Genomic DNA, 211,134 nt, shown 5'->3' with positions numbered 1-211,134 from the left:
AGACTGTCACTGGTTCTGTACTCATCCTGAGGATAAACAGAGTAGTTCACTCTACCAGAGGCTTCACCAGCACAAGATTCATTGGAGAAATAGAGAAAGGTGTCAAATTGCTGCTTGGAGCAGCTAATTCACCTTTTGTTCGTGAAGAGAAATAAACCACGGATAGGGGAAAGCTCAGGGCACTTTGTCTCCATTACAGAGGTTCCAAATCACTAGGTTTCAGTGGTGTTTGGAACAAATAGATTTTCACTGGAAATTAAATGATGCGACTTCAGCAGCCAGAGGTAGGTGAGGTAACAAGGGATGGATCCATCTCATCTCACCAGCCCAGCACTTCTTGCTCTTGAAAACAAATTGTGGATGAATCAAAAATCATGAATGCCTGTCAGGGTTCAAGGCCTCGGGAGTGAAACATGGAAGGGAAGAAGATGAGTTTTCTGGCTCGGCCCTGACTTTCCGTTGTCAGTTTGCTCTCAGTTACAATTCTCTTTGGAGCAGAAGGCAGACTCCAAGAGGAGACCAGATAGTTTTGCCTTTCCGCAAAATGTGGCAGGGGGAATTTCCTATGTTTTCCCAGAATTATGAACAGGCTTCTATGGTAATTATGTCTCCATTTTTGAGGCGTTTGGCGTAATTATGTCCCAATGTTAAAAGCTTCCAAATTAATATGAGTATATATGAAAAATAATAAAATCTTGCTGTATTATATAGCACTTTTCATCTGCAGATCACTGAGCACCTTTTTACAGCTGGGGAAACTGAGGCACAGAAACTTGTTTAAGGTCACTCAGTAGGGGTGGAGCAGAGCTGGAATAAAACCCAGGCCCCGAGTCCAAGCCCAGTGGACCAAACTGCCTCTCCTGTCAAATGGATGTGACCTCTGCTTCAGGTTTACATCCAGCTTCTGCTTTGTTTTCCTTTGAAACACAAAATAGCAAACAGGGATATTAGTCTCCAGTCACTAAGTCATGTGGTATGAATCCTTCTTTTTAAGACCCAAAATACCCAAAAAGCTCCTGTATACTCTCTGGCACAATAGAACAAAATCTTGCAATTTAATAACATACACAATACAATTGTCTAGGAAAGCAGGACACGGAAAAATATCCCCCAGCTGCACACTTGTGAAGTGTTGTGAGCACCTTGTATTTGTATCAGAGGGGTAGCCGTGTTAGTCTGGTTCTGTAGAAGCAGCAAAGAATCCTGTGGCACCTTATAGACTAACAGATGGACGAAAGCTCATGCTGCAAAACATCTGTTAGTCTATAAGGTGCCACAGGATTCTTTGCACCTTGTATTTGGAAAGGCTGCCCGGTGGCTATATCAGTCTAAACGTTAGCTCTCCTTTGCCAGCAGTTGCTAGTATCACATGATTTAGTACCATTCAACCTCCCTTACCATGCTTTGTCTTGGGACTTTCGACCCAGTGTCTGAGATCAGTTCCAATGACTGACAGTCTCTCTCCCTCCTGCATTTTCAGTCGGCTGTTTCCCATCTGTGCTTCTTGTTCTAAACTGTTCTGCAGCATTGCTTTAAGCCAGGGGTCGGCAACCTTTCAGAAGTGATGTGCCGAGTCTTCATTTATTCACTCTAATTTAAGGTTTTGCGTGCCAGCAATCCATTTTAATGTTTTTAGAAGGTCTCTTTCTAGAAGTCCATCATATATATCTAAACTATTGTTGTATGTAAAGTAAATAAGGTTTTTAAAATGTTTAAGAAGCTTCATTTAAAATTAAATTAAAGTGCAGAGCCCCCTGGACCGGTGGCCAGGACCCAGGCCGTGTGAGTGCCACTGAAAATCAGCTTGCGTGCTGCCTTCGGCCTGCGTGCCATAGGTTGCCTACCCCTGGTCTAAGCTTTTAAACTGCTGCCACCTTCTGCCTCTGAGGTAACTGGGTTTCAGTGGTGGGTGTAGGAACACAAAAGTTAAAGATGGAAAGGTCGTCTTGTTCATGCACTCTAAGGCCAATACAGATTGGTTCCTTACAATTTATTTGCCAATGAATTGGCCAGTCTAGTCTTTAGTAACAGGGCTTTTTTCTTAAACTGTTCCATAGTCTCATGGATTCGTAGTGACAAAGTGACCCCTAAATATATGGGGCCAGGTCTCCAGTTGATGTGTATCAGTGTTTATCAGCTCTATTGACATCAATGGAGTTACACCAGTTTTCACCAGTCAGAGATCTGGCCCAACAGCTGTAGAGCATTTTGGGCAGCTTACGGGTTTTAAAGGTGCTCTGGAAATATAAGACATTGTCTCCAGCTGGAAGCCTGAAGTGAACATATAAAAATAATGTGGCTGAAATGGCACCTACATAGCAGGGTAGCTGGTACCTTATAATACCTTGCTGGACTAGAATGAGACACAGGAACTGCCATGCTGAACCATGGTGCATCTAGTCCAAGAATGGCCAGTACTAGACTTTGGGGGTAACACCACGACTTGTGCACAGCAAAATACTATGGGTCCTGCTTTCATTCATTGCCATTAGGAGAAGGCATGGCAGTTGGAAGTAGCATTTCATGCGATGGCCAGGGGAGCGGGGCAAAGAGCAAGGGAGAGCAGAAGACCCTGATGGGAGGAGGGAACAGATAGGCGACACGAGGGGAAAGAAATTAAATTAAAGAGGGAAGTAATTGAGCAAAGATAGATAGCTATGCCCAAGCACCAAAGCAAGTGAGGTAGGGATGGTCAGAAACTGCACTGCATCACCAAAGGAGTGCAGACTCCAGAAGGAACAGACAGGAGCCCTTATCTTGATCGGTAGTTGGGTGAGATGATAGCTGTCTGGAAGAATGCAGCTTTCTTTCCCTTGAAAGTATTTAATATCCCTGCCAGAACAAAGGGGGGGATTGTTGCCATTGTTAAGTCACATGATAGCATCATTGTTACAGGACGGGTTTTTTTCACATCTGTGTGTCACTTACAGAGAAATATTTTCTTCAAGAGCTGCAGCTAAGATTTAAGATATATTGTTCCCCTTCTGATCCTTATCTGACCAGGATATAGGAGGACCGCTCACCCCCCTTCCCCATTCATCAGCCTGCAAATTGGAGAGGGGGCAGTTGGAGCCTGTTGTTGGATCCATACAAATGCCTAGCAAACAGATTGGAGCTTTAAAATGAGTATTCCAGCAAGGCCAACCATAGACCCCTTGGAATAGGAATTAAAGGTGTGCCAAGATCACAGCTGCTCTCTAGCACCGTCTAACTAACACATTCTAAACAGCAGTTAAGACAAGGCAGGTTGTGCTCCAGCTAGCTCTAAAGGACAAGTTAAAGCCCTAAGCTGTCCTCTGTGCTTTAACTCAACCAGGCTGGTACATTATACAGTACAACTTGCCTTGTCTACACTGGAGTTTTAGAAGGTGCGAGTTAGATTCAGCTAGCTAATGTGAGCTAAAAATGCCTCTTAAAATCCTAAGCAAGACAAGACCTTTGTGGCAGGGTTAAAAACAGCAGTGTAGACGTACAAGCGCACGCTGGGCCCCGGACTCTGAAACCTGACTGGGGGGACAGCCGCGCCGCCTGGGCTCCAGGGGTGCTGCAACAGTTTTTATAGTGGGGGAGCTGAGAGCCACTGAACCAAACTGCAAACCCTGTGTATGATGCAAACCACTTCAAGCCACAGGGTCCTGCCACATCCCCAGCACCCGTAGTTCCAGCACCTATACTGGGCTCCAGCCTGAGCCTGAACGTCTACACTGCCGCACCGTAGCAGAAACCCCACAAGCCCAAATCAGTTGAGTTGGGCTCCGAGACTCATTGCCATGGGTTTTTTTGCTGTATAGACATACCGTTAGACTGCAGAAATGAGCCCTTCTTGAGAGCTGCAGTGCTGTAGGGCCTTGGAGAGTGAAGGGTGATGGGGAAACAAAAGGGATTATTAGATTCTCACCCCCAAACCTGCTGTGCTAAGACAAAAGTGTGTTGTGTCAGCCTGGCTGAAAGCGCTAGCTCCGGCCCATGACCCCCAGAGGTGATGAGAGCTCTCCACTCGCACTGAAGTCAATGGGGACTGATCGTGTCAAGCACTCTGTGTACCAGGGAGCACTAAGGAGGTCAATTGGTCTTAAACAAGATCTCCTTGTGCATGCTCTTCACTGCAGATACTGTGGGTGCCAACAGCAGCTGAAGCTTGCAGGGTTAAGGTGGGGCTGCGGCTGTCAGGGAGGTTTCTCCGCGTTAGCTTGTGTTTTGTATTTAGTGAGCGATTGCATAAGAGGAAGGAAGGAAACAAGCGCTCAGTTCAATTCCCTATTGATAACAATGCACAGCGCCGTTAGCAGCTTGCTGTGTGAGCCGTGAGCAGAGCCGCTTTCAGGAGCATGGGGCAGTCAGTGTTCCTGTCCCATGTGCCAGCTGCACAAAGCTGCTGAGAGAGTCAAGGGAAGTGGTGCATTCTTGCCCAGGGTGGGGCGAGAGCCACAGTGAGGGCTGAGGTCAGAGCTCTGTGCATTCTGTGAAATCTTGGGGAGGCAAATTATCAGCAATGGGAGGGAAGCTGGGAGCTGACATACAGCAGAGCAGACTATCTAGCTTGACATGCCAGAGCAGATTGCCAATATTTCCAGTCTATTGCAGCAATGATGTATAGTCTATTATATGGCCTTGTCCAGTGGCAAACACCTGCCTGATGCTACCGGGGAATGAGAATAATAAATACTAGACATAACCTCTGCCAAATTCTGCTCTCTGTTAGAGCTGGCGAGCTTTGCTATTTTTGGACCTGCTAGGAGAGGGCCTCACATTTTTCAAAAAATTTAAGCTTTGATGAAAAAATCTTCCCCTTGAATTTTTGTTTTCATTTTTTGACACGTTCTAGAGTCAATAATTCAAGCCAAAAATTCCCAAGTAAAAAGCTTTGGCAGCATCGGTGCCAAACACTCTAACCTACACTATTGTAACTAACTGCAGTTTCAGATTATTACTATGGGTTTGTTTTTCTTTTTTTAGAACATAAGAATGGCCCTACTGGGTCAGACCAAAGGTCCATGTAACCCAATATCCTGTTTTCCAACAGTGGCCAATGCCAGGTGCCCCAGAGGGATTGAACAGAACAGGTAATCATCAAGTGATCTATCCCCTGTTGCCCATCCCCAGCTTCTGGCAAACAGAGTCTAGGGACACCATCCCTGCCCATCCTGACTAATAGCCATTGAGGGACCTGTCCTCCATGAACTTATCTAGTTCTTTTTTGAACCCTGTTATAGGCTTGGCCTTCACAACATCCTCTGGCAAGGAGCTCCACAGGTTGACTATGTGATGTGTGAAGAAATACTTGCTTGTGTTTGTTTTATAAGGGATTACTCAAGAAGGGATCATTACCAAGGTCTAACTCAGGACCAATGTTCAAATCTCTATTGATTGAGCTAAAAGACTAACTCCATTAGCTAGCAGCAGTACCAGGCTATTATCCTATATGTGATCCAGCTTCCAGAAGGGGACATGACACAAATTTAAGGTTCCAAGATTGAGTTTAATTTTATTGAGAGCTAAGAAACGAGGGGGCCCTTCCTCAGATGTTTGACTACTTAAATGCATCCCTTCTATTAACAGTGAGAAGGAAAAATAAATATAGAGTACCTGAATGTCACAAGGAACCAGATTATAAACCTCAGCCTCCTGCTTTCCTGCACAGAGCTGGGGAATTTTAATCATTTCACAAGTTGTAAAATCCCAAGCTCGCTGTTTCCAGTTTTGAAGAAGCAGGGTGGGAAGGGGAGGCGGGTGCCCAGTAAAACAGGAAGCCCGGCCTGGGAGAGGAGAAATGTGACATCTGCTTGCAGCGGTTTCACACTGGTGCATGAAGCTGACATGCTGAGGACATGTGTGTGTGTGGTGGGTAGGGAACTCTGGAGAAAGGAGAGGGGTGTAAAAGGGTCTCGTTTGCTCTGTGGCAAAAGAGTCACAAAAGTCCAGTAATCTGATTGTTTAAATTTAGGGCAGGAAACAGATGCTGCCTGACTGAGGAAGCAGCTGAAGAAAATATTCGTATTTTGCAGCATCCATGCCAGGGATGATGTGGGACGAGTGGGCGTATTACACTGACAGTCACTTGGGAAGGTGCAGCTCAGAGAGCTTCAATGGAGTTGCACCCGCGTGTACCAGTGGTGAGGTTGGCTCAAAGAGATTGCTTGATTTTATTTCTTCTTTGAATTGCAGGGCAGCTAACGAGTAATAACTGGAACCTGCTTCTTTTCTATCCCCACGTGCGCGACTGATGTGTGGGTTTTAAATCCTCATCCGCACTGCCCTTTTTACAACTTGTATTCTGGGAGCAGACAACAATAGGGAGGCACTGTTTGCACACACCAGAAGAGAAAGCCCTGGTCCTCAAGGACTTTCACTCCAAGAAAACCTATAGATCTATTAAATTTTATAGACTGGTTCAAATAAAATCCTACAGAAAGAGTATCAGTCTCTGTTACATACTGTGGGACTTTTCCATAAGGGTAGGCGCTGCTGCCATGAGAAACATGCAGTGAGAATCCATCCGCAAGGCATTCTTGTGCAACTCAGAGCGGCTAAGCCTCGTCCCAGTGCATCCCCACCTTTCCAGCTCAGGTGTTGGACTCCACTCAGTTCTGTTTCACTCACCAGACACCTTATTGCTTTTTAACTCTGAAAGGAGAAATCCAACAGGGCCAGGGTTGGGCTTTTGTAACGTTCGCTAATAGCTTCACATGCAGAATGACACTCGCTCTTTGGCAAAATACCAGGACAATTCTTCGTAGCTTCACTGCCTTAAGGAGCAGTTGCCTTAAATAGAATTGAGAAGACAAAAGGGAGCACTCTTAAAGGAAGGACCTGTACGGAGGGGAAAATAACATCCAGGGCCAAAGTCAGCCCTTGTGACAACCTGCTGGAGTCAACAGGCAACACCCTGGAGGAATTTTGGCCCATGATCGAGGTGGAAAGGGTGGATTTTATTATTTTCCATCACATGCCTCAGAATCGCTAATTCTTCTTGTTTATTTGTATAACCATAATGCCCCAGAGCCCCAGGCACAGAGCAGGACCTCATTGTGTTAGGTGCTGTGCAAGCACAGAACAAAACCACAGCCCCTTCCCCAAAGCGCTGCTGATCTAAGTGCAAGAGGAGAGGACAGAGGGAGTTCAACAGACAGGCGGGGGCAGCACGAAGAGACAGAACTGGCTAGCGTGATAAGCAGCAGTCCCAGCCCTCCATCCATCTAACCATTGCCCAGTTTTTTATAGACATCCCAGCAAAGGGAACCTTTGAAGATTTAATTGCCACTTTAGATACTGAACACCCACAGAAGGGGAAGACAAACTGAACAGGTCTGACTCTTTATACCATAATTCCCTCTGCTGGCACTGGTGTTAATCAACTCATGACACTCATAGGAGACATTGTCTCTCCTGTATCAGAGGGGTCGCCATGTTAGTCTGGATCTGTAAAAAGTGACAAAGATTCCTTATACCTTACACCTTATAGACTAACAGACGTATTGGAGCATGAGCTTTTGTGGGTGAATACTCACTCCGTCAGATGCATGTGGTGGAAATTTCCAGAGGCAGGTATAAATATGCAGGCAAGAATCCGTCTAGAGATAACGAGGTTAGTTCAATAAGGGAGGATGAGGCCCTCTTCTAGCAGTTGAGGTGTGAACACCAAGGGAGGAGAAACTGCTTTTGTAGTTGCCTAGCCACTCACAGTCTTTGTTTAATCCTGAACAGATGGTGTCAAATTTGCAAATGAACTAAAGTTCAGCAGTTTTTCTTCAGGTTGGTTTGATTCAGGAAAGTGCTGCCATCTTATGGCTGTTTTTCAGAAAGATTCCCCATAATGTTTTTTTTTTTTTAATCAGTTTAACGAGTTCTTTTTCCATCCCTTGATCAGCAGTGAGATTAACAGCTGCTTTGGATGGACTGGTGGAAAATAGCCTCACGCTGTGTAGTTCATGGCTGAGATTCTTCAAAACTACCTAAGGGATCTGGATACCCAATTCTCATTAAGTGTCCAAATCCCCTAGAAAGCTTTGAAAATCTCAGCCCATATTGCTAGCTGTGTGGAGTCATTCTGTGCTGGCCACTGATTAGCAAGTCTAAGCAATATGCAAGGTCTGGGATTTGGGGCCAAATTTTCAAAAGTGCTGTCTAAATTTTGAAGTATCAGAGGGGTAGCCGTGTTAGTCTGGTTCTGTAGAAGCAGCAAAGAATCCTGTGGCACCTTATAGACTAACAGAGGTTTTGCAGCATGAACTTTCGTGGGTGAATACCCACTTCTTCGGATGCAAGTAGTGGAAATTTCCAGGGACAGGTATATATAAGCAAGCAAGAAGCAAGCTAGAGATAACGAGGTTAGATCAATCAGGGAGGATGAGGCCCTGTTCCAGCAGTTGAGGTGTGAAAACCAAGGGAGGAGAAACTGGTTCTGTAGTTGGCAAGCCATTCACAGTCTTTATTTAATCCTGAGCTGATGGTGTCAAATTTGCAGATGAACTGGAGCTCAGCAGTTTCTCTTTGAAGTCTGGTCCTAAAGTTTTTTTGCTGCAGGATGGCCACCTTAAGATCTGCTATTGTGTGGCCAGGGAGGTTCACCTGGCCACACAATAGCAGATCTTAAGGTGGCCATCCTGCAGCAAAAAAACTTTAGGACCAGACTTCAAAGAGAAACTGCTGATCTCCAGTTCATCTGCAAATTTGACACCATCAGCTCAGGATTAAACAAAGACTGTGAATGGCTTGCCAACTACAGAACCAGTTTCTCCTCCCTTGGTTTTCACACCTCAACTGCTGGAACAGGGCCTCATCCTCCCTGATTGATCTAACCTCGTTATCTCTAGCTTGCTTCTTGCTTGCTTATATATACCTGTCCCTGGAAATTTCCACTACACGCATCCGAAGAAGTGGGTATTCACCCACGAAAGCTCATGCTGCAAAACCTCTGTTAGTCTATAAGGTGCCACAGGATTCTTTGCTGCTTCTAAATTTTGAAGGACCAACTTCTGATACCTAGGCCCATGACAATGAAGTGCTCCGAACCTGCATCTCCTATTGACAGTAACTGGATTTTTGGGTGCTCGGCAGCTTTCAAAATCCAGCCTAAATTGGTGCTTTGGTGTCAAGTCTCAAGCTGGGCACCGAAAAACACCAAATCAGTGACTACTTGTGAAAATGTAAATCCTAATGTAGTGGGCATCATCCTTTAGAGATCAAAGATTCCCCTACAGCCAGGGCTCAGCAACCAGTGAGACGAGGTAAACCAGGGCTCCAGCGACCTCTGCATCCAGGACAATTGGAGCAGATGCTTTGTAGGAGCTGGGCCTGAGCATTCCAGACTGCATGTTTCAGACTACATCCCATCTCAGACCTTGTTCTTTCCGACACATCTGCCTGTCTGTGCTATTTGTGGAGCACACTGCGCTTTGGTAGATGGGCACTGAACTGGGTACAGGGTTTATTAACATGTTGATTAAAAAAAAATTAGAAACAAATAATCTTTACTATCTTTCAATAATTTTACATCAACGCCACTGCCCATTACAATGAAACTAGAGATGGATCTGGCTCCAGGCCAGAACACAGAGCAGCTTCCTTCTCCTCTTCTCTCCTTTCATGGATATGCTGATGTGTGAACGAGTGGTAAAGCTTGAGTTGCTCGAGTGTGTGGGTGTGTTTGTGGGGAGGGGGGGAAGAGGGGAGGGAATGCAAAGGGACATAAGGGTATTAAGTTTCCTAAAGCAATAGATGTCATATATTTTGACTTTAGTAAGGCTTTTGATACCGTCTGACACGACCTCCTCATAAACAAACTAGAGAAATATAGTCTAGATGAACCTAGTGTAAAGTGGATACACAACTGGCTGGAAAACCGCACTTTGAGAGTAGTTTTCAACGGCTCCTCACCCACCTTGTTTCTCTAATATCCTGGGGCCGACATACAACAACACTGTATACCGGAAAACTATTTGTGTGAGACTTGATTAAACAAGACCACCCAGGGGTCAGTCGGAGACATTCGTAGTTCTGCTGTTATTGAACCTTCTTCAGATGCAAGTCATCAGATGCTGAAGAAGTGGGTATTCACCCAAAAAAGCTCATGCAAAAAAAACTCTTGTTTAGTCTATAAGGTGCCACAGGATTCTTTGCTGCTTTTACAGATCCAGACTAACACGGCTATCCCTCTGATACTTGATTAAACAAGACCACCCAGGGGTCAGTCGGAGACATTCGTAGTTCTGCTGTTATTGAACCTGTCCCCAGAGGGGGCTGAGAGTTGGCTGGGGTGGGATGGGGGGGCAGTAGCACCTGCTTAAACATGAGTTCTGGATCCTAGTGTCTTCAAAATACAAAAATGCATGAGCTTCAGGAAGCTGGGACACTGCAGAAGGAAAAAGCTACAAAGAGTCCTGTGGCACCTTCTAGACTAACAGACGAATTGGAGCATGAGCTTTCGTGGGTGAATACCCATGCGTCTGACGAAGTGGGTATTCACCCACGAACGCTCATGCTCTAATACGTCTGTTAGTCTAGAAGGTGCCACAGGACTCTTTGCTGCTTTTTACAGATCCAGACTAACACGGCGACCCCGCTGAAACTTGCAGAAGGAAAGTGAGTGGGATTTATTCTTGTAGCTCATAAATCAACAAACCTTTAACTCAGGTTTGGCTAAGTAATAACTCCTCCACTCAAAGACTGATCTGACTCCAGCCCACCAACCTTCCTTATTTATTGGCTTCTAAAATGCTTCTCTCTGCATTGCAGCTCCATGCGTGTGAAGGGGGCTTCCTACCAGATATCTGCTAGATTTGGAAGCAGTTACAGACAATCTGATAACGTTCTCTCTTAACCCTATCTTGCTGCAGAATAGCTCGGTAAAGGCTTGCACGATGTCATGGCCTCCTGCTGATTGAACAAAACGCCATGCTCCCCCACTATCCTAGAATGCCATCCGGGTTGGGCTGAGCTTGCTGGAAACACAGGAATCGGCTGACTGTATCTATATGTTGTGCGCATAACCTCCCAGATACTCGCCAGCAAGCTGGATCTCAACTCTGTGGCAAGAGTCCGCAGCATTCTGGGGTAGCAGGTGGGAAGTGAATGAGGTAATTGTTACGCCACGCACCTGGGTGGGTCAGCAACAGCCAGGAACAAATTTGGGATGGCTACATCCAAATACATAAGCCTCTATTGCCCACGCTAAAAGACCTGACTCTGTTAGCTAGAGCTGCAGCAGGCTCATAAATCATAGGTGGAGCATGAATTGCTGGCTTGAGAAGGCTAGTCCCCAACCCCACTCCTTCTGCACCATCCCACCGCTGCTGGAGGTCAGACCCCCCATCGCAGCTGCTGGCCCCTGCCCCAGGCTAATGCCCCCAGCCCTGGAGCGCTGGGTAAGCCAGCAGCGTGGCCCCAGCCCTGAAGCGCCGGGAGAGCAGTCAGCAGAGCCCCAGGCCCCCCAGCCGCCAAGCCCCAGTCAGCACGGCCCTAGCCCCAGAGCGCCGGGAGGGCGGGCAGTGCAGCCCCAGCCCCGAGGGCCACCCAGAGGATTCAGGGGTCCTGGGGCAAAGCAATTTCAGGGGCCCCTTCCATAAAAAAATTTGCAATACTAGAGAATACTATATTCTCATGGGGGCCCCTGTGGGGCCCGGGGCCCGGGGCAAATTGCCCCACTTGCCCCCCCCTCTGGGTGGCCCTGCCAGCCCCCTCCTCCCACATCCCCAGAGTGCTGGGAGGATGGAGGGACTCCAGCACCAACCCCAGCCTGAGCCAGGGCCCCGGCACAGGGGAAGAGCCACCCGCAGAACAGGAAGCAGGAGGGGGCTGGGGGCGGAGCATGGGCGGGGCCATGCCTGGCTGTTTGGTGAGGCTCAGCCTCCCCCAGCCTATGATACCCACCACCCTCGTGCCTCAACCTCAGCTGAGCCACCAGTGGAGGAAGACAGAGCACGACACTGCGTGGGAGTGGGTTCTAATGTTACTTATGTGAACATGCATGTCAGTGTACTGAACAGTGTCCCCACATTTTCAGTGTTCAGCTTGGCAAGGCTTTTGGAGTTAACAATGCTGACCTCCCGTGAGGCAGTTGCTGTGGAGGTCTGGGAAGCTGGAGAGGAACCAGTTGTGGTTTATATTGACCAGGGAGCTGGTTTTGATTGTGATTAAAGCACGTTAGCTGGCTCTCTGGTGGAACACTGCACATTGCTGACAAAACGTTACTCTGAAACTGAAGGATACCCCCACAGAAATTAATAGGATGAGTCACCCCTCGCAGAGCAATCGTTTCAAGCTGGCTGCAGACTCAGGAAGATGTTTGGTTCATATTTTCAAGGGTTTCTTCTCTGCTGTAAGCACCATTTTTTCAATGGAAACTGAGACTTTGTAACACTATTCTGTGGAAGATGATGGATTCCATGTCATAGTTGTCTGCCATGGAATACACAGGGCCCAGGTTACACAGAAAACATTGTTAAACTAAGATGGCCTGAACCAAAACCAAGTCAAAATACACCTGAATTGGTTTGGGGTGGAGGGAAGAGTGTGTGTTAAGAATCCAAGTGTTGCAGAAGGGCCCTATTTTAATAGAGGGCTGAACTGAACAAATTCTGTGAGTAAAGTAACCACTGGGAAAGTAAAATGTTTCTTTCCAGGAGACGTTTTTCTCTCTCTTCTGCCTTGTGGTTGCACCTATGATAAGTTGGTAAAAACTTGCACTCGTTACTGGACACAATACTCCAGTTGAAGCCTACTCCATGCTGATTAGGCCTCAACTGGAGTATTGTTACCAGTTCTGGGCACCACATTTTAGGAAAGATGTGGACAAATTGGAGAAAGTCCAGAGAAGAGCAACAAAAATGATTAAAGGTCTAGAAAACATGACCTATGAGGGAAGATTGAAAAAAATGGGGTTTGCTTCATCTGGAGAAGAGAAGACCAAGAGGGGACATGATAACAGTTTTTAAATACATAAAAGGTTGTTACAAGGAGGAGGGACAAAAATTGTTCTCCTTAACCTCTGAGCTTAAGCAATGCGCTTAAATTGCAGCAAGGGCGGTTTAGGTTGGACATTAGGAAAAACTTCCTAACTGTCAGAGTGGTTAAGCACTAGAATAAATTGTCCAAGGAGGTTGTGGAATCTCCATCATTGGGGATTTTTAAGAGCAGGTTGGACAAACACCTTTCGGGGATGGTTTAGATAATACTCAGTCCTGCCTTGAGTGCAGGGTATTGGACTAGATGACCTCTCAAGGTCCCTTCCTGTCCTATGATTCTAACTTGGCACAGATCTGAGCTGATGGCCTACAGATGAAAGGTTCCATATCTAATTATCGGTACCTAAACCTATTACCCTACTACCTCAGCCACAGTATCCAAGAATGTACAAATAACTGCTAGTCCAGACAGTGGGATTTAGAAAAGCATGGCTTAGTCTGAGCTATTTCCTACTACTCCAGCTACTCCCATATCATTAGGCCTGGGGTACATTACAAAGTTATGTCGACATAAGTGTCAGGGTTCCCCCAAGACCTCTTTCACTCGGTTCCCCAAGGTCTTAGTTAAACTCCAGTCTTCTCACTCAGATTTCCCTATCTGGCATACAGCAAAGCTACGCTGAGTTGATTGGACTTATACCTGTCCCCCTACGCTTCAGTCTAATCAACTCAGTGTAGCTTTGCTGCATGCCAGATAGAGAAGCCAGTAAGTTGCCTTGCATCGACCTATTTGTGCATATGTCGACATTCAAATTTGTCTCCGACTGATGTGAGAGACACAGTAACACCACCTCCCCGAATGGCACTGAGCCAGGGTTGACCTAATGAGGTCAATTTAGTGAGAGTGTAGGCACTGCATGACCTATATTGCCCCTAACAATCCGCCGGCAATTGTCCCATAATGCCTAGCAGTGACTGCTCTGGTCAGAAAGGTGAACTCCACGGCCCAGGGGTCATGGGGCCCAGAAGCCATTCCCTCCCGCACTCTAATGCCCCTGTGGATTTTTGAAATGCCTTTTCCTGATTGCCCACCTTGGTGAGCCTGCCCAGCAGTTCCTTGGTTGCGTGCCGGCTCCATGCTCCAGACGCACTCCTGTCAGGATCTCCTGGGCCTACGGGGAGATGGCAGAGCTACGGACCAGCTGCAGAAACGTGGACATTTACAAAAAGATTGCACCGGGGAGGCCGGCAAAGGGGTACGACAGGGACCAGCAGCAGTGCCACTTGACAGTGAAGGAAGTGTGGCAACATATCATTAGAACAGGGAAGCCAACTGTCTATCTGGTGCTAAGCTGAAGACCTGTTGCTTTTACAACAAGCTGCATGCCACACTTGGCAGTGACGTCACAAGCACCATGCAGACCGCCGTGGATACCTCTGCGGGGCCTGAGACAGACACCCCTGCCATTAACAGCAAGGAGGAGGAGGAGGAAGGGGAGGGGGATATCCCTGTGTGATTCACTGCTGTCCCGTCATGCATTGCCAGCGTTTCCCAAAAGACAGGGCTCTGGATGGTGGTGAGTCGCAGACTGGGATACCGCCTACCTCAGCTGCACTGCTCTGTGCACTGACACAAGTGCTCCTGCTGAGTACACACTGTGCCAGTGCAAGGAGCCAAGTGTGCACACGCACAAGCGACACACTAGCTGCAGCAGCTTTATCAGCTCTCAAAAGATGCATCAACCAAAGTGTGTGGTGTAGATATAGCTTAGTGAGGCTGTTCTTGTTATTAATCGTGTTTATCACAGGCGTGCCTAAGGACCAGCCAAGAATGGGGCCCCTGGTGTCAGGTGCTGTACAGACAGAATTACACAGTAGTAGCTGGTCTCTTCCCCGAAGCGCTTACAATCTAAATAGACCAACAAGCCAGGGGGTGGGGGAAGGTGCAGAACGCACCAGCAGAGTGAACAATGTGATGGCAGCAAACAGCATATCAGTTCCACAAGATTTTATTTTTGGGGGTGAGTTTACCAAGGAGGGAAACTGCTAAATGGAAAGAAAAGGGAAGGAACAGGAAGGAGACAGGACAGGTGAGAAGAAGGTCAGAGGGGTAGTTAGGTGTGGGGTGAAGAGACTGGGAGGCCTGGAGCAAACAGCTATTCAGCAGAGGGCAGAAAAAACACAATCAGAACTGTAGAAAGTTCTCAGAACCTGCTTGGCTGGTTCTGCTCCCACCCGCTGGGCTCCGGCTGGCTTCTTTCTGCAGTTTTGCCCTCAGGCCACATGGCAGAGGTTAGGGGGGACACCTCCTAGTGGCCCCAGATTGAGGGGGTCTCCTCTGTACAGTTCTGGATCTAGGAGAGTGTCCAGAGGATGGGGTGTTCTTAGCTGGGCCCCATTTTATCCTCTCCCCGCTAGTGCACCAGTCCTTGTGGTTCTATTCAGTGTGGGAGGTGGGGGACTTCAATCTGAGTGACACATTCTGGAAGTCTCATGCTGCCAGTACTAAAACGGCCTCACAATTTCTAAACATTATCCATGAAAATTTCCTAACTGAGAAAAGTGTTGCCTCCAACATGGAGGAATTCTATACTAGACCTCGTCTTGACAGATCATGAGGAATTGCTCACAGACCTAAAAATGCCCAGGGGTTACTTGATCACATTTGTTGTGTGCAAACAGAAATAAAGTCCATACCAGTAATATATCTACTTGGTGCTTTAAAAGAGCCAATTTCACAAAGCTGAAAACAATTATGAAGCAAATCAAGTGGTAAAGGATTTGAACAGAAAAATGTGACTGATCATTGGGAAGTATTTAAGAATATTTCACTAGATACCCCAAAGTACACCATCCCACAGCCGAGAGAGGTAACTACGATATTAAAAAAAATCAACCAACTCCCCCAAAATAATATATAACACCCAGGAAAAAGGAGAAGTTGATGGCAATGAATATAAAGCAATGAATATATATTAGAAGTTTGGAATGATAGAAAATTGACAAGGGAAACAGAAGGTCACAGGGAGAAATCTAGGGCGTGAAGAGTAAGGGAAAATGAGGAGTCTTTTAAGTATATTAGGACAAAAAAAATCCTAACAGTGGCATTGATCTGTTATTAGATGGCACTGGTAGACCTGTCAGTAATAATGCAGAAAAAGCAGAAGTGTTCAATACATTTTCTGTTCTGTATTTAGGAAAAGCCTGATGATTGTATTCATATCGGATGACAGAGATGATATACTTTCCATTCCAACAGTAACGCAGGAGGACGTTACGCAGCAGCTATTATAAGTTTAGACAGTTAGACATTTTAAAAAATCAGCAGGTCTGGCTAACTTGTATCTGAGAGTTTTAAAAGAGAGAGCCGAGGAAGGCACTGGATCATTAATGCTGATTTTCAATAAATCTTGAAACACTGGGGAAGCTCCAGGGGACTAGAAGAAAGCTAATGTTGTGCAAATATTTAAAAATATTTAAACAGGAAGACCCAGGAAATTATAAGCCTATCAGCTTGATTTCAATCCTGGGCAAATTAATGGAACAGCTGCTATGATATCTGATTAATAAAAATTAAAGGAGGGTAATATAATTAATGCCAATCAACATGGGTTTATGGAAAATGCATCCTGTCAAACTAACTTGATATATTTTTGATGAGATTACAAGTTTGGTTGATAAAGGTAATGGTGGAGATGTAATATGTTTATAAGGCATTTTACTTAGTATTGGATGATATTTTGATTAGAAAACTAGAAAGATATAAAATTAGTATGGCACACATTAAATGGATTAGTACCTGGCTAACTGATAGGTCTCAAAATGTAAACGGAAAGTCATCATCGAATGGGTGTGTTTCTAGTGGGGTCCTGCAGAGATCAGTTCCTGACCTTACGATATTTTAACATTTTTATCAGTGACCTGGAAGAAAATATGAAATCATCACTGATAAAGCTTGCAGATGACTCAAAGATTGGGGGAGTGGTAAATAATGAAGAGGACAGGTCACCGATACAGAACAGTCTGGATCGCTTGATAAACTGGCTGCATGCAAACAATATGTGTTTCAATTTGGCCAAATGTAAAGTAATACAGTAGGGAACAAAGTATCTCAGTCTTACTTATAGGGTAGGAGACTCCATTCTGGGAAGCAGTGGCTCTGAAAAAGACTTAGGGGTCATAGTGGATAATCAGCTGAACATGAGATCCCAGTGCATTTGCTGTGGCCAAAAGGGTTGGAGGGAGTGCTAGTGGCTCTGCTGAATACAGGATGTGGTAAATACTCTTATCTGGTCACAGGTAGTGGGAGAAGAAGAAGATGTAGATGTGTCAAGTATATCTGAATAGGAGGGTTTCCTCTTCCGGCTGTGTTTTCAAATAATCTTCTCAAATTAGTAGCACTAGCCCCTGCTCTGTAACATACTTCTCTGGACCATGCATAACTTTAGTGTTACCAGGAAACAAATGTAACAAATAACCCATATGTGTGAGTTTTACAGGCTCCTTTATGTACCCAACATGTGTTCACACATCATGCATTCATGCACACCCTTCCTTCAGCACCCTGGTTGTTTCACAGTCTATCCTACATGTGCGTGCGCGCGCGCACACACACACACACACACACACACACACACACACACACACACATCTATCCATATCAAGCTGCTGAATGCAGCAAACTGCAGCATAAAATAACATGAGACGAGGTCATTCTCAGCAGGCAAGGAGGAGTGTGGGTTTGTCCGTACTCACTTTTACTTATAGCTGGGCAGGTAAGCGAAACATATATCTATGCTGCCCTCCTGGGCTGGAGAAAACTGTTCTAGTTGAAATTGCTGCTTGTTCTGCAGACGGCTGGACATGGGAATGTCTGCAGATTTGGATGCTTGCTATGTTTATTTATAAGCTAATTCCTCCTTGCCCTCAGCTTTCTCATTGCCAGAGTAGAGTCCATGCTCTAGGAGCACACGGATAGTATGGCTAGATGGCGTGTGCCTTGACTTCTTGTAAGTGTTCATTGCAAGCCAGAACATTATTCTCAGCATAAGTAGCCTCATTCAAAGTTTTGGTTCCCCACTCTACAAGAGCCTGATCCTAAATCTATTGATGTCAATGGACTGGATATGCCTGAGGTTCACTAGGGACCTGCTCCATTGGCTTTGGTAGGCTTTGGCCCAGACCCCTAGCGAACCTCAGTCACATCCCAATGCAGCAGATAGCCAGATTAATGATCATCACGTCTACTGTAATTTCACTAAACAGAGTTCTCCTCTGAATTACACCTGGGTCAATGAGGAGTGATGCCACTGATTTCAGTGAGGTTATACCCAGGATAAATTTGGCCCAGTGTCTGTTTTTATTGCGCACACTGTGCAGAAGTATCTTTGCTTTTTCATTTTATTTCCCCCTGAGTTGTCATACCACTTAAGATCCTGGGTTGATTTCACTTCCACATCATGGGTTCTGGTGCCAAGCTATGTCAGCTTCGAGACAGACATTTAAGGAAGTGAACACTGTACACGTTGCCTTCCAAAGATTGTTTCATTCCATTCTTTTTATTATAGTATCGTTTATTATTTACGTTAGGAGGACAAAGTTATTCCCCTGATGAATGAGCAATATAATATAGACCATTACAACACAAGCAGTTAAAGGTCAGGCATGGTAGTGGGATCAGAGGGCATTGGAAAGGAGCTCAAGGGTGGACCCTGAAATAGCAGTATCACTTGGGCTGCATTTCTGTTTTTTACAGGGCACTTTTGGAACCTGGAAAAAAGTTTAGAATTTATCATTGTTTTCATCTTGTCATTCTGCCTTTCTTCTGTGGTTTCTATTTGCCTATTGTGGGGTAGCACGTGTCTATCTGTATTTCTGAGAACTGAGTTACCATCAAATACAAATTTAAGGGTCACACAGATGCTTTCCCATAACAAACTCAGATACTTTCAGCTTAGTGTAGTTATTCTCTCTTTCTCTTTCCTAATTCCATGCTGCCTTTTTCCATCACTTCTTTCCTCTATCCATGAACAGCGCTGGCTCATTCTTCAGCAGTTTTGTGGTGTGGAGACCTTTCTGCACCTACATACCATGGTGATTGGTGCAGACTAAGAATCTGAAGAACTGAAAGAACAGTGTATTGTTCTCTGAATATGATGAGGCTTGAACTCATTCTGATATCTAGCGCTAATGAATTCCACAGCCCAGGGCCTTCCATTGAAAAGGCTTTGCCTCTGAATTATGACAGGACCATCCTAGTCACAGCAGTGTCCCAAGGTGCACAGCTGTTTCAGAAGGTCAGCAGTGCAAGTCGGGAGATCTCCAAGATATGGCCCCCCGCCCATTCAGAGGTTTAGTTGAAGATTAACACATAAGGAGCTGAAAGTCAAATGGGGAGCTGAAAGTCAAATGGGGAGCTGAAATCAAAAGAACATCCTGGTGACTTCCTCTTCACTGCTTCACTTCCTAAGAAGAGTAGAATTTGCTTATCTAGAGTCACATGTGGTTGACTGACATGGGTAATTCTAAAAAAAAAAAAAAAAAAAAAAAAAAAAAAGTGTTCACAGCTTTAAAATAGAGTCATTGGTAAGTGACAACAGCTAGAGCAAGTGAAGGCAGGTAGGTTTTTGGCTGGGTTGCTACAAGATTTCTGAACACTTCAAAAGAAATATCCGGAGAGCTCAAAGGAGATTGAAGGAGCCACAGAGATGTTCTGGCATTAACAAGGAGAAATCACAAGGGAGGATCACATGGCATGGATATCCAGGTGCCATTTACTCTTGTGCGATGCTATGGAGGGGTAACAGCCAGTTAACTGCATGATTCCATGGGAACATAAAGTTCTGCACAATTCTGTAGCTATTGTGAGGAAAGTCACTGGGAGAGCTGAGTTCTGCTGCCATTGTGGAAGAAAAATCCCATTCAAGCTTGTTCCTGTTGGCATCTTCCGCCTTCCCTCCTGCCCTTGAGCCTGCAGAGGAGGCACCCTGCTATTCGCCATGACAAACAGCAGCTTGACTCTAAGCAGCCTGGATGCCGTTTACATCACCATCGAGTCCATTATTGGGATATCTGCGACCCTGGGCAACATCCTGGTCATCTGGGTGGTGAAGCTGAACCCAGCTTTTCAGACAAACACCTTCTACTTCATTGTCTCCCTGGCGCTGGCCGATATAGCCGTGGGCATCCTCGTCATGCCGCTGGCCATCGTGGTGAGCCTGGGAGTCGTCATCCACTTCTACTCCTGCCTCTTCATGTGCTGCCTGTTGGTGGTTTTCACTAATGCCTCCATCCTGTCTCTCCTGGCTATAGCGATCGACAGATACCTGAGAGTGAAGCTGCCCACCAGGTAAGTCAGTCTGTTTAGCTGTTGCATTTTCAAGTGATTGTTCATATTACATGGAAGTTCAATTAATGCTCTAACGTTCCTCCGGGTCTCCACACCCCAGCTCAGACCTGGGTGCACGCTCCTCCCTCTCCCCCAGTGCTCATACTCCGTATCTCACACCTGCTCTTCAACACGGAGGTTTTACCCTACCCTGCCTCAGGACTGGGGGATAGACTAAATGACCTTTTGAGATCACTTCCAGCCCTACATTTCTATGGTTCTGTGTTGACAGATGCTCCCTGCTCCCCCATCTTTTGAAGTGGCTTCTAATCAGGCAACTTTCTGAAGCAGTAAACTCACTTTAAATGTACGTTTGAAAAAGAGAAAGATTCTCTCTTTGTAAAATCAATTTAAGAGCTGTTCTTTGGGGGCAGGGACGATCTCGTAGCTCTGGGTTTGTACTGCAGCTAGCACAGGACCCGTGTCTGGGGCCCCTAAGTGCTACCACAATATAAAAAATAAGTAGTAATGACTGAATTGCCCATAGGGATCAGAGAGCTGCTGGGCTCATGGTGAACCATGATTTCATTTTTCAGTCAATTTGTTGGGTGCGTGACCTGATTTTTATATTATTTCTGTGTTTGTTTACTTTGGGGCTAGTCACTTCAAATACTCCCGTCAACTTCAGCACTGGGTCAAAATGAGAAAGGGGCACAGAGTGAACAGCAAGTTCTAATAAGAGGATTTTATAAAAACACACCTTTTTTCTATAACTTGAGTGGCCAAGTGCATGCACAAAACACCCCCCTTCCCTCGAAAACAACAACAACACGGCACAGGGTCAGACAGTACATGGTCCTGGTGTCATAATTGGGTCTACAATTACCTTAATTGTGAGGTCAACTGTAAGAAGCGAGTGAAAGTTCATAAAATATCACCAGGACCTGTAACAACATATGTGGATGGGGAGACAGAAAAACTGCATAAGTCTAAACTAAAAAACCTACAGATATAATTAAGGACCTTGTTAAGATTATGCCTGGTAAACAAGAGAAGTGTGGGACCAGTAACCAATGAATCAATTGGTGGGTCAGAAATTATGTCTAGGACATTGTGGGGGTGGGGAAAGCTGGCTACTGTGGTGCTGTCAGGGCCGGCTCCAGACCCCAGCGTGCCAAGCGCGTGCTTGGGGCGGCATGCCGCGGGGAGTGCTCTGCCTGTCACCGGGAGGGCGGCAGGCGGCTCCGGTGGACCTCCCGCAGGTGTGCCTGCGGAGGGTCCGCTGGTCCTGCGGCTCCGGTGGACCGCCCGCAGCCGGGCCAGCGGAAGCACCACCGGAGCCGCGGGACCAGCAGACCCTCTGCAGGCACGTCTGCAGGAGGTCCACCGGAGCCGCGGGACCGGCGATCACCAGAGCGCCCCCCGCAGCGTGCCGCCGTGCTTGGGGCGGTGAAATTCCTAGAGCCGCCCCTGGGTGCTGTCTGACTAAAAGATGAAAGAAGGGTTAGGAGTGAGCTTCACCATGACAGCTGCCTGCCCTGATGTCTCCTGGGTCCCCAGACTTCCTTCATCCTAATCCTGACAGATGTCGTGACCAGATCGGGCCATGAGAGAGGGACCCAGATAACATCACACCACCTCCATCAGCTCTGACTAAATCCTGAACACCATCTAGGATATAAGACTTTGACACACCTCACCACTCCCCAAGATGTTCTATTCCTTCCACACCCTGATTTCTTCTCTTTCCCATGTTTCTTCTTTTGTCTTCTGTTTAAGAGTCTGGCTCAACCAGCCAAGACTGTCTATTTTACAACACTGGTGTAAGCCTGTGACCAGAAAAAGGCAGCTAAAAGCAATGCCCTCAAAGGACCAACACTGGTACAAGTTTGCCAGGTCTCGAAGTGGCTGATCAGACTGTGTGCTGGGCCTGTGTTTTTCCAGCAGTGAGAGTCAACACCAGAGACAGAAGTTGCATTTTCTATCTTTGCCGTTCTTTTCTTTCCCCCTTTGTGCATGTTTGTTTTGTCCTCTGGGAAGTGAGACTGAAGTTTAACAACAGCATCTATGACAGCTCCAGCCCATCATAACTAACATCTCCTCTTAGCCCAAAAGGACAGTTATTACCACCTAAGATACTGTCAAATGGGACGGGGGAAAGGGGTTCTTTCTCAAAACTCTCTCCAGCGAAAGGGAAAGGGTCGGGATATTGGTAAAATGAAAGCCTGACTTAATGCTTTACATTTCAAAGGCTTTCACTGTTTTTGAGTTCTTTTCTGAATCTTTAATAAAAAGGTTTAAAAGACTTTCAATAGTGTCTTTGCCGTGATGCTAAGCAAGCTGAGGTCTCTGTTTACCAACCCCTGAACCTTGTTTAATATTGGGCAGGGACTGGGTCAGTTTAATACCTTTCACTCTTGGGTTTCTTTTTTTCCCCATCTAAATTAATACATCAGGCCATATTTCTTTGAGCGAAGGTTCTACATCAGAAGGTACCAAGAGTAGAGGAATAGTGTAGTCTGGGGGAATAGTGTAAATTACAATATAAATGGAGAGGTCCTTAAAGGAAAGCTAGAAAGTAGCCAGCAGAATCAGCTGCTGGCAATGCCAATCATATCCCTGCCTCAGACACGCTGAGATCAGCAGCAGACCAGAAATGCGGCCATCCAAAGCAGGCCAAATGGTAAAAGACAGACTTGGTTAAAACTAGTTAATCATTCCACATATAGTACAAAGTACTGGCAATAAGACACCTTGCCCAAAAGACAGCTGAGCACTCAAATCAGCCACAAATGAACCTACAGCCCTTGAAGGCATGAGTGTTTGGATGCTGCTTCTCTGTCACTAAAGAATCGCATCTAACAGGGTTGGTGTTTTTCAGGTACAGAATAATCACCACAAAGAGAAGAATTTGGATGGCCCTTGGAATTTGCTGGCTGTTGTCCTTGCTGACAGGATTTGTCCCCATGTTCGGATGGAATCAAAGGATTGACCCAAAAAAGCCCAGTGAACTCAAGTGTCAATTCGTCTCTGTGATGAGAATGGACTACATGGTGTATTTCAGCTTCTTTGCCTGGATCCTCATCCCTCTGATCCTCATGTGTGCTCTGTACATCGAGATCTTCTACATTATCCTGACAAAGCTAAGTCAAAGTGCAACGAACACAAATGCAGGAGTGTTTTATGGGAAGGAGTTCAAGGTGGCCAAATCTTTGGCCTTCGTCCTCTTCTTGTTTGCAATTTGTTGGCTGCCTTTGTCCATTCTAAACTGTATCAAATATTTCTGTCCCAACTGTCTCATCCCGCGGCATCTGTGGTACGTGAGCATTCTGCTGTCTCACTCCAATTCAGTCATGAATCCCATTGTCTATGCTTGCAAGATAAAGAAGTTCAAAGACACTTATACTCTTATTTTAAGAACCTATGTCCTGTGCATGAGTCCAAAGCCAGTCAGTCCTAGCATAGAGCAAACATCAGAGTGCGACCCAGTGACCCCTTGATGCAAACTGGCAGAGGGTCCAGGGGGCACGCATAGGATTTTACAGGGATTCCCTGAGACACATATATGTATAATAATTCACCAAAGGATGGCAGATGAGGTCTCTACCGAGAGCCAGTAGTCCACTGGTCATCATAACTATTGCAATATATATGGATGGATAATATTTAAGGAGTTATGTATCTATATTGAAAATAATGTTCTTAAGGTCTTCGAGTCAAAGCAGGTCACATACCTCAGTAATGTTCTTTTCAGACAAGTGGTAATATCTCAGTCTGGTCATTTGTGTAATGCGTATCTCATGAAGTATGCCTATTTGCATATTGAGCCAGGTGCTAATTAAGAGACTGGGAAATCTGTTTTTTCTTCCTGTAGATTTCCTCTCTTGTAGAAGGAGAGTTTCCTGCTTATGAATAGACAAAGGATTGTTTTGGGTATATCTTGGTGTGCAAAGGGACACACTGAAACCTTCACCTTGGAGGCAAACTGACAGCATGCATATCTCGTGCAAGGAAGGGGTCACAGCCAGCCTGGCTGCAAAGTGCTGCAAGGATTTTTAGATGAGCAATACTCTACTAGCCAGGACAGTATCTTGTTAATTAAGTCTAGGCTCTAGAATGCATGCTATGATTTTATTCTTTATGGAACCATTTGTTTCCAATATTTCTACTTGCTTCTACTCAAATTGTTATGCTTTGTTAAATAAACTTGTATTTGATTTAACTATAAACAAATCTCAGTGCTGTGTGTTCAGCGGAGTGGTGCTCTGAAGTGGGACTGGTAAACTGGCTTGTACCATTTCTTTGGAAGCAGCAAATCTGTGAATACTGTGAGTGTCCAGTGGCTAGTCACTCCAGGGAGATGCTCAGAGGTTGGAGCGCGCCTGTTGCTAACCTGCAGAATGATAGCAGGGCCTGCAAGGCCTAAAGGGGAGCGATTATGTTGCCCATGGCCAGTGGAGTTGGGGAGCTGACCCCCAGCAGGCACAGAGAAGGCTTCCTCACGCTAAGGGCAGATGATTGCAAGGTGCCTCACAGTCCTGGGTACCCCCAGGAAGAATCACACAAAGCAGTGGTTATAAATCAAGGATGGCTATTGAATTATCTGGGTAAATTATACCCACATAACCTAAACAGACCGATAGCCCTGCTGCATTAATAGGCTCTGGGAGAAATATAGGCTCTGAATATTCTGCTCACTCATTCTACACGTGCTGGAGAGAAAGGCTTCACCAGAAATACAAAGGTAGCGGGATTAGTAGAATCTAATCCAAACTCAGCCATGTTTTTCTAAAGCACATTGTCTGCACCAGCGATTAGCTTATGGGTTTTAAGGCCAAAAGGAATCATTGTGAGTATCTAGTCTGGCCTCCTGCAAAACACAGGCCATAGAACCTCACCCAGTGATTCCTGTAATTAGCCTATAGCTTGTGGTTGAGCTAGATTGTTGCCTTGTTTTGGTCTTTTTAGAAAGATCTCCAGTCTTGATTCAAAGACATGAACATTTTGTGGTGGGGTAATGGCTTTGACTACTGATAAATGAGATATAGATCCTTTCGCCTCTAGTTCATCAGCTCAGACCTGTCCCGGGATATCAATGAAAAGCAATTATATTATTAACTGTTGTTTACAGCTATCCTGGGACAAGATTTGAGCTGGTCAACTAGATTTATTATCTTCTGATCATAAGTCCAACCATTGTGGGGTTGACAGTGGAATGTCCTCCCCACTCAGCTTTCTGCTATACTCTTGGTTTCCCTTTCAATGCAGCTGCAGATCTAGTGCTTTTATCCAGACACTCCTTCTCACTTTTTGCTGCAGTTACACCCATGCATCTGATGCCTTTTCGGTACCTTGTGAGAACTGGATTTCAGCACATTCACTGGAAGACAGGTGTCTGCAGCACCAAACCTCACTCTCCCTTGGTGGCAGTCTCCGCAGAAAGGCCAAAGGCTGAATGGGCCTTGGAGGCTAAACTCTCCTCTTAGCCCTACAAGGAATTCCTGTCAATGGGGAGCCGTTCATCAACATGGAATTCACTTAACCCTCCCCCACCCTGCCTCCAAAATAAATAACTCCCGGAACCACACAACAGTGGACATGTCCTGCTGAGACATATCACACCAGACAATAACAGGCTACTTTGGGGGAGGGAGGGATAACAAAATATGCCACAGGGGCACAATATACCAGTTATTTCATGGGAATACCAGTGAGTTGGCATAGCTGGAGGTACAGCTTTTATTATTTCAAAAGTTAGTAAAGAGATTCCAGGTGCATGTTTTGTCTTTTACATTTTCTCATCAGGGTTGTTGACCAGGGTCAGTTGGAAAAGATGTTAGGTGTGTATTCCTGTTTTCCAGAATACAGTACTTAGCAGCATGGGCATATCCTGACTGAATAATATTTGAAGAGATGTGCCTTGTGTTGTCTGAGCCAGGAACTCCTCAGTTTTAATCACAGCTTTGGCAGTGACTTCTCTTTCAACCAGCCACTAAACAACTCTCACAATGGAGAAAATAATTACATCACAGGGTGTCGTGCCTATTACTTAATGTTTGTAAAGTGTCTTGAAGACAGAGAGCTGCTCAGCATTATTCATAGCAATATATCTCAAGCCTGCTGTTGTATTTTGGTTCATCTTCATATTTTAGCTACCGATGTGTTTGGCGGTCCAGCAAAAAAAGTAAGTTGAGTAAAAGGAAAACTTATGGGAATCTGAGTGAAGGCCACATCTCTCTTTGAATGCATCTCCAACTGATTGCTGAATAGTTTTCAGTAGTTGCATTTTTCCTAATTGCCCTGCCTGCTCCTGAGAACTTTCATTCACACCTGGCTCTCTCTCAACATCAGATTCAGTGTTACCTCATGTGGTCTGACCTTCTGTTTCTCCATTTTTGAAACATCACTGTGAAGCATCATGAGTGTCTGTGGAAAGTGAGATGAACTAGAGCCAGGGTAATCAATTATTTTTTTGTCAAGGTCCAAATTTCTCGGTTAAGGTCAAGGTCCAGACGCCAGAGAAGAAAAAAAACAATAATGATGATATTAATAAGTAAATAAAAAGATTTTAGGGTCCTTTCAAAAGCATCTGGCAGTCTGGGTCTGGCCCACAATCTGCCTACTCCTGAACTAGTGTGATTGTGGCAGAGAAACCAGAGGAATAGAGAACTGCAAACCACACACAGAAGCCAAAGCTCCGTGGACTAATACCTGCAAAAGAGGAAGCCAAGCCAGTGATGAAAGAATAAGACCCAAACTTCCACTTATCAGAGCAACTGATGGAAAAGAAACGTTGCTTTAAGTATTAAGTGAAATACACTGTTGCAAACTAAAGAGACTTTGGAAAAAAACAGGGAAAGTTAATTTTGCTGTAAGGTTGACTACCGTATAGCCACATTGAACAAGCTTGTGGTTAAGACACTAGACTAGGATCTGGAAGATCTACATTCAATTCCCCCATCTGCCTCAGGTCATGTTTTGAAAAATGGAAATTTCTCCCTCTTTTTAGTGGTCTTGTCTTTTTGGACTGCAAACTCTTTAATGCCAAGCACAGCAGAGCCCTGATCTCAGCTGGTGCCTCTAGGGCACTACTGTAATACATATAAGAGCAGTTCTTCTACACTGATCACTGGAGCAGGGCAGGGCACGGGGACAGTAGAATGATTAGCCAGCCATGCTCAGGTTTTTCTAATATCATTTAAAAAAAATCAAATACATAGAGAGGAAATAGTGGGTTACATGCTGAGCTGTGTGGGTGCAAGATGGTGTGAACTCGCACACTCTGAATGTCTCAAGGGCGTATGAAGGGGGACCCCTCCTACCTGCAATTGCCTTGGAGGATTCTAGGCTATAGCTTCTGCCATTTTACAAACAAGAAGTTGTGAGAAGTCACAGCAGGTTGAATTTGGTTAATATTGTTAAAACAGGATGTAGCTCTGGTGGATAAAGTATCACAGCTAATCAAATTGAAACACTGACTTCTAATCCGAGAGGCATCTGCCTCATGTGATCCAAATCCACATGCAGCATCCTCCCTAGATCATACTAACTGTTTCTAGATGTCTGACATTTAAGTTAGCATAAACTACACCCACTGCTCTCCCCGAGGTGATCAGAGAAAGCAGCCTGAGTAGATGGTCAGCTCTTTGGGCAAAGGGCTCTTTGTCCTGTGTTTGGGTAGCACCTAGCACCACAGCTTCCTGCTACAAGAATACAAATAATCACCACAGTCTCAAGACCCTTTCAAACCACATCTTGATTAGAACAAGTTCCAGCCAATAAGCTACATTAAATAGCAGTAGTTGTTTGGTAGCATCTGTTGTTTCTAATAAGCAGAGCAGAGGGTGGAAATAGGATGTAGGAGCCAGGCTTTTTTTCCTGATAAAGGCTGTTATAGGAAAGTTGAAAGGGAGCAATTCTGTTCCACTCATCCAAGGAAGTTACTGATAAAACTGCTCTAGTTCTTGGCCTTTTGACTAAGATGAAACATAGAACCAGTTTAATACTTGTCACAGCCTGTGACAGGGGATTATGTTTGCCCTGATGTGCAGGTGGACTCAGGTAATGAACAGGTCAGTGAGGGAGCTCAGCACACATGGATTTCACTGCAAAACCCCCTGTTCATCAGTAACAGAGCAGACCAGCTGGCTGCTGTGGGTTGTCAGAGGCTTGGACAAAGGCCCCATTTAGTTAGTTGTGGGCCTCACAGAAGGTTTATTCCCAGGGTCTGTGCAGTGACACCCTTTGTGAGAGACCAGGTGAGCACAAGAAGGCACAGGACCAACACCTCCATAGGACTAATAGGCAAACTGAGCATTTCTGAGACCAGACATAACAAACAAGTAGGAAAAAATGCTTGGCCCAGCCAGATCTTCAAATCAAACTCCACAGCACTAAGCTTGGAGAGAACCATTCTGCCCTGCCTTTCTAAACAGAACCCCAACAGACAGCATTGGAGACCCCATAGCGCCCAGAGATGAAGTGAAGCCATTCTATTCTTCCCAGCCCTATCAAGCTGCCATTTCCCCCTACCCTCAACACACATCTCTTATAGGGGAATTTAGTAACTCACCCCAGCTGAGCCCACTCCCACTGCCCTCTTAGTCAGGGTCACTACAATTAGGATAGGCACCTGTGTGGTTTACAGGGCTCAGGGAGAGTCTCTATTAACCTTCTGCCTGCCAAGGGAGTCCATTGCCCGCATCACACCATTAAAAAGGCCTGTCTGTTCCCAGCTAGGGGCATTGTCTGAAGCACTCTCCCGCACGAGACATAACACAGCATTCTCTCTGACCTGTGCTAGATGCCCTTGGAAGTACCTCAGATTTTTACTCCTGTGCCGAGATCCAGTGTGTGGCCGGTGTGCTAATTAAGTCCACGTAAGCTGTACTTTAGGTAGGGTGCCACCGCTAATGTACAAAAAACAGGAGCTCAGGGAGGATCCTGGACAGCTGGCAGTATGCTCTGAGCACCTGAACAGATTTCCCTAGACAGCTCTGATCCTGGGAAACCCTGGCTAGATGGCAGCCCTAACTTTACATGGTCCCTAGGCCTCGTGCTGGCTTCTGCCCAGGGGAGAATTGTACCTGGCAGGAGCAAATGAGACAGCATGTTGCAGTGACATCTCAGTGATGAAGACTCATGATTGGCTGAGCAAAGCCAGGTCCTGCACTCAACTTGATGGCATTTCTGTCTGTCTGTAACATGGTAACTTTTGAACCCTGCATCCAATCAGTTCCAAAATGATGTAGGAACAATGGGTAGAACCCTATGGATTTGGGTGAAAATAGGAAAATGGTGCACACACAAAGCCCTTGGCATCTAGTTAACAGACCCAGCAGCTGCAACCACCACCCCTTTGATTGCCTATAATCAAAGAACAAGTTGATGGAAGCCATTAACAACTGGTTAACACAGAGCCCCTGCATGAGAGAGGTTAAGGGTGGTGGTGGTGGTGCAGTGAAATAGAGGTACAAGGGAGGGAAGCATATAGAGAACATAAGGATAGGAGGAGATTGGATGAGTGCAAGGAGCTCTTGGGCGTGCAATGTACTCAGCCTGTAGAAACTGTCCCTGCCAGCAGGTAGGGGATCTTGGGGGACAATTACCACATGGGTGGGGTGCAAAATAAACTTTATTAAGAAAATGTAAAAACAGGGAAAATTCAATAGTGAGGGGTGTGGGGTTTGTTAAGGTAGACAATTGGGGAGGGGTTTCTTTTGGTGAACAGTATAGGGGGTTTTAATAGTGGGGTACAATACAGTTGATAAACAATTAACACCGAAGTATAAAAGCAACAGGTAGCTAACAATTTCTATGTAGAAAGGTGTGTCACAGCAGCATATAACCAACTAACAGTTATGGAAAAATGTTAAATAAACAATTTTAGGTAAAAGTGTGTCACAGTGGTGTAAATATAGAATGTGAGGTGCATCAGAGAGGAAAAAGTAACCAATGGGGTTTTATGCTAGATTGGGATGGGGGAAGAGGAGCACGTGGTGGAGCAGAGGGAGATTTAAACTTAGGGCTTGTCTACACTACAGGACTATTTCGAATCTACTTAAGTCGAATTTGTGGATTCAATTTGTGTATCCATACTAAATACACAAATAGTCCACATTCACAGGGCCAGCAACCTATCCCACAGTTCGCTGCCCATTTGAATTAGGGATTTCAATGCATGCTGGGGAAAATGTGTCGCCATTGAACCGTCAATCCCGCCTCCCTGTCTTCCTTGAAAGCGCCGGGAAATCTGTTCGCGCCCTTCTCTGCTCGGTTACAGCGTGGGCGCCACAGCACTGCGAGCATGGAGCCATCATCGCTGCACTTATGGCCATTGTCAACTCCTCGCACATTATCGCCCACCTCTTCCACAGTCAGATGCTGAGAAAAGACCTCTCACAAAGCAGGCCCGCCGGGCAGTGGAGATCATGGTGGCAATGGGTCAAGTTCATGGTGCGATTCTGGGCCCGGGAAACAAGCACAGACTGGTGGGACCGCATAGTGCTGCAGGTCTGGGATGACACAGAGTGGCTGCGAAACTTCAGGATGAACTGTGTGACTTGCTGTCCCCTGCCCTGAAGCGCCAGGACACAAGGATGCGAGCAGCCCTGACTGTGCAGAAGCGAGTGGCCATAGCCCTCTGGAAACTTGCCACGCCAGACAGCTACCGGTCAGTAGCGAACCACTTTGGCGTGGGCAAATCTACGTGGGGATTGCTGTCATTGCCACGCAATCGTTGAGCAACTGCTCTCAAAGGTAGTGACTGTCGGAAATGTCCAGGCCATCATAGATGGCATTCCCAAACTGCGGTGGGGCTATAGATGGGACTCACATCCCTATCCTGGCACCAGCCCACCAGGCCAGCGAGTACATTAACCGAAAGGGCTACTTTTCAATGGTGCTGCAAGCTGTGGTGGACCATAGGGACGTTTACCAACATCAACGTCGGGTGGGCGGGCAAGGTTCATGTGTTCAGGAACTCTGGTCTGTTTAGACGCCTCCAGGCAGGCACTTTCTTCCCGGACCACAAAATAACGGTTGGGGATGTGCAGATGCCTACAGTGATCCTCGGGACCCGGCCTACCCGCTAATGCCCTGGCTCATGAAGCCCTATACAGGCGCCTTGGACACTGAAAAGGAACTCTTCAACTACCGGCTGAGCAAGTGCAGAATGGTGGTGGAGTGTGCTAGATGGCGGACCTTACTGACTCGCTCGGACATCAGCGAAAGAATATCCCGTAGTTATTGCTGCTTGCTGTGTGCTCCACAATCTCTGTGAGAGCAAGGGCGAGACCTTTTGGCCGCTTGGGAGGTTGAGGCAAATCGCCTGGCTGCTGTTTACGATCAGCCAGACACCCGTGCTGAGAGAATATCCCAGCGGGAAGCGATATGCATCAGGAGGCTTTGAAAGCGTTTCCTCGCAGAGCAGGGTAACCTGTGACTGTCCACTTGATTTTAAGAGAGCCTGATCATAAACCAAGTTTTCCCCACTTCCCAAGGACGTTTTAAAACTAAGGACATGTTTTAGTAATTAATAATAAATCTTTCGTTGACTTTGCATTTCTGTTTATTCGTTGAAACATGGAAGCATTCTGTGCTGGTGCAGGTGTGCACTGATGGGTGGGTTTGCAGGAAGCCTTGGATAGGGGTTACCATGACGGCTGTGGGTTTGGGCGTTGGAAGGGTGAGGGTGTGGGGAAGGGTGAGTATCTGCCCCTGGATGAGGTCTATTTTTGGGGCTCGGGGCACCGGGGAGGATCGTGACTACGGTCCAAATGCATGTGAAGGGAAGCCTGCCTTTACATTCGGGATGTCAGGCACCAGGACCCTGCACAAGCATACACCTCAAGGAAAGACCGGGGCAGCATACACCACACAGACTGTCCCTGGTGCCTAGTGACTGCAGTCTGTGTGTGCCCTGCAGTTGACCCTGCAGCCAAGTCTGTAGCATGGCACTGTGGGCTATGCAGTGACATTACACTTCCCCACAGAACAACAGAAAGTCTTCTGACACCAGAAACGTGACGGAAACAGTCAGTAACACCAAACCGCTTTTAATAATGTAATACACAGTGGGGGGTTTGAACTTGGAGTTGGGACTGGTTGATGCTGTAAAGAAAGAGCTTGTACAAATTTACAGCGCGACAGTTGTCTCTAACATTATCGGTGTGCTGCGGTGCAGGGACAGTTCTCACGGCCCCTACCGCCTCCGTCTTGTCACTTTGGGTGAGGGGACAGGACTTCTTGGCGTTGGAGGGCGGTTGCAGATGCACTGCAGGGGGCTCTCCTCCTGACTGCGGTCTTGAAGAACATCTACTCATTAGACCAAGCAGCGTTTGAGTCGCCTGCTGGTCTTCCTGCCGCCACCTATCCTCCCGTTCCAGGTGTGAGCGATGCTGCTGACACAGGCTCTCCTCGACTGTCTCTGCTCTGCCGCCTCCGCTCTGGAGCTGGCCATCAGTTCCTGGAACATGTCGTCCCTTGTCTTTTCTGCCAGCCTCTGCGGGGGGATGGCGGGCAGTCCGGGAAGGAGCCAAGCTGTGTGACGTGAAAAAGTAGGTGATTTCCTTGAACACATACATGTTTGCCAACAGTAAACACAGTCTAGTCAGTTTCAGTGAACAAGACCAAAGAGGGAACTAAGTCTCAGGAGATCTCAGAACTAGTCCGAGATTTGAATACGCCTCATTGGCGGCGCCATTGCACTGGAGAGCAGGAAAGATAGCTGCATCCTCTTGCACAAAGTCCTGGTAAGCCTTACAGTACAGAGTGCTTATCAGTTAGTGCTTAGCTGTGCTCTCCTGCTGGAGGCAATGTGCAAAGCAGAAAAGATGAGCGTTATGGCATCTCCCGCCAGTGAACGGAAAGACCCTGTATGCTTTTCCTCTGAGGCCTGCCACAAGTGGCTGTTAAGCGAGGGTCATTCTTATGCAAAGTAAAACTCTGTTAAGCGAGGGTCATTCTTATGCAAAGTAAAACTCTGTTAAGCGAGGGTCATTCTTATGCAAAGTAAAACTCTGTTAAGCGAGGGTCATTCTTATGCAAAGTAAAAGTCTACCATGCACAATAGTAACAGTACACTAATTCCACTAATTAGATGCAGCACTTCCACAACGACATCACCCTGAGGCGTGTCAGGCGCACACAGAGAGAGCGGATGTTAATAGAAGCCCTGCACAGACCAGGACCCTACGCTGCCATGCTCAGAGGCGATGGTCCCCTGTACCTGAGGATGGCATGGCGCGGAAGAGTGTGCTCAACGGAGCACCCAATAAAGCACCTCTCCCAAGAAACCTCTTGCTGAGGCTTTTCCAGCTGCTCTCTGAGAGCTTTTGAACTATCCCCAGAGGACTATTGCTCCATTCCTATATGTGTAGACCTGCTGTTTGTATAGTTTCATATTTAAAAATTTTTATATAGTATTTCCATTTTTATATATATCCCTGTTTCTTAAAAAATAAATGTTTCCCTGTTTGTAGCACTTTGATCCTTCCCTGATTCCGAGTCCGATCTCTGTGAGGGTGATGAAGAGATCCTGGCTGTCAGGGAAAGCGGGAGTGGGTTCGATGTCGCCTGCGCCGTCCTCAAAAGACCCTTCCTCATCTTCCCATCTCGGCGAACAGGGAGGAGGAACTGTCACACTATTCCGTCGGAGTCCACCGTCACTGGTGGGGCACTGGTGGCAAACCCACCTAGAATGGCATGCAGTGCCTCGTAGAAGCGGCATGTCTGGCTGACTTTTGATACCCTTGTCTTAGGTCCTTCACTTTCACGCGGCACTGCATCGCATCCCGGCTGTATCCTTTCTCTTTCATGGCTTTAGAGACCTTCCGAAGGTCTCGCTTGTTGGAGCGCAGCTCAAAGCACAGACTCCTCGCCCCACACAGCGATCAGATCCTGGACTTCCCGGTCACTCCATGCTGGGGACCTCTTTCTATTCTGGGATTGCCCGGACTCCTCTGCTGGAGAGCTCTGCATCGTTGCAGGTGCTGGAGCTTCGCCCGATGTGCAACCAGAACGTCAGATTCAAACCGCCCAGACAGGAAAATGAATTCAAATTGGTCATTTCCTGTGTGGCTGGCCAGAGAATCCAAGCTTGGACTGCTGTCCAGAGCGTCAACAGAGTGGTGCACTGTGGGAGCTGCTAAGTTCGATTAGCATCCACACCAAGCTACTCCACCTGCCGGGTGGAGAAAGAGCCCTCTAGTTCGAATTAAATGGCTTCCTGGTGTGGACGGTTGCGCTGATAAGAATTAAAGTCCTAGTGTAGACCAGGCCTTAGAGAGACACAGAGAACAGACAGACTGTAAGGAGTCAGAGAGACACAAAGAAGCTGGGGGCGGGGGTGTTGCAGTGGAAAGACAGACTTAACCACAATTCTGCAAAACACAGCAAAATCTTATCTATGATCTAACTTAACCAAGACTACACAAATTAGCAAGTAACAAAACACAATGCAACAATTCTCTAAGCCTAACTTACAGAGTATAAAGCTAAACCTAACCTAACCTAATGAGTGCACCTTATACTAGGGGTGGTTCTCCAAGGGTGTGGCTGCAGCAGTGGAGCAACTGCAAGTGAGCTGCCCAGGATAGAATCCAGGGAGGCACAGGTTTATTTCTAGCAGCAAAGGAGCTGCAGAACCAGAAACAGATTACAGATGCAGACCAAGGAGTTAACTTGGGTCTGTCTGTTGGGGAAAGAAAAGCCAGCAGCTAGAACAGGGAGGGTCTGCAAGAGAGAGTTCTTACCAATCCCCAGGACAACAGCAGAGGCAGGCACAGCAGTTTCAGCATCAGAGGATGCAGAGAGGACTCAATTCGTTCACAATAAACAGGAGATCTCCAGGCAAAATTCGTTGTTCGTGGGAGGGGAGTTTAAAAACAGGGGTATGCTCAAAAACAAACGAGAGCGGGGAGAGGGCCTCCCAAAGACCCCTAGCTGATCAGACCAGGTGGCAAAGCAAGGACCTTCTCCGAGGTCTGCTTAGAAAATGTCTGGTTATATAGGCAGACTTAGGCAGTTTCCCGCCAGTAACTTTGATTGGTTCAGGAGAGAAAGCAGGGAAAAGTCTTCAGGTGTGCACAGACATGTCCGGGCTAGTCCTAAGTCACAGGCATGACTTACAAGCTCAGCTATGTGGCCATATAAGGTCTTGCATTCTTGGGCAGCGCCCCCTACACCGAGCCCAAGTCTGAACAAAGGAGGCAGGGGCCCACCCCCACCTGAGCAGAGCAATGGCTCCGGTTAGTCTGCAAAGGCCATTCCACTGAGCAGGGCCAGGCTATGACTTTTGATAGCCCCATGGCCGGGAGGGGCGGCCACACAGAGAGGAAAACAAAAAAGGAATGCAGCAGGGAGGCAGCTGTAACAGACAGACACAACCCTCTGAGCAGTCTAGCAGTGACCAAAGTACCCACAAACTCAGGCACACAGAACAGATGTGCACTTCTACAAATACTGGACTTAACCGCCCTCTGCCTCAGTTTTCCTCTCTGTAAAATGGTGATAATGACTATTATTATTTAATGCTATGATGATACCCCAATGGCAGATTTGTGATAACAAGTGAGCATTAAGGACCTCACTGAAAGCAGTCCCAGAGCAAGCTAAAGTATTTCAATCCTTTCCAGGGCCCCAAACTCTAATCATAGGGCCCCGTTTTTGAATTGGAAAATGCATATAATGACCACACAAAGACACTGAAAGGCTTGTTTTTGTATCCTCCTTTATTAATGATTCATTACTGATCAATTAAAGGAGAAGAAAAAGAGCACTAAAACCAGGCCTCCAAAATGTACATGGCATTTTTCATGCAAACATAGTGTAAACGTAAAAGTGTGCACATTTGTAGTATGTTCCTTTGCCATAGTGAATATTTTTATGCCTGCTCTATTTTCTAGTACGAGTCAAATTCACCTTTTCCCACTTCCTAGCAGCACAAACTGGAGAGATGGGCACAAACTAAGGCCCTGATTCTGTAATTGGATTTGTGTAGGAATTAAGATCTGCCCCTGGAGATTCAATTGCTGTATTGGGGTCTTATAGCATTGCTATAGCTAGGGTTGCAAATGTGTATGCAGTGAGGGACAAGAGGAAAGTTGTGTCTAATCCTTTATTGAATTAATTCAAGTATTGTATGTTTACAGAAGCATTTATCCTGTGCTCTAGGTTGCTTTAACAAATTAAAAACATTATGCAACTCTTTTAAAAATATTTCAAATAAAAAGACCGAGCCTGGAATGACCCGAGCCACACTAAAAACATAAAAAACCATTCAAAGTCAAATAATTCATTGCTCTCCCTAAATGTCCCAAAGCTTTCAATATAATAATGGTTCCCACAAGGCTGCGTCTCTTTGTCATTGAAGTGCTTAAAGAAACGGTGGTTTTAAACGTGAGTGGAGAAGAACAGATCTCCGTGTCAGTCATTATAAAGCAGTTGCTCACCCCTTATCTTTTACAGTCATTATGTGGTCACTTAATCTCACTTCTTTAAACGCAGAGCAATGTGTTTGTGTTTCTAGACATTTCCTCCTCTTTTCTATTTACGAAACTCAGCTTCTCTTTGTCAGATATTGTAAATACTGACTTCTGCTGAGGTGTGCAGCAAGTTCATCGACCCAAGAGAAATAGGATCAGATTTACACAGATATTTATGTGCTAAAGATGCAGATAGACACCCAGTGGGATTTTTAAAAGGCACTGCTCAACTCTCACTAGAGTTAAAAATCTGGCCCAAGGCATTTGAAATCCAAGTAAGTGCTCATCTGCATCTTTAGGCTCCTAAATACCTTTGGAAATCTGGTCTTATGTACTGACCAAAGTGAAGAAGGGTTCAGTATTCAAGTAACAGGGCATGAGAATGTTGGAGATATAGATTCCATTCCCAGCTCTACTGCTGACGTGTCGTGTGACCTTTGGCAAGTCATTTCAGCCCAGATCCACAACAATTTGTAAGTGCCTGACTCCCACTGATTGGGGAGCCTAAATACCTTTCAGGAACTGGACATTCATCTCTCTGTGCGTCAATTCCCTACGCATGAGTGTGTGTGGGTGGTGGGGGAATGGAACACAGCCCCCTTTGCTCAGCTAAAACAGAGGCGAGCCCCCATCCCTCCTCTGCCTGGTACAGCTCCCCTCCTCCTTGAAGGATCTGGTGGTGGGCAGGGTGCTTCATTGTAACTTTGCTGCAGTTGCCACAGCTGTAAAGCGGGGGTAACGCTTCTTACCCGCCTTTGTAAAATGCTTGTAAAGCTATGGATGAAAGTGCCATTATAACCTTTGATGTTCCCCCAGCGTGTGATGGGTCCTCACTATTTATTTATTGTTACGTGTTTTTTTAAACATCTCCATGGTGGCATGGATTTCATAAGCGTCACAGCATTTCTTGGAATCTAAAATTCTGCAGAGGACATGATGTCCAGAAAAACCACCTCAAGTACTCCAATCAGGAAGCAGAGTTTTGCCTATGCCATCTACTATGGAGAATTATTTTTACGTGATTAACAAACACAGTTAACCAAAGCAAATGACAATTTAAAAAGGAGGTGCAATCAAATGGTCTATTTGAGTAAATACTAATTTAAGAAGGGGGTGTACAAGCAAGTCAGAGAGGGATGAGACTATCTAACAGGACAGATCTGCACAGATGATGAGAGAAGTATTTCCTGCCCTTATCTTGTCACTTATTAACACACGCAAAGAAGTTTCAGAAGCTGTTTGAAGGATCACAAAAATATAGCAGGAGGAATGAAAAGAGCCAAAGGCATCACAAGCGGGGTTATCCATGTTTTATAAATAAGGAAACTGAGGCCCAAAAGACAAGTGATTTCTTCAAGCTCACACCAGGAGTCAGGGAGAGAACAATGGAATCTGAACTCCTGGTGCCCTGCTCTGACCACTCACCAACACTTCCTTGTGGGACAGACCTCCATGCAGCTTAAATAAATCTGCTGCTGTTATACATGCAATATTTGGCAACATGATTCCAAGCAGAACTGAGGGCTTGCAACAGAACTTCCATCTGCATTTGAACTGCAGGCAGCAAAGATGTCTTCATTTCACTGTGATTAGCACAAACTACAGAGCAGTCTTTGATGGAGGCTTCTGTTTGAAAGTCAAACTGGCGTAGGTGATCTCATCAGTAGGACACGTAGGAACCTGCAAACGTTATTTGGAAGTGAGGAGCTGCTGGAATTCTGACTGGATTTCCTACCCTTCATTTTGCTTTCTAGGATGCTCTCAAATGTAATCTAGTGTGAGCAGTCTGCTCCTGTGAATGGGGAACACAGAACTTGCCAGACTGATGGTTCACTAGTCTAGTACCCTGTGACCATGGTCGATATTAGAGACTTCAGAGGAATCAATACCATAACGGACAATTATGGAATAACTTGCCCATAAGGAAAAGCTTCTTCCTAATCATCTCAATTAGTGATTGGTTTATGCCCTGAAGCATGAGGGCTTATATATGTTTATCCTGTTTAACATAGCTGGGGAGTCACATAATGTCAGAGGTGATATCCCATCTCTACGGAACTGCAGAGGGGACAGATTGAGTCCCTGAGGTATTTGGGGAATGTAGCATTTGAATCAGGGCAGGAAATATCTAGCATCCCTCTACAAACACCTCTTCTAGTCTCTGGCACCACACACGCTGATGGGGATGAGGAGGCTGCAGACATGAGAAACTGAGCACTTGGGTGGCATAGGTAGGAGTGCTTATTGCTTTCCAAGGGAAAGCACTAGCTATAAGTTAAGGTAAAAGGAACCTCTAATAACTGTTACATTTATATGAACAAACTTCCTTTTTCCAGTCCCAAATTCACATTTCTAATAATGTAGCATTTTCTACAGAGAATCTGAAGACGCGTCATGAGACCCACCAAGGAAACAGTTCCGCCCTTTACCTGGGAGTTTTCAGCAGGTGCCTGATGCACAGTATCTGCAGGATCCTGCTCTTGAGAAGTCTTTCGGGGTGTATTGTGAACTGTAATGGAGACAGAGGGATAGGTACCAGTGACAGCCAGGCCCCAGAAGAAATCCCCGCCCTTCGGGTATGCGTTCAGAGTCATTCTAAGGCCTGGATGAATTGATCCAGTTCAGGAGGTGAGGGGAAGGGCAGAGGGCACAGGAAAAATTGGGTGGAAAACTGCCCTGCAAATGGAAATAAACTTTTAATCGGGCAGGTTGGAGAAGGAAGGGCATAACCCCAACGTGTGCCCCCCGGGGCAGCGTGGGGAGAAGGTGTACAGTACGTTCTGACCTGCATCCCCTGGATTGTTTTACTAGATTGTCTGTATTGTGATGGTGCCTCGCAGCACCAGTCATTGACCAGGACTTCATTGCTCTGGGTGCTGCAGAAACACACAACAAACAGAGGGTGCGTGCCCCCAAAGAACTTACAATCGAAGGGTCTCTTTTCATTGCAGAGTTAGCCCATGGAATCAGCCCACTGCTTAGCCTAGCCTGGGTGTTAGCTGCCACACTGCAAAGCCAAACTCAAGGCGCTGTACCCTCACTGGGCCAGGACTCTTGGGTTCTCGGTGTTTACTGTAAACTGAGTCCTCCAGGGCTGCCCAGAGGATTCAGGGGGCCTGGGGCAAAGCAATTCTGGGGGCGCCTTCCATTAAAAAAAGATGCAATACTATAGAATACTATATTCTTGTGGGGGTCCCTGTGGGGCCCGGGTCAAATTGCCCCACTTGCCCCCCTTCCCCCCCCCGCCCCGGGGCAGCCCTGAGCTCCTCTATGATACTTTCCCAGGGAACTGTGGGAGAATTTGTCCACCCTTCTGATCACACAGTAGGAACTGCTGGAAGGCACTGAAAGACTATCAGCACTTCACTTGAGTGGCTTAGCCTGCAACCTCATTGCAAAGTATGTGGGTTACCAGCCTGAATGAAAAGAGAAATGCCTGGCTCGAAACCACATCCCCGGAAAGGGCCAGTTAGCTTGGGTTTAAAGCATCACTAAATATGGGTGATGAGGTTTGTGTGGGGACAGGAGAAGGTTGGAGCAGAAGCAACACCTGAATAAAAGGCCGAACTAACTTTGCAGCGAAGACAGACCCAAAGTAATCTAGTAACTTGGATCATATCTGTGTGGATTCCCACAGGAAGACTTTTGAAAGGTGTGGCTGCTGGGTGCTTTGAAAAATTTGGCTCAGGGTTTTTAATAGTCACTATTCTTGGTTACAGTAGGCTTTATGCTTCATTGCATGATGGCAAAATTATCACCATTATAGCTGAAGTGGTGCCCAGAGTCAGGAAGTGGATGAAAAGTCATTGCTACAAACATACTTTTGGCTATCATTTATTCAATACTCAAAGTACATTCACATGCAAAAAAACCCAGCGCACCTGTCTGGGTTTTTTTTTTTTTTTTTTTGAGTATTAACATTAAATAGACGTGTGGATGGTTAAATATGTGTAATCCGAGTTTTCACTCAATTTAATCAAATCACTAGAAATGACAGGTCATTGTAATGATGCTCACTGTAATATAACAACACCCTGTTAGAGAGATATGATTATTATATTCCTGCCTAATGTTTCTTTAAAGAAACGTTCAATGATGTTCAATGTTTCACATGGCAAGCATTTGTAAACCTATTAATACTTCCTAAATACAAAAATAGTAAAAAAGAAAAGTCATTGCTGTTAACACTGCATTCAAGCAGATATCATTTAAGCATATTTCTGAACAAGGTGGCATTTTCACATTCCCAAAGTTATGCTTAAAAAGATCAGGGGCGGCTCTAGACATTTCGCCGCCCCAAGCAGGGCGGCATGCCACGGGAGGCACTCTGCCGGTCGCCGGTCCCGCGGCTCCGGTGGACCTCCCGCAGGCGTGCCTGCGGAGGGTCCGCTGGTCCCCCGCGGCTCTACCGAAGCCGTGCGGGACCAGCTGACCCTCCGCAGGCACGTCTGCGGGAGGTCCACCGGAGCCGCGGGACCAGCAAACCCTCCGCAGGCATGCTTGTGGGAGGTCCACCGGAGCCGCCTGCTGCCCTCCTGGCGACCGGCAGAGCGCCCCCCGCGGCATGCCGCCCCAAGCACACGCTTGGCGTGCTGGGGTCTGGAGCCGCCCCTGAAAAAGATAAAGGGCCTACCCTGAACAGACATGACAAGGAGATTCTAAGTGAACACTGTCACTTCCTCAATGAAAAACCTGCACCCTCACCAACAGCATTTGAATGTGGAGCACCTGAGATACTCGGTCCTAGATCCTAAAAGGCATTTAGGGATCTAAATCCAGTTAATCTCAATGTGAGTTAGGTGCCTAAATACCTTCGAGGACCTGGCCCTTGGAAACCAGCTGTCCTCTGCCACAAGCTACGGCAGTTCAATATCCTGCAAGCAGTATTCCTCATTGCACATCCCTTACCTTTCCTTTTCCTGATAAAGTAGACAGTTGTCAATACCACCATGGTCAACAGGACGGCAGAGATACAGGCCACCAATATGTAGAGGAACTCACGGCTGTTAGTGCACAGAAAACAGTGGGTCAGAAACAAACAGCTCCCTACTTTTCCAACTCTCTGTTCTGGCTACCACACTGGCCAATACTATCTCAGCACCTCAGGGCCTTATGCTGAGTTCAAACACTAATGTTACCAAAACCTCCGGAACCACGCCCGGTGCACTGAATTCAAATCAAGAGAGATAGATGTTATTGAATAACAAAATCACATGTCTACAGAGAGCTGCTATTTAGCAGGCCAAAATTCCAAATGAGAGGGAAGAAGAAAGAACCCAAGAAAAACCTGTGTGATAATATGAGATGTTTGCAACTAATAAGTGTGTCATTCAGATATTGTTATTGGCATTAAAAGCATTACCACAGGTTATGCAAGTTGCAGTATGGACCCTCACATTCAGAGGAATAAATATGGGTAACAAGATCAGCAACTTATTTAATTCTATGTAACAGGAAGAGACTTGATCTAAACAGACCAGATTCAGCCCTGATGTAACTTCACTGATCTCAATGGAATTGCACCTACTTACACCAGGACTGAGCCTGGCCTGGTTGGAAAGTACTGTACTGGAGACCATAAAACCTATCTCCCACTGAAGTTGATGTCTTGAAGTGGAGCAGGATGAGGACCTCAGTGTATGTTTTAAAATGTTTTGGCTTTTCACACCCATGACGGAGCCTGAGTTTCAAAGACATAAAAATGCTGCATTCAGAAAATGAACATAAATCTGATGAAAAAGGTAAGTCTGTGAGGCAAACACACACAAAAGAAAGAAATATATCCTCTCACTTCAGATTTAAACTCAAATATATACAACCACCTGACCACAGGGATATTCACTGAAGGCATTAATCTGCTGGAGGCAGATTATCCAATTCACACATTGTAAGGAATATACAGTATCGCAGTTTGTAACCTGCATCTCTTGTGGCTGGAGAAAATCTCGGGGGGAGGGGGAGAGACAGTAATGGGTGTTTTTATTAACAGTTTATATCTTTGAAGGAGTCATGAGGTATAGTTCTGCTCATTGTACATTTATGGATGACAAGATTCCACTCTCATATGCTCCAGTGTAAATCAGGAGTTACTCTGCTATAGTCAATGGAATCACTCCTGATTTACAACAGTGTAAATGGGAGTAGAATTTGGCCTGACATTTTCATTTCCATGAAATTTTGAAGAGCTAAACAGTTTATCACAGCATCACCACATATCACATCAGTCTGTCAACTTACATTGTTCTTCTATTATCTCATTTAAATCAAAATGTGGTGGTGAATGTACCAGAGAGTTATCATTTCATTTAAGAACATCTCTCTTGGAATCTGATGCAGCATTTACTTCCAAGCGCTTTATGACTTACTGGTTATGTGGTTTCCATTAGAATTGCATTAAGGGCTGATGAAGAATACATATTGTTTGAGTATCAGCAATATAAATATATAGATTCTGAGCAATCTTTTACAATCAGAAACATTCAAGTCACTGCCCATAACAACTCTTCTTGGAGTCTGTGAATGATCTCATGCCACCATGACAATTAACCCACAAAAATAGTTCTTGTTTACTTATCAAATATGCTCTTGTCTCTTGTAATCGTGACTACAGTAGTTGTGCTGGAACTGGTGCTGGCAGTGGTGGTGATGGCTGCAGTTGATGATGGTGCTAGAAATTAATACAAAGAGCATTAAAACATGTTATCTGTTTCTTAAAATAAGTTTCTTTCTGCAGCAGTGTTTCCAGTATTGGATCTGTTCTGCCCAGAGGCCCATGACCCACAAGGGAGCTATTAATGTACATTAGTGTGAGAACGTTCTTTACAATTGTGAAAGTAGAATGAATTATATTGTAAAAATAAGAATGGATTAAAGAAATGCTGTATGTACCTTTAAGCAGAAATAAGAAATGTTGAAATACAGGTGCCAGGAAAAGAAACATTAGGCATAAACAATGGTGCTAATGGCGAAACATTAATAGAAGATATCTGATTCTGCTTCCTTTGTTATCTTGTTAAGTTCTCACCCTTTTATCTGTATAAATAAGATAGTTTGTGTCTTGCATGGGGCTCACATTATCTGGGTGTTATTAGCAGAGCGCTGTGCTAATAAAACAGAGTGGTCTGACAAACTGTGAGTCCTGAGTCTACCACAGTGAAGTCTACACCATTGAACCTGTTGGTTCCCACTCTGTTCTGGTAGGGATCCCGGGATCTGACATCAGGAATCTGGTCAGGTAATTATTTCTGTGTTTTGTCTGGACTGAGGACTGTCCTGTCTCTGTGTCTATCCGTCTTCCTGTGGAGTGTTTGAGTCTGTGTGAAGTCCTCCTGTATCCTGTATCCACCAGCCTGGATTCCCTCTCCCTGTGTTGCTGAATTAGGCTCTCCGGTCTCCTGCAGCACACACACACAGGCAGGGCCACAACCAGCTGCAGACACAGACTGAAATCAGCGCTGTGTGAGAAAGCTCCCCCAGCACTCACGTGCACACCCCTTTTGGGAGATAAACCCCCAACTATATTGTTTTGCACTATGTAGAAAAATCTGCACAGTGCAAACTCATATAAGCCAGGGCGAGCTCCAGGGTTTTTGCCGCCCCAAGCAGCGGAAAAAAAAGCAAAAAAAAAAAAAAGCTGATTGTGATCGGCGGCAGCTCCACTTTCTTCTTCGGCAGCAGGTCCTTCCCTCTGAGAGGGACCGAGGGACCCACCGCCGAATTCCCGCTGAAGAGCCCGACAGGCCGCCCCTTCCCCTTGGCCGCCCAAGCACCTTGTTGGGCTGGTGCCTGGAGCCAGCCCTGTCATAAGCATATTTTCATAAAGAATATGGAGTGTAACGTCACACCCCCATGCAAGATGTAGTTACCTGGATGTGATGTGGGATTGTTTTTCGAGCTCCCACTTCCCATTCTCTCTTCTCTTTGTAACTAAGGATAAAAAGTATGTATATACTGTTTAGAAAACTCCATAGATTCTGGGGCAAGTCTCTGATTTCTAAGATCATTAGATTGTGTCTCAATGTGTTCCGAAGTCCTGGTCTGATTCATGGAGGCCAGGTGTCTCCAGGTCATTATTAATTACTAGTCTTAATCATAGTTTGTACTTGAAACCAAAACTCTGCGTCTAAACAGCCCCAAACTCTGGTTCCACTCTAATTTGTACTTCTCTGGAGGCTTTCATCCAAGGAGCTCAAAATGCCTAAACTGCTATGGATTAAGCTTCATGACATACCTGTGAGCTAAGAAAGTATTATCCACATTTTAGAGTGTGAGAGAGGTGTAGCAAACATGGAAAGGATAAATAATCTGCCCAAACAAAATGGACAGCAAGACAGTGGCAGAATCAGGAACAGAACCTAGGAGTCATGGCAACCAGTATCCAACTCCATCACTAAGTGTGACCGAAAGCACCCTGCAGACTGTTGTAATTGTCTTTGTACAGAATACACCTTGTGAGGTATCATTTGAAAGCTAATAACTCACTGATGAATAATACCATGGTGAAATGGATGTAGCAACATTGTATGTAAAGTTATGAAAAACCCACATATGATGTTAAAGACATGTTCAAACTCACATAGCTCCCTCAGGTAGAACTGGTCAAGCAGTCCTGGCTTAACCAACGGGACGTCTGTTTACGTCCGTCTGCATATACACTGTAAACAGAGTCCTCAGACAGCAAGAGGGGGAAGAAAGAAAATCTGAATTTCAGCATACACAGGTGAAAAGAAACAGCATGAAGCTTCCTTCCTCCAGCAAAATCCATGTTTCCTTGATCTCACCTGGAAAGAACTTGAACTAGGGGTCACACTCAGGAAAACGCTTTTCAAAGGGTGACTGAACTATGAAAACGAGGGGCAAAAACACCCCGCCGTTCTCTCTCCCTGCCCATCTCTCTCTTCACCCAAGATGAAAGAAACAGCCACTGCACTTTGGGAGCAGGCCCTGGCTTAAGAGTTTGATCAGCAATCTTGGGAACCTGGAGTAATGGACTTCCCTTTAGTTTGTTTAGTCTCGTTTGTTTAGGTTAGAAAGCATTTTATCTTTATTTTTCTTATACCCATTTCCGACTTTAATACCTCATTATCTGTAACTCAGACTAGTTTTGTTCTTTAATCAAAATACTCCAGTGTTGTGAATTGTTTGGGTAACTCCATTTAAGGTAGCAAGCTGTTGTGTATTGATCCCATTAGAGAGGCAACAGATCTAGTGTGTCTGGACTGAATAGTGCAGAACACACATTGTGAGGGAAAATTCAAGACTGGGTGTCACTCTGCAAATAGTAACCAAGGCTGCTGGAAGCCCTAGTGTGGGCTGGTGTGTTGTGTCGTGTCAGGCTGCTGGGGTCAGAACTGCTGGACGCGCACGGTGACTTTACAGACACTCAGGGAGTGACCTGCATGTTGACAGGCTGCTTCTGAGGAACCTAAGTTGGAAGCTACAACAGCAAAGCATTGTGAGGCACCCAAGGTTGCAGGGAAGGGGTGACACAGCCCCCTCACTGGTCAGCATTGCACCCTGAAATGTTCTACTAAGCCATATTCAGCATATTTTTCCATGCTTAGAAACACAAGGGCTATCTACTATTCAAGACACTGACTAAAGTAAATCCTATTTCAGTATCAGAGGGAAATAGCCAACTTAAAAACCACATTTCTGCATTAAAATTATTATCTATCTGCTTTTGTTGCAGCAGCTATGAATATAAATGAAAGAGGTCAGGAAAAAATATTTTCTCTTTGCAGTTTATGTTGTGCATTTGACAGCACTTGATGTTCCCCTGTATAATTAGTCAGTCCTCTATTGTTTGTATGGGTCTTTCACACATCATCAAGAGGAAAAAGTATTATTTTTAAGTCTCAGGACACGATCTGAAAACACTTAAAAATCTGAAAATACTGATTTATTGAAAGGCACAGGCCCTAAAGAAAAATTCATTGACCAGATTTCTGATGATAAATATGACTGATTTATTCTTTACCAGTAAAAATGTGTTTTAATTAAGCTAAATGAAATAACTACATCTTACCTCCTTCCTTGAACACCGAGAAAATGTTCCAAAGCCTTCGCAGCTGCAAAAACGACTTGATTTTTCCTACCTTTTTCAAAGTAGATCAGTAACAGCTATCAGAAGTAATTCAACATATCTACATCCGTTCAGATGTTGAAACATCTGTTGTCTTGGGTAAGGTAGGATCTTCTGTTGCACGCATGAGGATGTTTAGTAATGTCAGATTTTGTAACACAAGAAACCACCCATTTTCTTTCATGTAAACAAGACTAATTTTTTGGCAAACAAATGTTTGAAATCAGGTGTCAAAATTCTGATTTACTTTTTATTAAGGGAGAGTGAACACAAGAGAATGTTTTTGTTTTGCAAATCTCTTGAATATTTTTTTCTCCTCTGAATTTAAAACTTTGTTTTTAACAAAGCCAGTCAAAATTTTGGTTCACATTTTGAATTTTTGAAACCTTTTCATTCTATTTTTTTTTAAATTGACTTCATATTTAAAAAACTAAAGTTTTTTTCCCCCGTGTTAAATTATCTCATCCCTCTTCAGCACAGCATTTAAACACAATAGTCTTATTATTTCAATGGGAAGGAACTTCTGAATAAATAACTTACCAAAGTAATGTGCATTGCTGAATAAGGATGAGATTAATTACGTTTAAGTGTTTTGCTCAGTTTGGGCTTGTATTAGGGATAGACCTCCACCCCAAAAAGATCAGCAGAAGGCCCAATCGATGCAGTATATGGATTGATTTTTGTTTAAAATTCTCCCTCTCCTTACTCCTTTTTCAAATCTCCAGTAAGTGGAACACACACTCAATAATATTTGAGTCAAGACGACTGAGTGGGTTCAAATGTAAGCCAAGTGATTTACCTGTCCTTACTCAACATTTAGACTGGTGGTTTGCTTTCCACTTGGCACGTTACTGTTGTGCCTGGATTCTCACTCTGCTCAGGAACTGTTTATATCCCAATAAAACTATTTTCAAATTGATTTTTTGGAATGGGTAGGGTTAGTAAAAATGTTTGTTAACCAAAGCCTAAATTTTGGGCTTATGCCACCCTTGTTCAGTTATGAATTCTGTGCCCGCTTTTCTAGTACAATTGGTGCAATGGATAGACAGTAGGATGGAAAATGGGAGGAGGGTAGTGGTCTCCATTTGTTTGGAAATATAAGCTATTTAACTCCTGTTTGCAAAGTGACTTTTACCTTAAACAACTCTACATTCAGCAACTATAGTCAGTTCTGCAGTGAAAGCAGGTATATGGTAACAATACAATGAAGTTGAGGACACGGAGTAACAAATATCAGCTCCATAACAGAACATATGCAGGAAAAAAAAAAAATGAACCTCCCTGTCCACCCCCCGTCCGCCCCCAAAACACTAATTCAGCCTAAAACCACAGATAAAAGGAAATTGCACTTCCTTGAGTTTTAAGTAACTGGTTAGCAGATTAGCAACCATTTTCTTCTCTGCTTTATTTCTTTGCAATAATCTGTCCCCAAACACATATGTAACAAGTCAGGTTCTTATCTGCCTTCAGTGCTACTTTCTGCACACAACTTCCTCCCCTGTGGATTAGTACCTGGCCCCAGCTTAGCTCACTTTTCATTCTTGAGATAACTACTATTCCACTTTGCAGTGTTAGTGTTGGCATATAGAATCCACGGAGAGATTTATATGGCACCAGTACAGAGGAAAGTAACACTGACAATTCTAATTTTTCAGTTTGCTAACAGAAAGTCAAAGGGGTATGTGCTTTGGAGGAGACAAGTGGCAGACAGCATGCAGAGTTGGAAGATGGATTTAGCCTTCTCAGAACCACTAGTAATTTCTAAAGGCAACTGTATCACACCATAGGGAGCATGATCACATCCCTGCTTGTGGGATAGATTGTGGGAGGGAGCCATCTATTCATCCAGAAACAAGGGTACCATGCTAGAAATGCACAATTGAGAACATTAGTCTTTAACAAGATCCACCAGAAAGATAGACAGAGGTTGAGTCTTGGTGTTTGTTTTTTTAAAACACACACTAAGCATTCGTTTCATTCATAGATGAGAGAGACCTTTTCCCCTAAATAAAATAATAATAATAAAAAAGCAGCCCCTCTTTGATTAAGATGCTTCATAACAAAATTTCAATTTAGCATTATGAACTATGAGGGAGAGGGATAACTCAGTGGTTTGAGCACTGGCCTGCTAAACCCAGGGTTGAGAGTTCAATCCTTGAGGGGGCCACTTATGGATCTGGGGCAAAAACAGTACTTGGGCCTGCTAGTGAAGGCAGGGGGCTGGACTCGATGTCTCTTCCAGGTCTAGGAGATAAATAAAAATAATGGAGATATGCCTATTTATTATTTTATCTATGGTCCACCAGCAGGGCTTTATCATGGGAACTTCTGCTTGCAAGGTGAGCCATGTGACAGACTTGTATACTGAAACTGAGCTCTGCCTTGCAACCATGAGCACTGAGAACCTAAGGTGTTTTACAGAAAGTAAACACATACAGTGAGAAATATAGAACAGTAGGGGGAGGGAAAGAGGGAGGCGGGAACTACCCTCCTATGCTCACCCTGCACTCCAGAGCAAGAGGAGTATAACATACGCTGCATAGTGCCTCTCTCCTTCCCCCTCCCCACCCGGGAACAAATAAGCCATTGCTGTCTGTGTAATGGTTAAGCCATAACCCAAATGTATATCTAGTGTAAACACTGTTTGTTTATATTACTCAAGGATATCAAAGTGCTTTACAAGTATGAATCATACTTCACTTTCCCCCTGTTCCCCATATACTTATTTTACAGAGGAGGAAACTGAGGCACAGGCAAAAGTAGTCACTGGCCTAGACATACAGTGAGTCAGTGGCAAAGCCAATCAGAAAGAAACATGAACTGTTTGGCTTTAACAAAGGAAGAGTTATGTTTTTATTCATCTGCAGAACCCTAATTTCTGCATAAAAACAAACAAACAAGCACATAGGTCCCTGTTCACATGTCAGAATTAACTGCCATAACTATGCCCTGGGACTGCTGCTAGTTCAGTGCTACTAATCAGACAGGGAGAATACAGAACATATTTTAATTTAGAGTTACAGTTGTACAGTTTCCAACAGCAGATCATAGAAGCAATGCAGAGCTGACTGGAATTCAACGGTGTGCAATTATACTGCCACCTGTGTGCTCTTCGATAACATCTTCAAATCTGAGATGCACTTGGCAATACTCTCCTTCTCCTGCAAAAGGAAATGAATAGACTTTCACAGGCCTTGAAACAATTCAGGGAAGAGAATCATTTGCATGAACAATGTGTGCACACCAGCCATGTTCAGATTTAGCTGGGTAAAAATTGAAGCCAGGTACAGAAAGGATCTAGTTCCAACTCACGTTGGATTAATAATTTGCACAACCATCTAAGAAACTCATGGAGATGGAAATCCAAATATTGGCCTATGTTCAAGCATTAGCAAATGATGATCAATCTAGATGATTAAAATCTGATCCTACAAAAAAACCAGTCAGTCTGCACAATTCACAGGAGACTGCAGGATGTTGGCAAGTGTCAGGCCAACCTATCTAGAGGAACAATAAGCTTTAGGAAGAGTGAGTGGATCCTCCAAAGTGCTGGCAGAACTGACCGAGGAAAGACGACAGCATTACGTAAATAAACTCCCCATCTAGTGCACTTCAACTCCATATCTAGGTCTACCCATTTTCTTCACCTCCCAGTGTGGAGACTGAAGCGACTTTAGCCCTGTGAGGCACCAAGGAAGGGAAATGTGCAGGTGCGCTAGTCACATCAGTCATCTTAAAATTCCACATTTAAACATCCCTGCTTTACATCAAGGGATGCTGCAAGAAGTACCCTAGCCTCCTGGGCACACCTCCCACCCACAAGACTACCGTTGCGCAGGAAGGTAATCTCTCAATTGGAGTTACTGGGCCTGATTTTCAGAAGCAATCAGCAACCACAACCCAAATGAAATCAGGAAATGCTGCAAGTGCTCAGTATTTCGGGGGGGGGGGGAGGGGGGGGGATCAGATCCCATTGGTTTTGCTCAAAGAAGTAGGAATGTGCCTTGGGTGCTCTGGAAGCCAGCCAGAGAAGAGTCAGCCAAAGACATACTAGTCATGTTTGACCAAAGATGTCAGGCAGTTGAGGAAAACAGTATTCTGTATTAGGACACGGGAGGCACAGTGAACTGCTAGAAGCTCAGAAGCTAAAAGTACCTGTTGAGCAGTGATGCTCCGGATGACATTTTTCTCTATCCAGTTGATCATGTGATCTTGTTCCTTACGACGTGTCAGTTGCTGTACAGCGATCTGATAGTCTAGCCGCTTCTTCACTTCATTGTATACAGTGAGCAGCCTTTCTCGGTAGTTAGTCTCTAGCAGCATAGCAATGTTATTCTAGTTAGAGAAAAGATGCACTTCAGTTTTCCATTACGACTTTTCTGACCATCTTGTATTTCAGATTTAAATTTTTTATTAAAGCTAACGTTAAAAAATTATAATACACACAGGTTAAGTGTGTCTGTACATCTGGGTATAGTGATTAGATTATCCACAGATCTAAAGTTTGTTTTAAAAGTCATAAGATACATCAAAAATAATCCAAATTTAGATCAATACATTTAATAATTCAGTTTAGATATTAGTATCCTAATAGTCAGGTACATCAATCCTGAAAAGTTATACAGAGTTGGTTGTGGAAAGCAAATATATCAATGAGTGAAAATTATCCCTCAATAGTTGAGAATTTAGGGTAGGTTGTCCATTAGAAAATACAATCCATCCGGAAAGTATTTAAGTTACTTTCCTGACCACACTTCTTATTGGCACTCCAGCTTATCCCTCCCTGGTATTGCCAATGTCCAGTGATGTGTTCTAGGTAGATGTCCCTTGACCACTACACTCACATGTTGCTTTTCAAAGGAACCTAGAGTATTTTACAAAAATTGACTGTGTTCATTCACAGATGGAGGCACAAAGAAGTTAAATGACTTCCCAAGGTCTCAGAGACAGGAACTGAACCCTAGAATCCCAATTCTATATTATATGCCAAGACTATACAACCTGTCAAAAAGCAAGAGTCCCACTATTTAAATATCAGTAGTATTAGTTAAGTGGATATGGTATTTTTTAAAAATGGGCTGCATTTTGGGCTTTTCAACTGAGAATGTCTTTATACTCAAAATAAATAAATGGCAAAAATCTAGCATAATCCAGCTCTACACAGGAGCTCTCACCATAATGTTCTTTTAAAATAGACTACGTGTAATTTTCTAGATTTAAAAAACTGGAAAAAAAAAAGTCACATTGACACCCACACGGGTTATCAGCAGGGTTGGAACCTTTAGATCCACAATGCAGACCTCTGCCACTGTAGCTTCGGGAGTGGCAGCTACAGCAGTAGGTGGCACTCTTTAGATGGAACAGCACTAGAGGAGGATGAAACACTTTGCCAGTGGGTTTCACAAATAAACCTCTACCTCGATATAACGCTGTCCTCGGGAGCCAAAATATCTTACCGTGCTATAGGTGAAACCGCGTTATATCGAACTTGCTTTGATCTACCAGAGTGTGAGCCCCCCCCCCCCCCATCGGAACGCTGCTTTCCTGCGTTATATCTGAATTTGTGTTATATCGGGTCACATAGGTAGAGGTGTATTTGGAAAGGAGACGACAGACCGTTCCCTGCCCCTCCGCGACACCTCCTAACCCATTCTCTTTAGCCCATACCTGTCACCCCCCAGAATCTTCATCCCATTCCCCACTCCTCAGGCTTCTTAGCCCAGTCTCCTTGTCCAGACACTTCCAGTTCATTCCCTGGCCCTCAGCCCTCTCTCCTTCCCAATGTTCCTCATCCCATTTCCCCCCCTCCCCCCGCTTCTAATCCTGGTTGTCCCCCTGTGCTCAAGCACCTCACCTGATCTGCCACCACTCCCCCTCTTACCCAACCAACACTCCATCCTGTGGAAGCAGAATTTAAAGCAGGGTAAATGTTTTAGTCAATTTAAGGATGAAGTGAAAGGTAGCCCTAACCCTAACAACGTGAGAGTTGTAAGAAATGCTGTTTCTCGCCTCGCTTTTAGTTAATAAGGATGGAATGCTGATTTAAGCAGAAACGTTAAGATAAGGTAAAGTCTGGAGGGAGTGTGTATAAACAAAGTATAACAATTAGCCGTTGATGTATGTAACAGGAAGGTTTGAATCCTTGTCTTATATTGCTTGTGGAGGAAGATGTGCCTAAGGTCAGGGAGGCCCCGTCTGACTGAAGTCTTCCCTTGCAATTGCTCGTAATAAACGGTCTCTGACTTGTTGCGCTCTCACACACACACACACAGTGAGGACTTGTTTTCTTCCACAATCCCAATCTACACCCCTGCAAGTCTGGCTCTGGTCCCTTCTTCATTCAAATTAGGCAGCTTCCTCCTCCATGCTCCCTGGTCCCAGGACAGCACAAGATAGTCTCCCTGCTCTCAGTTCAGGTGTTCAGACCCAACACTTCCACAGCAGCCCAAAGCTGCAATTGCCAGGAAAGTCCTGCTTAGCTTGGATCAAGTCTTTGAGAAATTTAGCTGCTGAACTCTAAGGAATCTCCATTGATCAAGCGTGAACTGTGATCTTCCAAAGGATTACAATTTGGCCAAATTTGGGAAGGCTCACATGGACTGCAAAAGGAACATCCTCAACACAGAGGCCTCCTCTACTGCCAAATTTCAAGTCTGTGATCCATAACTTGCAGGTTCTAGAACTTCTCAAATGAAAGGTCGCCAGAATGTTTTAACAATGTATTTTTTTCCTAGCTTCATTTTCAGAAACGAACCATTTTCAAGGAAGATTAAAAAAAAAAGCCTGGGGCAGACACCCAAGATGGAAAAATTAAAGCCTGAATAATTCTGGTAAAGTTACATGCAACTGAAATAGGGTCTTATAATGGGAAATGTCATACTACTTAATTGTCTATGTGACCAGCCACACCTAATGTACAGATAGTCAACATTTGCTGCTTGTTAAGTACATAGACACACTCAGGGTCTGTGGTAATGAGGGCCACGTAACTATGTAAAAAGATATTTGTGAAGTTATATTTGTAATAACGTACCCGCTTGGCATCAAAGAGATAATTGCGGCCTTCAACCCTCCATTGCTCCTTCTTTTCCTGTTCAATTATTGACTCCAGGTGGTTGACTGAATCATTTTTCACAGCTAAAACTTTGGCAACTTTCTCCTGAAATAAGAAGAAACTTTAAAATCCAGACTAAAACATAAGGAAGGGAAAGATCAACTACTGATCTGATTGCTCAAAACCGCATCATCTCCTTAAACTGTAACTTATCAGGTCTGAAGGTGAAGAGGGGCACCCAAGAACAGTAATTACCATTGAAGTTGCCATGTTTGAAGCTTAAGATGGGTCTACACTTAAACATCCATAAATGTAGTTTTACCAGCACAGACGAGTTTCTGTCAGTATAGCTTATTTCACTCAGAGACCCAGTATAAGCTACAAGGCAAGCACTTTTCTGATAAGGCCTCGCTTACACTGGAAAAGGTTTACCGGTACAGCTATACCTGCAAACAATCCTAAGGTAGATGCAGCTTATTCTGGCAAAGACGTTTTTACTAGTAGAGCTCATACCAGGTTACCCAACTGAAATAAGCCATCTCAACAAAAGCATTCCTATGCCAGTATAACTCAGGTCTACAGTACGAGTTTACTTAGGCCAAGACTAGAAAGAAGCTATAGTTATACCAGCAAACCTTTTCTAGCATAGAGAAGGCCTTTGCAGAAAAGAACCAAGGAACACATGTAAGAGTACAGAAATAAAATGGCATGCCCCCAAAATATGAAGAATGAGTTAACGAGGTGTCTAACTTCCAGACTAAACTCCTCCATTTCATTCTGACGTAGAGACTGCAATGCACCGGCTTCCCAATGCACCTACATGGTATAGTTATTTCTAAAAAAAACCACACCAACTAAAAAGCAGGTAAGTCTGAAAGTCAGAGGCTTATGCTCCCCAAGCATCCAAGTCACTGCTGAAAATGGGACTTAAGACGCTTTTGAAAAATTTTACATATATGGATATTGATTCATGACACCAACTATAAATGCATACTTTGCCCTCAGCCCTTTAATTTTAGATTGTGACACCCATGGCAAAATACCATAAGCATTTTGCAAACAGGTGGCTTCTTAATATGCATGGACATAGTCAAGTTCTGGCTCCCTTGGCCAATAGGGTCTGGAAGTATCGTTCTGATGAGTTTCATCCATTTCTTCAGGATTAGTAGGCTACCAGTCAAAATGCAAGAACCCTCAGTTGCAAGACAGTCACTACCGTACACAATTCTACATCTAAATTCATGGACAGGTTCGATTAAGTTGCCTGCCCTGTAAGATTTATTTGGCAGAGATCACCTATTGTAAAGTGCCATGTAGGCTTTCAGCACTGTACAAAGAGAACCATAATTTAAAAAAGCCATTACTTTTCTTCAATATTAGAAGAACTGGTGAAAACTTTTTTTTAAAGCAACTGAACACCTGGAATTGTTGCACTGAGAGTCAGTGTCAAGTTAGATTATGTTCTCTTTTTTTCTTACCTCATTGAGCTTATCAGCAAAAGCTGCTACATCACCCCCATATTTTTTAACTATATAAATGAGGACTCCCACCATGCAGGCACCTGCAATTGTTTCATGGTTGACTATATAGATTTCCTTGGAGAGAAGGTAGAACAGTAGCCCAGTCCCCAGCACATAGGGCCCTAAAATAGATAAAAGGATAATGTTTTAAATACATCACTTGGAAACAGCCCCATTCCAAGTTCAACTGACTGAAAGCAGAGCTAGGCATTTTAATTTTTAAAGTTACATTTAAAGTCCTATGTAACATTTTAAGTTACATAGGAATATTGAGGGACTTGTCACACCTCTCCAAAAAAAAGAATGACTCAGTAGAAGAATCACCATTCCCAGAGATATACTGCTATATGAAGACTTTCATCACCAGAAAGTAACCATGGAACGCCTAATATGTTATCCCTAGCCTCTGCTGCCCTCTCAGCATAGGGCATTAACCTCCATGTTTAGACATTACTGGGAGCTGCAAACACTTTTCTGCTAATAAGGTCCATAACACACACTTAAGACTTATCCTTTACTGAAAGCTAAAGTCTGTAAGGTGCCTTCTGATCAACTCCCCCATTTGCTTCCCAGACTTCAAAAGAGTTGAAAGTTCTCAGTATCTCAGAAGGAAACTTATCTCCATACAGGATCAAGCCCATAATTAATACAATATCCTAAACAGAGTGTGAGCTTTCCCACCACAAAAGCAAATTCATCATCCACATCAATGTCAAATTACTCACACCAGTAAAACCTAAACTTTTCAGACACTTTGCCATACTTGATGGCCATAGCAGGTGTGCAGCACCAATAATCAAAATCAAACTCACAAGGGTACAACATACTAACCTGTGACTCCTGTTTTAGGATACAGGAATTGGAAAAATTCTTCTGGGATCAACCCATGACGAACTTGCCCTCCTTTCTCAGGGAGAGGTGGTAAAGGAGCCAAGCAGTGCTGACCTGTGTGGAACGATCTAGATGCATGCAATACACTATGAGTAAAAAGAGATTTGCTGTGAAGTGTATTCCTTTGCCCCCCCCCACCCCACAAAGTCTCAAATGAAGTTAGGACACTTGTTCTTATATGAGGGCCCCAAAAATCTTTTCAGTTATATAGAAAAGTCAAAACTGTATACCAAACACTCAAAACGGACTTTGGTTAATGCACATACAAACTTACCCTTGGTAAATGCATCTATTTATTTGCATAGATTGGGTAGATTTTACTGTTTCACATGAGCAAATGGGCACACATGGAGGTTACAGGTATATGGAGAAAAAAAAAGGAGGCCTTCACTATCTTGTCTGAAGATTCACAGCAGAGGCTTCTTAAATGAGAAATTGTAGCAAATCTATACTTCTACAAGAACACTTTTCATTCCATTAATTTTCTACTGAAGGATTTCAAGCTGCTTTACAAAAAAATATTCTTATACATGCATAAAAGAAGCAAATTCTATTACCACGATTTAACAGATAGATAGACTGAAAAATTAGGTGACTTGCTCACAGTCCAACAAACTCAAGCATCCCAACCTCCAGAATCCTGATCATATTAAAAAGTTTGATTAGAAGCTACTTGAAGTGTTGCCAAAGCGGGGCGGATAATAGCACTCAAATAGCCGCCAGAAGGTAGTTCAAAATATTAAGGCCTGATTAACACACAAAGTTGCACCATTCAAGCTGTGTGTGTTATTTTATACCAATTTAAACTGGTCTAACTTTGTTGATAGGTTTGAGCTGAAATAAGACTTTTGATATTGTATTTGTTGGAACCTGTAATAGGCAGAAGATAACTAAACCAACAGTTTGGAAATTACCTCCTCTATAAAATGCCTGGAGGTCTACTCACAAAAAGTGCCATATAAAAACGAGACATTATCATCACTCCAGTAAACAGATGTAATAGTGTATACACTCAGTGGCTGAGCAATGAGTTAAGCTGGCATAGGAGTTAAACCAGCACAACCTCAATACTTAAGCAAATGCTTCATCTAACCTAAAGAGGGATTCACAGAAGCAACTTTAACTGCATGCCGAGGAAGGTCATTTCTAGCACGGCCAGAAACTCTAACCCCAGCCCCAGGAACGGGCCCCGAGAGTCTTAATTCCTAGCCCCCCCTCTCCCCACTAGAAAGAGAACCCAGGAGTACTGACCCTTCTCCCCAACCCGACCCCCCCCCCAGAGAAAGAGAACCCAGGAGTCCTGCTCCCCCAGCCCCCCACCCAGAGGAGAAAAAGAACCCAAGAACCCTGACCCCCCCAGAGAAGAGAACCCAGGAGTCCTGACCCCCCTCCCCCGGCCGCACTTACCCCACGGAGAGGGAGGGAGCCAGGCTCTTCAGCGCCGCCGGAGCTGGGGAGGACACGGAGCGATCAGTGCAGGGCCCGAGCCCGCCCCCGCTGCCCCCCCAGGACTCCCCCTCCCCCAGGGCTGCCCCGCGGGCGGGCCCCACTCACCGGCGCGCAGGCCCAGGCGGGACAGCATTATCGGCAGAGCTGCGGCGCTGTCCCCTCTGTCCCGGTGACCCCGGCGGCGGCAGCAAGATGGCCGCGAAGAAAGAAGCCTCGCGAGAGGAGCTTAGGAACGTCCAACGTCTCGCGAGCTGTGGGGGGCAGGAGCGGTAAAAGTGTCGCGAGAAGAATCGTAATCTCCTATAACGCCCCGGAGGGCGGGGGGTTCTGGGAAATCTCGCGAGAGGAGCGGCGGGGTGCCGGCAGGGGGCGTGGCCCGGTCGGAGTGTCCCGGGAGCAGCACGTGGAAGGGGCCGGTGTCCGTCTGCTCGTGCCGGCGGGGGGGAGTCGAGCGCCGCCATGCAAGAGCCGGAGCAGCCCGACGGGGGGTCCTCGGGCGGCCCCGAGTGGAACATCCCGCCCAACGCGCCCGCCTGCATGGAGCGCCACCTGGACGGGGCCCACTACCGCCCAGGTACCCCCGCCCCGCGGTGTGACCCCCTGCGCCCCCCGGACATGTCCTTCCCGTGCACCCCGCCCTGCGCCCCCGGAGCATTGTCCTGCGCCGGGCCCCCAGCCCCCGGGGCGCCCTGCAGCCATGCCACCAGGGAGTACCCCCCCACAGCGACCCCTGGCCCCTCGGCATGTCCTTCCCGTGCACCCTGCCCTGCGCCGGGCCCCCAGCCCTCAGGGTGTGCCCTCCCCCAGGCCATGTTCTTCCCATGCATTCCCGCCCTGCGCCCCTGGAGTATTGTCCCGCGCTGTGCCCCTAGCCCCGGGGCGCCCTGCAGCCATGCCCCCGGGGTGTGCCCCCCCAGCAACCTCTGCCCCCCAAGGGCATGTCCTTCCCATGAACACCCTGCGCCCCTTGAGCATTGCCCCATGCTGTGCCCCCAGGGCACCTCTTCTGTCCTGACCCTGAACACCACTCTGGTCCCCAGCCCCGACCACCCTGTGGCCTGCACCCCAAGATGGGTAACCGTATCCTTACCCTAACGCGTCCCGTTCTGTACCCCCTGCATCTCCATGCACATCCTCTCCCAGGCATATGTGAGCCCCAGAACTTCCCTGGGTGATCGCAAGCACTGCGTTCTGGGGGATCCCGAACATCATCCGTCCCTGGTGGGACATGGTGCATCACAGCTACTGCCCAGTGATACCCACCATCCAACCCCTGCAGCCAAGTGTTACCCTCCTGAGAGCGGGCTTCTGAACAGTCTCACACCCAGAGAGAAAGCCCCTGGGTTGTCTATCCCTATGCCTCTCTTGGGACCTTGCGGGGCTCTACAGTTTTCTCATACCTGCCTACAGTGCAGCCACTGGGCATTGCTCCTCCCATCCCCCCAACATCTGTTTATTCAGTTCAGGTCTCAAGGACACCATTCAGACCACCATAGAATTTAGAAATAGAATAGAAAAATCTACACTCCTGAGCGACACGGTTAAAGTGACCTACCCCCTAGTGTAGACAGTACTAGTTCAATGGGAGACTTCTCCCATCAACCTAGCTACCCCTCTCTGGAAGGTGGAGTACCTACGCTAATGGGAGAAGCTCTCCTGTCGGTATAGGTAGTGACTTCGGTGACACGGTGCACCTGCACCACTGTAGCATGTTAAGTTTAGATAAGCCCTTAGTTAGCATGTGTTAGCTAAGTCAAACCAACACTTTTATCGGTCAAGACGATGCTTTAGTTATGTTAACCTAGATAACCTGAGTTCTGTATTGTGCTTTACTTATAGGCTTAGTATATCAGGAATTGTGGGATTTAACTCTCTCTCTTCTTTTTATCTCTTTTCCAGATGGAGCTCTTCTCCTGGGTGCTTCTAGCTTGAGTGGACGTTGCTGGGTGGGTTCCATTTGGGTGTTTAAAGATCCAGAACGGGCTCCTAATGAAGGCTTTTGCTCTGCTGGGGTTCAGACGGAAGCAGGCGTAGCGGATCTGAAATGGGTAGCGGATAAAGGAATACTAGTGGCCTCAGATTCTGGTAAATTAAAACAGGTTGAATTTTTATAGCTCTGTAGTTTGTCTGTAATGTGTGGGCATGATCATTAGTTAGCCTGGTGCAGATCAAGGGAGTTGTCCACTTCCTTCCATATGGAATCCTAGACAACATGAAGGGGACCAGCTCAGTGGTCCGTATTGACCAGAAGTGGGAGTGTCTGTGGGATTAAAAACTGTTTGTTTGTTTTTTAAAGCAAACATTGTGGGCATGCAGATTGGTCAACAGCAATTTGCTCTTTTTTGAAATGGCAGGGGAACATGTACAAAACAGACGTATGTGTACAGACCTACAGTGCAAAATCAGTTGTACTGCTGGATTCCAGCCCCTCGCCCTGGGCTCTCAACTGAGACTGCGACAATTCTGAACCTTTGTAAACAATGCCTGAGCACAGATTTGGAATTGAGACACCTGAATCATGTTCCTGGCCCAAATGTAAATCCATGGGCAAGCAATGTCACCGCTCTGTGCCAGTATTCCCATCTGTAAAATAAGAATAACAGGGACTGCCTTTTTTTGTTCTGTTTGTACAGCACCTAGCACTATGGGGTCCTGGGCCATGCTTGGGGCTCCTAAGGGCCATGAGTAGTAGTAGTAGCTTATCTCAGAGGGATGTTTCAGATTTCGTAGTTTAGGGTTTTCTGTGACACTCATCACTATAATACTGAAGCATTGTTAAGGTTTTTGATTGCATGTTTTGTAACGTGCTTTGAAAATAAAGACCACCGTGTAAGTGCTACCTCATATTCTTAATACGATCATGGTGGCATTTTTGAAAACTTTCTTGCACTTTGTTAATTGATTTGTCTATGGGGGAATTTCCATTTAGATCCCATCTAGTTTGCCGCAGGGCCCTTCTGGGTAATGAGTGCTCTTGGGAATAGAGCATCTTCTCCCCCAGGCTTTTGTATTGTTTCTTGGTTGAACCCTCTTGGTAAAATGGTTGGATTTCCCCGTTCTCCTTTAGGTGCTGTGGAGCTCTGGGAGTTGGATGAGAACGAAACTCTAATAGTGAACAAGTTTTGTAAATATGAGCATGACGACATTGTGACAACAGTGAGCGTTTTCACTAACGCCACTCAGGCGGTTAGTGGCAGCAAAGATTTCTGGTTAGTTTCCTTTGCATTCCTGCTTCTCTCTTGTTTTGAGTGAATCATCCCTCACTCTTCCTAACTGGTTGTGTTCTTACTTGTAGCGTGAAGGTTTGGGACATCCCACAGCAAACAGTGCTGCACTCTTACAGAGGTGAGTGCCGAATTGACTTATGGATTTTGCTTCTCCTATTCACTTCTAGGAGCTTCTTTGGGAGTCAGGACTTCAAATCCAGCTGTTCCCAATCTAATAAAACGTACACTGCTCTGCAGAGCTGATATATGCAGCATCCTGGCTGGTGACCACACCGTAATCTTTGACCCAAGATTATTTACTTTCGATTTCTTGCCACTAACCCCAATTGTATTTATCCTGATTATAATGCATGATGCTCAGCTTTCAAGGAAAAATGACGGTACAATATATTTCAAGTGGACAGTGTTTATGATTTAACACAATTTACAAAGTTGTCTGTTTTGTGGGATTATCCATATGAGGTTTGTAGGCTTCCTAGAATTTTTCTAGCCCACGTCTTTCCAGGGATGTGAGTCATTTCCCTCGCTCTCATTTCTTCCTCCAAACGTCATACTGACAAGTGACAGTTCTCCTCTCCCCTCTCTGTGGATCCATTGTATGGTAATTGTGCTGGGCTGAATTTCTCCCCTAGAATTTTATATTTATTACTTTCTAATGCAAGTTTTTGTGAATTTAGAGCTGATGGAAGGTAGCCCAGGTAGAGGCAGTGCATGTGAGCCACCGAGTGCCCCTCTGGCTAGGTGTCGCATCCAGCCTTGATCCACGTTCCCAACCTTTCAGTAGCTTGATCCTTTTTTTCTTTTGATAGCTCATTCCAGCCCAGTGACATGTGTGGCCTCTTGTCCCGGTAAGGATACCGTGTTCCTGTCCTGTGCTGAGGTAAAACTAACTCTGTCTCCAAATCTCTATGGTATAAATCTGATTTGGCCTGTGAACTCTGCAGTTAAAACACATACACCGCTACCTCGATATAATGCCACCCAGTATAACACGAATTTGGATATAGCGCGGTAAAGCAGCGCTCCGGGGGGTGGGGCTGCGCACTCTGGCAGATCAGAGCAAGTTCAACATAACACGGTTTCACCTATAACGTGGTAAGATTTTTTTGGCTCCCAAAGACAGCGTTATATCGGGGTAGAGGTGTATTTATGTTTTCAATAAGTAGCACATTATGTTTTTTTGTCATCTTGAAGCATTCCAGTTTGGCACATTCATTGGTCCATTACTTATAATGATAATTTGTATTGACTACATTGAAATATGCTGTTGGCTAGCTCTGTAGTTGTTAAGGCTTAGTCTGTACTGAGGGCATTTCTATCCCAGTTTAAACTCTTATTGCAGATCACAGCACCAGAGTAATGCAGAGGTTGCACTGGTCTGAAATGAGGGTAGGCTGCATTGGTGCACTGCATCTATACTGGGAGTGTACACTCGTGAAGCTACCATGATACAATTAATCTCAATTTAGAGATACCGTAAACCTGGGGTGTGGGAGGGAAAAGACGGACTTACAATTAAAGGATGGGAAGTCACTATACAATTGCAAAATATTATGAAAATATCCGTAATAAACTCTGCTTTTAGCAGTTGTCACAATTTGAAAGAAAACCCTCTTGTATGAAATCATCTGAATGTAAATATTTATGTGTTATCAGAGTATTCTGATTCAAATACACAATATTGCCTCTAACTGATAATACTTAGCAGTTACACAGCAGTACTTACACTTTGAAATGCTATACAAACACTGATGCCCACTCTGGCGTGGTAGGTGAGTGTGACTGTCCCCATTGTAGAGAATGGGAACTAAAAGCACAGAGTGATTTATCCAAGCCCATGGAGAGAGTGAGTGGGAGAACAGAGATTACTATGCCTGATTCCCAGTCTAAAGCTTAATTCATTGATATGATATGTGGAGGCACAGAGTTCATGAAACTTTTTTTTTTTTCTTCTCTCCATTAACTTTGAATTTATAGGATGACAGAATTTTACTGTGGGATACTAGATGCCCCAAACCAGCTACTCGAATTGGTAAGTCTGTGGATATACAATACATGGAATTTTCTGGGGGAGAAGGGGAGGAGATAATTTTGCAATGTTTCATTCATTAAGTTTGTATTGTTCTGCTACCACATAGAATTTATCTCAGCCAATGATAGTGCTAGGATGAAAGCACAAAGAAACCAGTCATAAAATAGCATCACATTTTTACAACTTGTTGTTGTACTTAAAACTTAGCCAATCAGCAACTGAGGGTGCTAAAATAATGTGGGAATATCTGAGCTCACAGTTCTCATCGCACTCACCATAGTTTCTTTCCTGACAGTTTGCAGTGCCTCTGCTTACCTCCCTACCTCAGTTATGTGGCATCCACAGCAAAGTGACACATTTGTTTTGGGTAAGGAGCTCTTACTATTAACTGAATGCTCTTTGTTCTCTGTTTGATTTTTTCCTAATAATCCTGTTCTCCTGTGTTCTTTTAAAGGTGATGAAAATGGGACAGTTGCTCTTGTAGACACGAAGAACCCAGACTCCGCTTTAAGTTCACCTGTGCACTCCCAAACCATCACTGGGTTTGCATTTTCTACACACAGGTACTGATGTTTTGGTGGAATGAGGCAGTTTAGATGCTGATAGATAGACCTTGTTGGCTCTCAGAACTAAAGGAATTGGAAGTACTCTTGGCCACAGCCTTTTGTAATAGGCAATGTGTAAAGTTGATTTGAAGTGCACAGGAATTGGTGTCTTATATTGGTTCCCATGTATGTGTAAAATCCATTCACCTTGCAGCTCTATTGTTTTTCCAATGCTGTGTATACATATTGCACCCTAACAATTCTGTCCTGTTCTTTAAAAAAATAAATAACCTCTGAACCAAGAACCATGTGGGGAAAGATGTTCATACTGCTCTGCACTAAGGATAGAGCTAGCAGTGTATATTTGACACTTAGGCCACTTTGAATAATCTTGTACCTTCCTTTCCTTTATGCATTAACAGAATGTTGCCTGTTAATACTGATTGACATCTATTAGATATTCATAGAATATTAAAATATTGGTAAAAGAAACTTGCGCAGATATGGGTTATAATATTCCTTGGTAGTCTTTGTTCACTCCGTTAAGAAGCATATGTTTCATATGTTGTTTACTTTTGAACTTTCAGGTATATATGGTAGTTTTAACATCAGTCTTTCTTTTACCCTCCAGTTCGCCCCTTCTGGCTTCAATTAGTGAAGACTGCTCGGTAGCTGTTCTTGACTCCAGCCTTTCAGAGGTGTAAGTACTAAATGGAATTAATACTTGGTGCATTTTGAAATTTTAGTCAATAAATGATCGTTAAGTGTGTTTTATATGTAAAAGAGGTCAGGTTTTTGGTTTTGTGGTACTGCAGAAATGGATCAATTGGACTCTCACATTTATAGGAATGGACTTGGCCAGGTGGAATAACAAAGCAAAGCTAGAGCCTTTTTTTTAACTGAACACCTGTTTGGGGATCAAGAAGGGGGTAGATGATAAAGAAGCTTATAGCACATAAATCAGCAGGATTTAGTTACTGAACACTGCCTGGCTATGTGAGTGTTGGGATTTTCCAGGAATGACAATGCAGCTAAGTAGTAGTTCAGAATGTAAAGTAAGGCGGTGGGGCCGTTAAAATATTTTATCTGTCTAATCTTGTTTTATGTCTTCTGCTTTTCCCAGTTTCAGAAGTCGCTCTCATCGAGACTTTGTGAGAGGCCTATCGTGGTCTCCCTTGAACAAGGCCTTGCTCTCTACAGTTGGATGGGACCATCAAGTTTTACACCACACAGTTCCAACACAGACTACTGAAGCTGCTGAGAGCAACAGTGTACATGACTAGTTTTATAAACTCACTGGTCCAGATTTATCCCTGGTATAACTGCAGATGTTATGCCCCAGGGATGTATATGGCCCATTGCCTGTCTCAGAGCTTATGGCTTGCAACCAAGAAGACAGGCCCGGTAGCAACTTTGCATTAGGCACGAGCTAATTACAAAAACAGCCCCTTGATGTAGAGTCCAGATTCACCTGTGATAAAGCTTTAACATGTTGCACCAGAGAATTCTGATTTCAGGCACAAGGAATTGCAGGGAAGTGGGCAATTAGGTAAAAATAAATAAATAAAACCATAAAGGATTTGGCTTTCATTCTTCTTGGCATATCAAACCACTTATAGAAGTAGCAGAATAGAATTCTCCTTCCGGTTAAAAATCTTTGGCAATTTGGCAATCTTGTGGGGGCCTTGTCTGAGTTGGGATTATGGAACAATGAGATTAAGAGCAATGTAAATTAATCCTGACAGATGAACAGGAAACCTTGGTTCAATATTTATAGCACAGAAAGGCTCCACCATTACTGTCATTCATGCAACCTTTGGCGCAGTTAGGGATGCTCCATCTTCCTCTGAGTGTGTGAATCCCATACGCAGGCACGGAATCTGCTAGTCTATACTTCTGTCCTGTGAATGGACATCTGAATGTTCAGATAGTCAATAGAGAAGATGGAGATCTGTGCTGTTCATCAGGAATGCCAAGTGCAGCTCCCACAGTTGTCCAGTGCAGCCATTGAGTGGCTTCGTGGTGAAGTATTACCTGGGGAGAACTATGAACTGGGCTCTCCAGGATGTGTGTCTCTATCAAAGATGTTTGTAGTTTAGTTGGCTGCATTCTATTTGACACTAAGGGCATGTCTACACGTACCTCCGAAGTGATCGATCCAGCAGGGGTTGATTTATCGCATCTAGTGAAGACACGATAAATCGACCGTGCACTCTCCCGTTCACTCCGGTACTCCACCAGGGCGAGAAGCGTAGGCAGAGTCGACGGGAGCATCAGCCATTGACTTAGCGCAGTGAAGACACTGTGGTAAGTAGATCTAAATACATCGACTTGAGCTACGTTATTCGCATAGCTGAAGTTGTGTAACTTAGGTCGATTTCCTCCCCCCCAGTGTAGGCCAGGCCTCAGTGGAGCCCTAAAGCTACAGCAAGTTACCACTGTGGCTTTCCCAGGGTCAAAACTTCAGTTTCCTTGCTTTGCAGATACTTCACTTCAAGTATCAGAGAGGTAGCCGTGTTAGTCTGGTTCTGTAAAAGCAGCAAAGAATCCTGTGGCACCTTATAGACTAACAGACGTTTTGCAGCATGAGCTTTCGTGGGTGAATGCCCACTTCGTCGTTGCATCTGACGAAGTGGGCATTCACCCACGGAAGCTCATGCTGCAAAACGTCTGTTAGTCTATAAGGTGCCACAGGATTCTTTGCTGCTTTCACTTCAAGGGTTGAAGAGATGAAGAAAGCTGAGGGGATGAGCTCCCTTGTTACAGCTTGGAGTCAGAGTGAAGATTCTGAAAGCTCAAATTGTTTCTCTTCTGAAAGTCACTGTGACCAGCTGCTGCTGGTAGCTTTTCATAAAAGGGTGACTTCTGTTGTACTACTTACATTAAGTGGCTTTTTGTGCTGGGGAGCGGGGCATACGCCCCAAATTTGCTTTGCTTGTCCTTTAGTATTTTTGTAACTTATTGCATAATGTTTTAAAAACTTGGCTCTTTCCCTCAAACTACAGCATGGTTTTGAAAAACTGCACTGCTGCGTGTGTTGCCAACTGCTGTTGGGATATTTTGTTCATAGTATGGTTCCTGCCCCCACCTATCCCTCTCCCAAATTTAAGCAGGCCATATACTATGAGGCAAATAGACAGAAAGTACCTGATTGGAAGCCACTTCCCTTCTTCTTGGTCTGTAACATGCTGTTCTGTATGAGCCAAGAAATCAAAATGAAGGATAATGTTAACATCATCTGATCTCCTGTACAGATTATATCATAGCAGACCCAAATTGTGCAGTGCCCATAATTAATTTGCAGGCAGGTAGATAAGTTTCCTTGTGTATTTTTTTTTTCATTTATTCATTTAAAACTAACTTGGCTCTCTCGTGAATTCCGACATAGTGAAATGTTTCACCGAGAGCACATGCTGATCCATTCAGTGCAGTGTATTCAAAAGTGCAAGTTATAAAAGCGGACACCTTTCTTACGAGCTATTTTAAAATAAAGGAAGAGGAAAAACCTTGTACTTATTATCATGGACCTCTGTGATACTGTAGTGAGAATGGAAACAAGTCTTGTGCTGTTTACATGTGAAATGGGTGGATGTCTTTGAAAAATGGAAGGCAGTTTTTAATAAATCATAGTTTTAATTTCTAAATGGGTATAGATTCACTGGGACACGTTCTTCAAAGACTTGCATTATTTATCTTGCATTTGCTCCAAAGAGTAAACCTGGACCCTATGACTTGCATAGAGGGACATGCAATATATTTGTCTTTTGGTCCTGGATGTGAATTGCAGAACCTTTTTTCTTGTCAGAAGCCTGATCCAGCAAAGTACTCCTACTCAGGAAAGCATGTAAAAACATGGAAGCTACTACTGAGGTCAGTTCTCCTCAGGAAGGATAAAATTCATCGCTGTGCAAACTGGCCAACATATGACTTTATGCATTACTGGCCCCCTGAATGGGAGTGAATTTAATCTTAAGTGAGACAGACTCTCTTTACTGCAAAGATATATTTGTTGTCTCCAGTTTCCCTCAGCCCAGAATCCATGACAAGCTGCTATAATCCTATGGTATTTTTTAATGAGCTCCCTCAATTTTAATGAACTCTCTCAAATTTTGCAGTGGGATTGGCACAGCTGTTCACTATCACATTTCTCTGCCCATGAGCACTAATCTCCAAAATGTCAAAACCCATGGATATTTTAAAACCAAATGCTGAAACTAATGGAGTCTGTAACTCCCATGGCATAAGTGAAACTACTTGCAATGAAAAGGTGGGTGATGCTGAGCTCAGGCTCAGTAGGGCTGGGTGTGTGTCTGAAGACCCCTAAGACTGTCCTGGTATTAGAAAATTGTATGTTGTCAGATCAGTATTCAGTGCTTCTGTTAATGTGCCAGTAGCGCACAAATGCTTTGCTCTTCCCCTTCAGACATTTTAAGTGCTTATTCTGAATGCTAAGCTTCCCTGCGTCCCACCACATGGGGGCAGCAGCTGTCTATTTCTGATTGGATTACCTAGTGAGCTTTTGATTTCATAGTTGAGAGCAGCATGAAAAAATCTGTTTTCTTTGAAAGTTGAACTGTTTCTTTTAAGTAAATGAGTATCTGCCAGGATCATTATGCATTAAACTGGTAGGGTCTTCTCCATCAGGATATTTTAGCGTAATGGGAAATGAGACATTGCAGTTGGAAAAAGCCATTAGCTAGCTAGTTTTAAAAAAAAATCTAAAAGTTGTACATAGTCTTTTATACCCTGTATTGCTCTGCTTTCATATGATGATTTCTGACAGTTGAATATAAACCTTCACTTTCTTTGAGGAGAGAAATATCTCATCTTTCAGCCCCATCCTTATTTTTTTTTATTTATACTGTGTAAGTATCTAAATGGCTCAATTAAGATCTAAGCCTCATTGTGCTGGTGGAGGAATACATACTTTCCACCCTAAGGAGATTACACGCTATGTTAGCCTTAAGGATGCACGTGTTGCATGCAATAGTGTCTGCTCATTGATAACTGAACTGGTAACTTAATTGGTTAACAGAAACCTTAGTGCTATAGAATATGAAACAATATGTTATGTTGATAACTCAGTTGCATAGTGTTAAAATGCACAGAGGTATGTTTCATTCAAAGTATGTTTATACAGTGCTTTGGGTAATGCAAAGTGCTATATAGGTGCTTAACTAATTTATTTAGGAACAGATGGAACATACAATGGTGTTTTTGTCATCTCTAAAATGGCTTTTTATCTAACTTGCTCAGTGTGCCCCTGTAATTTAGGGGACTGGCAGGGTGTGTGTGAGAGAGAGGGGCAATTCACTTGTATATCCCTTGATGCTAACAAACATATTTTGCAAGTATTGCCAAAGCACAGCTATCAGATCTGGATATAGGTCAAGACAGGGGCTGTGCAAGGTAATTTAAAGCTCACCTTTATACTCCTTTGATCTTGCTTTTTGTAGTTACAGCTACTTGAATTTACGTCAGCTGCAGAGGACCCATGTTTACATTTTAGTTCATAAACTAATTAATGGATTTACATGCAAGTGCTCAGAACATTCATTCGTCCGTAATGCGTAAATGTATCATTCTAGAAAGGATAAAGAGGTTGAATCCCTGTTTTAAGTGCAAAATTCTACTCTGCCTTATCTGGAGTTTTGACTAATGCCTCCCTAATAACTGTTGAAGACTATGGGAGTTCAGCATGCATAGCAGCTGCAGAATCTGGCCCCAGCTATCTTAAATAAAGTGTGTAAGCCCTGTTTCAGTTGTTATAAACCACTATTGCCTTTAGAGAACCAGTGGATCCTGCAGGAAAAAATGAAAGGATGAATAATTTAATTATCCATTTACATCTGTTTGTTTTCTAGAGGGCCAGTTTTTTATGGCGCATTCGGCTCCCATTTAGGCACCTAGAAAGAATGGTGTTGGCAGCGTTCTGGAGTCAGCATGCTGAGCTCTGGGAAGATCCAGTCACTTATTTTGGTGCCCTAATAGCAGATGAGCTCTCTTGAAAAAGCTGACCTGAAATGTCAGGCTAGTGTAAGAACTAACTTACATGCAGTGGCTGTATAGATTGTGTAAAGAAAAAGCTTAGTGTGTCAGAGGAGACTTGTGTTAAGCAATTTCACCCACCCTCTACCTACAGTTGTCTCGGTCAGAGAGCTTCCACTGTGTTTTGTTTTTAACTGATACAGCTGTTAACTTTAATAATTTAAACTGGAATCTTTATCTCCAGAGATGCTGGTATTTTTGCCCCTGGAGTGAAATCTGGCATGTAGGTCCATTCTGGATAGCTTTGGAGACAAGCATACCTGGTTCAGTTATGGATGAGCCATTTTGCTTGGATGGTGGTGGTTTGACTTTTGCTTTCTGCGCTGACTCAGGTGTCCTCCTGCCTCTGCAGTTGGTTCTCTGCCAAATGTTGAATGAGGTTTTTTTTCAGTAAATATCTTTCTAAATGAAGGGAGCAGCAAACAAGTTCTTCCCTGCTCACATTCCATTAACCCATTTTGCACAAAGGTGTCACTGGCTATTAGTATCCATCTTTCAACCCAGTTTTACAAAGCTTGTGCCTCTGAGCTTCTAAAACAGACATTATTTCTTATAGTAATACAATCTAGGAGCCCTACGCATGGACCAGAACCCTATGGTGCTAGATTCTGTACAAATACAGAACAAAGAAAGAGCCCCAAAGAGCTAAGTAATAACAGCCTAAGGTAGCTATATGCTATCTGCACTGTACTTAAGGGAACAAGCTTAAAACTATTATTTTTCTGCACAGCAAGGGACTTCTCAATAGTCTGAAGTAAGTCTGCTGAAGGGATCTAAGGAAATTCACACAGATGTAACTGACTGATGTAAACTGCAACCATGTAAACTCCCTTTTCCATCAGTGTACAGGATCTGCTTTAGGGATTTGCACCAGTGTGATTATAGCTACAGTCATACGTGCACGAGAGCTTCCTTAACATAGGCAGGGCCTTTAGAAGCACTTTAAAAAGGGGAGGCATGCACCCTAAACCCCAGTTTATGTAGAAGCCATTTGTAAAAAGGGCTGTGAAAAGTTAAATTCATTAGTCTCCACTATTAGACTCATTTGCACACTGGTCTTGTTTTTGGTGTGCCTCTGAAGTTGAGTATTCCTTTAGGATTTTTTTTTTATATATATATTCTGAACTTCCCCAGTAACGAGTCCAGGTCTGTAACCAGAGCTGAATGAAAGAAATGTAAATGTGTATTTAGTGTGGAGAGAGGAGCCAATGTTTAACACAAGCCTCAGTCTTTTCTCTTCTCGCAGTGTGAGTAATGCAAGCATTTTCCATTTTAAAAGACTCATGTTAGGACTTGCAAATGCATATGTGAGTTTCAGTGCTAGTGAAAGAAGCTGGACTGACAGCTCTAAAGACTAGAGTCCTGTGATTCTATAGAACAAGGGTGGTATAGAGTATAAATAAGCTTCCCTGCCCAGATGTCCTAGCCAGAACTAGAGAGAGGGCCTATAGAAGGGCAAAGGCAGTTCACTGTTTATACCCATTCGGTCCTTGGAGACTCTAGTGCCCCTACTATAGAGGGCAGTACCAACTGCAGTGGTGTTTTGTTATAGACAGTCAGCTGGATTAATCCACAGACAGATGGTGGTAATTATACAGAGATGCTGAATTTCAGTTACCTAGAAATGAAAAGCTCTTTTGTCCTTTACCACAGGCAATCCCTACCACCATCCTTTTTTCTCCTTAAGTCAAAGTTGAAGGAGATTATGCTTTTGCACCAGATGTATCAGGAGCAGATTTTGTTTCTAAAACATTTGGATAACTGAGTAAGCCAAACAAGTTTTTATTTAATTAGACAACCGAACATAACCTAACCCTTTCAAGCAAAAACAAAAGTGAAACATTTAATGAAAGATTGCACAGTGTGTGACATTTTAATACAGTTTATAAATAAAAGCTTGTTATACATCTTACAAGCAAAAATATCAGTTATACTACCGCCAGTGTAGCTTAAGTGTAGAATACTCATTTGCTTGAAATAACTACAGTTCTGATTAATGAAAACTTTGGTCACTCATTTAAGTTAAAGCACATCGTTTAAAAATACTAGAAGGTTTTAAACATCAGGTTAATATGGACTAAACCACTTATTCATTTTGGAAGCGACCTATATGCAGTGATCTATATAGCGTGACCAAGTAGAACATATATAACCATTAATTCATCTGGGTGATTTTATATGAGAAAAGCAAAAAGACTGAACACTATTATTGAATGTAGAAAGCTGGTGAAAGTTGCCAAATTAAGAGCCGTGGAATTAAAATAAAATCCTGTGTTGATCTACAGCACAGTGCGGACTACATGTGCTGTCCTGTTAAAGTGCTTCCAGCCTGACCTGGAGGCACCCCCGTCCTTCCCTACAAGTTTCTCTTCATTGCCCGTCTGGGTTTTGCCCCTCTGCTTATTCTGCCAATAACGCTGATTGCAAAAAAAATCACTATGTGGCAGCTCTCCACTGGGAACCAGTCAGAGCACCAGCCTGAAGCTCTCCTTGTAGTCTACAGAGTTTTGCCATTGAGTTCAGAGGGAGCAGGTATTCAGGAAGTAGAATATAATTCACATTACCCGCGTTTATAATAGTGAACACAAAATCCCACTTGAATGAACACCGGCTTGAATTAACCACCACGGACACCATCTTATTGTTCTCCAAGTAACTGTTTCATCTACTTATAAGCGTAGCTGCCCATATTTAAATTAAAATGGAAGTTTTTCTAGTTCACAAAATAAACTAATCTGTTTTATCAATATGAACAATGTAACTATTTAATTTATCATAACAAATTTTTGATGGAAGTAAAACCTCCCCAGACTACATAAAATAGCAATACAATTTGGTGTATCCAGTGGGACTGCGTGAAATACATGCAACAACATTCAAATGTGTCAAAAAACCAATCTTTCAAATTTTGTTTTCATAATAGCAGGCTAATTTTACAGGGTTTTGCTTGGAAAACCCAAAACAACCTAGGACCATTCCTTAGTGAAAATGGATCATTTATGAGCAAAGCTTCAATTTCCCAAACTTGTTTTTGAACAGTTTTGATGGGAAAGTTGGCATTTGCAATTTCAGGTTATTAGAGGTCAATGACATAATCTTAGTGTGCAAAAAGTTACATTAAGAAGCAAAATCATGCCTGTGTGAAACTGAAATGGTGAAAAGTAGTTTAAAAAAAAAGGCACTGGAAAATCATAAATATATTTTCCTTGTAAATATTCAGAATAGTCCAAATTCAGGCCCTGGTCCTGCAAACAGTGAAAAAGGTGCATTGTTTTACTCACACATGTAATCCCATAAACTTCGACAAGAACTGGGTACAATATAAATGTTGCATGTGTTCTTAAGTATTTGCAGGATTGGGGCGCTAGTACTTTTGGCAACAACTTACAATATAGAGAAAATTATTACTTCCAGCAGTACCCATTCATTTTATTTTTCAAACACCACGCTGGCATTTCATGTGTTAGTTAAGCTTACTCCAGGGGGTATGCAATATTTGGAATTGTGCATCATATGTGTATTGGGGGAATTGAATTTCAGCCATTACACTCATATTTGCATTCTCATTGTATTTGTGGCAAAGTAGAAGTCCAGAATACTTAAATTTATATCCAATATATGGGACAACTGTGGAATAAGGCCAGAAGTTGAGTCATTAGCATAATGAATTACAAATAATGGTACACTTACTATCAATTTGCAACATGACATTCATACCAAAAAAGCTTGTTTTAAAAAATTGCATAGTGTAAGCCAAAAAGTTTTTTACTTAATGTTAAGAGTCCAACAGCAAAAATAAAAACCTTTTACATATACACACACACACTACATGGGAAAAGCTTCAGTGAACTAAAAAGGTATTGCATATTAGTGAAAATAAAAAGTGCTTTAAGTAAAAAATGACTAGTGTCTCAAAGTGCTTGTTGTTTGATGTCCATAACTAGAAAACATGTTCTACATGTTTTTACATTTATTTTACAGTAATTTTAATTGAGTTTATTTTGATGCATAGTAGAGTTTTGTTTTGTTTATGTATCTTTTACCAACTGAATTAGCTAACCAAACTTTGGTTATGTAAAATGAGAGATCCCCCTCTGTGTGTGTGTTTTATATATATAGGGAGAGAGAGACTCAAGTCTCCTGTTTACCTACAGTTACTTTCATGGCTCCCATCTCATTTGGATAACCTTTGATTGTAATTCAGACAGATATTTGAACTGGAAGAAAGCAGACACAGTGCAGCATGCTTGCCTGATGAGATGGTAAGAGTGCATCCATAATACATTTACAGAAATAGATAAAAACAGACAATGCTATAAACCACTAATATTTTACTAATGGCACACTACAAAAGACAGTGTGTCAGCTACTTAAGGACTATATTAAAAATTAGCTGACCCCAAAGTAGGCTATAACTAAAACCACATCCTTTATGAGACATGAATTTATAGGAAACAAGTTGCTTAACTGTTTGGAATAGGGCATTTAAAGAGGCATTCTTCTGAAGGACAAGAGAACTGTAAAACTCTACACAGTTTGTAAATCACAGTGATGTCCATTAGTATGGACAGAATTTAAGGACAATAATCACTTAATGTCTTCCATCTCCAAAGCACTTTACAAACCTGAACCAGTTAATCTCAGCACTCCTCTGAGGCAGGTGGTCATTAGCATTAGCACCATTTACAAATGAGCTAAATGAAGACAAGACATTGAGGCCCAAATTTTCAGAAGTGGCTTTTAAATGTGCACACCTCCATTTCTGGCTGCTCAGTGAGAGAGCACAAAGGTGATTTTTTCCAAAGATGCTGAAGCACCTACAACTCCTATGGACCTCAGGGCTCAAGACAGGCCCTCAAAATCAAAAGCCACTTTTGAAAACATGCAGCTAATTGGCTTGCCCAAGGCTAGTGACGGAGTCTGTGGCAGGGCTAGGATTAGATTCTAGGAGTTCCAGATCCTCCATCCTCCGCTCTGATCACGTCTCTCACTGTTCTGTTAAAGCTCCCTATTTCTACAACCCGTTTTTAGCATATTTGGATTCAGACACTTTCCCCTTGTCATGCAGGTTCCCAGTGGAGTTTTCCCCCCCCTTCCAAATAAATTGTATTTAAAGTAGGTTTAAAACTGAATTTAACAAAAGAAAATCACTAACGAGTAATTTTGTATCACGTGCTCTTAAACAGCATGCAGGGCATGTTCTTTCTTTTACATTTTAAAAGCCCTAATAGGCTAGAGCATTTACCTAATGGTCCTGTGGGGGAGAGAGAAGGCATTCCTTCAAGACAACAGTGCAGCGACTGGGCTTCTCCAGTAACGACTCTCCATATCTGTTTTTTGAGAAGGGTTTTAGTCTCACCCTCGCCCCCAATAATTTGCAAGCAGTGCATTTACAGAATACTCGGAGCTATGGCAGACCTTTATGCTCCTACAGAACCACTCCTGGGTAGACTTCATCATTAATGACACGTCAAGGTCCATCCTGCGTCACACCAAGTTGGAACAGGCTTGTGGGGTTTATGTAACTGAAGGAAGCAAAGCAGCCTCCTGAACCAACTTATCGATGGCTACCTTGGTACGTGTAGGAAATTGGCTGCCGTGTCCCAGGCCTGACAGTGAAGGTGTTCACAGGAGAACTGTACTGTGGGTTGTCCTGGATAGGCCTGAGGGAGGAAACAAAGGAGGAAGTCATCAAAAGCCATGGAAGCCATTTATAAAACAAAGCAGCAAGGTATTCAAGAGTGGTAGGGGCAAGAGTAACTGTGTTCCTGTAGTTATATTTTATTCTGCACCCAGGGAGAGCAAGCTGTAGTTCTCTCCAGTGCCTGATGCTATAGTATCCGACAGCCCAACTCTGAAGACACGCATGCAGGGACAGATTGGCTAGGGCAGTTCCAGCCATAACCACTCCTCCATCTGCACAGCCTGTACTAGTGGGCACACTGTGCCTTTAAACATGCACCATTCCTTTGTCTGACGGTGCAACAAGACGTACATACAGCGCTCCAGGCAAAGGAATCCCTCTGCTCGTATTTTAAATCTGCTTCAAAACACGCTCTAATTAAACCCAATTCAGGAGCATGCGCCTTGGGAAGAATACGTCACATGGAGGGGACACACCTCTCCCTGCTTTGCCAGCAGAAGGGCCTCAGGATTCCGGGAAGAAGCTGGAGTAAGGCTTGTTCATAGTGCTCTTTCTGGCTTGTATCTGTATTGCGGCACCGCCCAGATGTCCCAAATCAGGATTGAGACCCTGTTACTAATAGGTATAGTGCAAACGTGGAGCAAGACCCGGTTCTGTTCCCTGCCCTGCCTGTCCTGCTCTTCAAACAGACTGCTTCAATTTGGGGATATTTTCCCCATAAGCAAACCCTCCGCACCCTCCAGAACAAGTTATAATTTGAGATGGGCTGAGGGGGCTGCGCGTGGAGCCAGCCAGTGCCTGGGTCAGAGGGAAAACCAACTGAAAGTCAGGCCTAGGACTGAGGTGGAAGGAAGAATCAGGTCTTGGGTTTGAGTTAGAGAGAGCACCAAAGAGGTTCTCAAAAAAAAGACACCAGTTGCTCCTGAGCCAGTACTGGGGGAGAAGCCTCCTCCTCTCTTGGGTGTGACCCAGAATGAGAACCACAAATATGGGCTCAGACCTGGGGATTCAAATCAGACACTCCTCCAGCCCCCCATTCCAAGGAGTTCCAGCATCAGCTCACCTGTCCTCGCAATAAGTGGAACGTACCTGCTGGTTGCTGCTGCACTGGCGGCAGAGTACTCCCCATTCTGCCCTTTATACTTGGCGTTGTTCATGGTGTTGCTATAAGACATGCTTTTCCCAGGGGGCTCCAGTGACATGCGCCTGCCCTGCGTGCTGCTGGGGGAACTCCTGTGGGTGGAGCTGACCCGGCGCATCCCCTCTGCAGCCTGGGAGCCATACCCCACCATGTTGTGGCCATAGGTCACGGGTGTGCTAACGTTCCTGGAGGACGTGGAGGTTCTCGTGTAGGACCTATCGGGTTCAGACACGTACAGACGCTTCTTGATCAGCGGGCGGCTGTCTGGGCTGCAGACAGGAGGGCCAGTGGAGTAACTGCCACCTGGGTGATGTTGACTGAAGCCGCTATTCCTCGTACTGCTGTCTGGGGCCATTTTGGAGGGCAGGGCGTAACTGTTGCCATAGCCGTAGCTTGGGCGTCGGATATTCCGCTGCCTTTCCCAGGGTTGGCTGTAATCTGGGAAACTGTGGTCTCTGCAGCTCTCTCCCATGTTTGAAGAAGCTTTCTCGACCCTGCTGGTGTCATTGCTGAACTCTGGTGGTGGTGGGATGATCTCATAGTCAAGCTTCCCTCCATTTTCTTCCTCCTCCTTGGACAAGGAATTAGGAGGTGAAGAGATGGCGTACAGGGGAAGGTCAGGTTTGGGGGGCAGGTCTTGTGGTCTCAAGCGTCTGGAGTCTAAGAGGCCTTGAACTAAACTGGAGGCACCAAACCTCTCTGGCTTGGAAAGGCTCTGGGACTCCCCACCGCTAGTTTTCTGCATGCTCTGGCTTTGCTCAGAAGTGCTGGAGAATGACAGCGGTTTGTAGGCTCTCTGTCCTGGTTCTGAGAAGCCCAGTGCCTTCCCTTCAGGTGTGACCATCCTGTCATGCTGCTTTCCCTCCAACAGGGCAGGTGACTCCTTCGGCGGGGACTTTGGTACCACCACAAAGGAGTAGGGCTTGGACTCACTGTAGTAGAAGTTGGTTGAGCCAGTTTCTGACTGGCTGCTGCTGCCACTGCTGAGTTTCTCAGATAGCTTAATGGGGGGCTTTTTGGACAAATAACTGTTCTGGCGGGAGGCAGATTGCCTACCTCTTTGGGCCCGCTGTTTTGCAGCCAGGAGGAGAGCCATTGGAGAGCCTTTCTCCACCTTTTCTCCTGTGACGGGGTGGATCAGGACATCCTCCTCCTCCTGGTCTGCATTCATGGAGGAAGAGGATGGCTGTGAAGGCATCCGTGACTTCTCAGCAGAGCACAGGATTGTGCCTCTGTCTGCACCACGTTTGTTTGAACTGACTGGCCCCCCCTCCACGGTTTGGGAGGGGGTCAGAGAGGACAGACTGTCTGTGGAGCTGGTCTTGGCCCGATGGGTCTTGTATTGGACGAGAGAAAAGTCTGTGTGTGACCCAGCGGTTTGTGTGGGAGAGATAGCTTCTATAGAGGAGGGTGAAGAGGAGGCTAGAACGAAGAGTTGGTCCTTTGGTTTCTGAGGTGGGTCTGGAGACTTCCGAACATTGTCAGATGGCAGGTATCCTGGAACAGGGTTTAAGTTCTCCAAAGTCTTATTACTGGTGAGGGCACTGGGAGTTTTACGATCCTCCTGTGTCTTCTCAACTTCCACTGAAGCTGCTGTGGGTGGGAGCTGATTGGCAACAGGTTTTGGCAGCCTGGAGTCACCAGAATTTGTCTGGCTGCTACCAGAATTCAGGGTAACTCTGTTTGTGCCTGGACTGTGTCTGTGATTTGTAAGTCCTATTGGTGGCTTACCTTCCTTTGTTGGGGAGAGTAGTGCTTCCAGCTCGTTCCTGAATTTCATAACACTGTTTGCTTCTGTGCTGGTGGGTTTATTGCCTGGAGCAGAGAAAACCGAGGAGGAGTTCTCTTTTGCAGTGAGTGAATTAGTAGGTAACTTCTCTTTCCTCTCACTTTCCCCCCCTGCAGGTAACTGCAGATCTTTCAAAGTAGGTGTAGCTGGTTTTGACCCAACAGAGCTAAACCTATCATTGCTAGCGTGGTCAGTAATACTGTTGGTAGGTCTGGCACTTATGGGTTTATCCAGCTGTCTCTCCTCCCTTTTCGAAGAAGAGGACAGCAAAACTGACAGTTCTTGCTTCAGCCTATTTAGATTACTGGGTTCTTTCCAGTCATCATCAGATGATGTGTAGTCTGGGGAGGGCACGTCTGGTTCCTCCTCTGCAGCAGGAAACTCAGGTTTTGGGCCTAAGTCTTTTTCAGCTTTCTCCAGCGGGACCTTTGCCGCCTCTGACAATGAGGACCGATAGCTATTAAAATTAGTCCCTTTGCCAGAGTCTGACCCTGGTCTTGGGCTCGCGGGTTCTGTGATTTGTCTGATGGGCTTTGTTACTATCTGCCTATCCAAGGTAGATTTCTGCTCAGCTTCTCCAGCTAAGTGCACCTTTGCTGCAGGTCTTATGGTAAAGCTCGGTGGAAGGGGAGGGCGGGTGCGAGGCTGTCTGGAAATAGGCCCATCTTCCTCACCAGAATCTTTTTCTTCCATGGAAATGGATGAACTTCTCACCGGGGCAGCGGGAGGTACTTTTAATGATCTGGGGAAAGTTAGGTGAGGTTCTGGGGTGGACTTGGTTGGCGACTCTTCCTTCAGGTGAGAGGCCAGTGGAGTGGTGACAGTGAGAGAGGAGGTGCTAGTATTTTCCCTGGCATCTGCCTGTCTCACATTCAGAACCGTTTCTGATTTCCACTTGGAGACGCTGTTCGAGATGGGCGTATGAAGCGTGGGAGGCGCTGGAGGTGGCAGAGGCGGTGCTGGGGGCACCACAAAAGCAAGTGGAGGTGCTGGAGGAATGAAATCCGGAGGGGACAGTGGGCCTGGAGAAGATACAGTTGAAGACGAAAGCAGATGCGGAGCTACGGATTGTGGAGATGCTGCTGTTGGAGGTAGTGGTGGCGGCAGCGGCGGTGGCGGTGGAGGTGCTGTGCATGGTGGAGGCAGTGGTATTTCCATCGGTGGGGGTGGGGGTGCCATGGAGGGTGGAGGCGGGGGTGGAGCCATTGGAGGGGGTGGAGGAATATCGTTGTCCAGATAGTCTCTCTCGAAAGCCTTTGGCCGCAGGTCTCCAACTGAATTGTACAGTCTGTAGTTTCCATTGATTTGGGGCCTAAGGCCTATGGGAAAGAACACTGGTATTAAACACATTGCACATTGGCAAGGTCCATACAGAGAACATCTCCAGCAAAAAAAACAAACAAACCAAAACTGTCCTTTTAAGAAGAGCCAAGTGTCACACAACCCGCTAGAAGCATTTCATTTAAAACAACCTGATTAAAAATGATTTTAGCAGCAAGACAGCCATTGGAACTCACTCCTTAATAGCGCGCTTGTGTTCAATACATCTTTAGGCTCAGCATAAGGGCCTGATTTTGCAACTAAAATCCCAGGGGCAGACCCTAATGAAGCAGGAATAACTTGTACCAGACTCTCTATGGAGTAGATGAAATATACTAATCTCTAGGTCTTTAATCTTGAGGGTGCTGCCCACCCTTAACTCCTGTTGACTTCACTGGCAGTTGAAGGAACCTAGCACCTCCTTAGGTGGCCTGGATAATACCTGTAAACCTTTCAGCCCAGATGGACTGAATCATCTGAATAGCCTCGTTCATAATTATTTTAACATAAGAGTTGTATCTCACCACTAAGAAAAAAAATGGATTGAGCCTTGTCTATTAACCTCAACTTGTTTTTTAAGAAAAGAGAAGGTCTCTTGGCTTCTTTCTGCACTGGGAGATCCTGCAATGTATTTTGTGCTCATTTGGTTATGAAAATTAGGGAGGAATTAATAAATAAATAATAATACTAATAATAAAAAAACCAACATCATTGTAGACTTCTATCAGATGCTTCCATTATGGAATTTTGATTGGGGTTCACGAGTTTTAAGTTAGCCATTGCTACTGACTTATTTTGTATTATACTCCCCCTCGGTGTGTGTCTGTCTTTTCTGATAAAATATATCAAACCAGATAAACTGGGTCCACAAAGGAAACAACTAGAATTAGATTGTTTCAGGACTCCCAAGATATTATGTAATACTTGGCAGAAAAGCATATTCAGTCTCCTGACTTATTATCACAGTCACTATCTAGAGTCAAGATAAAATTTAGTTACCTCCTATGCTTCCTACTGAATAAGGGAATAAATTAAGCAACCAAATTTCCATGTCAACAATGGAATAACTTTATATATTTTTTAAAAACTCTTGATCATTGCCATGGTTGCCATCACAGAAAAAACTAACCCAACATGCTTTGCAGGTGTTGGCTTCATCTGATGAGATCATCTCGTAACTGTGTTTCAGTCCTTTTCCCTAAGGACACTTGGAATCCTCCTCAAGTCAGCCAGCAACTGAAAGCTTGCTCAGTTTGTGTGGGAACACAGGAGGCCAGATCCTGACGCCTCGGTATAGTGTCTTCAGCCAAACTAGTTGCATGATTAAGGAATGGTGATGGCAACATAAGCAGATCTGTGCATTAAAGCCATTTTAAGGGCTTTCAATACCTCAGCAGAGAGGACACCTTACCTAGAGATGCTTTTTCTTCAAAACCCTCCGGCACAGAAGGGGTTGGCACAGCCACTCCATGTGTCTCCTGGGTGTTCTGAAAGGGTTTAATAAGTGGATGGTAAGGAAACTCACAACTGTGTATACACAACACCTAGAACAAAGGTTCAAGACTGGGGTGCCAAGGTGCCACAACAATACAAATTAATAATAACACCTCAAATACAATGTGTATAAAGTGCTGGGCATGAGTTTTACCCATGTTAGATCATCTGAATCTCAGCTTTCATTTATATATGTTCCTAGGCCTCCTGGTTGTGAAGAAAAGCTTGAAAACATGACTTGACTGTAACCAGTGCAGACATGGCTGCCTGCACATGCAGACAACCTCCCACCAGGGAAGGACAACCAGCTATTGCCAGAGAGCTACCGCCATTGGTGCACCCGCTGCTGGCATGGTGGCCTTGGGAAGCACACCTGTTGGGAGTGGACTTGGCACTCCAGATTGCCTTATTCCATCTGTACTGGACAGGACAGGGCAGGGGTGAAGATCAACTGCCAATGCTTGGTGGAGACTCTCACCAAAGTTCACGCACAGAGGACACTAACTCACTGAAGAAATGGCATGAATTCTGTGGAGGGGCTGTGGCATTCAGCACAGCCTAACAAGTTAAGTGCCACTGACACTGCCCTCCACCCGCCAACCCTCATGGGTTTGCATTCTTCTCCCTAGTTGGCACTGAGGACTCACCATGAAACCCAGCTGAAATTGCTGAGTCAACCATTTTTGCATCTGCACTGCAAATTCCGACGTATTTTGATGCACAAGCAAAACAGGAGCTTGCCCATGTGCCCAAATCTTAGTGACCCTGCTGAGCTTCAGGCTTGTGAAGCTATCTGAAGCCAGGGACATTTCAGGTCATTTGGGGTGCAAAAATTTTGTTCAGCTCCAGTTCATGCCGTTTTTCCAAGAAGCGGCCTCATTTGTGGCACTTTCAACTAGGCTGAAACGCTGAACAAGGGCCTCCTACGCCTCCCAAACACAAACAGCCCAACCTGCACCTCCAGTGACTCACTGTGACGATCATTCAGCAAAAGCGTTTAAAGTTTTTTTTGCTTGCTAAACACACTAATGCATGAAAATTACAGACCAAGCCCTGTCAGGACTGGAACTCTGTAATTCCTGGACCAACGCTTTACTCAGCAGTTTTGAGCCTCGGATGTACCTTCTCGAGACTTCATTATAGACATTTCAGGCTCAATTCCTCCTCACCAGGCACTGTGTGCAGTCACCTACACCTTGTGCAAAGTGCTATCAAATCAGAACAGTGGTGTTAGAAACCCACTTTGCTGTGACTGCACAAAGGGCTGGACAAGGCTGAATCGGGCCATTCTGTACAGAGAAATTTATACCAGTCAGATGGTTCCTGTAACAGGAGTGATCTTTAATCGATAGAAAACATACATTGTTAACAGATAAAAGGGCCAGCAGCTAGAGCTCAATAACAGATAGCACAGTTCCTGGGTTTTGTAGGACCCATAAAATGTGGTGGTGTGCACTGCCAACAGCTTCTTCTAGGCAGCTCTTTAGTCCTTTGTGCAAAGAGAATTTTGCCCTACAAGCAGTTTCCACCATTGCACAGCGTGGCTGCGTTTCTTATACAACACCCTGGATAATGCAGTAGCCAGTGCCCTTTGCCTTTCATTCGGCAGTATTGTTACTTTGACAAGAGATTGCAGTAGGGTTCCAAGGTCCCACTGGGCAAAGTTTCAGTTTAACACATAATCTACTCCACCATCATAAACACGTTGAGAGTCTAGATTAACTCGCTGTAAAGGCACTGGATGTGAAAAGAAAGCAGTGTGGGGTAATTTAGGAACACGGAAATTTCCAGAGCAGTGGCACATCTAGCTCAGTCTCCTGTCTCTGACAGGGGCCAGCACCAGCTGCTTCAGAGGAAGGGGCAAGAACCCCATGGTAGGCAGCTATGGAATAACCTGCCCATAAGGAAAGCTTCCTTCTCACCCCCAATGGTTAGAGGTTGGCTTGTGCCCTGCAGCATGAGGGTTTGTGTTTCTCATTGCAGCCATCAGGGGATTTTTCTACAACCACAACAGCCTCTTGGGCTGAGATGGGGATGGGGCACAGTGGCAAAGCAGCGACCCCTCCCAGTAGCGTCCAGCTGTTGCTCTTGGCTGCCATGCTGGCTGCCATGCTGGCACCACCAATTGGAGGTGGGGGGGGGCGGGATCAGCGCCTTGCACCACACAGCCTCCTGGGGGCTCCGGGCAGCGCCTCTGCAGACACATCGGGCCCAGTATGTGTGCTCAGCAGGCTTCAGGTTTCAGCCCCTGGGCTTTGGCTCTAGGCTTCAGCCCAGTGCGACGGGGCTTGGGCTTGGAAAAATTGTCAGAGGGCCACCAGCAAGGGTTAGTGGCCACACCCTGAGCCACCAAAAAAATTGTTCTAAGAACCACATACCCTATTAGGGTCAAAAAGAAACATTGCAATTGTTTGGGTTGTGTTTTCCGCACCACCTGATAATTATATAGCGAATACATGTTACTAAAAATATCTTCCTTCCTGGATTGTACACAGATCCAGAACATTGCTGGCTGTAGGTTGAAACGTGACCATTGTCCTGCAATTTCACACACACACCTTCAGACCTTTGAATGCTTAGGATTCTCAACCCCACCCACCTTGAGTGTTGCTAATATGTATCAAGGATGGGTTTCTTGGCCTGGATTCATGAATGCTAACTGGCTGCTATTTACATTAATGCTGCCAGGAAAGGGGGTCCACGGAGGACTAGAATATTGCCCAACTCACCAGAGTGCTATTAAACTGACTCACTCAGGGGTTGAATTTTATGTCCCAGAGAGATCACACTCAGCAGCAGCAGGTAGGATGGGAAGGAACGGCTGACTTGTTAAAGCACTCCCTTTTAGTCTGTGTTGGGAGCAGCATGGCTGGGCTCCAGAAGAAGCAGTGATCAGAAGTGGCAGAGAAACCCGAGAGGACCTCCCAGAGAGAAAAGAATATAAATGAACATGGCAAATAGCTTCCCCACCCTCACCCAGAGTTTCCTGCCAATTCTTGACAAAATGCAGATGTTCCCTTACTGTGTGCTTTACGGAGTCCCTGTCACAGCCTGCAGTGCCTGCCCTAAACTGATTATGACACAGTCAGGAGACCATCCTCCTCGGCCCCAAAACGTATGTCAATTGACCAAGCACATTAACAGTGGTGAACAGGTTGGCTACTTTTAAGGCATCAGCTATCAACCTCTGTCAGAGGCCAACTGCTAGGCTAGATGGACTTCTGGCTGTTCCCAGGCAGGACATTCTGTGGTTCCTGGAGATACACAAGATAATGGGAGGGAACATTTTGGGCAAGAACCTTAGCTTTTGTTGAAGGGCTAAGGAGAACAGAGAGCACAAGGAAGCATTTCAGGATTTCTCCCCCTTTGCCCTTGCCCAGCGACACCTCTCCAGCTGAAGATGTCAGGCCATGACTTCAGTAGGATTTCCTTGAGGTCTGAAACTTTGCCAGCAAAAGCCAAACAAAGAGGCGTCTAAAGGCATTTCATACAAGCTAGCGTGGCCTTCTCTGGTACAGCAATGAAAAGCATAAGGGAGGCGACAAATAGAAAACCAGCAATTCTTAGCTATTCCACATTGCTTTGAATCTCAGGAGCGCAATATACATAGTAGCTTGTTAACAAGGAAATAGAGTGATTTATAAGCATTCATTTGCCCCTGCATTCTGAGAAGTGCATGTGTCACACACTAGATTACAGGGACACACCCCTACGGAAATGAACAAGAGGAAGGCCTATATTTTCAAGTGTCCAATCAAGGCTGGCTTTACGCCGATTCACCCAATTCCTCGGAATCAGACCCCATGCTGAAGAGGGCCCCGCGCCCAAGGGGGCCCCACTCCAGGGGTCTTCGGTGGCATTTTGGGGGCAGGAGGGGTCCTTCGGTGTTGTGGAAAACCCGGAGCAGAACCCCCACCACCGAGTATTCCAATCGGGCCTTGCAGGTCATAAAGCCGACCCTGTGTCCAATAACTGTGAGTGTCCAATTTTTTGAGATGTCAAAATGAGATGTTTAAGGGTCCTGTCTCAGCACCTGCTGCTCCCAGAGAATTCTTTTGGAATTGTGGGTGCTCCGCACCTCTCAAAATTAGCCCCCAACAATGTCACGTTTGTCTTCCAAAAATGGAGGAAGCTCAAGTCAGTGGCCTCTCTTGGCAATGCTGGCCATAGCAACTGCATGTATTTGCTAGGCATGTGACTAGCTTTACTCAGCCTCCCTCTGACTCATGGTGAGGTGCTTCTACTCTCTTGAGTGGTTCGCTTAGAACCAGCATTTCAGGTTTGAGGAGGTTTTCTGTGCGCTGAGCGTCCTGCTTGGGATGAGCATTCATTGGCACGTGAAGGCGCTCCTTCATGACTGTGGTACAGAATTAGGTCGTCCCTCTCCAAGGAAGCTTCTCTCACCCTTCAAATGCTGATGAGAGAGCCCCGCCTGACTATACTTTGCCCAGTTCCACGATCTCCTATCACGAGGACTTAAAGTCATTCCAAATGAAGGACGTGCGTTGCATCTCATTGTGGTTCCCAGAGGTAAGAGTCTGTAGCAAAAGATGACCCAACAATTAGCCCCCCGTTCGCAGCAATCTCAGAGAGGCTGAGGGCTGACTGAGCTCCTTCCTAATCCCTCTTGGTGGCTCCTCCAAGTCAGGTGTGAGGCCCAATCAGGAAAGCTTGCCCTTCCCCTTCTGCTGCTGCCCCTGCTTAGTGGTTAGCTAGTGTGCTTTGATCTCCAGGGCTGCCAAGGCCGCACCTTGCACTGGCAATGAGAATGGAGGAAGTCGTGTGAGGTGTTGATCGCTGAAGAAAGTGCCACTGCTCCCAAGAGTACATGAGTTGCAAGTACCCTTTCATTAAAGTGCCCACTGGAAAACATTGCCCCTGGTAGCAAGGCCACTGCTAAATGCTATAAGGGTTCATATGGGAAGGAAGTTAGTCTTGCAAGGGGAAAAAATGTCATATAGAGAGGAATGTTGAAGAGGTCTGGGCACAATTCCAGGGCAGGGTGTACACAAACCCTAAGCCACTTTCAATATTGACTCACGATCGCATCTACGTCAGCCTAGCAAAGCCCTGGCAATGCAGAATGTCAGTTGCTGTGTGAAAAGAAGGGGCTGTAGATTAGTAAATTGCTTATGTGATGTGTGTTACAGCAAGGCCTCAGGAGCAGGAGAGTGGGTCTCCGCTCCATTCATTGCGCATCACATCTAGAGCTGGGTGAAAAAAGGCAAGGTTATTATGCAAAGAAAAAAAACCGTTTACATTACATTTTTCATTTAATTCAAATTTTTAAAATTAAAAATTTCAGAACAATTTATTTCTACCTTAGTGGGAAAACCCCCTACTCTCTCCCCGGCGCCCCAATTGGAAAAAAAATTGAAGAGTGGGAGACATTTTCCCCTGCAATTAAAAAAAAATGAAGACAATAATGAAGTTGTTCTGCAAAAATTTCAGTCACTAACCCCCCCCCCCTTTTTTGGGAGGAGAACTTCATTTGCCAGTGTTAAGAATCCCCATTCCCCACCCCACCCCCGGCAGGGCTCATGTCACACAGTGTAAGCATATGTTCCACCAGGCCTCCCTGCTATAGAAACACTTGGGCCAGAAGTACCTCTACACTGTTCTGCTGCGTATGTGGGATGCAGGGAAGTGCAGCCGACATTCAATAGGCAGGAAAGCTCTCATTTCTCTCTGATGCCAGACAGACCGAGTGACAGGGCATCAAAGCAGGGAGGGAGAGACGCTCCTTGAGGAGCTTACAGGGCAGGTTCTCACTGCCTGCAAAGGCACAGCTGAGCTGCCTTTTTTTTTTTTTAAGCCTTCTCAGTGACTCATCCGTCTGGTTTCTCCATTTGTAGTTAGAATTCCCTTTTCAAAAATAAAAGGCTGAGAGTGCAGAGAAGCTAGGAAGCATTGGGAGGAGGGCAGCAACACCATGACACTTGCATCCGAAGAAGTGGGTATTCACCCACGAAAGCTCATGCTGCAGAACGTCTGTTAGTCTATAAGGTGCCACAGGATTCTTTGTTGCTTTTACCATGACACTTGTTGGAGGATGAGGGACTATGTAAGCTTGGAATCTGACAGCTCCCACCCTGTAGCCAAATAGCACACCAGAGAGGTCAGCACAGGGGCAGGTGAGAAAGTTGCATTGCTGGGGCTGAGTAAGGGGGTGGCTCTGTATGTTTATTCCAAAGAACATTTGTGTTGCAGAGACCTATTCATTCCCCCGCCCTGCTTCTTCCCCGAGTAGCCCATTTCAAGCAGAGGCAGATGGCCGGCTGTACCACAAGCATGGATTTCCCCTGGAAAATTGACCGCATGGGATTCCCATGCTTGTTCCTTCTCTTTGATTCCATACAAGATACAATTTTTAAAAAGTTTTTCAACTAATAGCCAGCCCTGAAAACTCAGTCTGAGCTCTCCCAATCAAGCAGGGTTCTCTCTCTCTGGTGCAATCAGCTTTAAGAAACATTCTGCAGGTAAGTCATGCCCTCAGTGACACCTGTGCAGCTCCACTGCTTCCTTATTATTCCTTCAGCAATACCTGTGTAATCCCACAGCCTCCTAATTGTTCCTTTAATGACACCTCTGCAACTCCATTGTCTCCTAATACCCATAACACCACCTGTAAAACTCTATTAATATTTATGCATCCCAGTCGCTGTCAGTGCACAGGTGTAATAATGGACTGTAATGTTGTAAATGTAGCTATGCTGATGATGCACAAGAAGCAACAGAATCTGGCTCATTCTCTCTTAGCTAGGTCAGCTCTTCGGGGCTAAGAATGCAGGAGTCGCATGATCAGACCAGTATCTGGTAAGGACAGTATCCTACCTCTAGCAGTGTCCCATGTCTGGTATATTACGTGCAGTTCAGCTACCCTGTCTCCATAATATACCTAGGCAGTTGTGCCCTATTCCAAACTCCTTATGGGACTGGACCCTTGGGAAGGATCATCATGTGGGGAAAAATATACTCAATACTCCTAGCAAATGGGGAGGTTTTACTGAATTTGCAAGGAGTACTCTCTCCTGATTCCAGAGGTAGAGAGACTCTTCTGGAGATTTTTAGGGGATCCCCAGATCTAGCCCTGCTAACTGTACCTCCTAGTTTCAATGTTAGCATCCAGTTGCTATTTAAGTGCTGATAATCCTGTCTGAGCGAGTCCCTGTCCCAAGGAGTTTCTATAGAAGGACCCGTCTAGAGGTTACGTAAAGGTACGGGAGAACTGTCTGACAGTGCAAACAAGCGAAACTGATGCACTGAGAGCAAATAGCCCAAGAGATCCCAGGGGAAAGCTCTCAGCCTCACCCATCATGGAAGAGCTCCAAGTCACGGGCATAGAGCAGCAGCTTTGTTTTTGGTGCACTCCCTGACTTTGATGTTAAGCAGCTGTGGCAGAGCTGAGCATGTATGCGGCTTGGTACACAGGGAATGAAACAAATAAAGAAGCTATTTCCATGGGGTTAATTCAACCTGACGTAGACATACCAGTCTTTCCTCCCTCTCAGCTCTGTTAGTTACATGCTCACCTTAAGAGCGAGGCTGGCCAAAATCAGGGGTGGCTCTAGACATTTCGCCGCCCCAAGCACGGCGGCATGCTGCGGGGGGCGCTCTGCCGGTCCCGTGGCTCTGGTGGACCTCCCGCAGGCGTGCCTGCGGAGGGTCGGCTGGTCCCGCGGCTCCACCGAAGCGACAGAGCGTTCCCCGCGGCATGCCGCGCCAAGCATGCGCTTGGCGTGCTGGGGCCTGGAGCCGCCCCTGGCCAAAATCATGACGACCATCTTAATGGAACCTGCGTTATACAGGGGAGGAGGGAAGGCGCTGATGAAGAACCCCCAAGTGGCATTTGCTGAATTTGGGCTGATTTAAATACATGACTCAAATTTTTAATCAGGACAGGAGTTTTGTGTGCATCCTGTCCTGGGCATGGTCTGAGGCTCTGGAACGAACTCAGGACTATCACAAACCTTCTCCAAGTGCCACATGTATTTCTTTGACCTGCCTTCTTTAATATAAACACATAACAATGGGTATATTTATTTAACAACAACAACAAAATTCACCACACGTCTACCAAAACATGACACTCCACTGCACACACTCCTCCTCCTGGAGAAAGGATGAGAGAAACAACAACATGTGACAGATGTGTAGTCACGTTGCTTAATGCACTACTGGAAGGCACTCGGATAAAAACCTATCTAGAATAGAACAGAACAGTGATAATTCTTTATTCAAGGGTTATGTCCCCATCACAACAGCCTAGAGGATCGTTCAAAATAACCTGCAAAAAGGGTCTGATTCTCTAGGTTTTTAAAGTAATTTCTACAATAGTTAAATCCCTCTTTATTGTATAGGGTTCTCCTATCACACACTGGGAGCAGGATTTGCTTTTGGAGCTGGCAGGCACTGATCCACACACTGACCCATAAATATCATTTGGTGTAAAGTCCTGCTATACCACATCAGGACACTGACTGCTCCATTGTTCCATTCAGTTCAAGGGGGTTTTGCTCATTTATAGCATACCTGCTTAGAGCTTTGCCAATATCCCTTTCCCCACTTCTGCTTCATGACCTCACTTTACTAATGAGTATCTCATAACTGAGCTAACGAGAGGGTGAGATGCAACAGGGAGTGGGGCGGATTGACCTGGGAATGTTGCAGAGGAGTTACACTAGGGATGGGGGACTTCCCTGGAAGGAAGATCCCTGAGCTGTAACCTGAGCCAGGAGGGCGGTTGGGAGAAGTGACACCTTCTGGCCCAGAGACTGGACAAAGGAGGAGGAGGAGCTGGGAGAGAGCTGCTGGAGGACTTTTTGGTTTCAGTTTTGTGCTAGGTGGAGTGGTCGAATGCAGGGAATCCCAGGCTGGGGTCTAAGCTCCCTGCCCCCCAAAAGGACATGACTGAGGTGTACTGGTTGTACCCTGCATTCCTACTGTCCAATAAACCTTCTGTTTTACTGGCTGGCTGAGAGTCACAGTGAATCCCAGGAAGAGAGGCCCTGACTCCCCCACACTCTGTGACAGAGGGCATTTCCAGTAGCAGTGAAATCAGAATACTGTACGCACAACGACAAAGAGTCCTGGGGCACCTTATTGACTAACAGACATATTGGAGCATAAGCTTTTGTGGGTGAATACCCACTTTGTCGGATGCATGCACGAAGTGGGTATTCACCCACGAAAGCTCATGCTCCAATACGTCTGTTAATCAATAAGGTGCCACAGGACTCTTTTTTGCTTTTTACAGATCCAGACTAACATGGCGACCCCTCTGATACTTGTACTCACAACCTGATTCTGATTTGCTACCAACACATTCAGCCTTGTATTTGCATCAGAAATGCTAACACAGTTTACCAAGTTCATGACCATTGTAACTTACCTCACCTCACAGCTTCTTGCCTGGCTATTTTGCCTATGTCCATCATAAACTATGGGCTCAGATCAGATTTCAGTCCCTGCCTGTAACCATCATCATTAAAAAGTGGTTTTGCTTCCGACCCGATTTTCTTTCTGCATATAGACGATAAGAGATATACCGGGCACCATGCCAATCTAGCTGGTTCTAAACACCATTTGCTAGAGTGGCAGAGCAAGCTCCTTTGACCTCCTACCACCGGTGCAGTTAGACCCCTGCATTCAGGAACGTAATGGGGGGAAGTGGAAAATACTCACGAGGGGCATGAAGGTCAGTAATGGTCGAACTCTTGGCCGAGGCTTAAGTGTTGCTGTTCCAGAATCAGTCACTGTAGTAACGCGATTATCCTCATAATACAGTTCAACAACATCACCTAAAAATAAGGAGAATAGAACCTGTGAGACAGGAATACAGCTAACTGCTGTTAAAACCAAAAACCTATAAGAAGGTCTGGTCTACACTATGAGGTTAGGTCAAATTTAGCCGTGTTAGGTCGATTTTATAAAGAATGTGTCTATACAACCAACCCTGTTCCGCCGACCTAAAGAGCTCTTAAAATCAACTGCTGTACTCCTCCCCCGATGAGGGGAGTAGAGCTAAAAATTGACCTTCCTGGGTCGAATTTGGGGTACTGTAGATGCAGCGCTGTGCAATTAGATGGTATTGACCTCCGGGAGCTATCCCAGAGTGCTCCAATGTGACCGCTCTGGACAGCACTTTCAACTCCAATGCACTAACCAGGTACATAGGAAAAGCACCAGGAACTTTTGAATTTCATTTCCTGTTTGGTCAGCATGGCGAGCTCAGCAGAACAGGGGACCCAGAATTGCAAACGAGCTCCAGCATGGAGTGAATGGGAGACACTGGATCTGATTTCCGTATGGGAAGAAGAATCTGTGCAGGCAGAACTCCAATCCAGCAGAAGAAATGCTGATATATGCCAAAAAATCACACAGGGCATGATGGACAGAGACTATACCAGGGACACACAACAGTGCCGCATGAAAATAGGAGCTCAGGCAAGCCTACCAAAAGACAAAGGAGGCAAACAGTGGCTCTGGGTCAGAGCCCCAGACATGCCGCCTCTATGATTAGCTGCATGCCATTCTAGGAGGGGGGGACCCAACACTCTCTTTGGACACCTGGAAGTTGGCAGCCTCACGCAACATGGATGAGGATTTTGTTGATGAGGAGGAGAATATGCAGCAGGCAAGTGGAGAATCTGTTCTCCTGGGCAGCCAGGACCTTTTCCTCACCCTGGACCCAATACCCTCCCAGGGCGTATTGTTCTCAGCCCTGAAGGTGGAGAAGGCACCTCTGGTGAGTGCACATTTGTAATGACACTACAAGGGTTAAAAGCAATTGTGTTTAGTGTTTGATTTGCCCTGAACAATTGGGATGCATTCGCAGCCAGTACAGCTCCTGGAAAAGTCTGTTAACGTGTCTGGGGCTGGAGCGGGAATCCTCCAGGGACATCTCCGTGAAGCTCTCCTGGAGGTACTCTGAAAGCCTTTGCAGAAGGTTTCTGGGGAGGGCTGCCTTATTTCATCCTCCAGAGTAGGACACTTTACCACACCAAGCCAGTAGCAAGTGGTCTGGAATCATTGCAGCACAAAGCATGGCAGCGAATGGTCCTGGGTTTTGGTCGCATTCATGCAACATTCGGTATTTATCTTTCTGTGTTAGCTTCAGGAAAGTGATATCGCTCATGGTCACCTGCTTGAAATAGGGGAAGTTTTGTAAGGCAACAGTAGTCCCCTCTGTTTGGTGATCCCCGACACATTAGACCTGGGCATGCTGGGCTGTTTGCGCTTGGCTAAAAGGGATCATCCTGGAGAATAGCCACACAGGCAGGGGGAGGAGGGGGGAAAAGGGGTGTGCCCCAAAACCACAGCCCCTCCTTTTAAATGGCAAACCCAACCGGCATTGGTTGCTATGGGAAAGGAGGGCACTGCAGTTTGAAACTATTCCCACATACTATGAACGCAGAAGAAGCCAACCCCATGTACCCTTTGGCTTACCATGGCTGCCTGGAAACTGAATTCTGTTGCCCAGCCGTGTGTGATGTGTCACCATACTGGCAGACGCTCAATATAAAAGGCAAAATGCGACCTTGTACCTAAAACACATGTGCCGTCTGCTGTGAATTTCTAGATTCATTGTGAAAGCGTCTCCCTTTTATTATCAGAAATGTATCTATGCTATGGCATCTGCATGGATAACCCTGGAAAAAAGGCGCAAAATGATTGTTTGCCATTGCTTTCAAGGAGGGAGGGAGGTGAGACTGACAGCATGTACCCAAAACCACCAGTGACAATGTTTTTGTCCCATCAGGCATTGGGAGCTTAACCCAGAATTCCAATGGGTAGCGGGGACTGTGGGATAGCTACCCACAGTGCACCACTCCGTGAGTCGATGCTAGCCATGGTATTGAGGACGCACTCCGCTGACCTAATGCGCTTAGTGGAGACATGCGTGATCGACTTCTATAAAATCAACCTAATTTCATAGTGTAGACATGCCCAAAGTGGTGTGGTGAATCCTAGGTCATCTCCCGCCCATTACTAGGAGAACTCCATCTGTTTGGATAAGAAACTCAAAGTCCGATGCTTAGCTGGATCTCTTGGGTTGAAGATGCCATGAGAACAGGCTTATATACGCTTTCAGGTGTTTGGGGAATCCTCCAGAGAAGGAGGGTCCTTGGTTCTGATACTTACTCACTCTGGTTCATCATCAGAACCTCTCTATAGGTACTTTAGGACATGATGCAAGTCAGTTTCTGTCTGACTTTTCCTTAATAGCAGGGGTTTCAGTCTGTTGGTCAGCCGGTGAATGTAGAACTAGTTTCCCACTTGCTTAGAGGCTATGTTTACTGTGTGGATCAGCTTTCTGGTACCATGGGGAAAGGTGCCTAAAGAATCACCATAATTGGAGCTAAATGGAAAATGTCAACAAATTAAATGTGATGGAAGAGCCAGAACGAAATTGTTTGCAAAACTTGGTTTGTGCTTTTCTAACCAGCTCCAGTTGCAGTTAATATACAGTGACCAGGGCCTTGATCCTGCAAACACATGAGTAGCTGTTTGTATGGAGTAGGCCCATTGAACTCAGTGGAGCTTCCCATGTGTTCAGTAGTAAGACACCGTATCCAGCGTCCAGTATGTGCTCAGTGCTCTATGTCACAGGGTGTTATATCTGCAGATTAAATGAGTTCTTGTTATAGGAAGTAAAAGAAAAAAAGTCTTAATAAAAACAAGTGAGAAGAGAGCATCTGAGCCTCAAGAACACACATTTATTAGAGCATGTGGGCCTGTTTTATTGGGTTATTTTTACTACTGTTCAGTATTAATAAAGGTCTGTCTCAGGTGGACCAGACTTATAAAGCTGGCATCTGATTCACCCTTTGGGATGGAGGGAGAAGATTCAGAAGCAACTGAAAGAAAACAGATGATTGTGCAGTGAGTCTCTGAGAGTCCCTCCAGCTCCCTCCTTATGTAAAGTAGCTTGGCTGGTTCCACAGCTAGATCAGTGGCTGGCAGTAGCACACAGACTGCAGGGCTTGGCTGATAGACAGTGTCTGTCTTCTCTTGCCGGTTAGCAACCAGATGGATTTGGTGGTGACCAAGATCAATTGATGGCCTCTCTCTCTCTACCTCTGCCACAAAATCCCTGCTGAATCCTGACCTATTACCCTTGGCGCGTGTCCCCATGCGGACAGTTGCATATCCCTACAGGTAGGGTAGGGAGGTGGCCTCCAACACGTGGGCTTTGCTGCTGGTATTATAGGCTGCGGTAGCTCTACAACAGATCCCCATCGTTTCGTTGTGCAGCAGAGAGGGACAATGGGCCCTTGTTGCTCACTAGTAGTATCCCAGCTCCCTGGGCTTGGCAGCCTGCACCAGCAGCTCCTCTTCTCAAGCTGCTTACAGTGAACGCCGAACAAAGCAGCAAAGGACAAGCAATCTGCAGCGTCTCTCTCCCACTGAGCTTTAGTAGAAGAGCCTGCAGAAGGAAGGGGCACAGGCAGTGGCTTTGCGAGCAGCCATGAAGCTTTCCTTCCTGCACTTTCCTTTACTGCCCAGGCCGGGAGGGGGCTTTGGAAATGTTCAGAGGTAAGAGTGCCCTTGGTTGGATCAACAGTGGGGATTGAACCTGGACTGTCGAAACTGGCTGAACCATAAGGTTGGTGTCAGCAATAGCTGATTCAAACTCTTTACATGGTCCACCCACAAAAGGGTGATGCTAAGGGTATGTCCAGGGGCTGCTCCAGGCCCCAGCATGCCAAGTGCGTGCTTGGGGCGGTAAGCCGCGGGGGGCGCTCTGCTGGTCGCCGCAAGGGCGGCAGGCAGGCTGTCTTCGCCGGCATGCCTGCAGAGGGTCTGCTGGTCCCACGGCTTCGGCGGACCGAATCTGTGGGACCAGCGGACCCTCCGCAGGCAAGCCACTGAAGGCAGCCTGCCTGCCGTGCTTGGGGCAGCAAAATCCCTAGAGCTGCCCCTGGGTATGTCTACACAGAAAAAAACCAAAAACCACCCACTAATCCTATGGAAATGAGTCTCAGAGCCTGCGCCCGCAGACTAAGGCTCACACGGATCATGCTACCCTGTTAAAAATTGCAGTGTAGATGTTCACACTCCAGCTGGAGGTTAGGCTCCAACACCCATCTCCTCTCACCGGGCTTCACAGCCCAAGCTGGAACGTTGACACTCAAGTGTTTAGTGCTATAGCATGAGCTCCATGAGCCCGAGTCAGCTGAGACAGATTCAGAGACTTGCTGCTACCGCAGGGTTTTTTTTGAAGTCTAGACGTACCTGAAGACACGAGTCCACCATGTGTTATACAGACACAAACGTCATTGACTAGGTAGGGTGAGGAGTGAACTTAAGCCTCCGCCCAAAAGTGTCTAATCCATGCAAGTAGCACTAGATTGAACTTACTGAGACTCTTGGGCATTTGGCAACGTGGAGCCAAATTCTGCTTCCACTTACTCCCAGTTTACACCAGGGCTGTCTCCAGGGGATTTATGGCTGTAGCAAAGCAGTACTTGGCAGTCAAACTATCAATCCACCTCCATGCATCTCTCTTCTTCTAAATGAATCACTTTGCACTAGGTGGGTAGAGTGGGAACATGCCCAAGCCATATTTCGGTTGTTTACTGTAGGAGGCTTAGTCAAATAATGAAAACACAAGTAGAACACACCCCCAGACATAGATATTCAACAAAATGCTTCTTTAGTCCCTGCAAAATCCTTGTTCTTCTTGTCATCAAATTCAGAACTCAGCTGTTCCAATGCTTCCTTCCACTACATATTATAGCAACACAAAGGGGGAATCAATAACACTAACAAAAGACACTTTGAGTCTTCAAAGTACCTTACAAATAATGAAGCCTAAAGACACCCTCTGAATTAAATATCATTATCCCCAATTTTCAGATGTGCATGGCAGATAGTTGATATGACTTGGCCATGACCTCTGAAGGTGTTGGTATAGAACTGATGAATTCCCAGTCCTCTGCTTTTACCATTGGACTACACCTCTCATCCGATTGTTCTTTCTGACAGTAAATAGAGCCCATAATTTACTTTAATGATGTTCTCTGTGGCTGATTAATAGCATGAATTAACAGGCAGAGGCACCAAAGGGTGTAAACCCCACCTTTGCCAGAAGGATAGCTACTGAATAATTTGCTACCAAAAGAATTAAAGCAAAGCAGGAGAGTTTCAAAAAAAAAAAAAAAAGGGGGGGGGGGGAGGGGAAGGCATGTAAAATAGATACACTCAGAGATAAAAATGGAATAAATTCCCACATGAAAGAGTCCACAACTATTGAAATCAATGGGATTTTGTTACTGGTTTCCATGGGAGTTCATTAAAATATTATGTAAATAGCGTTTTTAATTTGGGAGCATGATGCTCACACCTCAGTGCAGAGGAATCCAAGGTTCAAATCTGAGGCATGGGAGGACCATCTGATGGTCACCTTTCATTTCTGTGGATTATATGGCTAGAAAACTAGGATTGTGTAATCCATGCAAACAAGTGAAAGGGCTAGGTTGCATTTTTTTTGCTTGAAAACTTCATTATGGTTTTCATTCAAGCAAGAATCTCTTTTTATAAAGGAGACGCCTATTTATTTATCTTGCCAACCAGCTTGTGTCTGAGATTGTTCAGATTGTTGGTTGCCATTGTAGCCCTGCCAACAGGTGGGAATGACACCCATTCTCTGCATCTTTGTCATGTCTTCCCAGCCTAGTTTTCCTCCTGAATGTCCAAATCAATCGACATGAAGCAACAGATAATCTCATGCTGAAAGGTCCCTGATGCTAACAGTCGGAGACATGCCCCAGATGGTTAGCTGGAGGAAATGTGATCGAGCAAAACAGATTGTTTGTGTTCTCAGGTCTCTGTTGTGGAGTGTGATTTGCATGCAATTGGGATCATTAATGCAATCCTCAGAAGTATATATAAGCAGAAGGGAGAAAGCAAAACATACCTATCTTTCAAGAGGAACAGAAGCAAGGAGGTTCTTGCAAAACTGATATTCTATCTACTAGTTCTGGGTTTACACACTAGAAACACATAAAAAAATGTTAATTTTCATCAAAAATTTAGATGACATTTGTCAATTGTATTTATTTATTTATTTAGTAAAGGGCGGTGGGGGGGAGGGGAAATCATTTCCTGACCAGCCCTGTTATTAATGCATCTCTGCTGAGCTTGGATTTTGGATCCATACACATACACTTCCCCTCTTTTACTGAGAATGTCTCATGGCAACCAGGAGGCCAAGGACGAAAAGCAGATTGAACACCTGGGGGCCTCCACAGACAGCTAGCAAGAACACCACATCAGTCTTCGTTTCAACACCTGCATGGGCGAGCCTGAGTGCAGTGAGTCAGCCACAAACGCCATCCCGATTAATAAGACAAAACTCAGTCAGCTTGGCCGATCGCATTTCCCTAACCACATCCATCACAGGCACAAGGTTAGCAGGGATGGCTTGAGAGCAGTCTGATGGACTCCAGCAGCATGCGCTTTTCAGGCTGATGCTCAGAGTTGGATGCAGTCCTCCTGGGTTGAGGAAAAAGTTGTTCCCAGAGAACAGCCTTCAAGAGTGGCAGTGTCACCACCCACCACACCGTATCACCCAGTGACAGTACACAGGCTAGAGCGCACTGTACTAAATGGCTATTTCCAGTGTTATTCCAGACAGGGCCACCCAGAGGAGGGGGACTAGTGAGGCAATTTGCCCCAGGCCCCTGGCCCCATAGGAGCCCCGTGAGCCGCTCGGGGTTTTCGGCAGCACTTCGACAGCAGGCCCATCACTTGCTCCAGGTCTTCGATGGTGGGTCCTTCAGTGCAGCGCAAGACTTGGAGCGAGTGAAGGACCCGCCGCTGAGGTGCTGCCGAAGCCTTGGAGCACCGCCTAGTGAGTACAAGTGCCGCCGCAAGCAGCGGGGAAAAAAAAAAGCCGCGATCGGCAGCACTTAAGCTGCTCCACTGCCGCTGCTTCATTCGGTGGCGGGTCCTTCCCTCCAAGAGGGACCCGCCGCTGAATTGCCGCCGAAGACCCGGCTCTGCCCCAGGCCCCCTGAATCCTCTGGGGCACCCTGATTCCAGGTGTTATTTCCAGCTGCAACAAGGACCATTGGAGGGAACCCACGCACATTTGAGGTCCTTAAAAAAGCAGAACTTCCCATATAGGCCAGTGTTCAGGCCCAAGAGCGTGACATTGGAGCCTTTTCCTGAGTTTTATAAAAGGTTCTAGTTGTGACTCTCACTCAAATCTAATGCAGCTTCACAGAGCTTTTGATTCAAACAGTTCAGTTACTGTATATACTCATTCATTATCCTGTTCGTTTATAAGCCGACCCCCCAAATCAGATAGGTAAAAATAGCAAAAACAGTATGACCCTTTCATAAGCCGACCCTATATTTCAGGGGTTGGAAAACTTTGGCTCCCAGCTACTCAGGATAAGCCACTGGCGGGTCGGGATGTTTTGTTTACTTGGAGCGTCTGCAGGCATGGAGCCCCTCAGCTCCCTGTGGCCGTGGTTTACCATTCTCAGCCAATGGGAACTGCAGGAAGTGGCGTGCCTTACCCTGGCGGCAGTGTTGAGCTGGAGCCGGTTGCCTCAGGTTCCCAAGAACCGGTTGCTAAAATTAGACCTCCATGGAGAACCGGTTGTTAAAGGGCCAGGAGGTGGGCAAAGAACTCCGGTCCGTGGGCCGGACCATCCTGTAGCTCCCAGGATTCCCAGCTGGGGAGGCCGAGGCTTCCCCGGCCCTTCCCCTGCTTCCCCACAGCTGCAGCGTGGCCAGCCGCCGGCACCAGCTGGGCAGCTCAGCTGAGCTCCGGAGTCATCCTGCTGCTTTGAGCTGCGGGCAAGGTAAGAGGGGAGGGGGCTGCAAGCTCTAGGGCTGCCGGGGGGGCAAGTAGGACAATTTGCCCCAGGCCCTGCAGGGGCCCCCGGCCCCACGAGTATGTCTCCCCCTCTCCCCCCCCGCTTAAATCAGAACTTTTTATAGGGAACCGGTTGTTAAGATTTTGGCAGCTTATCACTGCCTGGCGGGCTGAGTGCCAAAGGCTGCCAATCCCTGTATTAGATATTCAATGCTTCCATAGAGTTTAAAATCATCAAATTTTGGTGTAGACCTGTTTATAAGCCGACCCCCGTTCTTTGATGCATAATTTTTTTTACCAAAAATATTCGGCTTATGAACAAGTATATACGGTAATTTAGTAGAGAGACTGACTGGTCATGGGGCTCCAAAATCATGTGATCTTTAAATTGAGCAAGACGCCAACTGCAGCCAATAAGAGGCTGGGTTACAGACCACAAAACTTTGCCCCAAGGTTATTAGGAATTTGCAGACTTTGAAGCATCTTTAAGAAAGGAGCCTGAATACTTTTGATGAAAAAGGAAGGGAGGGGAAATGCTTGTACTTGTATTTTCCTTGACAGATAAACAGGATTTGCCTGTTAAAAGACCACCAGCAATAAAAGTTGTAGTTGATCAGCATTTTCCCTTAACCTTCCTCTCCAAGTAAATGCATGAGCTATATATTTTAAGGCAACGGTTAACCCTTGGATTGTACTTTGGGCACCTTTGGCTGTATAGTGTTTTCTGGAGACATTTGCAAATATGACACTGCCTTTTTTTAAGAGTATCCTGCGTTTGAACTAAAGCTCTCCTAAAAAGACTGTACTGTACCAGAGAATCAGTTATGTGACTTGACAGAGGCTACTCACAATTTATAACGTACTGTAATTTCAGTGGTTGCATCACGTATGGTAGCTGTGGCTGTAAAGCTAGTGTAGCCCAATCTGAGGGAGGGGATGGCAGTAGGCACTAAATTCAGGAATCTCTGAGTCAGTCACATGCAAAACCTACTCCCTTTTCTTGTTGCTTAACCTGTGTTTACTTTGCAATATATCTGATGCAAAACTAGGGTGGGGATTAGCTTAAGCAGTGAAGCACCTGGTAGCATATGAAACTATGCAGTAAACGTTCAAAGAAAGAGGCAAGATACAGGGCAGAGCTTTGATCAGGCAGAACATACCGTTGTCAGAAATCAAAATTCAACTAAATCTGCACCTAGACTGCTTAGCAGTAAGGCAATAGCAGGCCTGGGATAAATACACCGATAAGTCTTACCATGCTGGCTTGAAAAACTCTATTTAATATCTAAACATCCTCGGTAAAGTATTACAATGCAAGAGCTACTAAAGGCGTGATTCTGCAACCCTTCTTTGTTTGACTAGGCTTCCAGAACGCCTGGCCTCTGCGCCAATGTCCCTTGTGCCTCCAAGGAACCCCATTGATTTGGAAGGAGACAGTCGCAGGGCTGAGGCCTGATTTTGTAATTAACCAAATGCACTGCCACTTTAAAACAAAAACCCACCACAGGAAAAATACTCGAGTCCCTCTTTGGATTTATAGCAATGATTAGAAGGGAACCATTTCTGAATAAAGTCTCATGACACCTTTAATCATGCCTATTGTCCTCATCTGAATTTCCCCAGCCTAAGGTCTGGATGTAATCCCTTTGTATATCTTTAGCTTTTATCAGTGTAACAGCTACACAACTAAACAAACAATACTTCCACCCCTGAATTTACAAAGTTTATTGGAATCTAAAAAGCCAATCCACATTCTGTTATCTGTAATTTGGTTCTGCTCTAATAATATGTATCTGGCACTATCCCACCTAAGCCTCCAGGGTGTTAAATCTACAATGAGATACAAATAAAATCCACAGAATGAACAGACCTGACACCCCACAGTTCCTCAAAAACAAATGACCTACAGAACACATATCCAAAAGCTCCTTTAAAACCCAGAAAAGAAATGCAAGTCAAATGTGTGAGCAAAGACTAGAACAAAGCAAGTCACAGACCACATTCTTCAGAGATCTGAGAATCCCTTATCAACTCACATATTAAGCCAAATTTCCCAGCTTTTGTTAGCTATTCAACTTGTTTAGAAGCCTTTTTATTTTCCTTGACTTTACAGAGTTTATCACTTGCTGTTCATTCAGAGTATCACAGGTTCAAACATGTTTCCTTTTAATCTGCTCAGTACTAACAAATACCTCCCATAGCTTCCCAAACTGCATGAATGATTAATGGGGCTCTGTTTAGCAGAATTCATACTGTCCACACCGGAGCTCCCCAACAAGGCTATTGCTGCTCCCTCCATATCTAAACTAACCAGTCACTGCTTGGATTCAAAGTAGGAGGCTAATCAGGCCAGGTAGCACTTTGAGAGGGTGATTTGACTTCTTTACTGCCTTTCTCTTGAAAACCCAAATAAAGAAAGATACTAACCAGGACCACCTCTGCCCTCAGAAGTGACCTCTTGCGTGAAGATCCAGGGTGGATTTGTGGCATAGAGGGAAGTGTTGTTGGTGTTGTTGGCATGTTTCTTCCCAAAGAGTTTGCTGAACGTCCCCTGCACAGACTGATTCTTCTTCATCTTTGCTCAGATCCCCTGCCGTGCTCTGCTCAGGTCTCCAATGTTTCCTCTAGCAAGACATATTTCCAGTGTGCCCTGTCACCACCCAGCTGAAGCTAAAACAGGTGTTGGTCTGCAGAGCTACCTTTTCGGCTGCTTTAAGGGTAAACACCTGAGCAGGTAGAAGGCTGGCTGCTCTTACCTGGCCACACCCAACAGCAGCTCCAGGCTTGGTCACATTCCTTCCTTCCTGCTACAATGAGCCATTGTTAAACTCTGCCAATCTCTAGTCCCTGCTGCTCAGGGATGTTTCGTGGATCTCTCCAAAACACTGTGATACCCACAAGAGGATCCATAAAGCTGTTCGTCTGCTCTTCTCTGGTCATGATAAAAACATGTACACTTTTCATTAGCCCTCCTGTTTTTCAGAGACAAACTAACAGCAAAAAGTGTTAGTCAACTAGTGAATTTATTTCACAGCTCACCACATCTTTTATTTGTCTCTTCTAATAAGGAGACACAAGGCTGGGGCACTGAAAAATAAATACTAATGCACAGCCAGTCATTTCGATGTGGTGCTACCTGTTGATTAAATATCTTGGCCATCAGTAAACGTACTTCTAACTAGTATATGCATTGAGTCAGGGTAGCAGAAGCACGTACTTAGAGTCTGGTTTTTCTCTATTGTTACTTCCTTCTCCTTGGCCCTCCTTTGCTCCCCACTTATCTGATTATTCATCTGTTACATATAGTCTAAAAATCCTGGATGGTGGGCTCTTCCAGTCCAAGACTGTATTTGCTCCCTTGTTTGTAGAGTGCCTCTTGTAATGGGACCTTAATCCTGGTTGAGGTCCTTAGATGCTACTGCAATAGAAATAAATAACAATTGTCTTAGGACAACTAATAAGTTTAATCATTTTATTTCATCATATATTTTCCAGAATGCAAATGGGCAGCTAGATTTTAGATGGTGTGCTAATAGCTAAGAGCCTGATCCTGCAAGCTGATCCATACTGGTGGGCAGGGCCCCTGTGCCTGTGTAAAGTCCTGATGCCTTCCTTCAGCGGGACTGTGTCTAGGCAGAAGAGCCTGTCTGTGCAGATTAGTTCATAGGACTGGGGACTAAATCACAGTCTAAGAGCTAAAGTTTATGGAATTTAACCTCGACTATAAGAACATAAGAACAGCCATACTGGGTCAGAGCAATGGTCCATTTAGCTCAGTACTCTGTGTCTGACAGTGGCCAGTACCAGAGCTTCACTGTACAGGAGTGTACAGAACAGGGCAATTGGACTGATCAACCCTTGTCTTCCCCTCCCAGTTCCTGGCAGTCAGAGGTTTAGGGTCACCCCAAGCACGGGGTCGCATCCCTGACCATCTTGGCTAATAGCTATTGATGGACCTATCCTCTATGAACTTATCTAGTGCTTTCTTTGACCCAGTTATACTTTTGGCCGCCACAATATCCCATGGCAATGAGTTCCACAGGTTAATTGTGCAGTGTTTGAAAAGTACTTCCTCTTGTTTATATTAAACCTGCTGCCTATTGATTTCCTCATGTGACCCCATTCTTTTTGTTTTCTGGGAAAGGGTAAATAACGCTATATAATTGATTTTTCTCTTAAGTACAAAAGTAGGTATCATTCCTTGAATTAATCTCTAACATTGCAAGGTATTTTATATATGGTGCAAAACAATATTGCAAGTTAATGAATAATAACTTCAGTTAATTATAAATCTTGGTAATTCCATAGCATTTTATGCCTTCAAAAACTCATTCAAACATTAACTAACTCTGAAAACAACGCTGTGAGGTGATGAATGAAAGTATTATCTTCAGCTGTACTTCCAAGTCAGCTACTAGGGTCAAAATGTATGTAGATTTCATTACTATAGTAAATTCTGGCGATGTTGCCACCTGTCAGCTCACCTGTCCCACATTTTGACCTTGCCATAAATTACAAAAATATTAGAGCAATAGATGCAAAAGCCTTTCCAGAGTTTTGAATTTAATCTCCCAATGAACGAGTACCAATGTAATACTCTGAAAATGGAAATCCAACCCAACGACAGTGTATTCAGAACTGCCAAACACCACTGAAACAGAGGAAAAACGAATCTTACATCCATGGCAAAATGGGGGTAATATTAATTGGTGTATTAATGTAAATGTCTTTCTCATCATAGACCTTTGTTTTTGTACTTTTCTGGAAAAACTGATTACCGGGAAAGAAAAATAGAAATCTTTGGCAGTGGGACCTCAGCCCCTCACTGCAGACCTTTGATTCAGGAAATAAAACCTAACCTCGTATAGTTACCACTCCTGCATTATGGGTTATAGTTGTGCTCAGTGTCGGGCATGAAAGAACCAAAGGAAGGGACTCATAGTAGCTATAAATTAGAGCTCAGATTCTGTTGCTTCTCTTACTCATATTGAGTAATCCCTTCCTCCAAGATGAATCCTCCTGAAGTCCAATGGGTCTCCTCTCAGAGTAAGCTACTAACCAGGGTGAGCAAGGGTGGTAGACTCTGGCGCACAGTCTTTTTAACAGCTCTTTTCAGAGATGTTTAATTTGTGACAAACCAAGGAACTGATCTGGCCAACCCTGACATCTATAATTAACTTTATCCACGACTTGAATTCTCCGGGATCACTTGTACACAAAGTTATTCTGATGTTCCATCTGGGCCTAAGTCAAGGTCAAAATAAGGGAACAGTATTGCCTGCAGATACGATAGGTAATAAGATAGAAGCTGTAAAGAGGCATTTTTCATAAGGGAGGGTTTGTGGAGAAAACAATGTCGGCTCTTTGCCAGGGCCCTCCCTTCCTGCACCCCAGATGCTTAAAGAAAATCCCCAGGTACCTCCCATGACTGGAGGTCAAACCAAATGACCACCCCACTACCTAGTAATGTCAACTTAATTTCCATCAGGTGTAGGGTAAATGCAAAGATATGTACATTATAAGCCAACAGAACACTGTATCTTTGTGAAATATGCAAGACATTTGGCAAGTGCCACCTGGTATTTGCAATGTTTGATCAAACCAGTTTAACCGGATATACGTATATAGACAAATTAACTCAAGGAACACGGGGGGGGGGGGGGGGGAGAGGAGCTAATCAACAGAGAAGCCAAGAGAATCATATAGAGTGAGAAAAATCCACAAAGCTTTTGAGAAGAGCTGTTCCGTGAAAGCGCTATGGCCACAGTCAACATAACTGCCCAGTGTTATTGGTTAGTATTAAAGTAAGATTCAACTCACTGGCACCCCTGTTCAGAAAAGGCCCCAGTGACGAGGACCACGTAGGAACCTGGATAGAGAGAGGAAATCAAGGGCAAAATTCCAATGGGCTTCAATGGTTCCATGTTTTCACCAGTTGCAGGTAGAAGGCCTACCCAAGCCAACTCATACATCCCTGCAGGAGGTGGGGCCAAGGGGGATAGCGCTGGGTGCTTGAACAGACTGCATCAGTTTCAAAGACCCTGGGAGATCAGGAGGGGAAAGGTGGCACAGCAGCACCTACATTTCCCACTGCCCCACCCCACTAACAGCCAGTAACAGTCAGGGAAGCAGGGCTGCCCAGAGGGGGGGCAAGTAGGGCAATTTTCCCCAGGGCCCCACGAGCCCTGGCCCAGCGGCAATCCAGGTCTTCGGTGGCATTTCGGCGGTAGGGGCTGCCGAAGACATGGAACAATTGAAGGGCCCCCCGCCGCCGAAATGCTCCATGAGCCCTGGCCCAGAGGTGTTCTGGGTCTTTGGCGGCATTTTGGCGGTCGGGGCCCTTCAGTCACTCCAGGTCTTTGGTGGCGGGGGGGGCCCTTCAGTGCTGCCGAAGACGCAGAGCGACTGAAGGGTCCCCCGCTGCCGAAATGCCGCCAAAGACCCGGACCGCCGTCGGGTGAGTACAAGCGCCGCAGCTCCCCCGCTTTGCCCCAGGCCCCCTGAATCCTTTGGGCGGCCCTGTGGGGAAGAAGGCGATAAAGAAAGACAAATTCCTCTCAGCATAAGGGTATGTCTTCACCGGTCTTTTTTACTTCCCCTGAACTTATTGCTAACTAAGGAGAGATACTTAAGCCTCTTATAAAGACTGTTGTGCACATACACCCGCAATGTTTACTCCAGACTACAAATATTTGTTCTTTACCCCAGCCTCATCCCTAGGCTAGACTGGGCGAGGTCTGGGGAACATTTGCACTGTGCTTGAAGGCCTCTGATAGGAGGCGATAGAGAGTTGGGATTTATAGGATGAGATTTCCTAAAGCGCTCAACTTTTGTCCTAACTCCAGAGGTTTTTCAATGGGAGCAGGTAGGCGAACAGTGTGGCCTCGTGGAAATCCCACCCACATACTGTGCTGGTGGGTGCTTTGTGCCATAGACAGTGAGCAATGCAAAATATTGGGATTGTACCTAGCTGGGCATGTCACTTTAAGTATTCTGCACTTCTCCAAAAACAAAGGGCCAGGTACAAGCAAGATATTATTGCTACTTTGGAAACCATTGTAATTTCTTCCTGCCAAGTCATTTTCCGCACAACAAAATCCTGCCTTGCTGTCCACGTCTGTTGAAAATGCACACATTACTGTTTCTAAAAACAGAAGTGGAAATAGTTGACCAAACACAGTACTTGTGTGTGTGTTCCCCCTCTTTCCTTCTCTGTTTTTATTGCATAAAAGTAAACACATGTGACCTATGAACTAAGTAAATACTAAGCCAAGAGTAGCAGAGAGAGTTAGACACTGATAATGAAGAAAAGCACAAGGCTGAGGAATGAAAACTCTGGCTCTCTGGAAACCCCTTTCAGTTTAGAACCTGTCCATCAAGTTTTCTCTGAGCTTCACAGGGGCTTGGGAGGGGTATCACTGCTGACTGACAACTGCATTCTGCGCTGTCAAGCTGTCGACTTTCTGCTAATAATTTTCTTTGTCCAGCAGTTAAAAGTTGTTCACTGTCTCCAGGAGCACAGCTGATGCCTGTTATGTGCCTAACAATGTCCATTTCTTGCTGTAGGAATAGCTTCTTTTGTGCTTTAAAAAAAAATCAGCAGCAGAAATGCGGGTTGTGATGCCAGCCTTGTAATTTGAAGGAACAGTTCCACTAACTCAGGCAGTAAGGGGCCAGCAGACAATGGCCTGGCACATTTCTTCCAGTGGAGGGCAGTGCTTTACACAAACACATTCAAATGTTCAAAATTAGGCACCTACATACAAACATCAGAGGGGTAGCCGTGTTAGTCTGGATCTGTAAAAAGCAACAGAGAGTCCTGTGGTACCTTTAAGACTAACAGATGTATTGGAGCATAAGCTTTCGTGAGTCTGACGAAGTGGGTATTCACCCACGAAAGCTTATGCTCCAATACATCTGTTAGTCTTAAAGGTGCCACAGGACTCTCTGTTGCTACATACAAACAGTCTGATTTTAACATGGGAGCTACAGATGCTTAGCACTTCCTTCGGAGTGGATGGCCATTTGCATTTAGGATGGAACCCCTGTATGGCCTCCACTTATCCATCCTATCGTATATTACGAACTGCATCTATCCTTACATAATGACATTATCTTTTTAAAGCAGGTCTATTTGTGAGCACCACAGCTGTCAAATGAGATATTTAGAATTCCAATATAAACAGCACACACATTCCACACACGCAGCATGCCACCAAGTTCCTGATTGTCAGTCAGAAACCAATGCTACTAGGAAACAAATGACTTAGGCTGCCAAAGACAACACAGTAGACAGATGAGTTTTCATCTGGCATTCTAGTAGCCAGTGATGTCACTAGCACTCCCAATTTTCCAAACACATCTGCCATGACAGGGACAATGCCAGATTCCTTACAAAAGTTTGGTCTATTTCCTCAATGAGTTATTGTAGAAAAGACAGGTGTATGTTTGTGTTATATCTTAAAGCACAATACCTGTGACAAGTTCCGTAACTCGGGAACACAAGACTTCTATGAAATACCTCTTATTGCATGAAGCGAGTTATTCATGCAATGAAGTGACAAGAAACTTTGCTACCTGATGAGGCGCTTGTGTAAATAAAATACGTAATCCACCCCTGCAGAGGTGTAGTCCCTCTCTTCTCAGATTTAGCTATAAGAGGTTGAGGCTGAAGCTCATAGACAGCCAAAGAACAAAATGATTGTTGTGGCTGTGGCAGCATTATCAATTACATATTTCATAGGTGTGACATCAAATCTATAAATATGAGTAACAAGCAAAACAAAGACATTTGAAATTTACAAGGGACTATAAACTAACAAATCCTTGGAACATTGGCTTAAGTGACTTTTTTAAAATTCAAGTGAACAGTATAAGTTACTAGACATGAATGTATAGATTACTTTATACATACAATTATATAGACTTGTTAATGGAGATAGATAATATAGTGCTTTGATGATGTAAAGACATCAGAATGGAATGCTAAGTATTCATATCTGTATTAACAATTTCTTAATGTGCCTGAATTTTGAATAATGAATGAGAACTTCCATGAAAACACTGGAAATTAATATAGTCTGGCACAGGCCAAAAGTATATCAAAATTTGGAAAAATGCCCCATTTTTACAGCAAATTTTTTACACAAAGATTTTCATTTTCATGTAGTGTTCATGATTATTAACAAGTCAGGCATAAAATAGCATCTGTTATAATTTTTGCAAAGTATTATTTTTTATCACAAGATGAATTAGTCATTTAATAATAATGTTTCTGATATATATATTCTTGAGTGATTTTGTTGAATTCTCTATTCTTATGAAAGTAAATAGCTGGTGCGGGGCTGAGACTAGTAAATTTGTTTCACTTGTCACCTAAGCCAACTTTGAATTTGCAACTCTTGAAATGGAGAACTATTACTTTAATGCAAATCTGGTTCATCACAGATAACATCTGAAAGACCCCTTTCCTCAGCTCAGGGATGCTTCAAGAAAAGATCGATATGAGGTTGGGGGGCAGGAATCATTCACCCAGAACTATTCACTCAGTAAAAATGCATTTTCCTTTAAAAAAAAAAAAGTCTGTAATCAGCATGGCAGCTCCACACAGATACACAAGTAAAGAGTTTTGTGCTGAGCAGTGCAGTGATACTACTGCCAATGGTTCTCTACTCTTACAAACAATCCTGACAGGATTGTAAAGCATTGCAATGCTGTGCTGTTCCTGCCTGGTCATTGTGCATTGGAAGAAAGTGAACTCTTCTAGCACTATAGTTTGGAAGGGGAGCCAGGTTCTTTCATTAGGTGTTTGGTTCTCTTGTTTTCTCCTAAATAATACTTGGAATGTAGACAGGGTCTCTTCCTTCAAGCTGGTCCAAACAGGCAGACCCCTACATCCACCAAGGAAAGTCAGCCCCTCGCCAATAATTAGGTTGGCTTAAAATCCACAATATTAAAAACAAACAAAAAATCTGGGTACTTTTTATTTGCCTTCCACTTTCTGGGCCATTAAGGTGCACTCTGGTCAGTTTTTCAGGCTTTTTCTCTGCAACTGTGTGAGGGCAAAAAGCAGGTTACTTTGAGAAATGAAAGCAGAGATTCAGGGCTTTAGGAAAAACTTGAAATATCAATAACTGTCACTACATTGGCAAGAGCTGGGAGGCTGGAGCCTGGCTGGAGTCCCGGGGACCCTGCACAGACAGGGCCGGCTTTAGGAAGTGCGGGGCCCAATTCGAACAGTTTCGACGGGGCCCCGGCAGGGATGACTATTATATATATATATATGTAAAAAAACACATGGGGCTTGTACTCACCAGGCTCTCAGTCTTCGGCGGCACGTCCTTCACTCACTCCAGGTCTTTGGTGGCACTGAAGGACCCGCCGCCAAAGTGCCGCCGAAGACCCAGAGCAAGCGAAGGACCCACCGCTGAAGTGCCGGAGCACCGCCAGATGAGTAAAAATTAAAAAGGCGCCTCTAGCCAGGGAAGAGATTCTCACTGGGCGCGGGGCCCAATTCGGGGGAATTGGTGGAATTCGCCTAAAGCCGGCCCTGAATGCCAGGCTCTGCCCAAAGTAGCTCAGGGGAGCTGGACCTTCACATTTACAACAGCCCCTGCTAATGGCCCCTGTCCCCACCAAAGGCAGGGGCGGCTCTAGCGATTTCGACGCCCCAAGCACGGCGACACGCTGCGGGGGGTGCTCTGCCGGTCGCCGGTCCCGCGGCTCCAGTGGACCTCCGCCAGAGCCGCCTGCCGCCCTCCCGGCGACCGGCAGAGCGCCCCCCGCAGCATGCCGCCCCAAGCGCGCGCTTGGTGTGCTGGGGTCTGGAGCTGGCCCCGACCAAAGGCCATTCCCTCTGGAGCCCGGGGGGAAGCGAGCCGGCTCGGGGAGGGGGAGAGAGGGCTCCCCCTCCTCGGCCGGGCTCTGTCCCTGGGAAGCAGCGTGCCCTGACTCCCCGGCCCTGCTCTCCCCCTTGGGCGCAGCGAGGCCAGGAGCCCGTGGGCAGAGCTGACGCCTCGGCCGAGTCACAATGGCCCGGCCCGGCCCCGCAGCGCAGCGGGCTCCCGAGCAGAGGGCAGCGGCCGCCATGCTCCCAGCGGCCGCGGCAGCACCAGGCTCCGCCGGCCGCTCCCCGGCGGCTTAGAGCGGCGGCAGCCCACGTGCGGAGCGGCCTGGCGGCGGGATGACGCAGCCGGGGATCCCCGCAGGGGGGATTCCCTCGCAGGTAGGAGCCCGCCGGGCTAAGGGGCTTAGCAGCGGGCAAGGGAGGGGCGGCTGCTGCAGAGCAGCGGCGGGGCCAGCGGGGGTCTCCGGACCCTGCCCCCAGCCAGATTCCCCACCCGCCGGGCACAGAGCGCCTGGCCCCGGTGCATAAAGAAACAGCAGCGCCCAGCGTGGGGGGCAGGGCAGGGAGGGATTCCCCCAGCTGTTCACTTTCCTGGGGAGAACAGAGCATTCAACGACATCACTCCAGAAAGTATCTGGGGGAAACTTCAACCATCCTGGGAGAGGTGCCACAGTCCTGTCAAAGCGGAGACTTCCCCATGGCGATCCCCAGCAGCAGGGCACAAGGCGCTAGCAGCCTGGAAATGGATTTCCAGCCCCCTCACTCCTCCTTATCCATCTAGCACGTCGCACCTATAGCGGGGAGTCAACGTTTCAAAAGCATCTCAGTGACTTAGGAGCCTGAGTTCCATTTGCAAAAGTGACTCTGGCCTTGTCTACACACTGAAGTTGCCCTGTCTTAGCTATACGGGTAGCGTGTAGCGTGGATGCAGTTATAGATATAAATGTTTCCATTGGTATAAAAAAAACAAGGAGTCCTTGTGGCACCTTAGAGACTGACAAATTTATTTGGGCATAAGCTTTCGTGGGCTAGAACCCACTTCATCAGATGTATAGTTTATCCTTGTATGGGATGGGGCGTATATGATACTAGTATAATCACCTTTGTACTGGTCTAACCGAGCCTGCACCAGGGGTTGGACTGGGATAAAATGCCCACTCCTACCTGAAATGGCTGCTCTGGCACAAAATCTATGTTTAGATTGGGCCTTGGGTACTCAGGCCTAGACTTTTAAAGGTATTTGGGCATTGCTGCACTCAGCGTTGCAAAGCCAAACTGATTTAGGAACCTAAATTGCATTTCCAAAAGGTATTTAGTCAGTTGTTGTGACTGAGGCTCCTAAGTGTCTAAATCCCTTTGGAAAACAGGACCCAGGTGCCTAAGTCACTTTGGTGATTTTGAAAATTTTATCCTAGGTGCTTTACCGATGAATTTGAGGAAAGGTCCCGGCCTTGAAGAGCTTGTCATCTAAACAGACTCACATAATGAAATGTCAACATATACATACACTACATGGATCTAAATCCTCCATCCACACCCTGCGTTTGGTCCCTGCACACCCATCTCTACTCCTTCTCCCCTTCCTCAGCCCTAACTCCAAATATTCAACCTGGTGCAGCGCCCCCTACCATGCTGGCAGCAGTGACTGGGTGATGCTGGTACTCTGTGGGGGTGTTATCTTTCCCTATGAATTGTGAGAGGAGCCTTTTTTTTACACGGATTACAGCAAACCATGACACATCAGGGCTGGCATAGACACAGCTGACACAGTTAATGTAAGGCGGCTCTGGTCCCTTCAAGGCCATCTCATGTCATAACGATATTTATTGATTTATGACCTTCCCCTGAACCACCTGGTGCTAGCCACTGTTGGAGGCAGACGTACTGGACTAGATGGACCAGGGTAATGCAATTCCTGTCATCCCTTAACCTCATCTCAAAAGTCCACATGCATGGGCGGTAGTATTGTGCATGGTTACTGATGTGTATTATGTCACCTGCTGTGACCAGCTATAGAAAGGGTCACTGGAAACCAGCTGGATAACATAAAAATACATAGAGTTTGGGAACACTCACTGTTTTGCTGCTCTGTTAAAAGCTGTAATGTGTGTGGGACTCACAATTTTATCTCCAATCTCATAATATGTTTTTCTTGAAATCCCAGCTTGTTGAGTCATGTAATGTCATGAGAATCTCAGCTTTCATTTAAAAAAACAAAAAGTTTCTAGCTTTCAGGGTTACAGAGAGAAGCTTGAAAATATGATCCAGCTGCATCTTAAAGGTTCAGAAACCAGAAAGCACATAAAAAGTACCCAAACTTCATTTTAAAAAATGCATGATTTTTAAATCACTCTCATAATTTTTAAGTATCAGAGGGGTAGCCGTGTTAGTCTGGAGCTGTAAAAAGCAACAAAGAGTCCTGTGGCACCTTAAAGACTAACAGATGTATTGGAGCATAAGCTTTCGTGGGTGAATACCCACTTAATCAGACGCATCTGTGGACATTCACCCACAAAAGCTCCAATACGTCTCTTAGTCTTTAAGGTGCCACAGGATTCTTTGTTGCTTCTCATAATTTTTGGAGCCTAACACATGATTTTTGAATACATTGGGTGAACAGTATTGGGAAGCAAAAAGTCTCCTTTATAGTCACCACTAACTGCTCCAATTTCCCTTGCATTTCATTTTCTCCACAATCATACCTTTTAGATAAGGACTATAATAGATGCTGAAGTACTTATTATCTGATTCTGTTTGTTTAAAGGGTGTGGTAATTGCCTGCAACCTCTTTGGTGTTTACTAATCTCAGGCCTCCCTCTTGATACACTTAATGTACTTTAGCAAGAGGTGAAAACTATGGTGGAGATGAGCAAGAAAATAAGGTCCCAATTCTCCAACTGGGGCCAAATTTTCAGAAGAGCTCAGTACCCAACATGTACCCAAAGTGTTGGTACCCAAGGTGCAAATTTTTAATAGTGATGGTAATTAAGTACTAGAACAATTCCCTAAAGTTGTGGTGGATTCGCCATCATCTAGAGTCCTTAAATCAGGTTTGGATTTCTTTTCAAAAGATACACTCTAGCTCAACCAGAAGTTATGGGCTTGATGCAGGAAGCACAGAAGGTCAGACTAGATGCGGATTGTGGTCCCTTTTGGCTGTAAGAACTATCCATCTACAAAAGGGCTGAGATGACTTCCCTGGATTTGCACTTCCAGAAAGTTTAGAGTATATCTATACTGCAGCTGGGAGGGAGCCTGCCAGCCCACTTAGGCAGACTTGAACTAGTTTAGCTCGAGCTAGCATGTTAAAAATAGCAGTGTGGATGCTGTGACTCTGGTGGTGAGTCAAGCTAGACAATTGACGGGGGCGGATGGGTGTAAGAGCCCAAGTTATCCCAAGCTGTAACATCAATGCTGCTATTTTTAGTCCTCTAGTTTGAGTCCCGCTAGCGTCAGTCTGTCTACCGGCGTTGGGAGGCTCAGTTCCAGATGAAGTATAGACGTACCATTAGTGACTTCAGACTCAGGGCTTAGACATGCAAGCCATCCTCTCTAGCTGGTCTATAGGAAGCAATTCTGCACATTCCAACAGAGGTCTGCTATCATCTCTAACTCCTATCACACACTTGGCACCAGGGACACTGCCCGCATGGAGACTGTCATTCCCAGAAGTAAATGCCGTCCTCCCAAAGTCAAGACAGTTCAGAGTGGGGAAGAGGTGCCAGTAAATCATGTATAAAGCCTGTTGTTCCATAAGGCTGGAACGTGCTGACCTCTCGCTTGCAAGCTGCAGCTAGGTCTGATCCAAAGCCCAGTGGTGCCAATAGGATTCTTAACCTTGACTTCAATGAGTTCGGGATTAGGGTCTTTGAAAGCAGATTAACTTCTGAATGTTAGTGGCATCCTGAGAATATCTTAGATGGGAAGATTTTCTCTCTTCCCCCCACAGCCACCACCAAGTGGAATCCTGCTGCCACAATGCAGATGGAAGCACTAGCCGTTGGGGAGGATCAAGGAGGCACTGAGCTAAATCTGAGCATCTCTCAGAGGCAGATGGAGGATCCCTGAAGAAAAGGGTCCTGCAGTGAGAGCATTAAGGCCTCTGGCAGCTGGCTGTCTGGGGAGTGGGTGACAGCCAGCTGCCAGAGGCCTCAAAAGACAGTAGGCAATGTAATTTACATAATCATTTTACTGATCTTCCTGTTACGTGATTAATAGGTTTATGACCCAGTGGTCAGAGCCAGATATACAGGCCGAAAATAGATCAGCTGAATAAGCTAGGGCGTCATGGAAACCTCTTTACATGGTTAAAAATAAAGCTAGGCACCAAAGATTTTGTTTAGGATGCACAACTAATAATTGAACAGGGACAACTTGATTCCCATTTGACCTTTCCAAGGATCACGGGCATCCTCTGTGAAAAGCAGCATATCCCGAGCATCTCTAAGTGCTGGTTAAGTAACGAAGGTAAAAACATAATGTCCCTGCCAAGAAAGCCTTCAAATTTTACTTCTGAGAGATGTTTGCACCTTCCTCAAGTGACCTGTGTTTTTCAGCCCTACGTGCATTTAAATCCTATTTCTGTTTTCATTCTTTCAGAGAATTTAACACTAGCACAAGGTGCTTGCACTGACAGCACTGCAGCGCTCTGTTGACCCACGGAACAGATACCGCATGGGCAAGCTTTCCCTGTGTCACCACGTTGGTATTTATCAGCGTAGAGCAGGGGTAGGCAACCTATGGGATAGGTGCTGAAGGCGGCACGCGAGCTGATTTTCAGTGGCACTCATACTGCCCAGGTCCTGGCCAATGGTCCGGGGGGCTCTGCATTTTAATTTAATTTTAAATGAAGCTTCTTAAACATTTTGAAACCTTATTAACTTTACATACAACAATAGTTTAGTTATATATTATAGACTTCTAGAAAGAGACCTTCTAAAAACATTAAAATGTATTACTGGCACGCGAAACCTTAAATTAGAATGAATAAATGAAGACTTGGCACAGCACTTCTGAAAGGTTGCTGACCCCTGGCATAGAGGGATCACCTTTAGGGTTGAGAGAGGCATTTATGGCTTGTGTGGTCCCTGAATACTAGCAGGGCTTCTAGTTGGGTGCAGTTCTGATGTCAGTGAGTACCTGATCCATTAGGAACTGGTCTAGAACCACCACCTAGTTGTTCATTAGCCTCTGAAAAATGAGTCTGATTGTAGCAACATCTGGTCAGGACTGAATTCAGGCAGCTGACCTAGGGATGAAGGGCTGTCCTCTCCCATTTCCAATCTCCCAAGCACTCCTGCCACCGGTGCACTGACTCCTGTTCAATAGTGTCCCATCCGGGCTGTGTTTGTCATAAAGCTGGGTAAAAATGATCTGTGAAGAGAGAATGAAAATCTGTAGGAGGAGATGAAAGACTAAATTCTGTCAGCAGAGAAACATTGTTGCATGCTGTGTTTTACCCGGATGAGGCGCACTTAGATGTGAATCTGTTCACACTACGTGCTGTAAGAATCCCATGGCTTCATAAACCATCACTGGGTGTAGAACTGAGAATCGTTTGTGCTAAAGAATTACGCCTTAACCCTTTAGTCTAGCACCCTAGGGATAGCTCAAAATACATGAACACAAGTGCTCTCTGTCATCAGGCCGGTATCACCTCATTCTGCAAAAAGATCATGTTAGTGCAAATGTGGAAGGTGGTTTTTCCACGGGGGATATGCTCAGCTGGAATAAGATGGTGAACTGTGCAGCATATTTTGGGTGTGGTGTCATTGTTGGCTCAAGACACAAGGAGCACGTGGCTCTCTATTGATTACATATAAGATTTATTGATTCATATTTTCCTCTCCATCTTTTGCATATTTGTGTGCAAAATAAAAATAGACCCACCGATGGATGTGCCAAGGTTGTGGCTAGGGCCTGCAAAGAACACGTCATACAAGGAGCACAGAAATGCACGGCCTGGCAAGGCATCAGGAAGCCAGTGAGCAGGCACAGCAGTGTGATCAGGGAGTTGCTGGTAGAGCAGTGCAAATAATTTAACTGATGGTCGCACTTCACTGACAGTTCCAAAAAATTCAAAATAATGGTTTGGTTCTGCTCAAAGTGAAAGTGATTGTGTGTGTGTGTGTGCGCGCAGTAGGGGAATTTCTGGCAAATTGAAAGAGGCGGGAAAACCTTGGCTTCAGATGAAGCGTTTCATGTTGGTCATTTTTAACAAAAGCAAAGAGCAACATTCATTAAACGGAGGGGCGGTACCCCCGTTGTAACCTGTAGCCCACTGGTTAGGTCAGCTGGGACCTGGGAGACCCAGTTTTGAATCACTGTTCAGGACCAGGAACTTGGAATACCCATCTCCCACATCCTACATGAGTGCCGTAACCAGTGGGCTATGCACCTGGAGTGGGGCTCTCTACATCTGTTCTGTTAAAGTTGTTCCACTTTGTATAAAATACCTGAGTAGTTATTTGGACAAAGAAAGTGTGAGTGACTCTGGGGCACTAACCTTTATCCTAGTCCCTACTCCGATGAACATTTAATTACGTACAAACCCAGAACAAAAAGAAAGTCCCTGTCCCAAACAGCTTGCAATCTAAGATAAGAGACAACAGCTAGACACAGACAGATGGGGAGCACAAGACAACAGTTTGATAGCTCTTTACACCCAGTTGGTGGTGGTGTAAATGACTGCAAAATGAGCAAGGTTACAGAGAATCAAGTCCTTGGGATCTAGTTTTACGTTTGGTATGTGAAGTTCCTTAGTATATTTTTTTCTTTATTAGTAGTATTTGTAAAGAGATGCTGTCAAGTTAAAAATAATACATTTTCTTTAAATAATCCCCTACCTGTGCTACAAGCAACACCTCAAACACTCATTAAAGAATTTTAAATGGCCAGATTTTTAGCATTTATACCAGTTGTTGACTGTTTGTTGTTCAGTGTAACTAGAGTGGCCACTTTCACTACTGGGCCTGATCTGTTTCACTTTCCAGTTCTAGTGCAGCACCATTATATTTGGGTAGATGATAGAGAGAACGTGAAACTCCTACAATTCTGTGCAGGAACAAAAGGATCGTAATGTCTCTTTGTTTGACTTTTCTTTTCACAGGTCAACGGGGCTCTGAAACCGGGAGCTCCCATCAATGCCTGCAAGAGATCAAAGGGAAGAGAAACAGCCAAAGCGTTACAGGATTTTCCTTGCCCCCTACGCACATCCAAGGATCAGTCGTCTCCAATAGGCTATCGTAAGGACCAATCTTTAGCCTCTATGTTTGTTCCTTTCGTCGTACACCCTGGGAGTCATAAGCCTGATTCACTCAAGTTTGTCTTCTATAAATCGAATTACTCTAATTCGTACGCGCCATTTTACACTGCGCAGAAGCCAACCTGTGGGTACCGGTATTGCCGGGACACCGATCACACCAGGAAGGTGATGGATGTAGAGAGGGCAAACATTGTCAAGTGGAGACCCATTGTGGGGACGAAACCACAGTTGGTTACAATAAACCCAAAGCAACGAAACTGACAGTATGTCTGGCCCGAGCCTCTCATTTGTGCAGGATATTCTAGTGCAGTGTGTGGGTTGAAGGGGTGAGGTAAAGCTTATTTGGATGGTTCTACAAGACCACTTGGGAAATACTGCAGGAGCTAAACTTTCACAGCAGCATAGCAAACGGCTGTCGTAACTTCTACCCAACTCTTTCCAGAATGCAGTGCAATAGTGTAAAACTACCATTGCGTTTAAGTTACCAAAACTAGCCACTAGCTGGCACATTAAATGAAGCATGTTAAAATGACAACCGGTGCCTGTGATAGCAAAACAATGGATATGGGGGTTGGGGAAGATGCTGTTAGGTTTGGTGAATCTATCACCTGATGAATGCACTGATCTCTGAGACATATGTTGCCTAGAGTGTGTGTACTTGTATTGATATAGGAAAACCCAATCAGACTTCTTGTGTCCGGGTTGCTGGGAACCCTTATTGAGTCACTGAGACTCAACAGTGAGGTGCATAAAAATATGAATTCTACTGATTATCTATGTACTGCATGGGTATCCACACAACAGACTACACTCCAGAAGTCTTGCCCCAGCATGCACTGGGCTCAGTGTAGAACCTGGGCTGTATTCCGTAGGAGCTGGTCTCTTCTTTGGTTTCCCAAAGTCCTGGTCAGACTCTGGAAAGCATAAGAACCCCTTCATTGCTAGGCCTTACGGGCATGGTATGACATTGTGCTCAGTGAGGCAGAAAGCTCATTTTGTGTTTGGAGCTGTAAAAGCTTGTTTTGTGTTTGGTAATTGTCACTGAAATGTGACATGCCCTGGGGAGGTCTCTACTAGCCCTGACTTAAGAGTACACTGTAAAAGATGTCAGGTGGCACATGGTATACAGGATTTTTTTTTTAATAGCCTGGCGAATTGAATGCATTGGCAGAAAGGTACAACTATAATCATAATATTTTGTCCTTCTGTAGCCTTGTGAGCTGATGGACTTTCCCAGTCTTTTCTGAACAGTGTACTCATGTTGTCCAAACATCTCCCCTTTCATGGAGTTTGGCTTGACTGGCAGTTGAAACACCGACAGTATGTCATAAATCTCAGCCCAAGTCTGGCTGGTCCTAGGGTTTCCCTGCAGAAATCTCTGTGCCCCAGATCCTCGTGCCTTCTGGTCAGATGATCATCACACACTTCCTATCTTGGTAGAATTAACAAGTCCCACCTGCTATAATGAGCCAGCAGAACTCACTCAGCAACTTTTTGTAGGGTTCTAACTCTTGCTAACAGAGTGGGTTGTGGGAGAACCCGGCCACCCCTTTAGAAGCACCTTTCAGCTAAGAAGTTTAAAGCATTTTACAAGTAATAATTAACTAAGCGTCAGGACCACCCCCATGAGGTAGAAGACTATCATCATTCCCCTATTTACTGCTGGGAAACTGAGGCCCAGCGAGCCCAAGGCCCAGAAACTCAGAGGTGTTTAGGCACCTAACTTCCATTGAAATAATTGAAAACTAGGCACCTAAACTAGGCACTCTGAGGATCTGGGCCCAAATGCTTTGCCTAAACTCATACAGGGAGTCTGCGGCACAGCTGGGAATTTCACCTGGTAAATTCCCCCCTCCTTTCCTTCCCTTAAGGGTCTAGCCAGGGGTCAAGACCACTTCTGCTGATTAGAGGGCAGCCCCCTGGCACCATGAGACTAAGGGCCAAATCTGCTCCCCCTTTGCACTGGCACAAACCCAGTGTAATTCCATTGATTAGATTTGGAAAGTAGACGTTCACAGGTGTCACCCACCGCTGAATTTGACCCTAATTGGTGCTTATATCAGCAGCAAATCTGGGGGAATCTCCTTACATCCTGCACATCTGTGAGGGTTGCCCTCGATTCCTCCGGCAGCATAAGGTGTTTCCTTGCCCTGGATATTAATCCCTCTTGCACAAGCCACACAGTTCTGTCACTCGCTGAGCAGGAAGTGCTCTGCACCGCCCCTGACAGAGCAGCTCCTTCCCAAGGTACATTGCCCCCAGGGCTCCTCAGCATGAGTAAGGGGAGGTGCAGGCAACTAGAATGCCACAATTGGCATGCAGAGGAAGGTCACCTACCACCCTCCAGGGGGTGCTGTTGACTCTCTCGGAGGGCTTGTCCTCCCCACAGGCTGGGGCAGAAGGGGAACCCCTGGCGCTGCCCCTCCTTGCCCCCTTGGGGTATTGTACACCTCTAGGTTTGTTGTGCAGAGGGTGAAATTGTGCCAGGCCCTTACATTGGTTGTACATGGGAGGAAAGTTTCTTGTGCTCTCCTTCCTCATGTTAACCCAGGTAAGGGCCAGGAACAATCGGTGCCATAAATAGCCCAGATAAGAAGGTGTGGGGATGGGGTCAGGAGAGAACTTCTGCTTCCATTGAGGGAAAACAGGGCAGGTGTGCAACGTATTGAGTGGTTAGAGAATAAGACTGCAGGGTCAGGGCTGCTCGATCCTATTCCCAGCTCCTCGAACATGTGCAGTCTAATGGTTAAAGCAGAGGATGGAGAATCAGATGCCTGGGTTCTGTGGCTGATTCTGCCATTGAATCACCTTTCTGTAGCTCAGTCTCTCCTTTTGTAAAAACTGAGGAAATTATACTGCTCTGCCTCAGAAGGAGAAACTGAGGTTTAATGAATGAATGTTTGCAAAGCCCTTTGAGGCACACTCAGATGAGAGGAGCTCTCCACGTTCAGTTCATTGTTAGCACAGTTCACTTTGTAGATGTTTGGGAAAGGTTTTGCTTCTGCGTGTTCCCATTTTCCCTGTTGAATTTCTCATTGCTGGCTTGTTGGAGTGCACTGCACCTCATTAAACTGACTGTCGCTGGAATATCAAACCTCACAGTATTTCTGCCGGAAAAAAACCCTGTGTTCAGCCTTATATTATTCTGCCAGGTTTTTCACTGATGTTTGTCCCGCTAGGTGTTTCTGTTGCCCAGCCATTGTCAAGCTTTTAGGAAATGTAGTTGACAAAGAGTTGGTGAAGTGTAACTAGCCTGCACACCTTTAATTTGAAGCCTTTCTTTTATTATTCATAACTGCATAAATGCAGGGAAAGCAGCATCAGGCCATGTGCAAAATTGGGCTCCTTACCTTAAGGTGCGTAGAAGAGAAAAATATTTATGAATACTATGGAATAGATCCTCACCTGGTGTAAATCCAGGTAGCTCTATTCATTTTATACTCTGAGGATTTGGCCTATTATAATAGGATCAATTTTTTGTTAATTCTTCTCTGTTTGCTGCACCTTCGATATGAAAACAACACTGGGCCCCATTCTCATTCACACTAAGACCTTTTCACATATCACAGAGGCACATAACAATTGGCGGCAGATCCTTAGCTGGTGTAAAGTGCCATTGAGATCAGTGGAGCTATGACAATTTATTAACTGGAGATTTGCCCCCGGGACCCAATCGCTGCTAGCAGGGCTGCTGGTTAGTGCTTAGGATAAATCTCTTTCCTTGGTGTTGTCCTAGGCCATCAAAATCAACCCAACAAAACACGTGACAGGAGCTGAAGTGTTCTTCTCCTCAGCCTGACTTTTCATTCTCTGGTTGCTGGCCACTTTTGCAAGCCCTCTGGCTGTAATGGGTTGGGCTCTAGGGGAGAAGTGAAAGGACAGACTAACAAAAGGCCTTCGGAGTACTTTACTCTCTTCTCTTTTGTTCTGATGTTAGTATCAGAGTCATCACTCACACGGTCAGACCCAAAATCAGAAATGAAGTGGATTAGGAGATTATGCTTGGAGCAAATCCTGCCATCATAATCTTACCTGTAATCTGCAAGAGTCTCCCATTTTACCTCCCTTCTATTTTAACCCTGAACTCTGGATGCCCCAGCTGGGATCCCATCACCGGCTGTTCCTCATTGGCTGGATTAGGACTTGCTGCATACTTAAAAGTCAGGTCCTTGTTTGAAGAGGGTTTTGCGAGTTTAAATTCACTTTAGGAAGTGTGAAACTCTCTCTGGAGGGGTGCCTTTTTGCAGCTCTGTGACCCATGACAGTGAATTAGAAAAATCTTGTGCTTGGGTGTTTGGGTTCTCTAATTAGCGTAACTCCTGTGATATCAGCTGATTTTGAAACTTAAAGACAAAAAAGTAGAATTGGAAAAAAAAAAAAGTCAACCAAACCACCAACAACCGAGAAGGAGAAGTCTACAAAATTTCCATTGTTCCTGAAAAACGTGACCATCTCTTTGTGTGGAAATGGGGAACATGGATGGGAAATCCGTGGAAGAACTGAGTGCCACCGAGTGCCACCAGTGGTACAAGAAGTTCATGACGGAGTGTCCCTCGGGCCAGCTCACCCTGCATGAGTTCAAGCAGTTTTTTGGTTTGAAAAATCTGAGTCCAGCATCAAACAAATACATTGAGCAAATGTTTGAGACATTTGACTTTAATAAGGTAAATATAACCATCCCTATTTAATATGTATGTACCTGTGTCTATGTATGTGTTTGTGTGTGTATGGACCCCTATATATATGAGACTAAGGTTCCATAGGTACTCTGATAATACAAATAAAAATAATAGATAAATATGGCCTGTCTTTCCATTGCCTTACATGTTATGTAGTCCTTTACACACATGTAAAGGGCCAAGTGGGTGTAAAACACTATCAAATCCAAATTCTCCACACTCTTCAAAACTAGTTTTGGTAGCATTTTACACCTACTTTGCACTCATATTGCACAAGTCTAAATGCCTGCACAGTTTGCAATATGGTGGAGAATTAAGTTCATATAAATATATTTATGTGAAAATATTTGACATGAATGTTCCGAATGAGTTTGTAATATGAATGCAGGTAAAAGAAAAGGGAATCTTTCCAAAACAAATATTCCATTGTTTTTAGTTTTAAATTATTTGAATTGTTGGTATTTCTCTTTAATACAACTTTAAAAGAATTTTTTTATCTGATGGTTTCTAAGCCCTGTAAAATAAATTACCTTTTAATCCCAAACTGTCTAATCTCATGACAGTAAAAAGAAATTGAGTCAAAAGTGCCACATTAATTTGACAGAGCAACAGCAAGTTCCACATCCACTCAGTAAGGCACGTTCCATGGCTTAGGGCAAAGATTAAGTGTATTTATTGCTGATTTCTATGTTTATTATCGTTGGATTTGTTTTATTATATAGCTGTGTTTTTCTTGTGCTGGGCTTCTCTTTTTACAACTTTTTAAATGTCTAATTACTTGCTCCTGCTAAATTCGTTCATGATTGTCACAAGGTGCTGTTAAGAGCAAAAGCAGCAAATGACCCACTGAGGTTGAGTAAAGTAGAGCAGTTGCTACTAATGGATGCTGTGCTTTGTAGTAGGAACCGATCTTGCTCCCACTTAAATCAGTTCCTAAATGTCCCCTGACTTCAAAAGGAGAAAGACCTGATCTTTAAGATTATTTTTTAATGGTATCCTTATGGGCCTGATCCAAAGCCCATTCAGGTCAGGCCGTATTTGGAGAACATTTGTTATTATCCAGAATCACTTCCTTGGCTGCCATATCTGCATCCCAGTGATGGCTGGAAGATCCCTCGATATGCAGACCCCGAGTCATTACTGCATGGCCAGTGTTATGCCGACACAAGTTCATTGGCTTCAGTGGAGTTATACTTACATAATACTATGAGTAAAGCAGGAGTGAATCAGGCCCATCAGCTTGTAAGGAGCTTTCGGCAGGAAAGGAAAGGAAAAGAATTGCTATCTAGGCATAATTAACTAGCCTCTGTGACACCGATTTAAATCCAGAAGTGACATCAACAGAGTGATTCTGGATTTGCCTGTCTTAAGGGTGTTTACTGATGCCCATCACCACGTATCTATTCACCTTCCATATAGAACAGATTGGCAGTGGTGGAGACCCTAGTGGCTCTTCTCCCTTTTCAGGTTAAGAAAGCTGTCTGTAAGGCAGCTCTGTTTATTTAAGAGGGTTTATTTGGGTCTAACTGACTGCATAATGGCAAGGCCCTATCAATTGTTGGCTTCTGTTGATCAGACCTGAAGAAGAGCTCTGTGTAAGTTCAAAAACTTGTCTCTCTCATCAGCACAAGTTGGTCCAATAAAAGATATTACCTCACCGGCCTTGTCTGTCTCACAAACTGCCATTCATAACATCCATCACCCCTTGTCTGAGGTTTCATTTCATCCCAATAGTTTGTGTCTAAAATTCAACCCAGTGCAGAAGACGCGAGTTCTGCTGAAATCCTTGACCTCGGGTTTAACTGAGATTTAAGTGTCACGTAAGCCTTGTGCAGGCCGTCTGGTCAGGAATGAATTTCACCCACACAGAAAGCTCTCAGTAGGTGAAATACAGGAGATTACTCTCCAGGCTGCATAGAAGGGGGCCCCTGCAGCGATGTCTGTTGAAAAGTGTGTTGAACTCCAAGGTGGGAAGAAGCATCTTTGGGGCCTCCTTGCACCCTACAGGAGCGTGACTGCCATTCAGTACCTCCCGACAGTCCTCTGGAGCCCTTTGACCCCTGCCTGCAGCTCCCCATGCCATTCTTCTCTGCAATATTATTTTTACCCAAACCCAAATGATCACAGCGGCTGCAAGAAACTTTGGGAATCTGGCCACATTAACAAAACTTTAAGCCCTAGTCCAGCAAAAACGTCATACCAGGTGTAGTGCTTGCTGCCAGGAGCAGTCCCACTAACTTGAGTTATTGTCTGACTTCAGTGGGGATGATTCAGCATCGTTAGCACTAAGTCCACTAGTCTGTGTCTGTAAAATATCAAAGACATTGACCTTAGGAGAATTTTACTGCCAGTTAAATCAGTAGAAATCTATTGGTGTCAGTGGACTTACTCCAGATTTACACTGGTGTAAATGAGAACAGAATTTGGCCCTTGTTTTCATATCTCTCTGCAAAGTACCTACCAAACTGCTGGTGCAATGAAATTAAAGCTGGTGCCAGCTAAAAAAAATGTCCTGCCCAACAGGAATGTGTTTGTTTAGAAAAAAACAAACTGAGAATGAGACACTTGACTTCCTTAAACATTCAGTAGCACTCATGGTTTTAAAACAACCCCCCAGTCCCTGCTAAATTTAAAATTAAGGCTAAAATTTGTGCACACAAAAAAAGGCTCCATTTAGGATCTTAGTTCCCATTGAAAATCAATGTGATTTAGGTTCTTAAATTGCTTAAAGGACTTGAAAATATTACCAAAAGTCAGTATGCCAGTATTTACATTGATGTTCTAAGGGATCTCATGGTTGAATGTACACCTGACTAATGAATCAACGCACAGGAAATCCAGGGTGGTAATTGGGCTCAGCAGCTATTTATACCTAATCTGATTTTTGTGACTGTGGAATAAAGCAGATGATCTGTTCTTTAACTGGGCCCCTTGAGCAGAGGGCTGATTCCATGACAGTACATGGCCCATACTTCCCAAGGAATTACCATCGCTTTGTACAATGTGCCATTTTTCACTTGAAATAGGTTTGGGAGTAGGCATTGCAGAAATGTAAGAAGTTGTGAATGTCAGAGATCAATACCTAGAGCCGAGGGCGGTGACTAGCAAGTTCCCTCCTGCATAGCACTGCTGCAAATACACCTCAGTCCTACCTGTAACTTCCCCTGAACTAAGCCTCTCCAGCTGAATGCACCCAACTGTAGTGTGTGGGGCAAATGTAACTAAGCACAAAAATGAGGCTAAACCCCCTTTTCTGTTGTGGCCTGACCAAGTGTGAACGCAGGTTTCCAGAGGGAAAAGATTACAATGCAAGACCCCATTCTACATGCTCTTTGTGAATTCTCTTCTCCCATTGATGTCTGCATGCAAATCCCATTAGCAGTGAAAAGAATTACATATGCACATGGATGGGATAGCGTTGGGTAACCCACCAGATTTCATCTGGATAAGCCTGTTCCTCTTTGCTTCCTGAGATATAATTGTGTTGCATAAAGAGATTCCCATAGCACAGAATAGCTCTCTAGGTTTAATTAAGCTCTAAGCCCAGCAGATACTCTGAGATCTTGTTGATTATTAACTCATTGTGCATCTGCAAATTTAAAAATTACCACTTTGGGGATTGGAGGTGTTTGGGGCAACTAAAACTAACTGCTGCTTGCATTCAAAATGCACTGGAGAGAGGGCGAAAGCTTTCACCTCTGCTAGTTTCACATCAAGCAGTTGAACTCTAGGTCCTTATGTCTGTTTGGTTTGCATATTTATTCAAATTTGGAAAATGCAGCAGGACACAGCAAACCTTATCCAAAGCGGATGCAATTCACCCCTGTGCCGGGAGACAGGCACAAGGCATATGCACCAATTAAGCCTGCAAAATACGTCTTTGAGTGGAACTTAAGTGTTGCTGATTCCCTGTGGTGGCCCTGGCACAGGGTGAATGTCCCCCAGAGATCCCCTGTTTTGCTGAAATGCAGAGGAAATCTTTGAAGTAAGGAATGGAGAGGTCATGCTGCCTGACTTTTTATTTTTTAAATCCCTCCCAAATTAGGGCTTCTCTATCAAAAATAGTACCCTGCACTTTTGAGGTTCAGGTTCCATTTGCTCCAGCAAAACTTGAGTTTGGCTTTTGTTTTGTTGTGTCTTCCTGGGTACCAGGCAAGAATGAATTACCACATTACTCTTGATTGTTTGAACAGCCTGGGCTTCCATTTGCAATAGTTAAAAATCCATGAACTTAGTTAAAGTTGAAAAATAAATGTTTAAATTAAGGAAAGAAATGTTTTCCCAAACGACACACAACTGGGTTTCCCAATTCCCATCACTGCTATTGGAGACACATCACTACAGTTTGTTGTATAATTATATTTATTAGTAGTATTTATTACAAAAGTAATAATTAATCTGAACGTATTTAGTCTTTTTTTCACCAAATGATTTGGTTAAATGGGAAGGACAGTCTAATGGTGACGATCTTCCCCTCAGCCCTTAGAGACCTGAGTTCATTTTCTACTCCACCCCAGACTTGGGTAAGTCATTAGTCTGTCAGTGCTCAGTTCCCCATCTGTAGAATGGGGATATTCGCACCACCAGACCTCACAGAGGGGTTCTGACGATAAATACATGAAAGATTGTGAGGTGCTCAGATACTACAGTGATGGGGGCCAGATAAGTACCAGCGATTTCAAAGTGCTTTTACACTTATTGGACCAGATCCTCAGTAGGTATAAATTAGCATCATTTATTGACTTCACAGGAACTACAGCCAATTTACACCAGTTTAGGATCTGGCCCGGTATTTAGAGAAAGGTAAGTAATATTATCCCAGTTTTATTACAGAAATGCAGTCAGCTGTTCCGAAAGATATCAGACAGAACCTTTAAAGCTGACTGTCTGACTCATGCTCACCTCTGATGTAGCCCTGTTCTTGTGCTTTTTAGGATGGCTACATTGATTTTATGGAATATGTGGCAGCTCTGAGCCTGGTCTTGAAGGGAAAAGTGGAACAGAAGCTGAGATGGTATTTCAAGCTCTATGATGTGGATGGGAATGGCTGCATTGACAGAGGAGAATTATTGAATATCATCAAGGTGAGCTATTGCTGCTCTGTCTCTCTTTTCTTCAGCCAGTAACTGTGTTGCCATAGCACCTCGGATATCAGCCGTTAGACAAATGTACAGAGAGAGAAAAGCCACAAGAAAGCATTCCCAAAGGAAGAACATTCCAAGCCAGAGAGATAATTGTGCTCCGTCAACTGGCAAATTTGCAAGCATTGGCCAAATCTTTAGTCCACTCACAATACTGGGCTGAAAGACCTCCAGGCTCAGTTAGGAGCAAATTGGGAATTACAGCAGTGGCTGGTGCCAAGCCTGGTGTGGGCATGCATTGTGCCAGTTGCTCTCCCCCACTGCTGTGCTGATGGACTGAAATTCCCTTGCAGTCCAAGTCCTCAACCCTCAACTTCCACACATCTCCCAGTGTAACTTCCAGTTCTCACCTGCAGCAATACTTCTGTTCCAGTCTGGACTGTTTAAATACATCCATTTAAGACTAGGTTGAGTCTAGCACTTTAATTGAACCTAAGGATTTGAATCAAGATTTCCAGGGGTCAAAGGTTTATGAATTATCCCAATGTGCCTCCGTAACTACTTAAGCTTTTAATGCATTTAATGGAAGCAGCAAAGAATCCTGTGGCACCTTATAGACTAACAGATGTTTTGCAGCATGAGCTTTCGTGGATGCAAGCATCCGAAGAAGTGGGTATTCACCCACGCAAGCTCATGCTGCAAAAAAATCTGTTAATCTATAAGGTGCCACAGGATTCTTTGCTGCTTCTACAGAACCAGACTAACACGGCTACCCCTCTGATACCTGAATGCATTTAATGTATTTTAAATTGTTTTGAATCTTTTTTAATTTTTTTTTTACTTGTTATCCCTTAGAGAACCCAACCCATTGCATGAAAATTTGGTAATTTATGCTACACCCCTTTGCTACTTACTGCCCACAGATTCATAAATCTACACAACATGCTCATTAAATGTTCTCTGGGTCCTTCTTTGCCTCCAGGCTATTCGAGCCATTAACCGATGTAACGAAACAATGACCGCTGAGGAATTCACAGACATGGTGTTTGATAAAATCGATATCAACGGAGACGGTAAGGAACTTTATATGCCCGAGAGAGTACTGCTCTAACTTGAACCCCCTAACCCTAATTCTTCCTGCCAAGTTACTGCAAACTCCTGGAGTGCCCAGAAATAGAGCTGTCAAAAATGGATCTGAAAGCATATGAAAGGCCAGATCTTCAGCTGGTGTATATGAGTGTTGCTCCATTGACATCAGTAAAGCTATGGCCATTTACATCAGCTGAGGATCTGAAGATCTGGCCAAAAAGCTTTAGGGTGCGAGGGGAAATCTAGCCCCCAATCCTTTTAAATTTTGTTCAAGGTCTCAGCAAACTAAGAAGAAACAGATACTATCTATTCTGCCCATTTCGTCCTCTCCTGTTTCCCCCTTGGCTGAACTCTAAGTGCTTACACATTTCCCACTCTTAATCATAGAATCATAAGGTTAGAAGGGACTGCCAGGGTCATCTAGTCTAACCCCCTGCCAAGACACAGGATTTGTTGTGTCTAAACCATCTAAGACAGATGGCTCCAGCCTCCTTTCGGAAACCTTCAGTGAAGGAGCTTCCATGACCTCCCTAGGCATCTGTTCCATTGTCCTACTGTTCTTACAGTTAGGAAGTTTTCCCTGAGATTTAGTCTAAATCTGCTCTGCTGTAGCTTGAACCCATTGTCTCTTGTCCTGCCCTCTATGGCAAGAGAGAACAATTTTTCTTCATCTTTTTTATGACAGCCTTTCAAGTATTTGAAGACTGCTATCATGTCCCCCCCTTAATCTCCTCTTTTTCAGACTAAACATATACCACTTCCTTCCGCCTTTACTCATATGGCTTGTATTCCATCCCTTTGATCACCTTTATCACTCACCTGTAGTTCCTTTCCAGTTTCTCTACATCCTTTCTATACATTGGTGACCAAAACTGGACAGAATACTCCACCTAAGGTCTAACTATTGCCTAATAGAGCAGTATTATCATCTCTTGTGACTTGCGTGCTAGGCCTCTGTTAATGCAACCTAACATTGAATTTCCTTATTTTGCAACAACATTGCACTGTTGACTCATGTTGAAGTTGTGATCCACCACAGCTCCCAGATCCTTCTCAGCAGGGCTGGTGCCAATCCACTTATCCCCCATTCTGTATTTGTGCATTTAGGTTTTTTCCCCTAAGTGTAGCACCTTACATTTGTCTTTGCTGAATTTCATTTTGTTGTCTATAGTCCAGTTCTCCAATTTATCAAGATCCCTTTGAATTTTAGCTCTATCCACCAACGTGTTTGCAGCTCCCCGCCCAGCTTTGTGTCATCTGCAGATTTGACAAGGATGCTCTCTATTCCTACATCCAGGTTGTTAATAAAGATGTTAAACAACATCAGACCCAGAACAGATCCCTGTGGAACCCACTTTGAGATCTCCTTCCAGTCTAACATCATTCCATTAATAGTTACTCGTTGTTTGCAGTTGTTTAACCAATTTCATATCCACTTAATGGTAGTTCTGCCAACCTCCCATTTCCCCAGCTGACTTATCAGAATGTCCTGTGGGACTGTGTCAAATGTTCTCTGCTTCTCCCAATCCCTAGAGCTTAAACAGACCCCAAATTCTGCCTCATGAATCTGGTTTTATGTACAGGGCTTCTGTTTTGTGGGGGTTATTAATTTTATTGTTCAGGGTTTACTGTTAGCAATTTTTCAGTTCTGTGTAGATATCCAAAAATCAGGGGGGTTTCAGGGCTCTGAGAAGATTTTTCCAGGTACTTCCCAAATTTATTGTCTAAACACAATCTACTTAATTTTTTATAATATGTATAAAAATGACTTACATGTTATTTTAAGTTTTGTAACCTTGTTATAGAACCCCCTGGTTTAGTGTTTAGGGTGTTTGTTCCTCTGTGCACTTTAATGTAGCACTGTTTCCAACATCAATAAAACCTAAAATTCAAAACCTAAAATCAGAAGCCCTATTTAAACAGTTCCAAAATAAGCATGGGGGTGTATCATCAACATCTCAAGCTCTTGTCATAAAGTTTGAATTTAGATGTCCATATTCCCAAGGGCCCAGAATCCACTAGGAGAATTAAGTAGAGAATGAGATTAAGAAAGAGGAACATTTAGCTGAAATGTCAAGATAAACTTCTGGAGTGAGTTATGCACTCCGCTGGGGAAGAGTCTCCCAAGAGGACTGGTAGAAACCCTTTGACTGGGGAGATTTAAAATGATACTGGAAACTTTTAGAGAACGGTCCTAGACTGCCTGGCAGGGAGATAGGCTCCTTTTTTTTTAAATCTCTCTCCCTCAGTAAATAAATCCTGTTGGTTCCAGATTGTATTTCAAATGCTAGTTTTGATCGATAAGGCCTTAATGGTGTAGGACTTTGCCCCTCTCCTCATGACATACTGACACAGGTGCAATCAGAGGAACTCAAGTTGGACACCCCTCTTTCTAAAGGAGAGGGGGCTGGCCGTTGATCTGTGAGAGGCCTGCAGCTCTCAGACAGGCTTCCCCTCTGCTGATCAGAAATGGCCCTGTGGTCTACTGTCCTTCAGGGCACACTGCAAGCTGCTTCTGTTTGCAGGGGCTGGGGAGGAGGTGGGTTTTGAGAGCAACTGGAGCTGTGGAGAGGCGTTTGAGGTTGTGCAAGTAGTTTAATTTTATTTGGCAGGGGACTGAGAGCCTTGGTTAGGCCCTTTCTTATGTTGTATCTACATGATTCCTCTGGGCCTGATTCAAGGCCCATTGAAGTCAGCAGAAATGGGGGCAGGATTTAACAGAACCCTCTTTGCATGTGTTCCTGCAAACAGGCGAGCTCTCCTTGGAGGAGTTCATGGAGGGAGTACAGAAGGATGAGGTGCTCCTTGAAATCCTCACACGGAGCTTGGACCTGACGCACATTGTCCGGATGATCCAGAATGATGGGAAGAACCCACAGGACTCGGAGCAGACGGAAGGGGCGGCTGAATAGAAATTTTCAAAACTCTTTTATTTTATTGTCTAACATTATTAAAAAATTGGGGTGGGGGTGGGGAAATTGGCGAGCTGTGCTACTGCCACTGTGATAAGAGCATCCTATGTTAGAATATCACCCTAGCAGGGGAATCAGGAGCTCCTCTAAACATGTCAAACCAATTGTGTACGCAGTTAATTGTGAGGCCAACGCAGACTAGCAGGGACAAGAGCCTCTGGGCGTTGGGCGAGCGCTGCCTAGGGAGCAGATGCAACGACTGCTGCCTCTGTAAAAGGGAGGGATCAGATTTTAAAGAGAGCGAGCTGCCGAGCTGACTCATTGCTCTAGAATCAAATGGACTTCCTGAATGGTGCCACCTGGGCCTATTGCCAGCTGGGTGCCTCTGAATATTGCTGCTCCTATGTAGGGAGAGAAGTGAAGAATGTGTTCCAGGAAGGTGAGAGCAGGATCACATAATACTTTCAGAAGGCACATTGCTTAGTGACCACTGTGGAAATTCATCTCCGTGCCAGGGGCCCCACAAGGTCTTCACACCACTTAAGTCTTAGGGTCAAAACCTGACTCCATTAAAGCCAAGTACAAAACCCTCTGATTTCGAAAGGAGCAGTACCTGGCTCTTAATGGGAGCTTAAACCCTGGGGGAGGCCTGATGTAAACACTGGGGAGGTGAAGTAGGAGTGCACAGGCACTCTGCCTGGGGTGAATTTCCCGCTCTGAGAGCAGAGTGGTAACCACAGCTATGTGACCTATATGGAAATCGGTATGTGAAAAACACAGGTGACCTTCCAAGGACTTTGCAGAGTCCAGTTCATAATGAACAGCTTTTCTGTCATTCAAATCAGCACAGACGCCAGGGTTACTGCAAGAGTTCAAAGCAAATAGGCAATAAGGGTGCAATTTGGACCTGCACAGGAGCCCACTAAAAAAGGCTCCAGACACCCCTTAAATCTTTAACACATGTTAAATGGCAATGTGGGCATCTGTGGACCCACTGCGCTAGGGTCCGTCGCACCCTAGCTGAACAGAGCACTTAAATTGCAAACCCCTCTCTGGTTAGGCACGTGTATGTGTGTGTATAGGGGGAAAGGGAACTAGGTCATACTTAGAGGCATTTTAAAATATAGTACTGATGATTTTTCTCTCTGAGAAAAATCAAACACACACACATGCTCACAGAGAAGTCTCCCAAGTAAAATACACAACAGGGAAAATAAATCAGATATTTTTGATAGAATCATTTTTCTCCTTATTATGTCTTTGAAAGGAGCAAACTTTGACGTAAATTGGAGTGTAAGCAAATTGTATGGAGTGAAATGGGATCAACGAATCACTTCACAACTCAAATTATAGGGTGAAATTCAGGGCACTTGGGCGCAGCTTGAATCCATCATGAGCCCACAGAATAGACTGTAAGTAGTGCATGGGCCTTGTGCTAACTTTTCAACCACAGTGAAATCTGCCCAGAGTCACGATGTTCTGTGGAGGAAAAATTGACTCTAAGAGCGTCCAGTCTAATCTCTTTTGCTTTGACCCACTATAACTCCCTGAAAGCAGAGATTCCAGAACAGCTGGAGAAATGCTCTGGATCTTCTCCTTCCATATATATTTTGAGACAGTTGTCCTTTGGTAGTAGCTCTGATGCTTGCACATAAGCAGAAGTCAACAGTTATGTCACTCATCCGTTGGCTCGAAGCTATCTTTAAACTAAAGGCAATGGAAGGTTAAAAAAACTACCATGAGCTAGAAAAAAAGAGTGTTGACTGCAGCAACTTTTTTTCTTCCTTTTAAAATGTTAAAAACATAAATGTGCCTTTTTACTAATGTCTGAACTATTCAAACACACAAATGCATGGCCCTGTTTCTCCATGAAGGACTTTGAAAGAGCAGCAATGGCAGTGACTTGAAAGGTAATGTCTTGTCATGTGTCTGTAGATATACTCCTGCATGTCTCATCTCTACAGAAAGAATAATGTAGAGTGTCCACTCTTTGGTCTTTGGAATACTTTCCTACTTAGCTATTGATCCCAATGAGCCAAATTTTGGTTTCAGTTATTCTGGATTTACACCAGTGTAACTCTTCTAATTGGTCCAGCCAATGTAGGATTTGGATAGCTGTCAGAATCACTTTTATAGGCGGGGGAAAGAGAGTTTTCATAGATTTTGACCTCATTAATGCTTCTTATAACAAGTTTGGAGGGGGGAAAAATCCTGAGGACTATAACATCTCTAGAGAATATGCAGCTAAGCCCCAAAGAGGGTATAACATAATGTTTGGCTAATACACACCTGTAGAAAAGGGAAAAAAACCATTGTTGGCACAAAAAGAAAGATGATTCGTGAAGACTGAAAATCTGTCCTCTAGTCTGCAGATGCTGTGTGGATCTTTGCACACATGGCCTGGCCAAGCCTTTTTTCTCATTACTGCTTCTTGTGGCAAGGCTGAATATAGAAATTTGTGAGTGAGGTGAGACACACTGGTGTGCCTCTTTGTACACCAGTAGCCAGAATACCCGTCCACTTCACAGTGCAGGTGCCTGAGCTCTGGGAACAAGCAAACAGGGTTTAGAGTGCTTTGAAATCAGTGGGTGTTCAACACCTCTGAAAACCAGACCACACCAGTTCTGTCTTTGCAAGCTCCAACTGTGGAAAACTTGGTAGTGGAACGGGGTTAAATCTTTATTTCAAGGTTTCTTCTTGCCTTCCTGCTTCTTTAGAACACAGGCATGTTTACTCTTGCTACTGTCAAGTTGCCGTGACTTGTTTGTTGGGGAATCAGAATGGAACAAATCATCTCACTTTTATATGGAGCCCAGTCTACTAGTTACCCACAGAGGTCCAGGTACCAAACACAAGGTCCAATGGGAAATGGAAAGTGAACTAGTTTAACACTTTAAGTAGGATTTGCTTTTATAATTTCCTTTACCATGGAGATTAGCTACCTTGTCAGCTAATCTGTGGGCTGGTGGGTACACTGTTTTCATTTTCCATTATACCTTTTAGCAACAGCACATTTTTCATACAATGGGCCTATTGGGTTCTGGGGAGGTGGGCAGGTGCAAGCTAAAGGACCCTCCCCTAGCCTGTGGGGAGGATCCACTGAGCCCGGGAACTCACGTAATTACAATGGGCATCAGAAAATATAAGAAAGACAAGTGTGAAGGTCAAAGGGTCAAAACAAGGGATCTTACAATGGTAGTGGAATGTCTAAGTGCAGTTCAAAGGAATCCATGGCTAGAGATGGGACAAATACAATGTTCAAACTGTGAGCTTCTTCCAAACACCAGGGCATTCAGGCAATGAGTAGAACCAAACATCTTTCCCTGTAAGGTTGAGTCCCTGCCCTTCCTAGAAGCCGTTTCCCACTTTTGCAGAAAGAGACCTGGGGATCGCAATGGTGTGCTAATGCAATGACCTCTCTCTGCCTCTATTGCCAGGACAGATGTAACATCTTGACTGCCCCCAGTATCCACCATACACGTAGGAAAGGTTGGTAATTAATGGTTAATCAGCCCCTTTTCCGCAGCAGCTGAATAGGGCTGGCCATTCATTCTCTGTTCATCTCTCTGTTACGTGCTCACCGGGCAGAGTTTCTTCATCCCACAGCAGCAACTAACGCACAAGTGACTAGGCAGCACTGCACACTGGAAGCAATTATTTTCCCCACATTCAATGTCTTGTTATTTACCACTGGCTGTTTCTGAGGTATAAGCAGTTCTCTGATTTTTCTGTTTTTGTGTGTGCATTTGGCTGCATTTTACCTGTTAAGTTTTATACTTCTGATTCTATAGTGTAATTAAAGAACAAAGTAAAGATGGTATTTTATAAAATTATTTCACGTGTGACTTTTTATTTTATTTTTTTAAATCAAATGTTTCTATTCCTAGCTGGCTATATTAATTCTCTGGTACACATCAAAAGCAATTCCATTCAGGGAACGAGGGCTACGCTACAGCTTAAAATGGCACCAGAGAAGAGAGGCCTGGAGTTTTCAGATTCAAGATGGGCCAGATTCTGCTCCTACATTCACTGAATCCCATGTAACTTCAGGGCTAGCTGACTGTACTGATGTTATTCTGGCTTCAGAAGGGCTCACCCACTCTGGCTTCAGGTGCTCCCATTCCTCAGTTTTCCTTCCACTACAGTTAATAAACTTTCACCCTGCAGGCATTTTCCTAGTTACCCTCTGTTTCTGGAGTCTGACTTATACAAAGTTCAAGGCAGCTCAAGTTTTCCACCCACTCTCCTACTGGCTAGCAGCCTTTGGTAGGGGAATCCTAGCCTTGTCTCTGCTGAGGCTTCCCTCTAGACTTCCTAGCTGGCTGCTGCTCTTTGCAAGCTTTCTGCCTGGGAACTAAAGAGCATCTCCCACCTGTTTTCTCTGTATGAAACAGTTCACACAACCTTACTACTCCTTTACATCCCTCCTCTGACTAGTCTTAGGTTGCATTTATATGCTCCAGCAGGCCTGGTTCCTAATCACATGCTCCCATTACATGGTCATTGGACTGAGAGGTGAAATAGACACAGGTGAGGCTGAACTCAGAACTCTGGTAAAAAGACAGTTCACCCAGTGACACAGCCTTTATACAGGCGTAATTGAGAGCAGAATTTTGCTTTATTGTTAGATCCTGGAGGAGCTATTTCTTTGGCAGATACATTCCCATATGAGCTCTGTGGTTGAAATTTGCTGTGGGGTAGAGGACTCGTAAAAGATTTATGGATCACTTAAACCCTCAAAATAGAATTTATGCTGGCCTTAAGTGCTGCACGGACCTTGTGCCAGGCTTCCACACAAGGATGAAATTCACCCCCATATGCATTTGAAGATTGACTTTTATTTCCTCCATACTCTCAATTGTGAAGGAAGCTGCAGTGTTTCCTATAAAAACCTTGACAGGCCCAAGTTCTATTTAATCAGAAACGTCTAAAGGTTAAGCTGTCCTAAATGCTAATGAAAAAAGACTGGCTGGGTGAATCTGAGGGTAGAAGTGTGTCTAGCAAACCCTCTCCTCTTTGCCGCAGATGATGCTTTCCAAAGTCTCTGACAGCAAATTAAAAAGAAAGAAAAACAACCCTGAGAATCTATTTGCCCCAGCTCATGAATAATTTAATAAACAGCAAAATGGCAGCAACCACCTCGGGATTGTTCAGGTGCCAGCTGTCTTTGTTTACTTACTATTAATTTATGTTTTGTTAGCATTTCTGGTACACCAGCTGATGCTGTAACCCCAGTTGCTTATGAGCACTAGAGAAGCTTCTTTCCAACAATTAGCTTAATGAGAACAAATTAATAAAATACAAACTGGTCAGAGTGGTGGGCAAAACACATGAGCCAGTGGACTGGGGCTTGCTGGATCTCAGTTCAATTCTCTACCTGTTCACTATGACCTAGGGCAAGTTCCTTAGGGCTAGATTTTAAAGGTATTTAGGCACCTAAAGATGAAGATACATGCCTAGTGGGCTTTTCAAATGTGCCTAGGTGCTTATTTCAATGGGAGTTGGGGGCCTCAGTTCCCCATCTATAAACTGGGGATAATATCCCCTTTCTCCCACCCTTTGTCTGTCCTCACCATTTCAATTATAAAGCTCTTCGCAGCAATGGCTGTCTCTTATAATGTGTTTGAACATTCTGGGCATAGATCTCAGCTAGAACCCCTATATGCTACTGTATTTCAAATAAGAATGTGTTTACCATTTCCCCCATTCTCCCACAGTAGTGGATTCCTGCAGTAGAGCAATCATGCCACCATCTGACGGCTGTCAGGATCACTTGAATTGCCTGCTGCTGTTACCTTTCCAAAGCTACTCCCCACACATGCTGTGAGGTCATATGGATTATGTATTGCCACTCGAGCTATCTAGGAGATAGAACGGCATTGCAAAAGTGTGCTGACTGCAAACAAAGCAACTTTTAATCCTTAAAGTAATAATGTTATTTTACATTTATGGAGCACATCTGTCATATAGGAATAGATTCATTAGTTGTTTTGGCTCTTCATCCAGGAAACTGGGAATAACTCTTTCTTGGCTGAATGCTCACCCCCTTCTCCCATTTTCTCTCAGCCCTTTAAAAAATGACAACAAATAAATTTTGCATCCTTTGAAATCAAGAAAATAATCTCTCTCTCATTGAAAGTGAATCTGGGTAACACTGGAGATCAGAATCTGTTTCCTTCCACCTCCCCCCTGTCTAATTTGCATCACTTTCATAATTCTGGCAAGGAGACTTGAGTCAGTTATAGCCACACTGAAAGTACTGAGAGACTCCACCCAGGAGAGCAGGAAGGAGATTAAGCAAGGAGTCCTTGCTTCATTTGTACCTCTGCTTCCATTGTTTAGTGCTGCAGAAGAGTGAAGAACAATTGCAAAAGGAATCCAGAATAAATAAATAAAGGTTCAATTCACTCAATCCGCAAACATGCCTCCCGTTACTTTATGTTGATCCAGAAGACAGAAACTGACATAAAACAGATTGAATTGTTCTCTCTCTCTAGTACCACTTTGCTGTGTGTAGGCACTTGATTGCAGTATTGCCAACCCCACACGTTCCGACAGGGCCTAAAATGTCATGAAAATGGCTTAAATATTATTAATTTTTTAAAAATATATATATATATTTTGAGGGCTTTTTATTTCCCTGCTGGATTCTGAGCCTTCCAGGTGAACCTGCTTCATATTTTCCAGATTTTCTCCACAGTTATGAGGGCTAGAAACTTACATTTTAAAAAAAATGAAAGCTGAGGTTCTCACATTATTACAGGGTTTTAAGAAAAAGATCAACTATCCTGGGACTTATAAAAAAATTGCAGAGTTGGAAGCACAGGGATTGTGCAGGTATTTTCCATGGCGCATAGCTGGCTACCAACCACTGTTGCAACAGGATATTTGTGAGTGGAGGATACATGTGGGTGTAATTGAGGTTAAGACCTTGACATAATCCTCTCCTCAGAGCAGGACTGAATCTCTGGCCCCTACTGTGCTCACTTCCTACCTCTCAAGACTGTGGGCCTGTGGACAGAGAATGGGCGTGTCAGAATAGACATGGACTTACATGCAGTTCTAGTCCTAGTAACAGCTTGCTTTCTGCTCAAGTCTCACGCTTGCTTCCAGGCAGGGATCATATTGTGCCCATCCAGCAGTGCATTCATTAATGCAGACCTGGGTTCCCTCATCTTGCTAATATGCACAGCAATCTGCAAGTGGAGGCAAATCATCAATGTGGGATCAACTGTCATAGCTTCATTGATTTTCATGGACAGTTTACACTTGTTGAGGTCCTGAACCTCTGCACTGTGCAGGACCAAGCCCCCTAAAGATCTGGATCTGATCCTGAACCAGGGGTTGTGTTGGGGCCCATCTCTCTTTCAAAGCAGAGACAATTCCTGAACAATGCTCAGCCATGCTCAGTAATGTTCCTGGAAAATCTATCTGTGCAGAATACTTCAGAGCAAGATAACTCTTCCCGGCTACCATTCTCTGTCGCATCTCCCACACAGCCTATCTCTGCAGCAGCGAAGACTTCAGCTTTCTAACCTCATTATTTCACCTTCAGGCCTGTCTAACTTTGGTGAACATCAAGAATGGGAGCCAACGCTGATCAGCTCAGAGAATCAGATGGCATTTGTCTTTAGCAAGTCTCAATACCCATCCTCCAATTTCCCAATTTAGGCCAATAAGAAATCGGATCAGGCAAATCCAATTTCATCTAGGCAGTAAGTCTGGAAAATGGATTAATACAGTAGCTGACAGCAAGAGCCAACACAGAGGTCAAACTGAGTTTGAGAGGAGATCAAAGCATTTAGTGCTTATAGACTTAGCAGGGGGACTACAGTTCCAGTATGATATTTTTGACAGAAAATGACAATGCCATTGATGACACAGAGAGAGAGGGAGAGAGAGATTGGGGCCGATTCCTCACTACATTATGCCAGATTTATGCCAGTGTAACAGAGTGAAAAAATTGGCTCCATTATTTCTTTTTTTTTATCCAGAATTTACATTTAGGGACTTTTTAAAAGTCTAACCAGCTCTTCTTCCCCGTGTCCTCAGCTGCCATTCTTAGCAAAGGCTTTGCACCAGAAGTTACAGAAGGAATAATACACAGCACTCCGTGTTTTGTAATTTGATAAGAGGAGCCATCTAATTAAAATAGCCCACCACCCAACCCACTGGCTGTAAATTGCAGAAACCAACATTTGGTCACACATGCAACAGTGCCTGCCACACAGCTGTTTCCATCACCCCATTAAAAATCATTTCACTATTGTGGTAGCAAAGTTAGTTTAAAGGACATTAATTAAAAAAAAAAAACCACCAGTAAGATTTGTAAACATTAGTGGCCAAATACAACCCTAGACTGAGTCAGTGTAATTCCGCTGAACTCAGTGAAGTGGAACCTGCTTCCTTCAGAGCTATGTTTGACCTTGATTTTGGATCTGCTACCTTGTGCCTTCATTTGAGTGGGACCTTACTGCTCCTAGCGCACATGCTCCACTTATTCAGTCAGTAAAATATACTTACTTGAATCTGACTGTGGTGTATACCTTCATAACTAATACAGCCACAATCCAGAGCTCATTCATCTGATTAAGTCAATGATTTAACGGTGGGCCTTTGCTTCTGCCATATGAGTTTGCTGCTTTCAGGTTAGCCCCTTCACAAAGGACAGTGGTCAGCTACCTAAAAATACTTCGCCTTTACCTTTGACAAACAATGAGCAATTAAATAAGACCAAGTGCTATGGGCAGCAGGGAGAGTCATCTGAGGACGGCCTTCTGGCTGAGCTGGGCTTGCCTCCTGGTTTCACCTGGGAGTTAACCCCCTGCTGTCTGGGCTGATCTCAGCAAGAAATCTGGCTCTTTATATATGCTGCTGCTGTTGGAGAAACTGCCACTGTCATCTTCAATAATTCTGTGTTACAGGTCCTTGTGTAGCCCTCTGGTGAGCATGTGTTATGTGGCCCTTCTCTGTACCTGCTCCACAGAGGTACAGCTATACAGCTCCAGCTGAGGTCACTGGTTCAATGCCCAAGATGGTGGCCATCACATCCGCATCTCATGTGGTGCATGATTTTGTGAGTGCTGCTATATCAAATCCAATCTGGAAGAGAAATACTTATATCATGGGCATCCTATTAGCTACAGGACAGTGGAAGAGACCTATTAAGTCACTAGCCTATCTCCTTGTAACTGCAGGGTCAACCCCTACTCAGGGCCGGTGCAACCATTTAGGCGACCTAGGGGTTTGGGGGGCGCCATTTTCTTCAGCAGCGACCATGGTGGCCGGATCTTCGGCTGCCCCGGTTGCCACCGGCATTTAGGCGGAGGGCGCTGGGGCAGGGGAGCATGGAGAGGGCCGCCTGCAGCAAGTAAGGGGAGGGGGCGGCATGCAGGGGAACTCCCCACCCCAGCTCACCCCTGCCCCACCTCCTCCCTGAGCACGCTGTGGCTGCTTCACTTCTCCCGCCTCCCAGGCTTGCGGCGCCAATCAGCTTAGGCACCGCAAGCCTGGGAGGTGGGAGAAATGAAGCAGGGACGGCATGCTCGGGGTGCTTGTGCTCATGCGCGGAGCAGGGTGAGCTGGGGCAGGGGGTGGGGAGCTGCCGCAAGGGGGGAGCCTCAGGGCAGAGGGGTGGAGATGCCACGGGGGGGCACCTCAGGGCAGCGGTACGGGGGGGGGGGCGCAAGGTGGAAGTTTCGCCTAGGGCGCGAAACATCCTTGTATCAGCCCTGCCCCTACTGAATATTTTTTCTGCCTGATCCTGTCTAGTTATAGAAGACCCAAGCAATGTGAGCCCCACCCCTTCCCACATTCATTATTTCATACCCTAAAAGATTTCTCTTAGAAGGTTGCTCCTGAGACTCATCTTGCTAATTTCACCCCATTGCTCTGCCTTATACCCTGGGCCACCACGTCAATCTGAAGGGAAATGAGAAAAGGTAGAACATAGAAAGAAAACTCACTATTTTAATAAATAAATCTTCTTTATTCAATTCAAATGTTACAAAACTCTAACAATGATTCTATACAAACTCTCACTGTAATAGCCCACCAGCATACAAGTTATTTGAATGGGGATGGGGGATTTCAACCATCTTTCTTTCTCCACAATCTGATTGGCTGACCGGCATATGGAAGCTTCTAGTATGTAATGAGAAACTAAAATATCAGCCACATGTAAACCTGAAAAAAAAATGAAATATGGAGTGGAAAAGCGATTGTCAAGTTGTGTTAGGTGGGTTTAGAACCTGGAATTTCCCGGAATTCCTACTATGAAGGTGTAAATTCTGGATTGATTTCAATGAGCTTTGGCTCAGGCCCTTACACCAGTGTAAAGCAGGACTAACACCAATTAAGTCAAGCAGTTATATGCGTATGAAACCTGTGAGAGTTCAAAATCTGATCTTGAGTAAATGACTACACAAGGCGCAAGGCAATGGAGAATCGGGCTCCATGGAACATCTATCAGTAGACTGGGTATGAATAGAGCTATATAAGTGGAAGGAGTCTAAGGACATATAATTTAGGCCATTCTCTGTGTCTCTTCTGAATTTGGCTGATCATCTCTAACCCTGCTTTATGGGAAGCTCCCCAGCTGGTATAACTCATCGCAGAACTGAAATCAATAGAGCTACGCTATCTTATGCTATCTGAGAACGTGGTCCAGGATTTATAGAATGTTTACAACTAATCCATAGGCTGTCGTGGTATTCTTCGTTTTAAGTGTAGGGAATATCTCTGGAATTGGTAATAACTCTGAAACTAGAATGATGTTTTCAGAGCAGCCACTGTATAACCCAAAGTATAGCTTTTACTTAGAAATGAAAAACACCACTTCTTTTCTGTGCTATGGAAATATCTGGAACACACTCTTATAAAGTCTATTTAAAAAATAGACCAACATGTATGGATTCATGTTTTAAACATGAGCTGCAGCACAATATGAATCTTATTCTGTTTTCCCCCTATTTCCCTACATTTAAAAAAATCCATAAAGCCATAAAAGAACAAACCAGTAAACTAATGAGAAGCAAGGACATTTCAGTAAAAGGCCACAGAAAAATGAAAAGTGATTGCAAATCTCCCATAGATATAATTAGACCTACTGCTTCAAAGGGAAAAAAAATACAAGTCTAGTATATTCAGTCATATTTTTTCCTGGTTTAATTTTTTGATTGCAAATAAACTATTCAATACATTTGTCCCTTTTTTCCTGTCCATTATCCAACCTGCACTCTGCAGATATGGTTGTTATTTGTAAATATAACAAATCTCAGGCTAGAGGATGCCTACAAATTATTTTCTCTATCAGCTATTCACTATTTGTGGTGTATAACTGGCTTAGTAACTCTGGAGTAAACTCACACCATGCTTATCCCTTAGGATAGTCATAGATCATTTTTGTTTCATTCTACCAGCACTCATTACAGACAAATGCTGGTGCTCTGGTTAATGTGAAAATTAATGAGCAAAATTCTGCCCTGCCATACACACTCACTCCAGACACAAACCACCTCTCAATGGCAGCGAAAGATCTGCAAGCTGAATGAGTTCAGAATAGATCCACAATGTGGAGAAATCTGCCTGACAGTAATGACTCGATAAGAAAACAGAGGCTCAAAAAGAAGAGGACCTCTAATTATGTCAACCCAGCATCTAAATCCTGCAGTAGAGTAGTACTGCACTTTCTACTGCTACTCCATAATCTGGAGATTTTATTTTCACACAGATCCTATCACAACCAACACCCCCTGGCTCGATGCAGAGAGTAGGATTTGGCAGATAGAAACGAGAGACGGAAAAGGCCTGTACTCCATCTGCCCAGCCAGTATACTATTGTTCTCTACGGTATATTTTCCTGTGCTCTGTATACATACCGTTTTGGCTACCAGCACAGAAATTTAGAACATAACATTGTCTCACGGGGTGGAATGTAATTTGCATTTGTGATGCTGATATACTGATGTCTAATGATTTTAGTTTAGTAGCAATGCACTTATTACAATGAGTAGTTTGTACTGCCAGAATGCCTAGGAGCCCCAGCCACAGACTAGGACCCCTTGGTGGCAGGTGTTGTACAGACACAGAACAAAAAGATAGTCCCTGTCCCAGAGAGCTTATTGTAGTTTATGAAATACATCCACCCCTCATTCACACACGTATTAGGCATCATAACAGACTTCTTGAGTGAACAAAGTCTGTTATCAAAGCACTTATTTTTGGTAGTTGTTTTCCAATATTTTCACCTCTCTGCAGACATGTTGACAGACACACTGATCTACAATGAAAGCAATTCCCTTGCATCAAGAACACTCCTTTCCCAATCCCCTGGGGCAGTCTCAGTAACAAACACTGCTCAGAATACCAGCCGTGGCAGGATACTATCAGACGTTAGTTCCTTTGGGTGCAACCAGGAGCCTGAGCTGACAAGCAGGGTTGTACAAAAAGAGGCCTATTCCCTACAGTGGCTTGCCAGCAATGGTCTCCACGCTCTATTCAGCAAACAGGTGTGACATATGGAAAGATGGTTTCTCAAGCCATCTGAAGTTTTCATTTGGATGCTGAGATTGTATTAAGAGTGACAGGCGATTGCCATCTGGTGATTTCACCCTCAAAATGAAATAGCCGCCGGTGTACCCGGCATCACACATTTTCATTCATATCATGATCATAGTGAAGTCAATTAAAACAAAGCACTTTTCCTTCTCTGTTCCACGATCCACCCTCCAGGGTTTACGTCCATTTGTAACATCTTCATCACCCACTTGTCTTTCCGTGCACCATCAATGAACTCATCAAGGGACAATTGCCCTGTAGAAGAAATAGGGAAGATAGAGATTGATAAAGTGTGACAGAAAGGCCTGGTTTACACTTAAAATTTAGGTTGACATAGCTGTGTTAATCAGGAGTGTGAAAAATCTACACTCCTGAGCACTGTAGCTATGCCAACCTAACCCCCAGCGTAGACACAGCTAGGAAGATGGAAGAATGCTTCTGTTAGCCTAGCTACACCTCACGGAGGGAGGTGGTATTCCCTCACTGACAGAAAATGCCGCGAGGAGGCAGCAGGACACTACACTGCTAAAAGTAGCATTGTAGCTGGAAAGGCATTGCTTGGGCAAATAGAGAGTATGTGGGGTATGGACTTGAATACATACCCACAACCTGCAGGCATGTCTTTACTTACCTAAGCTATGCCTCACCAACTACACTGCTATATTTACCTATGCTAGGTGGACTACGTATGTATGTACCCTACGTGCTCCCAAAAGAAGGGTGCAGTGTAGATGCACCCTATGAGGTTTTGCCGGCATACCTATACTGCCATAGCTATGTTGGTGTAGTCCCTGTAGTGTAGACATACTCGAAGTCAGAGAGAAGAGGAGAAAAGGAAGCAAAAATAATATTCTCTACATTAAATGCAAATGTAACAACGAGGGCAGCAATTCAGTACCAGTCCTCTGCTCATCGATATGTGACCTGTCTTCCAGGGTGCTGTAAAATCACCAAATCTATAGGTATTTCAGGTTTCAATCCATCCCCCAACACAGTTACGCAAAGATTATCATCAGATCCCTTTCCTAAGGCCTTGTCTACATGGGAGAAATTGACTGTTCAGAATAACTATTCAGCTATCGCTATTCTGGTGTAATTTTGCTGTTCTGGAATAACGCCTCTGTGTGGCCTCTCTATCACTAAATAAAAGTGATTTTATCTGGAGGAATTATTCCAAAGCAGAGTAATTACTCTCCAATAAAGTCACTTTTATTTTGGAACAGTGTCCACATGGGGTTATTCCAGAATAGCTAATATTCTAAAATAGCTATTCTAGTCAATTTCCTTATGTAGACAAGGCCTAAGAGACAGAAAAATATTCAGGCCTATCCTTCATTGAGTGGGCTTTTGACTAAGATCAAATGTTGATATAGTTTGATATCTGATACATCCTTTCTCAGGCGAACTCTGAACCTGATCCTGCAAACCGTTACTGATGTGAGTGGTCCCACTGACTTCAATGGCACTATAAAGGACTACTCCAGGGTTTCAGGATTGAGCCCTGTATTCTGCCTTTGCAGGGTACCTCATGATCCCAGAGATGTAGATGGGTGTGGTATAGTTACTTAGCTAGATTAGAAGATCTTTGCCATGTTGAACTCCTGTTTCCTTATGTTATGATAACAGGAAATGTTCTCCCTCCCCTTGATATTGACCTTAAAGGACTTACTTCAAGATTTACCCCAATGTAACTGAGATCAGAGCTTGGTCCATCATGTCTAATATGAATAAGATGATTTTCCTTCTAGGTGATCAACAATAAAGCTGATTAAATTGGTCTAGCCAGCAGAGGTGTCTGTTCACAAAGCATGAATCCAACATGAGCTGTAAATTTCTTACCGTCCCCATTCTCATCCACTAACTGAAATATCCTGTCCACGACTTCCTGGGGGGAGAGCAGTGGAGTCCTCTCTTCCATTTCCGACCGACACACTTTCTTCAGCCTGTAAATAGACTGGAAGAAAAGAAGCTTGTGAGTAAACAGGGTTGTCAAGCACAAAACGGCAAAGAAAGAGAGTTATTAATGATGACATTTAGCACTTTGAACCTGCTGTCTGTCTGTGTCTATCACAAACATTAATCAAACCTCAATGATCCCCAGCAAGCTAGGTAAGCAAGTATTATTGTCCCTATTTTACATATGGGAAAATTCATGCTGAAAAGTTAAACCATTTGCCCAAGGCTACATAGCATGTCAGTGGCATATCTGGGGAAAGAACTCTAGTGCATCCCTCCATCCATCCATGCCTCCCAGATCTGTGCTTACACTGCTTGTTCACATCTCATTATTAGTATTATTACTAATATATTTGGGGGTGTAGATAGTTGCTGATATTGGGGCCAGCTTTGGCAGTCACTGTGCTACTTCTGGCCCTGTCACTCTCCAGCTGCAGAAAAAATTTCTCTGCTAATAGAAAAAAAAGAGGGGGAATGGAAATAATAATAATAATTAAGTGAAAGTAAGAATAAATGTTATTATTGATTAATTAATTAATTAATCTAAATCCTCGGGATTGATTCCTCTTCTGGGTCCAATTCTGCTCTCATGGAAGTTTTTGCCACTGAATTCAATGGGAGCAGGAACAGATTCTTGCATGCAACCCCCTAGAAGCATTTTAGTCTGTAAACATGACTAAAATGCAAAACCCCAGTAACAATAATGACCGTGCATTTATGTAGCACCTTTCATCCAAGCAGATCCCAAATAGATGTACAATTTCAGGCTAAGAGCAGATGCACTAGTATGTTAAAATATCTGGTCCAAATTGGAGTCAGTGGTATTACTCAAGATTTGGAGTGGTGTAGTTGAAAGCACAAAGTGGTCTATTCTGTTTTCTGTCACTAGAATTAGACAGGTCTTTTCTATTCACCCCTCCATCCCAGCTGCTCTTGGGACAAATGCCTCTTCAGCACCAATTGTGTTCATGAGGCCGAAGTGTTCAGCTGGCATCTTGCCAGCCTGGAGATTGGTGAAGGCATGACACAGCCATGCCTGATTCCGTGTTGACCTTAAAACCATGGCTAAACTTCATTAGGGCTGTCCTCCCTGATGGTGCTGATCAAAGGATCCTCACCACATCTGCTGCCCATGACCTATCCCAAAAGAGGGGTCAATTGGCTTTAGTGAGGAAGATACTGGCTAATTATAATCCCCTCTGTGACTACTAAGTATTTCCCTGGTTGATTAGGAGAGAATTGCGCAGATACAAAATTTGTTTCGGCATCTGATCCATGATCCGCAAACATGGCCTGTGGATATCCACATTTGCGGATGTGGCTATCTGTGGATATAAAACAGATTTCCACAGATTTGCAGGGCTCTAAGAATTGGGAAGAAGTTCCCAGAAGAGGTTAAGTGCTCAGGTGCCACAATGAAAAGAGAGAGAGAGACAGAGAGATATGCAACCTTAATTCTTTCAAAGGAAAGCTGATCCTGCCTTGTCAAAGAGAACCTGTGCCAAGAAGAGCTAGACTGTCCTGATTTCTCTGAACACATTCATTATTCAGAAAGATTTTTCTAAGATTTCAGCTGATACATTTTCAGCCTACAGGGAATCCATGAACTGGGGACTGTGACTATTTGCTATTTTTTTATTCATCATGATCACTTGTGTCACATCGTATCTTTCTGATCCCTGATTGGGTAACTGAAAACTTTTAAACAGGAGAAGACTGAATAAGGCATAGTGATTATCCTTGTTTCATGCACAAGCAACCTGGCTCACGTAAGAAAAAACAGCTTTTTTTCCAACCACTTGTGTGTACAAAGCTCATTCAAGCAAATGTTCATCAAAGGGACCTTATCAAACCGAACACTGATGGGGATTCTAATGGATATTATTAATGCTGTTTTTGCAGCATTCACTTGACTCTAGTTATGAGCCTAATCCCAGCAATTTATCCTCTCCAATTAGAACCAGAGAATAAAATTCACCCTTCTCCCTCACCCTGATCATTATTTATTCCATACTCATTTCACATGTGACAATGACATCAGTAAATTAGAGCTGGCCAAATTTTTCCAAATTTTGATTTTTCAACAAAACAAAGGGATTTTTTTTTTGCAGAGAGTTCGCCTTTCTTTGATCAGCTTTTTTGATACAGTGTCTTTTCAGAGAATCTCAAAGGGGTTTCACAAATATCCCTGTGAAGTAGGTATGTATAATGATATCCAAATCAGGTAACCACAGCACAGAGAGATGGAGAGTTTTGTCCAAGGTCACACAAGAACTAGAATGCATGAGTCCTGGCACTCAATCCCTTTGCCCTAAACCTCTATGCCACAAGCTCTCCCTCAACAGCTGTGTACGTATGAACAGCAATTGCAGAATAAATAGCAGAAATTCACAGTGTGGATCAGCAGGGATGATTCTGCCCAGTATTACCACTAATGTGTGTCTCTCCCCTTACTGCTCACTATTCAGGCAGGAAACCTTGACCAGACTCATAAATAATATGGGGGTGAAATTCACCCCTTCCACACCAGCCAGAGTATGTTGTTGTATGAGGAATTCACTGGTGGTTACAGGGACAGGTCCTCCCTGGCAACTGTGCCTGCCTCCTGCCTTCCTGGGCCTCTTATGTATGGTCTGTTGGCAACTGATCCATATATCTGGAGATCATGGAACTTATTCCCTGGCCCGCCAGGCCATTGCACAAAGGATGTGGTAGTCCCTGTCACTAAGGCTGACCATTCTCACTTAGAGCTTCATCATTATCCCAAATTATTTCTGCAATTGCTAACTCGCTTGAGAACAGTACAGGTCATTATGTTGAGCAGGGAAGGGTGTCTTGCTTAATGATATTAATCCCTTGGCTCATGAATAGTATGTGGTATAAAGAGCCTCCCTGTTAGGGTGATTTTACCTTAAATGAGTAGATAGATTTAGATCTTGGGCTTAAGGCATTGAACTGGGGCAGAGAAGATGGTTCTCTCCCGGCTTTGCCACAGGCTCCCTTTCTTTGAGCAAATCACTTCATTTCTCTGTGCTTCCCTTCCCCATCAGTAACATGGGGATAATAACCTTTACTTACATCCTTTGTCTGTCTTGTCTACTCATTTTGTTAGCTCTTTGAGGAAGAGACTGCCTTTACTATATGTATATATAGAGCCTAGCATAATGGGCCCCTGGTCTCAATTGGGTCCTCTAGATGTTAGTAATAGTGAAGTCTTACTTACATCAACTATTTCTAAGAGCTCAGGTTTGTCTATGCAGCCATTCCCATCCTTGTCGTACACTTTAAATGTCCATCTCAGCTTGTGTTCCAATTTTCCTCGAAGGACAAGATTCAAAGCCGCGACATACTCCAGAAAATCAATGGTGTTATCCTGTAGACACAAGAGAGGCAACCACAGGGACACTTAGTCAGACCTGATCAATACAATTGTGTAAACACGGATGAAAAATATGCTGAGGTGATTTTCTTGATTATGTGGTTATTTCTTTGCTTCCTTACATTTTTAAAGGAATCCTGTGCACTTTCAAGCCAATTGATTGATTGATTGTGCAAAGTGGGATCTGTTGTTGAATCTGATCTGAAGGTTTCAGATGTTCACTGTCGTAAACAAAAAACAGAGCCTTCCCCAACTGCTATGTTTAACTAGGTGAGAAGGGAAAAGACAAGGAAGAAATCAGGTCAAGTCTTGTATATAGAGAATTTTTTAAGCTGTGGTCTATTTATTTTAATAAGGAACAAAAAACGCTGTTTAAAATGTGCATTTATTTTAGTGTGCTCTAGAATTGCTCAGAGTGGATGAAATTCACCCCTGTGCAGAGGGCCAGCCAGAGTCTATGCTTTGCATAAATCCTGCTTAAGCCCCACTTAAGTTCTGCTTTGAGAGTTTTAACTGGGACTTAGTACCACATAGGCCTTTGCACAGGGATGAATTTCACCTTCTGTGACCCTGCTGGATTGAAACTGACATCAGCCCAGAGTAATCTGAATTTCCAAACAACAGAAGATTTTTTAACAATATAAAGATAAACCATGATCCAGTCTACAAAGGTACTTGTGAGCTGGTGTCTATAACATGATGTGCTGTTGCATGGAGATCTGAGGTTCAAAGGGAGAACGTAGTGACTTTTCATGAATACCTAAAGCTACAGACCTGGAGCTAGCTCTTTAACTGGTGCAAATTGCTGCAGCTACATTGACTTCAATAGACTTAAGCCAGTTTACACCAGCTGAGGATCTGGCCCCACATTCCCTACCACTAAATCCGAGGACTGTCTCCCCTCAGGGCAGGTTGCCCTCAGACAGGGCCTGCTATGTAATACCAGGTTTACAGATGTATCAGCTCATGCCCAGTGATCAGGACATTGGAAGATGCACAGGAGAATACTCAGACGGCCTACAAAAATGTGCACTTCTTGAGGCAGTGGGAATCACCTGCCAATGCCCAGCATGTTCATCCAGTTTATTATGGCTATTCCATAACAGTTTTGGTGGGCCTGTGCTTTATGGGAAGGCCAAAAGGTCTATACTTTGCAGGCTATGATGTCAGAAAGATTTCCTTATATTCACCCTCATAACATTTTGCGAGTATTATGATCATTACATCGTTGTTAAAAATATCCCCTTTTTCATTCCATTCATGCCTGCGCTTCTCTCCTGCTAGTGCTAATGGGAAGTATGTGCAATATGTGCACTCACTGCAAAACTGACTTCTATGACCTGATACTGCAACTGTTAGTGTGCAGGTCCCCGGTTGCCCCTGGTTGGAGCTCCATTGACTTAAATGAGGCACTCACGTGCTGTCATGTGCAAGAGAGGGGCCTGTGTTTGTCTGGAAATGCAGTCTTTGCTGAATGTATATCATTTCAAATTAGAGTAATGCAGAGGCAACCACACAGACACTTAGTCAGTCCCAATGCCCATTTAGACACAGTTTAACACCTTTAAGAAACAATCTTAATGAGATTAAACTGCATTGAAAAACACCCCTTTTTGCTCATGTAAACAGCAAGGCCCTGAAAGTCAATGGGGTTACACAAGTGCCCACCGGCATGGCTGCAGTTGCAGTACTTGGGCTTAAGGTTTTGAAGAAGCTTCTTTTCAGCAACCCAATTTCTGAGCCAAATGTGATTTGTCAGTCTCTTTCATGGCCTCCCCTGCTATCCTTTCTCTAGACTTGACCCTACTGATTTAAATGGAAGCAGGATAGGGACCCTCTTATATCTAATGGAAGGCCGATGTCCGTCACCTCTTTGTCCCACAGTGGGAGCTGGCTGCTTAACTCCTTACACTCCTTTCAAAATCTACCTACCTATCTATCTAACTAACTGATAAGGTTAATATTTAGCAAAGCAGATTGAAATTAGAAGCCTATTTCTCCATTGCCTTGACCTTGTGTAATCATTTTCACCAACACAAAGTTAGTACACAGTGGGCATAAAGTGTTACTGAACTGGAATGGTAGCATTTCACACTCGTTTTGCAAAGGTGCAAATGACAACACAACAGAGAATCAGGCCCAGAATGTTATAATTATTTAAGCCACTTCTTAATTCTTGAATGGTTTAAATCAATATATTGTTTAACTTCCACCTGTTTATCATTATTTGTGCATCTGATAATGATACCTAGCTCTTACAGAACACTTTTCCCAATCCAAAATGCTTTTCTTGTTTATAACGTAGCTGATGTTATTAAGATGTGTCGGTCGTCACTACTTAGGGACTTACCTTGCACTGCTCATGGAAACAGCAGCTATGAAAATTATTTAAATTATATCAGAGAATTATTAATTTTCCTATGAGAGCCGTGGAGATGACATTTCAGAGCATCGGACGCTAACAAAGACCAAATATTGTCATGATAGTACAAATAATTAATGTTAACAGAAATGAGATACATGGTAACTCTTCAGGATAAAGTTTGTCTTATTTTGTGGCTTGCACATTTCTGGTGCTTAATTAATCATCAGTCGTCATCATGAGTTACCGTGGGAGTGAAATGAGCCAGTGAAATCAGGGGGGCTGCTTGCAGAGTGAAGTACAAATCAGGATGAGTAAGAGTGGCAGAATCTGGCTCAGTAACAGTCATCTCAGCACTGGATCAGTGAGCTCCAGGGGGTGCTCCAGAGTGACTGAAAAAAAGAGCACTTCGTCCTGTTATTTTGGCCTACCAGCTGCGCCTTCATTCTATATTAACTATATACCACAGGGATCTCTTTTAGGACCTGATCCAAAGACTAATTAAGTCAATTGGAATCTTTCTATTGACTTTGGTGGGCTTTAGAGTAGGCTCAAAGTGAAGTGAGTTCCTGCACATGACAGCTTCACCCACCAGATGTTTCACTAAAACTGGGATTGCAGTCTGTGCATTCATGGCACTGTCAGTACAAGACTCTCATTCCCTTTCACAGAATACAGAACCTCACTAGACTTTCGTTCACTACAATTCCCTCTATACCATGAGAGGAAGATAACTTTTTGGCATTTATCTCCCTAGCCAGCTCTACTGTGTGAGGATCTTTGGGAAAAATTGCCTAACATGGGAGAGCCTAAAGTTAAGCATCTAAATCCATAGTTAGGCATCGGAGTGAGAAAATTTTGGCCTTAATTGTTACCTATGGTTTAGATTCAGCTACCAGAGGATGTTTTCATTTAGTTAGTCCTTGCACCATGGGAGGAACTAGAGCCTCTTCTTGGACTACCAGGGCTCAACCCTGATAGATCTGTCACTAACTTTGTCTCAGACTTAATAAAAAACAAACAACAGGATGCAATGAGCCAAGACAATTCCCAAATTTTAGAAGGAAAAGAAGACTGGTGATTGATCGACTTAACCAGCACCACTACTGCGGGTTTTTGACACTTACCCCATTCTTATCAAAAGCTTTGAACATAGTCTCAATATACTCTGCTGCTTCCTGGTTATCCTGGACTCCAAAGAAGCGCTTGAATTCATGCATGAAGAGAGTCCCGCTGGGACATTCCACTACAAACTTCTTATACCATTCCTGCAACTCAGCAACATCAATGTCTGTTTGTTCCCCTTCCTCATTGGTGAAATGTTGTCCCATGTTGCTCCCAAAAACAGAAGAGACAGAAAGACAGAAAGAAAAAAGAAAGGAAAATTTAGTCAATGTCCTTTAGTTTATATTGTTCCTTTTTCTCCTTCAGCTGCTTTTTCTTTCTTCAGTTTCTTCTTGGGTTATTTCCTGTCTTTGTTTCTCTTTCCTATCTTTCATGGGTACTGTATATTTCTGTTTTATCACCTTGTGTTGCTTTTGCTTTATTTCTTCTCTTCGTTCTTTCTCTTTCCTTCTATTCTGTGGTCTCTGCTCACCCCTACAATCTCATTCCCTCACTAGAGGATCCTGGAGTGGGTTCCCTTAGTTAAATTAATACATGTGGTGTCAGACTTGGATAAGAATAACTAAGATCATTAGGAGATTCCCACTATGCGTCACAGAAACCTTCACATGTTCCAGAGCTGTGCCTCATTTAAGAGCAAACTCCAGGCAGGATCAAAATGATTTCTAATGTCAATCTAAGGATTTGAACACTGAGATTCCCACTAATATGTGATGTATAATCCCCTTCTCCCTGACTCTGTGCATTATTTGAATAATAAAGCAATCAGAAATGAGTAGTTTCTAATCACTGACACATGTATGAATTTTTTGGGATGGAAACTCTAGGCTTCCCTTCAAGTGTGTGAAATATTCACAAGGATAAGCGAAACTACTAGAAATAGGGGTGTTTTTACTTTAAAAAAAACTCTAAAACAGGTCCATTTTGGTGAAAAATGTGCCATTTTTGCACATTTTTAATTAAAAAAGGGGCTCCTTTTCCAGTGAAAATGAGCTTTTAGGTAAACATTTTTAAAGCGTCTGAGTCAACTCATCAGCCTTGGGGTCTTTTGGAAATCCCACCCATAGTACCCCAATAGGAAATATAGCATAAATTAAACTGAAATTACTTGGATATGATCATCTTGTTGCTTCTTACCCTTTGTTGCAACTGCTGCTATTTACACTTTCCATAACCATCTCACTGTTAATGTGTGTTCCCCATCTGTCTACCATTTATTGCATAGAGCAGTTTCAAACATTGTGTGAGTGCTTAACACACATGAATTTTTGTGTTTTCTCTCAAGGAGACTGCAGTTCAAAATTTCAAATTGTGTGCTGAAAGTTAGGCATCAATACCTGGATCTCAGAGCTGCAGAACTTCCATTGACTTCAGATGGAGCTTAGGGTTCCAAGCACCTCTGAAAATCAGGCCCATCTAGTTGCATTAAATATAGATTTAGGTGCCTGCCTTTAGGAACCCAGGCTTGAAAATTTGGCGATTGGATTTTCCTATTATGAATTTTTCATTCTCTGATATTCTGTTTGCATAAATATTGTCAGTTAGGTTGTATTAATGACTAACTCTTGTTTATTATAGGCCCTGATCCTACTTACATATATGGGTAACTTTATTCACATGAGAAGTCCTGTTAACATCAGGATTGATAAAAAACCAGGAAAATTATATATAACTATATATATATAAAACCTCTTAATGGTTTGTATATAAGATGTTTGATTTTCAAAAAACAGCACTTCTATACATTTATTTAAAAAATGTAAAAAAGAAAAATCATATTAAAAATCATTTTTTTCAAATCCTGTATCTCATTCATTGAAATGCTTGAAAGTGTTTACTACATGCTGTAATGAAATATTTCATATCTTACAGACAGAGGAGAAACATCAGCTTCTAATAGCTTACCGGTGATTATTATTTATTATTTATGTTATGGTAGCACTTATAACCCTAGTAAAAATCAGGACTGTATTATGTTGGGCACAGTATACAGATAACACAGCCCCTGCACCAGACACCTTACAATTTAATACATCACTCCCAAAGATTGGGCCCTCATTTCTCTATGTGCCTGATATTATTTTTTATTTTATTGTCATGTTTTTATGACAATACCAGAACATTATCCATTGCCGCACCAGGTGTTGGAGTTCAACGGGTCTTACCATGTAGCTGGAAACAAATGACCTATTGCTATAAATGTGCCTGAGCCCTCCTGACTCACAGATAGGATTCTACCCCTAAGAGGATTGGAGCAGCATTAATAGGAAACAATAGACTCCACACTTATAGTAGCAAGGGGCATGAAGATTAAAGTCACTTTTTTAGCAGTAGGTTAGAATATATAATGTCGTGGAAGAACATGGTTCAACAGCTCAGCTAGGCACACTGCTGTTTAGAAGAATAGCTCCTGGTCCTGCAACTCCTTACTCACTCATGCTGACCTTTTACTCATGCAAGGAGCCCCAGGGAAGTCAATGGGACTAAACACCTAGGTGAGGGCTTGCAGGAGCACATCCATACTTTGCATTTCTACAGCATTTCCAATCAAGGCTCTATAAGCACCATGTTGATTCACATCAGAGTCTGTACAAGGGGGGAGGGCACGGTCAGAGCAGGCGAAGTGTGGGTACAAATGGGGTCCAGTGGAGTCACCAGTGAGATTAAAGCTGCTTTCCCCTAGCAAAATGCCAAGTGAATTTCATTGAAGTGCAATGTACCAAGATGGTACAGAGAAATCCAATTGGCACCACCCTGCCTCAACAGGGATGGATTTGGCCCAGTGAAATTAAGCTGTGATCCTGTAAATACTTATGCATGTGCTTAACTTTAGTACCATTAGTAGTGTAAGCACACGCATAAGGGTTTGCAAGATCACAGCACCTATAAAGTTAGGCATTATTACCCCATTTTACAGAATGGGAAGCTGAGGGATTGTCTACACTGAGCAACAATGTACACTATGACAGTATGGTTTCTAAAGTGTACCAACTTGGGGCATGCTAATTTGTCTGTGTAGACCCTCCTAGGGTGAACTAAAAGTCCCCTAGTGTGCTTTAATGTAGTACTGTTTCCGGAAAATGGGGCTAATAATACTCCCTGAGTAAAGCTAATTTTTACTGGAAAGGTCTGCAGTCTTTCCTTACAAAGGGATCGACATACTTTGTGTTGCTGTCCTAATCAGAGACTGTCAACAATGCCAATTATTTCTCATGTGAATTTTTTAAAATGTTTCAGGTTTTTTTTTCTTCAAAATTTCCCGTGATAATTTTTCAGTTTTTCATGAAAAAACTTAAATATTTTTAAATGTCAATAGCAGTGTTTGATAAATATTTTTGGTTTTCAGTAAAAAAAAGTAATTTTTGAAAACCAGAACCATTCAATTTTACCTAAACTGCAACCAAAACTTGAAACTTTTTACTGGAAAACAATTTTTTTTTACTGAAAATGTGTTTTTTTTTAAGAGACATGCCTGCTCCGAGTCAGTTTTTCAATCAGAAGATTTGGCAACAGTCAGAAAAGATTTATCAATTATATGTGACAGACCTGCAAATATTATTCCAAACTAGGAAGTCTTTGCAGCATCATTTCAATACAGCAAGAGGCCAGTTGAAGAGGAATGATAGCAAGGAAGTAGGGGAAGCCATCAGGTACACCCTCATCAGGTATTTGATAAGCCTGCATTAATTACTCTCACTGAAAAGGTGAAACTATATTTAGCCAGTTGCTAAATCTGACACTACATACCAATAACCGAGGGGTAAATTATACATGTTGATACATGATTAATGATACATGTTATATGTTTACTCTGCCTTTACTTTCCTCTTTCAAATCATATTTATATAAAATGCAAACAAACATGCAACATCAGAAATTCCAATGGCTGGAACTTGAAGCTAGTCAAACCTAGACTAGAAACAAAGTATACATTTTTAACAGTCAGGGTAATTAACCATTGGAACAACTTACTTAGGGATGTGATGGGTTCTCCATCACTTCGAGACATGAAAACAAACTAGACATCTTTGTAAAAGGTATGCTATAGCTCAAACAGAAGTTGTGAGCTTGATGCAGAAATTATTGGGTGAGACATTATTCGGCCTGTAGATAGATAAATGCTGTTGTAACTTGGGATCTTGGTAATGAAATGTTGAATGCCAGCGGTGTAGAGCATTTCATCATTTTCTGCTGTTATATTTGAAAAACAGCTGCATTTTGGAATGTGACTACCGTGTGCACAAAACAAGGTTCTACATGCCTGGGACATTATGTTACCTCATTGTGTAACTCGGTTTTGCCTTGTGGTAATTTTGTGATATTTTCCCACCAAACATAATGGCTCTTCCCTATTTATTTTTGCTCCTCCCAAGTAATTTTAAACCCCTAGCTGCTGGTATGAAAATTCCTGTGCATACTACACGAATTCCCAGCTGTTCAGATTTTTTACACTGCAGATTTCACGCAGGTAAAAGTTATCTCCATTCTGCCAGTTTATTATTGTATGAGATAGCTTTTAATTATTTCAGTCTGGAGGATTTCTTCCTGCACTACTTCAGCTGTGCAAATTGGTGTAAATGTAAGTAGAGATTATTAGTTTTAAAAACAAAAGAAGAGATCTCTGAAGAACTCTGAACTATAGTAAATAGCTGACACTCAGGGAATGACTAGGGCTCCATGTGATAAGGAATAGATGGCCCCCAGGGGATGACCAATGCTGGATAAAATGACACATAGACTGGAGATGTGCAATGGTATAGTAAGCAGTTTGTTAGGTGACTGAGCTGCAAAAGAACCCGTGAGATCCAGATGAGGGTTCTGCCAGATGAGCCATGCCTAAGTTATCACCAGTGACAACAGCTCAGAAGCTGCTCTGTTTCCCAGCCAGGAGCATGAAAAGTTAGAATTAGGCAAACTAGACTGCTTTTTATCCTTCAGTCCATTGACAGAGCGTGTTCCCACATGCCACCTTTGATGAAGCCTGGAGGAAATTCAGGAAATGACTGCAGAGGGGTGGGAAGATTGAGTTGTTTGGCATCTGCATTAGCAATCATGTTTGTCTTTGCTGAGCATAAAAATGGCACAAAGAGGTGAGAGGATATCACCAGGTGTCTTCTGCCCCAGGCAAAGTCGTGCCAATCTTTATAAGTATGCAAGAATGGACAAAGCGTAACTCATTTGCTCTGTTGTTCCATGATTCTTAAACAAACTGGGTCTCATTCTCATTTACAGTAAGATCCCTTTTAACTTTTCTGTCAGTCTAAGCGGGCCTTAAGGTGAGCATAAGCCGAGGTAAGAGTTGTACACCAGCTCTGTTCCCAGGTGCTGGCATAGTGTACAGAGCTGGGTGTGTGGCCACAGTACACTGTCATGGCTATTTTATGCTTCACTGGGCCCACTGGGAGCCATGGAAGCAGACTGTAAGTTGGAGAAGACTTGAAACATCTCTAATTTACACCAAAGGCCAGGCAGGCTCTATCACGGCCCCAGAACACAGGAAATGCAAAGGTGGCTTAAAGAGATCTATGCCCCCTCCGCCCCACTGCTGCCCAAAGTGCAGGAATGGAGAAACTAAGAATCAGGCTCACTGTTTCTCTTTCTTCTGTAGGCTCATTTGCTCTCTTTCCAGCTGCCTGCACAAGTCTTTGCGCTACCCTATGTCTTGTAAAATTCTCATTAGTTGGAAAATTAGCTATAAAATCAGGCAATAGCCAGAGCCAGTTCACAAGCAGCTATCTGTAATTTTGCACCAAGGTTCGGAGAAGCCGGGAGATATTTCATGCCAAGCTGGAGCAGCAATAGAAGGGCCCAGACAAGTTCAAAAGGCACAGAATGGATAAAAACAGCTAGCAGTGGGAAGCTCTATGCCAATATCTATCTATCGATCTAACTATCTAAACGTTCACCTCTCCTGAGCCCATCACCAGGGGATCTGGGTTGCCACATGCTTTTTATATGTGGGAAAAAATGACAGTATAGCAGATATTATTATCACTTATAATTTATTACAGTAGTACCCAAAAGGCTCCATTCAAAACTGGGCCCTCAATATTGCACCAGTCTGTTAAATAAACACAGTTTTGCACAGTGAACAAATTACCAAATCCAGTAATGCAGATTGATACTACTGAGGAGGTAATGGTACCATGTACTGCTAAACATCTGCCATTTTTCACCCCAGAGGTGGTTGCATTTCAGTGGTGAAGGTTGTGATTTCTGTATGAAAAAATTGTAAAGCACACAACAAAAGACTCGAGAAATGCAAATTATGTTTTGAACGTTTGTTGAAAAGTTCTGAAACTTCAAATAAATGTAAAACCTTGGCACAAGGTTAAAACTTGGGCAAAGTCCAGGCTTTCCAAAATTAGGAACACCATTAGGTGCTGGGTAGCTGCGTGGGCAGTAAGGAGAAGGGACTTTCCTGCTGTTTTTCTGATTCATTGAAACTGAACTGTAATGTTCAACTTGCTCTCTCGAAACCAAGATTCACCCTTGAGTCACTGCTCCCCAACTATGAAAAAAGAAGGTAAAATCAGTAAGGGATTGCTGAGAAACATCATTTGCTGACTGAAGACAGAAAATGTGCCGGGGAGAAGTAATGCACAGTAGTGGAGTCACAACAAAAGGTATGTTTATGAACAGCGATGGAGCTTTGTTATGAAGCGGGGAGGGAGCAGTTTTACGGATTTCTGAGAATGCCATCTGTCTGTGCTTTCATCTGTTAATCATGCTTCATCTTGAAGTTTCTCAGTGGTTGATGCTAGGGATCTGTTAGGGCAGATCTGTCTATGCCAAATTGAGAAAAAGAACAAAGGTTCAAATTTCTACAAGAGAGAGTGCAACAGAAGAATATATTGAAACATACCAAGAACATGACTGCCTACACCTCATTTGCTATAATAATATTTTGTCCTTTAAAGGGATTTTTTTTAAACAAGGATCTTAAAGTGCAGTCTACTTTGAAAAGAGACTGTATAAATGGCAGAATTGGGGCTCTTTCTCTCTATTTCTCAATAATTTGCAGTTCAGGATAGAGACCATATCTTCATGTATGTCTATCTTGTACCTGCCCAATGGGACCCCAACCCTGACTAGAGCCTCTGGCCACACTTGTAATATATCAAATAATCATATACGTACTGTTTATTAGTGAGGGGACGTGCTTCCTTCCTAACTGCTAGCCCTGCAATCTCATTGTAGGATGTGGGTCAAACTTGTCTGCTTGTTCACCATCATTAGTAATAAAGATTCTGCACAACCCAGTTCTCCCCTGTTGGTTACACTTGTGCAGTTCCATTGCTTTCTATTATGCCTTTAATGGCTGCATCTACTCCAGGCTATTTTCCTATAATCTCCCACTGGTGCTATTGGTTGTTCAGTGTGATTAATTTGAGCAAGAGTGTTGTCAAGCTTAAGATGAACAACAGTATTGCCAGTGTTAGGCCTAAAACTTCCAGAAGCTTTATAGAGTGAGCTTTGCAAAATAATCTTTAAAAAAAAAAAGACAGACCCGCCACCAAGCTTTGCAAAATTAAGCTGCAACTTGTGGTTAAGAGACGCTGCAACCAAAAAACTGATTCCTATGTGGGTTTGATGGGCTAGGCCTTTAGGCATTGGTCATCAAGATAACCTTACTCACAATCAAGCCAATAGCCCATTTAGAGGCAAGTTACCTGGAGAACTAAGGAAAACCACAGTCAAAACAGTGGGCTATATAGAAATAAGCTATCTCCTTGAGCATAATTTATAAAACTAAAACAATAATTGGCTATAAGAAAATAAGTAAGCATGAATTATACAGCCAAAGCGACAACACTAAATTTTGCCTAACCTGATTAGTTGACCTGTTTCAAAACACGGCGGGCAGATGAGATTAAATGTGTAGAACCTCAGGTGTGTGTGTGTGTGTGTGTCTTGGTCTAAGAATCAGAGGGGTAGCCATGTTAGTCTGGATCTGTAAAAGCAGCAAAGAATCTTGTGGCACCTTATAGACTAACAGACGTTTTGTCGCTTGGTCTAAGAAGTTATTCTCTTTGATTGGTCTGAACCGCACCCCCTGAACCGAGGAAACCTGAACTGCACCAACTATCTGCACCTGGCGAATGCAAAGAGCGGTTGACTAGAAGGTAACCTATTCTCGGTAGGGTAAGGTTTTAAAAGAAAAAGTCTGGTTGCATGCAAAATAAGGTAACGGAGTAAAGAAGTCTGGGTTGCTCGAGCTGTTTTGATCTCAAGTTGTACTGACGCTATAGTATTAAAAAATGATAGTGTCGGGATAATTTAATCTCAGATTATATTAGTGCTGCAGTATTAAAAATACTAGTAAAAGTTTAATACTAGTGTTAAATTGTTTAGAAATAGTAGAAAGTTGTTAATCAATATATAGTATCTTTGTTTGTACTTATAATTATTAGGGGCAGGAATAAAACTTGCAAGGTTAATAGTTAATAAGTAATAATAGCTTTGCATGTACTCGTGCCTGTCATCAGTAAAAACTGGCAATATTAAGAACATGCTTTTATAGTAATAAGTAGCTAATGCATAACATTGCCTGTACTTGTGTTTGTTTGCAATATAATTTGCCATTTATATTAATCCTTATTCAATGCTGGTCTTTAATTTTTCTTTTCCTATTCTGTCTGTGTTGCATTTATAGCCGTAAGTCATTAAGGGCCTAGCTTGAGGAATAATCAGTAGTTTTAATTTCTTTATATGGACACCACTTAACCTCATTACATCTGTGTTGGGAAGTAGCGATCACCCAGAGCCCCATTTGGACCCTGATGTTTGTCCCCCTCTTCCTATATCTCCGCATTCAGCTTCACTAGCAGAAGCTGAGTTGGTGCAGTCTCCCAGCATTTTAAGTACGCTGTCCTCCAACCTTGCCCAGATCAGGCCTGGAGCGCAACGGTTAAAACACTAGCAGCCACCAGCACCTTTTCTCACTGTGACATTTTAGGGGGAAAAGTCTAGTGTATTCAGGCTCTTTGTCGCCTGTGAAACCCTGTTGTGTTTTCCCAGGTGTTGCTTAGGCAGAATTTGGCTCTGAAATTGTAATTTAGCTAACAATTTTGTGGATGATGCAGGAGCCAGGCTATACTCTAGCTCTCTCTCCTTGTAGCAATGCTGGTTCCCACAGGGCTCACAGGAACAGTGGCAGCTTAATTAGGGCTTGTTTGCACAGGTAAGTTGACTGAAAGCAAAGTAATTATACTGGAATAAAGCCACTTTTATTCCATAACAGAGTGTCCAGACAGGGCATTATATTGGCATAGCTATAGCAGAATAATTATACCGCTATAATTTTCCTGGGCAGACAAGCACGTACTTCCAGCGGAGCAGGTATGGCGCTGCAGATGGGCTACAAGCAGGCTGTTTTTATTATCACTTTACAAAAGTAAGTTCCCCTATCTCAGAGGCAGGGAAACCGAAGAGTACAGAGGGAGCGTGACTTGCCCAATGTTCCAGCCAATCTGAGCCAGGAGTAGAATCCAAGGCCCAGATTCTTAAACCTGGGATAAAACACACTTGAATATAGCTCCAGAGATCCAGCCACTCTGGATCCAGTCCATCAGAGACCCCATGTGTTGGGTGCGCTGCCCCTCTGCCCTGCCCCCCACACCCTGTGGAACTGTGTACCCAGTGGGGCATGGATACAGGAACTGACCCACTGAATGCCCCCCACTCAAAATCCTCCCCACTGCCCCCAACACCTCCCGCCCCAGCTCTCATCCCTCCCTAACCTCCCGGCTCCGCCCTCTCCCGAGCGTGGCCGGGCCCCTCCCCAGCGCGGCTCCCGGGGGCGGGGCGGGCTGCGGCTGCGCCCGGCTGCACCTGGCCAGGTGAGGTAAGGGGGGAAGGGCGGGGCCGAGCCAGGAGCTGGGTCAGCGCCGGAGCCGGCTGCGCGGTGAGTGAGCGAGAGTCCAGCCCCCACTCCTTCCTCCAACCCCGCACTCCCTGCCCCCTTCCTCCAACCCCCTGCACTCCCTGCCCCATCCTCCGCCCCTGCACTCCCCGCCCCTTCCTCCAACCCCAGCCCCCTTCCCTGCACTCCTGCCCCCTCCTTTCCCCGGTACTCCCCGCCCCCGGCGCCCCCACCTGTATTGTCCCGTGGCTCCTCCCCTCAGGCTCCTTCCCTTCCCAGTCCCCAGCCTGCCCCTTCCCACCCGTCCACGGCCCCTTCCTGTCCCTACCCCCTCTCCACGGCCCCTTCCCACCCCTCCCACCTCCTGCCCCTTTCCACCCGTCCTCTGCCCCTTCCCACGCCCCCAGCCTGCCCCTTCCTATCCCCCCTCCCCACAGCCCCTTCCTATCCCTCAGCCTCCTGTCCCCCAGCCTGCCCCTTCCTATCCCCCCTCCCCACAGCCCCTTCCTATCCCTCAGCCTCCTGTCCCCAGCCTGCCCCTTCCTATCCCCTCCCCACAGCCCCTTCCTATCCTCAGCCTCCTGTCCCCAGCCTGCCCCTTCCTATCCCCTCCCCACGGCCCCTTCCTATCCTCAGCCTCCTGTCCCCAGCCTGCCCCTTCCTATCCCCCCTCCCCACAGTCCCTTCCTATCCCTCAGCCTCCTGTCCCCCAGCCTGCCCCTTCCTATCCCTCAGCCTCCTGTCCCCCAGCCTGCCCCTTCCTATCCCCTCCCCACGGCCCCTTCCTATCCCTCAGCCTCCTGTCCCCCAGCCTGCCCCTTCCTATCCCTCAGCCTCCTGTCCCCCAGCCTGTCCCTTCTCACAGCCCCTTCCTATCCCTCAGCTTCCAGCCCTATGCCTTCCCACCTGCCCACAGCCCTTCCAACCCCTCAGTCTCCTGCTCCTCAGCTCTCCCCTTCCCACCACCCCCATGACTCCATCCCCGCCAGCCCCTATGGCTTACACCCGCCACCATCTGCCCTGGGGATGACCCCTATGCCTCAGGGGAAGCCCTGAGGGAAAATGGTTTAAGCTGAACTAGGCCTTGTCCAGACTAGGAAAAGAAGGTACGTCTTTTCAACTGAGCTGGATTAACCCAGTTCAGACCCCCTGTAAGCACCAGTGCAAGCAGTTTAACATATCTAGACTGATTCTAGCAGGTTGAATGATAGTCTTGGCAGTAGGGTTACTACCTGGCTGGTATTTGACCAACCTGGCTGGGTTATTTTTATGGTAAAGTTAATCTGTATCTATGCTGGTGTTAAGCTAACTTGATTGTTAAAAGTACAAGTTTTCTTAGCCTATAAAAAGCTTTAGGTCACTTATTACCGCGTATAGTTGACCCCTCTTGCCTTAGTCTATGGGTGGGCCATGGAAAGCCTTGGGACTAGTGTACATGTAGAAATTGATCAGCATCGTTAAATACTGGTCAGTTTCCTGAAATAGACAAGGCCTTAGGAAAATGTGGTTCCATTGATGTTTGACCACTGGCATTTTAAGCGCTGTTATCCTAACCATATTTATCCATTTGGTGTTTATTAAACTACTGGCAGCTTGCAGCCTGTCTACACTAGGCTTCACAATTTGGCTAACAGTAATGGAGCTGCACCAGTGTTAACAATGATAGGAAACCGCTGCCGAGTTTCCCTAGTATAGACAAGATCTGAGTGGTGATGTCCATCCACTCAGTGGTTCAGAGAAAAAGTACAGCACTCCAATGATGTACCTTACTGTGCTTTGCTGTCCCTTGTTGGGAAGCTTCTTCCCCTAGTATGTTTGGAAAAGCTATGAGGGAGAGCAAGAGACCCCGGGGTAGGAATGACTGTACCCCAGCTAAGCCAATTTACTTTCCATGATTTTCTGTCTGTGTAATTGTGATATCTCTTGGCTTAGGCCAGGGGTTGGCAACCTTTCAGAAGTGCTGTGCAGAGTCTTCATTTATTCACTCTAATTTAAGGTTTTGTGTGCCAGTATACATTTTAACTTTTTTAGAAGGTCTCTTTCTATATGTCTATAATATATAACTAAACTATTGTTGTATGTAAAGTAAATAAGGTTTTCAAAATGTTTAAGAAGCTTCGTTTAAAATTAAATTAAAATGCAGAGCCCCCCCTCCACCCCCGCAGACTGGTGGTCAGGACCTGGGCAGTGTGAGTGCCACTGAAAATCAGCTCGCATGCCGCTTTTGGCAGGAGTGCATAGGTTGCCTACCCCTGGCTTAGGCAATGAAAAGCAAGTCAGTTTCATTTCTGTTTAAAGGTAGTTTTCAGTTCAGTGCTTGCAACACAAACCTTGCAGCTGGGGAATATAGTGTGAACTGAGGTATGTAGGTAGAACAACATCGATACACCAGGCTTCCTGGATTGGGTATCAGGATGGCATAGGGTAGCCAACCCTCCAGGCTTGTTCTGGAGTCCCCAGGAATTAAAGATTAATCATAATTCAAGAGTATATCATGTAATGAAACCTCCAGGAATACGTCCAGGCACAATTGGCAACCTTAGGGTAGCAGCCTTTTCTACCCTTAACAGTAAGATGGGCCTAGCTACATCACTTAGGGGTGTGAAAACTTATGTATTGGGTGTATAAATCGTAAAATTAACTGTACTGGAAATGGCTCTAGGGCTGCATCTTCACTGCCGAGTTAACTTGAGTTAGTGAGAGCAGAAGAACACTTGAGCTGTGTGGAGTGATTGAATTAGCAGCACAGAGTTGTGCTAACTCAGCAGTAGCCAACCTATACCTCCTAATGGGCTAGTCATAACTCAAGTTACAGGCACTACCACACTTGAGTTAAGGGGTTTTGTATGGATGGGACTAGAGTTAGGAGCGAACACACATGTTTAACTTTACACAGAGGTTTTTTTTTTTTTTGTTATACTGAAAATTCACTAGGAGATTCCTTTTTGTCCTTTTCACCAGTGTATTCTGCATCCGTTTTAATAGTGTGTGGCAAGCCGGAGTATGAATCTACACTGCACCCACCTGCTGTGTGCTTATGTCTCATGTGGTCACTGCTACAATTCAGTGAAAGTCTTGGAGTGCGCCACATGATATGTTAGTGCAAGGCAGTCTGGTGTGCTGAAGATTTACACTATGGCTCGCTGCACACTAATTTGACAAACCCTTAGTCCAAAGTAGACAGAACGTGGTGACCTTATAGGGATGCAACAAAATGTTTGTTTGTTACAATTTTTGGAGACAGCTCAATATATGCTTTCCAGAGCAATAAAGGAACAGAAAGAAGCTTTTGTAGGTGGATAGCTGACTTTCTGTTGACATTCTTTTATGCTGTTGGGATATTATTTTATTAACAATGCTGTGTTAGGGCATCTGAAGTCTTGAATAGGCATCTTTTAACCTATTTCTTAAATCTAAATTAAAACAGCATTTTGCAACAGGATCTGAGTATTTTTCCCACTTGATAAATAAAACAAACTCTATTCTGGTTACAGATTAACTCTCTCTGATCACTTGTATCACGTGCCTTGGAATTGGACCTGCAGGTATTTCTACAAATACATTGATGTGTTTAGTCTTACGGTAGCTTCTTTAAAGCTTTTTGCACCTATGCTGAAATCATATTTTGTAACTTTTACATTAATAATCCTCAGTAGATAGTGAGAGATTCATGTATCTTCTACAACTATTCTTGATTAGGAAAAATATTTGTGTTGTAAGATTTATACACCCAATACATGTCTTTTTGGACCAAGGTTTTGTATGCTAAAAATCAGGCCAGATAAAAATAGTTATAAAGAAAAGTTTTGAACCACTCAAAAATGCAAACTTTAAACATGTACATGTAATTTAAGCCTCTTTTCAAGTAATTTGAGCCTGAAATTTAATATACTGTAAAATTATCTGAAGAATGCTCTCTATAGTCTAAATATCTTGAATTTTTTATAGAATATAAATCTTGATCACATGCAATTTTCATGTGATATTTTTAACTAGTTTTCACCTTGTCTGGTTGTTTACTTGATTCATTTCAAACTGGGAGTATATGTTAGATTGTTTCAGTTTTACTTTTCATTTGACATCTGGTTCTCATACATTGGTAAAATACTGCAATGTTTGAGTTGCAAACACAGTAGATGAGTATTTATTTAAATCTCAACAAACTTTCAGTTGATTTTTAAAAAGAGAAGGAGTTCTGTTAACAAGTTTAATAAATCCTTTTGATCACAAAACCTGAACTTGGGAAAAAGTGTTCCTTTAAACATGAGTAAATCTTTGCTGTTCATTTCCTTTCAAAACTCTCTTGTAACCAAACTAAAAATGTACTGGTTAGTGTAGTTTGGCATATTGAATAATGAGAGATATGAATGTCCTTCGTAAATAGCTGCAAGATTTGAACTACAGATGACTTTCATGGCTGTTTGGAATACACCATGTAGATGTGCAACTACTTTCAAATTAAATCTGTGTTTGGTATCTTCCGCTACAAAACAGACTCATTTGAGACTACCCTGCAATTGCTGAATTTTTGGGCGGAGCGGGGGCATGTTTTTTACTTCAGTTGAGGAGGGAAAAGAATATTGTGATTGTGGATAATCTGATCAAGTTGTTCAAGTTTTTTTTAAACTCTAATATCTTATCTTCCACTGTTTGTTTTTAGCTTTATCTCTTGCATAACAAGCTTTGCAGCATCTAAAACAACATTCTGATTGGGTTTTATCCTTCACTTTGCTCAATTATTAACACAAATTATACACCAACTTCTAATGTAGAAGGCTTCTGCTTTTACAATGATTTAACCCAGACTGTTTTAAACTGTTTGAAAACATTAAGGCCCTTTTTTAGTGACAGATTAGTAGAATATAATCTGGTTAAATCTAATAGCTATTACGTATTTAAAACATGCTTTCAAATAAATATAGAAGAACGGCAATTAATTAACCATCACATATGATATTCCTAATTCAGTTTCTATTGCTCAGCTTCAAGAAACTGTTAACTTTATTAGTGAATAAGAGACTCAGTTAATTCTTGGTGGTTTTCCTACTGATTGGTTTTTGTCTTTCTGTAGATAATGGCATTACATCCACGCAGAGTTCGTTTGAAACCCTGGCTAGTAGCCCAGGTAGATAGTGGCATGTATCCAGGCCTCGTATGGCTTAATCGAGAAGCAAAGCGATTTCAGATCCCCTGGAAGCATGCAACTCGACACAGTCCTCAACATGAAGAGGAGAACACCATCTTTAAGGTGGAGGAGGAAGGGCAAAAAAAAAAATCCTAATTTTGTTACACTGCTTTTCCAGCTACTTTTAAGCAGTTTGAATCTTGTTTTTTTTTTCTGCATGAACTGTTAAAAACAAACGCTTTGTGATGCTTTATTCTCTTGCTACCTAATGTTTATAAGTCAGACCAGAAACTTGCAAACGACACCACGAGTCTTTGTATTTAACTTCCTACACAAACTGAACACACCTCTTTGCTACCTATAATCCCGTGAATTCCAACACATAGGCAACAGCTCTAGGCTGGAGACAAAGTGGTGAGAGTTGTTTGGAATAATTATTGGATGATCATTCTAGTAACAATTTGTAGCCAAGTTTTGCCCTCTAAATGCATCCAGTTCCTTTGACTTCAGAAGGAATGTTGCATGCATCTGAGTGCAAAATTTGGCATTTAGTTGGGGGAGAGAATTGTTAAAGGCATCACTGTACTCATTCGTGTTTCTTTCAAACTACCAGCCTAATTCCATTATTGTAGAAGACTTCCTAGTTACTGCTGACTTTTAACAGGTTTGTTTCCTCTAATAGATACCTTTCCTGGAAAGTGGCTGGCTTGTTCTGAATATTTAGTGGCAAACTTTCATTTAGATTAATATTTCCTCTGTGCATAATTTGATCTGAAATCAGAATATGGAATAAATTTGCAGTGAACAAATTCAAGTGCACCTCCCTTTTCTGATATCCACTATTGTCGTTGTAACATCTCCCAAGGCAGTCTCAGGTGGAATCACAGAATTTGTCTGCAATGTGTGGCTGGATGCTACTGTTACACAAATTCTGCCTGTGTAACAGTAGCATCCAGCCATATGCGGCAGACAAGTTACTAAGGCAGAGTTTAGGGCTGTTTAAAAGAAAACTAGTATCTTGGCTAGTGCATTTCCCCCCTATTTAAACCAGCTTGTTTTAACCCAACAAACTATGGCCTACATTTTCAAGAGTGATTAGTGATTTTGGGGTGTTCAACCTGAGAGATCTAGAAGGGGCTGATTTTTGAGAAAGTGCTGATGTTCAACGCTATGTAAATCAGGCTTCATTAAGGTGTCTCAAGTTGGACACCCAAAATCACTAGTCACTCAGAAAAATTTGAGCCTTTTTTGTGTTAGAGGAGAAAGATAATGTGCAGGGGAACAAAGGTACTTTAATTGTTAGCTGCTCTAAGAAGTGTGGTAGCTTAGAAGATTTCTTGTAAAAGACGACAATTTTTTATAATGTATTTGTTTGGAAACCTGACACAATTAAAAATCGGCATAACAATGAACACTGTGTACTTTGCCCCCAGGCATGGGCTGTGGAAACAGGGAAGTACCAGGAAGGAGTTGACGATCCAGACCCTGCAAAATGGAAAGCACAGCTCCGATGCGCTCTTAACAAAAGCCGGGAGTTCAACCTGATGTACGATGGCACAAAAGAGGTGCCCATGAATCCCGTTAAAATTTATGAAGTGTGTGATATCCCACAGTCCCAAGGATCAATCATTAACCCAGGTGAGGAAAAGGGTGACACAGTGCAAGTTACTAAGCAGGCATCAGTCCAATACAAGTCCTGATATATTAACACTTTGTTTGCAGAGATAGCTGAAGTGGCAAGCATTGCTGACAGGTCGGGGGGGCGGGGTCCATGATGACTGACTAAACTAAAGGATTTAGACCCACATTCATCCCCCTTTGCTGAAATTAATGGAGTTATACTGGAGTGAGCTTCGCTTCTTACATAGGAACATAAGAATGGCCATATTGAGTCAGACCACTGATCCATTTAGCCCAGTATATTGTCTTATGACAGTGGCTGCTGCCAGATACTTCAGAGTGAATAGACAGAATAGGGCAATAATTGAGTAATCCATCCTCTATTGTCCAGTCCCAGCTTTTGGCCGTCAGAGCTTTAGGACACTCAGAGCATATGTTTGAGTCTCTGACCATCTTGGCTAATAGCCATTGATGGACCTCTCCTCCATGAACTTAACGAACTCTTTTTTGAACCCAGTTATATTTTTGGCCTTCACAACCTCCTCGGCAACAAGTTCCATAGGCTAAGATAATAAAGGTAATAACTGGAGATATACCAATCTCCTAGAGCTGGAAGGGACCTTGAAAGGTCATCGAATCCAGCCCCCTGCCTTCACTAGCAGGACCAATTTTTGCCTCAGATCCCTAAGTGGCCCCCTCAAGGATTGAACTCACAACCCTGGGTTTAGCAGGCCAATGCTCACACCACTGAGTTATCCCTCCCCCCTGCTGACTGCATGTTGTGTAAAGAAGTATTTCCTTATTAGTTTTTAAACCTCCTATTAACTTCATTGGGTGACTCCTGGTTCTTGTGTTACGTGAAGGTGTAAATAACATTTCCTTATTCGCTTTTAGGACACCATTCAGGATTCTATAGACTTCTATCATATCTCCTCTTAGTTGTCTCTTTTCTAAGATGAAATGTCCCAGTCTTTTTAATTTCTCCTCATATGAAAGTTGTTCCATACCCCTAGTTGTTTTTGTTGCCCTTCTCTGTACTTTTCCCAGTTCTAATATATCTTTATTGAGATGGCGTGACCAGAGCTGTACGCAGTATTCAAGGTGTAGGCCCTTATTTCCTAGTATATTAAATGTTGCACAGTCCTTGGTTATGCTTCTCAGTCTGCATCTTACCTCGTTAGCATAAATTATTTTAAACATGATTTTAATGCATACTATGTATAACTCTTCTCAGGGTTGTGCACAAGGGGGGCCAAGCAGGGGTATCCCCACCCCTCCATAACCAGTGGGGCACAGAACTCCTCTGGCCACAGGGGCTGGGAGTAGGGTGACCAGATCACCCAGGTCAAATATCGGGATGCGGGGGGGGGACAGAGGGGAAAAAAATGGTGGCAGAGCGCAAAAAAAAATAAATCCCCCACCCCTGATTCCTCCTCCCTCTGCAAGCGCTGGAGGGAGGCCCGGGAGACTCAAGGGAGCACGGGGCCAGGGTGAGTGTGAGTCCGGCCTGGCCCCGAGCAGGCAGGACTCGGGCGCGGTACCTAGAGGGAGAGTAGGGGGTGGCCTGCGGGGCCAGCCGGTGGCTGTTCTCCCCACCTGGACAGCGGGACTCAGGAGCAGCCTCTGCTGCAGCTCCCACTGCCGCAGGGGGAGGAAGCGGCCACTGGCCAAGCTCGGCGGCTGCGGTTCTGGCACCCACGAACCCCCAGAGCCTGGGCCTGGTGCGGGGACCCAGCAGCGCACACGCTGCGCCCAGCCCCTGGCCAGTTGCATCTGGGCTGACTGCCCAGCTGGTGCAATCCCGCAGGCGGCCCCGGAATGGGGGCAGCAGGTCCCAGGCCCCCCATCCCGCTCGGGTCCCATAGGGGAACGAACGGGGCTGGGCTGCCGATGCCTCTGCCGCGGGATTGCACCAGCTGGGCAGCCAGCCCAGATGCTAATGGCCAGGGGCTGGGCGCAGCGTGCTGGGTCCCCGCAGCAGGCCTGGGCTCGGGTGTTCGAGCCCGGGTGCCAAAGCCACAGCCGCCGAGCGCCATGTGCTTGGCCACTTCCTCCCCCTGCAGCAGTGGGAGCTGCAGCAGCGGCTGCTCCTGAGTCCCGCTGCCCAGGTGGGGAGAACAGCTGCCGTCTGCCCCCGCAGGCCGCCCCCCTACTCTCCCTCCAGGTACCGCGCCCGAGTCCTGTCTGCTCGGGGCCAGGCCGGACTCACACTCACCCCGGCCCCGCGCTCCCCTGCGTCTCCTGGGCATGGCGTGCTTGGCAAGAGTCGGGGATTTGGGGAGGGAGCTAATGGGGGAAGCAGGGGATGGCGCGAGCCCTTCCGGGCTCCGGAGCCTTTGCTTGTTTGTCCAGTGTCCTGACCTAACATTGGTCGGGACGCGGGACAAACAAGCAAATATCGGGACAGTCTCGATAAAATCAGGATGTCTGGTCACCCTAGCTGGGAGGGGCAGGGGCGGGGTGAGTTCCTCCAGTCACTGTGTGTGTGTGTCAGTGTCAGAGCTCCTTGGGCTGCTGTGGGGTGGGGTGGCAGGAGTGGCCAAAGATAACAGAAGGTGCCCTTCCAAAAGCCTCAATTATTTTATTTCTGCACATGCCCCGACTCTTCTGATGTTGGTAAAACATGCAAGTTAACATCTGATACTCCACACAACTAGTTTCTAATTTACAGTATTTACCAGTAAGTGCACTACAGTGGAGGATTGGAGGATTGTTCTAAGATTTCGGGGGGAGGGAGGCGAATGCTGTGAGCAGTACCCTTTTGGCCAGTGAAAAATGTCACAATCTGGAAGTAAAAGGGAAATTGGTCAAGGGCCTGACAAATAGCTGCTTTCTTCGCTGTGTGCTGCTGACCTTTGAAACCATTCAAGGTAAATGGGCTAAAATTGAAAAGAGAAACTAAATTCATATTGGGCAAAACTCAAACACTTCCATGGAATGAATTAATTTTGCCCAGTGTCTTCAAACTAAGCTTTGACTTAAGTTTGTAACTGAGACCAACCTCTCTTTGTTGTTCAACAAGTGCATCTGTTGGCCGCCTACTGCAGTGGAAGGGGGAACTAATGTTCTACAAACAGGAACTGATGTTCTATGTCTTTTGTTCTCAGCAGTTAATGAAGTTTGGTATTGCTTGCTAACCCCATACTGTATGGTTATGTACAGGCTCCACTGGCTCTGCTCCATGGGATGAGAAAGATAATGACCTTGATGAGGAGGAGGAAGAGGAACTGAATCCATCTCAGCATGTTCCCATACAGGATACCTTTCCATTTCTTAATATCAATGGTGAGTAGAATAAGATATAATGTGTCAATGAAGCGATGGACTTGTAAATCAGTGTATGTAATCAGCATTTTAATTTAGTTGGCTGTTTATTAATCAATACTATGATAGAGGGCAGTATGGCCTAGTACATAAAGCACTGGACTGGGGCTTGAAAGAACTGGGTTCTGTTCCTGGGTGACCATGGGCAAATGACTTCACCTCTCTCTGCCTTAGTTTCCCTATCTGTAAAAAAGGGAGGATGATCCTGATCTCCTTTGTAAAGCACTCTGAGATCTGTGGATCAAAAGCACTACATAAGAGCTAGGTGGTGTTATTATTAAAGAAAACTTGTAACTCTATCAGAAAATGAGAGAGTGCTTAAAAATAGACTTCTGAAAGTTTTCTTCTCAGACCATCTTATCCTTCGCTTCTTGCCTTGTAAAGAAATCTATTAACACACCAATATTATATCCCACATTGACAAATCTGTTCTTTCACTACTTCAGTTTACATCTATACCAACTTGATTCCTCTAATAAAGCTTTTTAAAAAGAAAACTGCTGTACACTAAAAAGCAAAGGGATGCTCTATTTTATATGTCAAATCAAAATATCCTGTAATAATGGATAGTCTGTGATTTCTTAAATAGCTGCTGTTATATTTTTATACAGCTAGGTTCAGGTTTGGCAGATTTTAACTGTAATGTTGTCTCAGCACTTAAATGCACTTTTTTATTAGGTTTCCGAAGGGTCAGAACTGATGTTTAAAATTTTCTAGACAATCTGGTTAGACGAGATGCAGTGAAGCTGTCCTTTTCCCATTCTCTAAACCTTTGACCTGAGCTGTTTTTATGAAAGGTTGCTAGTTTTTAATTAAACTCTAACAAACACAATGTCTTTAAACTGCTCCAGTCAATGCAATAATACTAGTACTTAGCTGTGATAATAGTGCTCCTAGAGAGTGACTGAAGTTTACCATCTGATAGCTATTTGAACCTATATGCATTGAGATTGTTCAGTCCATTTCTCAGTTAGTGTGGTTGTTGTATGTTGCCTATCCACTGATACTCTTTGGCCATCTCAGACCACTGCAGTCTGACATTGTCTGGATACTGAACTCCCTTCCAGTCTATGAAGATGTTTACCAGTATGCTTCCACCTGACCTGAAGCAGTGTTGGGGGAGAAGTGGTGTAAGAGAAATCATTGTTCATGTGTTACCAGCTCTCTGATTAGAGGGTGAAAGACCAAACAACTGCACCAGTTTTGCCTTACAGCAGCTTCTGCACTTAACAGAATAATTTGGGTACAAGGGAATGAGAGCAGATCCTTCATGCCTCTATCCCTCTATATTTGACACTATGGAAAGCTAATGACAGCACTTTGTCAATTCTGCACCACAGTTCTGTCTAGATAATTAGTCATGTTAATAAAAATGCAGTCATTACTGGACCAAATAAATGTTTAGGTTTTTTAACTATTTATTTACTTAGGAAGATAGCAAGGATTTGTAAACTTATGATGTAAATATTAGAACAAAACACTCATTAAAACAGCTAGCTTTTGTTTAAAGGCATTATACAGGAATATAGTAATCAGCTCTTTCTATTAACAAGGTGCTACCATATTAGAGAGTGAGCATCATTATAACACCTATAATATGTTTCTAATGACTTTATTAAATAGAGTGAAATCTCTGCATGAGTTTTTAACAGACCAGGCATGTCTGTCAAATGCTAATATTAAAAAAAAAAAATTGGTCAGCCGTGCTAGTTTTTTGCAGGTGAATGTAATTTGTCAAAGTTTTTTAGTTTTTTTTTAAATATACTTGTTCCCAAACTTACTTGATTCTTCTGTATAGATTCCCCAATGGGGCCAGCCAGTGTGGAAAACTGCAGCCCTGAAGCGGTGTGGCCAAAGAATGAACCTCTAGATATGGAGATGCCTCCATCTGCTCTGCAGCACGATTTCTTCAGCTCTCCTGAGCTCTGGATTAGCTCTCTTCCTAGTAAGTGTATCTGTGGATTTCTAGTGCATCTGTCACTGTGGCTAAAAGTCTGTTTTACTTTACTGTTACTGCATTTTGACCTCTTACACTTCTGCACACAGATAACTGTACATATTTAGAATATACTTCATCAGGTCTAATTTATATTGTAATGTTCTTCCTGCAATAACTTCTACCCTGTCTTATCTGGTGCATGGCAAGGTCTTTGCTTAACTGGAACAAAGTCATTCTAACAATTTATCTCTTAGTGACAGATCTAGAAATCAAGTTTGAGTATCGAGGAAAAGAGATTGGGCAGACGACGACTGTAAGCAACCCCCAGGGATGTAGACTCTTCTATGGAGAACTGGGCCCTATGCCAGACCAAGAAGAGCTGTTTGGACCTATTAGTTTGGAGCAAGTAAAATTTCCAGGAACAGACCAAATCACCAACGAAAAGCAGAAGATCTTCACAAGTCGGCTACTAGATGTTATGGACAGGGGACTGATTCTGGAGGTCAGTGGCCATGCCATCTATGCCATTCGGCTCTGCCAGTGCAAGGTGTACTGGTCTGGACCATGTGCTCCTTCATCCATCGCACCAAACTTGATTGAGAGACAAAAGAAAGTCAAACTCTTCTGTCTGGAAACATTTTTAAGTGGTAAGTAACTTGAAATAGGCAATAATGCCAAGAACTGGCCTTTCAGCTGACAGTGCTATTCCAGCTTAGGCTGGAAGAGCCAGCCTGGGGTCAGTCTTGATAGTCTTACTCCTCATTTCAGTGCCTACTGAAGTAAATGGGAGTCTTTCCACTGACTTCAATGAGCTTTGGATTAGGCCTAGGGTAAGAAGGGAAAAGTGAACAGATATTGTCTTCAGCTAAACAACTAACTGCTTATTTTATTCATTGAGCAGCATTGGTGGCTAGTGTAATTCCTGGATAACCTTTTATCCAGGAGAGCAAAAAAGCTCTGATATGTGAGAGAAGTGATGCTGGAAGGGTAAACATTTTTCGCTGGAATAAAAGTGGAGATTCTGAACAGGATGCTTTGCAGTAAGCACTCATATTCAGATGGTGAAGCAGGATACTGTACCACCACCAGAAACATTCACACTGCTTCTTTCCTTAGAGCTGATTGCCCATCAGAAAGGACAGGTAGAAAAACAGCCACCTTATGAGATCTACTTCTGTTTTGGAGAAGAATGGCCTGATGGAAAACCTAGGGAGAGAAAGCTGATAGTGGTTCAGGTAAGGGAGCTATGGCTCTGCAAAACAAGCATCTGTTAAAAGAAGTGGATGAATTAAGTACAGATTTCCTTAATACATTTTCTCCATATCAGCATATGTGATAGTGTACAACTCCTTCATGAAATAAGAAACCAGAACTGCAAGCTGGAGGATTCTTTTGGCTTTTAAATCAAAGTAAAATGGAATCCACTTACAGTGAAGTAGAATGTTTCTGCAGCTCAGGTGATAATGAGACTGTTCTATGGATAAAGAGTCTACCACTACAGAAGTGTCTTGGCATACTTGAGTATTTTGGAACCTTACTCTGCCACTTTTAGGTTATCATCCTCATTAGGCTAAAATAACTGCTTTCTTTTAAACAGGTAATTCCAGTGGTAGCTCGGATGATTTATGAAATGTTTTCTGGTGACTTCACACGTTCCTTTGACAGCGGCAGCGTGCGGCTTCAGATCTCCACACCTGACATTAAAGACAACATTGTTGCCCACCTGAAACAGCTGTACCGCCTCCTGCAGACTCACCAAGAGGGCTGGCCAATGCAGGCACCAACTATGCATATTGCTCAGCCACTCCCAGCACAATGATGTATTTTCAAGTCTCTGACTTAACTCTGCTCCACTCTCTGGTTTCTTATATGTACATAGAAAAGGATATTTTTAAATGGTGCCTTGCCCCTATATAAATAAAACCTGTGTAAATCCTATATACAGATGGTCAAATTTCAACAGTATATGAAATTCACTTTTTTGAGAGAATAAAATGAAAGGCTTTGAAGCAGTACCTTTAGTTACACTACACTTTTGATCTCAGGCTAGTTTGCTTAAGCAATCTATGTATAAATCACAGGTTTTAACATCTTAAATATTTTTAAATAGCTAATGCTTGCAGCCTTGTGTATAAAATAGTTGATCAATGTAAAAAAACAGTTTTAATTATCAACTGTCAATGTGCTTTTTATTCTCTATTAAAATTGCTTTGAGAAATAATGAACCAAGATTAAAAAATTGTTTTGAATTTTCTGTAGCAGCAAATGACTGTCTGGTGCTTCAGGTACAGTCATGCATTATATATTGATACATGCAGGGGGCTGGACTTGATGACTTCTCAAGGTCCCTTCTTGGCCCTACATTTCTGACTCTGTGATTTCACTTCAGAGAATGCTACCATGCAGGTCCTGGACTTCAATCTCTTATCTAACAGCCTAAATTTGGCCTCCAGGACCTCTCTTCTCCCTTTCCCTGTGTCATCACAAACCCAAGTACCCGTATTTCTGTATAAACTGCCTCATGCATAAATAGGAGAAAAGAGGCTAATAGGTGTAACTTTTTCATTATTCAGTTGCCTATTTCACTTCCCGACTATAGTTGTGCTGCTCTCAAGTATTCCTGGATCTCCCTTTAGTGAAGTGTCTTAGGTGAGTGTTCTGCATGCTTAAGCATTGCATTATGCCTCTGATTCTCTGAGAAGCACTTAGGAACCATATTCTTGAATGTCAGTATATGATGTAATCATGGGATTTGTGTGAGGGAAATGCACGTAGGGCATGTGGCAGTGCTAATGTTCCCATAAAGGCTAAACGTGAGCCCTCAGCTCCATTTTCTAGTAGCAAGTGCTACTCAGTTGCATGAATACAGCATTGACAAACCAGAAAAACTGAAAGTAAAATTGTTCCTTTCTGACTAGATTTTTAACTTCGTAAAGTTGAAATTTTAAAAGGCGAGAAAATAGGAAAGAAGAAATCATACCGTTTGTAAAGCTAAAAAGTAATCATTTTCATATTTAATGTACAATGTATGCTTTTGTATACATGCATCTCCCAGGAGGTAAATATGATGATTGTTATATTGCACTGTTTAACAAAGGACAGATGCCATGCTTTCTATCCATCAGTGTATTTTATGTCTGCCCTTTTAAACATGTTCAATTCACCTTTTTCCCCTTTAAAGCAGAGAATGATGGTAAGATGCTGCATGGGGGCACTGAAGAGAAGGGTGCTTTAGTGATTATGAAGTCCATGAAATTTAACCATAACTGATGTTTCACAGAGATTGTGTTACCCAAAATCTAAGGCATTAAGTTACCTAATGCAAACTGATAATCGGATAAGAATGGAAAGATAACGCAAGTTTGTTTTGCTATTAGAAAATAGCTTTTGGGACAGGTAGTTCCCTATGGTTTCATACTATCTTGCTTATGCATGCAGTTGCGGAGGTTTAAAAGTTAATTGATATATTAAACTAACAGTCTTCCCTTGCTAGAGATGTGGAAAGAAACTGCTAAATCAAAAGGACCCACTTCTTAAATAGAACTTAGCCTTTTTCCTTATTTAGTTAACAGAGATAAGCAGAACGCTTATTTGGATTTATAAAGCATGAGATGCGTTTGTCAGTTGACTTTAAAAATAGACTAACCATATAACCATGCTGCAAAAAAATAAGACATTCTACTTTCCCTATACCCAGCAAAAAGGGCGCATCGCGTAGCACCTTCTAGCCGGAAGCAAACAATGATAACAAATTTACACAAACCTTTACTGAGAGATTTATAACATCCCTGTTGTACCATACTCATGGGTGAATGAGTACCTGTTTACTGCTGTGTCAACCTCTAAGTCTACTAAAATGTATTGCAGGAAGTACTTTCCTTCTGGTTTACTGTAACCCAAGAAAGCTGACGTAGTTAAGCACCATAAAAACCGTGGGATGCTTCCAGAATACACAACACCTACAGGCAAAACAGCAGTATATCTATTAATGTACAAACTGGCATTTCAAAGTACACTGAGCATGACTTCCCTAAATTAATTGTGCCATAAGTAATAGATGGGCAAACCCGATCTGGGCAAAGCGTGAACCAATCCCATGGTAGATCCAAATACTTTGAGGTTTGGAAACGCATTTAAATTTTCTTCTTGATTTTAGTTGCCTCTGTGCTTTTTGTTTCCAAAATAATACTGTGATGGGTACGTTTACAAGGGTTTAGCTTTTAGGTTACCTATTGTATCTAAGCTCCCACCTTAGGCTGTTGACAGGTCTTCAGGGTTTTTAGAACAGGAACTCGATAAAACTCTGAATTGCTACCTGTTTTGAGGTTTACCTCCCCTCGCAACCATGTTCTATAGTAAATCTTCTGTTATCCTGAAAATAGGATGTATAAGAAAGGGAACTCAGCTGCCTTTAGATCAGCTGGTGTGGAGGTACAGTCTGCCTTCCAGTTTACAGGATTGCAGGCTACCAGAGGGGAAAGTGGGGTGATGTGATATGGATTAACCTTTTTAAAAGCCAGCTATAGTGGTATAGCTACAGTAGTGCTAGTCATGCCAGGGTCCAACAGTTATGAGGCCTATGCAGCAGAGGGTGCCTAGGGTGGTAGATTTCAGGATTGCCTGTGCTTGTCCCAAAGGGTGGCAGTGGCAGATGAGGCTGGTGGGGCTGCCTAGGGGCCTGGGTAGGCTGCCACCCAGGTATCTGAGGAAGTCCTCTCACCCCTATCCCCTGGGTAAGATTGTTGCTGTAGCTCAGGCTCTTAGCAGCCCAGGGCTTGTCTGGGTGGCACTGTCAGGTTTTCAGTCCCTGACACAGCCCCTGCCCTGGACTCTCACCACAACAGCAAGGAGCTCATCTGGAAAGAGGCAGGAGGTGTGAGGGTTGCTGAGGGCCAGGTTGGGGGTGGGTTGGCTGAGAGGGGCTGGGGCCCCAAACCTATTCTTGCACCAGGCTCACTGGGGCTTTGTTATGCCCTGGCCCTGCTAGAGGGGAAGGTTGGGCAGCAACGTGCCCCCTCTTGCTAAAGGGGTGTATCAGGATGGACCTCTGAGTGGGTGAACCTCCCAAGAGCAGGTGCTGTCTGCATGTTATTTCTGCGGGACTTAACCCTGTAGTAGGGCGGGAGGCAGCAATTTAATGCTGAAAATGGGCTCCTCTGACCTACTGGGAAATATCCAGTAGGAGAGGGGGCAAACCAGGCCCAGTGGTGAGGTTTGTGGAACCCTCCTGCCTTGCCAAATTGGATAGTCCAGCTCTATGTCTGTGACACTCCAGTTGATGCTTCTACCTAGACAATCTTTCCACTGAAAAATTTCCCTACAAGGAGTTTGGACACTATGTTTGTGTGGTGCTTTGGCCGCTGCTGGTTCAGTACTTAGCTTTCGGCTCTGAAATGGGCACTGAATATGATTCTGATGCAATGCAACCCTTGTTAGCGGAGCATCCAAAAGAGGATTCTGGGCTGCAAATGCAACATGGAAAGGTGTTTTTTACTTGTGTTCTAAGTGTGGCGTTTCACTTGTATCTACACACAGTCCCCAGGAGCAAAGGTGTAGCTGTATCTGCAATATCTGGAAACCTCCCGGTCCTGTAGCTTAGCTATATCCAAGGGGTGCAGCTTGCAGGAGTGGCCATGGAGAGCTTCCCTGTGCAGCCGCAACACAGCCTGTCTCTTTAAGTGCAGGCAGCAGGCGGGACTCGCCCGGCCGCTGTTGTGTCAGGTGACGAGGGAGCAGCAAGCGAGGGGAAGCGGAAGCCTGAGCTCTTAGTCGGCTCCCATGTCCTGTCCCTCGCTTCCCGCAGTGGAGAAAGGAAAGCACCAGCCGGTCAGTGCACGAGGGAGCCCGGGCTCGGCTGAGGTCCTGCAGCAGGATTGCACGCGCCTCCTCTGCCCCACACGCACGCCGATGCACACACACGGTGGGGCGTACCCGCGTGGACGGGCACACTTGAGAAACTGATCAACACAATGCTGTTCTCATCAGGCATTTCCTCCCCCCCTTGTGCACACAGACAGTGCACAGCTCTGAACTGGAGGGACCTCTGGGGGAGAGGGTTTGTGTGCAAACTGTTGCTAAGAATAGTCTACTTTGAAATACTGGTGCTAAATGCTCTGCAGGGTGGTGAATCCAGTGAAAAAACGTTTTTCATTTCATTTCCTCTCCTATATTCTTTGTTTCAGCTGGGAACCAGGAGGAGAGCCTGGCCAGCTGGCTTCCTGCCGCCACCAGCAAGGGCTTTGTAGATCGTGGACCGCAGTTTAGGGACCTCCAGTTTCAGGGGCCTGTATCTTATCTGTGTTGCCCTAAACTTTGTGCTATTATTCAATCTGTTCTCTTCAGTCTTTAAAACCCCAAATCCTGGAGTGGACTCTGTAAACTGCTTCTAGAGCTTGAAGGGATGGGATTACATTCCAGAGAATCTTTGTTATAATGTAGGTTAGAAATAATTTATTTTGTCCCTGCCCTGTGCAGGATAGATGGGGATTTAATAGATGTTTATTTGTGCACACAAGGGTGAAAATGTGAGGATTTGGGGATACATTTGCTTTTGTGGGAATTAAAGCGGGGGATGGGAAGGGCAGGGAATCTAACTTTCAGAAGCTCACAAATACATTGGATCCCTTTTAAATGCTAATACTGTTTATTTCAGTATCTTTCAGGAAGTGACTTAGGGCAGCAGAAGCCTAAAGAAAAGTTGATTGTGGAGGTATAGAGAACAGTGATTCAAGATCTCACTCTGGATCAGCCAGTTCCAGAATAATCCTGAAACTAGGGAGCAGATGGCAACACTGTCCCCTCAGTTGCTAACTGCGGCAGCTCAGCAGAACCTTAGACCAGGAAGGAAGAAGGGTTTATCTCCAGCTGCCTCCTTGCACCTGGCTGGGGAGATCTTAGCTGTAGCTTCTGGATTGAAACCCGCTCTCCTGTACGATTACAATTCAGTTGGAGTAGACAAAATCGAGAACTACCTTCAGCAGATTCAGGGCATTGGCCTGACAAAGCATCGGCTGCACCTTCTCAATATAGCAGACAATGTTCTGATACTCAACCTGGAGAAGACGGCACTGTGGCTGGAAATGCTGTTATTCACAAACAAAGTGCCCTTCATTGATGTTTCAGCTTCTAGGACGTGTCCTGGCCCTTGTGAGCCAGAATATGTGGAATCTATAAAGGGCCACATTGCTGAAATACTGGCTCATGTTAAAACACTGCCAAATATCACATCCCAGCCGGTCACTACCAGTGAGATCTTCTCTGCCGATTGGAATCTATGCACCATCTTTGGTGTTCTCCTGGGCTACCCAGTTTCCTATACTGTCACAACTGAGCAGGGGTTTGACAACTGTTTATCTCTGACCCCACTGAGAGTTTTTACTGTCCAGGCCTCTTGCTGTAGGATAAGCAAAGATCTCAGAGTCCGAATTTATTCCTTTAGTGTCCCAGAGAACCTGTATCTTGCCATGAAGGAGGCCCTGGATGCATGGAGTGGCAATCTGAAGGATGTATTTAGTGCGCAGAATGACTTTGCAAACCTCTGTATCTCAACGGAGGTGGTTTCTCTAGCTGCTGTTGCTTTGTAAATCTAGTTTCTTCATTTCTTATCATCACAGGCTTGGGGGTTGTCAGGCATGAAATCTAGCGGGACACTTAACACTGCCCTATGGACAAAGGTTCCCCTAGGAATAGCTTGAAACCACAACTCTCCCCCACACCTGGAATTTAAGGCCCAAAGCACTGGATGTGAAGGGTGAGCATGTTAGATGCTGAACCTGTATTCGCCATGTCACTGGTACCTTGAACACTTGCTTTTCCTCGAAGTGCACTTTGTAGATTCAGGCACCCACAGCTGGGTTGCAGGCAGTTCATGTGGGATGGATCCCAGTTGTAGGGTGTTCAACTCCTAGGGTTTGTCTACACTTACAGCACTGCTGTAGTGCTTAGTGAAGATGTGACCTATGCCGATGGGAGAGCTGCTCCCTTCAGCCTAGGTACTGCACCTTCCTGAGAGGCGGTAGCTATGGTGACGGGAGAAGCCGTTCTGTCGACATAGCACTGTCTACACCAGGAGTTCGGTCGGTATAGCTGTGTTGCTCAGGGGTGGGGATTTTCCACTCCAAATAGGACTGTGGTAATTCCATTCCCTGCCCTACCACATCAACAGCTGCTCCTAATGGCCGTTTGACTAGAAGAATGAGCACAGTGACAGGAGTCAAGAAGCCATGGGTTCTAATCTCATTTTTTCCTCTGGGTCCATTGGGGCAAGTGATTTCTCCCCATATGTGCCTCAGTTTCCCCAGCTGTAAAATGGGGATATTTACCTCTCAGAAACAATATGAGGATTAAAAAGGGGTCCATATTTGTACCGTGCTTTGAACATGTAAAATTTTATAAATACTGTTACTAATTGCCTATGTTATGTAGTGTAACCCATCTACCATAGACTCTGCTTGTGCTCACAGCACAGATGTGTGCATTAAAGATACGTGCTGTTGTCAAAGCAACAGAACTCAGCTGTTAAAAGAATTTCAATAAGTACCTAGCATTGAGATTAACATGGTATTGACATTTCACAATTTTTCTCCCCACACTTAATTAAAAAAAAAAAATTAGCAACCTGTAGTGCTTTGTATGGATTGGAGGGTGGCAGGGAGGGGAGAGGAGGAGGCTACACTGATCAACTAGGAGGTGATGAGGATCTGGACAAGAGCTGAGACAGTCTAGACGGACAGAAAAGGGGTGGGTGTGTGTGGTGCGGGGGGCAGGGTTTTGTGTCTCCTACTGAGTTCTTTCCTCCTGCAGTGGGAGTTTTTAAGTGACTGATACTATGCAGTAAAACATATGGCTGCTGCAGCACAGAAACTGAACCTTTTCTAATGTAACCTTCAATTAAAAATTAAACCAAGCAAGAGGAATGATCTCACCGCATTTATTGGACCAGTGTGAATTTGTTGAGGAGTGAGACCAGCTCAAAAATATCCCCCCAAAAACCCTACAAAATCTTTATACATTACAGGGAAAAAAGTTGAGTCAGTTGCTGTGCTGAGGTAATTGAAACTGATGGATTCTCATGGTACAAAATTGGCTAAGAAAGCCGCCATGGCTGCTGCTATCACCACCATTAGGAGAGGGATCCAGTGGCCACATTGTCTCTGAAAGAGAGAATTAAATGTGTTTAGTGAATCAGTACACAAAAAGGAAATTTTTAATTTAACGTCTGGTGTAAATACACAGGCGCTATCTTTCCTCCGTTGTCCAGGTGACCTCACAAACCTCACCACCTTCTGCTCCAAGTGCAATGTGTTTCTTTGACTTTGCTTTCTCTAACATAAACACGTAGCAATGTGTATTTAAAAGAAAGACAAATCCTACTACAACGAGACACTCCCATGGATCTGCTGCTCCTGGGGAGAGGAAGGAACCAATGTGATGGATGTGTAGTCATGTTGCTTAATGCACTACTCGAGGGGGCCCAGACTGTACAGTGATGCATGCAGCATAAGAAACTGAGTAGAACAGAGCTGAGAAACAAATTTCCCCCAAGCCCAGCCCCAGCGTGGCGCCTGCAAAGGTATCAAACTGCTCAGGATGTTTGCAGTAGGTAACTGGACACAGTAAAAGTGAACTCCTACTTTGGACTGTTTGCTCTGGAACTGATTGAGCTCGTCTCGGCACTGACGTAACTTGGTCATGCAGGAGCGGTACTCGTCGCTCAGGGCCTCCAGCTCAGAGCGGAGATCTGCGCACTGGAAACAAAGCAGAGGAATGTTAGGAAATGGCCCACGTGTACCAAGAATTTGGCAGGGCTTGGTGAAGTTCCCAGGGCAACAGGGCCGATGTAGTGGAGAGTGATCTTCCCTCTCACCCCTAATATTGTGACATCTAGGGCAGGATAGCTGTTTATTGTTAAGGGAAGCCCAGGGGAAGCACACTCTGCCTCTGCCTGTATATTACCCCTCTTGGGGTCTTTAGCCTGCAGTTCTAGTACGCTGGCACCTTTCAGCAGCACTCAAGTCATGTGGGAAGAAAAAGTAATATTTCCCCCACCAAAACATAACATACTTAATCCCATTCCACTGCCTGTGACAGCAGAAGAGAAAGTCCTCAGGTCTGCAACTGGCTCCATATGGGTAAATGACTTGCCCCCATGCAGAGTTTCACTAGCTGGAAGGTAGGAGCAAAATCAGTAGGACTGAGGGGAGGGGAGGGAAAGGCATCACACAGAAGTAGCCCTCCCCCCCAAAAAACATTTTCCTCTGTGACTGGTCATTATTAGCTCTCCCCAGAACTTCCCCCCCCCCCCCAGCATGCCTTGTGGGAGTGATGCTTTAAATTGGGCAGAATCAAGCAGCTGCAGCCCTAAGACGGCTGCTTTGGAAGGGGCTGCTGCTGCTGCTGCTGGCTGCATCTTGCTTTCCTCCAGCAGGTGAGTGGCTGTTAGATTTTTCCTTTTCATGTTGGGAAGGGGAAGTTGTACTTTCAGCCGCTCCCCCCCAAAGCACCAAGGTTCTGGCCATGGCTGGGGGGCACTGTTATTACCCATGGAGACCTCCTGGTGTTTGTGTGTATTCTGTGTTGGTTGCATTGATGTGTGTGGCAATGCATAGCAGGTCAGGTGGGCCTAGGGCTGATCAGATTGTTTTGAGGCTGCATTGTATGAGGAGTCAGTGGTCTAGGTGAGGTGCAACAAGTTTTTCCTGATGGTGCACAGTACGGTATGTAATGTAGCCCTGTATAAGCTGTTGGCAAAGCAAGAACTTTGTGTGTTCTAGCCAGTTCCTGCTCTCACCTGTTTCCTTTAGATTTAATGGTATTTTGCACTCGCCCTGCCCCCAGCTGATTTAGACCTAATTTGCAATGGCTGGTGCTTGTAGTCATTGAAGGAGACAGTGTGGATTCAGTAAGACATGCTGAGCTCCATCTGCCACAGAGAAGGGTAAAAGCCTATTTTATAAATTCCTGTGTATAAGTCCCTTGGTGCCTAGGTATTGTTCTAGGCACTATATTAGACTGTCAATAAAGAAAGAAAAAGCCTCAGCTCTCCCTCCCCACCCAAACAGCTCCTCTGAAGGGGGTGGGGCTGAGGAGGACATAAAGAAGTAGGGAAAGAGAGATTAAAGCAGAGCAATTCAATTCCCCACAGCCACAATTCCCCAGGCCTCACTTTAATTGTCTGACCCTTTACATTCCAAGTGCTGGAGCCACAGGCGTGTTTGGGATGAGCAGCGAGTAACTGCCCCACTGGCAGCTGCCAGGGGCTTCTGAGTGCAGAGGACAGACTGGCAGAACATCTCTGTGGTTCTGGGGGAGCCCACTGAGATAACTACTGCATGCTGTGAGGGGCAGGTGTGTGCTCCCCATAACAGCAGCTCCCACAGCACTCCCCTAGGGGTATCCAGCATCAGTGGTGCTGCTAACACATGCTTGTGCTGAGGAAGCACTTACTCTAGGATTCTACCTGTCTCCCACCCGGGTGCATACAGGTCCCTTGTACCCTCTCTGCTCCCTGAACCCCAATCAGTCTGCCCCGGTGTCTGCTCCCTGTGGCATTGCCCTGTGCGTGTGCTGTCACACTGTGAGCACTTTGCTGGAGAGACTTGTTCTTGTCCAGCACTGCTCCTGCATCCCACAGCTCTGTGTGCATTTAATTTTAAAATATGCCTTTGGGTATTTTCTCTTTGCTAATTTCCTTTGGTGGACAAAAACGGTGTTTCTATCATTCACTTCTCTGCTCCAGGAGATAAGTCTCAAAGGAGCTGGCTTGGCGGGTGGGGAGGAAGTCAATTGTCTGGGAAGATGGGTACCAATGTGATGTTTTATGATAGCCCTGAGCTCTCTAATGTACAAGATCGACCTGCAGTATTTAACTCGCATGCCAACATACATTTCAGCTTGTGTATGTGAAGGTTTTATTCGGGGTATGAAATATTTTGTGACTTCAAGGCTATGTAAAGGGCTTGGTTCGATGTCATTGCATGACTATTGTTCTACCTGGAAATACTTAGAGGAAACCCAACAAAGGGTTTAGCTGAGGTCAGAATCAAAATGTAGTGACTGTGAGTCTCCAGTTACAGAATTAGGTGCTATTTGTATGATTACTCCTAAAAATCATCACACATCAGTTTTATTTCTGCCTTGGAAGCCTTTAAAAATAGCAATTAATCTCCTAATGAGAACACTGAATCTCATTAACGGATTGTATCACCTCCTCACCTCCTTTTCCTTTGCAATGAGTTGGGCTGTCCTCTTCTGCACCTGGTCCTTCAGATTTTCCTCTCCCTCATCGTCAGGATGCTTTAACAAAGCATCTTGTTTTTCTCTGACTGGACTGGGGGGTTGGATCTGCATAGTTAAAACCTGATCTAAAAAAACAGCCAGACTTCCAATGAGAAATGAATCCAGGCTTTTGGTCAGCCTCTTCATTGTTCTACAACAGGGGTCGGCAACCTTTCAGAAGTGCTGTGCCGAGTCTTCATTTATTCACTCTAATTTAAGGTTTTGTGTGCCAGTAATACATTTTAACGTTTTTAGAAGGTCTCTTTCTATAAGTCTACAATGTGCAACTAAACTATTGTTGTATGTAAAGTAAATAAGGTTTTTAAAATGTTTAAGAAGCTTCATTTAAAATTAAATTAAAATGCAGAGCCGCCCTGACTAGTGGGCAGGACCCAGGCAGCGTGAGTGCCACTGAAAATCAGCTCGCGTGCTGCCTTCAGCACGCGTGCCATAGGTTTCCTACCCCTGTTCTACAAGTTGATTATCTTTAACTTGTATTCAGGTGCTAAGCAACTGGAAATGAATGCAGGACATGGCTTAGTTGTCTTCATGCTCAGCTATGCATGTGAATTAGAAATATTTATTTTAAAAACAATTATGAAGTGTTTGACAGTAGTCTGGCAAAGTAAGCTACCTTTGGTGGGGAGGGGGGGTCAAAACTCCCCAATCTTTGATGGTGATTTTCTTGGTGTGCAGGGGTAGCTGAAATTGGAGCTGGAGCATATCAAGTAAACAATGACTGGCATGGCCTCTGAAGGAGGAGCGTTGAAATCAAATCAATTTATTGTTTAAGGCATTTGCCATCACAGATACAGGTATTCGTATATAGTGAGGCTAAATTTGGTATCCATTAGGAATACATAGCAACCTGTTATGAACAGTACAATTCCTTTATGCTAAACAGATTTCACTCGAAGTCACCGTTTAACCTTTTCATGTGAGATTAGAAGCATAATGGTTGTCTAGAGTCTGAGTTACAAAGTTTGCTGACCTTTTCTTACTACCACCTCTTCCTGAGCCGCCTTCTCCTTGGACTGGTTCTGTAACTGGTCTGCAAATAGAATAAGCCACTATTATCACCCAAACTATGTACACAAGTTGGTTTCATTCTGGGCATTTCCTCTTCCTCTTCTAGTCTGCCCCTTCTCCTTTCTCAGCCCTCCTTGTTGGTTTTAGTTCACTGTAAACTGGTTCTACTGTGTGGGTGGTTTGACTCGCTTCATTCATACAATTTCTTGGAAAATTCTGCCACCGGTTATACCCAGGCTACTCTGCTAAAAGCCCAGGTGTTGTATGGCTGCCCCCTAAGACAGAAGAATTTAGATCTTCTGTTGCCAATATTTGCTTATGATTGTTTAATATAGACTCCAGCATGCCTTCCTTCTCAATGTACAGAGAAATGCAACAGTACCTGTAAGCAACTTCACTGGCTCCCCCATTCAGTTCAGGATCCAGTACAAAATGGTTCTCCATGTCCAAGATTTTTAAATGACGTGATTTGGGGCAATCAAGCTGAAAGATCTTAAAGGGAGCAGATTTTCAGGAAGCAGGTGCCAAGCACTGTCTGAAAATCAAACCCCTTTAAGGCATCTCAAGTTGTGCACCCAAAAAGTCAGGCTGTCAGAGTCACTAGTCACTTTTGAAAATCCAGGTCCTTGTATGTTAAACCCTCCATGGTCTTGCTCCAGCCACAGAGCTTGGCTATATGTGTCTGTCACGCCTCATAGTTCTCCCCTTCTCTCTAGTCCCAGTGTCCTGTTAACAGTAGCCAGATTGTGTTAAAGTGAGAGCCAACTCCTCTGACTCTCCTGTTGTCTGAAACAGCTTCCCTTTTGCCCTCCACTGTATCTCCATCTCTTTTCACTGTCAGGTGAAAACAGTCTCCTCTGCCCTCTTCTCTCGTACTTTTTCTTCCTCTGCTAATATTTAAGACAATCTGGGATAAAGTCTGTGTCAAAGACACATTGTAAAATGAGGTTGAGTTGTGCTAATAATGATCAATGCCAAGCGCTGGTGATGTTCCTAGTGGAGATGAGCAGGTGGTGGGAGATTGGGGGGGGGGGGATTTCACATCCTCCCTCCAGATCTCTGGATTTTCGGTGTGCAGAATCAATCAGCTGAGACCTGATAACCTGGTCACCTTTACAGCCAATCACAGTCACTCTGGGTGATGGGTAAACCTGCTCTTATATAACAAATGGGAAAGACAATCCAATCAGTCTCTGTGCAGGGGAGTTTATCCATGAATGGCGAAGAATAGATGCAACTGGAGAAGGCTCTTGCATTTCCCTGTAGTGCGCATTTCACAGAGCAGTGGGCCTAACTCTGATCTTATCCATGTAAGCCAGGGTTCATGAGCTCACTGGAGTTACACTGCAATGGCAACGTCAGACCTAATGCATTTAAAAAATGCAGGCCTGTGCCCTGCAGTGCTACTTACTGTGCAAACGAGTGATTGTCACCTCCAGCGCCAGCTTTTGCTTTTGTTCATTTTGCAATTTACCTGAAATTAACAAATTAATTTTTAGTAGTCAGGGATGACAAAAAAATCTCTGAGGAAATCTGTGTAAATGCTGCAGGTTTCCTTCTCCCCAAATCTGTACAACTTCTGTACAGCGGAATGAAAGGTGTTGAGAGCCTTAATGAGCTAATGATTTTCCTTAAGACTCCAGCGATTTCCTGTTAATCACACATGCCCAGATAAATGCTGTCTAACCAGTGATGGCAGCTCTGGTGCTCTTTACACTCTATTAATAATGCTGTATATTTTGGTTTTAGTTTAAATTATGTTTTGCAAGCCTAATCCATTAGGTAGATGGGGCTGCCATTAGTCATTTATCAGTCATTACTTTTATTTGATATACTTAAAATAGCCACATTAGTAGTAACTGAATTTCAGTGCCCCTGTCTGAACTATCAAGTATCAGAGGGGTAGCTGTGTTAGTCTGGATCTGTAAAAAGCAACAGAGTCCTTTGGCACCTTATAGACTAACAGACGTTTTGGAGCATAAGCTTTTGTGGGTGAATACCCACTTCGACAGACGCATGATACTGCTTGTCTGAACTGCCACTTGTCAATATGATTAGCATTTATTTATGGCCTCATAATGCCCAGCACTGTTCCCATGTAGCTCAAATGTTAAAGAATTTGTCAACAACCATATGAGGTGGGTTAGTAATAGCCCCATTTTACAGGTAGGGAAATTGAGGCATAAGGATGCAGTGACTTGCTGTAGACTAGAGCACACAGAGAACCTGTGACAGAGTTGGGGATTCAACCGAGATCTCTTGGCTCCCAGACCACCCTTTCTTTTGGGAAACTCACTTGATCTCCTTATAGCTCAGTCATGCTAGGTGGAGAAAACTGAATAAAACTTAATTTAGGATCTCTTTTGGAAACCAGAGTCTGCTTCCAAGCTGAGATGTTCAAAATGCTTAAAGGAAGGCGGTTTTTTTATGTCGGGCTTTAGCAACTGGGATTCTTAAAAAAGTATTTGCTGACGGTAACTTGTCAGGGAGAAACCTCTGCCATTACGGATCCTGCTCTTCCCTTTGCAAAGTCGGTACCTTCCATTGCACTGACGTGCTCCATTCTGAGCTGGTTGTCTGCTTGTAGAGCCTCGATTCTCGAATAGAGATCTTCACGCTCACTCTCCAAGTTACGCAGGGCCTGGTGGAGCTGATCATTCTGCGTGTCTGCCCACTATGTTCAAGAAAGAACCTCAGCATCAGGGCATTGGTTGGTAAAGAAGTTATACTTAACAATTCAAAGAAAACACAACGTGGGCCTGGTTGTCAGAAGTCAAAGTGAGCTGAGTGCTCAACACCTCTGAAAATCTGGTCCTGTCTGACTTGTAAATAACACAGTATTGTTTAACCAAAAAAGGAAAGGGTTTGTTTTCAAATTGGCCTCAATCTCTGGCCTGCATAGGTGTATGCCGAAGTTTCTGCACACCTAGAAACATGTATTTCATTGTGTAATTGATTCCATTGCTACAGGACCCACTTGGCCTATAATTGCAATCCAGCCTCTTCTGAAGTGGAATATGGTGGCTATTTAACAGTGAATAGAAATGCCACACAAAAGAATACAGTGTGCAACTCAGTCTCAAGGGGAATTCGGTTACCTGAACTAGATGGCTGGGACATCAGGGTTAAAGTCATATGGAGCACATGACATTACATAGATTTAATGAGTGTATAAACTTTTAAAACAAAGTTCCAGCCTGGGGAAAATCTTATAATCACCTAAATACTGTGATTTAGAAGAGGATATAGATAAAACCTTTGCCATGGTGGAGTTGTGTTTGAATTTAACCCATTCATGGTCAGACATCCGTGGTCTCTGACAGTCTGACCAGAGCGGCAGAGGCAACAAGACAACCATACGGTAGAGAATGAGCTTACTTGCAGTTGGTTCTGCAAAACATAGAGCTTGTTCTCCAGTTCAGTGTGATTAGTGGCTGTCTCACTCCACTCTGTTTTTAATGTGTCATAGTGTTCTTTCCAGAGAGCACAGTCGTCTTCTGTGACTGCCAGGGTCCTCTGAAGAACAAAACAACATCCAGGACGCAACGTTGTTAGCTTAGGACTGATCTACACACAACGTTGCTGCACGGTGTGATTTTATACTGGTTTAGTTAAACTGGTACAGCTCTTATATCTGTTTAATGCCGGCTTTTATCTTGCACCTATACGTTTACAAGCACAAGCTCAACTGACAGAGCTAGCGATAAACTCAACCTGGTACCCTCCTTTAAATATTCCCCATTCCCCTCATTGAAATGAATACAGCGCAGCAAAATCCAAGCGCGTGCACACATGAATGTGTAGGGTTTTCTCTTTCAAGGTTGTATGCTGACAGCACTCTCTCTAACACCTCTGGGAAATGCAAGGGGAAAGGAGGTTCTGTGCATTTGTAATATAACATGATTGCATTGCCCTGTTTCTGTGTAGTGAAGTAGCACAGAGACACATTAGAATATGGTGCCACCTGATGGGGGGGAGAGAAACAAGCAGGAGCTTTTCATTCTGGAAGTTAAAGGTACATATATGGGCTGGTCTACACTACGGGGGGGAAATCGATCTAAGATATGCAACTTCAGCTATGTGAATAACGTAGCTGAAGTCGAAGTATCTTAGATCGAATTACCTACCGTCCTCACGGCGCGGGATCGATGTCCGCGGCTCCCCATGTCAACTCCGCTACCGCCGTTCGGGTTGGTGGAGTTCCGGAGTCGACAGGAGCGCGTTCGGGGATCGATATATCGCGTCTAGATGAGACGCGATATATCGATCCCCAAGAAATCGATTGCTACCCGCTGATACGGCGGGAAGTGAAGACGTAGCCTCAGACTGTATATACAAGAGGAGTGTTTAGTATAACTGCCGTGAGTTTGACATAAGGGATTACCTGAACTCTTGTGTGTTTCTGTAGATTTAAAACAGATTATTTCTGTGCTGCTTTGTCATAGTGTTTTGTTTTCCAGTGTTGAAAATGCTACTTTGTTCCCTGGCCCAGTGGACAAATGTGGCATAGGAGGACTCATAATGACATTATTTGTTAGGTATCAGAGGGGTAGCTGTGTTAGTCTGGATCTGTAAAAGCAGCAAAGAGTCCTGTGGCACCTTATAGACTAACAGACGTATTGGAGCATGAGCTTTCGTGGGTGAATACCCACTTCATCGGATGCATGCATTATTTGTTAGGATTTTGGTCTAAAAAAAGCCCCACCAAAGGGCACCCGTCCAGAGCTCTGGACGTACGTTTAAAAAACACAGCAACATCGAGGTTATAAACCATGAAGCTGCCCAAAGCAGCAGTATTTCTCCTTCCCACCATGTTATTTAATCACCCATCATTTGGCTTAGACAACTGAAATATGCCTACACACACGCACCCAAACTTATTATGAGGCATTGCACTGTTAAGTATGGGGCTGGAGGGTAGGGGGCAGAGGGGAAGGACCACCACTTTCACCTTTGTTCAGTAGTTAAAATATATTATTTTGTACAGTTGTTGAAGATGGTAAAAGGGACAATCCTCTTCTCACTAAAGCCCCAGGGTTTTCCAGTGATTTCACGGGGAGCAGGATTGGGCCCAACGTTATTGAACTGGCCGTGTGATTATATTTTTCAGCAGCCTGAAAACGGGCCCGTCCCCCTAGCTGGGACATCTGTTGTGGGATTCATGTTCCTCACCTGAGTATTCTGTAGCTGCTGTTCTGCTTGGAGTTTCTCCTCCAGCAGCTTCTGCAGAGCTTCTCTTGCTTTCTGCTCGTAGGTCTGCTTTTGGTCCTCCATCTCCATCAGGATTCTCTTCACACTGTCCTTTGAGTAATTCTTTAAAGGGACAATTGAATTGACAGTTGATTAAATATTATCAATGGACTCTTAACCCACTGGTGAGAGACAAGGCTAGAAATTCAAAAAGATCCACCAGGATCCAGTTCAGGATTGCTCTCTCTCTAATACATTCTCCACAACTTTGTCCTGATTCACTTTTAAATGTCTCAAACACCACTACCTTTGATGGGTTACTGCCCGGTCTCAATGATCTCACTGGATCTGAGTATTAGCACGTACATGGATAAATGCAACAAACTGCAGCAAACTATATAACAATTTTTTCACCCTATTTAATAAAAGCCTTCTGGAAAGTAAGACCTGATCTAATTACATTGTTCTTTGTTTTTACTTGGATGCAAATTTTTTTCTTTCTATCTGTTCTCTTTGCTTTTTTAAAAAAAAGTCTCATACATTACCTGGGCACAGGTGTGAAGCTGATTTTCAAGGGCCCTCAGTTTACCCTTTAATTTGTCTTCATTCAGCTGACCCTGGAAGAAACAATTGAGGCAAGGTCTGGAATACTGAATTACATAACAACCTCTGCAGATTTCCAAGTGAATCCATCATACTTTGGCTCACTCATGTTTCTGATTTTTCTTCTGCTTCTAGTGTCATACCCAGAGCTGGCCAAATTATTTTCAAAGTCAAAGTTTAGAATAACTTTCAAAATTTCAAAAATAAGTGGGGAAAAATTTAGAATTTCAAAGTTTTGAAAAAAGGAAAAAAAAATGAAACACTTGCAGTTCCTCCTCCCTTCCCCATTTTTTCCTAGCCAGCTCTATCAATTATAGGAACGCAGGAGCTCTCAGAAAAGTTAAAGGCGCAAAGGAGTCACATGGTTACTCTGGAAGAATCTGTACTGAGAACAGAACTGCTCCCAAGTCGTCGTCGTCCCCCCCCCCGCCCACAGCCTTGTTTTCTGCTTCACGGTTCTCTCTTGCAACAAAATTTTGGCTTACGGCTCCAGCTGGTGGCAGCATCTTGTCTCAGCATCTTGTCTGTTTTTCCATAGAAAACAGATTGGGTTTGTACTACAAGGAGCTTTGTTGAGGGTGGAGAGAGGAATGGGGAAACTGAGTCATATTTTTTTTTTCAGTGTTAATCAGGTTTTGCAGTTGGATTTGTAAAATGCAGGCTGTATGCAAATCCAGGCAAGGCTTCTAGCAAAGTGCTTGCCTGGACTCTCGTCTTCCACCTCTGATCTGAAGGATGTCAGCACCACTGCCACTCACTATTGTGCGAAGCCACGCTTAACATCCATTGGGTTATTATTTAATATTATATCATGGTAGCATCCAGAGGCCCCACGTAAAATCCGAGCCCTGGCATGCCGGGCACTCTGTCAACACAGAGATGTTTGCGCATCCCAGCCCAAAAAGTGTAAAGTCCAATAAATCCAGCCATCAGTTCCCATAACAAACTAGAGGCCAATTGTGTAAAAAAAAAAAAAAAAAAAAAGAGGGGGGGGGGAATTTTGAGAGATATTTTTAGATGCAAGCTACCGGAAGAGACTTCATGCCAGATTCTACTGACAGTCTTTTTAAGCCTGTGGAAAGTGGATGTAAAGCATTGCCAAGTCAGAGTGGTAGCATTTCTCACCCACTCTATATGAGTGTAAGTGAGCACAGAGGGCCAGATGGGAGAATCAGACTTTGTCTATACTTGACAGGGTTTGCTGGTACTAGTAGATTTATACCAGCAAACTCCCTCCTCCCCTCAAATGGAGATGCAGCTTTCATCCGCAGGAGCCCTTTGGTCCCCGTAACTTAGACCATTTCCCTGAATGGAGTAAGCTCTACTCCGCGAAAGGATTCTTTCTCCAGAATAACTGTGTTTACACTGGGCTTTTGCCAGCACAGCTATGATGGTTACATGTGGGGGAAAAAAAACCCACCCCTGACCAACATACCCATGGTGGCGAAACTTAAAACTGTTGACAAGGCTCAGGTTGTATTTTCCAGCCCAGAAGGGATTGCTAAGAAGACACCACAATGCCTCTCTTAGCTGTTCATTCTCACAGTTACATTAGGGTTGTTCCTCATGTTTGAGTTCTCTTAAGATGGCAGCTCACACTTCTCGCAGATCCCTGCCTCAATGGCCTGAAGGCGGCACAGAAGGGAGCTCAAAGTTAGTCGGAGGCCCAGTGTTTGCAAAAGTGGCCGCTGACTTTGGATGCCTCAATCCTTGGGTACCCCTCGGGCCCGATTTTCAGAGACTGGATGACCTCAATTCTGTGTGGAGTCAATAGAAGCTCCGGATGCTTGGTACTGTGGATTTCAGGTTGGGCTCCCCAAAATTGGGACATCTATGGTCAGTCGCCACTCCAAAATACCTGGCTGCAAAATCCTCCCTCTGCTGCATCCCTGTTCAGCTGTCAGCGAATCACAGCTGGTTTTCTGCGGTGTCCTGGCTAGCCCATGATTGGTAGACTGTATCTAATGTTCCCTCCCTCTCTGCTTTTTTTTAAACCTGTCATTTTAAATTCCTGGTTTAAAGAAGCAATTTTAAGCATTGTTTTTGGACTGCATTCCCTTTGTTCAAGCACCATGCCCATGCCAAATAAAATGGAGAAAAGTGAACCCTGAAAGTGGCAGCGAGTGGGTGGAAAGAGTCTTTAAACTATGCAGAAAATGTCCCAAATTTCCCAAGGTCAGACAGTATTTTGGGGGATGGGGAAAAAATATATTCCGGTGGTGTTTTTACACTTCAAAAGACAGGCCTAAAAAAATCATCACTGGTTACCGTAACAACATGAAACTTAGTTAATTCCTTTCCTCTGAAGATCTCAAAGTATTTTACAAACAGTAATTAAACTTTACAACAGCCCTGTTGTTATCCTGCTGCTTGCACACGAGGAAACGGAGGCACAGATCGGTTATGCGGGTTGCTGAAGGTTGGTGGCAGAGCTAGGAATAAAACTCAGAGGAAATGGAACCCTACAGTCCTGAATGTAGCCCCTTGGCCCAGCTGTTAGATATATTCCTGTTGTACTGATGAACACATTCATTATATTGGTCTAGATGCACCCACAAATATTAAGTAGGATCCGACAGGGATTCGCAGTGTAATTATGACCAGACCATTGTTGTATAGCATGATCACATTTTTCTTTTCCCTTCAGACTTTCTATAGTAGGAGCTACTGGTTCTAAAATGCTGCCTCAAGGTTTGGTGCCTCAGCTAGTTATGGACATGGCAACCGTCACCTAATTTGCTTTAGAGAGGCTTCCAGATGGGACCCCTAAGAGTCTGGCAACTTCATTTGCCAACCGTGGTCTTGCAGAAGCCTCTCTGAGCGTTTTTCCCCCTGGCCTGTTTTTTTCATCATATGTGCTAAACTATTCCCAGAGGACCAATTTCTAAATATCATTTACTTTGTTTGCTCTGTTGGCTACACCACCAGCAACAAATAAATGTTGATTGTCTCCTGAAAGGCTAAAAGCAGAGGGAGCAGAGAAATCTATTTTCTATAGCAAAGACATTAAGAAGCAAAGTGCACCCACCTGTTTCTAATCTGAGGTTTCATGGCTACTTCCTGCCAGCGTGTGTGTCAGCGTGTTTTTTCCTGCTCGTATTATATTTGTCAGAAGCATTTTACGGAGGAAGTCTCAAACCGCAGTACATCTTAACACATTTTTTGCTCCATCTCACCCAATCGCTTGGCTCCTCTGCTCTGACAGAACTCTTTAAGATCTTTTTTTTTTTTAAGTCTAGTTCCAAATTAACGTTTTTTAACAGCATATGTTGCAGTGCAACTTGATTTTAAATTTCTATTTTAAAATGTGCTTTATGACCTAGTCCATAATGGCTTATACTTTTCAGAAGTAGTTGCTTAATGTCACCTCCAGGCTGCTGGTTAAAAAAATCTACTCTGGGTCAGCTGTAATCAGAAATTGTTACCATCCGCTGCCTGTTTGGTGAGCCATGGGAACTAGATTTGGGGGGATGGAGGCCCTAATTCAGCAGAACACTTAAGAGTGTGTTTGTTTAAGTGTTTTGCTGATTCAGGGCCCTGGGCCTGTGCTTTGTGAAGAGTGTCCATATAACACAAACTGCTGCCGCAGCTGGCTCTACGTCATCTCCTTGTCTCAACGGAGCAGCAAAAAAGTGAACAGACTTTAACTTGAAGGGGCTCCCTCCAACATATATCAAGAAAGGATTGAGATACAGTGCGTGGGAGAAGCTTGCGCTGCTGCTGTCTGTGTTGTATCTGTTTTGGCGGATGAATAGATATATTCAGCCTCCAGGATTGTGAGTCTAGCACCTTCATCAGAATGAAATTCTTTCCCATACATTGGCGGTTTAAACTGAGACGCCTGCTCCGTTCGGTTCTGGATTCATTCTTGGCACTGTTATTTAGCACCTCATCTTGGCAGCTTTTGGCAGGAGAACACACAGAAACAAGCAGTTGCAGAGCTTACCGAGGCTATCCCTCTTGTTAAAATTCCTCTTTCTCCCTTTGTTTCAATACACAAAATGGGGTGGTTTTTTTTTTTAAATCAGTGTTTTCTCAATTGAAAAAATGGTGCTTCAATCTGAATGAAAAATGGTGTGAAAAAATTCATTTTGGCTCAGATCTTTTTTGGTCTCCCCTTCCTAAAAAAAATTGAAACAAAAGTTTGTTTCAAAATGAAAACTTTTTTTCAGGGGGGCAATTAAGATTTTTTTATGGTCTTTTCCCCCCACGATCTTAGACTTTTTTCCTACTGGAAAAGGGGGCGAAACATGAGTGACAGAAAATGGGGAAAAATCCTCAAAACTTTTTTAAAAAGAAACATGACGAGAAACATTTTTAGTTCAAAACTTAATGAAAACTTACATTTCATCCCAACATTTTTTGTCCAAAGCATTAAAAAAAAAAGAATGAAAATTTCAAACAAAAAAGAAAGTTTTCATAACAATGGAGAGTTGTTTTTCAGTTGGCTCTAAAATGAAACAATTTTGGGAGGAAGGGCGATGATATTCACATGCTAAATAGTTCTGAGCTCAGTCATGTCCCCTTGCAGACACGGCTCAGCTTCAGAGCTATACCATCTTCTCCTTTAGGAGAGAAGGATAATCCCAAAATTAGAAGACCAGAAGCAGAGCTGGAATTCAGCTGGCAGAAATAAGCAAGACCTGATGGGGTTTTCCCCCTTGCACGCATGGGACTCTGCCCTGGCAGATCCTGGCATAATCCTAAAGCCGACTAGAGGTAGGCAGCATAGCCATTTGGTACCTTCCAAGATTTTTCTGATGCTTGCAGCAATGTGGATAAAAGCTCCTGTAAAATCATCATCTTCTGCTTCAGCAGCAGTTCTCGATGTAACGCCTCCTGTAGGCAAAATGAGAAAGCCAGGCTAATATAGGTGCTCTGAATGTGTCTCACTGACCCTAGTTCATCTGGACATCCAGGGGTGACTTGTTTCCCCTCTAGGACTCATTAGAGCTATTTTTACTCCTCACTGTGTTTTGGGAACTTATTCCCTGGGCTTCAGTAGCTGCTCCTTTTGTTTTTCTGGCCACCTTAAAACTAGGTGCATGATACCAGTTTAGTAAAAGCTACATCCTCACACGCACCCTCCACCCATTTCTAGAACAGTATTTATCATTTTTGTGCTTACCTTGAGGTAGTTGGAAAGTTGAATGATTTCCTAAAAGTGAAAGAAAAGTGCAGTAAAATCCAGATTCAGTTTGTGCAAACCTTCTATTTGATTATATTTTAAAATCAGTCACTTAGTCCATAAAGGAAACGATCTCGCCAGAGCCTGCAATCAGTGGTATGAGTTCTAACAAGAATTAAATGGGAACCCTAAGTTATCACATTCTCTGGGCAATGCTAATAAGCTGTACAGACCTTTACTGTGCTTAGGCTTGTGCAGTAATATAGCTGTTCTGTCATTCATTGGCTCAACCCAAAGTAGGTATTTCACTGCAATCAGTGCTTTCCCTGGAACAAGACTGTCCCTGTCTACTGCATTAGATGTACTGTCATAGATCTTCCTGTCAGTAAATTAGTTTCCAGCAATCTGTCATTTACATTCCAAGAAGAAATAATCAGGAGCAAATCCTGCTTTCGTTGACACTGTTCAAACCCTGGGAGTGCAGAATTTGGTCCATTAACGTTAATGTTTCTTAGGACAACAGGATTCTCGTAGGCATTTCCGTACAGGTTATTCATACATTTTGCTTACCTTATCTAGCACTGCTATTCCACAGCTAAAATAAAAAAAGACAAGGATTTGCTTAAGATGGACGTGATACAGATTTATGAAAAAGATCACAAGAATGGGTGTGCTGAAGATACTTGCTAGGAAGAGGAGCAATCATATGACGATTCATAGAACAATAAATAACGCCAATAAAAATAATTCTTTACACTTGTATAGCACCTTGCATCTAAATATGTCAAAGTGCCTTTACAGGTATCCATGAATCCCCAGCCCTGCAGAAGCAGGAAGAATGTGCTCCTAATAGGATAGATGACAAAATACTTACTCTGTTTGTTGGCTTGAATTTTTCTTTATTGCACTAGAATCTGTTAATGTTTGAGTGCCTGTTAAGATAAAATTGAGAGGGTGGGCTACTGGTTCCTAAATTGTCAGCAGATAGCTAGTGTAAAACCCCTCATTCACAGCTGCACCTTTCATTCTGAAGGCTCATAAAGTACTTTACCAACTATATATAGGGATTATTTCAGCCATCGCTGGGATGACACATGGCAGTTTAAACTGCACACGGCAGCATAACACAACAATTTAGGGCGGGAGTATGCAGCTGAAAATACAAGTGGAATTTAAGTAATTTACCTAAGCTAAAATTTGGCCAAGCTACTGGCAAACACGCCTATTTCTGAGAAAAGTGCCATGGAGATTTTAATGATCATAAGTGTTCAGAGCCTCCATTTTACGTCTGTATGGCTCCCTCTGCAGCACAGTGCCATTTTGCAGCAGGCTGGGGCACCGAGGTCATTACTGACTCAGCACAAAGAATAGCACCTGGTGAATCAACGTATTCTTATCATGCAGGGTTTGGAAAGGGAAAAATGTCAGATTTGGCTGATACAGAACATCCTCCTTAAGCACTGGAACAGGGCTTCTAGGAACAGGAACTCTTTTGGCATGTGTTAGTATTGTGTCTGATCCTGCTCCCATGCAATTCAGAGGCAAAACACCCATTGATTTTCAGAGGTGCAGGTTCCAGCACATTGTAATTTGGCACCTGAGGGGATTCTTTATCAGTACAGATCCTCTTTCTCTGCCTGCTTGGGAGTCCAAACCAAAATAATCCAGGTGATTCCCTTGAACCTCGGAGGTTTAAATAAAATGCAGCCCCCAGATCCCAGTAAGCTTGAGTTCCCTTTTGCAAAGCCTAAGCCTCATTTAGCCAGTCTTCTTGTACCTCGGCTAAGCTTGGAGATGTCTTTGGGGAGGATGTTTTGTGATGAAATGCCACAGGAGTGCCAGTTGTTCTGCGTGCGAGGATCATTGAGACTGTGCTGGGGATGTTTGTGATGAATCATGGAGGTGCTGTTCTGAAATGAAATGAGAGTTTAATTTTTATAATGGCCTATTAAAAATCAGGAGAGAAAAGGGGAAGCAACTAACCAAGTGGCATGGTGTCACTTTGAATTGTATAGATCAGGGGTAGGTAACCTATGACACCAGGGCCAGTGCAACCTATTAGGTGACCTAGGTGGTCGCCTAGGGCGCTAGGATTTGAGGGGTGGCATTTTCTTTGGCGGCGACTGGATCTTCGGCTGCCCTGGTCGTCGCCGGCATTTAGGTGGAGGGAGCTGGGGTAGGGGGGCGCAGGGAGGGCTGCCTGCAGCAAGTAGGGGCGGGGGGGGCGGCACAAAGGGGAACTCCTCGCCTCAGCTCACCCCTGCTCCGCCTCCTCCCTGAGCACGCCGTGGGTGCCTCACTTCTCCCGCCTCCCAGGCTTGCGGCGCCTAAGCTGATTGGCGCCGCAAGCCTGGGAGGCAGGAGAAGTGAAGCAGTGACAACGTGCTTGGGGAGGAGGCGGAGCAGGGGTGAGCTGGGGTGGGCAGCTGCCGCACGGCTCCCCGGGCTGAGGGAGGGGAGCTGCCATGGCGGGGTGGGGGGTACCTCAGGGCATGGGGGGTGGGGAGCAGCCGGGGGGGGTGCCTCAGGGTGGAGGAGGGGCGCCTCAGGGCAGGGGGATGGGGGAGGGCGCAAGGTGGAAGTTTCGCCTAGGGTGCAAAACATCCTTGCACCTGCTCTGTATGGCACACGTGCCAAAAGCGGCACGCAAGCTGGTTTTCAGTGGCACTCACACTGCCTGGGTCCTGGCAATGGTCCGGGGGGCTCTGCATTTTAATTTAATTTTAAATGAAGCTTCTTAAACATTTAAAAAACCTTATTTACTTTACATACAACACTAGTTTAGTTATATATTATAGACTTATAGAAAGAGACCTTCTAAAAACGTTAAAATGTATTACTGGCACGTGAAACCTTAAATTAGAGTGAATAAATGAAGACTCGGCACAGCACCCCTGGTATAGACTGTGCAACTGACCTGGGGAATAATATGGGTGGAGACTGAGGGATACAGTGATTTTTGGGTTCAAGGCCTAATTTTTCAGAAGGTGCTGAGCACCCTCAACTCCCACTGGAGTCAGTGCAAGGTGTAGCCACTCAGCAACACTGATGGGGCAGTGGGGGAACCTGCTAACTGCTGGTAGACTGTGAAGCAGCAGGGAAAGAAAGTGCCTCTGAGAGGCCAGGAGGGCAGTTGCTTCACTAACCACACGCAGAGTAAGAAAAGAGCTTTTGATGCCCTGAGTTAGCTCCTGGCTGGCATTGCTGCTAGCACCTGGCTAGTTGTAGGCTTAGATATTTGTTCTGCACTCATCAGAGTTATATCTGAGTGCCTCTCCAGGATCTCTGGTAGTAAGAGCATGAGCTCTTTTCTCCCTTACTTCAGTTTCTCAGAGCCCCCTGCAGGTACTAGGATGAGAGTAGTTCTGCAGCCAAAGTTACAGGCTCATGGGCTGCAAGCATGTGAACGCCTGCTCCAAGGTCTTGCTGTCTGGCTTGTAATTAAACCCAGCGATCAAAAGAAGTAAACGGTAGCATGAGGTAAATAATTGTCCTCCACACTCATGCCTTGTAGAGGAGCCCCCAGGACATGTCTGTGCTTTTATTTTATTGTCCTTGGTTGTTCATTTAAGTTAAAAGACCCTTGGATAACTTTACTTAGGTACGAAAACAGATGGGGGGGATTATTTCATTTGAAAGGCTGTGAGTTTAGAAGGTACAACCTGATTGTCTGACTCTGGAGCATTTATGTATGATCGTAATCTGGTTTTATTAAATGCATTGGCTCATCTGGTTCACTGCTGGCTACGTATAACATCGGTAGGCTTGGCAGAGTCATTTTGATTTTTATCCATTTAATTTTTCACAGTTGAGAGAAATTATGGGGCAGTCAACATTACTTGTCAAAATATACAAAGTAAATATCCTTAAATCAAACTCCAATAAGTTCTCAAACAGCATTTTTAAAACTTTGCCTATCTGTAAATTTTGGTTACTATCGAAAATACTTGATTGGTTGTATATGTGTGGTGATATCAATGTTTACCAATGTTTACTGATAAAAATCTAATACTTCCAAGCCTAAATATAGGATAATGTGTAGTTTGTAAGAAGGATGCTGAAATTAGGACACAATCAGACACTCATTACTAACTCAACATGAGAAAATTCCTCCCACTAAAGATGCTGGTGGGAAATCATGCATCCATAGGTTCATCCAAAGAAAGCCAACTGCTTATGGTGATCATCTCAGATCTTTTGATGAGAATGAGAGGCAATTTGCACAAGTGGAAAACAATTATTTTGCTACCAAAATGCAGGTTTGAACTACGAGAAATGGCTGCAAATCTCCCTCTGGGTCAAAGTTCAAGATTTTGAAAGCAGGAGAGGAACACAACGAGAGTGACAGGACAAAATCTTGCCCTTGATCAAGTTTGGGAATCATCAAGGAAATATCCATTTTTGTCACTGAATTCTCAGTTTTTTGCCATCAAATATTTAGACCCTAATCCCAAACCTCTTGTAGTCAATGGAAAGACTCCCATTGATTCTAGTGAACATTGGATAAGGCCCATAGTCAGTAGCCAACCATCTATGAAAAGTATGATTGTCATAGCTGCAGCTGTTACCTGGAGGGATGTGGGTGACCTCAAATCCATCCAGGAGGATGCTTCCTTGGGGGTGCCTGTTGCACGCTCTAGTCCTGGAGATGCCGGTGTCCCAGTAGGAAACCTCACTTGTTTCTTTTCTTCTTCGGTGGCTAAGTTCCTTCTCTTCAGGAACTCTTTCTGGCGGGGGCTCTGGGACTGCTCCTCTGCCTCCTTTTTCCGACATTGCCTCACATGGCGACATGTGGTGACATTGTTTCTCCTCCACAAGCTCTCACGGGTCCGTTGCCAGCGCTCACACTTCTCGTCATAACTCTCACTCAGACGCCTGCACCGACGTGGGGACGTCTCAGTTTGACTGATCATATTGTCCACGGCTCCACACACAACACACCAACCTGTGATGATCTCCTGGCTGCTTTGGTGAAGTTCTTTCCTAATGAAACCAAAGGGGATGGGGGAGGGAGAGACATTTTAAGTGAAAACAAATGATCAGGTTGGAGGCTGAATAAATGTATGAGACACCCCAACTCTAGGAATATTCTCCTTATTCAGTGGATGCAGGTGGCATCCTTTTCCCAACATCTCTCTATTCCCCCCCCCCACACGCTAATAAAGGATTGCTCCTTGAAGTAGATTTTCCAGTGTTTTATCCAGTTCAGTTTCAATCATGTTCAAAATAATGAAGTTTCTACCACCTTCCTTGGGAGATTTATTCTTCGATCTTAGATCTTGCCATTATCAAATACCTCCTGCTGTTTGGTCTACATTTTTTTTTTTGCTCAGTTTCAGCCCGCTGCTCCTAGTTATAACCCCTTGACCCACCTAAAAAAGTAAGACTGCAGCAAGAATAATGGCTCCTGGTATTTCCGAAGTAGTGGCCTTGCATTCCTTTTCTCCATACATATATTTTTCCAGTCTGTTCCCAAAGACTAACTGTAGATGTAGGAAATTTGCTATTATATAATTTACTTTTCATGCAGCTGCATGTATTTCTAAATCCTGTTTGCCTTCTGTGCACACCCAGAGAGGCCTGGGACACGGAGCTTGTCTGCATGGGTTTTTCTATAGAACCTTTGGAAAAATCCCATGTTGTTTCTGTCTCATCAGTTTTAAGAGCCCTTACTATCTGAAGATAATGGTAATGTTGAGTGCTGCATTATTTCAGCTCCCCTTCCTTTCCACTCACCTTTTGCAATAGCTTGACTTAAATGGTACATTCCAGTTTGCACTCTGCACGTTTTTCTTTCCTTTTCCTCACCAAAGCTTGTCTGGCTGTAATGCCGTGTCCTTAATTCTCCTGGCTAGTGGCACTGCCTCCTGTCCCCTTCTGTTGTAAATATTAAATACATTAATGTTTACTCTTGTTAGAAACATTGTTGGACTCAAGATGAGGGGAGAGCAAGCAGGAGAGCTGAATGGCACTGCTCAGCCCAGTCTCTTTGCCTCCACTTCTGTTTGTGTATAGCTCAAGCAAAGCAGGTAGGTTGCACCAGAGGCCTGCCCTAAGAATGAGCTCCTTTGTTTGGGCATTACCTCCTTACACTGTGTACATGTGCAGAGTGAATGATAATCCCTTCCCTCCACTTCCTCCTACAAAATTCTTTGCTCACTTGCAAGCTTCTCTCTTACTTGCTTTACTAGATTGTGGCCACATGGAAGGTGTTTGGGTCTTCTCCTCTTCACCAGTGAGGGAGAAAACAGACCATAACATGACACATGCTGACAAAATCCCTAAAACGTTACATTTTCCCTCCTACACCTCCTTATTAGCCTGCACTTTTTCCTCAAGGACACATAGCTGGTGGGGTGCAGGCGGTGGAGGGCATCGCCTGGGTCCTAGTGCCCACACAGTGTGTGATGAAGGGGACTGCCCTGCTCGGTTCTGGGCGTTGGGGGGAGGAGTATCACACTGCAGCCCTGGGATGGAATATCCATTTTATTTTGACTAGCTAACAGGATCCAAACCGAGGGCCTGGTTCTCCTTTCACTCACCCTGGTTTTATCTCCATTGACTCCAGTGGAGTTACTGTGGATTGATACAGGTGCAAATGAGCGAAAAAAGCAAATTCCCGTCTCCAGATTTTCAAAAGTGCTCAGAGCCAGCAGCTTCCATTCAGAGCAATGGAGAATCTTCTCTATCCCCACTGAGGATAGTGCGAAGCTCTTTGGAATATCTGGCCATTTAGGGTATATCTGCACTGCAGCTGGGAACGATGCTCCCTGCCGAGTGAGACAGACTCCTGCTAGCGAACTAGCATGCTAGAAACAGCAGTGTGGATGTTGCAGCTCAGATGATTCTCAAGCCCATCTGACCCCCTGGGTCTGAGCGTGGGTGGATAGCTGAGTAGTTTTTTTGGTAACTGGAGCTGCAGCTTCCACACTGCTATTTCTAGCACACTAGCTCAAGCCCTGCTACCAAAAAAAAAAAAAAAAAAAAAGGCACTTGTGGAAGGCATTCAAGGGTTTTATGCATAACTACTAACAGAGGAAGGGGAGAAAGGAATATATAGATTAGCCAAGAAACACAGAAGACTTGGCAGCTGCGAAGTGTGTCAAAGAAGAAAATAGAAGAGAACTGGTGGAATGTAGTGAAACCATTAGGAGATGGCCAAGGTTTTATGAGAAACTGCTCAATGAAGAGAATGTGAAGAAATCGTTGTGGGAAGTATGCGCAAGCAGCAGCTTCATAAGCCCTACGACCAGTGTGGAGCCTCAGCACTGAAGACGATGAAACATGGGAATGCAGTGGGAGTGGACAGTGTACCACAGGAGGCATTTAAAGCAGTGGTTCTCCAACTTTTGCACTGGTGACCCCTTTCACACAGCAAGCCTCTGAGTGCGACCCTCCTTATAAATTAAAAACACTTTTTTTGTATATTTAACACTATTATAAATGCTGGAGGCAAAGTAGGGTTTGGGGTGGAGGCTGACAGCTTGTGACCCCCCATGTAATAACTTTGTGACTCCCTGAGGGGTCCCGACCCCCAGTTTGAGAACCCCTGGTTTAAAGCATTCACCCATGAGGTCGTGGTGATGATGACAGACTTCTTCAACTTTCTGTACTGGGAAATGCCCGACAAGTGGAGGAAGAGCACCCTGGTCCCTGTCTTCAAGCGTAAAGGAGATGTGCAGGAATGTAGTAATTACCAACCCATCTGTGATGCTCTTCTCAGGGAGTCCAGAACCATAAGCTCACTGTGTTACCTCTCTGCCTCAGCAAGAGAGAGCTTTCCTGGAGCTTAAACAGTGCGACAGCCTCCTGCTACACCACTCTGTCCACCTCACCAGCAAATATCTCCACACTCTGCCATTCTAAACTTTGCCTTGCAGGTAACATTTAGTGAACCCTGGTTCCTGAGTCCCCTAGAGGCATCTTTCTGCAGCGTGCAGTCCCTCTCACTTGGACGCTCATCGAAATTAACAAAGTCTCCTGTCTCCAAAAAGACAGAATACACCTCAGCCTGTTGGCTCAGTTGTGGATATGCGCCTCACTTTAATATAACAGGACGGGGATGGTTTATTAGTATAACTAATAATATGTTTCTTAATAAAAATACAGATTTAAGTGATCGTGAGCAAAAGAAAAGAGACAGGTCTGGTTACAAACAAAACAAAACCTACTTTCTAGTGACTGAAACTTAACTTTAACAAGCTACAATCTTTGCCTGAGCAGCTTTCTCACTCACATCAAGCTATCAGCATCCCCAGCCACTCAGGCAGAAGGATCCACCATTCACAGCATCAAAGGGTGCTGATCCCTTTGTCTTCTTAGTCCAAAAAGCCTTTGAAATGTGTTCTTTGAATATAAACCCAGACAGAGTTCCTCTCCCCTGCTGCTTGTTCTTCGGGGTGCAGGTGCCAAGCCTCCTCTTCATCTCATCTTCGGGTCAATTTGCTTTTTTGGATTCACTTGATCACTTTGTTTACCTTCGATACAAATGTCTTTCTATTGGCCTGTGCTTGTAATCAAGCCATGATGTTTTTCTCTTCCACTGTTTGCTTGATCCATGCAGACAAGTAAATCCACATTCCTTTGTCTAGGGCAGGCTAGTTTATCAACTGCCTCCACAACATATTTTAAGAACATATTTCCAGCATAAATACATAACTCTGGATACACAACCCGTACATACATCACACACGTTTTTTTAGGATACTCTATGAGACATAGTTTGGCTAAATATACTGTTGAGTGCACTCTTTGCTAATTGGCATAAAGGGGCTCTCAGGGTCACACCATCAAGTTAATGGGTAACACTGTGAAATGGCTAGAAAGAATTATAGAGAAAAGATTTTAGCAGGAGCTGGAGCATCAAAAATATGACAACCCAGTTGGGTTTATGTTTGGAAGGTCAACAATGGAGGCAGTATTGGCAACCTGAATATTGCAGGAGAAGTATGGGAATAAATTCCTGGAGCTGCACTTGATGTTTGTAGATTTAGATAAGGTTTATGGCAGAGTTCCTAGAGAATTGCTTTGGTGGTGCCTTTGGTTATGCAATCTGCCAGAGACACATGTTCGGACTGTGATGGATATATATGAAGATAGCACAACAGTAGTGAGAAGCATTCACTGAGAGTGTAGCTCTACATCAAGGATCAACCTTAAACCCAGTCCTGCTTGTGATTGTAATGGACGCCTCAATGCAGGACATTAGGGGAGAGGCTCCATGGAGCATACTTTTTGTGCCGTGAAGATGAATACAAACTGGAAAGGGACCTAGAACTATGGAGGACTGCATTAGAAGAAAACGGCTTAAGAATCAGCTGACAAAAGACGGAATACATGCAATGCTTTGTTGAGAGGGACAACATGAAGCCAGTAAAACTAGATGTACAGAGTTAAAGGCTGTGCAGTAACTTACATACCTCAGTGTACTGTGGAGCCATGATGGGGATGTGGATGCAGATATTAGGGATAACCTGACGAGCGCTTGGTGTAAATGGAGAGAGTCGGCAGGAATTCTCTGCGATAAGGATATGCCAGGTAAACTAAAGAGCCAAGTGTATAAGATCATGATTAAGTCAGCCATGATATGTGAGTCAGAATGCTGACCAGTGAAGCAGAGAGAACAACTACTACTTCACACTGCCAACAAGAGAATGCTCAAGCAGGTGCTGGGTAGGACAAGAGCTGACAAGCTATGCAATGAAATGGTACAAGCCAGGATTCAGGTAGCTTCCATCACAGAAAAGCTGAGGGAGTATAGACTGAGACGACTGGGTCACATGAAATGACAAGATGTAGGATGTGTTGGCCAGAGAGTTCAAAAGCTAGTAGTCACAGGACAAAGATCTCCTAAAAAGGGTAGTTTGAGATGCTGAAGGAAGATATGAAGAAGGTTGCTGTCAGCTTGGAAGACACACTTGACAAGAACACTTGGAAACTAAGAACCAGAGCTACAGACCCTGATCGACGGGAGAAGGCAAAGAGGAGCTCAAGCCCTGGGCTGGGAGACATGCTCCCAGCTACAGTGTAAACGTACCCATAGGGCGTGATTTTCAGTGGGTGTGAAGCATTGACCTAATTCTTCCTACTGAAGTCGGTGGGAGTTTTACCATTCACTTCAACAGGAGCAGAGTTAGGCCAACGCGGAATGCTTTTGAAAAATCCCAACCTTAGTGACTGGGGAACATCAAATGATTCAATCATTAGGGTGCAGTTCTAATAAGTACCCAAGGTTTTACCTTAGGGTCACATTCTGCTCTGAGTTGTATAGAAGTCAACTGGGAGTAACATCGCTAAGTGGAGGCACTCCTGATTTACACCAGTGTCATTGTGAGCAGAGTCAGCCCTTTTACAGTCATTTAAACAAAAAATAAAATAAGTTTTTGATGATGTCTGGCGGTTGGTTGGAAATTGAGATTGGAAATAGGGAGAGACTGCTCTCTTCCAGCTTTAGGTTTCCTATTCATAGCAGATCACAGAGCTTTGGAGGACACATGCCAGCATCTGTTACTTGGCAAGAACATAAACTGGCACTCATCATATGCATAAAGTCTCTGAGCTTGGGCTCTTGCCACTGGAGCAGTAGGCTAAGAGTGTGGTAGTAATATCCATTCCTAGCAAACATTTTTCAGATTCTCATTAACATATATTATATTGTTTTCATAGCAACCATTTGTTCCAGTCCTTAATGTCTTCGTAAGCTAGACAGCTTCATACACCCTTGCACTCAGAGCTGAAAGACAGACTAATTGAGATGTAGATAGATAAGATCAAATTCCTATCTAAATCCTTTCCAAGTTCTGGGAACTCTCTATCCAGGTACTTATTATGCTCCCATCACTCTTGAGTCTGAGAGTCTGACTGCCTGAAAGAAAAAATGTATCAACTAAAGTGAAGAAAAAATAAGGAAAATTAGTCTCTGAAAAAACAGGTTAAACTTTGTTCACTCTCAAATAAAAATAAGCGATTTCAGTAGCATTTATTTGTCCCAAACAACTGGAAAATCACTGACTTTGATGGAAACACTGAGGGCAATTAGTGGCATCAATTAAAAAAGTTTGTAAGGTTTTGGGGAAGGGGGAGGAAAGATGGGGGGATTTGATAATAACCTGCCCCACAGAATATTAAAAAAACCACTACAGATAAACACATTTTTTATAATGGCACAGCCAGAGCATGTCACTGAAATGTTTTCCTTTAACTAGAAGAACTCCTTTCCAATATGAGAACAGCCTTTTAATAACAATCCGACGGGCTTATGCTTTTATGTAGGAGAAATATATGCAAACTAGCCATCAACGCATCACCTTAAATGCTCCCCCAGCCAACTAGGAAAATGAAGACTTCCAAGATAATATTGAAATGAATCACTTTCTAAATGGCCCTGTACTTTTGGGGTTTTGGGTTTTTGTTTTTTTGCATTATTTGTTTGGAGATGCTGCTGACTCTCGAACCTCTCACTGTCCTTGAAATGTCCTTTTTTTCACTTAATTTTTCCACTCGTCCCCCTCTGTCTCTCATCAAAATCTGCTATTCATTTGTTTTTATTGTTGCAGACTTTCAGCTGGAGAAATCACAGAACTGGGCAACTCACATAAAACACTTAAAATGTTGTTTCCACACAGCTTTTATGTTCTTGACTTAATAGTTTCATTGTGGCCCTCGTTCTGGGCTTTCTCTCTCATGCCCAATCTTCCTCAGCACAGCAGGCTGAGGGTAGGTCTGGTGAACAGCTTCGTTGACATTGAAGTACATAATGATTGGGCCTATGCCAACACCCTAGAGCTGAAAACCCTCAGAAACTGGATCTGGATGTGAACTCACTCCTTCCCTTCTCCCCAAAAAAAGACAACTGGCCTCCAAACTTTTCAGGCCCTGGAAAAAATATTTTTCTCTGCTTATTTTTTCATAATTTAAAAATGGCCCAGTCCAGTGCTGAATTTGGGTGCTGCTGCCTATTCATCCGGGTGTGTGCCATGTACTCAAAGGCTGTGTTTGTTAGACTCTTTCTCATTACAAGCTGCTCAGCTACCTTCTTACCTGCTCTGACTACATTCTTTACAGAGCCTGCTTATTGTGCATCCCAGGAAGTGGGACTTGTTTATACGCTTGATTTAAACACAAAATACCTTCAAACTTTTAAAGCAAGAAAGAAACGTAAAGAAACGTGTGATCTATTACTCACCCCCCAAGCTGAGCAAACTTCTGAGCCCTTGCTGGCGACTTATGGGTTTTATTTTTTTCCATGGCCACCCAAAATTACTCTTCCTAATTAATAAGCGTGCCCTTTATCTCTCTTTTGCATGCTGTAACACTCAAACTTCAAGGGAAAAAAAAATCCCTTGCTGGTTCATGTTACAGCCTCCCAGTGTCAATCATGCAGGCTGAAACTCGGGGGAAAAAAACAAGACACAAATTGCCTCTCTTCTGTACATCCATAGCTAGCCACAAATCTAAAGGTTCTTACCTCTACGCAGCAAGGGCAGCCCTTAGGTGGATTCGCCAGATGTTCAGAGGCCCTGTTTTGCTCCCGGACCTCAGTTAAGCCCCATGCCAGAAAGGAGAAGGGTGAGCCCTGGGTTACTGGGTGCTAACACATTGCAACTGACATCTCGTTTGAATGACTTCTCTTTGCTGCTCTTTTTTTTTTTTTTTGAAACAGGAAATGTACTAAGCCGCAACACTTAACCCGGGTTCCTGTCTCTGCTTAGAGTTTGTGACATGGTAGGAGAGGCTAGGGCACAGGCTGGAGCATTGGTGCCCTGCACAGTACAGTTGTTTGGTTATCTTGTGGTGGGACGGGCTGCATACCACTATCGCCAGGGTCCAGGAGTGTCCTTTGCTGTTTCTCCATTTATCAGCCCCTGCAGCCTGAGGCGGTGCGCCGTCCTGAGAAGCTGTGCAGGATGAGCTGTGACTGACTCTGCCTTGCCGCCTTTGGCATGAGGAATCGTGGTGTTGGGAAGGAAAGTAGTGTTACTTGTAAACAGTCTTGTGTAGT

General features: G+C 44.4%; 10 protein-coding genes across 24 annotated transcripts; 6 read left to right on the top strand and 4 right to left on the bottom strand.

Moving 5' to 3' along the window:
• Positions 1-19,505: 19,505 nt before the first annotated feature.
• On the top strand, positions 19,506-24,355 carry ADORA3 (adenosine A3 receptor). The gene is made up of 2 exons (XM_039533554.1): positions 19,506-20,250; positions 23,111-24,355. The coding sequence occupies exons 1-2, from the start codon at positions 19,901-19,903 to the stop codon at positions 23,727-23,729; spliced, it is 969 nt and encodes a 322-aa protein (XP_039389488.1). The 5' UTR covers positions 19,506-19,900; the 3' UTR covers positions 23,730-24,355.
• A 25,265-nt stretch (positions 24,356-49,620) lies between these two features.
• Positions 49,621-57,969, bottom strand: ATP5PB (ATP synthase peripheral stalk-membrane subunit b). Of its 2 annotated transcripts, none has more exons than XM_039537866.1 (7): positions 57,817-57,969; positions 57,670-57,712; positions 56,203-56,348; positions 55,330-55,493; positions 53,831-53,956; positions 50,953-51,132; positions 49,621-49,958 (listed from the first exon to the last, which is right to left on the bottom strand). In XM_039537866.1, exons 1-7 carry the CDS (start codon positions 57,842-57,844, stop codon positions 49,887-49,889), a joined length of 759 nt encoding a protein of 252 aa, XP_039393800.1. In that variant the 5' UTR covers positions 57,845-57,969; the 3' UTR covers positions 49,621-49,886. The 2 variants fall into 2 exon arrangements, with proteins under 2 accessions (XP_039393800.1, XP_039393801.1); XM_039537867.1 differs by having other exon boundaries at positions 56,203-56,330.
• Positions 57,970-58,059: 90 nt separating this feature from the next.
• WDR77 (WD repeat domain 77) lies at positions 58,060-65,091 on the top strand. Its single transcript, XM_039537865.1, has 10 exons — positions 58,060-58,285; positions 59,611-59,796; positions 60,779-60,920; positions 61,007-61,056; positions 61,748-61,818; positions 62,916-62,970; positions 63,266-63,337; positions 63,425-63,533; positions 64,147-64,215; positions 64,639-65,091. Exons 1-10 carry the CDS (start codon positions 58,171-58,173, stop codon positions 64,796-64,798), a joined length of 1,029 nt encoding a protein of 342 aa, XP_039393799.1. The 5' UTR covers positions 58,060-58,170; the 3' UTR covers positions 64,799-65,091.
• A 9,547-nt stretch (positions 65,092-74,638) lies between these two features.
• Positions 74,639-101,754, bottom strand: C4H6orf132 (chromosome 4 C6orf132 homolog). The gene is made up of 5 exons (XM_039536654.1): positions 101,212-101,754; positions 90,636-90,751; positions 80,869-80,944; positions 76,297-79,456; positions 74,639-75,226 (listed from the first exon to the last, which is right to left on the bottom strand). Exons 1-5 carry the CDS (start codon positions 101,357-101,359, stop codon positions 75,121-75,123), a joined length of 3,606 nt encoding a protein of 1,201 aa, XP_039392588.1. The 5' UTR covers positions 101,360-101,754; the 3' UTR covers positions 74,639-75,120.
• An 8,084-nt stretch (positions 101,755-109,838) lies between these two features.
• GUCA1ANB (GUCA1A neighbor) lies at positions 109,839-117,160 on the top strand. 2 transcript variants are annotated; one of them, XM_039536656.1, is made up of 3 exons: positions 109,892-110,008; positions 114,230-114,358; positions 116,739-117,160. In XM_039536656.1, exons 2-3 carry the CDS (start codon positions 114,305-114,307, stop codon positions 117,153-117,155), a joined length of 471 nt encoding a protein of 156 aa, XP_039392590.1. In that variant the 5' UTR covers positions 109,892-110,008; positions 114,230-114,304; the 3' UTR covers positions 117,156-117,160. The 2 variants fall into 2 exon arrangements, with proteins under 2 accessions (XP_039392591.1, XP_039392590.1); XM_039536657.1 differs by lacking the exon at positions 114,230-114,358 and having other exon boundaries at positions 109,839-110,008.
• Positions 117,161-120,297: 3,137 nt separating this feature from the next.
• Positions 120,298-133,606, top strand: GUCA1A (guanylate cyclase activator 1A). The gene is made up of 4 exons (XM_039536655.1): positions 120,298-121,558; positions 126,508-126,657; positions 127,637-127,727; positions 130,495-133,606. The coding sequence occupies exons 1-4, from the start codon at positions 121,361-121,363 to the stop codon at positions 130,653-130,655; spliced, it is 600 nt and encodes a 199-aa protein (XP_039392589.1). The 5' UTR covers positions 120,298-121,360; the 3' UTR covers positions 130,656-133,606.
• A 9,734-nt stretch (positions 133,607-143,340) lies between these two features.
• On the bottom strand, positions 143,341-152,515 carry GUCA1B (guanylate cyclase activator 1B). Its single transcript, XM_039537246.1, has 4 exons — positions 152,038-152,515; positions 148,393-148,542; positions 145,053-145,167; positions 143,341-143,468 (listed from the first exon to the last, which is right to left on the bottom strand). Exons 1-4 carry the CDS (start codon positions 152,239-152,241, stop codon positions 143,341-143,343), a joined length of 597 nt encoding a protein of 198 aa, XP_039393180.1. The 5' UTR covers positions 152,242-152,515.
• A 9,321-nt stretch (positions 152,516-161,836) lies between these two features.
• IRF6 (interferon regulatory factor 6) lies at positions 161,837-176,133 on the top strand. 4 transcript variants are annotated; one of them, XM_039533282.1, is made up of 9 exons: positions 161,837-161,942; positions 165,395-165,445; positions 166,972-167,148; positions 168,459-168,663; positions 171,808-171,930; positions 173,768-173,914; positions 174,163-174,555; positions 175,025-175,143; positions 175,506-176,133. In XM_039533282.1, the coding sequence occupies exons 3-9, from the start codon at positions 166,975-166,977 to the stop codon at positions 175,725-175,727; spliced, it is 1,383 nt and encodes a 460-aa protein (XP_039389216.1). In that variant the 5' UTR covers positions 161,837-161,942; positions 165,395-165,445; positions 166,972-166,974; the 3' UTR covers positions 175,728-176,133. The 4 variants fall into 4 exon arrangements, with proteins under 4 accessions (XP_039389216.1, XP_039389219.1, XP_039389217.1 ...); XM_039533283.1 differs by lacking the exon at positions 161,837-161,942 and adding an exon at positions 162,828-163,006; XM_039533285.1 differs by lacking the exon at positions 165,395-165,445 and having other exon boundaries at positions 161,898-161,942.
• Positions 176,134-179,601: 3,468 nt separating this feature from the next.
• C4H1orf74 (chromosome 4 C1orf74 homolog) lies at positions 179,602-182,836 on the top strand. 3 transcript variants are annotated; one of them, XM_039534918.1, is made up of 2 exons: positions 179,602-179,734; positions 180,561-182,836. In XM_039534918.1, the coding sequence occupies exon 2, from the start codon at positions 180,691-180,693 to the stop codon at positions 181,489-181,491; it is 801 nt and encodes a 266-aa protein (XP_039390852.1). In that variant the 5' UTR covers positions 179,602-179,734; positions 180,561-180,690; the 3' UTR covers positions 181,492-182,836. The 3 variants fall into 3 exon arrangements, with proteins under 3 accessions (XP_039390852.1, XP_039390853.1, XP_039390851.1); XM_039534919.1 differs by having other exon boundaries at positions 179,648-179,828; positions 180,571-182,836; XM_039534917.1 differs by having other exon boundaries at positions 179,648-179,828.
• On the bottom strand, positions 182,830-210,841 carry TRAF3IP3 (TRAF3 interacting protein 3). Of its 8 annotated transcripts, none has more exons than XM_039534902.1 (17): positions 210,601-210,792; positions 203,871-204,011; positions 202,703-203,117; positions 199,912-200,044; positions 199,009-199,066; positions 198,705-198,729; positions 198,135-198,164; positions 197,750-197,845; positions 192,949-193,020; positions 192,386-192,526; positions 190,592-190,729; positions 189,752-189,887; positions 188,625-188,687; positions 187,176-187,235; positions 186,122-186,270; positions 183,541-183,654; positions 182,830-183,060 (listed from the first exon to the last, which is right to left on the bottom strand). In XM_039534902.1, the coding sequence occupies exons 3-17, from the start codon at positions 203,045-203,047 to the stop codon at positions 182,977-182,979; spliced, it is 1,644 nt and encodes a 547-aa protein (XP_039390836.1). In that variant the 5' UTR covers positions 203,048-203,117; positions 203,871-204,011; positions 210,601-210,792; the 3' UTR covers positions 182,830-182,976. The 8 variants fall into 8 exon arrangements, 7 of the variants coding, with proteins under 7 accessions (XP_039390836.1, XP_039390837.1, XP_039390838.1 ...); XM_039534903.1 differs by lacking the exon at positions 210,601-210,792 and adding an exon at positions 210,319-210,378; XM_039534904.1 differs by lacking the exon at positions 210,601-210,792 and adding an exon at positions 204,314-204,424.
• Between the last annotated feature and the right edge of the window lie 293 nt (positions 210,842-211,134).

The sequence above is a fragment of the Mauremys reevesii genome, linkage group 4 (assembly GCF_016161935.1).
Source record: "Mauremys reevesii isolate NIE-2019 linkage group 4, ASM1616193v1, whole genome shotgun sequence".
In the NCBI taxonomy this organism is placed as follows: Eukaryota; Metazoa; Chordata; order Testudines; family Geoemydidae; genus Mauremys; species Mauremys reevesii.
Note: the sequence above shows the minus strand (reverse complement) of the source record. Positions and strands in the feature narration are given on the sequence as shown.

Coding starts and splice junctions, on each gene's coding strand:
- ADORA3 (XM_039533554.1), top strand. CDS start 19,901: ATGACAAACAGCAGCTTGACTCTAAGCAGCCTGGATGCCGTTTACATC. Junction 20,251..23,110: donor AGAGTGAAGCTGCCCACCAG/GTAAGTCAGTCT, acceptor GGTGTTTTTCAG/GTACAGAATAATCACCACAA.
- ATP5PB (XM_039537866.1), bottom strand. CDS start 57,844: ATGCTGTCCCGCCTGGGCCTGCGCGCCG. Junction 56,349..57,669: donor GCTCCCTCCCTCTCCGTGGG/GTAAGTGCGGCC, acceptor TTTTACTCATAG/TGTATTGCATGCATCTAGAT. Junction 55,494..56,202: donor TCCTAAAACAGGAGTCACAG/GTTAGTATGTTG, acceptor TATCTATTTTAG/GGCCCTATGTGCTGGGGACT.
- WDR77 (XM_039537865.1), top strand. CDS start 58,171: ATGCAAGAGCCGGAGCAGCCCGACGGGGGGTCCTCGGGCGGCCCCGAG. Junction 61,057..61,747: donor AGTGCTGCACTCTTACAGAG/GTGAGTGCCGAA, acceptor TTCTTTTGATAG/CTCATTCCAGCCCAGTGACA. Junction 63,338..63,424: donor AAGTGACACATTTGTTTTGG/GTAAGGAGCTCT, acceptor GTTCTTTTAAAG/GTGATGAAAATGGGACAGTT.
- C4H6orf132 (XM_039536654.1), bottom strand. CDS start 101,359: ATGAAGAAGAATCAGTCTGTGCAGGGGACGTTCAGCAAACTCTTTGGG. Junction 90,752..101,211: donor TGAGGGCAGAGGTGGTCCTG/GTTAGTATCTTT, acceptor CCTTATTTTTAG/GTGATGTTGTTGAACTGTAT. Junction 80,945..90,635: donor TACTGACCTTCATGCCCCTC/GTGAGTATTTTC, acceptor AAACCCTTTCAG/AACACCCAGGAGACACATGG.
- GUCA1ANB (XM_039536656.1), top strand. CDS start 114,305: ATGGGCAAGCTTTCCCTGTGTCACCACGTTGGTATTTATCAGCGTAGA. Junction 114,359..116,738: donor TTTATCAGCGTAGAGCAGGG/GTAGGCAACCTA, acceptor TTCTTTTCACAG/GTCAACGGGGCTCTGAAACC.
- GUCA1A (XM_039536655.1), top strand. CDS start 121,361: ATGGGGAACATGGATGGGAAATCCGTGGAAGAACTGAGTGCCACCGAG. Junction 121,559..126,507: donor AGACATTTGACTTTAATAAG/GTAAATATAACC, acceptor TGTGCTTTTTAG/GATGGCTACATTGATTTTAT. Junction 126,658..127,636: donor AATTATTGAATATCATCAAG/GTGAGCTATTGC, acceptor CTTTGCCTCCAG/GCTATTCGAGCCATTAACCG.
- GUCA1B (XM_039537246.1), bottom strand. CDS start 152,241: ATGGGACAACATTTCACCAATGAGGAAGGGGAACAAACAGACATTGAT. Junction 148,543..152,037: donor AAGCTTTTGATAAGAATGGG/GTAAGTGTCAAA, acceptor TTGTGTCTACAG/GATAACACCATTGATTTTCT. Junction 145,168..148,392: donor AGCTCTTAGAAATAGTTGAT/GTAAGTAAGACT, acceptor CTTTTCTTCCAG/TCTATTTACAGGCTGAAGAA.
- IRF6 (XM_039533282.1), top strand. CDS start 166,975: ATGGCATTACATCCACGCAGAGTTCGTTTGAAACCCTGGCTAGTAGCC. Junction 173,915..174,162: donor CTGGATTAGCTCTCTTCCTA/GTAAGTGTATCT, acceptor TTTATCTCTTAG/TGACAGATCTAGAAATCAAG. Junction 174,556..175,024: donor TCTGGAAACATTTTTAAGTG/GTAAGTAACTTG, acceptor TTCTTTCCTTAG/AGCTGATTGCCCATCAGAAA.
- C4H1orf74 (XM_039534918.1), top strand. CDS start 180,691: ATGGCAACACTGTCCCCTCAGTTGCTAACTGCGGCAGCTCAGCAGAAC.
- TRAF3IP3 (XM_039534902.1), bottom strand. CDS start 203,047: ATGATCAGTCAAACTGAGACGTCCCCACGTCGGTGCAGGCGTCTGAGT. Junction 200,045..202,702: donor GGTCACCCACATCCCTCCAG/GTAACAGCTGCA, acceptor ATTTCATTTCAG/AACAGCACCTCCATGATTCA. Junction 198,730..199,008: donor AATTCAAGCCAACAAACAGA/GTAAGTATTTTG, acceptor TTTTTATTTTAG/CTGTGGAATAGCAGTGCTAG.